We start from the raw sequence: 288,358 nt of genomic DNA on the forward strand, positions 1-288,358 counted from the left end.
AAAGAGTGTGTTGCACTGGGTGTTGGTCGGCCGTCACAACATGCTCTGAGGTCATGTGTGTACCCTTCTAGTCTCTGCATATGGCATGCAAGGTGACACTTGCAAATGGTGCCAGGTGCCTTGGCAACCCCCTTTCCAAGACGCTTCCTTTCGGCTAGCTTTGGGCTTCTTTTTATTGGGTTTTTGGCGTTTCTCTAGACCTTTGCCTGATCTGTTGATTTTAGCTGTCGTGAACTGGAGAGGCTCTGAGAATTGTTTCACGGCCTATGTGTGCCTTCGAGCTGCGGTGTTCGAAATTGGGATTGTTACTTCCTTCAAATGGCGTGTGTGATACCTAGGCCTGGTGTGGGGTGAGCACATATCTGCATTCTACACTGCTCAGAGCTATGATGGATATCTTGGGTTCCCTTCCCTAGCACCCCTCTCTCCCTTGGACCATCTGTTTTTGGGCCCACGGTTCCCGGCTGCTATTAAAAAGCTTTAGGGGAAAGGATGAGGCCAGAAATATCGCTGCATGGAGATTCTGGAGAAAGAGGCCAAGAGCGTGTAGAAGCTTGCCTGGATTATGGGAATAGACTTGGATTGGCTGGATTTCCTGGTGAACCACTCTAGGGCTCAACGGCATGCAGTACTACACAATCGGTTTGAAATCATGCGTATGGTGTGAGGTTTATGGGGTCTTCACTACCCCACGTGTACAGGGAGCACTGAAGGACAGCTTTGTTTTGGAACAGAAATGGGAATACTCCAATTTGGCTGGAGGACCTTAACTTTCTGTAGGCTCTGTTGCTGCTGGGCCTAAATGACAAAAGGATTTCTTGGTCCCAGCTGTGTGCTCGATAATAGTGACCTTTTGATTAGGTGATTGGAACTTGTCCTACTTGACTGATGGGTGCCGGAATCTGGTTGCTTGCTTTTTAAGCAGTGGTCAGGGAGCCTCCCTGCCCCAATTTGTCAGGCTGCCCTCTCCCTTTGGTGTGGCTAACCAACACCACCCTGGGCAATCATCAGCAGAGTGGGGACTGGGCTCCCACCTGCATCTAGAAAGGCAAACTTTGGTGAGGTGAGCATAGCAACCCTGAATGGCAGACTCTTGTGAGGTTACCTCAATCAACAACCACACAGCAGCCCTGAGTTTTAAGAATGCAAGAAGGGGTTAAAAGCCCTAATGTTGTCTTACTTACCTTTCTCTTGAGTTTTTGCTACAGTGAATGTTAAGGTCTATGCAAAATGAATGCTTTACATTGGAGGTACTAAGGTTTGATTCACATTTGGGTTTTGCATTTGCTCGAAGACGTTGCTTCCCCAAATAGCTACCCATCCCTGCTGCTGCTGTGGCCCTGGCTCTTATTGGGATGGGTTTCCTGTCCATGGTTGCTGATGCCTTGTGTTGGTTCTACTTCCTGACCCCTGTTGAGGCAGTACGGAAGTGGACTGACTTCCCTGCGGCTCAATATAAAATGTTGTCAGGTCTCCCTGAGCTTTATTTCGCACGTGAAAATTTTGCGACGCCAGGCCCTGGTCCATTGGCTTCTGCTCTTGGTGTGCCTTTAGTCAACCAGCATCAGTCAGCTATGTGGCCCATTCTGTGGCAATAGTAGCATTGTATTGGGTTTAGCTGCTGCCAACCACCCTGATTTCTTCCAAACTAGCCATACTAGAACCATGTGGGGTCCTGCAGTTGAGCGCCCTTTGGAATGGGTGCCCTTAGCATGTTTGCAGCCAACATAGCCTCCTCAAGGGCAGTCTTCCTCAACTTATGTTGAACCAACTTAGCGGTGTCCCTCTGGGCCTGCTCCTGTTTTTCCTTATCCTTTTCCTGTTTCCTTTTGTGAAAATGCAACATGTGCACTTGTGTCTCCTGCCAGGGTTTGGTATCTAGCCCTATCATTCTGTCCAAACCACTTTGTGTTTCGGTGAGCAGCCCCTTTTTGAGGATGTTGTAAAAGAAGATAACCTGAGGGCCTATATCGTTCCATAGCTGTCCGGTCTCCTGTCCCCATTGTTCTCTCATCCTGTCTATAAAATATGTGATGGTCTCCCCCAGATTTCATGGTTTCAGCCATCAACGCACTTACTTCTGTGCAGTCAGGAAATAATTAATTGAATGTGTCACCATCATGCTTAGTGTTTGTCAGCGTGATTGAGGGATGCAAGCTCGGGCAAACACTGTGTTAGTCTGTTCTCAGATAATGCTACTTAAATGACATTTAACATTGCCTATTGCTAGGGTTATTCCTGTGATGTACTGCTCGAAGCATGAGATACATTTCCCAGCCCCACCCAACAACGGCGGCAGGTTGGCTCTTAGCCCTTTCTTATCCATCTGAGCCCATGGCACATAGATGGTCATTGATGGGGCCTTCTGTAATAGCGGGCACATTCATGTTTAGGGCAGCCCCCCCGGTTTTCCCTCAACATAGCTTTCCCATCTCCTCAGACAATCCTGCATGTATAGAAAGTTTCACTTGGGATCTCACCTTCTGTGTCAGATGTAGTCTTTCGCCGCAGCTATGCCCTCTGGCTCGATGGATCCCTCCTCTGACCAGGCGCTATCATACTGATTTCTTCTCTAGGTTCAGTGACCTAGTAGATGGCAAAAGGGTCTGGCGAGTATCTCACCTTTCTTCTGAGCTACTATGTCCCTGGGTTTAGTTTACCTGCCCTGTCATTGTCATCGTTGCTCACCTTGTGCACACGTAAAAGCGCCATCTGGGTCCTACTGTGTCTAGGCTCGATTTGTACCAGGCTACCCTGGTCCCTAATTTCCTGTTGAGCCTCTCTCCTTCACTGGCACTCTGGTGAGGCAGGGACCCCAGTTGAAAGCTTTCCTTCTGATTTTACCTCAGATTCCTCCATGAATGGGGCTCTGTATCTACAATTGCTCTTCTCAGAATAAGTGCACGCTGCTCAAATCTCTTGTTGTGCTTCCAGGGTGCAAGCTTTCTCTCTCTCTCTCTCTCTTTAGTTCACGCCTTTCCTCTGACTCCCAACTAGATTGCCTCCTTCTCTCAAAGATATACACTGTTCTACTAAGTCAGGACCTGGCCTCAAGCTCACTTTCTGTGGTTTCCTTGGCTACTTGAGCATACCCTGGGGCTTCCTCCTCCCCACTTGAATCCGAATGCCTGGGACCCCTTTCCTCACCCTCACTAGTTTTCTCATTGTCCAGAACTTTAATAATCCTCCCTGTTACTCGGGTGCACTCACCAGAATCAGCGACACAGCAGGGCGTTGGAGACTATTTCATGTGACGACAGGCACAGCCCTTTTAGGTGCAGGTGACAGCTCCTCCCTCCCCACTCTAGCTCAGGACACTCATTAGGCTATGTAGAACACACCTCAGCTCCCTCTGTGTCACTGTCTAGAGGAAATTCAAACAGCACACCTGTCAGTCTGACCCAGACAGGGCTTAAACAGGCAGGCAGAGGCACAGAATGGTTAAGCATGAAAATGCCTACTTTCTAAAGGTGGAATTTTCAAACAGACAATCTACAGACCAACCGTACCAAAAAATGTATGTTTGTATTGTGATTTCAGAGACTCCATAACTCTATCTGCTCCCAATGTGGAAATGTACTTAAAAGATATTTAAAAGCAGTCCCCATGTTAATCTATGGAAGAGATAGGCCTTGCAATAGTGAAAAACAAATGTGGCAGTATTTCACAATCAGGACATGTAAAATACACCAGTACATGTCCTGCCTCTTAAATACACTGCACCTTGCCCATGGGGCTACCTAGGGCCTACCTTAGGGGTGACTTACATGTAGAAAAAGGGAAGGTTTGGTCCTGGCAATTGGGTATACCTGCCAGGTCAAATTGACAGTGCAAGACTTCACACACAGACACTGCAGCGGCAGATCTGAGTCATGTTTACAGGGTTACTCATGTGGGTGGCACAATCAGTGCTGCAGGCCCACTAGTAGCATTTTGATTTACAGGCCCTGGGCACCTCTAGTGCACATTATAGGGACCTACTAGCAAATCAAATATGCCAGTCATGGATAAACCAATCACCAATACAATTTAGACAGAGAGCATGTGCACTTTAGCACTGATTAGCAGTGGTAAAGTGCCAAGCGTACTAAAGCCAAAAAGCTGGTCAGACAAAATAGAAGGAAGGAGGCAAAACGTTTGGGGATGACCCTGCAAAAAGGGTCAGGTCCAACAGCCATGAAATAGACATATTAAATAAAATCCAAACAAAAACATAAAGCTGTTTTTAACATCCAGAAAAGTGTATCTCCAGCCCAGCTTCGGCTTGAGTTTGGACTAAAAAATCAGTCTTTACAGAGCAAAGATGTATTCATCAAACTAAGTTGGAGGAGTTAGCGCGTCTGACCTTAACTTGTTACTCAGTGTCACACCCAGATGTTCGAGCGACGGACACCTCTTACAACAGAGGTATTGACCCTATATCATACCTAGAGCCTTATGCCTAACATCTGTGTCAAGCTCAGCAGTCCAAGTGATCAGCAATCCAAATAATAAGCTAAATAAAGAACAAGGTTCACCTTCCCTGATGATCAACAAAAGTGACTTCCGTAAGTTATGGTGCTATAGTTTTTCCTAGTTTGCCACGCACCAAATGCTATGAATAAGGCTCTGGTGTAGTCTCTTACTCTTCAAATGGCAGCTTCAGAATGGACCTCCAACCTGCAATTTTAGCAGAACGTCCAATCAATTGTGGCATCTGCTCACCTTTTTCTTGCACAAATATTAATCAGCCCGGACGGGGTCCCTTTCCTTCTGACGCAGACAGGTCTGCTCAACCAATCAGCTCCTATCTGGCTTGCCAAAATGTTGCTTGAATGGAGATTTTACCTGAAAAAAACAAAATACAAGAGGAGTCTGGCAAAACAGCAATGGTTTGTTTAATTAAACCTCATGGCCAGGAAAGCAGGTACCGAACTGGGGTCTGAGGACTGTCTCTCAAAATACATCAGCAAGGAATAGGTTTTTATATATTTCTCTGAGTACCATAAAACAATAAAATACATTCTTTTCTTGGTCAAAAATGTGAACAGTTGTCATGGAGTCATAAATACAAATTCAGATAACGGTTGTAGGTGGGTGCTAACCTCGTGGGGTCACAATACAGGCCAGTGAGTACGTGTCCAGATGTCCAGACTGAGGGGTGCATGGTCACAGCGTGTACTGTGTGTGCTGTGTTCTGATTGAATGTGTATTCCTAACTACATGTGACACCTAACTTTATGGTGTTTTGGGAATGAGTTCACCCCTCTGGCCATGTGTTTTTATTGGGGCCAATCTCCTGGGACCATTGTGATGTCACTGTGCCTATCTGTGGGTTCTTATCTAAGTTTCCTTGTTTGTGCATTTGCCTGCCAGCTAAGTTTTTCCCCACCTGTGACCTGTCAGTCATTAACCTTAGGCTTAGGTCTCGGAGTGTGCATGCCCAAGTACCTACATGCCAGGGTTGACAGAGGGTTCACAACTGAGGAATCTAATAATGGTGAAGTGATTTCATTTGTGATTATGAATGTATCACTGTGTGCATTGACTCCAAGTAATCCAATATTAACATAGTGCAGTGCAGTCACACACTTAGCTGCACTGCACTGCACTTTGTGCGAGTAAAAAGGGAAGGAATGTTTAACTTGTAAGCTCATGCATCACATAAATGTATTTTTCTTGCCCCACAACAATTTGCCCAACCCAGTCCACCCCTGCCAATTTTCCCAGGACATGTGTGATGTGGTGACCCAGTCCAGGTTGTCCTTTGAATACTGGGACTTGTGGTCTATTATTGAACATGAGAGACCAGGACTACAAGTCCCATAATAAAAAGTAAAAAACATGGACTCGAACAGCGCATCATGCATAGACCTTAGAAATCTGTCCAACCCTTTTGTGACAATGCAAGCCCCCTTGCACCATAAGGAAAATGTGTTTTACTTTGGGCTACGCAGCCAAAAGTGTAGTGGAGTTTCTCCAAGTAGGATCACATGAGGAGCCATGTGTACAGTCACCAGCTTGAAACCACACTGCATGCAGCTGTCCTGATATCCTGGGTCAGATCTCACAGGTGTTGCATGCCATGTTAGAGACCCATCTACCTCTGGTTTTGTACAAATGAATATTGGGAGTGGGGGTGAAGTCAAGTGATACACATCAGAGGTCCATGAGTGTTTTCCAGAAACATAGATGTTGTGTGAGTTTGGTGTGTCCTTGGAAGTGTAGTGCCATGAAGGTGCTGCTGAACACATTGAACTGGCAATTTATCTAGACGGAGAGCCATTAAATCTAAAGAGGTAATGTGTGATGTTAGTGTCGCAAAGGAGCCTGTTTTGCTTTCACTAATGACCGAGCTGACAAAAATCTCTAGAATGCACTTCTCAGTTCAAAGAAAACATTTATTATTATTTCACCACAAAGTTCCTAAAAGGAGATTAGTAGGTCGAAAGCACACGTTTAAAAATAGTCACAGCAATGGAAGGAAAATATACCCAAAATGATTCTCAACTGCGATGTGTACAGCAAATATATGTGATTATGTTATAGCATAATTGCAAATCAAGATATCAAGTAAAAATTCATCACCGTAGGGCCTGTCAAGCTCTTCATCTTTCTCATGGCAGCAAGAAGATGACACCATTCAACTGCGAGAAAGGGATATCCACCCTCACGGGACAAATGTGTGTCAGGCATTTGACGTCTAATCCTGACTGAGGTCTTGGAAATTCCCCTGCTACTGAGCAGGGCCACCTTTTTATATCTTAAAGAACTGAAAGGGCTTACTGGAGAAATCCCCTCCCATGAAAGAGAAATATTCAAACATACTGGCTACTGTAGGTAAGAGTTGAACAAAAAGCGTTGAGAACTGGCCAACATCGCAAGGCACTCCTCCAAAGGCCGAACCGTTTCCTGCACTGAAAAAACATGTACATTCTTTTCATGCTGAATGACTAACTGTTCGATGAGAAAGAATACGAAAAACAAGCACAGTTTACCATGTGGAAAAACACAGCTCAACTGCAATGTCTAGTGCTACGATAAAGTCAGTAGGCAGCTAAACTGAATACAAACTGTAATCTGCAACTGGTGAACCCTGAACAACTAATCCAGATGCAAAGTGGTGCAACACAAAGTCAGTGGTCAAAAACACCTATTTTACTACAGAGCCTGAGTGATAGTCATGGGCTGCGGTGTTTGATAGTGTCACACTTTTGTTGTAGGTGTGAAGGGATGGTATAGAAGAGGGCATTAGTGTACTCACATGACATCTGATGTGGGCATGGCAGAAGGTGTAGCAGGTGTTAAGAGGGAGAAGGGAGGCATAAGATGAAAGGTCAGGCTATGAACCGTATGTCAAACCACAAAGATGTTAAACAGGGAATTGTGAAGTGATAGGATGAGCCAGGTGTCCAGGATGATTGGCATGTTTGTATATATAGTTGGAAGGTAAAATGTCTGGGCCTATTAGTGCAGGCAACTAGGCTAGGTACATGTTACAGAATACAATCACTTTTCTCTTGTGAAGTTCTCCATGAACCATAGCTTCACAAATAGGTAGACATGTTGGTCAATTGCATATTGTAGAAAAATCGATGGTGAAGGTGTCAATGTCTGATTTGGGTGCCTTCTGTGTGTGAGAGTAAGCCCTGGCCCTGAGCCCAAATGATGATTGATAGGGGAATCATGTACAGGTGCAAGTGAGCTGGCCTGAGTGAAGATAGCTGTCTTACTCTGCAGAGGATCAACTTGGGTAATTACAAAATGGGATGAGCTTCAAAGGTTGCATATTTCCAAGTGTGACAGTGTTATCTCGTTCAGAGATGGTTCACATTGCCTATTGTCCTGGTTCCGGAGATGGCTGTGCGGGCTAGGAAATCACAGAAGAATACACTAATAATTCAACCATGGTAAGTGCATACCCTTACCCATTACTGCAGTGTAGCAATGCTTCTTACTGTGTAGAGTTGTGTGGATGTGTGTCACATATGAGCACTTGGCCCACATGAATGCACACATTCCATGCTACACAGCCATGCAAGGCAGATTGGTGTTGTATACTGTGTGAAAGGCAGACTAATGGACCAAAAGTGATAGATGACCAAACTAGCCTAACTTTTTCAGGAGCTGTGGGTTAATTAATGTCTGTAGGGAATGCAGGCACTCGGGTAACATGGTGCAGAGTCCTCAGTAGAAGTATTAAGAAGTGAATCAGCATAGCCATGGTATGAAAATAAGTCAAGCAACATGGTCTATGGGGCCTTTGCATGCTCTGACCCTTTTAGCCAGGGCAAGCCAACAAGCTGTGTAACTTCTTCCTTGCAAGGTGTTTCTATGTCACAAAAATGATATCTCCTATCACACAGTGGTTGTGTGAAAAATTAACAGTTATTGCCATGTTCAAGGCAAAAATAGAATATCTAGCCTTGAGTTACTGTAAGTAACACATGTTCAGCACATCTATGTGTCGCTTTAAGTCAATGATAATAAAGTCTGTTTGTCACCAAAATTACTATTGTCAACATCTATATATAGATCATCATATCATATAACACTTTTGTTGCAGAGGTGCAAACAACGCCACCTGTCCAGCAGCCTGTCCTAGATGACCAATCTGATAGTGATGACATCCTGCCTTCCCTCCCCATTGGACAATGACATCTTCCAGTATCTCCTGGACTCTCTAGAATCCTTCTCAGACATGGCAAAGGATGACAGCATTGCAGGGTCTCCAGAGAAATGGCCACCCATAGGACCTGCCTCATCTGCCTGTCCAAGCCCAGCTATGGACTCCGTGGACCCTCAAGTTATCTTTCAACGGCGAGTGGTAGTACTCCAGTAGCAGATGGTTGATGAGGTGCAGGTGGGGATGGAGTCCCTAGTGGACATCTCTGTAGGTGCCTGAGCCCTAATAAGTCCCTAGCTGACATTGCTTGTGTCATGTTGCTGAGGCAAAAACAACAGGCCTCAACATCTGACACCAGTGAGAAAGCCACCAGGCTGAGGGCCAACATTAATGTCATGGAATCTATGGAGCACAAGTTAGACTGCTACATAGCAACAATGGGTGCCCAACACAGAGATATTGTTGCATTGTTGAGAAGTCATCAGACCCTTGACAATGCTAGGCTGCCTCTCTTGCTGGTGCAGACAAGTGCCGTAGCGAATAAGGGAGCCACATCGTCTGCCCCTGATATATGTATTTGCCTCAGATGCTTCTCAAGGAAACACCACCAACTGAAGGGGAGGCCCAATACCCATCAGAGGAGGAAGATGTGGACTTCTCCAATTTCCAGGGTAGAACTGCCAGGTAAAATTTGCCTGTGGCCAGTTCCATAGTGGCCCTGTGTCTAACAGCATACCACGTCCTTTGTCACCCAGTACCAAACCTTGTTTTGTGTCCCTGTAAAGTTTATCCACTTGTGGACTGTTGAGGTGGTTTACATTCCCTAATGATGATTAGTACCTCCTCACTGAAATTCTCCTTCTAGCATGACATGTCTCCTAAATAGACTCGGTCTGGCCATCCTTTGCTCTCAAACAAGGTTGGTGTTGTTGCACAAACACTGCAAAAATGCTCTTGCGGTCAAACTCACACTTCTAAATAACCTCACTCATATAAACCAGAGTTTAGTTTTGTTTGTCTGTTGCAGACAGGGCTGCGTATAGCAAAGTGGATGTGTATATACAAAACTCACTTTTTAGCATCTCAAGGAGAGTGAGCAAAAGTTACTAATACCTGCTCTTTTTGTACGATGTACATCCACTGCGTGGCAATTATGCAGAATGTCTTGTTGAACATCATGGTGTGACAATAAGCTTCAGTGACTTAACTGGCACACAGTAAAAAGGCCTTAATAAACACACAAGTGCATCCTTGCTGAAAATGGGGCCCGTTAGGCATGTGATCCAATAACCCAGTTTCACTCAGGGTGAAGCACAATTCTTACACTAAAGAGATCCTAAGGCACTTAAATTATGCTTTCACAAATAATATATGCAGATACTCATGCCCAGACTCCTTCTGAACTTGCATCATAACTATGCCATACAAGGTTAGTCCAAAACATTTGAATTCAGTGTGCATGAAAATAAATTAATTATTTTTGGGATACTGTGTCAATAGATATATGGTGTTGGAAGGTACACTGGGATACGTAGCTTAAGTATGTTCCTCTGCCCGAGAGGTCTCACATGTATTGAGTGTGAGTGTTACCACACATGACATCAGTTGTACACTATACACACATATTACTGCGTAGGAGCCAGAGCACAATCCCAGGAACAATGTAGCAGTTCCCCAGGGTAATAGGGAATGGGAGACTTATGGTTTTCAAACTTTGCAAGTAGTTTCACAAAGTTACATGCATTTAGTGCCACACTTAGCAAGTACTCAATGCCAAGGGTGATTGGGGCTCTCCAGACAGGTGGGGGCCACATTCATGATTTGCATCCAGCTAACAACAGTGACCTACTTGCACAATGATGCAAGGATGTGTGCATTAGTGGAAGGCACCAGTGGAAGTCCCAGCACAGCCAGGAATCTGTAATCTGCAGTGACAAAACCATCCAAATTATACATATTGTATCTCTTCCACACCCAATGCTACAGTAGGTGACTATCTGTGTTGTGCTTTGTGTCAATTCACACTAAGACAACCACTCACAATGCATGAAGAATGTGAAAGAGTCCTGAAGTGACTCAAATGTAAGGCACACTAACTGCTGACCATAGGCCTCTCACAAAAACAACATATACCTATAAAGACTGCAGGGCAAAAGATACATCATGCACTCAACTCAAAATACTCAATCGTATAAACTCACAATGATTACAATATTGTAAAAGTATAATGAGTTCAATACTAAGAAATCCATTTAAACAAACTACAACTATGGGGGTCATTCCGACCCTGGCGGTAAAACCCGCCAGGGCCGTGAACGACGGAAAGCACCGCCAACAGGCTGGCGGTGCTTTCCTGCCCATTCAGAAAAGGGGATCCGGCGGTTTCCAGCCGGATTTCCCCTGGCTGGGATGAACCTCCATGGCGGCGCTGCAAGCAGCACCGCCATGGGGATTCCGACCCCCTTCCCGTCAGCCTGTTTCTGGCGGTTTTTACCGCCAGGAACAGGATGGCGGGAACGGGTGTCGTGGGGCTCCTGGGGGCCCCTGCACTGCCCATGCCACTGGCATGGGCATTGCAGGGGCCCCCTAACAGGGCCCCGGCATGATTTTCACTGTCTGCATAGCAGACAGTGAAAATCGTGACGGGTGCAACTGCACCCGTCGCACCCGTGCAACACCGGTGGCTCCATTCGGAGCCGGCTTCTGTGTTGCAGGGCCTTTCCCGCTGGGCCGGCGGGCGCTCCCTTGGCGGGCGCCCGCCGGCCCAGCGGGAAAGTCAGAATGTCCTCCGCGGTCTTTTGACCACGGAGCGGCCAAGTGGCGGTTCCCGCCAGGTAGGCGGCGCCCGCCGGGTCGGAATGACCCCCTATGTGTCCTATACTAACTAACCTAAACACTACCTTACACTATCTAAACTAATCCTAAACTACCTAGATCTACCTATCCTTCACTAACTAACCTTGACACTAGCTTACACTAACTTAACTTATCCTAGTCTAACTCAACACTAAACACAAATAACATGTTAAACATCTACCCCACCCCCTTAACACACATACATTTGCACAATACAAACAACAACTACACCTAAATACAAACTAATTACACATGTAAACCTATACAAACATATAATTTATTGGTGTTTTTATTTTATATCTTTTTTAACAAAGACAGATCTGAACCCTCAACTAAGAACCTTAAAAACAGAGAAAATTACATAAAAACAATTACCTATAAAAGCATGTAAAAGCTAAAACCTAACTATACTAAGCCTATCCTGATCACTAACTAACTATAAAAAAAAAAAAAAAGAAACATAAACAAACAACAACATTGTCCATGTCAGAGGTCACATGAGTTGGGACACCTGCTCTAGGGCCTCCTCCACTGTTTCAACATGTTGCTGCAGACAAACCTGCTCCCTCGGATTCAGACCCAGCCTTAGGTTATTTTTTTAATCCCCATAGTATTTGAAAATTGTCTTGCAGCATCTTCTTGGGCTGGCTGGCTAGTGTGGTTGTGGGCTGGGTGGCTGCAGATGTAAAAGGTAGTACCTGGGATTGGGGTCCCTGTTCCTGCCTTGCTCCCACAGTGGTAGTTGATGTTGTAACATATGTTGCTGCAGAAGGTGTTGTGCTTTGAAACTTACTCCAGGACCCCACTGATCTAGCAGGCTCATATAGGTTCTCCATTTTGAAACATTTTTAGCCTTTGAAACATTTTTATTGTCCCAGTTTCTGTCCTGGCGTATGTCAAAGGTCCTGGCCTCTTCAGCTGTCATGTTATCTAGGATGGTAATGGAAAAACGTTTTTAGCACAAGCTGTACATGTACATGATGTGTATGAAATTAGGCAGACATTGTAACACAATTATATGTGCCTGATCAGACAAAATCCAGAAATAGAGATTGAAGTATGGACAATATCTGTCACTACATATATATCTCCTACTTGATCAAGGAAAACTGAGTCAGGTGCCATCTCTGTAGGCACACAATATGTAAATATAGTCACAATTAGATTACAACCAAATCATACAGAACAATGATTCACACCCATGATGATGTCCTGATTTAAAGTTGAACGCATGGTCCAGTATTTGAAATATTGGGTTTTGGTATTGTATCATGCAAGTGGGCTGATCCTTGCTCATCATTGTAAGTGAGTGTTTTAGGTAATACAGGCCAGGTAGTGTGGCTCTGAATTGCATACCCCATCTGAAGTAACACAAGGCAGCACACACTGCTGGTATCACTTGCTTGAATCCTGTCAAGGGAGGACCTGGCTTGGCAGTTCGAGCTGGACTGCTCCCATTGGGAGCAGGGTCAAGACTGATTTTCATATAGCTTGGTCCAAACTGGGGTGACGTTCAAGCAAAATAACGATGGATCAAACCCAGATCTGTGACTGAGGTGAGTGTTTGAAAGGGTTCATCACTCCGTCGTTCATTTTATTTTGTGATACTGCCTTCACTTACTCTGTGTCGGATAGCTAATACATGGATAGGGGGTTGTCACTTATCGCCTGCAAAACATGACTGGGGTACACTACAATTATCTATCCTCAGGCAAATGTACAGAAATGTGGCATGTAGATTCTAGTTCACATGTAGTCAAGAACATGGAAAGCCATGCTTAAAAATGTTTCTGTACATACATCATCCAAAAGCTCCATTTGGCTGCACACATTATAAATTAGACAATGCATCTCAGTAGTGTGTGTATGCATGCCAGTGTACTCATTTGACCACGAACTTTGTTGCATAAAACGCAGGAACCCTTGCACCATGACTTTGAGGGAGGCTCAATTACCCCTGAGGCCGGATTAAAACATCAATACCTAGTGGTAGGTTAACAAATTGAAGATCTAGATGACTATGTGATAATGTATGAACAGATGAACAGACACACATATTGCCATGGAATTTGTTATCTGTCATGGGTCAAATACATTAATGATGAAGAATTTTGTCCATCTCTAAAATATATGCCACAACTATCATGTTCAAAATGGTTAGATTGTGATGGCTACCCTTCTGACACTGACATACACATTTTGACAATTTGGCTTTTGGTTTGTCATACTGTTACAGGGACAGGTATGTTGTCTGCAAACAAATTAACTGTAACACAGCAGGTATTTCTGGCCACCCTTGCGACCAGTCATACTGAAATGGTGTAGCTGGAGAGCTCAAACGTATGCAGCTTATCTGAGCAAAGTATGCTGCATGTTGATGGAACATATGTGGCAAAATCACACGTTGTGCGTGACTCTGATTCCATGATACATACCTGTTCATGTCTGCTAACAGTGTCTGTGTATTATTATTGCACATCATCTGCACCTGTGCCATACATAATTTTGGACATATGCAACAGAGCACTGCCCAGACATGCTTAGCAACATACATTTCACTGTGCTGCTACATACGCTGAAACATGATTGCTCTGGTTTGTTCCATTTGTTGTACAAGCTTATGTGTTTCTGTTAAACACATGCAGATTATGCACCCGATGATGGTTACTATGCCCAAAGCCACATAACTATAGATGTGTTAACGGTAACACAAATGTAAGGATGCTTGGATCCTGTGGGCCTGCTTACATACACCCTACACTCACAATGAAATTCCTCCTTGTTCATTCCAAACAAATATGTAGGCAGGATATGTTGTGTTTAGCACATTGACAGTAAATTGATAGTAAGTCCCATATATACTTTTTTTGCGCCGCATTTACGTCAATTTTTGATGCAAAAGCGGCACAAACTTACAAAATACAATTATATTTTGTAAGTTCGCACTGCTTTTATGTCAAACAATGATGCACAAGTGGTGCAAAAAAAGTATAAATATGAGCCTAAGTGATTGTTACCTCCCACAACACATCACAATTTTACATTCCACATAGATCATACACAGACGTCAAAATGTTACGTGCATGTACTTATGACACTTATTGGTAGTATTGGGGCCTCAGAAGGTGTCCACCTCTGGACATCTGAATGGTAGAAGTCCACCTAGAGGACATGGTTCTTGACATTGTATTGTAAATAGTGCTTTCACATACACTTTTATTCATATCTCATAAACTATGCCATCCCAGTATTTCAAATTTACACAACAGCTTAGATACACATATCTCAATATGACCAGATTATTCTACATAGCTAGTTTGCTTATAGCACTGAGCTCCCTGGATGATGAAGTTCAGATCTATCTATTATCAAATGCCTGTAGCATGTGTCAGGCATTTGATGTATTTAGTAATGCTGACCAGCATCATGTCAGACTCCAATGTAAAATGACACATGGGTGACAACATTGACCCTCAGAATATTTAAGTGGTGCTTTGATGGAAAAGGACAGGCATACACCATATGTGACCTCGTAAAAGCCATATAAGGGTTTATGGGCACTGGTGCACAGTGTGCTGACTAGTGTTAAATCTTTGTACCTTCCTACTTTGTGCAAGGATACATGACCTTTCAGCAAGTATAATGTTTTTGTGCTGCCCTGAAAAGCACACAGTCTGCACATGTAGATATTTATAAGGCATGTTAATCTGTGCACATGTGTAGCACAATGCAGCAGACTTGGAAGATTTCACATAAATGGCATTTGGACATAGATCTCCTGCTTAGCAGTCAACAGTGGTGCTCTGGACATTTGGAAGCATCTCCCATTCATTCACATATGTTACATAAAGAAATGCTCATATTTCCAAGCATTTTCATTGAGAGGCTCCACACACTAACTATTGAACAGTCGCTTGTGCCAGGGTGTGGCAATGAAGCAATTGGCACTGTGCATGCTTTATTTTTTGCTTGTTGTAGACACTCTGATACACGCAAAGTTCCCTTAGTTGCCTTAATTTCCTGATATTTTATTATGATATAGATCTTGCATATTGCAATGAAATACACACACATACTTACGGGTCCACTAATCTTCATTCAATGAAGTCAGTGAGATCAGTCTCCTGTGCCACCACGTTAGCCCATGAATGTTTTTTCGGGACACTGGTCTGATGCACCCAAAATGTCTTCTGGTGATGCCAGCGCACACGCTCCTATTGATCTGCATTCCTGTGCTGAGCCTAGTCTGCACTGGTTGCCCTTATGGGGTCAGGCAACAGTGCAGTCGTTGTCTCTTGGGAGCGACATCCCTCATCCAATTCCCGCCTGTTACAGAAAGTCCATGTCTGTTCCGACACACCCTCTCAGGTGCAGATGCCATCAGGGCTGTCGCTTGTGCAATTGCAGTCATGACTCGGCCCTGACTGCCAGCAGGTTTTCACTCCACATTGAGGATACTCAGGGGCATCTCTCAGCAAGTGATCATCACATCACCTGCATCCCCAGAGGTTTCCCATGACTGTTCCCGCACATAGGTGGGTGGTGAATCTGGACCTTACAAAGCCAGTATCTTCAAGGTATGTCAAGTGCATGGCGGAGCCTCAGTAGATCATGTCCACATGGCCATGACAGTTAGCCACACCTCCGAAAATGTGTCTTTTCTAATGATGCATCAGTACTGAAATTGCCATTGCATGATGAACACACAGTGCATTAGCACTTATGCCATTTTGTTTTGTCACGCTTTGGTGTCAATGCAAAGCTTACGACCGGCACAACTGCAGCAATACACTGCACAACAGGGGTGATGCGTTGGTTCTGACACATGAAACTGGAGTAATGTGTGGGATCTTGTGAAGAGGACGGTGAATTTCAGGAAATCACACCTTGGACACACTTCCATTGGTCCTAGATTTATAGCAGACAAGTTTAAACTTTGGTTATGTTTGACATTTCATTAGTCATAGTGTGCTTAAGTGAGACATTATACCTTAGATGTGACATCTAGAGTGACAATGTATTGTGAGGGAACTCAAGTAATTATAGAAATGTATTGAGGCTTTTCAAGTGTATCATCCTTTTGTGGTTTAAAGTAGGCTTACCTGGTCTTAGATAGCTGCAGTGATGCTGGAATTATGCCACAGATGCATTACTACACCCAGTGTTGCATGGTACTTGGCAGAGCTGTGGACTGGGTTTACAGCACTTGGCAGATCTGTGTGTAACAGGTGGGATGCCACATGGGCCGTGGCATTAGTCTAGGTTCAAAAAGTGTATATGCATTCGCCTTCACCTAGTCAGGGGAACAGCTGGCAACATGGCAGCCCAGCAAGGCAGGAGTAAGAGCTGTCAGATCACACTTCAGTTGTCAAAGGATACTCACCTGAATGTCTGCCACAGTCATATGTTCCTGTGAAGATTGCTCCTAGGGCCTATGTGCTACTATATTGTATTTCCATTTCCTGCCCGATATATTTATTCACTCAAGCTGTCAGGAATACTGCCATAAGATATGTTACAGGTGCAACACACACTTAGGGAAGCACAGAGATAGGCTGGTTTACTCACACTACAATGTACGTGCCACCCAGCTTGCAGATTTACTGGATTTTTTAATACGGCACATTTGATTGTCAGGAGCCATGTGTTTGCACACAAAGCTAGGCAAGGTCTGCCATGTAATGTGGTGGTAAATACAGGTCTGCACTCAGGGCTTTATGTCTGAACCAATAGGTGTCGCGCCTGCACAATGCACCATGGTAAATGGGGTACACAAATCTATTTGTATATTGTTTGAGCCAAACAAGGCTAGCTTGTGAAGCTGTGACAAGTGCCATTAATCATGAGTGACACAGTGTATTGCAAAGCACTGCATTGCCTTATTTTACACCAGAGAGAGAGGCACTTTGACCGTTGCATGGGGGTACCGAATTGCATCCAATGTTTGTATATGAATTCCCATACATACTGAACCAGGTCAACTCTGAAATGCACCAGTAAGTACTTCCTTACCAGAGAAGTGGCATTACAAGGAGTTAGACCTTAAATTCTCCCTCTTACCCGTTTTGAATGCAGCAGACATAAGTGGTGGATTATGGTTCACGGGATATTTTGGTTTGCAGGAAGGTACACATACATTCCTGCATGCAATAGTTGCATCTTTGTTCCATGGTGTAAGTGTGCCTGTGTTGGCCTTAGGCAGTCAAAACAGCACTGGCATGGGGAAAAGGCATGATTGTTTTGTATTCAGTTAGATACAGCACATTACTTGCAATTTCCTTTCACACATAGCTTTGAAGTAGGGAGACTGTCTGTGCTGCACTAAGTGGTGATGCTCATTATATGTCCCTCTGTTTACAGTCACAGGACATTAGGGGAGCTCTACTGTGATCCACACGTGTCGGACGTAAACAAAGATCACAATTTACAGCACACACACTCAGTCATTGCACACTGGTCCTTGACTCCCTTTGGACTGTGCTAGAGTGCTAGAGTGTCTGATGGTGAACACACTCTTGCAGCACATACACTATCTGTATGTGCACACTGTTCCACATTGCAACCTGTGTATGTCTTGCACAGGCACGTGTTCTGCACATGGTGTTCTCATGCACAAATATTTTAGCAACATGATGTTGGGCAGGGGTGAGTGTGACTCACAGCAATAGACCTTTGGAATAGGTGAGTGAGTCATTAGGCCTCACTGCAGTGAACCAAGGCCACAGGGTCATGTGCACTACTGATGTTCAATGAACATCATGCTACCCAACACACATGATCTCTGTCTTACTTCTGTCAAAGGCAGTAGAAGTACATTTACTATGAGGGCAGGTCTTTCTGTGGCCTTCTTGGTAGAAGAAGACTACATTCCCTGATACAGGCATAGGTAATGGCACACACTCAAATACCATTTCCCCTTTGGGTGATGGAAGATTTGTAATCCCCTCAACTATGTACTTGTAAACTCAGGGCAGGGGGCAAACTGCTCTTGTCATGTAGAGGTAAGTTCAGATCCAGATTCCTCCATAACACCATGTTTATTGAGTTAGTGTATGTACACATACAGTTTTGTCTGACTTTTGACATGGACAAATCACATTTTCTGTAATCTTCAGGTGTGATGTCTGAAAAAAACATCGCCATTGTCATACATCTCTAGGTAATTACACACAGTGCAAAGTCATCTGCTCATTGTGTTGTGTTACAGGACTTTCAGTCTCATCACATTGCTGTGCAATGCCCACGAAATGTGAACTTTGATAACTATGTACTGAAGTGGCATATATGACAATGTGGCCAAGAATTGACTCACATATGTAGTGTTTTGATGACCCCCAGAAATGCTTGTATGCATTCTGTATAAGTAAAATTAGATCTTGTTCACATCATATTTGACCTTTGTCCGTGACAACTGTCATTCATGATCTGCGAAGGTATGTGCTACAGCATTTGCTTCTGCAAAGTGCTGCTATTTTGCATACTACCACATTGGTGAGACACACTACACTGAGTGGTTTATGTCAGGTATAGACATGTTGATTGATTTGTGCTGCAACACTCAGTAAGCACCATACGAAACTCACTTTGCTGCTAAAGAAAACAGAAAGGCTGCTAGCTGTGCAGCAATACCCTGAGCACAGAAATGTACTATTTGGATGTGGATAAGCGGCAAGCTTGGCCTGTCCCTCACATGCAGTGCACTGCATCACATTGCATTCCTGGGTTGGTTGACTGAATATTTGAAGCCATGGCCACATGTTGCTCAACGGTTCTGACAACATTATTGATACATGTTTAGGCCTACTTCTAGTTGAGAAGGTATGATTGATTTTATTTTTACATTGACTATGACATAAAGACAACACAATTAATGAGTTGAAACATTTATATTCATGTTGTACTTTTATGAAGATTTTCACACATTTTGTCCATTGTTTAAAATAGTTATGAAAAGAAATTAGACACATTGGTAGCATGTCACAGACACCCAGCCATTGTGTGTTGGAAGTCTCCAACAATGCCCTCTTCCTCCTCCATAGGCCCACTCTCCTCCAGCTCCAAGTCTCATGGCACATTTGTTCTGACACTGATGTTGTATTGAATGGCACAAACCAACATGATCTTGCACACCATAGGGTGTGAGTAGAGGATTCTTTCCCAGAAATATCCAGGCACCAAAACCTGGTCTTCAGAACACTGAATGTCCATTCCACCATGTTCTGAGCCCTGGTCAGGGCCTTGTTGTACCAATTTTTGGCCTCCATTTGGGAACTGGGGAATGGTGGCATCCCCACAGCTGCAGGCCATATACTTGGTCAGCTGAAAGTAAAAAAAAAAGATATGTTAGCTATCATGCACATTGTTACAGTGACATAACTGTTTTATTTATACTGATTAACTCATAGATATCACCTACTTTATTGAACTTTATGGATTATAAATACAGTTGTCCATGGTTTTTTATATGTGTCTTCAAGTTACCTGTGTCAATGCTAATGTTGTCCATGTCCTTATACTTTGGATGCTTCCACATGCAGCCTTTAGTGTTCAGGCAGTAGATTACTGATATAGGTGTTTTACATATGTCCTCTTGAAAATTCTGAACGCTTTTGCTTGGGTACATGACTTTGACCCAGCCTTTGATGTGTTCATTTACTTTGACTTTGAAAGTTACTGCCTACATGTTTTACATTTGCAACATGTGACATGGATAGTTATATATTTTGTTGTCAGCCTTCAGCTAATGATTGTTGTCAGACAAATAATGCTGAATTAGATGGACACATAGGCATGGCAATGTGGGCCATTAGTATGTAAGACACATTGATGTAGATAGAAGTAGCGTTTTACTACAGACCAGGGCACAGTACTTTATTGTTTACCATGTGTGTATATGATTCTACCTTGTAGGGGATTTTATACATATATGCCTTCATTCTGTCATAATTGAAGTGACTTGAGAATGTTGAGATTGGTATGCTGGCCACATTAAGATACCTTATACTGGCTGCATTCCATTATGTGTTAGTTGATGGTGTAGGACATGTTTGACAGCATTGTGTTGAGTTTGTGAATTTAACATAGAAGTCTTCATATGCTAGGGATTTGGCCTAGATACAAAAAGTACTGGTGATCTATAAGATTGGTTACATATGTCAATGTGGCTTGTTACATATGTATGTGTATGTGTACCTAGACTTTTAGTATGGCTGAAGCATATGTGTGCGTTGCATGACACAAATGAAGTTTACAACTAGTTCTTCCAGAGTTGCTCCAGGAACTATAGTCAACATAAAAGTCTTCAGCTATATGTGGCACAGTTACTTATGAACACAGGATTAGTTTACACACCAATATTTTTTTGAAGTTTAACTAATATTGAGACTAGGTACCCCATTGAAGAAACATGCATCCCACACTTAGACATCATGTGCAGTTTGTACTAATACTAAGTTGTTTTGTGTGCCACACAGTTATTATCTTGATTTGTTAACCAGTGCAAATGATATGGTTCAGTCCACTCAAAAGTGTGAATTTAGACAATACTACACACAGATGTTCTGATGCTACTGCCAAAAAAAGATTATTGAGGGTCTGACAGAATGGGAAATCATTGCCTACACATTGGTGTTAGTTCCCACTATATGCATGTGACACTAAGGGTCAGATATTTCACAAATTGACACAGTGCAGCTCAGGAAATGACCTTGGTTTGCTGCACTGCATCAATGGGAAAGAGCAGGAATGGACAATATTTAAGTCATATGGTACATTCCTGTCCTTTCACACTCCAGTGGCGCACAATGGGCTGCCTAGCACAAACATAAGTACCCTTGCACAATGGTACAAGTGTGCCTTTGTTGCATGCATGACTGTTTTAGTGCAGGAGGGGGAACCTTCCGGAACATAAACAATTCTTAGAGGCATATTCTGCTATCAATGTGTGCCAGAAGATGCTCGATATACAACAAGGACAACCCTGTGTGCCCAGGGGACCTGGGTAAACATCATCAAAATCTAACAATTGTCACCTGGGACTAATTTCAGCTGAGTTAACTGCCAACTGGTCTAAAAGCACAGTAATCACTTCAAAATGTTTTCTGTTTCTAGATTAATGAATAATATTGTTGTCCACCGTTCACACCATGTATCCTCAAAATGGCGAAAGTTCACTTTTCAGTGTAAAATGAATAGTGGCAAAGCTGTCATCCAGAGCTGCCATAACGGTATATGGGGCACTTCTTTTCTCTAACTCTTGACCTCATTGCGTATTTCACATTTAATTATGAATCCGTGCTGTTGAGCCCAATATGAAAACTCCCAAAATGAACACACCACACGCTGCTATCTCTGTGTTGTACAAACGTAAGGACCTTATGCTCATATTGGATGACAGCTTTGGCACTAGTCATTTTACGTTGAAAAGTGAGCTCTCACCATTTTGAGGATACAAGGTGTGAAAAATGGACGATGCTGTCCTGAGAACACCTCACAAATTAGTAGAAGTCGAAACATCGACTATGTTTTCCCACATGGTTTAAGGACTGAATTTACCAGTAGGGAGGCACTCTGAACAACAGGCTATCCCTTATATTTAGCATCTCTATTGGGAAATGAACAGGGTATTGTATTGTATTTTTTTTGGTTATGTGGAATTGTATGTGAGCAGTGAATGGTCTGTAGTGTCTGAATCACTTATTCACATTGTACTGCATCATACAGTTTTCTGATGTTATAACCTAGATGTACATAAATTACAGTTTTTGATATATGGATCAAGCCTGTCTGATGTACCTATGTAAACTGTGGCAGAGCTGCCATCATTTTTGAAAGATTATTCATTAATCTACAGAAAATAAATATTTTGAAGTGATTACAGAGATTTTAGACCACTTGGCAGTTAGCTGTGCTGAAATTAGTCCCATGTGATTTTGATGCAACAAGATGCAGCACACAGAGAAAGTGACTTGGGTGACCTACATTATATATCCTTGTTACGCATCACCTGGGAAGGCAAATTTAATTTACCCATTTCCAGGTTTACCATGTTTGGTATACATGACATGCATCATCAACCATGGGAGTTGCATGGATACACCCACACAATGAACACAATAATACAGCACAAAATGTGTCATTATGTTGCATGTCTTTAAATTTTGTACAACTTTCCAAACCCTACAAGGTGCCTTAGCATGTCTTCAAATATCTGACTTAGGAGTTTGCATCACACATATAATACAATGCATAGTGCAAGTATGAGGCGCACCACTCTTGCATATGCAATTACCTCCATCAACAGATACAAAGATAGCTATTATGGCATAAATTTCTACGTTTGTTAGTGCGTTGCATACTTAAAATGTACTTACCCACAAGTAGGCCATTCCCATATTGGCCATTCTGGAAGCGCTTGTTGATAATACATCCCCAGAAGGTCCACGATGTCCTGGATGTTAATTGTGTAGGTATGTTTGCTGTTCCGGTATAGTTGTGAAGTTTCTGCAGGGGCAACCAATTGCACATGTGTGCAATCCATAGCACCCCAGACATAGGGAAATCCTGAAATGGCATAGAAGCCTGCCTTAGTGTCCAGCTGTTGTTGGTGGGTCTTGGGGAGAGGAGGCACTAGAGTGGGAGGCAGGTGATGGCACTCAGGAGAGTGAGTAGGAAGACAGAAAATGTTGACTTGGATATTCCTGCCACACTTGCTGTTGAGCCCTGGAAGGCACCAGAGGCAAGCATGTGGAGCACACCCATCAGTTTCACCTGGGGAGGAATGTTAGTTGGCCTGGCAGTTGGTGGCACGAGACTTGGTCCAATCTTGTGGAGCAGTTCTATTATGGACTCCCTCCTCAGCCTATAGAATTTGATGACCACATCCTCCCTGAGGTTGATGAGGAAGGTGCGCTGTCAGAACACACGCTCCCTCCTCCTTTGCTGCCTACATAGTGGTGGTCTCCTTGCGATGCCAAGCTGCAGGAACACAACCTCCATGGCCTAGTGAAGCTTTCCAAAGTGTATTTTTGATGTTCAGGTTTTTATACCACAGCCATTGCAATATTTCTGAGGCCTGGTTACGGATGCCTAGACTTTTTGTACATTTCAGGCTTTGCAGGCCGCATCCAAATGATGCATCACACATTGCCAAGCCTATATATATCACTGCATTAGTTCTGTGTGATATTTTGCAGGGGAACGCCTACCATGCATATTTAAATTTGCGCATGGCATAGCTGGTTTTGGCACAGTTTTTGTCCGATGCAAGCCTTAAAAAAATGGCACATTTAGGCAAATGCATCATCTCATAGATATGGAGTAGTGCTTGCACTGCCGTTGTGTCAAATCTTTAAGTGCACCTGCCTCTCATAAATAAGTCACTAAGAGGCATATTTATACTTGTTTTGCACTGAATTTGCATCATTGTTTTTTATGCAAATTCCGTGCAAAATTAACTCCATATTTATACTTTGGAGCTAGACCCATCTAGCGCCAAATTTATGGAGATAAAGTAATTTTTTGGATGTGGAAACCTAGGGACATATTTATACTTGTGTGCCCTGAATTTGCATCATTTTTTTAACGCAAATTCAGTGCAAAACTAACTCCATATTTATACTTTGGTGCTAGACCTGTCTAACGCCAAATTTATTTAAAGTCATTTTTTGGATGTGGAAACCTACTTTGCGTCAATGAGATACAAAGTAGGTGTTCCCGTGCATAAAAATGACACTAGGGGCCATATGTACGAACACATTTTCCCCTTGACACAGAATGGGAAAAACCCTTTGCTACATCTGGCCCTAGGTCCCTAGCGTCTTATTTATCCTCCCGTGCATAAATCATGCACGGGGGAAGGAGGGATCAAAAAATGGTTGCACCATTTTTTGAAGCCCGGGTCAGGGCAGGCGTTACAGGACCTGTGGGCCTATTTCCATGTTAGAACACCATGGAATAAGCCCACAGATGTCCTCCTCAGGCCACAGGGACACCCCCACCCACACCAGAGGGACAGCGGAGGATGGGGGACCTCATCCCAGGTAAGTATAGGTAAGTACAGGTAAGTATTTTATTTATTTTTTAAAGTGGCATTCGGGGCCTTCAGATGGGCCCCCCTACATGGTATTGGGTGCAATTGCCATGCCAAGGGGACCCTGGTCCCCTGTGCTGGCCATTGGGGTGGTAGTCATGACTCCTGTCTTTTCTAAGATGGGAGTCATGTGATATGGATGGTTTTCGTCAGAAAATGACTCTAAGCAGGTTAGAGTCATTTTTCTTTTCTCTAACCTGCCTAATGTCATTTTTTGGTGCAAAACCCCTTCTTCCATACCGCCAGCCCCACCCGACTAACGTCATTTTTTTTCTCGCTAGCTTACCTTTTGCACCTGCTTGCACCATTCCATATATATGGTGCCCGGCTGGTGCACAGAAATGGTGCAAGTCGGTGCTAAACTTTTTGGTGCAAAACTGAGTTAGTGCAGTTTTGCACCAAAAAGTATGAATCAGGGCGTAAGTATGTGTGTTGTACAATGGGGAGAAGTGATGGCTCGAGTAGAAATGTGGAGCTGCTAAAGTCTCGCAAAAATATTTTTTTTCAAGTTAAAAAAAAGCAACTGCAGCATGGAGGCTTGAGAGAAGGCTTCAGATACAGAAGACATTGAGAAGGCAGGGAACAAGAGGGGATAAGGAAAAGCTTTAGTGGAATGGCAAATTAAAAAAGACCTGAGTATGTGTGGGATGCCATTCCATGAGACAGAAATTAGTGGCCTGAAAGCAATGTGCAACTACCAGTCTTTCACAAAAAGTTGAACAAACACAAGGAAGGGCAGAATAGTTCATAGTGCGGACAATGATAAAAAAAACAATCACAGGGCACCAGTGTGCAACTGCTGAGCCCTCACAAAAAAAAAGTCCTCTCATGAAGGGCATGGAAGGGTGCAAGCTAGTCAGTGAAAATAATGGTAAAGAGGCTTTGCTTCAGGAGCAGGTTAAAAAGGTTAGGCTATAAAACCATTGAATAAGGAACAAAAATTTGAAATAGACAAAAAAGTCATATAATCATGAGCAAGATGCTGCCTCAAAGACCACTCTATCTATATGGTATTGTAGGCAATGGGTCTTCAATAACAGACATTTAAAGCTGTCTGCAGATAAAGAAGTAAAAAGTGCAGTTTAAATCCACCTTAACACCAACTGGAAATTGCTCTGAGGAGTTGGGGTTAGGATGCTGCCACCCAACAGTTGTCTATCTTCACAATCTCACCATTAGCAGGTTGCCCGACTCACCCTTACCCCTTGCACTGTATCCTGATCCTAGAGGTTCCACACTCCTTAGCAAAGGCAAATTCCCTTTCTTTGAGTCTCCTGCACCATCCAGAGAACACAAACTCCCCCTAGGATGTCATATTTCGCTCCAAGCCATATTGCCTTACTAGCCCTAGTCCAGAATGTAGGCCAAATATATGATGAGGGAGGAATAAACTTTGACCCAAATAAATCATGTCAAGCTAGAAATCTCAGTATTCAATGAGAGGAAGTTTCATGAATTTGTTTGAAGTTGTGGCTCAGGGGAAACCCTTTGAGGACCTATTTATATTGTCTGTCCTTATCTTGTTTTGGCTCATACCCTTGACCTATGTTGGACCGCTCTTCCTTAAATTCTAGTTCTCATATATGCTGAACACTCTAATCCATGAATACTCAAAGTAGGACCCGTGGGCCTCATGCGGCCCCTCTGACCTTTACATGCAGCCCCTTGGGCAACAGGAGCACTGGCAGCTGTTTGCTCGACTCTTCAATAACAATAAAAATATTAAATACACACACAATCATTTATTTCAAACTTAATTGGTGTTAAAGAAAGGAAGTAACTAGGGACTCCTGCACTTAACTTTAGAAACACGTTCATTTTTAAAGACATCTTGCAGCACAAGTGTAAAACTAAGAGAGTCTCTTTAAAATTAAAAACGTGTAATTAGTTAACATGCAGAACCATTTTGCCTTAGTACACTTTATTTTATCAGTGCACTGAGATGTATTCCTTTAAAAGTGATAGTTTTCAAACATACATTTGGAAACATAAATTTTGAAACATTTATTATTTCCCTTATCTGAGAACACAACCAATAGTAAATTGAAGAGGCCAGTCACTTGGTATGTGCAGTTTATCAGTGGCCTGGGTTCCTATCATACATTAACAACATTATAGTTTATTAAACATAGAGGCAGGTTTTGTGCAGCGCACACCATGAATCATGTATTTCGAGGTCATCTTAAATGTGATAATGCAGAAAAAGGAGTGAAGTGAGACTAAACAATTGCCTAGGATCACACAATTTGAAAAAGTGGGTAAGCCGAGATTCATTCCAGGTTTTCTGGTTTTCCATTGTTTATATCATTTGCTTCTCCTACACCTACCTTGCCACCCATCCCCCTAGCCACCCCACTTGACCGCCACAGCCCTGGCATCAATGCGGCCCCCAGGCGCGTCACAGACCGAACTTTTTGGCCCCTGGGAAAATGTTTGCGAGTACCCATGCTCTAATTGAATACTTGCAGAAATTGTTACATTTCCAGAAATGTACAAACAATTTAAAACTGTATTTGATAAATGCAGCGCATATGCTTCTATCCTTTCACTATTTATTGCAATTTTTTTTCAGCTGTGTTATGTACTGTGCTGTTTTGGAGGACCACGGCACTAATTTACCGTCAGAGAGGAATTTACCACAGTTGCGGTCACAAACCATTTATCAGACACTGACATCTCATTCACAAAGGTGAAAGAAGTGGAGTCCACTTTGAGCCTCTACCCTTATCTTAAAAAATATTCAGGGAGAGTTGTCAGTGGTCTCTGGGACCACTGCCATCTGTCCGTGAAACTTTTACAAAAGTGAGCTATTTTATTTTCTGCAAGGTCCTGATTCCGGTAAATAAAATGGTCTGCACTGGAAAAATCGTTTTCTTGATTTAAACACAATCACAGGTCCGGCGGTCTGCTCTCTAGTGCTTGCCACCATCCCTGTTACAGTTACCAGTCCCAGGGGGTCTTAAACTGTGATCTGCTTAATGGATATTCATTAGGAAGGTCATTCTGCGACCTCTTCTTGTTTGGTAGTTTGTGAACTAACCTATTTGTATATAGGTCAGTTCGCAAATGTAAAATTGATTCCCAAAACTTCAGCGCGTAGTTTGCGACCACTTTTAGTGAATCAGGGCCAGATGTAGCAAGCCGTTTGCATGTCACAAACTGCGAAAATCGCAGTTTGCGCCATGCAAACGGCCTCACGCGATGCACATTCACAAATTGCGAGTCGGTACCGACTCGCAATTTGTGAATGCGACTCGCAAATAGGAAGGGGTGTTCCCTTCCTATTTGCGACTCGCATCGCAATTCAGAATTGCTTTGTGACCGCGAATGCGGTCGCAAAGCAACTCGCAGTTACCACCAGTGTCACACTGGTGGTAACTCATTAGCAAAAGGGAAGGGGTCCCCATGGGACCCCTTCCCCTTTGTAAATGTTGACAGAAATATTTTTTCAGAGCAGGCAGTGGTCCTATGGACCACTGCCTACTCTGAAAAAAACGAAACCAAATGGTTTCGGTATTTTTTTCGTTTTGCAGCTCGTTTTCCTTTAAGGAAAACGGACTGCAAAATGAAAAAAAAACTGCTTTATTTAAAAAGCAGTCACAGACATGGTGGTCTGCTGACTTCAGCAGGCCACCATCCCTGTGAGTGCAGGGACTCGCTATGGGGTCGCAAAATGCGACCCACCTCATGAATATTGATGAGGTGGGTCTTTGCGACCTCATAGCGAGTCGCAAAAGGTGTCTGAGACAACATTCTGCATATGCTTTTGCGATTCTGAAATTGCGAGTCGCACCGACTCGCAATTTCAGAATTGCAAAAGCAAATCTTGCTACATCTGGCCCTCAGTTCTCAGCCAGAGCCGCAATCTGCCATATTTCTATCTCATGAATAATAGTGAATCGTCATATTTTTTTACATTTGAAGATCTCGGAAGAGATTAAGGGCCAGATGTAGCAAGCGTTTGCATGTCGCAAACTACGAAAATCGCAGTTTGCCCCATGCAAACGTCCTCACGCGATGCACATTCACAAATTGCGAGTCGGTACCGACTCGCAATTTGTGAATGCAACTCGCAAATAGGAAGGGGTGTTCCCTTCCTATTTGCGACTCGCATCGCAATTCAGAATTGCTTTGTGACCGCAAATGCGGTCGCAAAGCAACTCGCAGTTACCACCAGTGTCACACTGGTGGTAACTCATTCGCAAAATGGAAGGTGTCCCCATGGGACCCCTTCCCCTTTGTGAATGTCGACAAAAATATTTTTTCAGAGCAGGCAGTGGTCCTATGGACCACTGCCTACTCTGAAAAAAACGAAACCAAATGGTTTCGGTATTTTTTTCATTTTGCAACTCGTTTTCCTTTAAGGAAAACGGGCTGCAAAATGAAAAAAAAAAACTGCTTTATTTAAAAGCAGTCACAGACATGGAGGTCTGCTGACTTCAGCAGGCCACCATCCCTGTGAGTGCAGGGACTCGCTATGGGGTCGCAAAATACGACCCACCTCATGAATATTGATGAGGAGGGTCTTTGCGACCCCATAGCGAGTCGCAGACGGTGTCTGAGACACCGTTCTGCATCCGAGATTGCGACTCGGAAATTGCGTATCGGACAGACTTGCAATTTCCGAGTCGCAATCTCGGACCTTTCTACATCTGGCCCATAATAACTGGGTAGTTCGCAAGCACTGGAAAACCTGATGTGAGAAAAGCCCATTGCAGTGGTTCTTGTTCTATCAACATGGCCGGGTTGGAGGCTATGATTGGACATAAAGATTCTACTCTTAGACATGCAGGTAAAAAAAAGAGGTGCCTATACAAGGCCCCTCAACCCTCCGATGTGTCTAACACATCAAACATGCAAGTGTGGCCTTGGACTTTACTCAGACTTGACCGGGTAGCTAACTAACTAACAAAACAATTTTCTTCAGCCCAAGGAGACCTTTAAAGAGACAAATATTTCCATCTAATTTACCCCTATATTCATTTATTATTTTCAAAGGTGGAATGTAAACTACATCTCATGAGGAAATTAATTTAAGCTGAGGAGTTTTCCTACAGGCCACAAGACCGTGCATGTGCTGCCTCGCTTCGGATTTTGCAAATTGGCTTCAGTATTTAGCATGAAATAGGGTTGTGAAAGGTGCAGCCTGCTTCAGTGCCAATAAGCTACTCTGGAAGATTGTTTTTTCGATTGAGTCTGTCTTCTGTACCATCTCATCTGAAGGCTGTTAACACACATCGCCAACGCTGAATTATTTAACATCATGGCGCTTTCACTTTAAGGCGATTAAAAACCTTTGCATCAAAAACAAAATAATGCCTAGGTACCATTGCGGAGCGATTTAATCTGGACCTCTATCAAATGTGTGTTCTGGAAAGACATGTTTTCGCGCCCTATCACAATGGCATCAGGCTCATGTAGGAACTTATTCATAGTCCTGGTAGGCACGCAGTTTGCTCATGACCTAAATTTGAGCATAAGGCATATCTTTATAGCTTGATGGCACTACAGACGACCACCTTTCCCGTTTTCAGAGGTTTTTCCCAAAATACTGCACCAGACAGGGGCATTTTAGTGTTTTCTCTGCTGGCAAAATCAAGGGTAAGATTGCATGTACTGTCTATGCTGTACAATAATAGTAGATCTATGGCATACTCTTGTGGTAGACAATATCGTTGACAAAATATTGTGGTTACCTTAATATTGTGTTCCAATAATTTTAATGGTAAAGTATCAAAATATTAGGAAAAATATAATTGACACTAACATCGCCCAAACACATACAAAATATCTATTTTTAATATAAATAGGGTTCAGAGTAGTAAATCTAAAATATTTTGATAGATACATCTAATAAAATATACATCAAATATATTTCACTAATATTTAATACCTCATGTAAATATATAGTTATGAAACATACACATACATGTAGGTGTTTTTTATGTTTATATACATATGTGTATGTATGGATGTATGATATAAATACACACACACACCCATATGCATATTGTAACATAATTAATACGCACACAAACAACAACACTTTAAAACTATTGACAATTCAATAACAAAATGTCTCATTTAATTTAGGCAATAAAAATATATAAAAAATTAAAACTCTGAAAAACATATTTACTAAAATACTTTTAACATTAAAGTACATTTAAAAACAAACACATTATAAATATAAACATAAAACTAATAATACTATAAAATCCATTATTAAGTAAATTATTGGAGTGTAAGAATATTACTCAAACTATTTCCACTCCGGTTTAAGCATAGGTAGGGAAAAGTGTTGGACTTCAGAAGAGTTAAATTTACTATTACCACTTGTGTATAAGCAACAGTAGAAAGAGCATTGGACTTAGGAGTAGTTAGATTTACTACTCTCACTCCAGTCTAAGCAACAGTAGGAAAAGCTTTGGATATTTGAGGGGTTAGGTTTACTATTTCTATTCCACTCTAGCAATAGTAGGGAAAATGTCAGACTTCAGCGAGGTGAGAGTTACTATTCCCACTCTACTCTAAACTACAGCAGGGAAAGTGTAGGACTTCGAAGGGGTGGGATTTACTATTGCTACTCAAGTCAGAAGAACAGTAAGGAAAATGTTGGACTTTGGAGGGATTAAATTTAGCTTTCCTAGTCCAGTCTATGCAACAGCAGGGAAACCTTTGAAATTTGAAGGGGTTACATTCACTGTTCCCACTCCAGTCTAAACAACAATAGGGAAAGTGTTGAACTTCGGAGGGGTTAACTTTACTATTCTGACTCCAGTCAAAACAACAGTGGGAAAATTGTAGAACTTTGGATGGGTTACATTTTAAATTAGAGCACACAAAAATAAACATATCTATATTTTTTTTAAATAGTTTAAGTATAACTTAAAAAAGACAAAAAACAAGATTACATATAATAAAATCACTTTCACTAATTAGAAAACATAACTCAATAATAAATCATCACATCTATTTAATTTCACATAGTACATCAAAAAATAATTAATTACAAATAACAAATGCCATGTCAGACACAAATCCTCACAAAAACTATTAAGTACAATAAAGATTTTCTTTAAAAAAGAATACTTATCAAATATTATACATGATTAACTTCCAAATAATAAATTACATAAATATAAAATAAAGATATTTTAGAATATATTTTAATTTTCTTACTCACCTAAAGAAAATAGGTCATTATCAAAAAATACTTGTTTAACACAAATATAAAAATGCATATACACACTAAAATAAATAAAACAGTACGCATCCACAATACTTAATACATTAAGTAATATACATAGGTAATAATAAAATAAAAATATTTTTTACAAAAAATAATCTTAAAATAAATAACATTTAATTTAATTCAACTACTTATGATAGTCTCCTTCAAATCCAGCAACCCACACCTAAAATATAACTTGAATAAATCAGTACTAATCAATTCACATGAATAACAATCAATTAAAAAACGAATTAACAATTTAAAACTAATTAATTATAATTTCTAATTATAAAATAAATGAATAACATTCTCAACCTATACCCCTATAAATCCAACAACCCACTACTAATACTAATTTAATAAGTAGGTAATACACTATTTACACAATTAACAATAAGTTATATAATTAATAAAAAATAAAAAAACAAGTACCAATAATTTTTCATTTTTAACATTGTCATTAACTTCCCACTCTGTTTGTCTACAAACCCAACAACCCACTACTAAAGTTTAACTTACTACAGATAATAATGAAACTAAATTAAAAATTAAAATCTGAATTCTAACTGTAAAAAATAATCTAACACAAAAATGCATAATTAATAATTAATTTAACAATTAATTACGAAATAAAAATACAGAATAACTTAAACATGTTTATATTTAAATAACTTCCCAATCTGTCACCCTACTAACTCAACAGTGCAGGGGAAAATGGCGGCCGGCTGAAGACGGTGGCTGGGTGGCATTGCAGTAAATCATCATGCCTTACCTTACGAGTGGCAATAGACAGAGTTGAGCAATCGGTTTTAGAGTGGAAAGGTTGGTACAACATATCTGGGTGGTTTGGAGACTAAGGGCCTCATTACAAGGCTTGAGGCCACAAGACTTCCAGCCTCACAATGGCGGTTTGACTGCTATGGCATTCTGACAGGCACTTTAAAAGTTTGATAGGTGGAACCGCCAACTGACCGCCGTCTCCACCAGAATCCATTATCAAGATGGGGTGACAGCAGTCCTGGTTGTACTGAGCCAGGGTGGTGCTGAACTCAGTGCTGCCATGCTGATTACAACCTTGCTCTCTGCCAGCCTTTTCATGGCACTATCCCCACCATGAAAAGGCTGACAGAGAAAAAGTGCAGGGGGCTACAGGGGGGCAGGTGCCCCTACTGCACAGCAGCATTGGAATGAGCACTGCCTGCTATGCAGAAAGTGCGCATTTCAAGGGTGCTGGTCGGCCCCCTCTGTAATTTGAGATAGCACTCGTCTCCTTTAAGGAAGCCTAGTGCTATCTCGTAGCACTGTTCCCGCCGATCTGACTGGCGGTAATACTCTATTTCAAGGTTTCCGCTGGTCAGCCTGTTCAGCCAGTGGAAACCTTGCAATAGGGTGGGGGGGACGCCACCACCATGGCGATCTCCCTGCAAGTTTTGCAGTCCCATCGTTGGGACCCTAAAACTTGAATGAGCCCTAAGAGATTCATGCTTCCGTGGCTGCCTTTTTTGAATGTGTAGCCCGTGTCAAACTGGATCTTTGAAGCAACTGATCTCCATCATCTGAGGAGGGCTCAAGCGGCGGTCGCGCTGGGCAGTGTCTGCCCATGTTCACAGTGCATGCAAGCCAAGGATGTTGTGATCAATATGACTGGAGGAGGGAAGTGGAGAGCTTTTTGTTGGGTCTCCCCCTTGGTCTCTCCTGGAGGAGTGAAGGGAGAGGAGAGTCAGGATCCAAAGTGAAAGAGCTGGTACAGATAAGACGGTCCTCTGGTTACATGGAAACAATAGATGCTGCACTAGTGAGCCTAGGTGCATGTACACACAGGGGTCTGAGTGGGTACCAGTTGAGGCACTGAGCAGTGGAGGATACTTCCCCAATACATAAGCAGGAGATAGGGAGGCAAGCCCTGGATGTTCCCGATGGAGACAGACTTGCAGTTTTCTTGGTCATTCAGGGTAGATGGGCTTCATTCAGGAAAGCAGCCATAGGCCCTATCCGATCATTGTAGTTCCAGAGGATCGTGGCATTGAGAGAGCTAAAGGAAGACTCAGGAGAACCAGAGGTAGGAAACAACCCTAGTCAACTGCATCAGACTACACACCTTTAAAAGCTAATGCTACCCCCCTCACTCAAAGATTATTTTAAACTCATAGGCAGCGATAAGTGGGCCTTGCGGGAACAAGATGAAGAGCTGCTATCAAAGTTGAGTGGCCACTTTGAGATCAAACCACTGCAGTCAGCAATGACTCTTCCATCAATCAATCTAGGCCAGGGGTGGAGCATGCCCAACTATCTCAGGAGGTATTAAGGGGAGACCTCTCCTCAGCCCCCTTGAAAGTTAGAGAAGGCCTCAGCTTTGAGGGGTGCAGCTCCAAGGTGTCATTCAGAGTTTCAGTGGAAAACTGATTCCGGCCCTTAGGTGGTCTTGTCAACCCAGGCCCTTATGTGAAATGCCCCCTAGATTGGGAAGAATCATTACCAATGCAAGTGGAAGGAACCTCTACTGCCGAGTCAGATGTGTAAGTGGTCTCAAACACACTTGAATATGTCAGCTGTGTAAGCTGACAAAATTCACCAAAGGTGCTACTCCTTAATGCATCCAGTATGGGGAAGAGAAGGCTACAAATGTTTGTCTCTTGGACCAGGCTCCATAGATTTTGGGAAGGCATAAGCAGAGCTATGCCTAATATCAGAAGAATTAAAATCATGGTAAGTCCCCTTCTGATTCTGTTTAGAATGGACACCCAGTTTGTTTAGTGTGTATCTTAAAGACAGAAAAGCTTTCTCTTTTACCAGATTATGTTGGCAAAGAGGGAGATTTGTGTGAATTGGTTGAAGGTTACCCCGCCCATTTTTAGTGATTGGATGAAGCTGTGGACTAAGTATGCAAAAAAGATGTTGAATGCAATATAAGTTGCAAGGGTTTTTTTCTAACTAAACCAGATAACAAGAAAGCAAGCTGAACTCACCTTGGCCCTGTAATTAAGCCAAACTTGATGAAGTGAGGTGGCGTAAGAGGGTTGCTTCACTTTTTAATTTGCAGTAAATGCAGCAGATGTTTAATAAACACTGTTCAGGTATCAGCCTATTGAGTCTGATGATATATGAGGACAAAGAATTTAAATTGAAATAAAAAAACAAATCAAACCCACCATGACACTATAAATCACTAATAACATTAAAAAAAAAAAATCACTTAAAGTTACAAACTACATAAAAAAAAAAAGATAACAATTATGTCAACAGTACTGCAGCAGCACGTCAAGCCTTATGGTTTCAATAGGCTAAGAGTGACCTAGGAGATGTGCTGTTGTGGGCCGATGGATCTTTGGACCTCGTTAAGATGATCACGCTGTCACAGTGCCCTTTCCTCGGGATCTGCACGCTGCTAAACAAAAGGCCCACCTCCCAGCGTCACCAACTCAGAAAGCTATTATAGCACAGAGTTATGATGAAGCCAGGCGGGGGGAAGGGAATTAGAGTAGGGAACTGCAGGGAGAAAGATCTGCAAAGAAAAGTTTAGAACAAATATGCATATACTCATTCATAACAGTATAACTCACCAATAGACTCTTGAATAAAGGCATCTCCGTGATATCAGATTGAGACGCTTTGTGAATTGGGAGTAGCCCCTTCTTTGAATCATGGAACAAGAACAAACTGCAACCTCTGAACCTAGAGATTTCAAGAGGCTTGGAATATGGACATACTCTGAATATCAATCATGTAACAATTATGCATTCATAAACATAAACGTTTGATCACAGCCTAGAAATTCTCAAAGACTTAAATATGTATCTCTCATATTATGCTTTCCAAAAAACAATGAAATTATAATTTGTTTATCTCTGAAACATTTTCACATTTACTACCTAGGCCTGAAAGTTTTACTCATTGAACTTGAAAAGCTTTGTTCATTGGACAGAAGCGCCTTGCTGTTGTTCATGAAGCGCTTTGATCATCATACATGAAGCACTTTGTTCAAAATGCCAGAGAGCGATTTAACTTGCTTTATCTGAAGCGCTACGCTCGTTATGCTAAGGGGCGCTTTACTCATGTGGCCTGAAGCGTTTCGATTCTCGTGTCAAGACCGCTTTACTCATGTGACCTGAAACGCCTTGGTTTGTCATGCCAAGGGCGTTTTACTCATGTGGCATGAAGCGATTTGATTGACGTGCCAAAGGCGCTTTACTCATGTGGACTGAAGCGCTTTGATTGCCGTACAAAGGGCGCTGTACTCATGTGTACTGAAGCGCTTTGGTTGCCGTGCCAAGGGCACTTTGCTCATGTGGACTGAAGCGATTTGATTGCTGTGCCAAGGGCGCTTTACTCATGTGGACTGAAGCACTTTGATTGCCGGGCCAAGGGCGCTTTACAAATGTGGACTGAAGCGCTTTGATTGCCGTGCCAAGGGCGCTTTACAAATGTGGACTGAAGCGCTTTGATTGCTGTGACAAGGGCGCTTTACAAATGTGGACTGAAGCACTTTGCTCATTGTGCTAAGGGGCACTTTACTCATGTAATCCGAAGCGCTTTGATCGTCGCGCCAAGGCTGCTTTACTCTTTGAACTGAAAACGCTTTGCTCGTTGTGCTAAGGGGCGCTTTACTTTTGGAAGTAAACAACTCCCTTCAAGATTGGGCTCATCAAGCCCTTACCGCTATGAGTATGACCTACTCGTATCTGAATTCACCATGGAAACAAGGATACTCCGATTTACTGTCAATCTGCCATGCAGGAAATCTGCCCTTCTTCAGAGGAACCCCCACGAGGTCTGACTGCATCGAAGTCTTCAAAATAGTGAGCAATGTGCTTGGGTGTGGCTGGGCTTTATAGGCCTGCCACACCCCAAGATGGCTGCTGCCTCTAGAAACCTGGGAATTGTAGTCTATTCCTAAAATAGCACTGATAAGTGCATCTTGTCCACCAATGTCCTGACCCTGCAGCTACATAAGCTTTACCACAGGGCAGGCGACGCTGATGACCAGTTTTAGAACAAGAGGGGATGAGAAGCGCCACAAATACGAACAGCGGAGTTTCGGGCGGGACCTGGACCGTGCACAGCTTTATTCTTGACACACGCTCTTGATTCAAACATAACATCAGTAATCAATAATCAACAACATAAGTTCAATAGAGTCAGTAAAATTGCGCACTGTGACCCATTTGGCAACGAATAACCACACCTTGTAGTATCAGTTCGAATATTTGTTTCTCTAAATTAACAATACTAAGATTACATAAATTATTCTCAAAACCGCATGATAAAGATACAGAAACAACACTGGTTGACCGTAGAGTCTAAAGAATCTTAACCGGATTAAAGCATTAATAACGAGAGTTTCAATGGCGACAGTACAGATCAATAGGAAGAGTAGTTGAGCAACGGAAATAACCTACATTGAATCAGCAATTTGAATGAAGTCAGTTTACGGTCAAACAGGTGAGTAGAGGGAACACCTCACTAGCTCCGGATTAGCATTAGCATGTTGGGCTGCACGCAAATGTTTTAGTAACATTAATTTGGAAAACGTCTAGCTAGGGCTTTATCAAAAAGTAGCAGTTGGTAACTAGAAAACAAAAAGCAAAGGCAAACACTAAACATTTCAACATACACCTGTCCTTCAGGATCAGCAAGTAGTGTTGTCTTCATCAGGGTGACATCAGCATCAGGACAGAGAGGAAGGGAGGGGAATGGTTCAGAATCGGGGCTCTAAGCTCTCCAAACCATTTGGTTAATATCTAAGGCAGACAGGAAAGCGCTACAGGCTCTAAGCATCACGCGCTAAAGTAAGCATGGAGTATAAGAATAAACTTGATAAGCAAATACCAGAGTGTCAGTAGACAGGCTGGGAGTGTCAAAGTGACAAAGTGTCAGAGTAACTGTCATCCGAATGACTGTGCTGCGAATCTCGAAAGAAGTGAGCTGAGAACTCCAAGAGCAGTGTGGTTAAGTTAAAGTTGTCCCACGTTGTCATTGGTCAGTGGAATCTTGCAATAACATTAGCCAATACATTTTAATTTACAAATCTAAGATTTAACTAAGCAGTCTTTCACATGTCGATGATTGGCTATTCTCCATCTGCGTACATCAGTCGATACAATAAGAATCAATTTGTAGATCCTTCCGTCCTCCATCAGTAGGCCCATTGTGAGTTGCTTTCCCATATGCTTCATGAAATGGTTTCTTAAAATTCATGCAAAGTTTTACTCACATTTCCTCAAGAGAATAACATTTTGTTACTGCAACTCCGGTCGACCTTTAGTAAGGACACAACAATGATTATTCAGCAAGCATGAGATCTTTCTACTAACGTTGCATTTTCAATATTTGGCAGCCATTCATTTTCAGCCTAGGCCTTGCTTAACGTGAGGCCTACAGTTAGCATGAGCAAGTTCATAATGTTTAGCTATGAGTATGACAGATTACTGCATTTCAACATGCATATAAACCCTTAAAACATGTTAATACATTATTAATAATCAACTTCGGATATGATGGTGGCCAATCAAGTAGGCACATTTTCGAGTTACATGTTATTTTCCATGTTAATACATTTTCTATATAAAGTCAAAAGCAGAGATGCACAGAATAATTATTAGCATTAATTTCAGTGTTCACAGTACCACAACTACAATCAATATAATAACTGAAATAATTAAAAAACATATTTGTGCAACAATGTTATGGAAACGCATATTAAAAACTAAAATATTTTTTAAGCTATTACTTTCCCCAAAAAATCTGTATTCTTGACAATGATATTCTATACAACGATTTTTTTGCATCACAGTTTTTTTTCTGATTCTTATATGGAGCCTGTTGGAATTTGGGCATAGGAAGTGCATTTCTTCACCAGTGCCCTTTGGAAATGCCTGACAGTATACAGTCAGTTACCACTTTAGTCTATGTTGTTTATTAGTTGGGAGCAGGTCTCAAAAGTGAAAGGCAGCAAATTTGGGTATTCACACTTTGGTGCCTGACTCAGGAGCACATTAGGAGGAATAAAGATACATTATAGCACCAGTAGCACAGCTTTTCCCCATCGTCAGAGTTACCCAGGTTTTGTGTATCAATAATTCTAAGAACTGGGAAGAATCTAGGACTTTACAAGTGGAACCCAGAGGATACAGTAGGAAAATAAAGAATTAAAGAGGGAACTAGTAATTCCTGTTCTGATTCCCCCAGCAGCTCCTATTTTTAACCTGGATTCTTACATGGAGCTTTCCCCCTCTTCAGCAGCCAAAATTGCCATGTCGAAATAAGCAGATCTGTGGAAATTCTACAGATACCATAACTCTGGTGGGGTTGGCAACTGCTGTTACCGGCCCCACAGCAAACAGATTAAACAATAGAGCAGTTTACATTCTATAGCTATGTATGTATTAGAGTTGATTAGGTCTCTGTAGTCAACCACGCTAATATTGACCATATACACAGCACAGCATACAAAATGATTTTATTTTTATTTAGTCACCGTTTATTTCAAGCCAACTCAAAGTAACACACTTTTTCAATCTTAACACTACAAATGTTAGGCTTACAACCGGCAAAGAATTGTTTGCTTTATAGGAAACATGCAGATTATGCTGATATGCAGTAAGATGGGGCCCCTGCAGACTATGTAAACGGGCCACTGACTCATATATCACAGATATTCATTGGCCTTGGGCTGACTGAAGGGCCCCTAAAATGCTTGGGGCACACCCAGCCATTCAGGTTTCCCCACCACATGCAGGGGCCTGTGTTATGCTCCTGCATGCCTGTGAGAAGGTGGATTATTAGTAGCGGTGGATGGTAGTCCACTACAAGTAATAGTGGCACTATTCTTGTTAGGTCTAGGGAAGGTTTCAGTAATGTAAACCTAAACTTAAACCTTGGTAGCTGTTGCGTAGCGCAGACAAGCTTATCTTAAGAAGCACCAAAACAGTTAAAAAGTATAAAACACAACACACTAAAAATACTACTTCAATTTATAAAAATAGTGAAAAAGAGAATATTTTAATGGATATACTTACACCAAACCAACAAAAACCAATAAGAGGAACCAGAGATATGAATTTGTAAAGTCTTAATTAAAAATAGTTCAAAACTATTAGTTGCCAACCACGTTCATCTGGTTGCGCTTGACTGATACCTAGGTGCATGCTAACTGATTGAGCATGTGCTGGATACAGACACCAGGTTTGTCCTTGTTATAAGTTTTACATTCATACTTAGGGGCTCATTACGATATTGCAGTGGTGGTCTGACCACTGCCAAAGTCGTGGTCTGACAGCTTTGGCGGTGGTCTAACCACCACATTATGAACCGTGGTGGTTGCGCCACTGTCAGACTGCTTGCACTGCTAGTTTCCCTCCACAGGAGGTCCTGGCGGTACTGGAAGTCAGAATCTGCCAGGGAAGCACTGAAAGCAGCGCCACCTTGGGGATTACAACACCCCCCCTCCGCCACGTAAAAGCTGGCAAAGACAGGGTGCAGGGGGCCCCCATGGCTTACCCCATTGCGCTCTGTTTTGCAGACAGTGAAGAGCTTGATGGGTGCTGGGGCACCCTACGCACCGCAGCATTGCTGCCAGCTCAATTATGAACCAGCGTCAATGATGTGGGCTGGTTCCAGCTGGGCCAGCAGGTTGAAACACCGCTGACCCAGTGGGAAACTCCTAATGGGGGCCCGAGGGAAGTCGACCACACTGGCGGCAACCTGACCGCTGGAGTTTGGTGGATGGCCTTTCCATCCACCATACTCTTAATGACCCCTTGGTCTCTGAAATAGAAGTTGAAAATCCTCAGTTGAGCAAGGCAGGAGGCTGTGGACAAGATGGATTCTACAAGGCTGTTTAGTTTTGATGGGAAAGATCTGAGCAGGAGAAATTCAAAATTAGCACCCAAGGTAGCTCCCTTGCCGGCACCGTTACCTCATGAAGATTTCTACCTTTGGAATATTCCTCCAGCGGGGCAAGACTGAAAGCTGTAGTCAAACAGGGCTTCATGAGGCCAGATGCCTTCTGCATGGCTGCATGTGCAGTCCTTCCTGAGGCTTCACAAGTCCAGCGGTGTTCTTAAGAGGGTACTGGGGATGCCACATTTATGCCCAGTGTCACACTCCTGGCCACACCCTAACCAATGGGGTAAAATTTCTCAGGTGTGACACTCCCCACTTTTTTGCAACACTTCCTGTGTGTTTTACTGTAAGCTATCCCACAACATGAATCCTTCCCTAAAACTAACATGTCAGAGCCTTTCTGCCCTTGTGCAGACCTCCCTGTGGTGTGCAAATGGAAATGGCAAACCCTCCCCTCTGGTTACTCACAACCAGCATTGAAAACTAGCTGGGTCGGAGGGAAATAGAGGGGTAGACTTTTATTGTGAGCCACATCTGCCAATGATATGCATTCTTTGAAGCTCAGGAAGGAGCTTAGCAGAGACCTTAGGCCATCCTGTCCATGGAAGAAAACACTTTCCCACACCCTGCCCTTTGATCACTGTCTGGCCAAATCAGCTGTCCAGGAGCAATGCACACTGAGCAGTCATATCACACTAAACACTGGTAGAAAGTTCATTTTGAGTTAGATAGAAAAATGACAACTTTCTAAAAGTATAATTTCTAAAACATTAATATAAAAACTGATTTGACCTTTATGTTGGATTACAAATTACTTTAAAAATGAGTCCTTGAATCATGTTTCCTTTTGCTTCCCAACTAAAGTTAAGCATTGTAAGTGGTTATAATGTACCCCACTGTTTTCCTATGGGAGAGTGAGCCCTGAAACAACACTGTGGAAAGTGAATTTGGAGGTTTTTCACTACCAGGACATGTAAAACATTAAATATACATGTCCTAATTTTTAAATATATTTTTAAATATATTACATCCTTTAGGGTCCAACTGAGGGGTGAGATAAGAATTAAACATGTAGTTTTAGCCTTGTAGAATGTTTGTTTTGCTTGGTTGAAATGGCAGTTTAAAATTACACAGGCAGGCTGCAGTGCCAGCCTGGAGTCATGATTTGCATTGTCACTATAGTGGGGGCACAATATTTGCTGCAGTTCACTGGTGACATTTAACTTACCATATACTATGAACTTCAATTAGGAATATATAATTTGAACATGTTTTTTTGGTCAGTGCACATACACTGGGTACTGGACAGCAGTGTCTCAGTGTGCAGAGTTAAAAAACCAGTGTGGTGACCATTCAACAAGGAGCAAAAGGGGGCATTTTTATACAATACTGATATTTAAAGAATGCTGAACCCCTCAGATCAAATATTCAAGGAACACAGCCTATGACTTGTACTTTGTTCTCATCAAACATATTAGTTCACCAATCTATCTTACATAAAACTCAAACGTGTAACCTTCAGGTTACAGGAAATGTTCTGCAGTAAGCACATTCATCCCAGGTAGTATTTTATGACGATTCAGAATTGGATGAGAGGGAAAACGCTGATCTCTGTAGCAAGTGCATTAACCATCTCATTTTGTTAACATACCTTAACACTTGCTTGATATGCAGTGAAGTCTAAGGTAAGTGACTTTTCTTTCTTAAAATGAGGTCCGTGTAAACAATAAAGGAGGCCAGACCAGCTTCATAACCTTGTTGTCAATTACTTTAGGGCAGTTTTTCAATAATCCATAGTTACTGACATATCATAGGGTCACTCTTATTTGTGCGTTTTCAAAGTATGATCTTTACATTTCCACCATGCTTTGTATTAGACGTTTTTATGACCAGGCTTTTGGAAAATAACCATTAAAATCAGTTTAAAACAAGTGCAAACATTATTTGTTTCAATATGTTTAGCTAGGGATTAATGACATTTCTATTTTGTTTGCGAAATACATTCATTTTTGTCCCAAAACATTATGTGAACTTGCATATACCCTGTAAGGCATCTTGAGTGCTATCTTGCATTAAAAATGTAACTCAATGACATACCTAAGGCACAAAAGTTATTAGGAGACTGATTTAAAAAAGACACCTTTCGGACACATTTCGACTGTTCCCCTTAAATCAGTCTCAGACATGAGAGGCTATAAAATGGCAAAAAACATTCACAATAAAAATTAAAAATTTGTTTGGACAGAATATTAGAGTTTAATACTTTTAATGTAGCTTTTTTTAAGACGGTGTTCAGAGAATTTAAATCTGATGCCCTTCCAGCATTGAGTAACGAATCACATGGTAATGCCACAATATATATGTAATCAGATTTGACAGTTGACATTGAAGTAATTTCAGGCGGTTTCCCGACTGTGCAGAAAATCTGAATTACCTTAATACTCTAAATGAGGGTACTAGGCAAGGATAGAAGTTCCTGAGGTGCTTTTGGAACACTAGTTGACACTCTACTCTGTGTATTGTTCATGTGTTAGAGTGTAGATTTGCAGAGTAGCACACGCAGGAAGTGTTTTGGTGTCATGGGTGATGACCACGGAGGTTTCATATGTATCTGTGATTAAGGCCCTCATTACGACTTCAGCAGTCTTTCAAAAAGACCACCAATGCCGCGGGCGCCACTATACCGCCAGTCCTGGGGGTATTTGTGGCTCCCTATTATGACTTTTCCACTGGGCCAGCGGACGCAAACAGCGTTTCCGTCTGCTGGCCCAGCGGAAAAGTCACATCAACTTTGCATCCGGCTCATAATCGAGCCGGCAGCAATGTTGATGTGCAGTGGGTGCAGAAGCACACGTTGCGCATTTCACTGCCCAAAATTCGGGCAGTGAAATGTGCGATGGGGCTGTGCCTGGGGCCCCTGCGCTGCCCATGGCAAGTGGCACCCCGAGTCCCCCTTACCGCCAGCCTTTCCATGGCAGTGTTTACCGCCATGGACAGGCTGGTGGTTGGGGACTCCGCAGCCCTGGGGATTATGACCGCCTGGCAGGAACCTGCGGTATGTTGGAGGGGCCGGCAGTATGGCCATGGCTAATGCGCCACGGTCAGAATACGCTGGCAGTACACCACCAGCCCGTAATGAGGCCCTAAGTGAGGAGTGGAGCAAAGAGGAGTTTGCCAGTAAGAGGCCTGGCTGTAAATGGGAATTTCAGTTCAAATCCCTTTTCTGTCAATCCATCCTGATAGGATACGGTTGATCTAGCCATCTGCAGTAAAAATTCAGAGAAAAACTGATTGTGCAGCCTGATAAGAAAGCAGGGGAGTGGCCTTTCTCCAAGATTATTTCAGTAACACAGATACACAGCCAACATATGCCATCGCCAAACTCTGTCACAAGGTTATTCCAGTGATTAATTTATTCTTAAGTACATTATGACACAGTGTGTAGTTAACATGTTTTAACTAATCTAATTTTAAACTCAGTTTGACAATATGGATGTTTATATATTTTAGAGGAAAAATACCTTTTCAATTTGATAATTTATCTGAAAAATAATTTGAAATAAAGTATACAACCCGCTGTTAAAAAAATCCTTAACCCTTCTGGTTTTTAGACATATAAAAGTTGTACTTTTGGAAGAAAGAGGGGGCTTGCTTTCAAGAGCAGAGTTTCAACGGTCTAGCTGCAGAAAAATCTAAACAGAGAAGAGTTTTGGCTTGTTTAAACAAGCCCACAAAAAAAAAAATACTTAACGAGGTAATAGTCATATTTTGCTTTCAGCCCACAGATTGTTGCTCGTTTAAATGTATTCCTGTATATTTTCCAGAGGTGTCTAAAGAACAAAACATGCTTTACAGGTATAGATTTTTCTAAAATAGCTGCCATGCCAATGCTATGATGCAACAATCATTTTACAGAGAGAATGCCACTTAGATGTGCTTTTTCTGAATGCTACGAGGACAAATGCAGCTTACAGTTAAACACGTTTCTTCAGGGTTGAGGTGCCAGTGCTGGCATGCAACAGTCTGGTAAGAGTTTACTCCAAGAATTCCGCTTCAACAACCACTGTTGCACTGATGAGACACCATCACCAATCTCACCTTCTAAGGTCGACTGAATCTTTGGACTTGACGAAGAGTGTTGTAGTCACAATCATTCAATAACAAATCAATTACATTATACCTTAAACTATATTGAACACCATCAGCAATTTAACACTAAATCAAACTCAAACGAATACATTTTCAAAGCTTTATTAAAATCGCAAAATCAATGTCATGTATATGGTGCACAAAACTATGATATAAACATACATGAAAACCATAGGCTGGCCAAAACGTCTGAAAATATTTAGCCTACTAAGCATCAATAGAGTTAGACACTCCAAAAGAATAATGTAGATTACCAATATGTACATTATTATTAGAATTCGGAGCAGATGTTAGTGACATCAGTAAATCATTAAATTACAGCTTAACAATCAATTTCAGATTTTAGGTTTCAGAGCTGGGCCATTCCTAACACTAACCAGAATTGGGACTAACATCTTTGGTAAGGGTCCAACACATGGGGACAAAAGCAAAAAAAAAAACATCTAACTAGGGCAACTTACTGAAAAATATGCTTATGTAAGTAACTAACTAAAGAAAACAAGAAACCACATTTAGCTACACCTCTCCCCATGGGACAGCAGAAAGGAGCAGTTCATCAGGCAGGACGATCACTTTCTTCTGGCGTTAGTTGACAGCAGCATCAGGTCAGTGAAGAACAGGGGCTGCACACAGGACAGATCAGCAGTTCAGAATTAGTTGGTCTTATTAGTACTGAACCACATGAGAGAATAGGGCAGTTCAGACTATGATGAGTAACCTCATCAGGAGACTCAGAGAAGAGAATGTGACAGCAAAATCTCTCACTACTTAAAATAAGAATAACATCCTTCAGGTGGGCACATTCCAGAGGTCAAATACAGCATCCAATCACTGCAGATGGCACCACCAAATTCTGATACTTATAAGCATCTTCTCAGCAAAAGTGCCTTGTCATAGAGTGACTTCACATGTTACTGACAAAATATTAAATTCTCTAGTTATTTGTGACTTGAAATCCTTTCACATGGCGCACAATAAACTAAACCAATACTTTTTACATGAGAACTGCAAATTTCCTGTCATGTTTAACAGCTAGAACAAATAATATAACATTGTTGCATCTAAATCATGTCTCTTGCCTGCAATACAATGGGACATTCAACATTCACATTAGCAGCTTAGGGAAAGAATTCAGGTCAGAGAGGACAGAATAAGCAAGGGATTTCCAAGTTCCTCATGTTCATGCCTTTCAGGCCGAGTCCAGTTAAAAAGCCTTAACATTGATTAATACATTTAATACATTTAAAAAACTACTGTGCACCTTTCAGTTCATATATGCATAACAAACTATTCAAATGCAGACATTATTCAAAACATGTTAGAACTAATTTTAAACATGCATTTATTTTTAATATTAAAATTTATTTTGATATAAGTAGTATTAATTCATATTCATTTAATACTTTCAATAACACCTTTAATATTAATTCACATTAGTACTTCATTTATTATGAATACAAAACACTCATGTTAAAACATGGTGCACAATACGAATGGTGGCCAAATGGTTAACCATAATTCAAATGTGCACATTTCACAACTCATGTTATACTTTCTGTTAAGTCTTTGAATGCAAATTAATGCATCACCATATGCTAACTTCTATGCCGCTAATTCATAATAAAATGTGATATCTCTCACCAGTGATGGAGTGGATGTGCCATGTGGTGCTGCACATGTGATTCTACTACCTTTTTTCTGCCTAGGAGCAGGACTGTTGCATGGCGTTTCAACTAAGCATGTTACAGGAATCCCCTCCTCTAAGATAGACATTGCGTCAACTTCACTTAGGCAAGCACATTCTTTGGCTGGGAAACATTGACTTCAAGGAGAAGTCAGTTATCTAAGATGCCCACTGCTTCATCATCATGACACAACAGCCGTATTACATGACAAGAATTCAGTTGTCTGTGTCGCTGTCTACCTGCCACCAGCAGCACTGGGGGGTGTAGCTGATTCTATACTCTAGGTATTTGAACTTGGAGCTGGTGGCATTACATAGCATGTACATGCGTTACAGCATTGACCTGCTGCCCATGTTCTAACCATGGGACCCTTACAGCTGCTATGACAGAGAACTATGTGCTGCCCTAAGCCATGGCATCCGGTGAAGGCTTTAGCCTTTAAAGGCCAGATTTATGAGAAGTGGTGCAGCGCTGCTTTGTGGCAGTTTGTGGCAGTTTTGTATCAAAGAAATGTATGCTTCGTTGCACCATTTCCTTGCCACATGGATGCACCATATCTATGGAATGGCACACCATGAGGTAAGGTCTAAAGCTGAAGCAAACATTTTACTCCTCCAAAAAAATGACACCGTGGCATAAGGCAGCTGGCCCCTACATGATGCAAAGCTGATTTGCTTTTCGTAAAGAATCTGGAAGTGCCATAACTCAGCATTGCATCACAGAGGATTGTGTTGCGTTGCGGGATGCATACAAACAAGAGCCATTTAAAACATCTGAACAGTAAACCACAAGAAACATAGAAAATGGAGGCAACTGCATCTAAAAGTCAGGAGAGCAACAACCCCAACCCCAATCAAGATGACCAGACAGCAGGCCAGGGGAAGAGGAAGAACAATTTTAATGAGGAGAACCAAATATTAATAGGTGAGGTGATGAAAAATGAACACTTTCTCTTTGTGACCTCCAAATTGTCATAAGGGAAGAAGGAAGCCATTTGGCAGACAATAGTGGATAAGATTAACAGTGTTGGTCAAGCAAAAAGGACACTGTCAGAGCTGAAAAAAGATGTCATGACTATAAGTGCAGGACCAAGGAGAAACTGGCCAAGAACCCGAGGGCAGCCATGAGGAACGGAGGAGGACCAGACAGTCAGGAGGAGTTGTACTAACTGGAGGCGAAGGTGGTGTCACCCATCCCAACAGATTTGGTGGCAGGAGTCGAAGGACAGGACACTGCTACAGTTGAGGACCAGGAAGATCCACAGGGTAAGTGTTGTCAATTAACAATATAGTTAAACATATCATGTAGTGCAGTTCAGCAACACACCTTGCTGCACTGCACTGTGCTGTGTGTATGGGAAAGGGCAGGAATCTCTAACATGTCAAACCATACATCACATAAATGTTGCCCTGCAACAATTTCTCCTGGCCAGTCCTGCTCTGCCAAGTTCCTCATGTTCATGCCTGATGTGCCCACCCAGTCCAGGCCGTTCATTGAATACTGCACCTTCTGGGCTAATGTTTGACTAGGACTACAAGTCCTACAAAACAAAGCAAAAAACCTGAACTGGAGCAGTACATCATGCATAGACATGATAAACCTGCCCAACCATACTGTGGCAATAGAGACCCCCTTGCACCATGAGGCAAGTTTGTTTGTCTTGGGGATACACAGCCAAACTTTGAGTGTGAAGTTGAGTCTAATGCAATAGATTTGAGTTGTCAGAGGATCACCTTTTTGCCTCAGAGGACAGCCAGGGCTTGCGTATGTGGAGTATGTGTGAGTAGGATCATGTGAAGAGCCATGTTTACAGTCACTAGCATGAAACCACATTGCATCAGCTGTCCTGATGTGCTGGGTCGGATCACATGTTGTCTGCCATGTTACAGACTACACTAACTCCTGTCTTGTACAAATAAATTCTGGGGGTGGGGGGCTAATGCAAGTGATGCACACCAGTGTTTCATGAGTGTTTGTATGAAGAATAGATTGTGTGTGTCCTTGGTGCTTCCCTGGTAGTGCAGTGCCATATAGATGTGGCTAAGCCATTAAACTGATAATCTGTTTGAATGAGGAGCCATTGGTTTGCAAGGAGGAGATGGGTGGTGTTTGTGCCACAAGGTAGCCTGAGTGACAGTCATATACTACTGCTTTTTAATAGTGTCATCCGTGTGTAGTAGCTTTGAAGGGATGGTATAGAAGAGGGCATTACTGCACTACACTGTACATGTGATGTGAGCCTGCAGACGGTGTATAAATTGTGTACACATATCGTGGCAACCTTTCTATCTATCTCACACGTACTATATAGAAATATCTGTATGGCTCAGAGGATCATACAAAAAATAGTTTTCACTTCTTTACAATAACTACAATCTCCCATATTTAACAGTGTTGAAAAACATCTCTATCCTGTTACGCAAATGCAAACCCCATTGTCTAGAGCATTCACAATCATTTTATAGGTTGTTCATCCTAATTTTGGTAAATACAGGTTTCCTAACTTGACACCAGTGAAGTCACATATTTTTTCAAAACCACAATCATCCACTTCACTATTCCTCATTCATCCCTGACATTGTAACCATATGGTCAAACAGTTACGGGCCTCTTATGTTTCAACTTAAGACTTGAATTTACATGTCATTATTCTAGCAGAAGGTGAAGCAGGTGTCAGGATGGAGGAGATGTGAGCAGAAAGGTCTGACTATGCAACATATGTTAAAGCAGGAGGATGTTAAACAGGGCATTGTGAAGTGACAGGATGAGCCAGGTGTCCAGGATGATCGACATGATTTGGGGGTGGGTGCAGGGTGAGGTGTATGGGCCTAGTCATGTGGTCAACCAAGGTAGGTACATGTTACAGGTTATCATCACTACTCTCTTGTGAGGTTCACCATGAGCCATTGCTCTGACATACAGGTAGTCATAATGGGCAATTTTATATAGTGACTAATAAAGCTGTGTTTGTGTCTCCTGATAGTCAGTGTATGACCTGAGTGTCATCAGTGTCTGAGAAGAAGTCCTGGCCCTGGGCCTAAATGATGATTGACGGAGGAGTCTTCACAGGTACAAGTGAGCAGGTCTGAGTGAAAATATCTCTGATACTCTGCTGAGGGCCCACCTGGGCCTTTGACAAAATGGGATGAGTTTCAGTGGTTGCATATTTACAAGTGCGACAGTGCTTATCCCTTTCAGAGATGGTCCACAGTGCCTACCAGTCTTGACTCTGGTGATGACTGTGTGAGCAAGTAAATCACAGGGGTGCACACAAATAATTAAACAATAGTAAGTACATGCCCTTACACATTCCTGCAGTGTAGCAAGGCTTCTTGTTATGTACAGTTGGATGTGTGTAAAGTATGAACCCTTGGCAACATGAATGCACAAATTACATGCAATACAGCACTGCAAGACAGATTGGTATAGTGTACTGTGTGAAAGGCAGAGTGATGGACCAAAACCGATTGATGATCAAACTGAGAGCACTTTGTCAGGAGTTGTGGGCTAAGTAATGGAGGGAATGCAGGCATCCTGTTGACATTGTGCACTGTTCTCAGTAGTAGTGTCAAGTGAATTTTACATCAATACAGCCATAATATATAAATAAGTCCAGCAAAATGTTAAATAGGGGCCTTTCATGAACTCAACTTTTCAGCCAGGACAGGCCAACAATCTGTGTAACTGCCTTGCAATATGTGCCATGACACAAAATTGGCCCTCTTGCCACACAGTGGTGGTGTGAACAATGTACAGCTATTTCCATTTGGCGAGACAAAATAGTATAGCTTTCCTTCATTTACTGTTAATAACAGATGATCAACACATCTACGTGTAACTTAAAGTGAATGAAAATAAAGCCCGTCAGAAAAATTACTATTGGCAACATCTATCATAGATCATCATAAAAATACTTCAATGTGTTTGCAGATGGACAAACATTACCTCCTGTCCAGCAAGGTGTCCAGCACGACCGACCTGTTGGTGATGACATCCTGCCCCCCATGAGTGATGACACCTTCCAACTACTGCTGGACTCCATAGAACCTCTTTCTCTGGATATGGCAAGGGATAACAGCATTGCAGGGTCTCCAGATGAAGCTCCACCCCGAGAACATGCCCCATCTGCCAGCCCATGCCTAGCTGTGGACTCCAAGGACCCCCAATTTGTCTTACAATGGCGAGTGGTAGGAGTCCAGCTGCAGATGGTTGGCGAGGTGCAGGATGGTATGGAGACCATAGCAGGCACCCGAGAAGGAGTCCGTGGATGCCTCATTCCTAATGAGGATATATCTGGGTCAATGAAAGGCACCTACACTTGCCTCCATAATATGAGTGAGTCCTTAGCTGACGTTGCTGCTATCATGTTGCCTCCAAGATAGAGACCATCATTAACATCATGGCATCTATGAAGCGCAAGTTGGACTCTTAAGTAGCACAACGGGTGCCCTCCAAAGAAACATTGTTGCATTGGTGAGAAGCCATCAGACCCTTGTCAGCGCTGTGCTGTCTTCCTTGCTGACACAGAAAAATGTACCAGGGACAGGGGAGCTAAATTTTCAGTCCCTGTTGTGAGTGGGCCTCAGATGCCTCCCACACAAACACCACCAACTTCAGGTGAGGCACTACCCATTAGAGGAGCAAAATGTAGACTTCTGCAATTTTTATCAGGGAATTGCCAGGTAACATTTGTATGTGCTCCCTAGACAGATCCCCAATGGTCCTGTGTCTATCATCATGCCACCTCTTTGATCACCCAGAACTGCCACATTTTTGTTTGTGCACCTGTTAGTCTTATGCATTTGTGAAGTGTCCTACATTCCCTAATGACAATTTGTAGCGCCTCACTGAAAATTGCTACCTCTGCATGTCACATGGCATGTCTCCAAAATGGACTCTGTCAGGATTTCCTTGGTTCACTATCAATTTGTGTGTTGTTGCCTCAAACAATGTAAAAAATGTTCATGCTGCCCAAGCTATACTTGTAAATAAATTCACGCCTGTAAACCAGAGGGTTCTATGTCTGTTCCAGAGATGACTACTTATACCATGGTTTATGAATACGTACAAAACCAACTTCTTAGCATCTTAAGGAGGTTGAGCTGAAGTCACGATCACCTGCTCCTGTATATGCCCAAACAATAAGGGGCATATTTATGCTCTGTTTGCACCGTTTTAGCGTCATTATTTTTTAACTCTAATTGGGTGCAAAACTAACTCCATATTTATACTTTGGTGCTAGACCTGTCTAGCACTACATTTATGGAGTTAAAGTAATTTTTTGGCAGTGGAAACCTACCTGCCTTAATGAGATGCAAGGTAGGTGTTCCCGTGGAAAAAATGACTCTATGGCCTTAACGCCATATTAACACTCCAGTGCAAAAATGGTGCATGGGAGGAAGGAGGGGTCAAAAAATTGTGCAAAGCTTGCTTTGCCCAGTTTTTTAACTCCTGGGTCAGGGCAGGGGATCTGTGGGCCTATTTCCATGGTGAAACACCAGAGGAACTGCAGAGCATGGGGGACCCCATCCCAGGTAACTACAGATAAGTACAGGAAAGTGTTGTATTTTATTTTTTAAAGTACCATAGGGGGCCCTGTAATGGGCCCCCATACATGGCACAGGGTGCAATGGCCATGCCTAAGGGCCCCTTGTCCCCTGTGCTGGCCATTGGGGTGGTCGGCATGACTCCTGCCTTCTCTAAGGCAGGAGTCATGTGTCATGGTAGGTTTAGCACCACAAAATGACGCTAATCTGGTTAGAGTCATTTTTATTTTACTCTAGCCTGCCTAAAGTAATTTTTGGGTGCTAAACCCCCTTCTTCTATATCACCAGACCCACCTGACTAAAGTCATTTTTTTTTACTCTAGCCTACCCTTTGCACCGACTTGCAACATTCCATAGATATGGTGCCCGGCTGGTGCACAGAAATGGTCCAAGCTGGTGCTAAACCTTTTGGTGCAAAACTGCTTTAGTGCAGTTTTGCACCAAAAAGTATAAATAAGGGCCTAAGTGTGCCCACTACCATAGCATAATGTGGAATGTCTTATCTACCAATTGAATGTCATGGTGTGCCAATAGGCTTCAGTTACTGGACTGGCACACAGTGAAAAGGACTTACTAAACTTAGAAATGCCTACCCTCTCAAAATGGGTCATATGAGGCATGTGAGCCAATAACACTGTTTCACTCATCCATATATTTCTAGCTCAGTGAATATGACAACTCGATCAAGCACATATGATAGCCTCAATGCTTACACTGAAGAGACCTAAAAAACCTAAATAATGCTGCAATGATAATATACATATAAGCATGTCCAGACTCCTTCTGAATTAGCATCATACTTATGTTGCACAAGGATGTACAAGGGCAGCCTAACACCTTAGATGTCAGTATGCATGAAATGCAACTAATTATATTTGGAATCCAGATTCAAATGATAAACAGTGTTCAAAGGTTCATTGGTCTCTGTAAGGTAAATATGTTCCTTTGCCCCTGAGAGGCCTCACATGTATTGAGTGTGAGTGTAACCATGTGACATCAATTGCACAATATACACACATATTACTGATTAGGAGCCAGAGCATCCTGGAACAAAGCAACACCTCCCCAGGGTGAGATGAAATGGTCGAATGATGGTTTTCAAACTTTGCAAGTAGTTGCACAAAGTTACATGCATGTAGTTCCACACTTAGCAAGTACTCAATGCCAAGGATGAGTATGGTTCTCCAGGCAGGCGGGGACCACATATATGATATGTAAGCAGCTAACAACAATGATTTACCTGCAAAATGTTGCAAGGATGTGTGCGTTAGTAGCAAGCACCAGTGAGTGCCCCAGCACAGCCCGAAATCCTTCATCTGTTATGTTATGGTAGGTGACTATCTGTGTTGGGCTGTGTGTCAAATCACACTAAGACACCCACTAACAATGCATTAAAATGTTAAATAGTCCCTAAGTCACTCAAATGTGAGATACACTAACTGTTGATCATAAGCCTCCTTCAAAATACCATATACCTTGAAAGATTACAGGGCTATAGGTACATTATGTACTCAACTCAACATGCTCAATGGTAAAACTCACAATGAGGCAATGATTACCATTTTGTGAAAGTATTCAAAGTTTTACTAATAATAAATCTATTTAAACAAACTACAGCTAACTATCTTACACTAACTGATTAAAACACTACCTTATATTATCTACACATATCCTAAACTACCTACATTTACCTATTGTAAACTAACTAACCTAATTGCTACCTCACACTAACTTAAGTTATCCTACCTATCTTAAACACTTAACATACATAGATGTGCACAATACGAACAGAATCTACACCTAAACATAAACCAAGTACACATGTAAACATAAACAAATGTATATTTTTTGTATTTTCATTTTTATATATAATTTTTGAATATGGATTGTGTATGTTTTCTGGGCCTCTTGACCCGTGTGGTTGTTGGCTGGGTGGCTGCAGGTGTAGAAGGTGGTATCTGGTTGTGGGGTGGCTGTTGCTGGCTTGGTCCCACTGTGGTTTGGGTTATGGCAGATGTTTTACATGAAGGTGTAGCAGGCTGAAGGACATTCTAGTACCCCTCTGCCTAGGCATGCTCATACAGTTTTGCCTTTCTGTGGTAGACCTTGGAAACCTGTTTGATATGCCTATATCTGTCCTGTCTCGTGTCATATGCCTCAGCCTCTTCAGCTGTCATTTTATCTAGGGTGGTAATGGAAAAATATTTTTAGCACAATTTGTTCATGTACATGATGTGTGTGAAAATAGGGTGACCATGTAACACAATCATTTGTGCCTGACCAGACAACCTCCGGAAATAGAGATGGATATATGGGCAATATACTGTCTCTACATAGACATCTCTCAATTCAGCAAGGAAAAGAGAGTCAGGTGCCATCTATCTAGGTGCACAAAATGTACATTTAGTCACAATAAGATTACAGCCATATCATACAGAACAATGATTCACACTCTTGATGATGTCCATAGTTTCAATTGGGCACATGGCCCAGATTTTGAGAATTTGGGTTTTGGAACTGCATCATGCAAATGGGTTGATCATTGCTCACCAACATAAATGTAAGTGGTTAAGGTGATACAGTCCAGGCAGTGTGAATCAGCGTTGCATACCCCATCTGGAGTAACACAAGGCAGCAGACATTGCTGGCTTCACTTACTCTTTGTCAGACAGCCGATAAATGGATAGGGGGTTGTCATGTATGTCCTGCAGAACATGACTGGAGTACATTACAAATATTTACACTAACTCAAAGGTACAAAAATGTGATGCAAAAACATTCCTGTTCCTACACACATCATCCCAAGGCTGCATTCACCTGCACACATTACAAATTTCATAATGCATCTCAGTAGGGTGTGTATGCTTGCAGGAGTACTCATCTGACCAAGATCGTTTTTACATATAATGCGGGGACCCTTAAACCATGACTCTGAGGGAGGCTCATGTATTCCTTAAGCTGGATTACAACAACCATACCGCATGGTAGGCTACAAAATAAAAAATCTAGATCTCCATATGATAATGTGCAAACACATGAACAGACACACCTGTAGCCATGCCATTTGTTGTTTGTCATGTGCAGAATACATTACTTATGAAGAATGTTGTCCATCACAGAAATATATACAACTATCATATTCAAAATTGGTTAGATTGCGATGGCTACACTGCTGGCACTGTCATACATGTTTTCACATTTCTGCTTTAGGTTTGTCATACTGCTACATGGACAGGTATATCGTCTATGTTAGAAATTGGGTCTTTGGTTGGCAGTCAGGTTACCCCCTGTCCAAGCAAGGACCCTCACTCTAGTCAGGGTAAAAGAGAATCACCCTCAGCTAACCCCTGCTTACCCCCTTGGTAGCTTGGCACAAGCAGTAGGCTTAACTTCAGAGTGCTAGGTGCAAAGTATTTGTACTAACACACACAGTAACTTAATGAAAACACTAGAAAATGACACAACACAGGTTTAGAAAAATAGAAAATATTTATCTAAACAAGACAAGAACAAAATGACAAAAAATTCACAATACACAGGTCAAGTTATCACAAAAAATGCAAAAAGAGTCTTCATGTAATTTTAAATGCACACTAACACTGTTAGCGTGAACATGTACCTTGGGGCGTGCTGGGTGAGTGTGCGTCAAAAAGGGCTTGCGATGCGTCAATTTTACTCACAAGCGAGACCTTACGTCGTTTCTCCTTTCGTTGGGTTGGGCGCGTTGTTTCTTCTCTCCACAGGAGATTGATGCGTCGATCCGGTCAGCACTCTCAGGTCCGGGCAGGCCTTGTGTTGTTTTATGCGCCCAGTGGTGTTTGTGTCGGAAATCCAGCTGCATGATGATCCGAAAACCACGGAGCATGGGTTGTGATCTCACCAGCCTCTGTCAGCGATGCTGCATGTCATTTTTCCAGCTCTGTGCATCGATTCTTCAGTCGCGTTACAGGGAAGCGTTGATTTTCAGCCACGAAGCCGGCAGTGCCTCGATTTCCCACCCGCAGATCGGAGTTGCGTCGATCTTTTCCCCGCACGGCGCTCTGTGCATGGATTTCTTCCTCGTAGCCTGCCAGCTTCTCCTTTCAAGGTCCCAGGAACTGTATGGGCACCACAGGGCAGAGTAGGAGTCTCTCCAGAGACTCCAGGTGCTGGCAGAGAGAAGTCTTTGCTGTCCCTCAGACTTCAAACAACAGGAGGCAAGCTCTAAATCAAGCCCTTGGAGATCTTCACAAGATGGAAGGCACACAAAGTCCAGTCTGTGCCTTCTTACTCTGGCAGAAGCAGCAACTGCAGGATAGCTCCACAAAGCACAGTCACAGGCAGGGCAGCTCATCTTCCTCAGCTCTTCAGCTCTTCTCCAGGCAGAGGTTCCTCTTGGTCTCCAGAAGCTTTCTAAAATCTGTGGTTTTGGGTGCCCTTCTTATACCCAATTTCTCCTTTGAAGTAGGCCTTCTTCAAATTTTGAATGTGAAATCCTGCCTTCCCCAGGCCAGGCCCCAGACACTCACCAGGGGGTTAAAGACTGGATTGTGTGAGGGCAGGCACAGCCCTTTCAGGTGTGAGTGACCACTCCTCCCCTTCCTCCTAGCACAGATGGCTCATCGGGAAATGCTGGCTATACCCCAGCTCCCTTTGTGTCACTGTCTACTGTGAGGTGCAACCAGCCCAACTGTCAAACTGACCGAGAGGGAATCCACAAACATGCAGAGTCACAGAAACGGAATAAGCAAGAAAATTCTCACTTTCTAAAAGTGGCAATTTCAAACACACAATCTTAAAATCAACTTTACTAAAAGATGTATTTTTAAATTGTGAACTCAGAGATCCCAAACTCTGCATGTCCATCCGCTCCCAAAGGGAATCTACACTTTAATCAGAGTTAAAGGTAACCCCCATGTTTACCTATGAGAGGGACAGGCCTTGCCACAATGAAAAATGAACTTAGCAATATTTCACTATCAGGACATATAAAACACATTACTATACGTCCTACCTTAACCATACACTGCACCCTGCCCTTGGGGCTACCTAGGTCCTACCTTAGGGGTGTCTTACATGTAAGAAAAGGGAAGGTTTAGGCCTGGCAAGTGGGTACACTTGCACAGTCAAATTTACAGTTAAAACTGCACACACAGACACTGCAGTGGCAGGTCTGAGGCATGATTACAGAGCTATTTATGTGGGTGGCACAACCAGTGCTGCAGGCCCAGTAGTAGCATTTGATTTACAGGCCATGGGCACCTCTAGTGTACTGTACTAGGGACTTACTAATAAATCAAATATGCCAATCATGGATAAACCAATTACATACACATTTTGTAAAGGAGCACTTGCACTTTAGCACTGGTTAGCAGTGGTAAAGTGCCCAGAGTAATAAAAACAGCAAAATCAGAGTTCGGCACACATCAACAACCTGGGAAAAAGAGGCAAAAAGTTAAGGGAGACCACTCCAAGGATGAAAAGCCTAACAGTCTACAAAGAAATTAGGTGTAACATAGCAGGTATGTTTTGCCACCCTTATTGTCAATCAAACAGAAATGTTGTAGCTTGAGAGCTCGAAAGTATGCAGCATGTCTGATTCACCTATGCTGCATGTTGATGGAGTATATGTTGCATAATTACACAGTGTGTGATTCTCATTCCTTGATACCAACCTGTTTATGCTTTCTAACAGTGTCTGTCTACAAATATTGCACAGCAGCTACACCTGAGCCATGCACATGTGTGGACAAATGCTACAGAACCATGCACAGACATGCTCAGCAACGCACATTTCACTATGCTGAAACATACGTTGAAACCTGATTGTTTAGGTCTGTGCCATTTGTTGTATGAGATAATGCGTTTGTGTTGAACACATGCAGAGTCTGCACCAGATGATGGTCTCTGTGCCCAAAGCCCTAAGGCTAGAGATGTGCAAACATAAACACAAATGTAAAGATGCTTAGATCCTCTGGGCCTGCTTACATTCACCTTACATTCACAATGATATTCCTCCTTGATCATTCCAAATGAATCTGTGGACAGGTTCTTTTATGTCGTACACACTGACAGCTAATTATTAGTAGGTGAGTGTTACCTCCCACAACAGATCACAATGTTACATTTCACATAGATAAGACACAGATGCCAAAATGCTGCTTACATGTACTTATAACACTTACTGGTTTCACTAGGGTCCTGGAAGGAGTCCAGCTCTCGTAGGTAGATGGTAAATGTCCAAACATGAAAAGACATGATTTTACACATTGCATTGTAAATAGTGCTTTCACAAATGCTCACATTTATATCTTACAAAGACACACATATCTAAATATGACCAGATTACTGGACTCAGATAGTTCGCTTGTAGGCCTGAGCTGGCTGGATGATGAAGTTCAGATGTACCATCATCAAATGCCTGAAGCATGCCACAGGCATCCAATGAATTTAGTAATGCTGGCCAGCATAATGTCAGACTCCATTGAACCATGAAACATTGATGGCAACATTGACCCTAGGATTAACTAGGTGTTGTGATGATAGAAAAGGACAGGCATACACAGTATGTAACATCGCAAAAGCCATTTAGGGGTTTACTGGCACTGGTGCATAGAGTGTTGACTAGTGCTAAATTGTTGTACCTTCCAACTTTGTGCAAGGATACATGCCTTGTCAGGAGGTATAATGTTTTGGTGTTGGCCATAAAAACACACCGTTCTGCAAATGTAGAAATTCATAAGGCACATCAATATGTGTACATGTGCAGCACAATGGAGCACACAAGGAGGATTTCACATAAATGGAGTTGGGACATAGATCTCCTGCTTAGCCTTCAATAGTGGGTGTTCCGGCAATTTTGAAGCATTCCCTGGTTGTTCATATGTTACCTCAGGAAAGGCTCATAATTCTGTGCATTTTTAATCATCATTACAACTCACTAATCATTAAACAGTTCCTTGTGGCAGGGTATGGAATGGACCAATTGGCCCTATGATCACTTTACATTTGATTAATTTAGGCACACTGAGCCACACAAAGTTTGCTTAGTTTCCCTTTGTGAGAGGACGGTTATGACTATCTGCTCTAACCTGATTTTTCATTTTTTGATCACCTGGTTCTTGACCTTTTACTGTGAAGGAGTCTCATAGTCGGGGGCTCACCTACAGTAAACTCATGGTAAAATGGACTGCGCATGTTCACCACTGGTGCTGCCTTGCTACGAAAAGGCTGCCATGGTGCAGCAAGAGTAGGAGGGCCTGGGCTTGTTACGTGTCATCACATGTGCACATGTGTGTGCTGAAGTGTGAGGGCTGTACAGGGATAATTCCTGGTGTGCACAGTTCAAGAACTGTGCTTTGGTAGTGTGGTGCAGAAGGAACTATGCAGAGTGGGTGGTGACCTGAAGTAGGCCTCATGAGATGGGTACACACATGAGGGATAATCCATGTGCTTACTGTCTTTTCACTGTAGGGACACTACATTTAATGTCAGCGTCAGTATGCTTACTCTCTTTTCACTATGGGGACACTCCATTAAATGTCCATGGGAAAGGATGACCTAGGGTTCAACTCAGGTTCCCTTTTACTGCTCTGTCCTGCTGCCTGAGCAGGGCCTTGCATAAATCAGCCAACTGTCATCCCATGCCAGAAAATGGGCGGAGAGGCCCTGGAAGGAATGGCAAGGAGGAGGGGCTGAGAGTTTCAGTGCATATGTAACACTAACTCCTGGACAATGCCATTTGAGCTGTCCCTGAGTACTGTACAGGAAGGAGGGGACAGGGGCAAGGAAGTGATGTGGCACATCTGGATTGGCCAGAGGTGCAGACCTGCTGGCCACATCCACCCCCACTTAAAAGGAGAGAGCCCTCTCTCTTGGCTGTGCTGTGAAGACCGGTGTCATGGACAACTGGAAGGAAGAACCCCCTGACTGCCCCCTGGGGCAGGTCCCTGAAGGACTTCAGACCCAGCGAGGCACATGCCAGGGTCAGGTGAGTTGGCTCCTTTACCCCCCTTGAGGACCTGTTGGGGGAAAGACTGGGCTGGTGCAAGGGGAGCACGCAGCTCAGAAGAAATGGAAGGCACCCAGAAGAAAGGCTGGCGCAGGGAGTCAGAGGGACTGGCTCCCTACAATTTGGGAATTTTCTAGGCAAGGAAGCCTAACAAAGGGCTCGCCACCAGGAGCGAAACAAAACCAAGATTGTCAAAAATGGCTTACGGGGCCTGAGAAATCCCATTGAGAAGGTCTGCAACCTTTGACCTAATTCATTGTGAGTGGTGAAGCATGTGTGGCTCTGTCGCTATTCTGGTCAATGCCCCTGGGGTGGGCAAGGGCCTAGGGACTGCCCCCAAAAGAAACAAAGCCTGGGGGCACCGTCGCCCAGCCTTGTGAAGCCTAGCAGAGCAAAGCCGGGGGACGCAGTTGTGTCCCCCACAAAGATGGCCACTAGCCACAGCTGAAGACAAAGCTGGGAGCGCAATCATGCTCCCTTTGAAAATTCCCAAGGGGCCGAGGACCCCATCCCGGTCCCCAAACAGAAGATGAAGTTGGGGGCACCATTGCACCCCTGTGAAGATGTCCAGAGGGGCACCGGACCCCATCCCGGGGTCCCAAAAGAGGACGAAGGTGGAGAGCCCCATCACCCTCCCCATGAAGGTAAGAAGGGTCTGCGGCCCACATCCCGTGGCCATATAAAGAGGGGAGAGTGCTGTCACACTCCCCCAAGGCAGCTAATCTGGTCCCAGCTCATGCATCTGCCCACAGGAGTGGGTAGACACCAACTGAAGGGCTGGATCCCACAGAAGCACCTGGAGGTGCTGGCAGTGTGGGGAGCCAGTGGGAGCAACCAGGGGTGGGCTTCCCGACCCACTCCCCAATGTCACATACCTGGGGTGGTGTTTGAGTGGGATCAGACACCCCCAACACAAAGGCAGCCGGGGGTGGGCTCCCCACGCTACTCTCCAATGAGGCAGTCTCGTGGGAGTGTCCAGGTGGGACCAGAAACCCCCCACATAAAGAGGAACACAGTGCAAGGCCGCTGGCAGAAACCATTCAAACAATGATGGGAAGTGGCTCTCCTTGGCACAACCGGAGAACCGCCCATCCAATATGCAACCTGTCCCACAATGCCTCCCTGAACTCCATTCTCAGCTTGTGGTGGCCCCAGGAAGATGGAGCCACCACCAACAAACTGCTCATTGACTAGGGGAGATGCAGGACCCCCCAATGCAACGTTTGTGTCCCCACCCTAGGTTGGGTGGGACAACAGAATCATAACCTCCCCCAAGAGTTCCAAGTGCTGTGAAACACCAGCTGAGGGGACCTTTGTTCTATGCTTGTGGAACAGACTCCTCTAGGGTCTAAGGGCTATTTCTAAGTGTTTTTACAGCAATGGCAGAAATAGTACTATGTTATGCTAAATGTATTGTAAAAATGTATAGTCCGAGTATTGGGGCCAATAATATATCCTGAGAAGGTTTCCATGACAAAGCACCCTCTAGGGGTGCAGGATGGTATTACAAAATGCTATCAAAAGTAATCTGAGAGTAATCTGGAAATAATCTGTAAGTAATACTGCACAAAGTTCTCCAACATGAAAAAACAAGTTCTTGTTCATGCTTACTTGAGTAATGAAACTGGCAGACACCTCTTGTTAATTTAGATGTACTTTATTGCAAGATTTAGGTGCTCTCACTCTAACTTATAGTCAAATATTGCATTAGGATACAAGGAGATGTTTTGCCATGTGGGTTGTCGGGTCATGTTTCCCCTTGGGGAGACAAAAATGATTACCCAATGTCATCCAAGAGTAATTAATCAATTTGCATATATTTGTAAATTGTTGAATTGTATTGAGTAGTGTGTCTGTAACAAATGTGCTTTTACTTTATCTAAAGAAAAAGCACTGACTGGACAATCATTTATTGGGTGTCATGCTTGTGTGCTAATGAATGGGGATTACTAGCCCACACCACACCACCTCCTTTGAGTAAGCCTTGAACTGCTCTCCAACTCTACCCTATGGGAATCAAGCACTGCAATGGGTTGTATGGTTCCCAATGTGGTTGGGTGCGGACCCATTACTTGTGCAGGCCACGCAGCTAATGAACCACCTTCTAACAACCTCATTTATATGTTATTTTATCCTAATTTGCATGTTGCAAAGTGGAAAAAAAACCTACACAAATGATGTACAGTCCATTTTTATGTTTGGCATCACTGTTAAAGCTACATCACAAAATGCAAAAGGAACATACATGCATTCCAATGGTCTGCCAATCTCCAGTCCAAAGAGGTCAATAACATCAGCCTCCTGTGCAACCACATCAGTCCATTTATGCTTGATCTGGACTGTGGCCCGAGCAACCTTGAATGTCTTCTGGTAGTGCCAGGGCACACACTCCCATTAATCCTGTTTATCCTTGGCAGGGTAGCCCTGGGACACCCTACCACCAGCTGCCAGCATCTTGGGCAGGTATTGTACAATTAGCCAGATCAGTCTTCTCAACTCAGCCTCTGAAAAGTTATTCCTGCTTCCAGACATGTCACTATCCTTCCCAAACTTACTAAACCCCAAAAATCGCCCTTTAACAACCATAACTACCCCTAGCAGAATAAACCCCCAAAAGACAAACTCCCAACAAGATAGTGACAAATGTTTAGACAAAACAATGAAAAAGGACAAAATGGTATGACAAAAACACAAGACAGGGTCAGAGAACACACTGACAAGATCAAAAACACTACAAACACACAAACACTCTTAAAACACCATCAGCACCCAGCACAAACTAACAGAGAGTAAGATAAAGTACATTCAAACTTTCTAGTTTGTAGCCTGCCACACCCATTGTGTCACTTCCTGGTTGTGCCTCACCCATTTTTGAGAAAGTCATCATTTTTTGTGACGCATCAGAACTGAAATTGCCATTGCATGATGAACACACAGCGCATTAACACTTATGCAGTTTTTTCCACGCATTGGTGTTGATGCGCTGCTTATGACTGGCTCAACAGGTGTAATGAGCTGCACGACATGGTCAATGTATGGGTTTAGACATATGCAACTGGCCTATTGTCTCGGATCCATTATAGAGGATTGTGCAGTGCAGGAAAACACATCATCAGAAGACTTTAATTGGTCCTGGTTTATTACCAGACAAGTCTAATATTTGCTGTTGTGTGACTTTTCAGTGGTCGTAGTATGCTTATTTGTGGCATTGTACCTTCGTAGGTGTGACAAACTGAGTAACAATGTATTGTGATGGAAAACAAGTAACTGTTGTAATGTGTAGAGGTATTTACAAGTTTATCTTCCTTTTGTGGTTTGTAGTAGGCTTGGGTGAACGTAGGTAGCTGTGGTGAAGCCGGAAGTATGTCATACATATTGCATTACTACTCCTATGTACAACAGTTTTGAATTCCTAATCCTACCCAAATTCTAGGTTCAGTCAATCTGTCAGGATTCCTACCATAAGATGTGTTACGGATGTAACACACAATTAGGGAAGCACAGAGACAAGCTGGATCACATATTCTACGGTGTATGTGCAAGCCAGTTTACAGATTTACTGGATTATTCTTAAAGATATGGTGTAACTCCAATATGGCACATGTGATTATCAAGCAGCCATGTATTTACACACAAAGCTAGACAAGTTCCACCATGTAATGTGGTGGTATAGACATGTCTGCACTCAGCACCGTATGTCTGAACCAATATGTGTGGTGCTTGCACAATGCACCATTGTAAATGTGCTTAGCAAATCTGTCTGTCTATTGTTTGAGCCTAACTAGGCTCACTTGAGTTGCCCAGACAAGTGTCATTAATCACAAGTGACCCTATATATTGCAAATCACTGCATTGCCTTACTCCACAGCAGAGACTGTCTCCTTGAGCATTGCATGTGGGCTGCCATTCACATCTTATGGTTATATACACATTAACAAACATACAACACCAGCACAAACCTGGCAATTCACCAGTAAGTATTACCTGCCCAGGAGTAACATTACATGGAGTTAGATCTTAAATTCTCCTCATTATTACATTTTCTATGTGTCCCGTGTTCAGCAGCACACATTGATGGTGGAATATGGTTCACAGGATGTATTGGTTATTATCATCATCATTATACTTTATTTTGATTCTTTAGAATCGTAAAGGGTACAATCTCAACAAGTAAAAACATTTGTATGATAAAAATGTGAGGCTAAAAACTTACAAAACTAGTTAAAACATTAAAAGTATAAAACATATGGACTCTCAAATTCACATTGGACTGTCATCATTCAAATGTTATCTTTAACACTTAGGCCCATGTTTATACGTTTTTAGCGCTGCAGTTGCATCATTTTTTTAATGCGAAAGTGGTGCAAACGTACAAAATACAATCATATTTTGTGAGTTTGAGCTGCGTTTGCGTCACAAAAAAGGACACAAACGCGGTGCTAAAAAAGTATAAATATGGCCAAAATGTCTTCACCCTGATATGCCAAAAGACTGTTAAAAACCTTGCTACAGCAGACACAATGGGACCATAAGTGCTAGTTTCACATGTCCACATGGCAGAATGATAGTCATTAAGCCCCAGCAGTTTGCAGAGTGGTCTAATCCAGTGAGCCCTCTGCTCCTTATAAGCGTGCAAAGAAACAAAACATGCTCAATGTTCTCTAGGGCCACACATCCCATGGGACAAAAGTCTGATGTTCCAAGGTTCTATATCCATCTGCTAGTAGGCTAACTCAGTGGTAAAGACCCTATTCTAGTATTCTAGATTTGACATAAGGTACGCAAGCAAAAAGCTGCAGGACAATATCAAGAAAATGTTCAAATTCATAGAAACATTTGATGGACTGTAAACTTCCAGTCAAACTGCCCATGGGTCAGTTGCTAATTCTTCTCTTTGCACATTAGCCCAATAAGTAACCTTGAGACTCTTCAGTGTATTGCTGGGAAGATGTAAAGGGTCTGACCAATAAAAGCCCAAGCCTAGTTTGAAAAGACAGTTCTTCACATAATGGCACCATGGAATTTTGTCAACATGAGAGCTTCCCCATAAGCCCCTCAGCCATAGCATATAGGGCTCTAATTCATCTGTAAACCACACCTTTATTCCATATTGTAATGGCCTAAAGGTAGCGATTTCCGCTACTGATGCTAAATTTAGGTCCAAGCAAATGTGGAAGGTCGGTGAGCTCTGCAGGATCTTAAATATTTTTTTTTTAAAGATTCACAGCCTTTTCTGCAGCATCCAATTTGCAATGCCCCAAAGCTTAGCACCATACAAAGCTGTCCCTCGAGCCTGTTTTTTATAAATTTCCAAGGTGGGTATAATAGGGAAGGTGGATGCTCTTCTAGCATATCTTAAAATTCCCCTAGCCCTCTGTTTTCAGGACATTGTACACTTTACTACTTGGCCTGTCCACCTTGGGCAGTCCTCCAATCCAATAACCAAGTAATCACATTTTTTAACTCTTTCGAGGACCTCACAATCCAAAATTATAGATTTTCTCACTTTATGTTTAGTGTCTCCAAACACTATGGGGGTCATTTCGACCTCGGCGGTCTTTTCACAAGATTGCCGAGGGACCGCCGTGCTGAAGACCGCCAGTGGTAGCCGTTTTCCGCTCGGTGTATTATGACTGCTGGCAGCCCTCCGTCCTTTTCCGGACGGAGAGCAGCCAGCAGCCATGCTGGCGGACGGCGGGGAAGTGGAGGTTGCTCCACCTCCACCGCCCCATCAACAGAACACCGCCCACCGAATCATGTTACGTGATTCAGCGTGGCGGTGCTCTGTTGACAGGGTGCTGGCGGCGGAGCAGCCCCTGTCGTAGTTTGGACTCTTGCTCTGAGCAAGACTTCTGGTTTAAGGATGACAGTACTTTTGTTTGTAGGCGACTACGTCTTTCCTACAACAAGTCGCAACTGTTGTCCCAACTTTACCGGCTCACTAGCAGCACCTCACCAGAAACGCAATAGCAAAAGGTGATTTATGGCAGCCGTTACGCATGGACTCGAAAATAAGATATCTCAGGGAGTGTCGTGGTTAAACGGAGATTACCCTTTTCTCACATATATATCATGTCTCATACAAACACAGGCAATGACACAGATGCAGTATAGTTACAATAGTTTTTATTTAACATAACTGCAATTTGCAATAAGTTGCATGGGCTGCAATGATTAGGATAATGAATAATGCAAGAAACAGAATGGTGAAGACGAGAGTCATTATTACAAAGACCTCCACCATCTTGCAATACGTAGAAAAGATATATGAGATGTAATATGCCCTAATACCCTAATGTGAAAGGCCTAACCTCCTACCTAAAGGAGAGCTGGGTTTGTTAAACCTAATCTGCCAATGCCATGTCCATGAGAGGAGCCCCCAACCCTCGTTACCTTGGAATGAGGTCTCTATCTCAGACTCCGCAGGGACATGAAGACTGGGTCAGCGTCAATACGACTGCAGCATCGGTATCAGTGATGGTGGCGATGCCCTCTGGTTGGAATCCCTCTGATTATCTGTCTAAAGTGTGATATATTTATACAGATCTACAAGGACCCCTGACGTAGGTGTGTTCCTAAACAATAGATAACAGACATGCTTGGGACGACAATTAATATAAACAATCCCTCGAAAGTATAGAGAGGGAAAATCCCTAAGTGTGAACACCTACTGTTTGTTTGCCTTTGGTGCTTGATCTTGACGCCTTGGCGCGGTGACACTGATAATGTTACCCATAACAAGTGGCCTATCTATAAACAAGGCAGCCATCTTAGAAGAAATAAATAATTAAATGGGCTAAGACAGAGCAAGCTAAGTAGGTTAAAAGTCACTAGGTGACGGGGGCACGAGTCTGCAATCCAGAGTCTAAGCTAACTCCTGTTATCCCATTAAAACAAACTAGGATTCACTACACCCTCCCCATTGCCGTAACAGCTATGATGAAGGTACATGAACCTAAATGCTAAAACTTGCTTCTGAACTAAAAGCTAAAAGCAAAAAACAAGCTAAAAAAGCTTTAGCATGTGTTAAAAATATGTTAAAACAAATCTGTTAAAATACAGACAGAGATGTTAATGTCAACTACGACAAGCACAGTGTGCAAAAGCAAATGTCAATTTAAATGCATAATTTGGAATCGGGAATGGCAAGTCAATTCATCAAATTATTTGCTATACGCATGATCTTGAAGAATGTTATCAAAGTCACCATCCAAGGACCTCAAAAATGAGTCAACATCGTCCGATGTTAAGTTGAGTGCTGTGCGGACAAACGGATCCACAGAGCAGAAGTGAGCTGTATTTCCTGGTGTATCGTTATCCGTTGCAGTGTCCTCATCCATGGTAGATCTCAAAACGGAAGGCTCATAGGTGGCCTCGCGGAGCAACCTCAGTCTCAAGGGGCATGACCGTGTATGAACCCTCATCGGGGACATCGGCAGTTCGTGGTCCACAGGAGATGTCGGTGCAACAGCAAGACAGACCATAGGCAGATGTTCAAAGAGACACCATATGCAGTGGAAGACTGGTTGTACGCACCAGAGAAGGGGCCGAAATGACAACGACCAGTCAAGCTCTAGTTCCACCAGCAAAGGTGCACCGAAGATCCGAACCATGCGCTCATGGCACAGTGGAGTTGGTGGGAGCGGCTCCATTGCTCTGCATTGCTGGAAAGAAACAACCACTGTGAATCAGAAGAAATAGCAGTAGTAGTCCGTCCATCAAAGCCAAAATAATTGGAAAGCCAACAAACACACTTGAAAAGAGAGAATGGATGGCTGATGGGATGATTCCGAAGACAGTCTGGAAGATGGACACGAAACCAGACCCGACAGCCTTAAAGAAATGAACAATCCCAGTGGTGCTCGAAGCATTGAATATTCTGGATACCAGTTCTCCAAAGTGTTTGGGGAAATTGGTATTTAAAAGGGATTGTATCTCGGCTGATGATCTCGCAATGTGGAGAGCATACGTCTCTTTTGCGGATGTCAAGGCGACCTGTTTCTGAAACAACAGCGCCTTTAGCCTACTCAGCTTGTCATAGTTCACATTAATAGTATCTATGTGGGGCCACATGTCAGATACTTTTATCTCTCGTGTGGAGGGAAACAAAACATGTCACAACAAGTAACGACCTTCGAGATCGAGATTGCATAGGCAATTCCAGGTCGCATGCCGCAACAACTTTGATCGTTCAGTACCACATAACTTCCATTGGAAAGTACATGAAATACCGGGCGAATCAAGGGGACGGGAGTACCCTTCAGAAAACAGGCCAAATTTGCGAACCCCGCATTGCAAAGACCATGAAGAGATACCTGCTTGCATATCATAGAATGACGAACAGCAGTCTCACATTCGCTTCCGCTAAGAAAGACTTCCTTTTTGCCGTTCAGACATCTATAGTCAAAGGGCAACTCCCACTCTTCCTTAATAAAGCTATCTCCTAGTTGCTCATATCTTCCCACTGTAAGATGTTTCAGGCAGCTTGAGAAACGAAAGGTCGAAATCGGTAAATTAATAATGCCATGTAAGAGCCAGATAGTTGAAGGACTCTCTGCTACCGTGAAGGGCAACTTATCTAACTTCTCTACTTGAAGCAGGATGAAACTAGCCTCCCTTTTAGCCATTGTCGCTTGTTCCTTGGAAAAATTAAAAGCAGCGAAGAATTCACTCCCATTAATATACTTCCATGGAAGGTGGCCACTTTTCAGTGTCTGTAATGTCCAACCTAGCTGCATGATGGAACGTAGCTGTGTTTGCCCATGATATAACCGGGACAAATCTGTCTGAGGGATATCAATAGCAGACGACACTATATTTGATAGTGATAAATCCTGTTGGACAGTGTATTCATGCCGTTGTCGACAACAGCTAATGTTTTTTCTAAGTTTTCTTTATCTATTTGCCTTAAACGCGCAGCAGCCTCAATCTGGGAAAGTTTCCAAATTTCATTGTACATAGCATATAAAATCCTTTTTGAGCGCTGTTTCCTAGGACCCAGCAGTCTATATTTTCAGAAAGAGTGTTCAGGTGTTTCTTAACTGCGGCTAACGTGTTCGTTTGCACCCATTGCTGGCACAGTTTACCCACACTGTGGGGGTCATTTCAACTGAAATGGCATCCATACCGCCAACAGGCTGGAGGTACGAAGATCCATATTTCGACCGCGGCGGTAGTGCCACGGTCGCACCGCCGGGGCCGGCGGTTTCCCACCGTTTTAGCCCCGGTGGTGATAATCCGCCAGGGCAGCGCTGCAAGCAGCGCTGCCCTGGGGATTATGACTCCCCTACCGCCAGCCTGTTTCTGGCGGTTTGCACCGCCAGGAAGAGGATGGCGGTAAGGGGAGTCCTGGGGCCCCTGGGGGTCCCTGCACTGCCCATGCCACTGGCATCGGCAGTGCAGGGGCCCCCTAACAGGGCCCCGTGAAGCTTTTCCCTGTCTGCATAGCAGACAGTGAAAAGCGCGATAGGTGCTGCTGCACCCGTCGCACGGCCGCAACACCGCCAGCTCCATTAGGAGCCGGCTCCTATGTTGCGGCCGCATCCCCGCTGGGCCGGTGGGCGTAAACTAGGTTGTAAACGGGGATGTTGTAATGGGGACCGCGGGAGTGCGGCCAAAATGGCAGGCGCACAGCGGTTACAGCTTGGCGGGCGGCGGTAGCCGCCCGCCATGCTTGTAATGACCCCCTGTATGTTTTAACTATACCTGTATGTTGACCCGATATAAAGCGAAGGTCTGACCTGTTAATCGAAAAAAAACCTGAAGAGTTACAAAAATACGCTTGACACTCATTAGTGTCAGTAGGCCATACTAACCACCCGCCGGGACTGGAAAGTGAAGAATTATAGGTACCAGCCTTAACCATTGCATCTAGCCTTTCCTCTGTGATATTAATGAAGTGTTGCCAATCTTTAAACCTTGCTGGAGTAGGGATACTGGGCGTGTTCAGATCCTTAATTTTCACTAACCCCAGACAGGATGTCTGCTGAATAGTGTCATTTAAGAAAATCATTTGCACAGGAATCAGGCATGCTCCAAATAAAGCCTCCCTACCCTGTACTTGCCAATCTTGTGTTCCCCATACACTTTTCAAGTCAATAGTGCTCTTCCAGTATTTGTAACCCTCGATTGCGAGCCGGGAAACAAAGGGATCTGAATAAATCAATTTTGTATCACTTAGCAAAATTTTCCTAATTTGTGCCGGAGGTATTTTAAAATAATAGGACTCTGCTTTTCTTGTATCATGCCTAGAAAAGTATTTACATTTATCGCTATAATACTTTGGACTCCCTACCAGTGGTGTAGAACAGTGTTCCCACTACGTGTAGTTCAATACTGGCCTTTATCTAGTGGCACGGTGTAGGAAGTAATGTCCCCGATTGTTATAGCAGAACATTTCCCCATAATTCATTGTATAATCATATACATCATCACTTTCAAAAGCGGAATAGTCCTTCATTTCAGCTAGCATGGAATCAACTGTTTAGACATCCAAATCATCAGAGACAACATCAGGTGTAATTACATCAGTCATTGAAATTTTTTACAGGTATGGTATTTGAACAATTTCTGTAGGCCCGTATATATCGAATGGAACTTTGTCCCACACAATCCCATCAGTAATTGGTATTGCTGTAATATTTATAGGGGACAAATCTCTGCGGACCTTATGTGTAGAATGATGTGGTGTTAAAACTTCATCAACAGGCTCCACTGAGGAGCGATCAGGAATATAGTGACCATTTATAAGCAAAAAGAAAACAGTCACAAAACCAGTCCATAAAAACAATGCAAAAAATGTCAAACAGAACCACAAGTAGTTTCATGGGTATTTCAAATAGTACTTTTTAAGCCATCGATACAGCTTACTACTCTTTGAAAGATTGTCAATCATAGTAGTGGATGAATCTGAAGAAAAATCATCAATGTCAATGAAATAGCCAGAGGTAGTCTCTGCAAACACAGGAGCCGGTGTACTCTGATCCACCGCACGTGGAGGCTCTTGGTAGACAACGTCATCCGTTGTTGAAGAGTTCGTGTAAAATACAGCTAAATCTTGAAGCAGGGTGGTCACTGAAGATGTGACTGGAACCAACAAGAGTTCATTTTCCGCCCTCCCCATGGCCGAGGAGGTGTCTGGAACAGCAGTCAACATTGTTGCATAGTCTGTAGCAGCGATGTTCATCCTACTATGTAGATGGATGTCCTGTTGGGTAGTGAGAGGGGATCGGGAACACCCAAGGAACCTCCTAGTCTACTGTGAAGGATCTGCCACATGGAGTAGTTTGATGTCATCAATGGAGATGAATCTGTTCGTCGTAGAACCAGACAGTGGTGGTAAGATGACAGTCCTGGTGCCTTGTATTCCCAAGACTGGTACAGGTGCTCTGTATGATGGACCAAACTCCTTCTTCACAGCGATCTTCTCACGAACCAGATCCCCAACTTTTAGAATCCAGCCAGTTGAAGTTTTCGCCAAATCCCTTATTCCGAAGGTGGCAGCACTTGCAGATGAATTATCATCACAAAATTGTTGAAGCTCCTGTAAAACAGTGAGACATTCTTTTATGTCAATTGATGTTTCTGCTTCCACCATATCAGGGGCATCAAGATCTGGGACATACATAGGTATCCCAAAGAGAACCTCATATGGAGAGCGTCCCCCCAAGGACCGTCTTGGCAGATTATTCAGTGCTCTCTGGACCCCATGCAGGTGGTTTAACCAACTGTGGCCTGAACCTAATACTCGAGCTGTTAAGGACTGCTTTAGATCACGATTCCACCTCTCCATGACCGAATTTCCCTCGGGATGGTATGGTGAGGAGTAATGGAGTTCAACACCCATCGTCCCCATGGTGTCCCTGAACGCCTTAGAGGCAAATGCAGGGCCCTGGTCCGAATGGAATGCTGCATCCGCATATGTACCGATAAAGATCAGCAAATCTTTTATAACAGTCCAGGCGTCAGCCGACCTCTGTGGCCATACCCACAGGAATCTAGAACAGGAATCTACAGCCACTAAAATGTATTTGTATGCACCATCAGGCTGTAAGGGACCACAATGGTCTAGGTACACACACTATAGTGGCTTGTTGGACACTAAGAGGGATGTCTGCGGTGGGCGTTTGATATTAGAGCCCTTGATCTGCTGGCAAATGTCACAGCAAAGGACATACTGCTTTGTACGTCTGCATAGACCAGGCCACCAAAAGCATTGCTGTAGGAGTGTTATTGTGGCCTGTATACCAGCATGCGCAGAAGCGACACCCTCATGCGCTGCTTTAATTAGATCTAATCTCTGGTCTTCATTGGGGATCACTCGATCTCCAACCTCAGGAATCGTTGTGTAAGCAACATTCTGTGCACTGATATGGTAAGTATAGTTCGTAGGGTATCCTTTCGGAAGGGGCTTGCCTGCAGCCGAAGCTTTAACGGCAATCAATATTTCACTATCCATTCTCGTTTGTGAACGAGTCACTCCAGCCACAGAAGCCGTAGCTACTGCTGTTTTGGCCGCCTCATCAGCCAATGTATTACCGGTAACGTGTACTCCTACACGTTGGTGTCCCAATGTATGGACTACATGGACATACGGTAGCTTATCCTTAAGATCAGCCACCCTCCCCCACAATGTCTTCTGTTTAATGGTGTTCCCTTTAGAATCTCTAAACCCGTTCAGTTTCCTGTGATTGAGATATTCATTGTATGACTGGACGCAGTAATATGAGTCACAGACTATCAAAGTCTGGCTTCCTGTCTCAGTATGTTCGAGCGCTAGAATAAGAGCTTTAAGCTCAGCCAACTGGGCCGTGCAGTCTCCTAATGTCTGCGTGTAGGTATTGTGAGGGTGGAAAACTCCATCTTCCATCACTCCGCTCATGGCTGAGCAAGCTGCCGAGTATTGATGTTTAGTACCTACAGCCGGTTGTGCCGAACCATCATTGTATATAACAGTATCTGTCAAGTGGCAAGATATTCAGAGGAGCAGGGTACTCTTGTTCATACTGGAGAAATTCTTGTGTCTGAAGTTTGCGATCGAATATATAATTGACATCAGTGGCGGTCAGAGACGTTGCCTATTGAATCCAACGTGGATGTAATGCCTTAGCGTTAGGAACGCTTGCTTTGGTGACAGCCTCTAAGGCCGGCACCGGGTAGACAACAATAATACGTTTCCCCTGGGCAAGTGACCTCTCTTTTATGACGGCCATCTGAACTGCCGTCAGAATAGTATTTACATTTATCGCTATAATACTTTGGACTCCCTACCAGTGGTGTAGAACAGTGTTCCCACTACGTGTAGTTCAATACTGGCCTTTATCTAGTGGCACGGTGTAGGAAGTAATGTCCCCAATTGTTATAGCAGAACATTTCCCCATAATTCATTGTATAATCATATACATCATCACTTTCAAAAGCGGAATAGTCCTTCATTTCAGCTAGCATGGAATCAACTGTTTGGACATCCGAATCATCAGAGACAACATCAGGTGTAATTACATCAGTCATTGAAATTTTTTACAGGTATGGTATTTGAACAATTTCTGTAGGCCCGTATATATCGAATGGAACTTTGTCCCACACAATCCCATCAGTAATCGGTATTGCTGTAATATTTACAGGGGACAAATCTCTGTGGACCTTATGTGAAGAATGATGTGGTATTAAAACTTCATCAACAGGCTCCACTGAGGAGCGATCAAGAATATAGTGACCATTTATAAGCAAAAAGAAAACAGTCACAAAACCAGTCAATAAAAACAATGCAAAAAATGTCAAACAGAACCACAAGTAGTTCCATGGGTATTTCAAATAGTACTTTTTAAGCCATTGATACAGCTTACTACTCTTTGAAAGATTGTCAATCACAGTAGTGGATGAATCTGAAGAAAAATAATCAATGTCAATGAAATAGCCAGAGGTAGTCTCTGCAAACACAGGAGCCGGTGTACTCTGATCCACCGCACGTGGAGGCTCTTGGTAGACAACGTCATCCGTCGTTGAAGAGTTTGTGTAAAATACAGCTAAATCTTGAAGCGGGGTGGTCGCTGAAGATGTGACTGGAACCAACAAGAGTTCATTTTCCGCCCTCCCCATGGCCGAGGAGGTGTCTGGAACAGCAGTCAACATTGTTGCATAGTCTGTAGCAGCGATGTTCATCCTACTATGTAGATGGATGTCCTGTTGGGTAGTGAGAGGGGATCGGGAACCACCCAAGGAACCTCCTAGTCTACTGTGAAGGATCGGCCACATGGAGTAGTTTGATGTCAGTGGTGGTAAGATGACAGTCCTGGTGCCTTGTATTCCCAAGACTGGTACAGGTGCTCTGTATGACGGACCGAACTCCTTCTTCACAGCGATCTTCTCACAAACCAGATCCCCAACTTTAGGAATCCAGCCAGTTGAAGTTTTCGCCAAATCCCTTATTCCGAAGGTGGCAGCACTTGCAGATGATTTATCATCACAAAATTGTTGAAGCTCCTGTAAAACAGTGAGACATTCTTTTATGTCAATTGATGTTTCTGCTTCCACCATATCAGGGGCATCAAGATCTGGGACATACATAGGTATCCCAAAGAGAACCTCATATAGAGAGCGTCCCCCCAAGGACGGTCTTGGCAGATTATTCATTGCTCTCTGGACCCCATGCAGGTGGTTTAACCAACTGTGGCCTGAACCTAATACTCGAGCTGTTAAGGACTGCTTTAGATCACGATTCCACCTCTCCATGACCGAATTTCCCTCGGGATGGTATGGTGAGGAGTAATGGAGTTCAACACCCATCGTCCCCATGGTGTCCCTGAACGCCTTAGAGGCAAATGCAGGGCCCTGGTCCGAATGGAATGCTGCATCCGCATATGTACCGATAAAGATCAGCAAATCTTTTACAACAGTCCAGGCGTCAGCCGACCTCTGTGGCCATACCCACAGGAATCTAGAACAGGAATCTACAGCCACTAAAATGTATTTGTATGCACCATCAGGCTGTAAGGGACCACAATGGTCTAGGTACACACACTATAGTGGCTTGTTGGACACTAAGAGGGATGTCTGCGGTGGGCGTTTGATATTAGAGCCCTTGATCTGCTGGCAAATGTCACAGCAAAGGACATACTGCTTTGTACGTCTGCATAGACCAGGCCACCAAAAGCATTGCTGTAGGAGTGTTATTGTGGCCTGTATACCAGCATGCGCAGAAGCGACACCCTCATGCGCTGCTTTAATTAGATCTAATCTCTGGTCTTCATTGGGGATCACTCGATCTCCAACCTCAGGAATCGTTGTGTAAGCAACATTCTGTGCACTGATATGGTAAGTATAGTTCGTAGGGTATCCTTTCAGAAGGGGCTTGCCTGCAGCCGAAGCTTTAACGGCAATCAATATTTCATTATCCATTCTCGTTTGTGAACGAGTCACCGCAGCCACAGAAGCCGTAGCTACTGCTGTTTTGGCCGCCTCATCAGCCAATGTATTACCGGTAACGTGTACTCCTACACGTTGGTGTCCCAATGTATGGACTACATGGACATACGGTAGCTTATCCTTAAGATCAGCCACCCTCCCCCACAATGTCTTCTGTTTAATGGTGTTCCCTTTAGAATCTCTAAACCCGTTCAGTTTCCTGTGATTGAGATATTCATTGTATGACTGGACGCAGTAATATGAGTCACAGACTATCAAAGTCTGGCTTCCTGTCTCAGTATGTTCGAGCGCTAGAATAAGAGATTTAAGCTCAGCCAACTGGGCCGTTCAGTCTCCTAAGGTCTGCGTGTAGGTATTGTGAGGGTGGAAAACTCCATCTTCCATCACTCCGCTCACGGCTGAGCAAGCTGCCGAGTATTGATGTTTAGTACCTACAGCCGGTTGTGCCGAACCATCAGTGTATATGACAGTATCTGTCAAGTGGCAAGATATTCAGAGGAGCAGGGTACTCTTGTTCATACTGGAGAAATTCTTGTGTCTGAAGTTTGTGATCGAATACACATCAGTGGCTGTCAGAGACGTTGCCTATTGAATCCAACATGGATGTAATGCCTTAGCGTTAGGAACGCTTGCTTTGGTGACAGCCTCTAAGGCCGGCACCGGGTAGACAACAATAATACGTTTCCCCTGGGCAAGTGACCTCTCTTTTATTACGGCCATCTGAACTGCCGTCAGAATCTTCTCTGTAGGTGCAAAACGCAGTTCAGCATTTGAGTATAAATGTGATTTATATGCTATTGGTACCGTGTCATCCTCATTAAAGGTGACATAAGTAAATCCAATGGCACCAGCAATTATTCTGATGACCAAGTTTGTTTTATTGTCACGTGTGTGTAAGTGTTTAGCTTCTAGCATGTCCAGTTGCATGTCCCTAAGGATGTGCGTGTGTTCAATTGTCCAGTGTCTTCTAGAAAAATTGGGCTGAACCAATTCATAAAGTGGCTTGATACGTTCTGCATAATCCGGAATGTATGTTCTGCCAAAATTGAAGAAACCCAGTAATGACTGTAATTTCTTGAGTGTGTTTGGAGGCTGTAGTTGAGCACACTTCTCTAGAAAGTGCGGGTCAGGCTCTTCCCCTCGTTTGATAGCTCATATCCCAGGAATAATACGCTAAGAAAGGCTATCTTGCTTTTCTTAAAATTGAATTTGTAACCGAAGTCATCAAATCCCAAAATGATCCGATCGACCCTCGCAAGATGAATGTCGAGGACGTCGTCTGTGAGATATATGTCATCCACATAGGACAATGCCTCGGAATCAATATCATGTAATATCGATGTTACTTGGGCTGAAAATAGTCCTGGGCTATTTATATAGCCTTGAGGTAAACGACAAAAGCGTTTCTGAGAGCCAAATGAAAATGCACTTATGTCCCGACTTTCATGTGCTAAATTCTGGCAGAAGAATCCATTAGATATGTCTAATGTTGTTTTATATTTTTTACGCACTATATTGTTTATCAGTGCTGTGCTGTGTGAATTATGTATAGCATACGTGCGTGTATGACTATTTAAGTGTCTATAATCAACGACTATTCTATATGAATGGTCTGGCTTTGCAACGGGGAATAAAGGGTTCTTCATTGAAGATGTACAGGGCTCAATTACACCCTGGTACTCAAGTTGTGATAGAATCTCCTTTACCGGAGCTTTCGCATCATGTTTAACAGGGTATTGTGGCTGCGGTTGGGGTGTAGACCTAACGGGAATAACATGACAAGGAGACTCCTTGTCCCAACCTACATGATTGCGATATAGCGCAGGTGCCTGCGCTAAAGCCCATTCAGCAGCATAGGCTTCTTTTACTGCTTCCGGAACAAGATCAGAGAAAGAAGGCATAATGACATCTTCCCCATGCGGGAGCTTGCGGACGTGTTCAGGTGGCCAGTCTCTTTTGGCTAATAGGATATCACTAGTAAGTTCATCCCAAAATATCACACTAATAGTGCGCTCCACGTCTTCCTCTATCTGAATTTTTAAATCATAAACCCTATTGGGGGAGAACGTGGCCATCCGCTGTTTCAACCGCGATGTAATCGGTAGTTGCTGTCGCATCCAGACGATCTTTCAGACTCTGGCGACATATCGTGACTTCTGCCACACTGTCTAACAGAGTCACTGCCCACGTCTTGTTCCTCAACAGCGTTCTCTATTTTACTGGCATTTTTAACTGTCAGTGCTGCCACCTTCTTCTTTTTAAACTGTGGCTTTTACTGAGGACTCTTTTCTTCTTTTTTAATGGTAGACTGCTGTGAGTCTTTCTTTTCTTTCACGTATTCCGGACGTCGATCTGGACGGTCCCCTCTCTCGCTACGTCTATCCGGTGCGTCCTGAAAGGAACGAGAGGGACGTGAATCAGTATATCTGTCTGGAGTTTTAATGTGCTCCCTATTTCTGAGATTATATCTCCTTTCTGAGTTCTCCTGGTGTGGAGAATCAGCTCTTTTATGTCTCCTTTCTTTGAAATCTTTTTGTTTGTCCCAGCGCTTCTTAGAGCCCTCTTGTGCCTGCTTCGTACCCTCCTTGTGGGAGGTACCTTGTAACAATTTTTTAGGTTTGGCTCCCAAACTATCCCGTCCTATACTAGTATAGGTATCGGAAATTATATTCGGTAGCTGTCTCTCTTGTTCCTGGTATGGAGTTTCCCGGAGACGCTGGCGAATTGCCAGTGCTACAGCTTCCCCCATAATATTACTGAGTATTTTTGAGGATACGGCGTCAAAGCTACGCATTAATTTCATCCCCAAATCCAGGGCTGGTGCAGCCCCATGCTCATTTTGTATTTGTTTTAACACTTCCGGCAAGTTGGCAAGTGTCGGGGTACCATGTGTGGTTGTATATATGGCAGCGAAGACTGTACCCCATGTGGCACAGTCATCCACCAAGGGAACCATCCCAAAATGCAAGCACATAGTGAGCAATATATGTTTTTCCTGTGGTCCCGTATGGGGAAACACAGCTTCCAGCTGATTCGTTTTCTGGGCAATCCAGAACGGTATTTTTTCCTGTTCCGTGGGCACTTTACCCATAATAGTATGCACTGTTTGTGGATTAATCCCAGTAGCCAATTGATAACCACCAGATACTGGCGGTGCTGGACGCGCTGGTGTTGTGTTCAATGTTCGCAGTACGAACTGGACTAATCGTCTATATAATGCCACTAATTCATTATATAAAACTCGTAAATCTGCTATCGGCATATTCTGTATGCCTGGGTGAGGTGTGTATGTGGCAAACATAGGCCACGTAGGTCCATCATTACATAAGGGACCTAACCTCACTCTATGTAGTACATGTGGTAGGGTGCCTTCGAACCAGTTCTGATGCTCCTGGTAGGTGAACAATATTTCCTGATACTGGTATGCTTGGTACCGTAAAGGTATGTTCGCAACTTCATATGTGTGAAATGTGTGCGTTCTTTGGTCAACCTCAGGAAAGGTGACCCAACTGTAAAATGTTTCTGTTTGGTATGCTTCATTAGCTTCTATTATCAGAGTAACATCCCCGCCCTCCTCGGTAAGGCCATGCGTTAATAAATGTTGTGTTAGTGCATGTCTAGCATTTTCAGGAATGTCGATGGCATCAGCCATATTTGTTTAGAGAAACGGAACACCAAAAATGGGTAGTAAAGTCCTTTTATGAGTTCGAGCTCGAACAACCTACAGCTTAATCAGGTGTTACCTTTTCAGCTGAGGAGGATTCTCCCAAAGACCACGGACGTCTCCGTATGATGGTACTTAGGGTATACCTGATGTCTGTGAGACAGTGATAGTCAGGGTATCCGTAAATTAGTGCCTAAACACCATCGTTGGTGGTGCCATGTCGTAGTTTGGACTCTTGCTCTGAACAAGACAGCTGGTTTTAGGATGACAGTACTTCTGTTTGTAGGCGACTACGTCTTTCCTACAACAAGTCGCAACTGTTGTCCCAACCTTACCGGCTCACTAGCAGCACCTCACCAGAAACACAATAGCAAAAGGTGATTTATGGCAGCCGTTACGCATGGACTCGAGAATAAGATATCTCAGGGAGTGTCGTGGTTAAACGGAGATTACCCTTTTCTCACAGATATATCATGTCTCATCCAAACACAGGCAATGACACAGATGCAGTAGAGTTACAACAGTTTTTATTTAACATAACTGCAATTTGCGATAAGTTGCATGGGCTGCAATGATTAGGATAATGAATAATGCAAGAAACAGAATTGTGAAGACGAGAGAAATTATTACAAAGACCCCCACCATCTTGCAATACGTAGAAAAGATATATGAGATGTAATATGCCCTAATACCCTAATGTGAAAGGCCTAACCTCCTACCTAAAGGAAGCTGGGTTTGTTAAACCTAATCTGCCAATGCCATGTCCATGAGAGGAGCCCCCTACCCTTGTTACCTTGGAATGAGGTCTCTATCTCAGACTCCGCAGGGACACGAAGACTGGGTCAGCGTCAAGACGACTGCAGCATCAGTATCAGTGATGGTGGCGATGCCCTCTGGTCGGAATCCCTCTGATTATCTGTCTAAAGTGTGAGATATTTATACAGATCTACAAGGACCCCAGACGTAGGTGTGTTCCTAAACAATAGATAACAGACATGCCTGGGACGGTAATTAATATAAACAATCCCTCGAAAGTATAGAGATGGAAAATCCCTAAGTGTGAACACCTACTGTTTGTTTGTCTTTGGTGCTTGATCTTGACGCCTTGGCGAGGTGACACTGATAATGTTACCCATAACAAGTGGCCTATCTATAAACAAGACAGCCATCTTAGAAGAAATAAATAATTAAATGGGCTAAGACAGAGCAAGCTAAGTAGGTTTAAAGTCACTAGGTGACGGGCACGAGTCTGCAAGCCAGATGCTAAGCTAACTCCTGTTATCCCATTAAAACGAATTAGGATTCACTACACCCCCATGGATCCCGTCCCCTCCCGAAAGATCAACGGACAAGGTAAGTTGATCGTCTGTTAGGAGAGAGGGGTGGGGGGCGTTGTGTGATGTGTGCGTGCATAGGGGTGTGCGTGTGAGTATGTAGAGGGGGTGTGTGAGTGCGTGGAAGCATGCGGGGGTGTAGTGTGAATGGAAATGTGTGCGTGTCTGTCTGTATGTATGTCTGTATGGATGTGTGCGTGTATGTCTGAATGTGCGTGTATGACTGTGTGTGTGTCTGTTGGCATGTTTTTTTGTGCGTGTGCGGGAATGTGTGTTGGTGGTGTCTGCATGCGTGTCGGGTGCGTGTCTGTGTTGTGATGTCGGGGGTAGGGGTGGGGAGGGGGGTCCTGCCACCTTTGGGGGTAAGAGGGGGGTGGAGGGTGTCGGGGATGGACTCGGGGGTGGGGGGTGGCAGAGACCCCTATCAGTGCCAGGGAAGGAATTCCCTGGCACTGATGGTGCTTACCGCCATGGATTTCATGGCGGTTCCAAACCCCATGAAATCCATGGCGGTGAGCCGGGTCATGATACCGCCGACGGTCTTGTGACGGCCGCCGGGCTGGAGACCCAAGTCTCCAGCCCAGCGGTCGTCTCCGCCATGGCGGTCGTATCGGAGAAGTGGCGGATGACCATGGCGGTAACCGCCATGGTCATAATTCCAAATCTTTCACCGCCAGCCCTTTGGCGGTAAAACCGCCACTTCTCCATCAACCGCCAGGGTCGTAATGACCCCGTATGTATTTAGATTTAGTGCTATTTAATTGAAGGCCATATTCTCTACAGAACTAAAAAAAGTTCTCCAAAACCTTGAATAAACCAGACGCTATTGTGAATAGTAATAACGTGTCATCGTCAAATAGTAAGCATGGTGTTTTGGACTCACCTATTTTTGGAGTATCATTTTCACAATCGTGCAAATAGGGAATAAATGCATTAATATGTAAAATATAAAGCGTGGGGGCCAAAACACACCATTGATGAACTCCTTTTTGCATTGGAATTTCATCTGTTGATTCCCCATCCATGCGCTATCTAACTCTTGTGAAGTTTCCATCATACAGTTCCTTTATCAGGCCTAACAGAGCTCTAGGTACACCAATTATAGACGGGGTCTCCCATAGTTTAGCATGAAGGACTAAGCTGAATGCAGGCTTAAGGTCTACAAAGGCAACAAACAGTCCCCCTGCATCCAATTAAACGGATTTCCACTTTATCGTAAGAAACCGAAAAACTTGGTCCACTATGCTTATCTTATGTCTGAATCCTGGTTGCAAGTGGCACAACACATCTCCTTCCAGAATCCAGTCCCAAAGTTTGATTAATACTTAATGGTAACATATTTTCTGAAAATTATCTATCAGACTAATGGGTCTGTAATTGCCGGGAATCAACCTGTCTCCCTTTTTATAATTAGGTACTATAATTGCACCTTTCCAGGAGCTGGAAAGGTAAATTCCTGCCAGTACCGCATTAAATAACATGATTTATATAAGGACCCCATATCTTCAGGTAAGATCTATACAAGTCTACAGGGATCTTATCTAAACCTGGTTTCTGTGCCATGATAACTGCCTCAGTTTCCTTTAAATTAAAGGCAGCAATAGAACCAGCCACCTTCCCTTTATAGCAAAGTACATTTGTAGCACCCAAAACGTTTGATTGATCAGGCTCTGCTCTATGCTGAAGAAATCAATCTTCAGCTGAAATGTGACAATCTGGTCTAAAGTTCTCATTATGCCCATTTTGGGATACTATGAGCCAGAAGCTCTTGCTATAATTTTCTTTTGAAACTATTAATAGTTCATTTCATGTGGCCTCTTCCCATTTTGCCTCACTAGCTTTAATGACATCTGCAAAACACCCCTAGACTGAGCTTTCACAGGTCTATTCTTCTGTTTTATCGCCTCAAAGAGGCTGTTCTTGGCTTTCCTGCAGCTGCTATCAAACAACGTATTAACCTTCCCTAAAGGAAACTGCTTTGCCCCTTTGACTTCCTTGACGAATAATGACTTCAAACAAAGAAAAAACAGTTAGGCCCTCATTACAACATTGGCGGTAAGTGCTGCTTACCGCCATGCTGACTGCCACCAACATACTGCGACCATGGCGATATACCGCTACCCGTATTATGACCCACTCATAGAAATCCGCCACCATACAGACACAAACACAAGTCCGCCACACCAAAGCTCAGTGATAAACTGGCAGTACCAAAACCCACACCGTTACGCCAACAGAAATACAGCCACAGCATCATGACTCACTAATCACCGCAGCGGTCATTCAAACGCGGTAAACAATTGGCGATACACACTGCAGTGCTCAAAATACACACACACTAACAAAACAACACCATATTGGACAATTCAAACTACACACACCTGACACACATACACACACCACACCCACACACCCACAACACTATAAAACACACACCCACATTACCCACAAACCTTTATGACCCAAAGATTTTGGTAAGTGAGAGAGAGAGAGAGAGACAAGCCAGGAGCACCCACTAAATCTGAGCCACAAAACACCATCCCCCATACATCATCCACGCACCTCACAGCACACACTCCAACACATCACCCAACACACCCTAACACATACCACTCACACTACACCCATGGCACCACAAAGACACCCCAGGTTTTCAGAGGAGGAGCTAAGGGTAGTGGTGGAGGAAATCATCCGGGTAGAGCCACAGCTATTCGGATCACAGGTGCAGCAGACATCTATTGCAAGGAAGATGGTGCTATGGCGGAGAGTCATGGACAGGGTCAACGCTGTGGGACAACATCCAAGAACAAGGGATGACATCAGGAAGATGTGGAACGACCTATGGAGGAAGGTGCTTTCAATGGTTGCAAGACACCAGATAGCTGTACAGAGGACTGGCGGTGAACCCCCACTTCCTCCCCCACAACTAACAACATGGGAGGACCAAGTCTTGGCGATCATGCATCCTGGGGGCCTGGCAGGAGTAGCAGGATGACTGGACTCTGGTAAGTCAAATCTTCACTACTTTAGCCCCCACCCTACCTGCATGCCATCACAAACTCCCACCCCTACCCACACCCCCATCAGCCCACCACCTCACACATACCCCACCATCACAACCCACCCACCCCAATACCAAGCCCTGCATGCAACAACAATGCATGGACCCCCATCACAGACCTGCATGGACACCCATCACCACAGCATACACACTAGTGACAACCACTTAGCCAAACCAATCACAACTCACACAAGCCAAAACTGCCTTGCTAATAACACCCATAGAGGGAAACATATCCATGAACAAGATGGCACATGCAGAAACAATAACACTGCATTTACATCCCCACAGGACCCCCACTCAACGTCACCGGAGAGGAGGTGCCAGCCACATCCAGTCCCCCCAGAAGAGGCCCACAATGATGATAGCATCTCTGCACGCCTGGATCCCGATGACTAACCTGGCCCATCAGGGACCTCCAGACAGTCGGTGACCTAGGAACAGTCCCAACCCACCACAGAGCCTCCCCCCTCAGAAAACACCACCACAGCACCCACCCAGCAGGCCCATCCTTCTGTCCCCAGGACACGTCAATCAGCAGTGTGTCCACCACTACAGGGACCCCAGACCTGGGGTCAGTGGCAGTGGGCATATGGTTCAGGGGACAGAGGCACAGGACAACATGGAAGCTGGGAGGACTGCTGTGTGACAGGGGGAGGACAGGCCCAGGGAACCAACTCTCCAATAGGCACTCACCAACATCCTGGGAGCATACCACCATTCCCACGAGACCATGGGCCAGATACTGGCCAAGTTGCAGGAGACCCAGTGGCTGCAGGAGGGACAGTACTTGGGGATCAGGGAGGACCTGCGGGACATCCACACCACCCTGGTCACCATTGCTGGGGTGCAGGGAGACCTGGCTGTAGGAGGCTGGCCTGGCTTATAGTGGGTACCTTGTGGTACTTACACCTTGTGCCAGGTCCAGTTATCCCTTACTAGTAGATTAGTAGTGTTCTAGCAGCTTAGGCTGATAGAGGTAGCTATAGCAGAGCAGATTATGCTGAACTAGGAGACATGCAAAGCTCCTACTATACCACTTATATCATATAGTACTATATCACAAGAAAACACAATACTCAGAGTTACTAAAAATAAAGGTACTTTATTTTAGTGACAATATGTCAAAAGTATCTCAGAGGATATACTCCCTTAGGAGGTAAGTAATATATACAAAATATACACACAAACCAAAATCAGGTAAGTAAACAGTTAGAAAAGTAGTGCAAACACTATAGAACACAATAGAATGTAATAGGAGAAAATAGGCCTAGGGGCAACACAAACCATATACTCCAATAGTGGAATGCGAACACGAATGGACCCCAGACCTAGTGTAGTGTGTAGAGGGTCGCTGGGAGTGTAAGAAAACACTAAGGGTGTCCAAGATACCCCACCCCAAGACCCTGAAAAGTAGGAGTAAAGTTACCCTACTACCCCAGAAAGACAGTACAGTTGAGATAGGGGATTCTGCAAAGAGAACAACTGACTGCAAAGCACTGAAGACGGATTCCTGGACCTAAGGACCTGCAAAGGACCCGCAGAAGCACCTGAACAGGCATTCAGAAGATCTGAGCACGGTGGTCGTCTCAGCACAACAAAAGAGGGTCCCACGAAGTCGGAGTCCAACTCAGCGAGTTGGGCAATGCAGGACAAAAGTGCACAGAAGCCCTAGCAGCTGCAGTTCATGCAGTACACAGGATTACTGTCTGGCGGGGGAGGCAAGGACTTACCTCCACCAAATTTGGACAGAAGGGCCATGGGACTGTCGGGGACACTTGGATCCAGCTCCTGTTTTCCAGGGACCACGCTCGTCAAGATGAGAGGGGACCCAGAGAACTGGTGATGCAGAAGCTTGCTGCCTGCGTTGGCAGGGGGAAGATTCAATCGACCCACGGGAGATTTCTTCTTGGCTTCCAGTGCAGGGTGAAGGCAGACAGCCCTCAGAGCATGCACCACCAGGAAACAGTTGAGAAAGCCGGCAGGATGAGGTGCTACAATGTTGCTGATAGTCTTCTTGTTACTTTGTTGCAGTTTTGCAGGTGTTCTGGGGCAGTCAGCGGTCGATCCTTGGCAGAAGTCAAAGAGAGAAGTGCAGAGGAACTCTGGTGAGCTCTTGCATTCGTTATCTTATGAGAAACCCACAGGAGAGACCCTAAATAGCCCTCAGAGGAGGATTGGCTACAGAGAGAGGTAAGCACCTATCAGGAGGGGTCTCTGACATCACCTGCTGGCACTGGCCACTCAGAGGTGTCCATTGTGCCCTCACACCTCTGCATCCAAGATGGCAGAGGTCTGGGACACACCGGAGGAGCTCTGGGGACCTCCCCTTGGGAGGTGCTGGTCAGGGGAGCGGTCACTCCCCTTTCCTTTTCCAGTTTCGCACCAGAGCAGGGCTGGGGGGATCCCTGAACCGTTGTAGACTGGCTTATGCAAGGAGGGCACCATCTGTGCCCTTCAAAGCATTTCCAGAGGCCAGGAGAGGCTACTCCTCCCAGGCCCTTCACACCTATTTCAAAAGGGAGAGGGTGTAAAACCCTCTCTCAGAGGAAATCCTTTGTTCTGCCTTCCTGGGACTGGGCTGCCCAGGCCCCAGGGGGGCAGAAACCTGTCTGAGGGTTTGCAGCAGCAGTAGCTAGTTTGGCAGTACCCAGGCTCTATGCTGGAGCCCCGGGGATGCATGGAATTGTCCCCTCAATACCAGAGTGGTATTGGGGTGACAATTCCATGATCGTAAACATGTTACATGGCCATGTTAGGAGTTACCATTGTGACGCTACATATAGGTATTGACCTATATGTAGTTCACACGTTTAATGGTGTCCCCGTACTCACAAAGTGTGGGGAAATTGCTCTGAACAATGTGGGGGCACCTTGGCTAGTGCCAGGGTGCCCTAACACTAAGTAACTTTGCACCTAACCTTCACTAAGTGAGGATTAGACATATAGGTGACTTATAAGTTACTTAAGTGCAGTGTAAAATGGTTGTGAAATAACGTGGACGTTATTTCACTCAGGCTGCAGTGGCAGTACTGAGTAAGAATTGTCTGAGCTCCCTATGGGTGACAAAAGAAATGCTGCAGCCCATAGGGATCTCCTGGAACCCCAATACCCTGGGTACCTAGGTACCATGTACTAGGGAATTATAAGGGTGTTTCAGTGTGTCAATCAGAATTGGTAAAATTAGTCACTAGCCTGCAGTGACAATTTTAAAAGCAGAGAGAGCATAAACACTGAGGTTCTGGTTAGCAGAGCCTCAGAGATACAGTTAGGCACCACACAGGGAACACATACAGGGTACACTTTATGAGCACTGGGGTCCTGGCTAGCAGGATCCCAGTGACACAGGCAAAAACAAACATACATACAAGTAAAAATGGGGGTAACATGCCAGGCAAGATGGTACTTTCCTACAATGGGCGTCACCATGAGGGAGGCAGTGGAATACCAACGGGCCCCTGACACTAGCCAAATCGAAGAACAGCCCTCCACCTCCGCCGATGCTAGTCGACAGGAGGCCCTGCCACAGGACCAACAGGCCACCAGCACCCCACCCCCTGCAGAAGGATAACCACCACGCAAACGGGCCCTGCGATCCAGGCAGAAGCCAGAGAATATTGGCAAGACCCCCACCAGGAAATAAGACTCTCCTGATTGTCACCCTTGTGTCCCACTCTGTCACCCTGTCCACCTTGAACTGCCATTGCTCCACTTCCTACGCTCCCCTGGACAATGCACCTGTGATGCAAATAGACTGGACTCTACCCTGGACTTTCCTCCATCAGCAACCCAGCCCATTGCAATACCCCCTCCACGTATTAGCACCTAAATCAACACCCTTGGAACAAAATCAAATATGAAGTCTGGCAATTGTTTGACAAATCCATTAGTTTCACAAACTGTAAACATTGCAATTCAAATGTACTGTAATATTTACATAGGTATGACCTGTAGTGGGCAGCAGTAAACACACCGGGAGCCAGAGTGGGGAACAGAGATCTGAAAATAGAGATGCCAAACGGTACAGTGAGTGACCATAGAAATAGGGAATTCAGGCTGCCATGTTCAATGTGCAACACAAAACTGCAACGGAAGGTGAAGTTACACTGTCTTACCTGTGTGTCACTGGAAGTACTGTTGACTTAATGTAGTTCTGTTGTCCACATCTTCTTCCTCTGCCTCCTCTTCGTCACTGTCCACAGGCTCCACCACTGCCACACGACCATCTCCAGGCTCATCCTCCTGCAGAAAAGGCACCTGGCGTCTCAAGGCCAGGTTGTGCAACATGCAACAATGATCTGGCACACCTTCTTGGGTGAATAGTACAGGGATCGACCTGTCAGATAGAGGCACCGGAATCTGAACTTCAGAAGGCCAAAGGTTCTCTCAATGATCCTCCTTGTTTGCCCATGTGCCTCATTGTAGTGTTCCGCTGCCCTTGTCCTGGCATTCCTCACTGGGGTCAGTAGCCATGAGAGGTTGGGGTAACCAGAGTCACCTGCAAATATCGAGGAATACCTGTTTGCCACACACTCACCCTTAGGGCCAAACGCACACCCATATACCTACATCAACTGGGTGGGGACCATGGGCTCACCTATTAGCCACACCCGGTGCCTCTGGAGTTGAGGCATCACATATGGGATACTGCTATTCCTCAAGATAAAGGTATCATGCACAGAGCCAGGACACTTGGCATTGACATGGGAGATGTACTGATCCACCAAACACACCATCTGCACATTCAGAGAGTGAAAGCTTTTTCTATTTCTGAACACTTGTTCATTTCTCCGGGGGGGCAGGACAAATGCAATATGGTTACCATCAATGGCACCAATGATGTTGGGGATATGTTCCAGTGCATAGAAGTCAGCCTTCACTGTGGCCAAATCCTCCACCTGGGGGGATACGATGTAGCTGTGCATGTGTTTCAGCAGGGAAGACAACACTCTGGTCAGCACGTTTGAGAACATAGGCTGTGACATCCCTGATGCCATGGCCCCTGTCGCTTGGAAGGAACCACTTGCCAGGAAATGGAGCACTGACAGGACCTGCACTAGAGGGTGGATACCTCTGGGGTGGCGGCTGGCTCAGGTCTGGCTCCAATTGGGCACACAGTTCTTGGATTTTCGCCCTATAAAGTCTGTAGGTCAGGATAATGTGCCTGTCCTCCATTGTCGCCAGGTCCACCAGGGGTCTATGCACGGGGGGATGTCTCCATCTCCTATTCATCCTCAGCGGTTGAACTCTAGGGAGAAAAACAGTTAGTAGAAGGTTATATTCACACATATTTCAACATTAATATGCAATTTTTGGTTTACAGAAACAGTATGTGAACTCGTAAGCCAGTTGAAAGTGCCAATGTCTGCTGTGACGCAGTTAGGTGCCATGGCCTGTGCCCCCCTGAAATGGCAGCTGCCTGACCTGTGAGGAGGGACTAGTGGAAATTAGGTAATTCCGCTGGCGTTGTGCGCCGTTGCGGTCGGCGGTCGACGACCTCCGCACAACACTGCATTGGTTTTCATTGGGTCCTATTGGTTCCAGGAGCCAATGGCGATGTACGCTGGCGATGACGGTATGCACTGCAGCAGACGTGACCTCCATTTTCTATCTGTGCACTCACTTGCTATCTGACCTTCAACAGGAGAGGACCTACACTGCAAGTGCTGCTGTGCCCTGTGTCTGGAAGGGACAATGGCTTGAGTGTCTGGGGAAAGGACCACTGCCTTCACTTTGGAGGGGTTCGAGAGACTGGTGGATGGGGCCCTACCCCAGTACACTTTACTCTATGGCCCTCCAGACAAACAGGTGAGTACTCTGTGAGCATGATGCGTGGGCCATGAATGTATGGATTGCTGTGTGTGTAAGCCTCATGTAGGGGGGTCTGAGGGATCCTAGGCAGAGTGCTGCATGTATAGTGGGCAATGTATGTGCGTAAGGGGATAAACGGGATATGTTGGGCCATAAGTATAACAGTCCGAACGGTATGAATAATACCTTTTCTGCTATTTTTTTCCTGCACATCAGCACCCATCGGAAAAAGGGTATTTGACTTGCCATCGCCAAGGAGGTGCGGACCCTGGGGGTCTTTGACAGGCGGAGCACCCACTGCCGCAAACGGTGGGAGGACCTGCACCGCTTGGCAAGGAAGATGACGGAGGCCCAGCTGGGGCTGGCCTCCCAACAAGGAAGGGGTGCCTGTCATACCCTGACCCCCCTGATGTTTCGCATCCTGGCGGTGGCCTATTGGGAGTTGGATGGGTGCTTGAGGGCATCACAGCAGCCACAAGGGGGTGAGTACAGATTCTGAATCATGACTTTGCGAACGTTAAGGTATTACCTGGGTGGGGGATGTGGGCTGTGGGTGGCCCTAGGCCAGGGCGAACATGGCAGGGTATGTTCAACGATGGGCAAGCTCAGATGCACTCCAACCCCAATAATGTTAGTGGGCATCTACTACTGGGCAGGGTCCTGTGGGTTTCAGGTGTGCAGCTAATGGCGTTAGGCATTGTACCCCATGGGTTGGTGACTAGCATTGTAACTGGTATTGCATGGCTTAGTGGATAGGGCTGTTCCCTGTGACTTGTGTACGCCAACGGTAGTGTTGTTGCTAGCATTGACCAAGTGTATCCTCTGTCTCTCCCCCCCTTTTTCTTTTGTCACCATGTCCTTGTGTATATTAGCATCATCTGGTGGAGGAGCAGAGGCACCGGCGACAGAGGAAGCTGCATCCCACATGGGCCTGGAGGCGAAATCCACTGATGGTGAGGGCACCAGTGGGACGGAGGGCGAGGGGAGCCCCACGATGGAGACAGGAGGCAACAGTACCAACAGCAACACCTCCTCCGATGGCAGCTCCCTGGTGGTGGCGGACATCTCTGTGGCCACCCCAAGTACAGGTACAGCCGCCACCCCGTACCAGCACTGCCCTCCCAGCAGCCACTCAGCATGTTTCTCGTGCCTGCTCACCCAGGAGGGTGGGCATCTCCTTCGCCCCAGGCACCTCAGGCCCTGCCCCAGTCAGCCCTGCTGCCCTCAGTGAGGAGGCTATTGACCTCCTGAGATCCCTCTCTGTTGGGCAGTCAACCATACTGAATGCCATCCAGGGTGTAGCAGGGCATTTGCAACAAAGAAATGCATACCTGGAGGGCATTCACTCTGGTGTGGTGGCCCAACAGAGAGCATTCCAGTCTCTGGCCAACTCACTAATGGCAGCCATTGTCCCTGTCTCCAACCTCCCCCCTCCTTCTTCCTCTACCCAGTCCCAATCCCTTCAACCTCAGCCTATCCCAAGCACACCTTCAGATCAGCAATCACCCCAAATCAACAAACAGAAGTGGCTCAGGTAAACACAAGCAGCAAACTTCATCTCACAGGCACTCACACAAGCACCACCCACATGCAGACACACCAACATCCACAGCCTCCTCCTCGTCGTCCACCTCCCTCCCAGTAGCGTCTCCACTCACACCTGCACGCACTACATCCTCATCCACTACCTCCATCACCAGCAGGCCTATCACTACACGCCCCTCACTGGCAGTCACCACCCTCACATCCATGCACACGTCCCCTGTGTCCTCTCCCATGGTGTCTGTGACCCCTCCTCCCAAAGTACACAAACACAAGCACACAGACACCCAGCAGCCATCCACCTCACAACAGCATCCAGCCCATGCACCTGCACCCAAACACAGCAGACTGACACCTCCTACAACCACTCCCTCTTCCTCTACTCCCAAACCTTTACTCTCTACCCACCCCAATGTCCCTAAGAAGCTTTTCCTTGCCACCCTTGACCTATTCCCTACCCCCCATCCTTCACTTCGGGCTAGGGTGGCCAGAACCCAGCCCAGTACCTCAGGCACCCAGTCCACGGCCACTGTGGTTTCTGCAATTACTGCAGGTGTGAGAGGCTCCAAGGAGGCACCCGTCAGCCCAGCCAGTGTGCCAGCACCACCTGCCAAGGCCAAGAAGGGTCCGCTACCTAGCAAGGGCAAGAAGGGGACACCAGCCAGCGAGGGGAAGGAGGCACCACCAGCCGCAAAGGCAAGAAAAAGACACAAGCTGGCAGAAGCAAGGAGGCACCACCATCTGCCAAGGGCCGGAAGGGGCACACAACACCAGCCATGGCACTTCAGCCGTGGGAGGCTGCCACCACCACTGCCGGCACCTCCACCTGCACCGCGGCCAGCACCGCCACATGCACTGCTGGCAGAAGGCCTGGAGGCTACCACCACCACAGCCAGCACCGCCACCTGCAGCATAACTGGCATCCACTGAGCAGCCATCACCGCCAGTGAGCAGTGTGTAGTGGTGACTACATGGGCTGCAGTGCGTCCTGGCCCCTGCAACATCTGTTGGTGTGACACACAGGTGAGAGACTGTGACCTTGCCCCATCCAGGATGATGCACACTATGGACAAGGACCCCTCCAGAACCAGTGGAAGAAGCCATCCACTCAGCCCCCCCTTGCCAGGATGAAGCACACTGGGCACAAGGCCCCCTCCAGAACCAGTGGAAGAAGCCATCCACTCAGCCCCTCCTTGCCGGAATGAAGCACACTGGGCACAAGGCCCCCTCCAGAACCAGTGGAAGAAAACATCCACTTAGACCCTCCTTGCCAGGATGAAGCACACTGGGCACAAGGCCCCGTCCAGAACCAGTGGAAGAAAACATCCACTTGAGAGACTGTGGGCTTGCACCCCCCAGGACCAAGCAGTGGGCAAACCACCCACTTGAGAGACTGTGGCCTTGCACTCCCCAGGACCAAGCAGCGGGCAAACCACCCACTTGCGATACTGTGGCTTTGTACTCCCCAGGACCAAACAGTGGGCAAACCACCCACTTGAGAGACTGTGGCCTTGCACTCCCCAGGACCAATCAGCGGGCAAACCACCCACTTGAGAGACTGCGGCTTTGCACTCCCCAGGACCAGGCAGTAGGCAAACCACCCACTTGAGAGACTGTGGCCTAGCTCTCCTCAGGACCAAGCAGTGGGCAAACCACCCACTTGAGAGACTGTGGCCTTGCACTCCCCAGGACCAAGCAGTGGGCAAACCACCCACTTTAGAGACTGTGGCTTTGCACTCCTCAGGACCAAGCGGTGGGCATGGAGCACCCTCCATGCCAGTGGCATTGTACCATCTTCCGGCTGAGGTGCCCCCCCCATTCCCCGTTCCCCTGAGGTGCCTGGGTGTTTTTGACCTGATGCCCCTGCAGTGTTCTCTCCATATTGAGGCAGGAGTCAAGTGTGGCCTTTGGAGTGGGCATTGTCCCTCCTTTTGTATATATTGCATATATTTTACATACTGTTTATTGATTTAAGTACGTATTTATCTAAAACTGTACCATTACACTCATTTTACTCCATTCCTTTGTCCTTGCGTTATTCCTGAGGGTTATGGGGTGTATAGATATAATATTGTTGCATCTCTTTGTGTGTATGGTGTTGGGGTGGGGGTGGGGGTGTTGCATGTGTGTGTCCCTCTCTTTTTCCTCCCCATCCCTTGTGTGCTAGGTGCAGTACTCACCGTGGTCGTCTTCGCCGGCGTTCGTGTTCCTGGTGTATGAGAAGGTACACCAGCATTGGGAAAAAGTGCAGCCTGGCCTCCATGGCGTCGAGGTTCTTCCCTGAGTGTCGAGAGGTGAGTTGTTTCCCTTCAGAGTACTGTTTCGGCCGTGCTTTTGATGGCGTTGGTACCGCCCCGGAAAAGGTGGTGGATAGGCGTGTTGTAATGAAGTGGGAGGTACATTGTCTTCCGCCTGGCTGTTGTTAAAGTGGCTGTTTGTGTTGGCTGTTTCTGCCGTGGTCATGCGTCCAATTTTTTTACCGCTGGCCTGTTGGCGGTGTTACCGCCGCTTTATCACCGACCGTCAGGGTTGTAATGAGGGCCTTAGTGTTTAGACACAATTAGAACAGTTCATGATCTCTAGATGTGAATTCTGCCAGACAATGAGTTCTTACTCCTGGGTCACTTGACTTCACAAAATTGTCCCATTTAGTAGTGCGCTTGTTACTGGACACAGTTACCAGAAGTATGGCGTTCTGCTCGCTCAAGCCCCCTGTCTAAAGGACGGCCTATCCCTGTTCACCATGATAGGAAAATGGCTACTGTTTTGTTACTTATCTACCCTCAGGTCACAGGTCACATGTCATGTCCTTGAATCAATAAGAACATAACCAATTAAGCTACTATGGCTTTCCCAGGAAAAAGTTTACTTGGCAGGACTATCCGAGGGAAAGCGCCCATTTCCGGGCCAAAAACCAAACATGACCACTAGATCTAAAATCTGAGAGGCCGTAGCACTGATTTTGGGCTGCCTGTTAGCTGTGGAAAGGGGTGGAGCTCCCTATATAAGTTCTAAATATGGAGGGTAAGGTTTTATTGACACATTAAAATCTCCAACAGCAATGAAGTGTTCCTTAAAGGATAACTCTGCCAAGAGTGTATTCAAAAGACTAATGGTTTTGGAGAGCTGGCCAAAGGGAACTGGTCTGTTATAAATATTAAGAAGCAAAAGCAAGGGGCCCTGTTTTGGGCTAATGCTAACTGCTATGATATATTGGTTAGCAGTAAGACCCACCTTCACGCTTACATATATTCCTGTATGTGACAGGTGCTCCTTGCCCCATGGTGCAAGCATGCCTGTGTTGACCCTAGGCGGCCAAAACAGCACCGACACAGGGGAAAAGGCAAGAACATCATCTGCTTATATTGTTGTTTTACAAGACTTTGAGTCTCATCACATTGCCTGTGTTATATGTATTTTGATAACTGTGGCCTGAAGTGGTGCATATAACAATGTGGCCAGGAATTGACTCACATTTGTAGTGTTCTGAGAATCCACAGACATGCATGTATGTATTCTGATCAAACAAAATTTTAACTTGCATACATCATTCTTGCCTTTTGTCCATGACAACTGACAACCATGATCTCTGAAGGTATGTTTTACAACATTTGCTCCAGCGATATGCTGTCTTTCTTCATGCTACCACATTGGGGAGACACACTGCACTGATTGGTTTGTCATAGTTATGGACATATTGCATGATTTTGGGTGATTTGTGTTGCAACACTCACTGAGGGCCACTAGAAGAACACAACACAACTAATAGCTGTGCAGCACTAGTCTGCTGAAGAGTGTGAGGACAGAAGTGTAGCATTTATATGTGGATATGTTGCAAGCCTGGCCTGTCCCTTACATGCCGTACACTGCATCACATTGCATTGCTGTGTTGGTTGACTGAATATTTGGACCATGGCCCCATATCGCTTAACGGGTCTGACAACATGATTGATACATGTTTAGACCTAGTTGAGAAGATGTCGTTAACTTGATGTTTACATAGATTGTGACATATCGACAACACAATGAATGAGGTCATGTTGAACATTGAAGATTTTGTCAGACATTTTATCCATTGAGGAAAATGTTTAGGGAAAGACATTTGACACAACGTTATCATGTCGCCGACGTCCTGCCATCATGTATTGGATGTCTCCAATATTGTCCTCATCCTTTTCCATTGGTTCACTACCCTCTGGATCAAAGCCCTATAGCACATTTGCCCAGACACAAATGGTGCATAATATGGCATATACCAAGATGATGTAGCACTCCAAAGGGGGTGAGTAGAGCAATGTTCCTCCACACATAGCCAGGCACCAGAACCTAGACTTCCAAACCCCGAATGTACGTTCCACACATTGCAAGTCCTGGTCAATGCCTGGTGGCATCTTTTTTTTACCTCCATCTCGGGATGGAAGAAGAGGGTCATGACCCAAAAATGCAGACCATAACCTTAGTCAGCTGAAAGTAGAGTAAAATATGTCATTATGCACATTGTAACAGAGACATACCTGCATATGTGAAATACATGTACTGATTAATTCATAGATTATTCTTACAGTACAGAACTTCATGGGTTATAAATAAAGTTGGCCATGGTTTGTCACATGTCTCTAGCAGTTTTCTGTGTGAATGCTAATGTTAACACTGTCCTGATACATTTGACATTTCCACTTGATGACTTTATTAAGAATTTAGTAGATGACCGTGATTGGTATTTCTGTAAGCTGTGGACAACTCTATGTTCTGTGCACTCACTACATGTGCATAGGGAAAAAGCAGTCATTAAATTTTTTAAAATATATTCAGCATTACGTGGGTTTGGACAGTGGCAAACTGTTTGACTCACACACACATATGTCTACTTGTAATATCTGAATGTTATTGCTTGGCTATATGACAGTGACCCAGATGTTGATTTGTTGACTTACTTTCATGTTGCAAATTGCTGCCAACACGTTTTTATTTTGCAACATGTGACATATATAGTTATACATTTTGTTGTCAGCCTTCAGCTAGTGCTTATTGTCAGACAAGTAATGCGGAACTTAGATAGACACGCAGGTCTGGCAATGTGAGCCATTAGTATTTAGGACACACTGATGTAGATACAAGTAGCTTTCTATTACAGATCACGACACCATACTTTATTTTTTCCCATGTATGTATATGATTCTACATTGTAGGGGGACCTCTACTGCTATGCCTTGATTATGCATCATTGATGTGGCATTGAGCACATGGATGTTGGATTGCTGGGTGCATTTGAATACCTTGCCCTCATTGCATTCCTTTCTATAGTAACTACTGGTGCAGGGCATGTTTGACAGCATTGTGTTAGAGTTTGTGAGTTGAACATAGAAGACTTCATATGCTGAAATCTGGCCTTGTTACAAAATACACTGGTGATGTATAACATTGGTTACATATGTCAATGTGGCTTGATACATATGTATGTGGGTGTACCTAGACTGTCAGTATGGCTGAGACATATGTGTGTTTTGTCATGTTGCCTCAAACATTGGTACACTAAATTGGCTTTTACACATGACTGTGGCCCACACTTTGATTGCATGACACACATGGAATTTACAGCTAGGTCTTCCAGAGTTTCTCCAGGAAATACGATCAACATACACGTTTTCCACAATGAGTGACACATTATTTTTGGACTCAGGATTAGTTGAAACATAATTACTTTTTTGAAGTTTAACTGATACCGAGACAAGGTACACCATTGAAGAAACTCTCATCCCAAACATGGATATCATGTGCAGCTTGTACTTATATTTAGTTGTCTTGCCTGGCTGTCCTGCTACTCACACTATGGGGAAGAAAGTAGCAGTGAGCTTGACAGGCTGTGGTGTTTATGATGGTGGTGAAGTTTACATGTCTTCCATTGTCCTGGTCCATCTCAGAACAATAGAGGCTCAGAAACTGCTGCATATCAAGGCGCACTTACAAATCTATGGTCATACAAGGAGAGTAAAGTGAGTGAGTTCAAAGCTTTAGGTCTTCATCATAACTTGTTCCACAATCCTTGACTAAAGTATATATTGTTCCTAAGTGATATCCATGCATTTCTTAAGTTAAAGAAATAATTAGAATAAATTACATTCATAGAGACTGTGACTTTGGTATCAGAACCCACAACTGTAAAATGCTTTACCTTCTCATTAATCATGGTCTAGCAGCCTCCACATCACCTACTGATGGCACCAGGCACCAGGCCATCTTGGTTACCTCTAGCTTTTAGAATCAATGCTCAATGTGCCCTTATGCATTTTTGTACTCCCTGTGCACCTCACCAAAATCAACTTACAAACATTAGGAGTTCAAGACATACATACATAAAGATCACAATTGTAGCAACTAATGTTAACCCTTCTTTAACTACTCTACCTCCACATGTCAATGGCTCAATCAAAATGAATCAAAGACAGAAACTACAAGTGTGGAGGAAGTGGAATCACTGAATATTTGGCAACAATGCAGTGAACAACTATTGCATTAAATGGTGTCTCTCTGTATCAAGAAATGTGAAAGGAAAAGACTCATCTTTCATTGGAATTGCAAAAATGTTGACAGTGTAAAAGCTTGATATGATGAGTAGGTTGACTAAACAATGAGTTACTCCATGAACTATGCTCTAGGGTTAAGTCCTTCGGTTGGCTGGTAAATTGTATATGATCATGTTCACTGGCGGAGCGGGGATATCAGTTAAAGATCGATTTACAGATTTTGGCTTACCAACTCATTAATATAGAAATTCCCGCTAAGTCACAAGCCAATAGACCTTGGACACAGATGAGATTAACAAGGAACTGTACATCAATGAAACAGTCATTGTGATTTAAATTTAGTTTTTAGGTCAATAATGAGAGTTGGTGTGAGTTCAAAAACCTTATTTGTAAGCCTTCTTGAATGTGCAAATCTTTATTGAACTCAGCAGAAATGTCATCAGTATCAATCAATCATTAATATATTATAATCATCAGTAACAGAATAAATGCATTAAGCGTGTTCCATAAAGGAAATGTCACTATTCTAAATCTCAGGATGGTTTGGAAAGAACAAGAAAAAACGTATTAGTCAGAACCCATGAAGAGCTCTAAATATAAATGTTAAAGCATAAAGCTTAAGAATCAGATCTCTATAATCAATCAAAGCTGAACTTCTCATAACGAAAAGTTCACAAAACTCAGTAGAGCCTCAGAGCAGCAAAGATTTGGGCTAAAAAAGGCAAGAATGAACATGGAGAAAATATTCTTCAGAGAAACTGGGACAGAATGAGTGAACAAGAGTCATGCAGAGTGTCTGTGAAAAGTGTATGTAAGCATACTCTAGGAACATGCGCTAATATAAAATATCGTATCGAAACCTTTGAAACATGTTTCATCTTCTTCACATCAGCCAATCAACAATTGATGTCTTCATGGGAACGGCAACATTTTGTCATCATTGCAAAGCCGAAACAGTAGTCGGTGGACAACTAGGGACCTGTTTTACATTTCGGCAGATGGGTTACTCCGTCACAACAGTGACAGATATCCTGTCTACTGAAATATAAATCCCATTATTTCCTATGTGATTTATATTTCGGCAGACTGGATAGCCGTATGTTTGCTTATGGGATGGTTAAAACTAACTTCTTTTACAACAAATTATTATGTTTACTGCATGTTAGCTTGCTGAAAGTTTCACATTTTACATTCTTAACCTAGGTCAGCTTTGCAAACTGCTGCAACAACATTTCAAGCCTAATAGTGTGTAAGTGTGACAGCCTACTGCTTTTTACATGAATTCAAAGATTTTGGGGCATTCTCACAAAGATCTTGCACCCCCACTGCATTATTTTTTTTGACGCAGTGGTGCCTCATTCAGTGCTCCACATTTACAAAGTGAAGCATTTGGTAAAATGCGTCACTTTTCTCTCCCGTGCTTCATTTTTTACCTGCATTACAACCAGATGTGTCAGGTTAATCATGTGCAAGTTAAGTGTTCCTTCTTAAAATCCCACACAGAACTGATGCATTCATATTTACACCTTTTAGGGAAGTGACACATCATTGGCAAATGATGCGCAGAGTCTAAAATGTGTCAAAATTGCTACGCCTCCTTAACCCAGATGCAAAAATGACACATTGACTTCTCAATAGAACCTGCCCAGATAAGGCACTTTACACATCGGAATGTGTCTGTATTTCACTTCTCCTCTACTAGTAGTGGGTCTACACATGTGAGAATCATGTTGTAGGACCCCTTGACCAACCTGGGACCGTGGTACCTATGATTCTATCATCTTCTCCAGGAAGACAATGTGAGGTTCTGTATTGTTTTGTAAAGGACAGGCCAGGGTTTTCACATCTCCATGGAGGAAGGGTTGCCCAAGTCCAGGCCTGCGCACTCCAAAGGGCAAGTAAGTACACATATAAGGTAGGTAATACATGTATTGACACTTCCCATTCCAACATGTACTTGTATTTACTTACATTACACTGTCACTCACTATACTCAGGTCTCTACATACACATAAGTAGACTCTGCCCACTGTAATGTGACACATAGCAATACTGCATACATTAGCTCTGACATCCAAGGCCAATATAAAAGTGTAGAAGGTGATATTTCACCATTTTACAGTCGGTTACACTGGTAGGCTATTTGTGTCATTTAAACGTGACGCAGTACCTCAAAATTTTGATGTATGCCACTTTTGAAGCTAATCCATTATGGCAAGGTTCCCACAGATGTGTCAGAATCTCTGACGCACCTTAGGTCCTTACGCCATAGTGCCTTATATTGTAAATGTGGTGCATCCATAGCATTGTGACAGATTTCTGCACATCATAAGTATTTTTTTCTTGTAAATATGGCATTTGCATTTTCTTCTAAGGCCTTCTTGCTAATTCTACACATTAGTGCATTAATTTTCATTATTTTTCAAATGCTTTTGAAACTCCCCATCCAATAGTTTCCAGCCATCACAGATTCTTCACAGATGAAACCTTTAAAATACCCTCTCTTCTTCAGTTGAGTCTTTTCTTTTTCTTTTCAAGCTCTCAGTTTCTTTCAGCTTTTTATACTCTCTATTGATGCAAACATTTAATTATCTTTCTATCTTTATCTGTCGGTTTCTTTCTCTATTCTTTCTTTTCTCCAGAATAATTTTAATAGATTTTGTAGGAAAGTCCTCCTTTTTGCCCTGGTCACCCCCACACTTTTTGGACAGGTACTGTGGTTACTGACTCTTGGCTGTGCCCTGGGTACTGCTCACCAGTCCCAGGGCCAGTGCTCTGTGTAAAGTGGATATGCAAATTAGGCTAATTATAATTGCCAAAGTTAACCTACCTATAAGTCCCTAGTATATGGTCCGGCACGGAGGTTTAGGGACCCCAGCATAGGTAGTGCCCCCATAGGTTCACTGCTGAAGTGCCCAGTGTCATTTGAAAGGCAGGCTTGCCTTGCTGGCTGCTTTTAAATTAAAGTTACCTGCAAATTCGACTTTGGAATTAAAAGTAGTTCCAAAGTCTTAAACTACCTTATTCTTACATATAAGTCACCCCTAAGTTGTGCCCTATGTGCCCCTAGGGCTGGGTGCCATGTAACTATAAGCAAGGACCTTATAAAAATAGTTTTATAAGCCCTGGTGAGGTAAAACAGCCAAATTTGTTTTTCCCTCATTGTAGTGAATGGCCTCTATAGGCTAGAATGGGGAGACTTTATTTTAATTTTAGAAGTCCCCTTAAGTAACAGATACGAAGAGTTTGATATCAAATTAATTGTTATAATAAATCCCACAACTTCCAGTTGTTGGATTTAATATAACTTATTCAGGTAAAGAGTTTTAAACTTTACCTGAAAAGTTGCAAACTTCAGCCCTGCAGTGTGTTTGCTGCTGTGCTCTGATTGGCCAGCCTCTGGCAGCCTGGCCAGGCTGCCTTGATGAGGTGTGAAGTGGCCTGGCTTCACACAAAGAGATGTGCCTGTGGGAGGAGATCTCCCCTCAGCAGATGGTGAGGCAGGAAGGGGGAGGGCTGCCAAACTGGTCTTCAAAGGCAGAGAAGGACATTTGGAGCAACCCAGCAACACCCGCACATCCTGCAAACCCAGACAATTAGGTGCCCCCTTGATTAGATTAGGAGAGGGCAGGAGAGGGGTGTGTTTAGGATTTTTAGCCACACCAGTTGTTGAGCTCAGCCAGATGTAACTTTCAAAAATCACTTTCAGCCATGATGGATTTTTGAGGAATGTTGCCTCCTGGGATTGATTTTTGCCACACTTCCCAGGAAGTGGTCATCACAGGGGAAGGACCCTGCACCTGATTGGAGAACCACGACCCCCTGTTTTTCACCCAGGAGCAAGGATAAAACTGGCAGACCTGCACACCTCAGATCCCTATCAGATTCCAACAAGGAAGAACTATAGGAGAAGAAGGACTGCCTTGCTGGACCCCTGACCTGCACCTCGTTACTGCACTCTGGAGGACTGCACCAGCTGCAAACTTGGGCTTCACCACTAAAAGGACTATACCTGTCTTCTACTGCTTCAAGAAGGGACTCCCTGTTTGCTACAGGTACAAAGGAGCTGCCTAGAGTCCCCTGCATCAAGTCCTGCAAGCAGAGCCCAGCTGACCAGCGTCCAGTGGATATTTGAGGATTCTGACAAGGTGCATTCTGGGAATTGTAGTCCTAACTCCCAAGGAGCAACTCTGAGCTTCTGGAACCTTGGATCAAGTTGTGGACACTTCAAGGACACAAAAAGGACCTCTGGAAGAAGATCCAGAAGTTTGGAGCCGTTTGGAGCAACTCCATAAGTTGAAGAGGTGCATTGTGGCCTCTGAACCCTTGGCCGGTGCTGTGGACCACGTTCCTGAATCAAACACTTCTGAAAGTAAGTATGACAGTGTTACCTTGTGTGTGGCCTGAACTCTGGACTTTGTTCATTTCCAGTGTGACCTTTTTTAACCCTTTGAGCGCTAGTTGCTTCTATGCGCTAGAAAGCATTCATTCTTTAAAAAATCATATCTCCGGTTCCCCCATCCGATTTTATTTGTTTTTGTGTCATTTTAAAGCTAAATATATTTCCTATTTTTATAAATTGATTTTGAATTTTTAAATTGTTTCCTGTGTTTTATTTAATTATTGTTTTGTGATATTTGAATGCTTTACGCTTTGTCCCCTAAGTTAAGCCTTGTCGCTCGTTGCCAAGCTACCAAGGGTTGAGCTAGGTTTAATTTACTGAGACCTAACTGGACTTAAGTGGAGGTTAGTGGCCTATTGCTAAGTGTAGGTACTTACCTGCCCTTACCAATTACCCATTTTCCAACAGATGTATAGACTTTTAATGAGGCTGGAAACAAACTCCAAATCTTAATATGGCAACTAACCTTGCTTTGAAGATTCCTCCTCCTGCTGTTGAAAACCAATTGCCAATTGCAGAAAAGCCCTTTTATCAAAACTTTCTAAAACACTAGTGTTTTCAAATGATTCTAACTGAGATTTCAAGTCAGTAGTGTTTTTTTGTGTACTCTAAAATGTTCTTTCTTTCGCCTGGAATATAAGCGCAGCAATGTTGCAATTGCCTTTTTCTGCAACTAACATGTCTAATGGTTATCGATTCTGGGAAGCTATTGATCTGATTGTGACTAGTTCTATGCTAGCCACTAATAAAAAGCTCCAGAAGTACTACAACCAGTTTTTCAACCACTGTTGAAAGCTTTCTAATCTTTTCATCATTGAAACATCACTCCTACAGGTGGGATGCATGTCACTAACTATGTTCCATCACTAATGTGTTGTGTGTGCCTGTGGTCTGGTGTCGATGTTAAAGCATCTCTACTATGTACATGATACACCTTTAAAAAAGCAAAGATAAGTAACAAATACCCTCCCAATACCCTCACAATCAGCAGGTTGTTTGAAATAAGCATCTTGTCTACAAATGAATAAACTCATAGAATAACTGGTTCATCTCATTGTAAAATCTTCCATGTACCTCCGGATAAGTCAAATATGTGTTCACATTTGCTATCCCTACAAGTCACTTTCTAATTTGGTTTCTCCTCCAGGAAACATAAATGTAACCTTTGTCTTTTGTCTAATTTTGATAAATTATGTTTCTTCTATAGTCATCTTCATCCTTTTTCCAAACATTATTCTAAACATCTTCATCTTTGTTTTTACTGTGTGCAATATGTGATCTGCTTTCTTCTCATATCACGTTGAATATCTTTTCTAATGGTCTCACTAAACATGTCAAATTGTTTTGTAAGTCTTAACAGTGTCTATAGGAAGAAAATGTCTAAAACAATGCCAGGCTGCTTCCATCTCTTTTGCTTGTCTATGTAAATTCATGCTTTTCAGCAAAGGCACTTTTGGAAACATCATGTAAACAATAGAGTAATAATATCCAAAGTGTTGCCTATAAGTTAAGCAAAATACTCCATGGAATAGCATACAGCATAGGTATGTGATGGTCTCCTCCATAGTAGATGAAGGTAAGTGCGCACACATATAACAATCTTTTGCATCTATAGCTTGTGTATACTTGAACTAAGCTAGAATAAACATTTGTTATGTAATCTTCTTTCATGTAATCTACAAATGAGGCTTTCAATTTATCCTCAGTTATTCCATGTGCCGATATCATGTTAGTAATTGAGAATACAGATTTATCTTTGTTTGGTGTAAAGTGTATCACTAATAATAACACTATGGCTATTAATACCACTACTAGAAATGTAACAAACATAATAATCTTGCATCTAACTCCGGTCAGGAAACACGTGTCTCTAAAGTCAGATCTTTTCAAATGGAAATTGTGACTTCAAAAATGTTCAAAATGTGTTTTCAAAGTTTGTTATTGCAAAAACAGCATTTAAAAATATTTATTTTTCTTTTAGTTCAGTTAGTTCTTTAGCTTCATGTACAGCAATTTTCTCAGAGTCATCCTTAACCTTACTCTGTCTTCTTCTAAAATGTAATCCCTACTCTTCTACTGCAGACTACAGCCTATGGACATCTTCTTAATTCTTTTTGTTTAGCAACTTATCAGTTTTTATTTCAGTCTATTCACTTAATTCTCCATACAACTTTTTGGTTCTTTCAGAAATATTTTTCAGCAGATTTTCCAATTACAGACTCAATGAGATATTACGGTAGTTTGAATAGATCTGTACTTAAATCAAGCAATTCTGATTTGGAACATTCAGCACTTGGTTCTTGAAGTAAATCTATTCAGGGGCAGAATTCCTTGGACAAGCTACTCTCACTCTTTGATCTCCTGTGTGTTTTTTGGTCTTCTCCTTCTGTGTCACTTATACCACTTGACTCTGCCTCCTCGGCAACTGTCAGTGGTATGCGTTCAACTGGTGCTCTTGGTCTCAATTGTTTAGGCCATAAGTTCTTGGCTCTTTAGCACTGTATTTGTCTCTTCTTAACCCAGTACTTGTCCCCTCAACAGGGTCTTCTTGTTGCTCTGGTATTGATGCAACTGTCACTTCAGGTTGAACTCTACTTCACCAAGTGCCACTTTGTGAGATATCAGGAAACTAAATTGCTTCACCTTTCTGCAGTTCTTCTCACCCCTTTCTACTCTTTGGTGTTGTACCTCTTGCAGTATTGCTCCTTGTTCTTTCACGAATTGCGGTGGTACATTCACCAGCACTCTTGGTTCTGGCTCTAAGAACACTGGGGCATATTTAAGAAAAGTGGTGCTGTACACAGTGCAGCACCACTTTTCTTGCACCCTTCACCACCCCCCCTACCTTCACCATGGTGCAGGGTAGGGTGCAATAGCGTATTTATTTATGATGCTATTGATGTACTATGAGCATGTCTTAAAAGTGCCCACAAAAAAAAATGACGCAAGGAAAACCTGAAAGACCTCTTTGCATACACTATGCCTGGCTCAAGCATGATGTAGAGCAAAGGGTTACAAAGTGATGCAATTCAAGCAGTGTGCCACTTTGTAAATATGGCGTGGGTGTTTTGGGTTCGTTGGGCCACATTAGTGTAAAAAAATGATGCTAATGTGGCGCAAGTAGGTGCTCTTAAATGTGGCCCTCTGTTTCTTCATATGGATCCTTTGTTCTCTGTGTATGTGAGGCATGCATCCAGTTTGGAACTCAGTTCCGGACAGTACTTCATTACATGTTTTTTAATCAGCATCCAGTCACTGGGACTAAGGTTATGATATTGATCTTGATGCAGATTCATAGTGACAGCTTCAACTTGTCGAGAAACAATGCACCACATCAGTCAATCCATTGCAGTAATGGAGTATCATGTCATTTGTAATGTTCACAAGAGCATTCACAGGTACAACAGTCAATCTCATTACACTCCCCATCAATATTTCATGCGGAGCTAACCCTGCCTTCCTGTCAGGTGCATTTTAAAGGCTCAACAACACTGAGGGTAAAGCATCAGACCATTTCAGTGAAGTGGATGCACAGACGTTCGCCAACCGTGACTTTGTGGTTCCATTAAGCTGCTCGACAATCCCAGAAGCCTCTTGGAGATAGGTACAATGTAGTTTCTGCTCTATGTGTGATGCTGCACACAACATCCTAAGGACCTCATTATTAAAGTGAGTTCCTTAACCTGACTGCAGAGAAACCAACATTCCATTACAGGGTATCAAGTCTCTCAACAGCAGTTTTGCTACTGTGAGACTGTCATTTCTCCGTGTTCAGTAGGCATCCTCTCATCGAGAGAGAATGCACAGTATACCCAGGATATATCACAACCCGTTCCAAACAGGCAACTCAATTAAATCCATCTGCATTCTATTAAAGGGACCATCTGATCACCCTACATGACTCAGTGTGACTGTTGTTCTCTTCCCTATATTCATCTGGTGACATGTTACACAACAGTGACACAGCTCTTCTGCGAGCATCCTAAATCTCAGGTTAAACCAAATTTGTCTGAACAATCTCACCACTGAACCCCTTCCTAAATGTGTGTGCCCATGGAAATGTTGTGTCACAGGGAACAATAAACTGTCTGGTGACACTGGTTTCCCATTTGCTGAAATTCAAATATCATTTGCAACTTTTCAACATCCTGCTCTGATCTAACTCTGCTGTTCTGTTTCTGAAACATGCTCTTGAAATCTCTTGAGCTCATCCCATGTATCAACTATAGTCATCAACAATGAAAAGACAGCGTCCTTTTTAGATTAATCTCTGAATGTCCCATTAAATATGCAGGACACAAGTGCACAATAACATGCAACCTTATCACCATACCTGTTGCCAACTGTGACATATTAATTTACGCTTCTGAGAGCTGCACATTTAGAAACTGCAATTTCAGTTGAAAGCTGCAAAGCCTCTATCAATCCCCATATGTTTTTGCCATTCCTGATGGGCAAACCAGATGAAGTCATGAAACCCCTTTGTGACCATAACTATCTAAAATCATGGAGCACTTACCTCACAGCCATGAAGCTTTTGCAATTTCTTGAATGCCACAGACAGTGTAAGCTGCTCTCAGGACACCTTCATTGGTCCTCAGACATGAGCCACCACAAGTACATAATCAGCCTCAATCAATGGTTCATCTTTTATGTCTGGCCTTCCCTTGGTGCATACGTCTATTAAATCTAGACACTCTTGCTCAGAATCATCATATACATCACTCTCAGGCTAAGGTAGCGGAGCACTTAGATTTAAAATCTCACATCTCTTTAAAGTCACATAATCTAATGTGAGAACCTGATGCTCATATTTTGTAAGTCAGGAGTTTGACATGTACTGGGCTTTTGTTCTGGTAGGCAAACTTTCAATGGAGTGAGAGACCTTAACACTTAAAGGATGTTCCATCACAATACTTTCACACCTCTATATGCTGACAGTGACAGCTGCAACCAATTTGAGACAAAAGGGCAGCCCTGCGATGACAGGATCAAGGGTAATTGAGAAGCTAGCCAAGGGTCTTTTTGACTCACCATTTGTGTGGGCACTGAGAGAGCCCAGCCCTCCCTGTCACTGCATAACTATTTCAACATTGTACTGTAATCTGGCATTATGTGTGCCGAGGTATGACAGAGACAGAGACAGAGACTTTCTCTCAGCTCTAGAAAAGCTGTCATGCATCCATTGTCACACAGAAGTAGATCATCTTTGTCTGCCAGCCTCAGTAAAGACTTAGCCACTAGGAAATAGTTTGATATTCACTGCCTATAGTAGCCAACCATTCCCAGGAACATTCTGACTTCTCTCTGCATTTTGGGTTGGTTCATTCTAAAAATTGCTTCTACTCTTTCCTGTGACATCTTTCTTCTTCCTTTCTCAATAATATGTTCCAAATATGTTCCAAGTATAGGACCTCCTTTTGACAGTATTGCATATTGCTCTGGACACTTTATGTCCATTCTCAGCTAGGGGATTAAGCAGAGCAATTGTATCCTGTCTGCAAGCTTCTCTTGTGCTTGATGTCACTAATAGGTCATCAATGTACTGCACAAGAACTGACTCACAAGGTGTAGGAAAGTACCATCTTGCCTGGCATGTTACCCCCATATTTCACTGTATATATGTTGTTTTAGTTGTATGTGTCACTGGGACCCTGCCAGCCAGGGCCCCAGTGCTCATAAGTGTGCCCTGTATGTGTTACCTGTGTTATGACTAACTGTCTCACTGAGGCTCTGCTAATCAGAACCTCAGTGGTTGTGCTCTCTCATTTCTTTCAAATTGTAATTAACAGGCTAGTGACCAATTTTACCAATTTACATTGGCATACTGGAACACCCTTATAATTCCCTAGTATATGGTACTGAGGTACCCAGGGTATTGGGGTTCCAGGAGATCCCTATGGGCTGCAGCATTTCTTTTGCCACCCATAGGGAGCTCTGACAATTCTTACACAGGCCTGCCACTGCAGCCTGAGTGAAATAATGTCCACGTTATTTCACAGCCATTTTACACTGCACTTAAGTAACTTATAAGTCACCTATATGTCTAACCTTTACCTGGTAAAGGTTGGGTGCTAAGTTACTTAGTGTGTGGGCACCCTGGCACTAGCCAAGGTGCCCCCACATTGTTCAGGGCCAATTCCCCGGACTTTGTGAGTGCGGGGACACTATTACATGCGTGCACTACATATAGGTCACTACCTATGTGTAGCTTCACAATGGTAACTCCGAATATGGCCATGTAACATGTCTAAGATCATGGAATTGCCCCCTCTATGCCATCCTGGCATTGTTGGTACAATCCCATGATCCCACGGGTCTGTAGCACAGACCCGGGTACTGCCAAACTGCCTTTTCAGGGGTTTCACTGCAGCTGCTGCCAACCCCTCGGACAGGTTTCTGCCCTCCTGGGGTCCAGCCAGGCTTGGCCCAGGAAGGCAGAACAAAGGACTTCCTCAGAGAGAGGGTGTTACACCCTCTCCCTTTGGAAAATGGTGTGAAGGCAGGGGAGGTGTAGCCTCCCCTAGCCTCTGGAAATGCTTTCATGGGCACAGATGGTGCCCATTTCTGCATAAGCCAGTCTACACTGGTTCAGGGACCCCTCAGCCCTGCTCTGGCGCGAAACTGGACAAAGGAAAGGGGAGTGACCACTCCCCTGACCTGCACCTCCCCTGGGAGGTGCCCAGAGCTCCTCCAGTGTGCTCCAGACCTCTGCCATCTTAGAAACAGAGGTGCTGCTGGCACACTGGACTGCTCTGAGTGGCCAGGGCCAGCAGGTGACGTCAGAGACTCCTTCTGATAGGCTCCTTCAGGTGTTGCTAGCCTATCTTCTCTCCTAAGTAGCCAAACCCTCTTTTCTGGCAATTTAGGGTCTCTGCTTTTGGGATTTCCTTAGATAACGAATGCAAGAGCTCATCAGAGTTCCTCTGCATCTCTCTCTTCACCTTCTGCCAAGGAATCGACTGCTGACCGCGCTGGAAGCCTGCAAAACTGCAACAAAGTAGCGAAGACGACTACTGCAACTCTGTAACGCTGATCCTGCCGCCTTCTCGACTGTTTTCCTGGTGGTGCATGCTGTGGGGGTAGTCTGCCTCCTCTCTGCACTAGGAGCTCCGAAGAAATCTCCCGTGGGTCGACGGACTCTTCCCCCTGCTACCGCAGGCACCAAAGAACTGCATCACCGGTCCCCTGGGTCTCCTCTCAGCACGACGAGCGAGGTCCCTTGAATCCAGCAACTCTGTCCAAGTGACTCCCACAGTCCAGAGACTCTTCAGTCCAAGTTTGGTGGAGGTAAGTCCTTGCCTCCCCACGCCAGACTGCATTGCTGGGAACCGCGTCTTTTGCAGCTACTCCGGCCTCTGTGCACTTCCGGCGGAAATCCTTTGTGCACAGCCAAGCCTGGGTCCACGGCACTCTAACCTGCATTGCACGACCTCCTGAGTTGTCCTCCGGCGACTCCTTTGTGTAACTTCAGGTGAGCACCATTTCACTCCTCTTCGTAGTGACTGTTCCGGCACTTCTGCGGGTGCTGACTGCTTCTGAGAGGGCTCCTCGTCCTGCTGGGCGCCCCCTCTGTCCCCTGACGTAATTGGCGACATCCTGGTCCCTCCTGGGCCACAGCAGCATCCAAAAACCCTAACTGCACGACTTGCAGCTAGCAAGGCTTGTTTGCGGTCTTTCTTCAGGAAAGCACTTTTGCACAACCCTCCACGACGTGGGGCATCCATCCTCCAAAGGGGAAGTTTCTAGCCTTTGTCGTTCCTGCAGAATCTTCAGCTTCTACTGTCCAGTAGCAGCTTCTTTGCACCCACAGCTGGCATTTCCTGGGCATCTGCCCATCTCCGACTTGCTTTTGACTTTTGGACTTGGTCCCCTTGTTCTACAGGTACCCTCGTTTGGAAATCCATCATTGTTGCATTGCTGGTTTGTGTCTTTCCTGTAGAAATTCCCCTATCACGACTTCTATGTCCTTTGGGGAACTTTAGTGCACTTTGCACTCACTTTTCAGGGTCTTGGGGTGGGCTATTTTTCTAACCCTCACTGTTTTCTTACAGTCCCAGCGACCCTCTACAAGGTCACTTAGGTTTGGGGTCCATTTGTGGTTCGCATTCCACTTTTGGAGTATATGGTTTGTGTTGCCCCTATCCCTATGTGTCCCCATTGCATCCTATTGTAACTATACATTGTTTGCACTGTTTTCTAATACTATACTGCATATTTTTGGTATTGTGTGCATATATCTTGTGTATATTTGCTATCCTCATACTGAGGGTACTCACTGAGATACTTTTGGCATATTGTCTTAAAATTAAAGTACCTTTATTTTTAGTATATCTGTGTATTGTGTTTTATTTTGATATTGTGCATATGACACTAGTGGTACTGTAGGAGCTTCACTCGTCTCCTAGTTTAAGCTGCTCTGCTAAGCTACCATTATCTATCAGCCTAAGCTGCTAGACACCCTATACACTAATAAGGGATACCTGGGCCTGGTGCAAGGTGTAAGTACCCCTTGGTACTCACTACAAGCCAGTCCAGCCTCCTACACAAGGCATCTGAAGAAACTGAAGATTTTTCCTTAATATTTGAATGAAAATAGAAGGACTTTCAATATGCACTTGTGGAACTCATCAGAGGGGACAAAACTCTCTCATGGAACACAAAAGAGAAAAGAAATTGGCTATCTTCGTGCAACAATATGGAGAAAAGGCTTGGCAAAGGTCTACAACTGTGAAATATTCTACAGTGCACGGAATTTGGAAAAGAATGGTGGCTGGATTCTCTACCATGGGACAACATAGAAGGACTATATCATTATTTTGTTGACGATCTTGGAAAATACTGTGCTTGCCATTGGGCTTCTGCAAGCTCATGATTGGTGTATTACAAGGCTATCCAATGATCTCTCTCAGACTCCTTTTCCCCTCAACAAATCCTCAATTATTGGTCTTATTCCTGCCACTGTCTCCTGGGTCAAATTCTGTGTCCTTAAAGATTTTATTTTTATTTACCCTGGGCATCTGATTCATGTTAACTCTGGGGTTGCCCACATACTGTGGAACCATTGGGGATTGTAGAACCTGCATCATTGGAACCTGTGTTTCCACTGGCACTAGCATTTGCTTAGTGAGTATATTCTGCTTCTGATTATCTATCTGGATTCAGCCTACACTCCTTATTCCAATACCTGAACTTGCTATAGGAGATATATGGAGTCAGTGATAGGTTTATTGTATAGTACTAATAAACATTTCATGAAAAGTTCCAGAAATACATTTAATTCAAACTGAGTCTATTGCCTGTGGGCCAAGAGCGGGCAAAGTACAAATGCAAACAACCAACTGTCCTGTGCTTAAATTCCTTTGTCTATTTGGACTCAGACACAGTGGTTGTTTTTTACTTATTGTTCTTTTCAGGCAAGCTATATAAAGTGCATGTACATTGTGCCTATATACATCATGTTTTTACATTTGAGGCACGCTTTAGTCTCTGCTTAGCTATTGTGCCTGTGTGATGCATGCTGTAAGTCATCACATCCTTATTGGGTTCCTAATAAAGCGCAAGGTCATTGCGTGCTTGAATAATCTCGTTTCTCCATGAACGCCGTACATAGCCAACTTCTTCCTGGTTGTTGCCAAGCCGATCTTTTACATGGCTCAAAAATGTTATCTAGAGATCTAGGGGAATTAAGGCTCAACTCAACCAATTAATAACTGCTTTCCTGCAGGTGCAGATGCTGAGTTGCAGAAACAGTGGTCTGACTAGCTTTCTTCTGTGGACCAAAACTGCTGGACAAGTATAGAGGATGTGGGTGATTGGTTCCATTTTATATCCACATAGATGACAGTTTGGGTGTGAAAAACAGCTCCACTATGTTGGTGTTAAGTCTTTTGTACCCAGATGTCAAAATCAGTATATAGCATAAACAAGGGTTTTAAAGATGGTGAAAAGTAGGTGTTCAGATAGGGTTGGGGCTTCAAGCTATGATAAATATGAACAACTGTCCAAGTATGTTGTCTCTTTGTGAAAGTTTCCTTATCCTGTAGACAAGCGTTTAGCTGAGGCTTTACTTATTCTAAGGAAAGCTACTCTGTTCATTGGACTTGCCCACACTTCTTTGATACTGAGGTCTTCTATTGCCAATCCAATGTATTCACCCCAAGGCATTTCTGCTTTTCTTCTCATCTGTGCCTCAATTTCCAACCAGTACTAGTTGTTCAGGGAGCCACTCCCTGAGGGACTGAACGTTCACCATAACGTCACAAAAACATTTTTCCTTTGCAATTCCCTTTTTTTTAAGCTGGATTCCAGTTGAACTGCGTGGAGAAGTTGATTTTGGCAGACTAAAGATGGCTTTGTAGCAATGAGTTCAGTGTGGCCACTTTCTTTCTGTGCAGGATTTCCAGGACACTTGTTACTGAGAGAACCAGTTGGGCTGCCATGATTGTTAAAAAATATTCATGAGAAGGGCAACTAAGCTTCTTTTGCAACTGTTCAACTGCTAAGTTTGAGGAGTGCACTTTCGCCTGCAGTGAAGCAAGGTGTTGCTTAAATGCCCAGGTACATTTATGAGGATACCACCTCATTTCGCTTTCCCTTGATGGACCTAGTGTTCGACTTGAACCTGGAGTCTACAAGGTGGACTTCTTTTGTCTTGTTCAAGTTTAATTCTTGGCCTTGCTACTCAATGTATCCTGCTATTGTGCTGATTGGCCTTTGGAGCCCTATCAGTGTTTGACTCAAAATGACTATGTCGTTAGCGTATTGCAAGCACACAATTTTCTCTGTTGTTAATTTTGGTGGAAAAAAATTGCTGCTTGTATGACGTAGCTCTCTAAGCTGGCCAGGTATACACTGAATAAACATGGGCTAAAATACATCTTTGTTTCAAAACATTATTTATTTGGATTTTTGATGTAAATCAATTGCAGTTTCTAACTTTGACCTGTGCCCATGACTCCCTGTACAGTGCAATAACTGCATTTATTCATTTTCCTGGAATTCCCCACATTGCAAGTTAGCCCAATGGCAGTCAAGTAGGACTCTGTAAAAGGTCGATTTTTAGATTGGTGAAACATATAAAAGGCATTTTTTTTGCTGTATTGACTTTTCTGCTAGGATAGTTAGTACCAACACATTTGTGATTGTCCCCATACCTGAACTGATGCCTGTATGTGTTTTTGGTGTTAGATTGTTTCACTTCAACCCAGACTTGGAGATCTCGAATATTGCAGGAACTGTATAGTTTGACTTCTACATCTATTAGCCCTAAAAGCCTATGATTGAGTGGAGATGAATGACTATCACTCTTGTAGATGGGGTGGAAAATGTTCCCCTTCCATTCAAATGGAATAGTGTAGTAGATTTGATAGAACAAGGGCATTGGGTAACTGGCCAAAGAGTTGAGGTCATGCTTGAAAAATGCATTTGGTAGTCCATTTGGGCTTGGTGCCCCCTTTGCCTTCAAGCTCTTTATTATTTTCTCTAGATGGACAATGTAAGTAAGGGGCTTCGACTGATCCACTTTCTGGACAATTAGGCTTTCTTTTTCTTTGTTGCCGGCTTCATGGCTGTAAATTACTATGCAAGGTTTGAATTCCTGTGTCCCTTCAGCTACCTTCAACTCTTATGATTCCAGCCTTGGATTGTTTTCTCTCTTCTCACTTGTCTGTCTACTAGTTGGTATGTACCTCCTGTATCCCTTCAGCTGATCTCGGCGGTGATGTTGCCGGCCTTAGGTCATTTTGGGTCTTCTCACTCAAGGACATACCCTTTACCTGGTACCTATCTCAATGGATAAACCAACACCTCTCCTTCATCCAGGGTTGCTGGAGGTGGCTTTCCTCTTATGTCAGCCACCTCTGATTGTTTCTTTTTTCAAGTTTCCTTCCCAATTTGCTTTTGAATTTCCCCAAGTCATTCCATTTACAAATGCATTTTATTATTACAATAATGTGAAATGCATTCCTAAAGAATGCGTTGTCTCAACTACTTCACCATCTAAGTGTACCCTATATTTTTCTGCAATGGGACACTTTTTTAAAGACTGATTTCATATTTGCTAGCCAATTCAGTCAATTTATCTGTGTAACTGCTGCTTGTCTAGTAATTTCTTTGCACAGATAGAATAATTCTTACTCTTGCTATTGATTCACATGTTCAAGGTCTAAACATCCTCTAAATACTTCTTCAAGATCTATTTTTCTTCTCGGGAGATTTAATGGTCTTTCTTTCTCTGCATTCTGCCTAGGGTCTAGGCTTCCTGCATTCTCTGTCTTGACACTGTCCTTAACAGCTAGCTCAACCCATTGGGAGCGAATCCCATATTCAAATACATTTGTCTCTCATTGTGCTGTTTGTGTCTTAAAGATAATTATTTTCCCTTCCTCCCTTCCTCTAATGATTGAATAGTTTGTGGTGGTGTCCATACAACAAGTTGTACATTCTGTGATGTTAGCATAAACCCTGTTGCAGGTGCTACAGCATTTGGGACATAATTAGTCAGAGCATTTGCTGTGAAAACCTCAACTGGCTGTGTTGTTATTACTCTTGCTACAGGTGCTGGTACAGTCACGATAGAAGCAGTATCACATGGAGGCATCACTTCTAGGGCAGGCACATGATTAAGTATAAGAGGTTTTACAACAGGCTATGTCATAACAGGCTGTGTCATTTGTAATGCTCTCTCAATCTGAACTGCTTTCTGATTAACAGGAGCTGTGGTCACTGTAACCCTATTATTATTTGGAATACACTCAATATTTGTCACTGGATCTACCTAGGGTTGTGGATTTGGAGCCAATAATTTGTCCTATATCTCATTTTGTGAATCTTTTCATCTTCTTTTTCATCTTTATGTCCCTTAACTTTTTATTTTTTTGGGATTCTCAGTTTTCTCTTCATTAGTTGTGGGATACAGTCTAGTTCTCTTCACTATATCATTTCTCCATTGCTGTTGTTACTCATCCCATATGGCATATGCATAAATTTTTGCAGCTCTCTTTGCTTGTTTCTGATATTTATCTCTTACTCTAGTGCGAGCCATCTTCTGCCAAAAACTTAGGCCCTCATTATGAGTTTGGCGGTCTGAGGACGCTGCACTGCCACAGGCCCGGCGGAGAAGACCACCATAATATGAGCATGGCGGTATTTCCAACAGGACACAGCTAATAGACCTCCAGTGCCTCCAGTGCGGATGGACCACCGCGGCCGGCAGCAGGCATCTCAAGTCCAGTGGAGACCATGTTACTCCAAGCATATTACGAGGTTACACACCGCCAGTATATCCGACACGGTCGGACCACATCTAAAACCCTGGCAGAGAAACAACCAATAAAAGGAGACACTCACCCTCAAGAACACAGACACGTCTGGAGCCGCCATGAACCCTGAACTTGAAGTCCCACTGCTCCTGATTGCCCTATGACTCCAGAACCAGCGACGGCGACAAAGACGACAACCATAAGTACACCCACCTGGCACACACTGGAGGAAAAGGCATTAGTACACACCCACACCCAACGCACATATCCAAGATGGCGAGCTACAGGCACACAGACAAACTAACACCCGTAACAACATACATACACACACCAACATAAATGCATGTGCACACAACAACCACACAATGCCACACAACACCATTACAACACATCAGACAGAGTAGAATTCACAAGGAAACCACACAACACATGCTACAACACAATCAAAAAACACACACAGACCAAAATGCATAAATACAACACATCTGTCATGAAGGAAACAGGGGGTTGGCCCAAATCTATTAGAAAGACTGATATAAAATTTACAAAAAATTTACAAATAGGGCCAACTGGCTAGTCTAAATAGTCTTAGAGCCACCAGGCATATGTGGCACTTGTGAATGCCCCAACGTGACTCCTTACTGCAAAGTGGCCTCCACATAGTAGGGTCATGAAGGGGGCAGGCAGGCACCTCAGGGGTGATGGGGTGGTGGTTGAGGGGGGGGGTTGGGATGGGAGTACTTGGGTTTGCCTTTGTGTTAGTGGGGGTTTGGGCTTGGCTTTCTCCTTCGTTTGTGGCTCTTTTGGTTTGTCCTTGGGAGGGGGGAGCTTGGGTTTGGGGGTGTTGATTGTTTGGCAGGGGGAGGGGCATGGGCAATACCAGGAGGGGCAAGGGAGGACTGGGAGGTGGAAGGACTGTGGTCGGGGAGGGACACAGTGCATTTTGGGGAATCACAGGGTGTGAGAGTGGTAAGGAAGAGGGAAACTCATAAAGGAATATTTTCTTAGGGACACAAGGGCAGTGGAGGAAGAGGAAGTGGTTGTGAGGTGTGTTCGTGTAGGTGTCTCGGGTGCAGGTACGTGAGTGGAAGGCATGTATTTGCTGGGTGTCTGTTGGGTGTGTGACTGCGGGCATGTAGGTGTCTTGGGAGGGAGTGGGGAAGGAGGTGCAAGGAGATGCCATGGTGGATGGGTGACTGTTGGGGTGGTACCTGAAGGTAAGGTGCATGTGGTGAATGGGGTAGATGTATGCGGGTCTGGAAGTGTGGTGACTGTAGGTATGACAGGACTAGTGTGAGTGTTGTAGAGTCTGTGAAAAAGTGGGTGGTGTGGGTGTCAGTGTAGGGAGTGGATGTTGTGTGTGAGGGTGGGTACTGCCTGTGTGCTAGCTGCTGGTGGGTCTTGTGGTGCTTGTGTTTGTCACTGCGAACCGTGTCTGTTGAGGAGGATGAATGGCGGTCTGACTGTGTGCACTGGATGGGTGTGTGGGGAGGAGTATGGGATTGGGCAGAGGTAACTGGAGGGGGAAGGAAGAAGAAGGCACACTGGCTGCCATCAGTGAGGAGGCCAGAGCCTGAAAGGATCTCTGCAGGCCAGACAGGGCATTGTGAATGCGTTCCAGGAATGCATTGCTCTGCTGTACCTGAGCTGTCAGTCCCTGGATGTCATTCACAATGGTTGTCTGACCCACAGAGATGGACCTCAGGAGATCAATAGCCTCCTCACTGAGGGCAGAAAGGCTGACTGGGGCAGGGGCAGAGGTGCCTGCGGTGAAGAAGACACCCACGCTCCTAGGTGAGCAGGCACAGGCAACTGGGTAGGGAGCACTGGGATGGCGGTGCTAGTAAGGTGGGTGGCAGACACAGATGGTGTGAGGGTGGCCCCTGATGGGTCCATCGCTGCCAGGGAGTAGACACTAGAGAAAGAATCCGATGATGATGTTGAAGAACTGGTCTCCCCTGTGGCACTCCCCTCGCTCTCCATCCTACTGGGTCCCTCAGCCTCGCTGGATCCAGCCTCCAGGGTCCCGTGGGCTGCCGCATCCCCACTCCACTGTGCCTCTCCTCCTTCACCAGATGATGCTAATGCACACAAAGGGTGAGAAATAGAGGGGGGAAGCGAAAAAGAGAGGTAGGGAAACAGTCAAAGCCTAACTCTCATTGACATATATGAACATACACATATCACACTTTACATGTCATGTCAGGGAATGCCATTGCCAAAGCACTCCAAGTCTGCCAATTCCTATTGCACATGCAACACTGTAAGTCTTACTTTACATCATATGTGCACACAGCTAGGAATATGGACATGTGGAGGCTGTGACTTAACTGTACTTCTTGGATATGCCTAGAACATACTTTCAATTCACATGGAGTCCTTAAGTTATCACATCAGTTAGGTCCCTGGCCCATAAGCTGAACTAGCAGCACTCAATTTTAGTAAGGCCTAATCCACACACTGATATCTTAATGAGCAGCACTTGTTGTACCATCAGCGCTCATCTTAGTGGCAATAGCAGTATCCCATTGTTGTGTCACAACACATCCCTGAACCATGACGGTGAGGCATGATTGCACAGTCAGCTATCAGTCCAATAATCCAGTCCCATTGAGGCCCTTCTCATGGAGGACATATTAAGCCCAACCCACATACAGTCAGTGGCAGCTACTGTACCATGCCAATGCAAACACAGTTGCAGTAGGGGACTTACATAGATGGAATAGCATTGACAGCTCTGACACAAAAATTGATTAGTTTGGAGCTGGTCAGACATAATGAACAGGGTGTTGAAACAGTCCCACCCTTGTCAAGTTTGGAAGTGCACTTCACTAGCACCATTGCCTTGTGACACTTACTCCATGTTTACCCTGGCATGGTCACTGATACACATTGTCGATGTGCACCTTACAGTTTACACATTCACAGTATGCCATTATGCAGCCACCCAATCCTGTTCAAGGCCTGTCAGGTGCCAGTTTACAGTCAGTACTTACTACTTTGTGGCTGCTGTACTGCCCTTATGCCCCAATCCACCTCACCGTAGGCCACTGTCAAAATGCAGGCCACTAGGGGGTGTCAGGGTCTGATGAGCACCCTTCCCTAGTTTGGAAGACATCTCCAGCTGGCCCTCTGTGATCTTCCGGGCCCGGCATCTCAGGTCCTCCCGCCACTTTCTGCAATGGGTGCTCTGCCGGCTGTGGACCCCCCGGGTCTGCACTTGCTTGGCAATGGTCCTCCAAAACCTCTTCATCTGATGGGCACTGACCTGGATGGGTGACACAGACAGGAGGAGAATGTGATTAGGAGTGGCACTACATCGACAGCAGTGGCCCACATACACCACACACATGCATCGCCATCCACATCTATCCAAACAATCACTCTTCATACATCCATGCCCCCAGCATGCATGCTCAGCATGGCCAATATGGCTCCTCCACGTACAGCGATACACCCCTATCACACATGCCAATAACATAGGGCTCACCTATTCCTCTGGTGCCCAGTACAGCTGTCCATACAGGGGTAGGACCCCTATCACCAGTTTCTCCAGTTCTTCCTGGGAAAAGGCTGTGGCCCTATCACCTGCAGGCTGTGGCATAATGGCTCCCAGAGCAGTACACAGCAGCTCACGTAGTGGAAGTCTTGCTTGCAGGAGTGTCAGGAGTCAAATGAGATAGTTGGCATAAAATGGCAGTCACGGCTGCCACCTACAGGACCGTCAGCGCCTGTGGTGATCATCATTGGCCCCAATCCCCCCTAGGAAGCAATGGCAACCAGTGAGAAGTTACATGGCGGTTATGACCGCCTTCCTCCCTGGTGGCATACACCAACGGAATTGCATCACTTCCAACTGTCCTGTGCTGTTGGACAGGCAGCTGTCATTTTATGTACAGATAATGGGTTCATCTGAGAAATGTAAGTGTGCCATGACACTGAAATGTCCGATTAGTGCACAGGCCCATGTATCTACGGCATACATGGCTACATACTTCTGGGGTACAACACGTATGGAACATGAATGGAATATGCCCCTACATGCTGGCCTATTGGCTGTTTTGCTACGTATATCACTGTCATATGTACATGCATGTTCCATGCGGGACACGTATGTGCACAGAACCTGCACCTTCACACATTTATTGGCTGACACATACCATGTACAGGACTAGTTATTGCCAGCACACATGCCATTAATGACACTCATACATACCCTATGTAGTTACTGTCACCCAATCAGTCATGTCTGCATTGTTTAGCGTGTATCACAATATATTGGACTGAGAACATGTTTGACCTGCACATCACATGAAACAATATTTCCATCCTTGATAGCATGTAATGAGGAGAAGGAGGAATGAAGCAGTGTACTGTCCAGTAGTCAACCTCGCCACCTTGGAGGAAAGACTCATCGTGCAGACCCACTGATTGAATCGTGCCACCATCATCGAACTCTACTAAGTTGGAGGCTGATCTACCGCCTTCCATCCACAATCCTAATGCCATCCCTCCCACGGTCCAAGTGTTGTCGGTGCTGCACTTCCTTGCCACAAGATCCTTCCATTTTACAGTGGGCTTGCTGCAGGGATGTCACAGCCCATGCTCAGCATTGTGATGTGGGATGTACTGTCAGCTTTCGAGAAGCACCTGGACAGTTACATCCGGTTTCCCTAACCTGCAGATTTGGCCATTGTGAAGGCTAACTTCTATGACCAGGGACACATCCCTCACGTAATAGGGGCTATTGATGGCACACATATTGCTTTGGTTCATCCAAGTGTCAACGAACAATATAAACGTGCAGGTGGTGTGCTTGGCAGACCAGTTTATCTCCCAGGGGACTTCCAAGTTTCCAGGATCTGCCCATGATTCCTACATAATGAGGAACAGCAATATTCCAAACATGATGCCACGTCTACAATGAAAAAGGGCTTGGCTGATTGGTAGGTATCTGTGTGGATGTGTGTCTCTGCTGTTGCACATGTCAACACTATCTTCCACGTGTCTGTGTCTGGTTTCTAACAGGTCTTGCCTCTGTTCACACAGGTTACTCTGGATATCCTAAACTTCTCTGGCTGTTGACCCACCCTCTTTTCCACCCTCAGTTGTTCTGGCGGTATCGGATTTGTGACTGTATTTTGGTGGTCTTTATTTTGGACTCTTAATACAGCGGATGGCATACCACCAACACTGGCGGTTTTTTTAGCACCCGCAATCACGGCGATCTTGCCAAAAGACGGCCAAACTCAAAATGAGAGCCTTAGTGTTTCACATTGTGTAGATCTAGGAGGTGGATGTCACAAAGTTTTTCTCTAAGTCTGTCAATAATTCTCAAATTGAATGTGCCCAGCTCAACGGTCCCTCTTTCTCAGTGATCTTGCACAATTTCTCAAACCCATACACATGTATGTAAACCTTCATGACCATCATATGTTAAGCAGGTGTACCCTAAGAAGATGCCTCTTCACCTTCCCCTACTGTATTTTTGACATAATTTCTAAATAGATCTCTAATAGCGTTGAAAATTGTAATATTTTTTAATTAAATCAACAAATAGCAAACAATGTAATCAATTCTTCAATGTTTTGATTCTGTTCTGTATATGTCAAATTTTCAGTAAACTTTTCTCCCAATCTCAGTGTCACTCTGTACACCAACCAACTAATCACTACACGGCTCTTCACACAAACCAAACAATCACTGCGTGGTGTTTCACACCAACTGACCAATCCCAATGTGGCACAATATGATGCAACAACCTGCTACTTGCAGTGGCTCACTCTCCTTTACAATTTCTTCATAAACACACTACGCTATAATTCTACAACTCTATGCTACATAAAATGGCAATCTTTGTCTGCTTCCCCAAAAAAAAAAAGAACAATTCAACAACTGGAATATTCATGTTCTTACACCCTTCAACTGTTTCATTCAAAAAGATTTTCACACATGTGAATGAACTCTTGATCAGCAGGAAATCACCCTATTCAATGCAGTGTCACCCCTGTGCATTAGGTTTCACTTATATTGATCAATATTAGCACAATCACAGCAGTTTGTTACAGTCCCTATCTCAATGGTGCAGACAGCAGTACCTCACAACCTGCACCACAAGTCTTTAGCAGACAAGAAAACCAGAAATCAACTCTTATTTCTCTATCCTGAGATCTTAGACTACTTACTAGTCCGATATCTCTTCTACCTCTTCGACAATAGGCATACAAGCATCAACGATTCATTCAACATGCATTCACCAGTATCAATACTTGCATCAATCAATCAATCAATCATTTGAAAAGCATGCTACTTACCCACTAGGGTCTAAATAGGCTGTTGGGGGAGGGAAGGATTGCTACTGCTCGAATAACCAGGTCTTGAAGCGTTTCCTGAAGGTCAGGTGGTCGTGGGTCTTTTGTAGGTGGACGGGAAGGGAGTTCCAGGTCTTGGCAGCGAGGTGGGAAAAGGATCTGCCGCCGGCTGTAGTTCAATGGATGCGAGGGACGGTGGCGAGGGCGAGGTTGGTCACATTAACCAAAACAATTTTGGTGCATCACCCTATTAATACTCGCACCTCCAATTCAGCAACCATGTAAGAAACCGCACTCCGTCCATCTTCAAGTTTGGGCTTTGGGCAATGAAACATGGGCATCGCTCTATATAAGGGCAATTAATTACAGCTCCTCTTTCTTGTTACTTGGTGTAGCGGGGATATCAGTTAAGTGTCAGTTCATGGATTTTGGCTTACCAACTCATCGATGAGTCACAGGCTGATAGACCTTGGACACAGATGACATTAACCAAGGGATGTACATCAATTAAACAATCATCACATTTTCAATTCAGTTTTTCAGTTAAGAATAAGATTTGGTGTGAGTTCAAAAGCTATATTTATAAGTCTTTTTAATTGCTCAATCTTTATTGAACTCAGCAGAAATGTAATCAAAATCAATCAATCATTAACATATTATTATCATCAATAACAGAATAAATGCATTAAGCATCTTCCATAAAGGAAAAGTCCCTATTTTAAGTCTCAGGATGGATCAGGAAGAACGAGAAAAAAAGGTGTCAGTCAGAACCCATGAAGTGATCTAAATATAGAGGTTAAAGCATAAAGATTCAGAATCAAATCTCAATATTAATAATCAGTCAAAGCAGAACTTCCCATAAAGAAAAGTTCATGAAACTTAGTAGAGTCTCAGAGCAGCAAAGATTTGGGCTAAACAACAAAGTATGAGCACTCAGAAAATCTCCTGCAAGGAATCTGGACAGAATGAGGAGCAAGAGACTCACAGAGTGTCTAGGAAAGTGTGCATGAACCTACTCTAGGAACACGCACCAATATAAAATATCATATCTAAACATTTGCAACATGTTTCATCATCTTCTTCATGGCAGCCAATCATCAAGGAGTGTCTTCATGGGAACAGGAACATTTTGTTGCTGTCTCACAGCGGAAACAATAGTGCATAGACAACTATGTTTAAATGCTGTATTTGAATTAAAATGTTGTATTTTTCTGTGAGGGTTCTCATCATTGCCTCTGCCTGAGTAAACTCCAGTCCATGGTTAGGCTTTTACATCATTCTATTAAATCACAAGCTACCTATTGATTTCCTATATTAAGCCATTGTATGGTTTGAAACACTTTTCAGTTAAGTTAACCATTGTGACACTTTAGGAAGGTTAAAACAAACTTCTTTTACGTTAAAGTATTGTGTTCACAGCATGTTAACTTGTTGAAAATTTAACAATTCACATTCCTAACCTAGGGCAGCTTTGCCAACTGCTGCTTCAGTTTTTCAAATCTAATACATGTCAATGTGACAACCTACTTCTTTTTACTGGAATTACAAGACATTGCATTTTTGTCTAAAGCCTATATATTAATTTGATACGTTATTGCATACATTTTCATTATTTTCAAAACCCTTCCATAAAACCATTCAATCTGTTGATACTTTCTAACAACTGTAATTTTAGGCCACTCTATTATAGGAAAGTCATCTATGTGTCTGAAATATGCACATTCTTCCTGCAGCCTGTGCTGCTCCTCAACGTTGTTCATGCATTTGCATGGATATTCTCAAAAATACTCAGAAAGCTGTCAAAAATGTACCAATCTGAGGGTCACCCGGGAAATGCCCAAAATTTGTTGCTGAGAGTAAAACTTGATTGTAACTTCTTCATTTGAATGTTGTTTTGAGAATCAGCTTGAGTTCATTCACACTTCTATTTGCAGCACTTAGAAATTAATTAAGTGAAGTGTCACTGTGAAAAGCAACGCATACTTTTTTTGAGCAGATGGTCCGAAAATTAGTGTAACAATAATCAACACATCCTATATTTAAAACATTTCCAATGGTAACACTAAACAAATGGAATAGTCAGGGTTTGTCATAACATCATAATGCTATTACCTACACCCTTAACCCTTTCCAGAATACCCTTAACCACTTCCCTTTAAACCTTTAACCTCCAAACCCTTAACCCTATACACCAAATGCTTAACACTTATATCTTAACCTAATAGATGTTTTTTGTACCCCATAACCCTATTTACTATACTCCTTTATTCTTTTCACACTGTTTTTACTTTAATACTATTGATCTCTGCAGGGCAACCACCCCAAACGTTTGCCTTCACTCCTATTTTGCTGAATTAATTTCCGTTGCCCTAAGGACTTAGTACACTGGAACAAACCTGTACGGAAGTGCTTGTGCTCTCTCCTTTAAACATGGTGAAATTGGCATTAGCCCAATTGGCACATTTAGCTTGCATGTAAATCCCTAGTATAGTGGCAGCAGGGGTACCCAGGGCCTGCAATTTAAATGTTACCTCTGAACCTGCAGCACTAATTGTACCACTGACTTCAGTAGCATTTGAAAGATGTTCCAGGCCTGCCTTTGTCGCCTGTGCATGAAGTTTAAACTGCCATTTTGACCTGGCAAAATAAACTTTTTCTAGGCTTAAATCTTATTTTTTGTACTTGTAAGTCAGCCCTAGGGTAGGTCCTAAACAGCCCATTGGCAGCATGTTTAAGCTTTACATAAGTTTTATATGTCAGGTTAGTGAAATACGATCAAATTCATGTTTTACTAATGCAAGGCTTACCTCGCCCATAGGATAACGTTTGGTTATCTTATTATATTTAAGATGTAATACCTTTTAATTGGGAGCAGGTAAGAATCTTATGTTTGGTGTCTGAGGAATTGTAATTTAAACCCCTTTTAATGGTATATTCTGAAATGCCACTTTTAGAAAGTTATAATACATAACTATGGTGGCCCAAACGAAAAAAAATTCTATTTTGAATCAGAAAAAAACAACTGGTCTTCATCATCACACCCCCCCAAAAAAATCTTTAATATAAGTTAAAGCATACAAATGCAGCACAAACAACATCTACTATTTCAAAAATATTCATACAACAATTAACACATAAATATGCATTTAATTATTGTATGACCATACAGTCATACAGGTCATTAATTATACAGTTTAAAATGTGCTTGCCCTATGACAGATGATGCAAAAAAGATAAAGAGCATGTTCTAGAAAAGTGCTCAAGAATAAAGAAAAGTGCAAAAGGGAAAAGACAGTCTTTATTTCTATGAAGAAAAGAGCCAGTATGTTAACCATTTCACAATCACATGAATATAAATCATATTCCCTAATGGTAAAATATCCTAGTCAAAATTGCCCTATGGTGGTCTCCATAAACCAATCCAGGCTCAATATAATCGTCGACGTTTCAACTAGGCAAAAAAAAAAAAAAGGTCCAATTCCAGCCTTACATGTGGGTCTTCATCAGGACTCACAATAGAAAGGAGCATCACTAGATAAAATTAGGAAACTTTTATTGCATCGCTCACCTCCTTACTAGGGATAGAATATCCTCTTCTCTACTCCAAACAAAATAACACACCCAAATTCAAAGGGCACACATCATTTGTCAATTACATAGAGAAATGAGTGCCTGTCGCCTTTCCCGTATCCCATCTTCCTCAAGAAAAGTCTGCTCTGGGGAAACAAACCACCCAAATAACTTGGTAGTATAGGTTATCGGTGTTTTAACCGCCCAAATCAAAAAGAAGTGATCAATGCGATAAGGGTCTCCTTATTTTGCCTTGTGAATCATGGAATGTAGTCCAGATTGTTTGATTAGCTGTTTTTTCTCCCCCAGATATGGGTAATAGTTGACTGATCCAACCAGCACTGAGAATGGTCATATTTTTCCTGATAATCATGCTGGAGTGTTTCATAATTTCTTTTTTCATGGGAGTTGAGCCCCAATCAAATCATTTTTTGAATAGTTGTGATATATTTCTGTAGTATGGGAAGCTGATGATGTCCATATTTCTCTGGAATTAACAGGAAAGAGATTTGATCTACACTGAGGTGCCCGATGCATTGTTTCTATAAGTTCTATCTTTGTTTCACCTAACGACTGAATATTCTAGGTGAGTGGTGAAGCAATTATGGTGATGGGGCAGCACAAATTACATTTTTAACTTTAAGGAATGTTATTTTAAGTTTGGACATTTTGTGTCCTTTTTCTCAATAGGTTTCTCTTTTCAATTGTGAGTCCTGATGAAGACCCGCATTTAAGGCTAGAATTGGCCCTGTTTTTTCACCAGATCGAAACTTTGATGATTGTATTGAGCCTGGATTGGCTTATGGGGACCACCATAGAGCAAAGTTGTAGTTGTTTGTGCTGCATTTGTATGCTTTAACTCATATTAAAGATTATTTGGGGGTGTGACAATGAAGACCAGCTTATTTTTTTGGCTTAAATAGAATCTTTTGCTGTTTGGCCCACCTTAGTTATATATTATGATTTACCCAGGTCTTTCGGGTTACTATCGGGTTACCCTTTGTGTGATGTAATGACTTTTAGAAAGTTGGCATTTTCTTGTCCTACCCATTTGGTGCTTGCAGCAAAATTCCTGGGTCACATGACTAGGTGTAGTTGGCAATTGGCCTTTGTGTATTCTTCCAAGAGAGCATCACAGTTGTGGGTCTGAGTGTTGGCAGGATGGGCCATGCCTAGCAGGTTGAGGAGAGCAGACCTGTTATCTACAACACTTGCACTTCAAAGTCACTGGCCCAGTTCACAAACAAAGAAATTATCACTAGCCTATTGTGCAGTCAGACAGACTGGGACCAGGGCATGGAGGCAGGAAATTCCAGACACCTCTGTAGGAGGAACCTCCAGAAGCTTCTCCAACTTCAAAGAAGGCACATGTATAAAACGTGGACCCTCAGACTCACTCTTGTGAGAAACTGGGGCTGATTGCAGAGGCCCCCTAACTTTTTGCCCCCATTTTCCACTTTATGCTGGTGTTTTCCTGACTCTGATGGTGCCCTGGGTACTGCTAACCAGTCCCAGGGCCTGTGCTCTGTGTAAAATGGATATGCAAATTAGGCTAATTATAATTGGCTAAGTTAACCTACCTATAAGTCCCTAGTATATGGTAGGGCATGTAGGTTTAGGGACCACAGCATAGGTGGTGCACACCTAGGTGCATTGCTGAGGTGCCCAGTGTCATTTTAAAAGCAAGCCTGCCTTGCTGGCTGCTTTTAAATTAAAGTTATATGCAAATTCGACTTTGGAATTAAAGGTACTTCCAAAGTCTTAAATTACCTTATTTTTACATATAAGTCACCCCTAAGGTGTGCCCTATGTGCCCCTAGGGCTGGGTGCCATGTAACTATAAGCAGGGACTTTATAAAGATAGATTTATAAGCCCTGGTGAGGTAAAAACAGCCAAATTCGTTTTTCCCTCATTGAAGTAAATGGCCTTCATAGGCTAGAATGGGCAGACTTTATTTTAAATTTTAAAGTCTCCTTAAATGTTACATACCAAGAATTTGGTATCAAATTGATTGTTATAATAAATCCCACAACTTCCAGTTGTTGGATTTAATATAACTAGTGCAGGTAAAAAGTTTAGACTTTACCTAAAAAGTTGCCAATTTCAGCTCTGCATTGTTTTTGCTGCTGTGCTCTGATTGGCCAGCCTGCAGCAGCTTCTGCCAGGCTACTTTAATGAGGTGTGAAGTGGCCTGACTTCACACAAAGGAATGTGCTTGGGGGAGAGAATCTCCCCTCAGCAGATGGGGAAGCAGGAAGGGGGAGGGCTGCCAAACTGGTCTTCAAAGGCAGAGAAGGACATCTGGAGCACCCAGCAACACCCCCACATCCTGCAACCCCAGACAGCTAGGTGCCCCCTTGATTAGATTAGGAGAGGGCAGGAGAGGGGTGTGTTTATGATTTTTAGCCACACCAGTGGGTGGGCTCAGCCAGATCTCTCCTCCAAAAATCAGATTCATCCATTTTGGATTTTTAGAGACTATTGCCTTCTGGGATGGATTTTTGCCACACTTCCCAGGAAGTGGTCATCACAGGGGGACGACCCTGTCCCTGATTGGAGGACCAGGGCCCCCCCTGCTTTTCACCCAGGAGCAAGGATAAAACTGGCAGACCTGCACCCACGCCTCAGATCCCCACCAAATTTCAAGAAGAAAGAACTACAAGGAGAAGAAGGACTGCCCTGCTGGACCCCTGGCCTGCACCTGGACCCTGCACTCAGAAAGACTGCACCAGCTGCACACTTGGGCTTCACCACAAGAAGGACTTTGCCTGGCTTCCACTGGTTCAAGGAGGGACTCCCTGTTTGCTACAGGTGAAAAATTGCTAACCAGAGTCCCCTGCACCAACTCCTGAAAAAGTGACCAGCTGACCACTGCCCAGTGGCCAAAAAGGAGTTTGCGCCAGGTGCACTCTGGGAGTTGAAGTCCGCACTTCCCAAGGACCATCACAGAACTTCTGGACCCTTGGGGTGATCTGTGGACCCCAAAAGAACCTTAAAAGAACATCTGGGTGAAGCCCCAGAAGTTTGGAAAAGATTGGAGAAATTTTAGAAAAAAGCTCCATAAAGTGACCGACTCGACGCGGAAATTCTAGCCGGCTTGCCTCAACCGCGACCCGGCCTGACTTCGTGGTTCGTCCAGGTCAAGAAAAACATCCGAAAAAAAGACTAAGTCCGAACGTAAAAAGTTGACCGGGACCTTCCAGCCATCGTATCCGAGAAGGGCTCCACGGACGTCGGATCAAGATCCAGGTTTACCCCGGTCGAAGGATTTTCATCTCGAAAAAACGACTAAGTCCGAAGGTAGAAATCACCACCGAGGAAACCGACTTCGCGTATCCGGACAAGGGCTCCAGGAGGTCGGATCCAACTGGCAGGTTCGTCCCGGTGAAGAAAAACTTCAAAATAAAGACTAAGTCAGAAGGTAACTTTTTAACCGAGGCCTCCCGCGACCTGTAGCCGAGCAGGGCTCCATCGCGGTCGGCCTGAAAGTTTGACTTTGTCCCGGTCCTGGTGCAACCAGATGACCCGATTGGCGCTTTTTGTTTCTATGCGCTAGAAAATAATAATACTTTAAAAATTCATATCTCCGGTTCCCCTGAACCGATTTTAATCGTTTTTGTGTCATTTTAAAGATAAAAATATAAGCTATTTTTATAAATTGGTTTTGGATTTTTAAACTGTTTCCTGTGTTTTATTTAATTACTGTTTTGTGATATTTGAATGCTTTACACTTTGTCTCCTAAGTTAAGCCTTGACGCTCGATGCCAAGCTACCAAGGGTAGAGCTGGGATTAATTTACTGAGACCTAACTGTACTTTTGTGGAGGTTTGTGGCTTGTTGCTAGGTGTAGGTACCTACCTGCCCTACCAATAACCCATTTTCCAACATAATTGGAAGCAGCGACGGGATCCTGTACTTGTGTTCAATATCACGTTACAGTTTTAGATAAAACAAATTAAAAATCCTTTAAATTGTCCTAGTGCAAAAATTGTTTTTAATTTTTAATTTTAATTTTTTTAAAAAAAAAATTAATTTGGATTAATTTCACTTATTGAATTTTTGTAATTTTTCTAAATTCCTGTTACCAATTTTTGCAAAAAGTTTTTGTTGACACAAAACTAGGGAACCATGGAGCTTGATCTGGCTAGCCTACCTACACTGACAGTAGTCCAGCTTAGGGGGTTGTGTGTTGAAAGAGGGTTGCCTGCAACCACTAATCTCAGGAAGGAAATCCTAATTAAATCCCTGACAGCATGGGCTGAGGCCCAAGAGGTAGAGACAGAGGAAGCTCCAGAGGAGGAAGAAAAAGAGGAAGATGCTAACTCTAACCACTCAGGGGAGGGAAGGCATCAGACCCCAAGTGAGGAAGAGGAGGAACGGTCCTCACTGGATACAGTCACTAGGGGCAGACCCAAAGCTAGTGGTAGGAAGAGGGTCCTTTCAGGAGGAGAGAACCCATCCATCAGGGAAAGAGAGCTGGAAGCCCAGCTAGCCTACATAGCTTTGGAAGCAGAGAAGCTGGCCCTAGAGAAGAAAAAGTGGGCATACAAAGAAAAAAGAGATGGAAGCAGCGATAAAGAAGCTGAGGTGTCCATGGGTGGGGGAGTTTGCCCCAGATTACCCAAGGGGGTGGTCCCTGCTTATGTAGAGGGGGATGACATTGATAAGTGGCTAGGGGCCTTTGAGAGGGCACTCCAAATGAGAAGGGTTAGGCCTCAATACTGGGGTTCCCTTTTGTGGGAGTTGGTCCCCAACTCAGGGAGGGATAGGCTTCTGACCTTAAGGGGGGAGGAGGCAGATTCATACCCTAGTATGAAGAGGTGCTTAGTCAAGAAGTTTGGTCTGACCCCAGAGCAATATAGAATGAAGTTCAGGGACACCCAGAAGGTCAGTACCCAGTCTTGGGTTGACTTTGTGGACACCTCACTAAAGGCACTAGAGGGCTGGATTATTGGCAACAAAGTAAATACTTATGAGGGGTTATACAATCTGATCATGAGAGAGCACATCTTGACCAATTGTATCCAAGAAAGGTTACGCCAGCATCTAGTGGACTCTAAGCTGACCAACCCTAGAGAGCTAGGGGAGGCAGCTGATGAGTGGTTGAGAACCAGGGTGGTTGTCAAGTCCCAGGGGGGAGACTCCAAGAAGGGGGGGACAGGTCCCCAAAAACCTAAGGAGGGAGGTGGTAAGCCCACCACAGAGACTCCCTCTGTACCCCAGAACCCTAAGAAGGAGGAGAGTAAATCCCACTCCCAATCTGACATGCAGAGACAGGGAGACCCAGGGTTAAAAAAGCTCTTGGACAGTAGGGCTTGCTTTGACTGTCAGCAGACAGGTCACTTCAGAGGAGATGCAGCCTGTCCAAAGAAAGTGGTTAGCACTGGGCTGTCCAGTGTAGCCATAGAGGAGGATTCCTCAGATGATGAAGTCCTCCTAGCATTGTGCTGGGAGACAGGACCAGATGGTAAGCTGGTGATCCCTGAGGGTGGGAGTAGGCACTTCCACCACATTCAAGTAAATGGGATCCCTACCACTGGCCTGAGAGACACCTGTGCCAGTCACACTGTAGTGAGTGACCGGTTAGTGACCCCAGACATGTATGTCCCAGGAAAGACAAAGAAAGTCAGGATAGCCACAGGGGAGGTCACCTCCAAACCTGTAGCCATAGTGCCCCTAGAGAGGGAGGGTATCCTTGACTGGATTAGGGTGGTAGTCAGTGCTGACCTTCCCCTAGATTGTATCCTGGGCAATGACCTCCCAGAGGTGAGTCTGGTCACAGATGGGGTGGTCGCCCAGGGCGCCCCCCCTACCCAAAGTCCTGGGGAGTCAGTCCCTACAGTTATGAGACAGGGGTCCCCAAGAAAAGGAAAGAAGAAAAGGAAGGGTAGGCCACTCTTAAAGAGAGTTCCAGGGAGCCAAAGGCCTTCTGCCCCAGTAAGGGGGGAGCCCAGAGTTGGCACTGGTGAGGCCTCACCTGACCCCAAGGAAGTCCTGAGTAGTCAGGCAGCTGTCCAGATGCAAGGTGTTGCCCCTGCACTGACAGAAGGGAGAGTGGAAGGAGGGTGTCTGCCACAGGAGGTGGTAGCCCCCCACTCTAGACAGCAAGAGGGGTGCCAGGACCCCAAAGTTGCACCTAAAGCAGCTCAGCCACCTGTCAGTGGAGAGCTTAGGGTGTGGTTCTGGGTACTGACAGCTGTCAGTAGCCTCTGCTGGGTGCTAGCCTTCCTGGCAGCACTGTACTTGGCCTGGGAGGCAGACCCCAGGGCCAATAGCAAAGTAGGCCCCCTGACCCTGTTGGTCATGGTGGGGTTGCTCAAGTGTTGGGTGACCTCTTTGGGTAAGCTAGGTGTTGCCCTAGCAAAGTTAGGAGTAGGGGAGGTGGGCACCTCACTACCCAAGTTGGCAGAGAGAGAGGAGGAAGACCCCCCTAGAGGGAAGTTTCAGTTTGGGTTGGGTCCTTTTACTGTTGGGATGGCTTCACTACCCAGAGGGAGTGACCCTGACAGGAGGATATAAGGCAGAGTAGGCCCTGCAAAGGGACAGCCAGTTTTCTGCACTGTCTTCCTCGCCTAACAAGCCAGGAAGACTCTCCCAGGGTTGGGCTGAGTCTCCTGGGCTTGTGGGCTGGGGGGGGGTTGTGTGAGAAACTGGGGCTGATTGCAGAGGCCCCCTAACTTTTTGCCCCCATTTTCCACTTTATGCTGGTGTTTTCCTGACTCTGATGGTGCCCTGGGTACTGCTAACCAGTCCCAGGGCCTGTGCTCTGTGTAAAATGGATATGCAAATTAGGCTAATTATAATTGGCTAAGTTAACCTACCTATAAGTCCCTAGTATATGGTAGGGCATGTAGGTTTAGGGACCACAGCATAGGTGGTGCACACCTAGGTGCATTGCTGAGGTGCCCAGTGTCATTTTAAAAGCAAGCCTGCCTTGCTGGCTGCTTTTAAATTAAAGTTATATGCAAATTCGACTTTGGAATTAAAGGTACTTCCAAAGTCTTAAATTACCTTATTTTTACATATAAGTCACCCCTAAGGTGTGCCCTATGTGCCCCTAGGGCTGGGTGCCATGTAACTATAAGCAGGGACTTTATAAAGATAGATTTATAAGCCCTGGTGAGGTAAAAACAGCCAAATTCGTTTTTCCCTCATTGAAGTAAATGGCCTTCATAGGCTAGAATGGGCAGACTTTATTTTAAATTTTAAAGTCTCCTTAAATGTTACATACCAAGAATTTGGTATCAAATTGATTGTTATAATAAATCCCACAACTTCCAGTTGTTGGATTTAATATAACTAGTGCAGGTAAAAAGTTTAGACTTTACCTAAAAAGTTGCCAATTTCAGCTCTGCATTGTTTTTGCTGCTGTGCTCTGATTGGCCAGCCTGCAGCAGCTTCTGCCAGGCTACTTTAATGAGGTGTGAAGTGGCCTGACTTCACACAAAGGAATGTGCTTGGGGGAGAGAATCTCCCCTCAGCAGATGGGGAAGCAGGAAGGGGGAGGGCTGCCAAACTGGTCTTCAAAGGCAGAGAAGGACATCTGGAGCACCCAGCAACACCCCCACATCCTGCAACCCCAGACAGCTAGGTGCCCCCTTGATTAGATTAGGAGAGGGCAGGAGAGGGGTGTGTTTATGATTTTTAGCCACACCAGTGGGTGGGCTCAGCCAGATCTCTCCTCCAAAAATCAGATTCATCCATTTTGGATTTTTAGAGACTATTGCCTTCTGGGATGGATTTTTGCCACACTTCCCAGGAAGTGGTCATCACAGGGGGACGACCCTGTCCCTGATTGGAGGACCAGGGCCCCCCCTGCTTTTCACCCAGGAGCAAGGATAAAACTGGCAGACCTGCACCCACGCCTCAGATCCCCACCAAATTTCAAGAAGAAAGAACTACAAGGAGAAGAAGGACTGCCCTGCTGGACCCCTGGCCTGCACCTGGACCCTGCACTCAGAAAGACTGCACCAGCTGCACACTTGGGCTTCACCACAAGAAGGACTTTGCCTGGCTTCCACTGGTTCAAGGAGGGACTCCCTGTTTGCTACAGGTGAAAAATTGCTAACCAGAGTCCCCTGCACCAACTCCTGAAAAAGTGACCAGCTGACCACTGCCCAGTGGCCAAAAAGGAGTTTGCGCCAGGTGCACTCTGGGAGTTGAAGTCCGCACTTCCCAAGGACCATCACAGAACTTCTGGACCCTTGGGGTGAGCTGTGGACCCCAAAAGAACCTTAAAAGAACATCTGGGTGAAGCCCCAGAAGTTTGGAAAAGATTGGAGAAATTTTAGAAAAAAGCTCCATAAAGTGACCGACTCGACGCGGAAATTCTAGCCGGCTTGCCTCAACCGCGACCCGGCCTGACTTTGTGGTTCGTCCCGGTCAAGAAAAACATCCGAAAAAAAGACTAAGTCCGAACGTAAAAAGTTGACCGGGACCTTCCAGCCATCGTATCCGAGAAGGGCTCCACGGACGTCGGATCAAGATCCAGGTTTACCCCGGTCGAAGGATTTTCATCTCGAAAAAACGACTAAGTCCGAAGGTAGAAATCACCACCGAGGAAACCGACTTCGCGTATCCGGACAAGGGCTCCAGGAGGTCGGATCCAACTGGCAGGTTCGTCCCGGTGAAGAAAAACTTCAAAATAAAGACTAAGTCAGAAGGTAACTTTTTAACCGAGGCCTCCCGCGACCTGTAGCCGAGCAGGGCTCCATCGCGGTCGGCCTGAAAGTTTGACTTTGTCCCGGTCCTGGTGCAACCAGATGACCCGATTGGCGCTTTTTGTTTCTATGCGCTAGAAAATAATAATACTTTAAAAATTCATATCTCCGGTTCCCCTGAACCGATTTTAATCGTTTTTGTGTCATTTTAAAGATAAAAATATAAGCTATTTTTATAAATTGGTTTTGGATTTTTAAACTGTTTCCTGTGTTTTATTTAATTACTGTTTTGTGATATTTGAATGCTTTACACTTTGTCTCCTAAGTTAAGCCTTGACGCTCGATGCCAAGCTACCAAGGGTAGAGCTGGGATTAATTTACTGAGACCTAACTGTACTTTTGTGGAGGTTTGTGGCTTGTTGCTAGGTGTAGGTACCTACCTGCCCTACCAATAACCCATTTTCCAACAACTCTTCAGTAAACTCCTGGACAGTGGATATCACACAGATTACTTGCTGCCTGTACTCGCAACTAGTCTTGCTTGAGCCCTGCTGGCCTCTGCAAGAGAGAGTCCTTGATCACCCAGAGGTGCCTCTCCAGGTCATAGACCCTTGTCTGGCACCAGAGTGCACTCCTCTGACTCAAAAAAAGAGGAATTCTGAATATTTGGGTTCTTCATGACTACAAAAGAGTGTAACGCTCCGGTGAACCCAACTCTTCACTCTACAACGACCACCAGCAATGACCAGCAACATAAGCTCTTCACTTTGTGCTACATCATTGACAGTCGCAATGACCACAAACGTGAATCTCCATCAACTAACATCCTCGAAACCCGACACTAATGCGATACAGCGACGACCATCCATGAAGGCCAACCTGCCCCTCACGCCTCTGTTATAACCATTCACAGCACTCTTTCTGCTCCTTGTGGCCTCCTCCACCAAGAACGGAACGTTTAGTGTTGGAATTTAGAAGATAACTTGTACAACAGGACTACCGGTCTCACTCCATCGCAGTTTAGCATGAACTTCTGACTTTCACCCAGTCTTGCACAACCATATAGCTGCAAATAGGGCCTAGTGCTTTTAAGCACTACACTTACCTTAAACCTTCAATATGGCATACCTCAACTTCTACTGATCTAAGTTTTGTTGTTTCAGTGTCAAATAATTTAATACATTTTACTTTATTTGTCTAAATTGGTGTAGGAATTTTTTGTGTATTTTCACTTTATTACTTATTCAGTGCTGCATAAATACTTTACACATTGCCTCTAAGTTAAGCTTAACTGCTTGTGCCAAGCTACCAGATGGTTAAGCACAGGTTAATTTAGTGACTTTTTGTGGTTCCCCCTACAAGGATTGTGGCTGTTACCTGAGTAGGCCTCACACTTCCCTCATCCAACAACCCAATTTCTCACAATGCATTTTAAAATAACACTTTGGGAAGTGATCCTTTTTCAAAGTACTTCTTTTTAGAACAGACATTTGTCCCAGTATATACAGCTTCAGACGTTTTCTCAAGACACACCTTTACTAGTGGCTGTGGTGTCAGGTGACTAGCACCTAGAGATCATTGTTAGTATTAGAGCACAATATAAATGCATCAAGTCAATGGGTGAGTTCATGGTTCCAACAATCCCCTTACTCACACACAGCTTATTCCTTCTCTGATATCCCCAAAGACAGTTTAAAGTACAAATAGCCACATACCAAGCTGTATCATGGCCAATTATATGATTTGCATTACAGAAGGGCTGTCACACTTTCAGGGCCTCAAGATCCCTATGGTATTTCTGTATCTATTTGCTTTACTTTAGATCAAACTACCCCGCTACTAGTCCGGACTTGTGGGCAAATGGATAGTTTTCTGTAGAAGTTCCTTTGTTGTATACATTAAAATGTAAAATCAGCTGCTTTAGTCATCCGAAACTTTTGATGATCAAGTAAAATTATTCTCATTTAAAAAGCTTGGATGATAGTGTGAATTCCCATCCTAGAGAATGGGGTCTGTTCAACACTTGAGATATAAAGTCACCTGCACATATCCATTTTTTGTACGCCATTTCCTTGATGGGTACTTTAAAGCCTCTGCTCTATGGCCCAATGTAAGCTTCTTATTAGCTTTAATACAGTACATATCACCTTGCCCGTTTGCAGTGCTATTGACTCTTTTAATTAATTTTTATTTTAACTTTTTTTTCTATACAGCCAGTTGATATTATTGAAGCTATTTAATGTCTCAGCTCACGTTATGTGTACAAAAGTAATGAACAAACAGCTATAATTTGGACGAGCGACTTCAACTTGGTCAGTTGTCTCTTGAGGATGGACTATGTCTGTGGAATACCTAACTTGCAGGGAGAGAATATTATGCATTTTCTCCAAACACCTTATGGAGAGGCGCTAACTTAAATTATTGTTACAAATAATCTTTACTCTCAAACGGAGTTCTATAAGGAGGGATCGATACATCATCGAGCTTTTACAGGAAGGGGTAATGTTATGGATTACGTACTGATATTATCAGAATTAGCCCCTGTAATTATAGATCCATACATCCATCTTTAGTGACCATAATCTTGTAGTTATAAACTTGGACTGCCCCTCGCTAGGTTAGAATCAGACAATAAACAAAAAAGAGTCATTATACTTCTCTAATAAGGGATTGAGGATTAGGTGGAATAGTGTAGACTCTGAAACATTTTTTACAGAGCTCCTTGTTGGGAACAGAGAGGAAGTTAAATATTGCCTATATGAAGAATTATCATTTAGGGAGCTTATAATCGTTTTTTGATGCTATACGTAGTCAATGCCATGCAAGGTGACAGTCAAACCACTTACAAATAAATTATCTCCTGAGAAATACAGCTGTTCTAAATCATCTCAAACTAATTACTAATATTACTCCTGGTAGTATTGAGGACATAAAAGCAGCAACACTACATTATAAGCTAGAGCTAGAAGTTGCTTCATGTCTTCATGACACTAGAGCCTTCTTGGATTTTTTCATATTCTCCTAATCTTAAAACAGAATGTCAGATCTCAGATGATCAATGGGTGCTTCGTTTTTCCAAAGTTTTTGGACAGGAAAAAAAAACATTTTGTCCAGTCCTGATCAAATAGATATACATCAGTTTAACCTTAATAATGCACGGATTTTGAGTGAATTCATTGACTGCAAAGATGTTTTTTAAAACCATTATGAGAAGTCTGACGGGCAAAGCCCCAGGTCCAGATGGTGTCTCAGTTGATGTTTTTAGACAAAAGCCAGATTTCTAGGCATCATTGTTAAGAAACTTTGCTATGCTCTGGATGACAAATGTACCCAACAACTTAGGACAAGTTGTGGGGTGACTCTGGACTGTTTTCTTAGCTCTTATGTATTTCTTTGTTCAAATAAATGTCCTGGACTTGTTTTTAGCACAAAAGGAGTAAGATTTATTACAGGTAAATGTACAGTCCCAGTTTTCCTCTACGCTGATGATGCAGTTTTAATTGCCTGCACAGCCAAGGGCCTACAGATTTTATTGAATTCCTTTAATCATTTTAGGGTACCTTTAAATTTAAAAATAAATTACTATAAATCCTTTATCACAACTGTTGGCCTGAAAAATACCCGTTCTGGGAAGTTCTATGTTAGTGGTTTCACAATATCGAAGGTTCAAAATTTTAATTAGGTATTGTTTTTTAATCTAATTTATAATGGGGAAAGTTATTGACTCATGTGGCCCATACATTTGTTGGGGAATTTGAAGCAATGTTTAAATTTGCTAACAAGTTAGGCCATAAGTCTGACAGAAGTGTCTTTTTGAATGGTGAGCCCCTAACGTTTTGCCTGGAAAATGATGTGGTTTCAAAATTGGAAGTGCTTGGGCCCCTGCAAAACAGGTTCCCAGTGCCAGATCTCTTTGCCCAAAACTATACTATGTATTGACACTTCAGTTACCCATGTACGTCCATAGTAAATTATACCCCTGTTACCCATGGCAATGCTGAAGTGGGCTCCCTAGTGCTACAGCACCAGTTGTGCCACTCTGAGAGGCCCCACACCAGCCACATGCAGACTGCCATTGCAAATGTATGACAAGCTGTGTTTAAAAGTTACAATCTCAACATGGCAAGAGTGCCCTGCCCACTAACACTGCATGCTCTATAGGCAAATAACCCCTCTGGAAGGCCTTACAGCCCTAAGGCATGGTACACTCTAATGCATCGGAGGGCATAAAGTTGCATGAGCAAATATGCCCCTACTGTGTCTTTACAAAACCTTAATGCATGGTAACTGCACAGGGGAGCCATCCTGGGCACTGGTCATTACAAGTTTCCGAGCTACAAGATGGCTACTTTGAACCCCGGGTTGTTTGATATCAAAACATTCTGAATAATAAATCCTCATCGGTACCAGTGTTTGATTTATTATAAAATATATGCAGGGGCCACCTTAGAGGTGTCCCTGTAAAACATACACCAGCATGGCACGGTTTCTGGCTAGTTGAAACCTGCCTGTCAGCACCAGACAGGAGTCTGGATCCCTGGAAAGAGAGCCTCTGCACTCTGGGACTAGAAAACAAAGCCCTTCCTGGTTAGACGTGTTACACCTCTCCCCTAGGAATCTGGACTGCTCAACCAGTGAGCTTCAAAGGACTTGCTGCCCTTGAAACTTGACACCCAGCCCTGCTGCTAGCAGCAAATGGCCACCTCCATTTCAAACCCCCACGTTTGGCAGGAGATACAGTGGGAAAATGCAAAAACACTAGGAGGAGTGGCTACCCTAAGCCTGCACCACCCCTCAGTTGTAGCAGATACGGTGACCATTCTATTTAATTTTCCTCCATCTTGGCAGGATGGCAGGTAAATACCCTATCAGGGTTAAGAATGTGACCCCTTCCCAAAGGAAGTGGTCACCTAGTGACCACTACCAGGTACTCCCCTAAACACCCACTAAATACTGCCGATGAGATTTGATGGGCACAAGAAAGCCAGTGACAAGGAGGACCCACGGCTTGAGAACAGAAGACCTGCTGCACCAAGAAAAAGGAGCCAAACTGTGCCTGCTGCACCCAGGACTCAACAATCACCACTGAGGGGTCGACTGGACATCCAGCAGACTCTAATAAACCCCAGAGGACCTCCACCCTTCCAAAAAATGCCAAGAACCTCCCTCCATAGTGAAGGTATCACTTACTGTACCCAGCAGGCAAGACCAAGCAAAGTCCAGTTCACTGACCAGCCACTGACCCATGAACCGGACACAGCAGCCAGACCCCATGGGCTCAGAGGACAAACCCTGCAAGTGTGCCACGTTTGTACTGCTGAACAGTATAATAGCCAGTGGTACTTGACCCCCAATGTTGGACAGCCAGAAGAAAAGTGCACTCCAGACTCTCCAAAGACCCGGAGTAAGCACCAGTTAACGGACTTCACAACACCCAAGAACAACTCCCAGAGTGGCTCTGCTGACCTACAAACCACCCTACAAGTGACCTGCACTTGGCTCAAAAGGCTTCTTAAAGCACGACTTTTGGCTGACCTATCTGCTCTGCACCCGGCCTCTTTGGCCCCTGCATTGGATAACCAGCTATGCTCTAGGGGTCGCTAAACCCTTATGACCTCCATCCTCCAAAGAGACCCACCAGATTTACCTCTAAGTCCCCCTGTGTAGTGCATTTCCAAGTGGTCCCCTTTCCTGTGACGCACCAGCTCCAAGAGCTTCAGCCGCTGCTCCAGCCGGAACCGGAAGCCGTCCGCAATTCTCCAGCTGGTCTACAGGATGACCTGGAAACAAAAGGTGACACTTGTGAGAGCATTGCCTGATTTTATATGCTTTTTTAAAGTTTTCTCCCATTGATTCTTACGCACAGAAACAGAACATTTTCAAAACTTTGATCAATCATAACTTAAAAATTACCCTATTTTGATGATCTTGGTCTCAAAAATGTTATAAAAATCTGAAGTATTTTGTAAATTAGTCTTGAGTTAATTTCTGAAATGTTTGTCTATATTTATTGATTCTGTGATTACAACAAATGCTGAAGCCCATCTCCTGGATTAGTCTAACTGCTCGACCAAGCTACCACAAAAATAAAGCATTAGGTGATCTGCACAGTGTACATCATTTTTGCACCCTTCATAGAGAGCCAGCCTCTAACAATAAGCCTAGAAAAGATAATATTTTACTATATAGAAGCAAATGTATTTCTGCTGGTTTTATATGGAGCAGGAGTGTGGTGCTATGTACACCCTTGAATATTGCAAAATCAGGGGAATACTTTCTTACGTAGGGTGTTGGATGTTTCCAAAGAGTACAGCTAGTTACACTACTCATTCAAAATTGAGGATCTTGTTTTTTAAAGTTTTCTCCCATTGATTCTTACGCACAGAAACAGAACATTTTCAAAACTTTGATAAATCATAACTTAAAAATTACCCTATTTTGATGATCTTGGTCTCAAAAATGTTATAAAAATCTGAAGTATTTTTTAAATTAGTCTTGAGTTAATTTCTGAAATGTTTGTCTATATTTATTGATACTGTGATTACAACAAATGCTGAAGCCCATCTCCTGGATTAGTCTAACTGCTCGACCAAGCTACCACAAAAATAAAGCATTAGGTGATCTGCACAGTGTACATCATTTTTGCACCCTTCATAGAGAGCCAGCCTCTAACAATAAGCCTAGAAAAGATAATATTTTACTATATAGAAGCAAATGTATTTCTGCTGGTTTATATGGAGCAGGAGTGTGGTGCTATGTACACCCTTGAATATTGCAAAATCAGGGGAATACGTTCTTACGTAGGGTGTTGGATGTTCCAAAGAGTACAGCTAGTTACACTACTCATTCAAAATTGAGGATCTTGTTTTTAGAGGATGGAGTCAAAATTGCTCCTCTGCTCTTTTCTGGTTAAAGTAAATATTTTGCACACACCTGAGGCTAACTTTTCGTGATCAGTCCTCAAAGGCTGTTTGAGCCAGGATAAGTCATTAGGAATTCCTTGGATTACCTATGTTAAGAAGGCTTTTCTTGCACTTGGGACCCCAAATTTATATCATCATCCTCATCAGTGTAAACTATACTAAATCGCAGCTAAAAGATAATTTTTTTAAACAGTGCCAAGATGCTAGGTTTGTAAACGCTTTAAAGCTGGCTAGAGTGGCAAATGTTTTACCTATTTTAACTTTGGAGGGCATGGAACCTTATTTATCATGGATATCCTTCCCTGTTTACAGATTCCATCTTATGTGTTTTAGACGGGACACTGTACATTTTTTGAGAGCCTTTCCACAGAAAGGGTCCTGGTTTGCTTACACTGCTGTCCTTGTAATCATGTCTCACGGCAGTCTACTTCTCATTTTTTCCTTTTTTGTAATCTCTATAAAACTCTAAGAAGACAATTATTACATCCTATTCTGAAAATATTTCAATCTACCGCTTTTAAGTTAGGCCTCCTCTGCTTTCAACGTTTAGAAAGCCAGCATATCTGCCACGCTGTGATCAGTTTTATAAGATGGTAATTGAAAATTAGAGCAAAATGTGCAAACTAGGTACTGCTTGTTGGATAGGTTAGATGGATCTCTTTTAGGCCAAAAGTTTTAGAACTGTATATCAAGGATGGTTCCTGTGAGCCAGAAATATTATTATTGTCACTCTTGCTTTTTATATTTTTATATTTTAATTATTGGTTTGTATTTTCTAGGTTTATTCTTGTTTTCTGTGCATTGTTGTGACATATTTTTATGCCAACTGGCCGAATAAAAGCATTATGGCTGACTGACTCTTTCAAAACCTATTCACTGATTTTAGATTGCATTGATGTGTAGCAACCGATCTCAGGTATGCAAGAAAAAGGTAATACAATCTGCAAACGTTTACCTTCTTTAAATATTTTCCAAGATAAGCCACTGTACAGGATAGTGGAATGCTGCTTGTAAGGGCAAAACCTCTGTAAAACAAAAAAGTGAATGCTAAATGATTCTAGGGCCCATTTGTCTTAGATTTTAGATGCTGACTTCGCTTACGGAAAGATCAAGGATTTGTCCTTATGGCCATTGTTATCTCTTGCACACTGATTTATTATTATTTATTTTTAATGGTGGTATAGGCCACCAGAGAAAATGGTCTTAGTTTCCCAACGTCTATCACGTTCTTTTACCCTCTCTGCAATCACTGCATTTTCAGGTTTCTTTCTGCAGTCCTAAAATAAATACACAAACAGGACCCTCATGAGCGTATATTCAGAGATGGAGTGAAAAAGCAGCAGTCAGACAAAAAAAAGTCATGTCAAGAGGACAGGCAGGAGACAGGTGCTGATAAAGCTGGAATGTGCCCTGTGCTCTCATCTGTTATAAAGGACCCTGCTGTCACATCAGGCTCTACAAACAAAGACATAATTAAAGAAAAAGTAAAGTAAAAACAAAAACACGAGCACTGAATGAAACTACCTTGTTGGCAGAAGTTATCCTTCTGAAAGGGCTACACAGAGTCACTCCAAGTGCAGAAGCAAAAAGTGAATGACACAAAAACAGATCAATTTGTGGAGAGGAGGCTGAAAGACCCTTAATGTATATATATTATACATATAATTTGAGTAAAATCAAAAGGTTTTGGCTAACACCAGACCTAAAAAGGGGTTTTGCTGGTCTGTTTTTCTCATCATATATTGCTTCAGCAGGCAAGGCAGCTGCATCTGGTTGAAGAGTTCAGGTGCGCATTTGCCACTATATTTATCTGTCTGGGCTAACCCATACGCCACGCCACCTTTAGTAGAACCATAAAGTTCATGCAAAATTTATCATTCATTCCATGGCATAATCATACTATTAAGAGAGTGCATGTTTGAGATTAATTCTAGCATTCCTTTCATCATGTTGTTGTTTTTTTGCATTACAAGAGTCCTGTGATCACTGTTCCATTCGGATCAAATTATTCCTCACTGATCGGGCCCACATAGACTGAAATTGCTCTAGGAGACATAACATAACTGTTCAGGTAAGACCAATCCTAATGGAGCAGGATCAAGAATGATTTGCATTTGGCTGGTCATTGTCTAGAGTGGCATAAATGTTGGAAAACAATGGTATGGAATGTGGCCAGGATGATCACCATTGTCTGCGATTAATTCAACCATTTCTTCCATCATTTTGATGTTTATTAAATTGGTACCTCAACTGTCTCTTTACTCAAAGATTACAGTAGAACAGGAAATGTATTAAAATCCTGATATAGGTGGGGAAGCTCTGAGGATGACAGTAGATACATTTTTGTGAAAACAGAGGAATGAGTTTGTGCACTAATTTTGCCTGCCAGTTCAGGCCTGATACACATGTGGACCTAATTCAGCTGTTGAAACATTAGCTTAAGGCTGACTACACTATCAACTATCTTGGAAACATTAATCCGTTTGGCTAAAAACTTTTCTCTGAAACAGAACCTCTATGTAAGATTGAGCCCATACTGAGCAATAATCACCAACTAGGCACAGTCGTATGAGGGCAATGTATATATTCACTAACACCACACCATACCACGCACGTAGGAGACTGAATACAGCAAAATGAGCCACCACAGAACATAAAAAGTGTTGAAAAACCAGAAACATATGTGAGTGCAGTGCCCTGAAGATGTAATTGAGACCGTACTTTCTTAGGATACTTTCTCAAAAACAAAAGGGCATATTTACAAGAAAGTGGTGCATCAGCTCTGATGCAGCACTTTTCTTGTGTCATTCTGCGCTCCCTCACGTCACCATGGTAGTGCTGTATTTACTATACAGCGCACCATGTTGTACGTTAGGACAATAGTGTCAAAATTGTTGACGCTGTTGTGGTGCCGTACTGGACTAGCATCAAAAGTGTTGACGCTAGTCCAGCAAAGGTCAGGGAGGCCCACAGGGTATTATGGCAGCGTCACTTTAATGCCTGCTCTGAGCAGGCATTAAAAATGACAGAAAAATTGGTGCAGTGAAATCTTGTAAACTTCACTGTGTCATTTTTTTGGGCCTTCTTGCAGGAGAACGCCCCCTTGCATACATTATACCTAACGCAGGTATATTGTGGCGCAAGGGGTTACAAAGTAGCACAATGCCCTTATGCTCTTGGAAGGCATTAAAAATGATGGAACAAATGGTGCACTGAAATCTTGTAAACTCCACTGAGCCATTTTTTGGGCCTCCTTGAAGGAGAACACCTCATTGCATACATAATACCTGAGGCAGGTATATTGTAGCGCAAGGAGTTACAAAGTGGCGCAATGCAAACATAGCGCCACTTTGTAAATTAGGCGCACGGTGGGGGCCTCCTTAATGCCTCCTTAGCATCAAAAAAATGACACCAGAGAAGGGAAGAGGCTTGTAAATATGCCCCATATTGTATTAATCTGAGCAAGACAGTTAAATAGCTTACTTTTGATCCTGTCAGCCATGAAATAAAACAACCCCAACACCCCAGTTTTGAATGCCCCTCAGCAAAGAAGCATCAGACGACTGAAATGATCAAGTTCAATGAAATATTCTAGACAGTGGTGGTAGACACGGAATGAATAGATTCCACTTCAGTCTTTAACAGTCCAACATTAAAATCTGCCGCTATTTTAAATTTAAACATCTGCCCCGAATGCGATCTCCTATTTCGCAAGGGTGCTGACAGCACAAAGTATTAGTATAATAAAGATACTCCAGTAATGTGGGTGTCTGATGGTGAGACTCACACTAGTGATGTTAGGAAGCCGAACTGAAGATCACTTTTGAAATGAATTTTCTTTTTTCCAGTGCATCAAAACGAGATACCCTTCGAAGATTTTAAAGATGTAGGTTTTGTGATTGAGGAACTGGAACATGAACAATCTCAAATAGAATTTTGCACCTTGAACACTCTGCGGTTTAATTGTATACCACGTGTTCAAATGTGGTTTAAAAATGCTGCAACTGTGTTTCACGATCAAGGGGTGCTTGTTTCATTGTGAGATATTGGTGAGCAACAACTAACTGTTGAAGGCTGGTGTATGCCAGGCCCAGTCTCCGTAAATCAAATTATATGTGTAAGAAAGATACTGCTTGCCAAAGACCGAGGGGAAATTTACAAATGCTTAACGTTATGCATAGAATTTAGGTAAATTAAAAGTGACCATACCAAATGAAAGATGGGGCGCAGGGCAGAAGTGCTCAACAAGAGTGAAGTGAGACAAATTCGTTTTGGCTTATCATGCACATTTGGCCACATTAAAAACTCAAGAATCCACTAACAATTCTCAAATATTGGGGCAGTCACAATATGGCCTTTGGCTGGTCACCTCAGTTTATGTCGTTGTTTTACCTGATAAGTCAGGCTCTAAAATAGTGTACACTCTCCACAAGCTTGATTTTAGTAATAAAAGTCGTGCGACTGTGGAACCTCCACACTTGTGGCAGAGACTCCACATATAAAATGACAGGCCTTTTCTGTCTTTTTATGCGTGATATGTGTAGAGCTATCCGCCTGAGGTGCGGAGGCTCCACAGTTGCTAAAATAATATTGGTAAAATTAAACTCGTAGTTTGTGAATTACCTAAAAATAGAATCATTTCACAAAAATGTACCATAATGATGACCATGCATACAGTGGATGATGCTAATGGTGGAAGTCAGTAGGAGGCTTCAGGAAAGAGAATTTGTGCTGTGATATTTATTTATGTATTAAGAAAATACGCACTTTGCCATTTATAACGGTTGCAGTTTGCCATAGGGATATTTCTTAAGATTGATTACCTTATGTATATATTGCGTATTTGTTTTTTATGTATTTAACAAAAACTGATCAACTGAAAAAGTCATCCTACCTATCTGGGCCAGTTGACAGCTCTGTTGCGTTGCTTGTTAGTTGTTTGGTGTTTGTAGACGTGTTGCATAACTGAGCTTAGCAAATGAGAAAAGCTCTCAACCTATAACTCTGTCCATATTGCCTCCCTTCCTGTTCCATTCCTTATACCATTAGAAGTTCATCTGCTCCACAGAAACTCACTACCTAGGTAAAGTTAAAAACGTCCCACATTATGGCTCCGGGCTACCCAACGTTTATAAAGGGGAAGCAGGTCATGTGGGTATCTTAAGAACACCATAGCTAAAAACCAAGAGAAGAAGCAATCACCATATACCTGACATGGAAGGAAGGGATGGCCCCAGAACGGGACAGAAAGACCTGGACTTGGAGTAGTGAAGATTACCAGACCCACATAAAAATCCGCCAGGTTATGGCAAATGCCCTAATGTTCTAGACAAAACATACTGCTTTGTGTTGACTGAAGCCTTTATAAGGGCACCGTCCTGCTTCCATTTGACATTATTCCATGTAAAAGCTTCATGCCCCTCCATGCCTTTAGTTCGAATGAGGATACGACATGAGCCAGCGTGATCAGTTTCATTTAAATTCCAAATACCCCTGAATGTCATTGTGAAAAACTGTTACCTGAAAATCTTCTTTTTGTGAATAGATCTAACGCACATCTCCAATCGAATGCTCAGTGCTTTGGCATAAATTCAATTACAGTGCTGCCCTGTGCAATGCTAAGTTCCTGTTGAACAACACAATTGCATTTGTGTTCCTTCACGAGTCATCTGCCTTGTTTCTTCAAGTCCTACTTGAAGCGCTTAGGGCCAGATGTATCAAACCATTTTGCATTCGCAAACGGTGCGAATCGCAGAATTTGGCCGTTTGTGAATGCAAAAACGTGATCTGCGATGCATGAAAGGCATTCGCAGGCCAAAAACAAGGCATCGCAAAATTTGCGATTTTTTGTAAAGCAACATGGTTTGCGTATTGCATTTTGCATTTCGCAATTTGCGACATGAAATACCGAATCGCTATTAGCATTTCTCAAATTGCGAGTCGGAATAGCGACTCGCAAATACAGATTCGGTATTTCACGTCGGAAATTGCGAGACGCAAAATGCGAGACGCAAAACCATGTCGCAATTCGTTGCATCAAAAATTCGCAAATTGCGAATTTTCGCAGAATGGCCTTTTGCACATGCAAATTACCACGGAGTGAAACCAGGTGGTAACCGGGTGAAACCTATATAAAGATGCCCAGAAGGCCTCAGACTCTTTTCCACAGTGGCTGCACTCCACGTCATGGCGAGGAGAATGAGGATCTTGGCAGGTTTGAGGAGAGGGAGAAGGAAACAGGAGCGCATTTTCAGGGAGCTATCAAGGGGTCATAGCAGCAGCTGGAGGAGTATCACAGAGTTCCCTCTCTAGATTTTTCAATGCATTTCTTAACGCCATGCTGAGTAGGATACACCAGTACATCAGATTCCTCCACACCCCACAGGAAATACAGCAGACAAAAATAGATTTCTACCAGATAGCACAGTTCCCCCACATCCTAGCTGCCATAGATGGGACACATGTTGCAATCTGTCCACCATCGGCCACAGAGTATGTTTACCGCAATCGTAAATACCAACATTCCCTGAATATACAGGTGATATGCAATGCCTCCTACATCATAACTGATCTCGTGGCCAGGTACCCAGGGAGCACACATGATTCGTACATCTTTTGCCACGGCGGGATTCACACATGACTGCTAGCTGGGGTGTTTGGTGAAGGATATCTACTAGGTATTGCCCCTCTGTACACTGGTGCATTGATGGCAGTGTGACTGACATGGCTCAGATACTCATTATACCCTCTGTTCCTTCCACGAGACAGTGCCTACTCAGTGCCCATCTACATGATGACGCCCTACCTAAATCCTACAACACCAGCAGAACGGAGATACAATTCAGCACACAGGGCAACCGACAATGTGGTGGAGCGCACCTTTGTCCTGCTGAAGAATTGCTTCCGGTGCATCCACAAAAGTGGAGGGGCACTACAGTACAGCCCGGACACAACCTGTAGAATAGTGGCCACATGTGCGATCCTGCACAATATAGCTACCACCAGGGGCATATCTGTGGAAATATCTGATCCAGACACAGATGAGGATGAGGAACCCATACCACCCCTACAGCCAGCAGACAGGACCAGTGCAGCAGAGGGCAGGCAAAGGCGTGCTGACATCACACACAACCATTTCAGATGTAAGTAACAACAAAACAACTTCACTGACATGTGTTCTGGTAGTTAGTACCTTTATTACCTTAACTTCAGGTAACATAAGTGTCACTAGGGAAAAATATTAAACACATGTGTCATAAAAGAACCATTTACAGTGTCTCACTATTTCCTTCATAGTTCACTGTAAAACAAAATTTGCAGTCAGTCCCCTGTGGCCATCATAGTCACTTTTTACGGCCATGCATTCCACTTGAGTGCGCAGTGGCCTCGCCGGCACCTCTGGTATCTGCCTCAGTGGCACTGCTGTGCCTGGCACTGCGACGCCTAGGATCTGTCGTGGGCACTGCAAGGCTGCTGAGGCTAGATGACTCCTCAGTCTCCCCTAGTCCAAGTTCACTGGGTGTAGCACTGCAGTTAGCCAGCATAATATCCAGAACATTTGTAATCTGTGTAATCTGAACCAGTCCCTGGGCTACATCCCGACTGCTGTGTGCTGCCTCCACCTTTGCGGCCACAGCACGCCGTGATATGAGGGCAGTAGATGTCGCAAGGCGAATGACAGATCTACAAAATCCACTAAACATCGCCATGAATCGCCTCTCATGCCTGCGGTGGCTGACTCTCTCATGCCTTATCTCTGAACAGAGTTCCTTCACTGCATTGGTCAGATCCCTGGTGTTTTCCGCAGCTGTGATCTGTCCCTCAAGCAGCTTGCAAATGTTTGAATTAAGGCACTCCAACTGCTTATGCAGCTCCCCCATGTTGGCATTGTGTGCCTGCATCTGCCTGTGCATAGCCCTCATGTTCTTATTTTGCAGGTGCTGCACTTTAAGCATAGAGGATTCCAGGCCACCGTAGAATGATGGGCCCTCACCTACTTCCACGTGCTGTGTGCCTGCATCCTGAGGCCTCCTGCGGGGTGTTGAGTGACGCTGGGGCTGGGACTGCTGCCTTACGGTGGATCTGGTTTCTGGGGATGGAGTGTGGCCTTCATCCCGCATGTCATCCGAGTCCTTGCTCAAATCTGGGAGCGGTAAAACCCTTGCCCTGCGTCTGATTGTCGCAATACTCACTGACTCGCTGGTGTTGTAGTCTGATGGAGGCTGTGTTTCAGCATCCCCCACTATGGCACATGCTGATGCTGCTGGGCCTGGGCCATCTGCAACGACAATGTGCAGCATGTCATTTATGTATGTATCACCAAATGTTTCACAATGGTAATAAATGTACAGTTACATCATATCACTATGTAGTGGGTGTTGTGTTCTTCTGGGTGTCACTCTACTTAATTACATTCTATGTGCTACTTTCAGCTCTGGGTTGTGGACTACCACTCCCATAAGGCATTGTTGCGCCACTTCTAAGATGTGGAATGTAGTACTTTTCACAATGCTTTGCACTAATTGCTAATTCCTAAGGGGCATTTGTACATACACATAAGGGGTTACATTTCAGTATTGCACTTACCTATACTGGTGCTTGGGGTGCCGGACGTGTCTATGTCAGTGACCCCACTGATAGCTTCTGTGAGCAGTGTCGACTCCTCCAGGTCTTTCATGGGAGTGGAGGGTGTCTGGGTGGATGGTCCGCCTCCTATGCTCCTTGCCTCCTGTAGTCTGCTGGCCACCCTCTCCTTGGCACGGGAACGCAGGTCGTACCACCTCTTTCTAATCTCCTCCACTGAGCGCTGCGCAACCCCCACTGCACAGATTTTGGTCTGTGTGTCCGCCCAGAGCTTGCGCTTCTCACTCTTTGGGACCTGGAGTGAGCTCTTCCCAAAAAGCCAGTCATGGCTCCTCACCACCTCCTCAGTGGGTACCTCCAGTTCCTGATCACTTAACTTCAGTTTTCTCTTCCTCTCTCCCTTCTCCTTTCCATTGGCAGAATTGGCCATGGTATTGTGAAGTCCTGGCTTGCTCACAGACTTGCTCACTGGGCTGGGCTGTGTCTCTCTCACTGCTCCTTTGGGTGTGGCACCTGGAAACAGCCTGGGCTGACTCACTTCCTGCTTGTGATGTGATCAGGCTCTGCCAGTTGTGCGTTTTCACAATTTGCAATTTTCAAATACCGAATCGCAATTTTTTTGGCGATTTGGTATTTGGGCCTCGCAAATTGCATTAGCGATTTTTAAGAAATCGCTATTTCCAAATCGCAATTATGTTACATTGCATTTTGCGACTCAGAAATAGCGATTTCTTAAAAATCGCTATTTGTGATTCGCAAAGGGATTTTTTCATACATCTGGCCCACAATTCCTAAAAATAATAAATACAGAGGTCCAAAGGAGACGGAGCAGTGTTTGCCAAATGCAAAGGTTTTCTAGCCTGAATTCGATCTCGGACCTTTTTCTTCCATCATCCTACACTTTCTGTCTCTTCTCCTTTTTTGCATATTTTTTCATAATTGCGTTTTCCATTTGTTGCTGTTTTCCTGTCTTTCTTCTCCACGTCCTTTTTCCATTTTCTATCTTTTCCTCTCTTGCCCTTCTGGAACAAAGTTTAATGATGAAAAATAAGTCCCAGCCCTCAAAAATGAGTATTGCTGCCACTCTATGCAACCATCAGCACACATTAAGTAAGGCTTAGCCATAGAGCAAATACTGATTTCAGATTACAGTGTTTCCACATCCCCTCTCCACCCTCACAATAAGGTGCGATTCATCTGTACTTGATAATATTTACCTGAGTACAATATTTAACTTTTGCGAAAAAGAAATCCGCACAGTTGCATATTTATCTCATTCATTTGCACCTTGTAAATTTGCATTGGGTACCAGTAGCACCAGATTCACCCCCAAATAATATTTTGTATACTTCTTTAAAGTGTCTTTAGTGGAGCATTTGTCAACATGCTACTTTAGCCTTACACAGGTGATGCCAATGGCCAGCAGATATAATTTGTATTTTATACATTGTACAAGCCTGATTCTTTTATTTTTGGATATTTATAATTATTTCGCTATGCTTATTTCTTTTGGTTTCTCTTTCCCTTTTTTCCTTCTCATTATTCTTTGTATCCTTACTGGAGTTTGAACAATTCTTAGTGCCACTCCTTACATTCTGTAAAGCCACTTCAGCTCTTTAGAAACTTCTGAAAGTCATACATTTTCAAATCACATTCACCCACTTACCCTCGTTTAGATGACCTCACACCTGCACAGCCCAAGGTTTTTTGAAGATGAATATTTTATTGATACAGCTTAGATCTGGAGTGAATCATTCCTTGGTCCTTCTTGAGGTGATGTGGTGCCTGTGATGTGGGCGCCCCACCTACTCGACCAGTAACACACACCACACTTATTGCTGGTGAACACATCAACTGCCGGGTCGGCAGCCGTATTTTTATTTTATACACCTGGCTCTTTACAACTACACGGTCACCCACACGGAAATCGCAGGGATGTGTTCTCCTGCTCTCGTTCGCCTTCTGGTTAGTCCACATCCACCGTCATTGGGTGGTCACCTTTGCGTCCATGCCGGGGAACCATACCTTGGCTCTGAGCCGCGCTTTTGTCTTGGCGGCACCTTGGTGGCCCTGGTGGGTGAGTTCCACCACACGGTTCCAGAGGCAGCGCAGCAAGACTATCCTTTGTCCTCGCAGGACAAGACTATCACATCCTACAGACAGCTCATCGTTCACCTTCCACATCCCCTGCATGGTGGCTCTTTCTTCAGGGTCATATGTTCTCACCCCATTGAGGAAGTGTTTCCATTATCTTCTGCTGAGTGCCTCTCTAACGCGGGTAAGCACTGGGTCCACCTTCACTGCTTCGGTGATGTCTGGCACTGTTAGAGCCATGGGGCAGGCAGACTGGATGATTATGTTCATAAAGTTCTCGGTGTTCTCTGCATCCCCTTCATGGGACACGTCAAGGGAATCCGTTGAGGGGTGCCTGGACAGGTAGTCTGCCTGGTTGTTCGTACCAGGTCTGTAAGTGACCGTGAACTGGTAGGTTTGGAGCAGGACAGCCCAGCGCTCAATCCGTGGTGGAGTCAGGCGCATAGTCCCCGCGAACAACGAGACCAAAGGCTTATGGTCTGTCACCACTTGGAAATCATGCCATGAAGGTACAGATGGAAGTGCTTGCACGCCCAACGAATCGCCAGTGCCCACTCCTGATGATGCTTTTCTTGCCGTAGGACAGCTACCAGAGCTACAGGGCTGGCATCCACCTCTACCTCGGTTCTCTTTTTGGGATGGAAATAGGCCATGGTCAGCTTGTCAAGAAAGGCCTCCTTCACATCATGGACTGCCTTGTCGGCGTCCGGGCTCCATTCCCACTTGTGACTTGCTTTTGTGAGCTGTCGAAGCGGTTCTGCCATTGTGGCCAGCTTGGGAATGAACCGGCCGCAGTGCGTTGCCATCCCCTAGAAACTCCTGAGTTCGGTTGCATTCCGCGGGATTGGGGCTTGATGGATGGCGTCGGCTTTCCGCGGGTCTACCTACAGGCCATCTCTGGAGACTATGTACCCAAAGAAGTCAACCAATGTCTGGTAGAATGCACACTTTCTCTTGTGGAGAGTGAGACCGGCGTCGGCAAGTCTCTGCAGGGTGGCTCTCAAGCAGCGGTGATGCTCTTCATGTGTCTCAGAATAGATCAGGATGTCGTTGCTCAAGTTGATCACTCCTGCCAACCCTGAGAGTGTCTCCCTGATGGTGTTTTGAAATACTTCAGCTGCCGACGACACCCCAAAGGTTAACCTCTTGTACCGTCTTAGCCCCACATGGGTCAAGAATGTGGTGATGTTTCTACTGTCCGGGTCTAGCTCTAGCTGGTTATTTTGAGGGGTTCAGGTCGAGTGTTCAGAACCACTGGGCTCCATTCAGGTCCGCAATAATGTCGTCCATGGTGGATGTTATGTGACGCTCTCTCCTGATGGCACGGTTGTGGAGACGCATGTCAACACAGAGGCTGATGGCCACTGGCTGCTTTGGCTTGGGAGCAATTACCAATGTTGAAACCCAGGGGGTGGGCCCGTTGACCTTTCAATCACCTCTTGGTTTTCCAACAACTGTAATTCTCTTTCCACTGCCGGCCTGAGATGAAAAGGCACTCTCCGGTGTCTCAGAGCCACTGGTGTCATATCCGGATCAATGTGCAGTGTGACACATTTGCCCTTGAGCTTCCCTAGCCTGGTGAACAGCTGTGGGAACTCACTGAGAAGAGATTCTGTGTGTGACTCATACACTTGACGCACAAAGAAAACCAGTTCCAGATCTTCCGCAGTATGACATCCCAGCAGAGTGCTTCAGTCTCCTTTGACAACATAGAACTTTGTGTTGGTGGTGCGATGTCCGTTCGCTATAGAAACCTCTATGGTGCCTTGCAGGGTAAGAGGGTCACGACCTCCCAACGTTTTGATTTTTGTTGTACTGGGGGTCAGGTTCTGTTTGGGCGAAATCTGTTGGTACATGACATTGTCCATGACATTGGCCGAGGCCCCTGTGTCAATGAGCACTGTTGCAGGAGTGTTATTTATTGTTACCATCCTGTAAATGAGATGACAAAGATATCTTCCTCATCGTCATCCTCATATATCTGCACATTTGTGTCTGTGTGTCCGCGGGATGCAGTCTCCCCCGAACTGATGTTCCTGACCGCAGCCGCTTTTGCCTTGGGTTCCCACTGTCTTCCTTTTCTCATCTGGCACATCTTGGCAAAATGGTTCCCCTTGCCACACTTGTTGCACGATTTTCCTCTTGCTGGGCAACTCCCCTGCATTTTGTGCTCGTATCCGCAGCTGCCACACGTGTCCTCGCCCTGTCTCTGGTTGCTCTGATGACGTGCGGGAGTCTGGCGGGTCTGAATGGCCTCGACCTGTTCCTTCTTCACAGGCGATGGGCGAGTGGCAGAGGAGGCCGCCATGGATTGGCCCCTTACTGCGGCCATGGCTTTCGCTCGGACAGCCGAGAGTTTGTGGGAGCGTGCCAGGATCAGGATCTCATCATGGGAGATACCGGGCTGTCGCATGATTAGTTTCCGTAGCATGTTGGATCGGCACCCCTGGATGATTTGCGCTCGAATCTCTTCGTGCTGGTTTAGGCCCACACATGTGCCGGCAAGCTTTTGGAGCCTGGCATAGAACATATCTACTGATTGGACATCCGTCTGCTGGGCCTGGCGTAGTTTGAGACGTTCGTAATCAGGGTTGAGTTGGGGGTCAAAGTGCTGGTTTAGTGCCGCCACCGCAGTATCGTAGCCTGTCACATTTCCAGTATTGAGAAGCGTTAAAGAGCTTGTCGCTCCCATATGCAGCATCAATGATCTGCGCACCGCCCCATCGGTTTCCCTCATGGTGCAGAAGTAGTTGGCTAAGCCGCCGAGCCAGAGACGCCAGCGCAGTGCAACAGTGGCAGGGTCAATGAGCTGGTTGAACGGGGGTAGTGCCGCTTCAGAGGAGTGAATGCTTGTGGGAGTAGATGCAGGCTGCTGCTCCCGGCTCTGCAGTGGTGTTCTCATCTTGTTGAGTGAATGTTATATAGTGGAGTCCGTATGTTCGGTATTTGCTCTTATTTATGTTTTTTTTTCTTCTCTTTCTCTATGTAGGGTATACACGTGTTGGGATATGCGCCTGGGTTCAGGCACTGCTGTCTGTGCCCCTGACTGTCCCTACAGTTGGGGCATCGAAGTCACTGAGGTAATGACCGTGCACGTGCCTCCTAGTGTCCAGCCCTGGTCACGTGCAGTGAGTCCTTCATAGGAGAGTGATATGGTGTTGTAGAACAGGTTTGCATTCCTTCTATGATGCTGATTGCCCATTCAGCTCGTGTGAAACATATATATATATATTTTTTTAAATTAGGGGGTCCTGTGCCCTTCAGGGAGAAGGCCAAGCCTATCTTACTCCAGATTGCCATTGAGACAGGCACTGTGGTGGCCGCCCTCCGGGGTCCTTCCACCAGTCTGCTTCGGCTGGAGAAGCTGCATGGGGCTCTACACCACGGGGCATTCGCAGATACGGTGCCTGCAACACAGCGGCTCCACATCGCACTCAGTGCAGTGAGCGCACACACCGCTTGTGCAGCCGAACAAGGAAGTACATCGCAGGTAAGCCGCTCGGTGATGTGCAGCGGTGTCGCGGGGGCTGAGCACCTTGCCTGCGATCCGGCAACAGGGCAGGGGGGTCCACCACCAGATTCACGAGTGTAGAGGAGCCAGTCTGGTGCAATCATGCACGCCGGGGTCATCGTTTTTTGTGTGTTTTTTTTCTTCTTTTCTCCGCGCCTTTACGGATCCCTCCCTCGTCGACAGTGTGATGTGTCCCCCCCACCTACTCGACCAGTAACACACACCACACTTATTGCTGGTGAACACATCGACTGCCGGGTCGGCAGCCGTATCTTTATTTTATACACCCGGGCCATTGGCCCGTCCCCTTGCCCTCAGAGGGCTACAAAGTAGGGGAGAGCCCGGGCGGCTCTCTACATCACCTATTTTTCGCCATTGGTGGTGGGACCGATTCAACTCTTCAAAATGGCTTTACGGTGTGTTCAAATAAGGTACAGTGTATAATCCTTATTGTTTGGCTTTCAATCGAAAGAAAGTTGTCACACCACGGGCAGCGGTGCGGCCCGCCTGGCTGCTTCTCTTGCATCCCGTTCTATACAGCAGGACAAATTGTGATCTTACCTGCAGAGTGGTGGTTACACTAGCGCAGCATCGTGGGCATTTGGAGTGTCTTTGGTGTTCCTCACCCTGGGGCCATGTTGGAAGCTGCCATAGTTCTCCTTCCCAGATTTCTGGGAAGGTGTATTCTAGTAACCAATAGATCAGGACAGCCTCCCATTTCTTCAGTTTCTTACTTTCCCAAACCAATATTTCAGCATCATTTTTCGATGTAATTTCCTGTCCTGGAGGTATATGAGGAGACATATTTCTCTGTTCCTTGTTTATGCTCTCTGTGTAAATTGTACTGTTGATTGGTTGCTCCATGATTGGCATATTTGATTTACTAGTAAGCCCCTAGTAAAGTGCACTAGAGGTGCCCAGGGCCTGTAAATTAAATGCTACTAATGGGCCTGCAGCACTGGTTGTGCCACCCACATTAGTAGCTCTGTAATCATGTCTCAGACCTGCCACCGCAGTGTCTTTTTGTGTAGTTTTAACCTGCCAATTCGACTTGGCAAGTGTACCCACTTGCCAGGCCTAATCCTTCCCTTTCCTTACATGTAAGGCACCCCCAAGGTAGGCCCTAGGTAGCCCGAAGGGCAGGGTGTAGTGCATGTTTAAGGTAGGACATATGGTAATGTGTTTTATATGTTCTGATACTGCTAAATTTGTTTTTCACTGTTGCAAGGCCTGTCACTCTCATAGGTTAACATGGGGGCTACCTTTAAATCTGATTAAAGTGTAGATTCCCTTTGGGAGCGGATGGACCTGTGGAGTTTGGGGTCTCTGAGCTCACAATTTAAAAATACATATTTTAGTAAAGTTGATTTTGAGATTGTGTGTTTGAAAATGCCTTTAGAAAGTGAGCATTTTCTTGCCTATACCATTTCTGTGACTGTGCCGGTTTGTGGATTCCCTGTCTGGGTCATTTTGGCAGTTGGACTGGTTGCACCTCTCACTAGACAGTGACACAAAGGGAGCTGGGGTGTGGTCTGCATTTCCTGATGAGTCATCTGTGGTAGGAGGGAGGGGACGAGTGGTCACTCACACCTGAAAGGGCTGTGCATGCCCTCACGCAATGTAGTCTCCAACCCCCTGGTGTGTGTCTGGGGCCTGGCCTGGGCAAGGCAGGGTTTCACAAACAAGAGAGACGTTGCTTTGAAGTAGGCCTACTTCAAAGGGGAAAATGGGTATAGGAAGGGCACCCAAAACCACAGACTTTAGAACTCTTCTGGAAACCAAGAGGGACCTCTGCCTGGAGAAGAGCTGAAGAGCTGAGGAAGAAGAGCTGCCCTGCCTGTGACTGTGCTTTGTGGAGCCCTCCTGCAGTTGCTGCTTTTGCCTGTGCTAGAGGACAAAGATTGGACTCTGTGTTGCATTCCTTCTTGTGAAGAACTCTCAAAGGGCTTGATTTAGAGCTTGCCTCCTGTTGTTTGAAGTCTCAGGGACAGCAAAGTCTTCTCTCTGCCAGGACCTGGAGTCTCTGGAGAGACTCCTACTCTGCCAAGTGGTGCCCATCCAGTTCCTGGGACCCTGAAAGGAGATGCTGGCAGCCCAAGAGCGCGAAATCCATGCACCGACCGCCGTGCGGGGGAAAAGATCGATGCGACTCTGATCTGCAACTGAAAAATTGACGCACCACCAGCTTTGTGTCTGAAAATCGACGCTCAACTGCAATGTGACCCGAAGATCGATGCCCAGGGCTGGAGAAACGACGCACAACATCACTGACGGAGGCTGGTGAGATTGCAACCCGAGCTGTGTGGTTTTCGGATCATCGTGCGGCTGGATTTCCGACGCCAGCACCTCTGAGCGTGTAAAAATTATGCAAGACCTGCCCGGACCCGAAAGTGCGGACCGGATTGACGCATCGCTCTCCTGCAGAGAGAAGAACCGACATCCGCCGACCTGACGAAAGGAGAAACAACGCAAGATCCGCTCGTGAGTGAAATCGACACATCGCAAGCCCTTTTTGATGCGCACTCGCTCTAGCAGGGTTATTTTTGATCCGCCCAAGGTACATTTTCACACTAACAGTATTAGTGTGTGTTTAAAATTACATGAGGACTCTTTTTGCATTTTTAGTGATAACTTGACTTGTGTATTGTGGATTTTTGTCATTTTGGTCTTGTTTTGTTTAGATAAATATTTCCTATTTTTCTAAACCTGTGTTGTGTCATTTTGTAATGTTTTCATTAAGTTACTGTGTGTGTTGTTACAAATACTTTACACCTAGCACTCTGAAGCTAAGCCTACTGGTCATGCCAAGCTACCATGGGGGCAAGCAGGGGTTAGCTGAGGGTGATTCTCTTTTACCCTGACTAGAGTGAGGGTCCTTGCTTGGACAGGGGGTGACCTGACTGCCAAACAAAGACCCCATTTCTAACAGCTAGCAACTTCTCTTCTGTTAGAAATTCATTTTCCTGCTTGCACCTCTGGTTGTAACTGTCTCAAGTTCCAGTCTGCTTGGTCCTTTGGTCCTTGCATTCACCAACAGGAGCCCCCCGTCCTCATCAAAGGTTTTTTCCCTTCTGGGACTTTCCTCCTAGGGGCTCCTGGAGGAGGGCACCATCTACTCAGGCACTATAAGTGTTAGCTGTATTGCGGCTACCAATTGGCAGACTAAAACAATCAAGAACTGGGCTCAAATATCTTCACATTGTTCCAAGCCATCATCCTCAGGTCCTCATCCCGGGAGTGCTGACAGATTGCAACATCAAACTTCCAGTCCAGGCTGGGATAGTAGGGATCATACACAAAACCTAACACAGGTGGCACAAGCAGACCAGGTGCAAGCCCTGGTTCAGACAGTGCGAGAACAGGCACAAGAAGTGCAACAGCTGTGAAAGAAGAACCTGCTTCGTCAAACGCTTACTGCCAGAGCATCTGACATTTCTACCATTTCTTCAGCAACTCCGCATTTTTCTGGGGATCCAAATAGGTTAAAGGAATTCTTGAACTTCTTGACTGTGTTCTTTGCCTTCTATCCAGTCCAATTTACTTAGGACTGAGCCAAAGTAGGATACCTCATCAGTGCATTGTCAAGCCCAGCACTGGCCTGTCTTACTGCGTGCTGCCAGTCCGGTAACATTTCCTTACTGCGTGCCTCCAGTCCGGGTCCTTACTGCATACCTCCAGTCCGGGTCCTGGCCTTTCTGCGGGCCGCCTGTCCAGGCCCTTACCGCGCACCACCAGTCCAGGTCTGGACCCTTATTGCATGTCACCAGACCAGGCCCTTCCTGTGCCCCACCAGTCCGGGTCCTTGCCCTTACTGCGCGCCACAAGGAAAAAACAAAATAGGTGCTAGTAGTGTGGGACATTTCTCGGGTCCTGTGCATGATACTCCCATACATGTAACAAAAACAGATGCACAGTTCCCCAGGAGATGCGGCTACTCACTACCTATTCGGGTAGGAATCAGTTGGCACCCTACGAGTGGTCAACACTAGGAACAAAAGACCTCACTCACCTCTCGGTGACATGCTTCATCATTAGTCTTTGCTCCTTGTCAGGCCTGCACTGCAATACCTGACAGGCCCGTCAAGGGGGCTCTTTGCCGGAGATCTTATGAAGATGTTTGCCAGTGTGAGTGCAATAATGTGGGATTGGTAGATGAAGCTGGTAAAAGTGACTACGGAGAACCAGAAGTCAGAACTTTATTGAGAATATGAAACCCAAAAAAGTTAAAAACCAATCAAAGTAAGGTGAAGGTGAGTATCATGGCAAATTAAGGTGAAGGTGAGTATCATGGCTCAAATCCCCTACTGGCGGTTATAGAAACTTGTCATGTACCCTTACTCTAGGGACTGACTTGCAGAGTACAGTTATGGAAATCCCTATGCTGTCTATAGTGAGCTCATCCTTATTGCGTGCCACCAGTCCAGGTCCAAGCCCTTAGTGTGCGCCACCAGGCCTAAACCACAATGCACACTGTCAGTCTGGGTCCAAGCTCTTAGTGCATGCCGCCAGCCCAGATCCCGGCCCTTAATGCCATCAGTACAGGCCCTTACTGCACACCACCAGTCCAGGCCCCTACTGCATGCCACCAGTATGGGTCTGAGCCCTTACTGCGCACCACCAGTCCGGGCCCTTACTGAACTCCACCAGTCCTGGCCCTTACTGCACACCGCCAATTCGGGTCCTGGCCCTTACTGAGTGGCCACCAGTCCCAGGCCTTACCGTGGGCCACAAAGACCATATTTGGGTCCTTATTGCACACCACCAGTCCAGGCCCCTACTGCATGCCACCAGTACGGGTCTGGGCTCTTACTGCGCACCACCAGTCTGGGCCCTTACTGAACTCCACCAGTCCTGGCCCTTACTGCACACTGCCAATTTGGGTCCTGGCCCTTACTGAGTGGCCACCAGTCCCAGGCCTTACCGTGGGCCACAAAGACCAGATTTGGGTCCTTATTGCACGCCATCAGTCCAGGTCTGAGCCCTTATTGCGTGCCACCAGACCAGGCCCTTCCTGCGTGTCACCAGTCTGGGGCCTGGCCCTTACTGCGGGCTGCTCGTCCAGGCCCATACTTCCCCTCACCAGTCCATCCATTTAATGATGTTTATGTCTGTTTACAGGGGTAGTGAGGGAAATGTCTTCTGTGGCTTTCCCCGGATTTTGGCAGTTAATGTTTGCTTTTATGGCTCTCACTTCCTGGGATCGACAGACTTGCACATCGTGTTTGGGAAGCTTTCTCCTAGTTGCTCCTTCTACAATGATCACTGGAGGTCATACCAGGCCGTCATTGAGGGTACTAGTGCTGGAAAGATCCTTGGCAGCAGCAGTATTCCAAATACATGAGGTCTCTCTGTTCTACCGTAACAACAGGGACCCGGTGGCTAAACACAACAATGTGATGCGCACAATTTCAGCATTTGGATCAGTATGATCACCGATCCTCTACATGCGTCCTCTCACTTATGGAGGCTGGAAGCGCCTTCTTGGAATGAAACTGGGAGATTGTATGTACCTGGAATATTGCTGTATAAATAGAAATGGCTATTTTGTTTCCTAATACTAAATATTGAAAAATACAGCTTGCTGTAGTTAAATGCATCAAAACAGGTGTTGGCCCTTTGTTCTCTTTTAAGTATAACATAGTGATGAATCTTTATAAACTGAACTAGTCTTGTGTTCTTCTGAACACTGCATTTAACTATCTCTGACAGTTGCTGTCATGGTAACTAACTACTAGTACTTTACCATGAGTCCTCAAACATTTCCCTTGCACAGCTGTAAGGGTGATTTAGTGTCAGGGTTTGTACTTCTGATCCAGGCATTCAGGCACTTGCACCGTCTGGGCACAAGCACTTGTGAGAACCCCTTGGTGGAAGAGGCTCAGTGTGGTAGAGTTGGCATTCTGAAGTCCTGACTCAGTGTAAGTACCACAAAGGAGGTCTCTGCCTTCTATTGAGTTCTGGAACTCTGAGGTGGGTCAATATTTGAAGGTGAAATCTGCCAGGAAGGCTCTTTAAATTTCGAGAACACGTCATTTCTTGTTTATGCTTTCGTACACTAGTTTTGTTCACATGGCTACTTTATCTTATGTTTATTAAAATAAAGTAAAAAAATGTTTAAAGATGTAAGCAACGCAATTATGGAGTAAAATGCAATGGACTGTAATGACATTTTAGCTCTCCAGTACATGTGGTCCATGGTGCGGTTCCGTATTGAGCTTTTGTATGTCTGTGTTCTGTGATTGTTCTGTGTCTACTGTGAACTTGTAGATTTTCTCTGGGATGCAGTGAGGGGAAGTAGTTCAGCCGAGTTAGAACAACTGGGATTGGAGACCAGGGTTTCAGCTCAGGCAGCAGACAGTTCAGTCCCAGGAGATGTTGCTTACATCAAAGGATAATGCTAGGTCCACTTCTGTCTTTGTAGTAATGCTCTAATTAGTAAAAGTGACGTGCAAAGCATTTGAATACCTGTGATAACACTTCCTGACACTCTTTGAGGTCTATATGTGTAACCATGGCATGTAAGCAATTGTGATTCACTCACAAAGGGGTCAGAGCATTCAAGAAAATTAGACCTCTGTCTAAGAACTCAACATTCCCAGTCACTTTTCTAGATACAGTCTCAAATCTTATAACATTATACTCAAACCTATGCATTCTTGGGGGCGTAAACATTTGGTTTGACAAGCCCAATTTGCCCCATCCAAAAGCTATCACCACTGACCTAGTCACATTGAATCTACATCAGATTGTATACAATCCCACACACATTGCTAGACACATCCTAGATGTCATTTTTGCAAAGCCTGAACTAGTTGCCATTCAAAGCATCATGACAATCACATGGTCAGACCACCATTTGATAACTTTCCAACATAGAACACCACAGTTCAACACATCTCATAGCAACTTACATACATGCGTCTATCGACCATGGAGCAAGCACAATTTTGAAGACTTAATACAACTAACAGCCAACACAGATCTAGACACAATTAATTTTGTTCCAAAACCTTATGAGTGGCTACAGGAAGCTTTCAATATCCTAATACCACTCATAAAAACTAAACAGAACAAAAGAAAACCAACCCCTTGGAGAAACACAGAACTTAAAAAGATAAAGCAACAAATCAGAAGGTTGCAAGGGACCTGGCTCAAAACAAACAACATTCAAGACATTCAAGACAAGAACTTTCAGCTGCAGAAACTTAACGGAATATGCAAATCATCAATCAAAAAAGCTAAAAAAGGTACTACTCAGACAGAATTCTAAATGCTAAATCTGCAACTAAAGAATTTTATAAAATTGTTAATGAATTTCGAAAACCTAAATGCATAGAACAAAATCATCCCATTAATCAAGATTTCATAAACAAACTGGCAACTCATTACAAAACTAAGGCAGACACATTGGACTCCTATTTAAAACAGAAGAAAACCATCAGCACCAACCTCTTTCTTAAAACCCCCTCCAAGAGTAAACCAACCCAGCCTCTGCACTCCTTAAAACATATACCACAAGGTAAATGTATGGATTTGGTCAAAACAAGCAGGACTTCTGGTTGCCCTTCTGACCCTTGTCCACCACACGTCTTCAAGAACACTCTTTTATCTTCTTCTGCTGTCTCACCTGTAAGAAGGATCATCAATAACTCTTTAACTACAGGAACTTTTCTGACCTGAAAAGGCATACATATGTCTGTTATTAAAGAAGTCAAACCTAGACCCACAGGACCCCAATAATTACAGACCAATAACAAATGGACATTTCCTAGACAAACTGATAGAAAGAGAAACATTTGCCCATATGTCACAATTCATTGAAGACAATTCCATACTTTCAGACTACGAAACTGGATTCCATCCAAAAAGAGGCACTGATTCAGTACTCATAGCAATCTGGGATGATCTTAAGAACACAGTCGACCACAATGGGGTTGCTGCACTACTTCTCTTGAACCTCTCAGCTGCCTTTGATACTGTTCAACATAACACCCTCATTCAAAGACTCCACGAAGCGGGCATAAAAGAGACTGCTCTCAACTGGATTACATCCTACCTTCAAAACAGAACTAATATTATCTATTTTCCACCCTTCTCGTCCAAATCCTACCTCACAAAAGCCGGGGTCCCCCAAGGATCAATCATCTCACTTATGCTTTTCAATATCTACATGATGTCATTACCAGAATTGATCAATGGTTTTCAACTCCCATGCTACAACTATGCAGATGACACCAAATACTACTTAAATTGGAATGCCCCAGAGACATTGAAAACTCACAAATCTTTAGTTGCCTCAGAGCCCCTGATCAGTGTATGACTTGGAGCCATTTCAAACTGAATGCTTCCAAAACAGAAATACTCATATGTGGTGACTGGAAAAACTATGTCTCACTGTGCGCCTTGCAAGATGATCGCGGACCACCTCCTCAAGTATCCAAGGAAGTTAAAAACCTTGGAATTACCAAGGACAATGAATGCCCAAGTGGACAAATTAGCATGATCAAGCTTCATCACCTTGAAGACTCTGTGACGCATCTTTCCCCACTTTGGGTTTCACACAAGGTGCAAGCTATCATCTGTCTTGTACTATCCAAACTGGATTATGCCAATGGCCTCTACCATGTATCATCTCTATCTATTAAGAAAAAACTACAACATATTCAGAACTCAGCTGTCAGGCTACTATTACATGTAAAGCCATAGCCCACATCTCCCCTGCCTTGAGAGCACTACACTGGTTACCGGTTGTCAGAAGATCCACCTTCAAGCTATACATGGAACAGGACAGTTTTTCATCGGAAACAAAATAACCAAATACATTCAACAAAGAAACCTCCACTCAAGATTGGCACCCTCCTGGGGGCGAAGCTTGCCACCAGGAAAGATGACCGCGAGTTAGGGAAGCTCCTGAGGCGCTGGGGTGAATACCCCCAAAAAATCTGTCAGTGCCAGGTCATAACGTGATCCCTGTGCCCCTGGTCATGAACACTAAAGAAAAAACCACTGGGGCTGTCACCAGAGCACCGGGGGCGACGAGAACAGTGCAGGGCATCAGAGCAAGAAGGCGGGTGGGCAGCAGAGCTGAGGTTGTAGTGGAGGAGGCCGGTGGTATGGCGGCAGCGGGGCGTGGGACTCGTGGACGGGTTCCTTCCCTGCTCCCCCTCCCGACGTCACTGAGGCGAAGAGAGCAGAGCAACTCATCCACCCGGAAGGCGGACATAGTAGTGCGCCACTGGGCAAGGAGGTGCGAAAGAGAAGAGGTGGCACGGCCACAGCACGGCAAAAAGGAGGTGAGCGGTCCCCAATGGGCCCCCGGATCTATCGGTCCCCGGAGCGGTTCGGATGTCCATCAGGTGACCCCCCACAGAACGGGGCACAGGACAGTGAGGCCCGGCCCAGCCCAAGCACCAAGGAGGCAGAGTGGAAGTGAGCAGTGCTCCTAAGCCCTTGGAGAAAGTGGTTAAGCGGGTCCCCCGAAGACAGGAGAAAGGGGGCCCACAGGACTCATCTGACGGGGGCGGGTAGGAAACAACAGGGAAGGCCCCCCTACAGAGCAAAAACAAGGGACAACAAGGCTCAGACCAACCAAGTCCAGTGGTTGCAATGCAGTGGGGAACAGTGCCCCTGGGCCAGGGAGGACTTTGATCGCGTGGGCCCCTGGAGAAGGAAGAAAGGGTGCCTGAGAGGCACAGGTGGCCTGTGGCAGCTGGGGAAAAAAAAGGTGAGCCCCCCGAAGATTAAGGACAGCAAGGCCCTACACAGCAAACGTGCAACAGTGGCAGTGAGAAGGTGAGCAGGCCCCTAGCCCCTGGGAGGCATTGGTCGTGCGGGCCCCCGGAGAAAGGAGGTAGGGAGCCTGTGAGACATAGCCAGCCTGGAGAGGTTGGGAGACACATCAAGTGACCTCCCCCCCCACAGAGCAGGGCCAAGCACAGCAAGGGCCGGCACAGCCAAAACACCACAGTGGCAGCGTGGAGGTGAGCGGTGCCCCTGGGCCCTGAGATATATTGGTCTTACGGGTCCCAGGAGAAGGGAGGAAGGGGGCCCGTGAGACATAGACGGCATGGAAGAACAGGTCAGATAGCTCCCCAAGAGAGGTGCAGTAATGGAAGGCAAGTTGGGGAACCAGGAAGGGAGGTCCAAGAAGAACAACGTGAGATTGGTGGGCGTACCGGAGGGCATGGAAGGCCGGAGTGTGGACTTAATCGTAGAGGACTTGGTCAAGAACAAACTTAAGCCAAAATGACTATCCAACTTCTTCTCAGTGGAGAGGACACACAGGATACCCGGCCCTCCGCCAAAAGCTGGGGCCCCGCCATGCACTATAGTAGCTAGGATCCTAAGCTATAGGGACCGGGATGCCATCCTGCTGGCCGCCAGATCATTTGGGGATCTAAAACAGGACAATGATGAAATCCGCTTCTTCCCTGATTTTACCCTTTATGTGCAGTGCCAAAGGAAGAACTTTGAGGAGGTCAAAAAAGCACTGAGGGCCAAGAAGCTGAAGTAATCCCGGTTCGGCTGTGCACGGTGGCGGACGGTAAGGCCTGGCTCTTTGGATCCCTGGAGGAGGCATGGGACTGGCTGGAGGGCAGGGGGCTAATGAGCAAATGGCAGGTAGACAACAGACAGCCGCGCTCCACCGGCACAGAAGGAGGGGCACGACCCCGTGCCAGGGGGAGGCGCATCCTGCAGACAGAGGAAGGAACGGACTCTGGATTGTGAACAGGGGCATGACAACCAGCAGATGTATAGGGGTGGATGGGTCAAATGTTCAGGTGAAATCCATTCAGAGACACCATACAGGCAGCAACGCATACCACCAGCAGGACATGTTACAGTTTGGGCAACAGGCGCTCTGCAAGTTGGGGCAGTGGACAATACTGGACCAACAGAGCAGGGTTGCTGGGAGGTGGGAGTGTGGGAAAAAAAGTTTAATGTTTGCACCTTTGAGTGTAGTTATGTTTTTGAAGCTGAGCTGGGCGGGCAATTTGAGTTGACACTAGGCAGATGGGAGGATTCAAGGCACTTGATTGTGACAGGAAAAAGTAGGACAAGCATGTCTGGCCCCCAAATCTTCAAAACACTGACAAATGGGTAGTCCTTCATGAAACTTGACAGTATGGTCCCAGAATGTCAATGGTCTAGGTAGCAGGATCAAATGCACTCTAGTCATGCAGCACATAAAGCGTCACACAGCAGAGATAGTCCTGCTCCAGGAGACACATCTCCAAGGGAATCACTATGAGGCACTCAATAGATTTGGACATATACTCAGGGCACACTCTGGGTATACCACTGACTCCAGGGGGGTGGGCATATTAGTTAAGAAGTTGGTAGCCCTCACAATACACCAGGTAAACCATGATAGCAATGGGAAGTTTACTGCATTGTCTGGAACTTGGGAGGGAACTACACTCAACGTGTGCTCTGTGTATCTACCCCCTTGCCTGCAGTAGGCAGCGCTCCTGGAGATAGGGATCTGCTCCTTGAGCTGCCCCCTGGGACCCTGATACTGTGTGGTGACCTAAACTTTACCATGGACGCAGGAATGGACAGATCGAGGGGCTGGAGGCTGCAGGAGCCAAGGGATTACTTTCGCAATTTGCCAGGGCAATTGGTCTCACTGATCTATGGAGAGAGGGCAGCACCCACACGAGACAATACACATACTTCTCTGTGACTCATGGGAGCTTCTCCCACCTAGATCACATTCTCACACTGAATGCTCAAGCCCACCGGTTCTGTGGCAAGACCATTCATGGAAGGTGGATCTCTGATCACTCACCGGTGGAGGTCACATTGTTGGGTTCAGTGAGAGACTTCACGCTACTGGGTTGACTGGACACCTGGGGGTTGCAAGAGCAGGAGACCAGAGACAAACTGCGTGAAGGGGCAGTTGTCTACTTTAAAGAAAAAAGGGACTCAGTACCCTCTGCAGGTACGCTGTGGGAAGCTTTTAAAATGGTCCTCTGAGGGCAGGCTAAGGCATTAACCGGGGTGGCATGGAAAGAAACGCAGCTGCAGTGTGCAGCTATTGAGAGAGAGGTAATGGAGCTGGAGGGACTTGCCCTGGCTTCTGGGGATCCACAGGACCAGGGCAAACTGAAATTGAAAGAGCAGGAGCTGTGGGCCATGGAGCGAAAATCACACAAGGAATTATGTGATGGCAGTCAATCGTCGGCTGTACGAAGTCAGGGACAAAGAAGGCAAACTGCTAGCATGGCTGGAACGGAGGGATAGAGAGTGCTGGTGGGTGCTAATGGTGGAAAAATCAGGGCATGTCCTGCAGAAGTCGGGTGCTGAAATAGCGGATACTTTTGCAGGCTACTATGAGAACTTACACACCTCCAGATCCACTTTGTCCACGGAGGATTGAACTGATTTCATCTGGGACATACAACTGCCGGTGTTACAGGAGGTCGATAGAGATGCTTTTGAGGGAGATATGCTGGAAGAGGAGGTGACCTGTTCCTTACAGGACCTTCAGTCCGAATAGGATCCCAGTTGAACTATATAAAGGGATGGCTAATATAATTGCTGACCTACTGTTCGAGATGTTCAGGGATGCCAGGTAGAAGTGCTGCCTTCCAGCAAACCAAAGAGCAGCGACGATCGTAGTAATTCATAAGGAGGGTAAGCCCCAGACAGCCATCAGATCCTATAGGTCCATCTCAGTGTTAAATATGGAAGCAAAAGTACTGGCAAAACTCTTGGAAAACAGACTACACAGGATCATCGCAACACTGGTACACCCGGACCACTTCAGGTTCGTGCCAGACAGGAGCTGGTGCCTGTATGGGGTACTACATCTGACAGCCGATCCCCAGTCGAAACAGGCAGCCCTAATGGCGTTGGATGCCAAGATGGCATTTGATTCACTAGAATGGAACTATATGTTTGCTGTCCTGGTGAGACTGGGCTTTGCCCCACAGTTTTGTGCATGGGCTAAATTATTGTACACTTCTCCCATGGCATCAGGGGTGTCCCCTATCTACTCTACTCTTTGCTCTGGAACCACTGGCAGCCTGGATCCGCCAGGGTCTACTGGTCAGGTGGATACAGCTCCCGGAGGGCTGGGAGGAGCGCATATCCCTTTATGCAGATGACCATATGTCTCAAGGCCGTCCCTTACGATGGGTAGGCTGATGCAAATCTTTAAGATCTTCGGAGAACATTCTGGTTACACTATAAACTGGTCAAATGTGTGGTGTTCCCCCACTCTGGGGAGAGTCCCAGCCTCCCCTGGGATTGTGAGGATGCTGTAATGAGAGAAGGCTTCTGTTATATAGGCATATATGTGACTAGAGATCCCCTGGACTTCCTGAAAAGAAATTTAGCTCCCCAATTAGAAAGACTCAAAGGGAATGTAACACATTGGCATGGCCTCCTGTTGACCCTGATGGGCAGGGCAGCCCTCTATAAAATGATGAGTCTGCTGTGACTGCTACACATGATGCAGAATACTCCTTATAAGATTCTGAGACAAACCTTCAGCACAATAGAATTGGAGGTGCGTAGGCTGCTGTGCGGTAGGGGTGCACTCAGAATTGCCCTAGCCAAACTGCAAAGGGGGGTGCATGATGGGGGACTAGCAATACCAGACATCCGGAAAAATTACTGGGCGTTCCCACCTTATTGTGGCTAATGAGTGGGTATTCACTGACCAAAAGCACCCGGCGTTCAGGATGGACTGGCACCATGATGGGAAGGGGAGGACCTGAGGCTCCACTGAATGACACCAGATGTGAATGAACACTGCTGCACCACACAAGGGTTGTGATCCGGGCATGGAAAGAAGGAACTCACTATTTGGGGTGGGCTGGGAGTCTCACTGACCTCGCCCCGCTGTGGCATAGTGATGACCTTGCTGAGGTGCGAGGCCTCCAAGGCTTCCAGAAATGGGAGACGATAGGCATAGAGCACTTGGGCAATGTGTGGAGGGGACAGACTTATATCAGCTTTGAGACACTCAATGAGGAATACGAGATGGCAAACACTGAACATTACTAGTACCTGCAACTAGGGCACACACTAAGGAGACATCTCAGGGATGGAGACCAACTGCCAGAGGCCTCACCCCTGGATGATAGAGTCCTTGTGGAACCACTTCCCAGAAAAGGAATCTCACTGATTTAAAAAAAAAAAAAGATCAACTATTCCCCAGTCCGATTGAGCAAGTTAAAGGAGGCATGGGAGGCGCACCTGGGACACCTAGAAGAAGATGAGTGGGGGGAGGCCCTTGGCAGCTCCAGAGACATAGTCATTAGGGCCAGATTCTGGCTTGTCCAGCGGAAAATCCTGCATAGAGCATACTACTACCGCACATTGCTACACAAAAAAGGTAGGGCGGTGAACTTGCAGTGTCTGAGGGGCTGCAATGAAGAATGCACATTCATACACACACTCTGGGACTTCCCCCAGATATGGGAATACTGAACTACTATAATCAGTGAAATGTCCCGAACCATAGCGCTGGCTGTGCCTTTGGACCCTAAGTGGCTAATCCTTGGAATATCAGAAGACCACTCCTGGCCCAGATACACCGAAATTTGGTTAAGAATGGTTTCGAGAGTAGCTAAACGCAATATTGCAAGGGCATGGGGAGGCACAGCAATCCCACTAGTATCAGATTGGCAGCATGACCTGGACTGGTGCCAGAGGGCAGAGGAGGTGATATATAGAGGCAGGGGCTGTCCCAGGAAAAGGGAGAAGATATAGGGAGCCTGGGCAACAGCTCAAGGGAGTGGACTTGGGGAGGGCCTATGGGAGATCACGGAGGGAGGGGATTAGGGGTGAGGGACGAACTCAACAGGAGAGGCCGTAGAAGCACCATGTTGGTCTGGAGGACATGTCCAGTGGTAGGGTGCAATAAGTGAGAAACGCCCATGAACAAACCCACTATGCATTGGTGTACATTACATTGCAAACACTGTATTGCTTGGATTTCTTGTTTGAAACAAAAACAATAAAAATACATTTTTTTTTTTTTAAAGATTGGCACGCTGCCTTAAAACACTACCATACAAGAAAAAGACAATAAGTCGTACATCCTTCTCTTTTCAAGCAGCCAAACTATGGAATTCATTACCCCCAAATATAAGATCCACAGATAACTATCTTGCCTTCAAAAGACTACTCAAGAGTTGGCTCTTTCCTTCATAACCACCATATTCAAACAGCAATGGACTGCATATGCCTGTGTTGATAAATACTTATATTCTGATTATGTGTATATTCTAGATATGTATAGTTCTTTACGAAATATGTATTGTTACTATAAATTATACACATACTCTTTAAGCCTGTTTAACAAATGTATATTAACTCACAGTTTAATATATATATATATATATATATATATATATATGTGTGTGTGTATGTGTGTGCATGTGTGTATATTTATATATATGTGTGTGTGTGTGTGTATACATATATATGTGCATACTGTTCTATGCTTAACATGTTCATAGGTCATCGCATAGCTCCTAGATAAGTTGTTATATTAGATATTTATGAACCCCTGCTTTCATTTTTACATCACAATGAGCAACTGTTATCTTAACTGTTTAACAGCAAGCATATCGCTATTCAAAAATTGAGGAAAGATAAATGAATGTACACTTATTAACTTCTAATATTACACATGTTGAAAGTCTGTGTTTATACAATACTGCTTTCTTCTCATATTATATCCCTTGTTATATTCCTTGCACATATATTCCCTTACTATGTATTTACATATCTATTTATTTAGCACTCTAGTCCTACTGAACTAGAGAAAAATAAATACAAATTAAATTAAATATATAAATACACATCAAAATATAAATAAATAAAATGTACATATATATATATATATATATATATATATATATATATATATATATATATCAAAATAAAAAATAATATAAATGTTACTCTCTTGTAAGATTTACTCTGACTCCCGATCCCATCACCCTAGGTCTCTATCAATCTATCCACCATCCCCATCCCCACTCTGACTCATCGCAAACCCATTCTACTACTTTCATCTCCAAAATAACCCTGCCTAAACTTTTCCCTCTTCTACCGCATCTAGCTCTAGCTCACCCCAAACCTCAGTAACCTACCATGATCTCCCGTACAACCCTACTGAATTACCCTTTATTTATCTCACCTTTGACTCATCCCTAACCACTTTCCACAGACCCTTCCCTCCTCCATCTCTCCTTTACTCATCCCAAGCTTCATCCTATTACTATAAACTCCCAAGTAACACTTCCGGATTCTTCCCTCCTCTATCCCTCCATTACTCTAGTCAATCCAACTAACAAACTCACATATCCTCTGCTCAAAATAACTCATAATTATACTATTACTGTACTCACATTTCCCTATACTAATGCACCACTAATTCCTCTTGGGTTTCGGAGTAGTGTGCTACTTGCCAAAAAGTGCTCTGACGCCTTATCAGGGGTAGTAAGTGCTATATAAATACATTTACAATTACACCCCATGAGGACCAGTTGGGGGAAAGACCTGGTCTTTGTTTCCCAGAAACCAAGATCAGGATGAGGCTGGCACAGGGAGCCAGGAGAACCAGCTCATTGAGGACTGGCCTGCTTTGAAGATGAGGAGTGGAAAGAGCTCACCACCAGTAGTAAAATGAGCCAAGGAAAGTCAAAATTGCCTCACTGAGGCCTGAATTATTAAATTTTAAAGTTTGTCAACGCTTTACCTCTTTCTCAACAGCGGAGCTCATCAGGCTCTGCTGCCTCTATGACTCTGAACAATACTACCAGGGTGGGCCAGAGCCTGGGGATCAGTACAAGGATTGGCTAATAATTCATACTGGGGGAAGGGGCGTGCATGGAGCCTTCTCACCAGGCTCATTCTTGCTTCTGCGGGCCCACATCTCCTGGTGGGCAGACGCTTTTACTGTTTTTTTTGGGGGAAGGGGCATGCATGGGCCCCCCTCTCACAACATTCCCATGATCTTGGGAAGCCATCCACTAGGCTGTATCCCCAGAGAGGGGACAGGGACTTCAGTTCCTACACCTGTGAGCATGGCCGCCACCCAGGCCGACTGCATGCTGTCCACAGGAGTGGGCAGGGAGAACAATGCTGTCGGCTCCGAGAACCACACACAGAAGTGCGGGCCAGTTGGTCAGCCAAGAGCGGGCTCCCTGAGCTGCCCCCAATGAAATGAAGACATGAGCTTGCCCAAGTGGGACTGGGCACCCCTAAAAAAAATGATAAAGGTCAAAGGTAAAGCATGTGACTCTCCGGCTCAGCAAGAGAGCCACTACTAAAATATTCACTGCTCCAGGAGGAGCACTCCATAATGCTCTGTGGGCTTGACTATTTTTGCACTTTTTCACCCTTTGTGGTGGCCCCAGAATGGCTGAGTCACCGCCAACAAATGCAGAGATGGGAGAGCTGTGGAAGCAGGACAGCATGCCCCCAAAAAGGATTTAAGGAGTCCCCACCCTAAGTTAGGAGGGACTCAAAAAGACTGACCCACCAGAATTTCTTCATTATTTTTTTAAGCACCCCACAGGCTTGAGCATTTACTCTTCAGCTGGGAGTGCAGCATTCTCAAGGGACAAAGGTATATGGCTGCAGTTTCTGTGGCCTCAAATAGGTTAAAGAAGAAACAGGTTTTAAAGTGTTCTTTAAGGGCCAGGTGTATGGTTGCAAAGCAATGTCATTACAATGTGAGGTCCTATGGGGGCTGCTTTGATAATTGCCGGCTTATGGCTGAAAAATATTTAAAAAATATGCAGAACACAGGTTTTCTTGTTATAAATGCTGCATTGATTTCTCATATGATGACATTACTGCGCTCAGTGTAAATGTTTTATTCGCATTAATAAGTGCATTTACACAAGACATTTGTTTTGGTAATTGCATTTATATGTATAAATATCCTCCTTTTTCAAAACAAAAAGCATTGAATGGACAATCATTTATTAAGTCTTATTATTGCATGCCAGTTAACGGTGATTACTAACCCACGTCATCTGCCCTGAGTAGGCCTTGGACTGATCTGCCTCGCTACCCTGATAGATTCAAGCACTAAAATGGGGTGCTTAGTCCCCAGTAGGAGGAATTATTGACCTATTACTTGTGCAGACCACACAACTAACAAACCAGTTTCCTACACCCAAATTCCCAAGAACGACAATATCTCTGAAGCAAGCATTGGGTAATACACATCAGGGCAACACCGAATGATAAACCTCAATTCAAAACTAGGTGATCTGCTCAACAGCTGAAATGGGTATTGTGAAAGAGTTGAGGAATTGTTGTTGAACATTAGGTAAACGCTGGGAGATGAGCAATGTGGAGGCTTAAGGATGTGTACATTATAGGGCACTAGGTGATGTAATGGTGTATTCAGGTAAAAAAGCAGATCAGCCAATGCACTGTCAGACTCCAATGATGTATTTGAAGAGTGGATTTATGTTCAGCTTTGCCAAACCAAAGGATATAATGAAAGCTGTAAAACAGTACAGTGAGCAAGCAATTACCCGTTCTTATACCATCGCATAAGCAACTCAACCAATTTGAAATCAGCACATCACTGCTTCAATGAGATTTTATTTCCGTTAGATGCTGGCATATTTTCAACGTTGAGGAAATCGTACATAAAAATTAAATGTAATATGTCTTCATGTTACTGTGAAATGGTTAGTGAGTCAGCTGTGTCGTCACAATTGAATGGTGGTCATCTATGCCATTAACTCGTTATCATTCATGAATGAACATTTGAAAGGCCACTGTAACTTTGGTTGTCCATGAAGAAACGCCTTTATGTAAATATGATGATATAGCTGCCGAGGCTGGATTTTTGAGATGGCAGCAGGGGAAACAAGAATATCTTGAAATGATCGTGTGTAGATTGATATACCATGCAGACAGTCGAATACCACCAAAGGAAAACACTAACCTCAACAAAACAAAAAGAAAGTACAGCTTTCATCGCAGAAGCGAAAGTATCACTTTGCCAATCAACTCTGTACAAAAAGTTGCCTTAGCCCACAAGTGACTACTGAGTGGAGATTTCCACTCCTCACTTCCAGCGCTTGGGTGGGGACAGCCAGACTCTTACCAGTCACATGTTGAATCATCTTGTAAACTCATAGAAACATCATGAGCAGAACATAGCAAAGCACAGTAAACACTATTTACGGACGTCTCTCTTACCAGCGAATATACAGAATACATCACCTTACATCCCATTTTTACACCTTCCCTTTTAAGCAAACTGACATTTTGCACCCATCATTGCATTGATCAAGTGCTCACTTTAGAATCTCAGGAACATTACTATTGGGTTTCTATGCATTTCTAATGAAAATGCAACCTGATAAAAACTGGTTCTGGCACAGCTTTTTCGACAAATCTGTTGTGAAGACTTTTTCGCCTAGCATGGCTTTCAGCAAGGTAATGAAACAAATATGATCATTGTCCCTCCTGGCACAAAATGTTACATTAAGATTTGTTTTCGTTTTTTTTAGGTTGCTCCTTTTCTCTGTTCCATTTCCTTATTTCATTGTGTTCAGTTTAAGCATTTGACGGGTGTCTCTCTTAACCCCTTAACTACTTTCCCTCTTTTCTTTTATTTCGAATGTTCTTGTGGGATGTTTCCTCTCCCTCCCCATTAAACCCTCTTCACCTATCCACTTTCCCCACTTACCTATGAAAGTGCAGATAGCACTCGTTTTTCCTCCACGCTCTTCCACCTGTTTTACCTACTTACTTTCATTTTTCTCATTGTCTCTTTTATTTTCTGTGTTGTTATCTATTGTTCCTATCCTTTTGGGTAGTGGTAGATATAGAGGAAGGATGACTAAGGTCCAATATTTTACTTATCCTTCCTATTTTGTTCGAAATTGTTGGCGTTTTTCTGTTTTAGATACACATATCGATATGGTTTTATAACCTGGACCCTGCATTCTCGTGAAAACTCATGTCTTCATTGTGATTTCCCCCTAAATTGAGTCTTGTTAGCCTGATTATGTCGGGTTGGCATACTTCACTCTGGAGGTACACCAAAATCATGGAACACCATATTTGGTGGCACGGCAAAACCCCTGACTACAGGGATAATGTATTATACCTTACTTATGAATGACACAACATATGTAGTACCAAAAGGTAAAGGTGGACTTGTTCACAATCATTAACTATACCCCGCTGTAACCATTATATCTAGCTTTACCAAAGCTGAATGTCTTACGAAGGCAGGATCTGATTGGGGAACTGTGTGTCTGGCCTGGATAGAAAGCAGAGATGTTGTACCATATCTTATTATATCTAATGCAGGTTCATTTTATAAATCCTTCGGTTCGTGCTTCTGAACTCAAAATTGATGAATGATGAATCATGGAGAAGGCAGTTGTGCTCATTCTCTGAAGAGGGAAAAATAAAACACAGTTAGAGAAGTGATGGCAAGTAAAATCAAGAATGGTAAGGGATAATGCCCTTAAAGACACAATTGCTTGTTCACCTCAGTTTTTTTGTTCTGGTCCAGATTTAGTAAAAATAAAGCAATGCAGTGTGGCAATCTCCTAAAATGTGGCGTTATTCTTCCCTCTCTTTGTGCTCTAATAAAGTATACAAAAGATGAATTAATATCAGTCACTGGTAATTACTAGGGGCCACACCCTAGTCTATTGTTACTTTGCACACTGTGTCCCCTCAGTTTGGACTCAGCTATATGCAAATCAGCCTTGACACCGAGCCAAAAGGGAGCAGTCCAGCCCAAACAGTTGAGGCGGGTCCTCCCTGAACTGGAACACAAGCAACCAGGGACCAATTTCCCTCTTGTTATGGACTCATTAGCCAGGTATAGCTTGGTTCAAGTGACACAGTGTGCATGGGACTCATGTTTGGGCATTGAAGTATTAAAGCATGGTGTGGTCCTCAAAGTTTGGCATCTTTTGTATTTGTGAGAAACATTGTTATACAGGTTTTAGATGGTGAAAGACTAAGCTGAGAGGGAAGAAATGTGCATATGATGGTACCAAAGGGAAAGATGGAGACCATACTAGCTGAACGAATATACATGAGAGAGTTAGCATTCTTGTGTTTTTCTGTGAAAGGTAGGTGTTTGGCATTCTGTGTCTGTGCGGATAAAGTGTGTGGATTGCTGTAAAGTCTGAAGGGCTGAGTTTAACTGGCCCATTAATAAAGTATAGCAATATAGTGCATTGTATTACAGTGCATTTACTAAACTATCATGAGTTTTGACATCTGGAATGGGGAATACCATGCAGAAATCAATGTTACTGCAATGGTTTCCTCATGCATTTCCTTGATTCCAGCCCGTATATCTTCCATGTGAGAATGTTCCTGGGAACACCTCCTGAAAATAGGATCTTTCCTCAGAAAATGGGATTATCAGCCCTCCTGTGACTACCCCCATGAGTTACTTGCTTTGTTAGGTCACACGCAGTGTTAAGGCTATCCTACATTTCCATTTATTTCCTCAAATAGTGTGAGAATGTGCAGGAGCTTGAGTGGCACTTTGTCTGGTGTGCAAGGTGTGCCTACACTTAATTAGATGCTTGTAATCAATTCAATGGTGTAGTCGATTTTTCTCTTCACAGTACAGAAAGCATACTCAGCAGGTTTAGCACCCTGGCAACATATATACTTTTTTGAGACAAGTATGCCTATTGTTACTCAGAAGAACTTCACTTTTCTTTTTTGCGATATATATTTTGGACACTATTCACAAGAATTATCTAACAGGTTATCAACGTAAAATCAGATAAAAAACAGGTAACAAAACAAGGAAGTAAAAGAGGGCTCTTCGGATAACTTTGTGGTCAAAGCAATACAATGTAATTATTTTTCACCACCTGTTTAGCTTTCATTAGTTCAAACAAGAAACCAGACTGTTCTGTCCGTTTTCTTTCATTTTTTGCAATCTCCGCATGATGTTTTTTATCTCAGCTACATTTAACAAGTAGGGTCCTGTCAGCTTTGCTTCTGTCTTATCAAGGAGCACATACAATGATCCTCCTTTTCCCTTTTCATGAACATCATGTAAGATGTCTTGAAAGAAGAATCTGTGTCTTAAGTCACTTGGTGACTCTTCAATATAGTTTTTTGTTCAGCACTTTACCATTTTCGCTCTCAAAATCCATTGTTCCACCGATTGAGGAAGACGATTAAAAAAGGCGCTGTGCGTTAGTCACCACTAGATCCCATGCGAATGCCTGCAAACTTCTCGAAATCTTTGTCCGTCCAGCCTGTCAAAGTACTTTTAAAGGGGCTGGAAGTGTCCTTATTAAATTGCATCCCATAGGGTTTCTTTTGTTCTCCGTTCCCTTTGTTAGACTGTTGTGGTGAATACAAACTATTGCCAAAGGCTGGGACGTTGGTTCTGGGAGACATTAAGTCAGGACAGGGATTTCCTATTATAAAAAATCAATAGGTCGTTTTGATCAAAAAATCCTTTCAGTTATCACACATCAGAACACTCTTTTGTGCAAGCTGTGCCCATGTGTGCTATTTTGCACATCTTGCTTGTAAACTGATCTATTATTACAGACATGCCCTTTGTATAGTATTGCACAAGAACCACAGCATTGCAATTGATGTACAGTTTATAAATATATTCATGCATTAGCTGCATTAATTATTTATTTCCCTGGGGTAATTTTATATGAACTTAAACGTTACAGTTAATACTTTACAGGAAAATATAGTTTTGAAAACAAATGTAGCCCAATATCACATATCATTTCTTTAGCCCTTTAACTGCTGAGGTTTTTCCTACCCTCTGTGGCACTTCATGCCTAAACATTCAAATTTGTTTCGCAAAAAATATCCAGTGCAAATTTGTGATCCTTTTATTCACATGTCAGGGGTTCCTAATTTGCCCACACTTTGTAGATTCAATTGGGGAAAACTGAGGAAAAAGCCAAAATACAGCATTCGGGGGGTGGGGGCAGGGGAATAAGTAAAAGGTGTTGTTCAACGGAAGCATTTTCTATTACTAAGATTGACATTAACAAAAGGTTTGCTGTGCAAAGACCATCATCTTCACAGCTCGCAGTAAACAGGCAGAGTTTAAAACAACTGTTTGTTTACCACAATGTTTGCATTTTGTCTAAATGGCACTCCATTTTGTCTGTTTATTGGGTTTCACACTATTTGAGGGTTGTAGTGGACAATGCGTGTAACCCTGGATAAACTCTCAAATGTCCTCCTGATAAAAATAGTATTCCCCTTGTCTGAGTGTGCAAAACACCAACGAGTGGAAAGGCCCCAAAATGCAATGCGAAAACTTCAAACTTTCCCTGTTAAAATCAACCTAGTTTGGGAATATAGGTAACAGCAATTTGGGACCAGGCTTGACAAAAAAGTTTTAGGTGATTTCCATTGCCATCCTTTTTTAGCAACATATGGTAAATGTATGGGATACCTAACACTGGCTCTATTGAAATGGAAATCCCAACATATGAAGATCAAATACTTGTACTCTCCTGATTTAATCATGGCCTCCCCAATGATATTAATGAGGTTTACAAATTCCTCCTTTATTGTCTGCTGAATATACACAAATATTATCCTCAGGGTGGAATTGTCCCATAACATGGTATCATATGGACGCTGTCCCAGTTACTTGTTTTTATACAGTTTTTGACCATGCTGGCTATGTGCAGGCCACTGCTATGTTTTATGCTAGTCAGTTGCATGCAGCATTTATAATGGTTGATATAAGTTAGGATTGCTCAATGCAACACATTATATTTTGCCAGTAGGAAGATATTGCGCTAGGTCAAAATTGGCATCATAGCTTGATTGCCTAGGTTTTTATGAACGGGCAGGCATTTCCACTGTGGTGTGAGGGTTTTCTTTGTGTAAGCACCTCAGTTTATTCTCATTTATTTGTGACCAGCTGCTAATCCATCCTCATTCACAGTACATATAATTTGATAATACTATCCCTAGCAGAGCTCCAATGACGCCTACCTGGGGACCATGTCACTGAGTGCTCAGGTAGGGCTGCTCTCCTTCACCAGACTGAAATGAGCTAACTGGGGTTGGGACAGAGCTTTGGTGGATCCCAGGTGATGACCCCCAGGACCTGAGGTCTGGGCGCTGGCTTGGCGTTTTTGCAGGTCCCACAGACCCTGGGCATGAGTCCCCTGCTTGTATGGATGAAAAATCTCTGACCAGGCCAGGGGTCAGAGCTCTGTTTGACCATGGGGTAGAATCCTTTGTCCTGTTCTCCGTTCTCCAGCTCATATGTCATAAATTGCCAGGAATGGGAGTCCTGCAGTCACCAGCAGGTCTCCCCATCTTGTCTGGAGGAGGAAGCTATAACTGGGCCCCGGGCCATAGCTCTAGCTAGTCTCAATTCTCCATCCCACCATGTCTTAAAGTGCCCAGGATGGCGGTACCTCCAGCTTTGAAAGGGCTCCTGTGCTTGACCAGGTTAAGAAACTCTGACTGAGCCATAAGGAAGAGCTCTGGTTGGCCCGGTATTGGAAGGCCCTTGCCCTGGGCTCAATTCTCTGCACCACCATGTTGCAAAGTGCCTGGGATGGGTGTCCAGTAGGTACTAGAAGGGCACCCCTGTTGGTTGGGTTAAGAAGCCCTCACATGTCTCTAAGTCAGAGCTCCAGCTGGCCTAGGGGTGGAATCCTTCATCACTACACTGAATTATCAAGCCCACTGTGTCACTTAGAAGACAGGATGGGGTCCCACAGATCTGGGGAGTGCTCCCATGCTTAGTCAGATATATGGGTTTGTCAGGGTTAAATAAAAATGATTGACTTTATAGGAGCCAAAATAGCAGGCTCCCTAGCTCATGTTATGAAAAGCCCATGTTCCAGGTCCCCGGTCAAGGGTCAAACAATGTTTTCAGTTCCCCGCCATCTGTACACTCAAATAAAGGTCTTAGATTTCTGTCATAGAGCATTGCTGGAATACAACGGAAATTACGAAATGAGGATTGGTTAACCCTGATTGATGACTTTGACATTGTCTGCTGTCAGGAAACTTGCGTCCCAGAGGAGGTTTTCCTTAAATCCTTTTGTACAAATACCATCCCCTCAAATGAGAGCAGAGGAAAGAGGGGAGTCTAATAACCTTCGTATCCTCTCAAATTATAGGCTTAAAGGTTCAATTACGGGTCTTGAGCCCTGTTGCCTGATTTTGGCTGTCCATGTTTCCAGCAAGTTGGATATTTTACTTATACATTTTTATTTACATTCTTTCCACCCGCTGGGAATTATTGATGAGTTAAGAACAGAAATTTTAAGTCTGTTTGATTTGGAAAATTCAGATAATCAGATATTCCAATTCTATGGGCAGGTGATTTTAATGCACATAAATATCAAATTATGCAGTATCTGGTATGCGATTTTACCAGCCATGGTGGTGTAAATTTGGATCACTTTTCACATTCTCGTTACTGTGAGGCGCTTAATAACCTAATTTTAACTCTAAATTTAAAAAAAAATTCTGCCATTTGGAGAAACTCAAAAATCAATCCCCCCACTTTCAACGGTAAAGGGAAAGGCGCTACTGTGGACTTTGTTTTGTTATCAAGTGACTTATGTAATCTTTTGGAATCCTTTGAGGTAATATCACTTCTCTATAGTAATCATAATCCATTGTGCTTGATTTTCAAGCAAATATAGGATGATATACCAATCATGGATGCTCATCCAGCTATTACATTTTCTGCCTCTAGAGTGGTTCATCTAAAATGGAGCAAGTTTAAAAAATATATTTGGTTCCTGAGCAGCATGAAGTAGTGCAGAATTGTCTTTCTTTGAGATATGAGCCTAGAAATATCATGAATTAGCAACAAAGTTAAAAGTGCAAGGGCAGGGTACAAACTTGCCCTCAAAAAGTGAAGGGAAGATTTAAAGAGACGAGCATTGCACGATAACATTTTATTTTGGGATGTGGTTAATCGCCCGTTCCTCTTGGATAATCAACCACTAGAGGTTGTCTGTCATATTTCAGCACAAAAGTGGGTGACCCATTTTACTAGTCTTATTGACAATAGTTCGGTGTACTGCCAGGTGGGGAAGGACTGGGTATGTGACTTATCCTCAGTCTCAGAAGCCTTAATTCTTGCACAAAATAGGAAAGACCCAGGCCCCAACTGGATTCCAATTGACTTGCTCAAGTCAATTATAGATCTCTAGGCCCTTCTTGTCACTAATGTCTTGAGGGCCACTGTGAGCTGAAATTTTATCCCTTCATGGAGGGAATCTGTTATAGTTCCAGTTTTTAAAAAGGGAGATTCATCCAGGGGAAGTTGGAAGTTCCCGCCAAGGAGAATTCACTTTTTTAGTACTTTCCAGTATGGTTTTCATACGGGCATAGGCACAATAGTGCAGGCCTTGAATTTAGTACTTATTAAAGACAAATATGTTTTGGCCAAGAAAGGAGTAATGTATACAGCTTTCATAGACCTCTCCTGCGCTTTCAATTTAGTGGATCAGGAGAGTTTATTGGACCTATTAGGCTCTTAGGTTTTTGATGGCCGGAATCTGCTTGGTGGTGGTGCTGACGATGACAAGATGAGATGCGAGGAGGCCGAGCCTTGTGACGGAGCCGAACTGAGCACTGCTCTGCTGTGCAACGTGTTTCTCTTTCCCTCGGACCTCTCGGATTTGTACCCGGTCTCAGCCCTGGCCCCAACTGCTGGCCTTCCTCTTGACTTTACCTAGCAGCCTGAGGCAGGAGGCAGGGGCAGGGGGCAGAGACCCTAAGGGGCAAGCCGCGACAGCAGCAGCAGTGGTTCCCTGGCTGGGGAAGGAGCTGCGCTGTTCATAGGTTAGCAGGGCTCAAGGCGAGAGAAGACTTGCAAGGGGCAGGGCGCTTGTAGGTCTGCCTGCTCGTGGGTCATTGGCCAGGACTGGGGATACGCACAGGAGAAGGTGTGGAGACTTTTAAGGGGTTTTGGTCCCTTGGGCCCCCCATTTTCCTGGTTGTTCTTCACTGGATAGCAGGGGGCCCTTAGACCCCTAACAGTAGCTTTTTTGGTTACAGGGAGGGCAATTGTTGTATTCTTGAGCCACCCAGTCACCCTCCTTTCGGATACTCCACGTTTCTTTTCCCAAGTAGGGTACTGGATACGCCTGTTCTGAGTTACCCTGCTTGAATTTGAATCAGTTGTAAGAGAACCCAAAGATCATGGTACCAACCTGTGTGCCCCCCAGAGTTTAGTGACATTAAAGTGCCCTAAAAGTGTGAAAAAAGAGGGCAAAGAGACCAAATGAACCAAAAGGGGAAAATGGGGAAAAGGATGACTCCTAAATGCCTGTGAAGGAATAGGTCCTTTCTTAGTCGGGCCTATAAAAAAACAAATCCAATCCTCTAAGAAATAAGGGAATCACACATTTGAATATAAAAAGTTAAAATTCCATTATCCCATTTGTTCAAAAAGATCCTCCTGAGACATTAGATTGGAAAGTAGTAAATTGTCCTGCTTCTAGTAACATGGATTCTCTAAGAAAGGATGTGGAGGGAGTTTTAAATCCTATGAGTGACTCCCCCGCGCCCACCGGCGGAGGGGTGCCTTGGAACTATCCACCCTTCCTTCGGATTGGGTGTTTCAACACTGAATACAGCCTCGCCGAAATACAGGATTTTACTCTTCCTGATATGGATCTGAATGTGACTAACTGGATAAGGATCTTTTCTCCAACGAGTCCAACAATACCCTTGCTTACTCAATCCACATTTGGCTCCCCAGTCCTCATACTGTTCAGCAGTACTCCGTCTGATCATTTCCTTTCTTCTCTAAGAAACTAAAAAAAAATCCGGACCTTGTGTGCTCTGAACACTTACCTAGTGGCCCCCTGATCCACACATAATGCTATTGGAGTCTTTTAAGTGTTTTGAAAGAATCTGCTCATCGATCTTGGCCCTCCTAGAAAAATCAATAAAAAACATTAAGTTCTGCATAGAATAAAATGCATTGAGAGCCACAAAGCGGTCATATCAAAACCAGGGGCCAACTTCTTCTGGCTCGAATATGCAATCCTTATTTTCTGGTGCTTCAGTAACGATAAGGTCCGAGCCTTCTCATGCTGACAAAGGCACACAGGGGGGCAAGCCTTATGCGCTTACACAAGGTGCTACCTTATCTGACCCCGCTTCCCAATAAAGTATGGTTTACTCCCTGGAGAGCTTTTTCTCTAGCACTTTCCTGGCATGCAACTTAGCTCTCAAACCCTTTTTTAAGGAAAATCCTCAAAATTTTCAGGTGGCTCCCTTTCCCATTTTTTTGCCTAAAGGCCATGTCAACTTAACGCCGAAGGAGCAGAATGGGACCCCAGCTGGATGGACTGCCAAAGGGAAGAAAATGAGCAGGTAAAAAGGGAAAAAAGGGAAAAAAGGGGAGAAAAAGGGAAAGCGACAAATCTCTAAAAAGAACCCAAGAAAAGGTGAGTTTGAGGACTTGATTTCCGGGGAAAGCCCAGAAGAACCTGATCTGATCCAGTCAAAGGTGAAGTTGAAACATAGTGGAAATTATGGCTCGTCTTCTACTCTACGAATACCTGATAAGACCCAATCACGAGGAGGGCCCCAGAACTATCCTCCTGTAGCAACAAGCAAATTGTCTGACTGAAACCCATGTTCCATTCCATTCCATAATACGAATCTAAATGCATAATTTTTAATCCTCCAGTCGAGTTAAACAGAGGTGGAGAAGTAATAAGAAGGAAGACTGTCTCTCACAGACATAATGAAACTCCTGAAAGCTTCTAGTTCTGGGCTCTATTTGATTCGAACTTAAGTTTAAATCGCTCTTTATTACTCTCATGCTTTGCCGATAAGGAGGAGCTCAAATTACTTGACAGCAGTGACATTAGGCGGGTTTATCTTGACCAGAGTATGGGAGGGTCTAAGGCAAAAGTTTGTTTTTGATCTAAAACTGTTGCAGACCTGATCTTGGCTAATAGCGCACAGCTACAGTGTAAAGGCATTGATGTGATTCCACTTTGGGGCATAGTAAGTCCACTTAGTTGGCATTAGCCATACTGCGCTTTATGACCCCTGACAGTACCTTCCCTCAATTAGGTAACTGTTCACTATCTTCTTGTGAAAATGTGCTAGTTTCCCTCTTACATGGGGTAAGGGCGGTGAAGCTCACGGGAGATGTTCCTTTGCAATTTCTATCGCCCAAACAGGAAAACTGGAGTTGTTTGGTGGAGGCCTTAAATAGCACCCGGGCAAAGGGAAAGCTTGTACTTCCCAAACACTAACCTCAATATCACCTTGCTCTCTTGGAATGAAGCAGAAATAGGGAATTAGCCAGAACAACTAAACTTTATATGCTCATTGAAAGCAGATTTAATCTGCATCCAAGAGACCTGGAGATTATCTGACTTTGTTTGTCCCAGCTACTTGGCTCTTTGCTCTCAGGCCCAACCCCCCCTCAAAAAAAGGCATGCAAAAGGAGGTATTGCCATGCTGTCAAGCGTCCATCACAAATGGGAATACATTTGCCATTCTGCTTCTACAAACGACTATCAGATAGTGAGGATTTACCCTATAGTGGAAAATAGCAGGAAAACTCCACTACTATATGTAAATATCTATATTCCCCCTGAAAGAGAGTATGATATAATTCTGCAACAGACGCTTCATAAAATCTTTGCCATAAGCTCAGACCTGCAAGGAAATGCCCTCGAGGTATTGATAATAAGGAACATGGGGCCAGATGTAGCAATTTCTGCATTTGCGATTCGGAAATTGCGAGTCGGTGCGACTCGCAATTTCCGAAGCGCAAATGCGGATGCAGAACGGTGTCTCAGATACCATCTGCGAGTCTCTATGGGGTCGCAAAGACCCACCTCATTAATATTAATGAGGTGGGTTGCATTTTGCGACCCCATAGCGAGTCCCTGCACTCACAGGGACGGTGGCCTGCTGAAGACAGCAGACCTCCATGTCTGTGACTGATTTTTAAATAAAGCAGTTTTTTTTATTTATTTTGCAGCCCGTTTTGCTTAAAGGAAAACAAGTTGCAAAACAAAAAAATAACGAAACCATTTGGCTTCGTTTTTTCAGAGTAGGCAGGAGTCCATTGGACCTCTGCCTGCTCTGAAAAAACCTTTTTGGCAACATTCACAAAGGGGAAGGGGACCCCTTCCCTTTTGCGAATGGGTTACCACCAGTGTGACACTGGTGGTGACTGTGAATTGCTTTGCGACCGCGTTCGCGGTCACAAAGCAATTTTGCATTGCGGTGCGAGTCGCAAATAGGAAGGGGACGCCCCTTCCTATTTGCGAGTCGCATTCACATTTTGTGAGTCCTTACCGACTCGTAAAATGTGAATGAGCATCGCGATGAGCATTTTGCATGGCGCAAACTGCAAAATGCTTCCTACATCTGGCCCTCAAACTGTAAAATCTCAAATGTAACACTCTCCACCTATTGTGATATAGAGAGGGAAATTGAGTCTAATATTCCACCTATTTAATTTCCCCCTAGGAATTGAACAGATAAAAGAAGGTATAATCTTTTGAAACGCCTAAGGAGTCTTGTGTGTATTTTTTTAAATGGGCGTTTCCCCTCAGACTGTCTGGCAGCCTACACACACAAGTCTTTTCAGAGTAGCTCTATCATAGACTATTTTGTGGCTTCTTATAATATTGTACAATTAGTTGAGGATATGACAATTATTGACACCACATTAAGGGATCACAACATCCTGATCTTAAGGTTAAAAATTCTGTTGCCTCCAATCGAGTCCTGGAACTTTAAAGGGTGAAAATATTGGTATTAATGGGAAAACTGGGAGATTGTACTAGACTCATGCTAAAATATTAATTGCAAAGGAATTGCTAGAAAAAACAGTGAGACTCATTGATACATTGTGGGGAGACCCGTTAAACAATTTCTCCAAATTTATGGGATACATTACTGTTAGTAGTCAGCTTGAGCGTACTAAGAGCAACCAAAAGAAAGTTCAGTTCTTCATCTTAAAGCTAAACAACTAAATTAATAAATTGGTAAGATAGCAGCATGTGTGGGAGTCTAAGGATAGGGGTAGGAAAATAACTCTCCTAAAAAAAAGAAGAGCTAGTAGGAAGGAGGCTCTCCGGCAGATGATGGCTGACCAGAAGTGGGTTGCTTTGAGGGAAGCTGCTGTGTCTAGAAATTCTAGCAAATTTTGGGCTATTATCTCTGATGGTTGTAGAAATCATAAATCTCCTACGGCTCCCCCAATTCAAAGGGAGGTTGGAGTGCGTATATTCTCGCCCTCTTTGCAGAAAATGAGGAAATGAAGATAGGGAAAGTGGAATCCTCTCTAAGTAAAGGTATAGCTCTCGCCCATAGCGGCTTACACTCAGTGCAAGAGATAGTGGGCCTCATAGAGTCCATATGGGCATCTGGCACCATGGGCCCTGACGAGGTCCCGATGGTAGTCATTAAATGAAAACCCCAACTTTGGGCAAGGATTCTCTATCTGGTCTTCCATGCTTGTTATCTTCAAGGTTCTATTCCAGGCTCTTGTACTGGGAGTGTTATAGCCCTTAAATTTCAAAAAGGGAGATAGATTGATACCCTAAAATTATCGCCAAATTGCTTTGTTAGATGCAGTGGGTAAGATATTTGCGAAAAGCAAGCTAAGGCATCTAACAAGCTGGGTTGAAGAAAATTGAATTCTACCTGTGGAACAAGCAGGCTTTAGAAAAGCACATAATACTCTTGATAACATCTTACTAATGCAGACGATAAATTAAAAATATGTTCAGATTAGGGGAGGAGCAGTATATGCTGCATTTATAGACTATTCTACTGCGTTTGATAAGGTGGATAGGAAGACCCACTGAAGGAAACTGCTTGGATTGGGGGTTCCGCCTTGCCTGCTATGTCTAGTTGTAACTCTGCACTCATCCACCTGGTGCAAAGTCCTTTTGGGAAGAGAGCAGGGTTTGTCCTCCAAATTCATCGCAGAAAATGGGCTGAAGCCGGGTTGCATACTGGCACCACTGCTATTTTCCCTTTACATGTATGACTTGCCCGCTGCTATAGGGGAGGCCGCTCCATCGCCTTCCTTTTATACATGGATGACATAGTAGTGATGGAGCTTACTCCTAATGGTCTAAATCACCATTTGGATGCACTAAATCAATACTTTGTGCAGCACTACTTGAAAATGAATACACTTAAATCTCAAGTAGTAGGATTCGTGGGGGAAAAGTTGGGGAAAAAAGCTAATTTATCTTGGTCGCTTGGGCAACAGAAGCTAGACCAGGTAAACTCATATTCTTTTCTAGGTAAAATTCTATCCAGCTCTCACAGTGATAAAGATCATATCCGGAATAATATCAGCAAGGCCCTATCTCAAGCGCAAGGTTTAGTGGCGTTTTATATGCAGTTGGCTTGAGCTGCTTTCTCTGTTTACTCACAGTCTACCATGCAAAAATCCGGGCCACTCTCCCGTATGCAATAGAATGTATTGAAATCTTGAAATGGTACGTCCTTGATAAAACAGAAGGGCTTTTAAGACGATTCGCCTCTTGTCATACCTCAGCCCCAGTGGCCGCTTTAAGGCTAGAATTTGGCATTAAGAATCTCTTTGTTCAGGGCCTTGCGGTGGTGGTCCGGAGGGCCCACTGTCTAGCACATAGTGAGGAATGAACTCTGAGAAACCTGGCTTTTATAGAAATCTTTAATAGTTTGAGAGATTTTTCAGAATTTATACTTGTGGGGTACAGCTGCTAGAGCTGAATCTGGTTCTTCCAATAACGGTACCACATACTATTCTTACAAAAATCCTGAAGGAGGTGACATGGTCTACGGGTTTTTTAATGGATCAGGAGTCTTGTCTCCGAAAGAGGAGTCTTGAGAAAGTAACTAAAACTGTGACCCTCAAACATGCTCAACCTTATTTCATGTGGGATCTCCTGAATTAAGTGAGGTGTCTTTTTATCTTAATTAGATTAGATGGAGTGCCACTCAGGGAATTAATTTCCAAATGGGATGGAGCCATGACTATTTGTGACCTGTGCCAAAGTGAGGTGCAGAATATTAAGCACTAATTATTTGTCTGCCCTGCTCTAACCATTCACTGGACAAAATGGCTGAAACCCCTCTTTTTGCGACTATATACCCAATCAGCTGGGGGAGGCCCTGAACGCTTTATATAAAACCCCAAATGAAATGTTCTGTATTAGGATTTGTTACTTCTTCAAATCCTTTTTAAACCTATTTTAAATCCCTCGCGATTAGTGAGTGTGAGCGGTTTGCCAGCGCTGACTCAATATAGTAAAGTTGGGTCAGTGCTGGACGACTCCCTCGACTTACCTGGGAGGAAGGATTTTATAACGATTTGTTGATTTTAAATGCGTTTTGTATAAACATGCTGATTTTTTAGAGAGTAGCATGCCTATGTTAGATTTCTGGCCTTTGGTATCAGAGACATAATGTGACTGTTCAACTGTGATCTTAATTTGAATATTCGCACAAGGTCATTGGGGAAATCAATAAGAATGATCTCTTTTGGAGTCTGTTTTTTTAAACATAGCACTCAGGTTGTCACAGATGAGGTATATGGCAAAGGCCGGGAGGGGAGGACTTTTCTTTTATGATTTTAGATAAACTAACTGTATGAACTTAATTTTATATGGAACTGTGTGTATATTATTTTATCAATGTGTGCACGTTTTTTGCATGTGGACCTCTTCGGAGTTCCAAATCATGGAATAATAAATTGAATTGAGTACTTGACCTATTAGGCCAGTCAGGCATTGAGCTCCTATTTTTTAACCTAATAAGGAATAAGGAGTTTACATCAGTACACCACAACTAAATTCCGTTTTTCTCAATCGGGCAATTGTACCGGCACAATAGGGGGAAAAGGGGCATGAGACAAGGATGCATTTTAGCCCCTTCCATTTTCCTTGTCTACATTAATTCACTTGTGTCCCACTTACTTACATGAACAGAGGATTTCTCAAGGATTGGTTCTCGAGCATTACCTTTGTTACTTTACACGGATGAAGCCGCCTTATTGGCACCCACAGGAAACAGGCTCCAAAAATTGTTATCTTGCTTTTCAGACTTTATGTTGGTTCTTAGCTTAAAAATTAACCACAAGAAATCCTTCACAATGATCTGGGGTCCTATAAAGAGCAAAGTAAAAAACTTTTTTGTGTGGAGATAATCCTATTAAGAGTGTTAAAACTTTTAACTTTTTAGGCATTCTTTTAAATGCACAGGTGCATTTAGATGTCTTGGTAGCAAACCAGGTACAAAAAATGAAGGCAGCTGTGAACGCCATCTTTAGGTTTGCAAGAATGTTGGGACAAAAACCGGTTAGAGAATTAATCCAATTTTATAGAAGCAAGTGCTCTGCGGTGGGCTCGTATGGAGCGGAGGTGTGTGATCATGCCTTTGTGGGCAAGATCCAGACAGTTGAAAATGGTTTTCTATGTAAGCTTTTAGCCCTTCTGAGATCAACCAAAAAAAATGGAATTATGACCACGGCGGAAACTGCTCAGACAGACAGCCACTTTAACACACCGACCGTCACTGTGGTAGCAACAAGCATCACAGAGGTAACCATAAACAGCCAGGCGGAAGTCTATGTCCTGGCCACTGTATTACAACAGGCCTATCAGCCACCTTTTCTGGGGCGGCGGTACCAACGACATCAAAAGCAAGGGGAAAAAGAACACAAAATCTGAAGGACTCACCTCTGGAGACTCAAGGAAGAACCACAACTCCATGGAGCCCGAGTTGCTCATATTTCCCATGATTGTATACCTCCTCATTCACTACGAACAGCAACGCCGGCGAAGACGACCACGGTGAGTAATGCCTCCTAGCACACAATGGAAGGGGGAGGAAAAAGAGAGTGACACACAGACACAACACGCAACATTCCCACCCCCACCCCCAACACCATACACACAACCAGATGCAGTAACATTACATATACGCCCCGTACCCCTCAGGAATAATGCTCGGACAAAAGGAATTGATTAAAGTGAGTGTAATAAGATAAAATAGTAGAAATTTGTGATTCAAAATCAAAGCAGTACATACATATATACAAATGGAGGGACACTGCCTAGTCCTCAATGTCCGTGGCCACAGGGCCACATCACATAGGCCAAGGCCCCACTTGACTACTTCAACAACACAGAGAGAACACTGCAGGGGCATCAGGTCGAAAGTACACAGGCACCTCGGGGGGCACCTCTGCCAGAAGATGGTACAATACCACTGGTCCTGTAGGGGGCTACATGCCCTGTGCGATGTCCTGAGAAGTGCAATGCCAAGGCTTTCAAGTGGGTGGTTTGCCCACTGCTTGTTCCTGGGGAGTGCAAGGCCACAGTCTCTCAAGTGGGTGGTCTGCCCACTGCTTGGTCCTGGTGTTGGAAAATGGGTTATTGGTAGGGCAGGTAGGTACCTACACCTAGCAACAAGCCACAAACCTCCACAAAAGTACAGTTAGGTCTCAGTAAATTAATCCCAGCTCTACCCTTGGTAGCTTGGCATCGAGCGTCAAGGCTTAACTTAGGAGACAAAGTGTAAAGCATTCAAATATCACAAAACAGTAATTAAATAAAACACAGGAAACAGTTTAAAAATCCAAAACCAATTTATAAAAATAGCTTATATTTTTATCTTTAAAATGACACAAAAACGATTAAAATCGGTTCAGGGGAACCGGAGATATGAATTTTTAAAGTATTATTATTTTCTAGCGCTCAGAAACGAAAAGCGCCAATCGGGTCATCTGGTTGCACCAGGACCGGGGCAAAGTCAAACTTTCAGGCCGACCGCGATGGAGCCCTGCTCGGCTACAAGTCGCGGGAGGCCTCGGTCAAAAAGTTACCTTCTGACTTAGTCTTTATTTTGAAGTTTTTCTTCACCGGGACGAACCTGCCAGTTGGATCCGACCTCCTGGAGCCCTTGTCTGGATACGCGAAGTCGGTTTCCTCGGTGGTGATTTCTACCTTCGGACTTAGTCGTTTTTTCGAGATGAAAATGCTTCGACCGGGGTAAACCTGGATCTTGATCCGACGTCCGTGGAGCCCTTCTCGGATACGATGGCTGGAAGGTCCCGGTCAACTTTTTACGTTCGGACTTAGTCTTTTTTTCGGATGTTTTTCTTGACCGGGACGAACCACGAAGTCAGGCCGGGTCGCGGTTGAGGCAAGCCGGCTAGAATTTCCGCGTCGAGTCGGTCACTTTATGGAGCTTTTTTCTAAAATTTCTCCAATCTTTTCCAAACTTCTGGGGCTTCACCCAGATGTTCTTTTAAGGTTCTTTTGGGGTCTACAGCTCACCCCAAGGGTCCAGAAGTTCTGTGATGGTCCTTGGGAAGTGCGGACTTCAACTCCCAGAGTGCACCTGGCGCAAACTCCTTTTTGGCCACTGGGCAGTGGTCAGCTGGTCACTTTTTCAGGAGTTGGTGCAGGGGACTCTGGTTAGCAATTTTTCACCTGTAGCAAACAGGGAGTCCCTCCTTGAACCAGTGGAAGCCAGGCAAAGTCCTTCTTGTGGTGAAGCCCAAGTGTGCAGCTGGTGCAGTCTTTCTGAGTGCAGGGTCCAGGTGCAGGCCAGGGGTCCAGCAGGGCAGTCCTTCTTCTTCTTGTAGTTCCTTCTTCTTGAAATTTGGTGGGGATCTGAGGCGTGGGTGCAGGTCTGCCAGTTTTATCCTTGCTCCTGGGTGAAAAGCAGGGGGGCCCTGGTCCTCCAATCAGGGACAGGGTCGTCCCCCTGTGATGACCACTTCCTGGGAAGTGTGGCAAAAATCCATCCCAGAAGGCAATAGTCTCTAAAAATCCAAAATGGATGAATCTGATTTTTGGAGGAGAGATCTGGCTGAGCCCACCCACTGGTGTGGCTAAAAATCATAAACACACCCCTCTCCTGCCCTCTCCTAATCTAATCAAGGGGGCACCTAGCTGTCTGGGGTGCAGGATGTGGGGGTGTTGCTGGGTGCTCCAGATGTCCTTCTCTGCCTTTGAAGACCAGTTTGGCAGCCCTCCCCCTTCCTGCTTCCCCATCTGCTGAGGGGAGATTCTCTCCCCCAAGCACATTCCTTTGTGTGAAGTCAGGCCACTTCACACCTCATTAAAGTAGCCTGGCAGAAGCTGCTGCAGGCTGGCCAATCAGAGCACAGCAGCAAAAACAATGCAGAGCTGAAATTGGCAACTTTTTAGGTAAAGTCTAAACTTTTTACCTGCACTAGTTATATTAAATCCTACAACTGGAAGTTGTGGGATTTATTATAACAATCAATTTGATACCAAATTCTTGGTATGTAACATTTAAGGAGACTTTAAAATTTAAAATAAAGTCTGCCCATTCTAGCCTATGAAGGCCATTTACTTCAATGAGGGAAAAACGAATTTGGCTGTTTTTACCTCACCAGGGCTTAAAAATCTATTTTTATAAAGTCCCTGCTTATAGTTACATGGCACCCAGCCCTAGGGGCACATAGGGCACACCTTAGGGGTGACTTATATGTAAAAATAAGGTAGTTTAAGACTTTGGAAGTACCTTTAATTCCAAAGTCGAATTTGCATATAACTTTAATTTAAAAGCAGCCAGCAAGGCAGGCTTGCTTTTAAAATGACACTGGGCACCTCAGCAATGCACCTAGGTGTGCACCACCTATGCTGTGGTCCCTAAACCTACATGCCCTACCATATACTAGGGACTTATATGTAGGTTAACTTAGCCAATTATAATTAGCCTAATTTGCATATCCATTTTACACAGAGCACAGGCCCTGGGACTGTTTAGCAGTACCCAGGGCACCATCAGAGTCAGGAAAACACCAGCATAAAGTGGAAAATGGGGGCAAAAAGTTATGGGGCCTCTGCAATCAGCCCCAGTTTCTCACACAACCCCCCCCCAGCCCACACGCCCAGGAGACTCAGCCCAACCCTGGGAGAGTCTTCCTGGCTTGTTAGGCGAGGAAGACAGTGAAGAAAACTGGCTGTCCCTTTGCAGGGCCTACTCTGCCTTATATCCTCCTGTCAGGGTCACTCCCTCTGGGTAGTGAAGCCATCCCAACAGTAAAAGGACCCAATTCAAACTGAAACTTCCCTCTAGGGGGGTCTTCCTCCTCTCTCTCTGCCAACTTGGGTAGTGAGGTGCCCACCTCCCCTACTCCTAACTTTGCTAGGGCAACACCTAGCTTACCCAAAGAGGTCACCCAACACTTGAGCAACCCCACCATGACCAATAGGGTCAGGGGGCCTACTTTGCTATTGGCCCTGGGGTCTGCCTCCCAGGCCAAGTACAGTGCTGCCAGGAAGGCTAGCACCCAGCAGAGGCTACTGACAGCTGTCAGTACCCAGAACCACACCCTAAGCTCTCCACTGACAGGTGGCTGAGCTGCTTTAGGGGCATCTTTGGGGTCCTGGTACCCCTCTTGCTGTCTAGAGTGGGGGGCTACCACCTCCTGTGGCAGACACCCTCCTTCCACTCTCCCTTCTGTCAGTGCAGGGGCAACACCTTGCATCTGGACAGCTGCCTGACTACTCAGGACTTCCTTGGGGTCAGGTGAGGCCTCACCAGTGCCAACTCTGGGCTCCCCCCTTACTGGGGCAGAAGGCCCTTGGCTCCCTGGAACTCTCTTCAAGAGTGGCCTACCCTTCCTTTTCTTCTTTCCTTTTCTTGGGGACCCCTGTCTCCTAACTGTAGGGACTGACTCCCCAGGACTTTGGGTTGGGGCGGCGCCCTGGGCGACCACCCCATCTGTGACCAGACTCACCTCTGGGAGGTCATTGCCCAGGATACAATCTAGGGGAAGGTCAGCACTGACTACCACCCTAATCCAGTCAAGGATACCCTCCCTCTCTAGGGGCACTATGGCTACAGGTTTGGAGGTGACCTCCCCTGTGGCTATCCTGACTTTCTTTGTCTTTCCTGGGACATACATGTCTGGGGTCACTAACCGGTCACTCACTACAGTGTGACTGGCACAGGTGTCTCTCAGGCCAGTGGTAGGGATCCCATTCACTTGAATGTGGTGGAAGTGCCTACTCCCACCCTCAGGGATCACCAGCTTAGCATCTGGTCCTGTCTCCCAGCACAATGCTAGGAGGACTTCATCATCTGAGGAATCCTCCTCTATGGCTACACTGGACAGCCCAGTGCTAACCACTTTCTTTGGACAGGCTGCATCTCCTCTGAAGTGACCTGTCTGCTGACAGTCAAAGCAAGCCCTACTGTCCAAGAGCTTTTTTAACCCTGGGTCTCCCTGTCTCTGCATGTCAGAGTGGGAGTGGGATTTACTCTCCTCCTTTTTAGGGTTCTGGGGTACAGAGGGAGTCTCTGTGGTGGGCTTACCACCTCCCTCCTTAGGTTTTTGGGGACCTGTCCCCCCCTTCTTGGAGTCTCCCCCCTGGGACTTGACAACCACCCTGGTTCTCAACCACTCATCAGCTGCCTCCCCTAGCTCTCTAGGGTTGGTCAGCTTAGAGTGCACTAGATGCTGGCGTAACCTTTCTTGGATACAATTGGTCAAGATGTGCTCTCTCATGATCAGATTGTATAACCCCTCATAAGTATTTACTTTGTTGCCAATAATCCAGCCCTCTAGTGCCTTTAGTGAGGTGTCCACAAAGTCAACCCAAGACTGGGTACTGACCTTCTGGGTGTCCCTGAACTTCATTCTATATTGCTCTGGGGTCAGACCAAACTTCTTGACTAAGCACCTCTTCATACTAGGGTATGAATCTGCCTCCTCCCCCCTTAAGGTCAGAAGCCTATCCCTCCCTGAGTTGGGGACCAACTCCCACAAAAGGGAACCCCAGTATTGAGGCCTAACCCTTCTCATTTGGAGTGCCCTCTCAAAGGCCCCTAGCCACTTATCTATGTCATCCCCCTCTACATAAGCAGGAACCACCCCCTTGGGTAATCTGGGGCAAACTCCCCCACCCATGGACACCTCAGCTTCTTTATCGCTGCTTCCATCTCTTTTTTCTTTGTATGCCCACTTTTGCTTTTCTAGGGCCAGCTTATCTGCTTCCAAAGCTATGTAGGCTAGCTGGGCTTCCAGCTCTCTTTCCCTGATGGATGGGTTCTCTCCTCCTGAAAGGACCCTCTTCCTACCACTAGCTTTGGGTCTGCCCCTAGTGACTGTGTCCAGTGAGGACCGTTCCTCCTCTTCCTCACTTGGGGTCTGATGCCTTTCCTCCCCTGAGTGGTTAGAGTTAGCATCATCCTCTTTTGGTTCCTCCTCTGGAGCTTCCTCTGTCTCTACCTCTTGGGCCTCAGCCCATGCTGTCAGGGATTTAATCAGGATTTCCTTCCTGAGATTAGTGGTTGCAGGCAACCCCCTCTCAATACACAACCCCCTAAGCTGGACTACTGTCAGTGTGGGTAGGCTAGCCAGATCAAGCTCCATGGTTCCCTAGTTTTGTGTCAACAAAAACTTTTTGCAAAAATTGGAAACAAGAATTTAGAAAAATTACAAAAATTCAATAATTGAAATTAATCCAAATTAATTTAAAAAAAAATTAAAATTAAAAATTAAAAACAATTTTTGCACTAGGACAATTTAAAGGATTTTTAATTTGTTTTATCTAAAACTGTAACGTGATATTGAACACAAGTACAGGATCCCGTCGCTGCTTCCAATTATGTTGGAAAATGGGTTATTGGTAGGGCAGGTAGGTACCTACACCTAGCAACAAGCCACAAACCTCCACAAAAGTACAGTTAGGTCTCAGTAAATTAATCCCAGCTCTACCCTTGGTAGCTTGGCATCGAGCGTCAAGGCTTAACTTAGGAGACAAAGTGTAAAGCATTCAAATATCACAAAACAGTAATTAAATAAAACACAGGAAACAGTTTAAAAATCCAAAACCAATTTATAAAAATAGCTTATATTTTTATCTTTAAAATGACACAAAAACGATTAAAATCGGTTCAGGGGAACCGGAGATATGAATTTTTAAAGTATTATTATTTTCTAGCGCTCAGAAACGAAAAGCGCCAATCGGGTCATCTGGTTGCACCAGGACCGGGGCAAAGTCAAACTTTCAGGCCGACCGCGATGGAGCCCTGCTCGGCTACAAGTCGCGGGAGGCCTCGGTCAAAAAGTTACCTTCTGACTTAGTCTTTATTTTGAAGTTTTTCTTCACCGGGACGAACCTGCCAGTTGGATCCGACCTCCTGGAGCCCTTGTCCGGATACGCGAAGTCGGTTTCCTCGGTGGTGATTTCTACCTTCGGACTTAGTCGTTTTTTCGAGATGAAAATGCTTCGACCGGGGTAAACCTGGATCTTGATCCGACGTCCGTGGAGCCCTTCTCGGATACGATGGCTGGAAGGTCCCGGTCAACTTTTTACGTTCGGACTTAGTCTTTTTTTCGGATGTTTTTCTTGACCGGGACGAACCACGAAGTCAGGCCGGGTCGCGGTTGAGGCAAGCCGGCTAGAATTTCCGCGTCGAGTCGGTCACTTTATGGAGCTTTTTTCTAAAATTTCTCCAATCTTTTCCAAACTTCTGGGGCTTCACCCAGATGTTCTTTTAAGGTTCTTTTGGGGTCTACAGCTCACCCCAAGGGTCCAGAAGTTCTGTGATGGTCCTTGGGAAGTGCGGACTTCAACTCCCAGAGTGCACCTGGCGCAAACTCCTTTTTGGCCACTGGGCAGTGGTCAGCTGGTCACTTTTTCAGGAGTTGGTGCAGGGGACTCTGGTTAGCAATTTTTCACCTGTAGCAAACAGGGAGTCCCTCCTTGAACCAGTGGAAGCCAGGCAAAGTCCTTCTTGTGGTGAAGCCCAAGTGTGCAGCTGGTGCAGTCTTTCTGAGTGCAGGGTCCAGGTGCAGGCCAGGGGTCCAGCAGGGCAGTCCTTCTTCTTCTTGTAGTTCCTTCTTCTTGAAATTTGGTGGGGATCTGAGGCGTGGGTGCAGGTCTGCCAGTTTTATCCTTGCTCCTGGGTGAAAAGCAGGGGGGCCCTGGTCCTCCAATCAGGGACAGGGTCGTCCCCCTGTGATGACCACTTCCTGGGAAGTGTGGCAAAAATCCATCCCAGAAGGCAATAGTCTCTAAAAATCCAAAATGGATGAATCTGATTTTTGGAGGAGAGATCTGGCTGAGCCCACCCACTGGTGTGGCTAAAAATCATAAACACACCCCTCTCCTGCCCTCTCCTAATCTAATCAAGGGGGCACCTAGCTGTCTGGGGTGCAGGATGTGGGGGTGTTGCTGGGTGCTCCAGATGTCCTTCTCTGCCTTTGAAGACCAGTTTGGCAGCCCTCCCCCTTCCTGCTTCCCCATCTGCTGAGGGGAGATTCTCTCCCCCAAGCACATTCCTTTGTGTGAAGTCAGGCCACTTCACACCTCATTAAAGTAGCCTGGCAGAAGCTGCTGCAGGCTGGCCAATCAGAGCACAGCAGCAAAAACAATGCAGAGCTGAAATTGGCAACTTTTTAGGTAAAGTCTAAACTTTTTACCTGCACTAGTTATATTAAATCCTACAACTGGAAGTTGTGGGATTTATTATAACAATCAATTTGATACCAAATTCTTGGTATGTAACATTTAAGGAGACTTTAAAATTTAAAATAAAGTCTGCCCATTCTAGCCTATGAAGGCCATTTACTTCAATGAGGGAAAAACGAATTTGGCTGTTTTTACCTCACCAGGGCTTATAAATCTATTTTTATAAAGTCCCTGCTTATAGTTACATGGCACCCAGCCCTAGGGGCACATAGGGCACACCTTAGGGGTGACTTATATGTAAAAATAAGGTAGTTTAAGACTTTGGAAGTACCTTTAATTCCAAAGTCGAATTTGCATATAACTTTAATTTAAAAGCAGCCAGCAAGGCAGGCTTGCTTTTAAAATGACACTGGGCACCTCAGCAATGCACCTAGGTGTGCACCACCTATGCTGTGGTCCCTAAACCTACATGCCCTACCATATACTAGGGACTTATATGTAGGTTAACTTAGCCAATTATAATTAGCCTAATTTGCATATCCATTTTACACAGAGCACAGGCCCTGGGACTGTTTAGCAGTACCCAGGGCACCATCAGAGTCAGGAAAACACCAGCATAAAGTGGAAAATGGGGGCAAAAAGTTATGGGGCCTCTGCAATCAGCCCCAGTTTCTCACACCTGGGGAGTGCAAGGTCACAGTCTCTCAAGTGGGTGGCTTCTTCCACTGGTTCTGGAGGGGGCCCTGTGCCCAGTGTGCTTCATCCTGCCAAGGAGGGGGTGAGTGGATGGCTTCTCCGCTAGTTCTAAAGGGGGCCTTGTGCCCAGTGTTCTTCATCCTGGCAAGGAGGGGGTGAGTGGGTTTCTTCTCCACTGGTTATGGAGGGAGCATTGTGCCCTGTGATGTAGATCATGAGGAGCGCAAGGTCACAGAATCTCACCTGGGTGTCAGACCCACAGGATTTGCAGTGTCCAGGACGCACTACAGCCCATGGAGGTAGGACTACAGAATGCCCGCCGGCAGTGACGGCTGCTCTTCCCCTTGGCAGCTGGTGGTGCCTCCTTGCCCTTCCCCTTGGCAGCTGGTGGTGCCTCCTTGCCCTTCCCCTTGGCAGCTGGTGCAGGCACACTGTCAGTTCTGATGGTTGGTTCCCTGGAGCCTATCCCACCTGCAGTAGCTGCTGATACTACTGTGGCCATGGACTGGGTAGCTGAGGTGCTAGCCTGGGTACTGACCACCCTGGCCCGACGTGTAGGACAGGGGGAGGGGTAGAGAAGAGGTCAACGGTGGAGAGGAAAAGATTCTTAGGGACACTGGGGCGGGAAGAGGGTGAAGGTGTGGGAGTGGAGGAAGAGGGAGTGGTTGTTGGAGGTGTCTGTTTGGTGTGTTTGAGTGCAGGTGCATGGAATGGATCCTGTTGTGAGGTGGATGACTGTTGGGTGTCTAAGTACTTGCGTTTGGGTACCTTAGGAGGGGGGGGCACAGACACAGTGGGAGAGGACACAAGGGACGTGTGCCTGGATGTGGGGGGGGGGTGACTGCCAGTGAGGGGTGTGTAGTGATAGGTGTGATGGTGATGGGGGTAGTGGATGAGGATGTAGTGAATGCAGGTGTGAGTGGAGATGCAACTAGGAGGGTGGTGGACGACGAGGAGGGGACAACGTGGAGGCAGTAGGTGTTGTTATGTCTGCATCTGGATGGTGTTTGTGTGAGTGCCTGTGGAATGATGTGTGGTACATGTGTTTGCCTGATCTACTCCTGTGTGTTGTCTTGGGTGCATGCTGGTCTGAATGTGTGCTTGGGATAGGTTGGGGTTGAGGGGAATGGGACTGGGCAGAGGAAGTTGGAGGGGGGAGGCTAGAGACACGGACAATGGCTACCATCAGGGAGGAGGCAAGAGCCTGGATTCATCTCTGTTGGGCCGCCATGCCAGAGTGAATGCCCTCCAGGAATGTATTTGTTTGTTGCAAAAGGGCTGCCAGCCCCTGGATGGCATTCACAATGTTTGATTGCCCAACAGAGAAGGATCGCAGGAGGTCAATATACCCCTCACTCAGGGCAGCAGGGCTAACTGGGGCAGGGCTTGAGGTGCCTGGCCAGAGATGCCCACCCTCCTGGGTGAACGGGCACGGGAAACTTGCTGAGGGGCTGCTGGGAGGGCGGTGTTGGTACGGGGCTGGCGGCTGTACCTGTAATTGGAGTGGCCACAGAGGTGTCCGCCACCACCAGGGAGCTTCCATTGGAGGAGGTATCACTGTCAGAAGCGACGTCGGAGGATTCGGCCTCTTGGGCCCTGTGGGATGCAGCTCCCTCTGTCGCCAGTGCCTCTGCTCCTCTACCTTATGATGCTAATGCACATAAGGACAGGGTGATAAAATAAAAAGGGGGGGAAGAGACAAAGGATACACTTGGTAAATGGCAGCAACAACACCAACGCTGGCGTACACGACACAAACAAACATACACAGGGAATAGCCCTGTGCACTAGGCAATGCACTACCAGTCACAATGCTAGTCACCAGCCCATGGACAGGAATACCCAATGCCAATAGCGCCATACCTGACACCCACAGACACCTGCCCAGTAGTGAATGCCTACTAGCTTGGTTGAAGGCGGTGTTCAACAGCCACTGCTCAACATGTAACCTACCCTGCAATGTCCAACCTGGCATAGGGGCACCCACAGGCCCACATCCCACACCCGGAGACCACCCCACCACGCACACGTAGTATATTGTGAAACTGTACTCACCCCCTTGTGGCTGCTGTGATGCCCTCAAGCGCCCATCCAGCTCTGGATAGGCCACCGCCAGTATGTGGGCCATCAGGGGTGTCAGTGTTCGACAGGCACCCCTTCCACGTTGGGAGGCCATCCGCAGCTGGGCCTCCACCATCTTCCTTGCCCAGCGTCTCTGGTCCTCCCACCATTTGCCAAAGTGGGTGCTCCACCAACCGTAGACCCCCAGGGTCAGCACGTCCTTGGCGATGGCAGACCATATACCCTTTTACTGATGGGCGCTGACATGCAGAAAAAAAGCATAGAAAAATATATCAGTCATACCGTCCGCCCTGTTACACTCATGGCCCACCCTAGCCCTCCCATCCCCTTATGCACATACATTGCCCACCATACATGCAGCATGCTGCCCAGGACCTTTCCATCAACGCCCCCCTACACGAGGCCCTCACACACAGCACTCCATGCATCCATGCCCCTTGCATTGTGTTCACTGTGTACTCACCAGTTGGTCTGGAGGCCCATACAGCATTCGGTACTGGGGTTGGACCCCATCCACCAGTCTCTCCAACTCCACAGCAATGAAGGCAGGGGGCCGTTCCCCAGTGACATGAGCCATGGTCGGTTCCAGACACAGGTCACAGCAGCAATTGCAGTGTAGGTCCTCTCCTGTTGAAGGTCAGGTAGCAAGTGAGCGAACAGATAGAAAATGGCGATCATGTCTGCGGCGGTGCATACCGTCACCGCCGGCGTACATCACCATTGGCCACTGTAACCCATAGGGCCCATAGACAACCAATGAGTTGTTGCACTGCGGAACTCGACCACCTCCCGCAACGGCACACAACGTCAGCGGAATTACCTAATTTCCTCAAGTCCCTCCAAACAGGACAGGCGGATGCCATTTCAGGGGTGGCAGGCCATGGCACATAACTGTATCACAGTACACATAGGCACCATTTAGGCCTATCCAACAACATATTGTTACAGTCACAACATGCAATGTAGTATAGTGTTTGCAAATGTAAAATACTAATCAGCTGCTCCCCGTTTTGCCCCATAGATTACAACCGCTGCAGATCAATAGGAGATGGAGACATCCCCTTGTATACAGACCGCTGGTGGACTTGTCAACAGTGGAGGACAGGAACATTATCCTCACCTATAATCTTGACAGGGCCACAATAACTGAGCTGTGTGCCCAATTAGAGCCTGACCTGATATTTCCTATCCGTTACCCCACCAGGATCCCCCCTCTTGTGGAAGTCCTATCTGTGCTCCATTTCTTGGCAACTGGCTCCTTCCAAGTGATAGCGGGCTTGGCAGCAGGAATGTCACAGCCAATGTTCTCAATGGTGCTGACCAGAGTGTTGTCTGCCCTGATTAAACACATGTGCAGCTACATTGTTTTCCCCCAGGTGGAGTATTTGGCCACTGAGAAAGCTGACTTCTATGCAATGGGACAGATCCCCAACATTATTGGGACTATTGATGGTACACGTATTGCATTTGTCCCCCCTGCCCACGGAGAAATTAACAGGTGTTCAGAAATCGAAAGAGCTTTCACTCGATGAATGTGCAGATAGTGTGCCTGGCGAACCAGTACATTTCCCATGTCAATGCAAAGTATACTGTCTCTGTGCATGATGCCACCCAGTGGATGTTGGTGTATGGGTATGATGTGGGTCCTAAGTGTTAGTGTGTGTCTAACAGGTGTCCCTCAATATTGGCAGGTGACTCTGGTTACCTCAACCTCTCATGGCTACTGACCCCTATGAGGAATCCCAGGACAAGGGCAGAAGGACATTACAATGAGGCACATGGGCGATCAAGAAGGATCATAGAGAGAACCTTTGGCCTCCTGAAAGCCAGGTTTCGGTGCCTACATCTAACAGGTGGATCCCTGTGCTACTCACCCAAGAAGGTGTGCCAGATAATCGTGGCATGCTGCATGTTGCATAACCTTGCCTTGAGACACCAGGTGCCTTGTCTGCAGGAGGAGGAGGCTGGAGATGGGCGTGTGGCAGTATTGGACCCTGTGGACAGTGAAGATGAGGAGGCAGAGGATGAGGATGAGGACAACAGAACAGCTATTATATGACAGTACTTCCAGTGACACGCAGGTAAGACACTGTAACTTCACTTTGCATTCACAGTGTTGTATTTGACATTGTACATGACATGCAGATTTTCCCACTTCTATGGCCACTTACTGTACCATTTGGCATCTCTATTTTCAGACATCTGTGCCCCACTTTGGCACTTGGTGTGTTGACTGCAGCCAACTACAACTCATTCCTATGTATACATTACTATACAGTTGTATTGCAGTGTTTAAACATTGTTAAACTAATACTTTGTTCAATCATTTGACACACTCCACACTTGTATTTTTTCAAAGGGTGTTTATTTAAGTGCTAAGAGGTAGAAGGGGATGTGCAATGTGCTGTTGGGATGATGAAGGAAAGTCCAGGATAAAGTCCAGTATATTTGTATCACTGGTGCATTGTCCAAGGGGGCATAGGAAGAGGAGCAATGGCAGTTCAAGGTGGACAGGGTGACAGAGTAGGACACAAGGGTGACATTCAGGATAGTCTTATTTTGTGGCAGGGGTCTTGGCAATGTTTTCTGGCTTCTGCCTTGATCGCAGGGACCGTTTGTGGGGTAGTTCTCCTTCTGCAGGGGGATGGGTGCTGGTGGCCTGTTGTTCCTGGGGCAGGCCCCCTGTCCACTAGCGGCACCGAAGGTGGAGGGCTGTTCATCGGTGTGGCTAGTGTCAGGGGCCCGGTGGTGTGCCACTGCCTCCCTCATGGTGTTGGCCATGTCTGCCAATACCCCTGCAATGGTGACCAGGGTGGTGTGGATGTCCTTCAGGTCATCCCTGATCCCTAGGTAATGTCCCTCCTGTAGCCGCTGGTTCTCCTGCAACTTGTCCAGTACCTGGCCCATCGTCTCCTGGGAATGGTGGTATGCTCCCAGGATGTTGGTGAGTGCCTCATAGAGATGGGTTCCCTGGGCCTGTCCTCCCCCTGTCGCACAGCAGTCCTCCCAGCTTCCCTGTTGTCCTGTGCCTCTGTCCCCTGAACCATGTGCGCACTACCACTGACCACAGGTCCCTGATCGTCCTGTGTTTGAGGGGTTGCCTGGGGTCCCTGTAGTGGTGGACACACTGCTTATTGACGTGTCCTGGGGACAGAGGTATGGGCCCGCTGGGTTGGTGATGTGGTGGTATTTCCTGAGGGGGGAGGCTCTGTGGTGGTATGGGACTGTGCCTGGGTAATCGACTGTCCGGAGATCCCTGATGGGCCAGGTTGGTCATCCTGATCCAGGCATCCAGAGCTGCTGTCATCACTGTGGGCCTCTTCTGGGGGGGGGGACTGGATGTTGCTGGCACCTCCTCTCCGGTGACGTTTTTATGTAAATGCAGTGTTATAGTTTCTGCGTGTGACATCTTGTGCATGGGTGTGTTGCCCTCTATGCTTGTGGGCTTGGTGATTCTCTCTAATGTGCATGCTTTAGTGATGGGTGTCCATGTTGGTCTGTGATGGGGGTCCATGCATTGGTGTTGCATGCAGGGCTTGGTATTGGGATGGATGGGTTGGGATGGTGGGGTGTGTGTGAGGTGGTGGTGTGGTGGGGTGATGGGGGTGAGGGTAGGGGTGGGAGTTTGTGATGGCATGCATGTAGGGGGGGTGATAGTAATAGATATTTGATTTTCAAGAGTACAGTCCTCCTGCTGCTCCTGCCAGGTCCTCAGGATGCATGATTGCCAAGACTTGCTCCTCCTATGTTGTAAGTTGTGGGGGAGGAGGTGGGGGTCCACTTCCAGTCCTCTGTGCAGCTATCTGGTGTCTTGCAACCATGGAGCATACCTTCCCCCATAGGTCGTCCACGTCTTCCTGATGTCATCCCTTGTTCTGGGGTGCTATCCAACGGCGTTGACCCTGTCCACGATTCTCCGCCATAGCTCTATCTTCATGGCAATGGATGCCTGCTGCACCTGTGATCCGAATATCTGTGGCTCTACCAGGATGATTTCCTCCACCATGACCCTTAGCTCCTCCTCTGAGAACCTGGGGTGTCTTTGTGGTGCCATGGGTGTAGTGTGTGAGTGTTGTGTGTGAGGGTGTGTGGGGTGATGTTTTGGTGTGTGTTCTGTGAGGTGTGTGGATGGTGTATGGGTGATGGTATTCTGTGGCTCTGGTTCTGTGGGTGCTCTTGGTGTGTCTCTCTCTCTCAGTTGTCAATTTTTTGGAGTCGTAAAGGGTTATGAGTAATGTGGGTGTGTATTTTATAGTGGGGTGGGTGTGTGTGTGTGGCGTGTGTATTTGTGGCAGGTGTGTGTTATTCAAATTGCCCAATATGGTGTTGTTTTGTATGTGTGTGTATATTTTGAGCGCAGTGGTTTGTACCCCCAATGGTTTCCCATGGTTGAATGTCTGCTGCAGTGATTTGTGGGTCATAATGCTGTGGGCGTTGTTCTGTTGGTTTAACAATGTTGGTTTTGCTACTGCCAGTTTATCACTGACCATTGGGCTGGCGGACTTGTGTGTGTGTCTGTACAGTGACGGATTACTATGTGTGTGTCATAATATGGGTAGCGGTAAACCGCCGCAGCTGCGGTATGTTGGCGGCAGTTGGCATGCCGGTAATCGGGAGTTACCGCCAATGACATAATGAGGGCCTTTATGTCTAATAGAGAGGAGATGAGGATCTTAGGTGACCGAGATAATCCCTCAATAATGGGTTATATGTATGTTTCTACATCCTCAGAAACCTTATTTAGCCTGGTTCGCACACCCTCAACATAGATTTTCTCTTACAAGCTTACGGCTAAACACTGTACATTTTTTAGAAGCATTTCGACTATGAACATGTGGCATTCTTCCCTCCCATGGTGTCCATGTGATGCAAAATTGCGGCAATCTACCCTGCATTTTACATTATTTTGTTCCTTATATGGATCACTCCAAGCATACTATTTGCGCCCCATTTTACTTCTTAATTCGAGTGACTCATATAAAGAGGGATTATTTTTTTTAACAGTCATTTTTGACCATAGAATCATGTATTGCTGTTCTAAATTATATGATGACCGCAATCAAATTATTAAAATTGCATGCATAATCATTTTAATTTACTGATTGTGTTAGGTTGTGGAAGTTTTGTTCTAAGGGATTGGTTTCATTCTTAATTTTTTATTGTGCAAATATTTTTATTGTTTTTAATTTGTGCTTTCAAGGCTGCCAAATAAAGAGTTTTGACTTGTCAATGCAGAGCTCCATGATGCACATTTTCACAGATGCGCCAGAAATTCTGACGCATCTGTGACACTAACCTAACGCATTGCTGGACTATCATCAAAAACATGATGCTACTCCAGCAACGCAAAGAAAGCCCATAGGAATAAGAACTGCATCAGTTTAACGTTTGCTCTGAGCAAGTGTTACACAGTGAAGTCATATACTGATGCAATAAAATGTTGTAAATTTTGCTGCATCAGTTCTGTGTGACATTTTGCCTGGGAATGCCTACCTTGAATATCTTTGCCTGTAGCTGATGCCCAGAGGTGAAAGGATATGCCAGAGGCCTTTAGCATCACTTTGTAGATTTGGAGTTGTTTTTGCGCTGCCCCGAGTATCCCACAAAATTAAACTTAAAATAAAGTAACCAATACAACTCTCAACATAGTTAAGTAAACATTACACAAAGGAGCACAAACCCAGCTAAACCTTCCATCATTAACACTACACTTGAAGAAACTGTCACACTGCTGAATGCTACATTGCATTAGCTATCTGCCCAAAATCGAAAAGTAAGATAAATAAATTAAATATTAACCCCCCAATTTTTTTAGATCTCTGAGCTTTAGGGACCATTTCAAGATTGCAAAACCTGAGAGGGGCAATCACTCACTAAAGTTTCAGAACACACCACCGGTGATATCAAGATAGAGATATTCTTGAAAACCTGAACACTACACTTATTGAAGAACCCATCCCCCCTGTACATCAATGCAAATGTTGACAGGAGATGGATACCTCATCTGCTGAAATCTAAATCCCATAGGATATAATGGATCTTAGATTTCAGCATACAGGATATTCGTCACTGTTGTGACGGAGTAACTTATCTGCAAATACCTAAATCAGGCCCTAAATCTCCTAATGAACTCTTTTGAAGACTTTTGGGTTGGCAGACTGCAACAATATTCCCTCTAATTTTTCCTTTGTGTGCGGTGGTGCAAATCTCTGTGTGCTGCAACCGAGGCTTTATGCACCAGTCAACTGATCATGAATTTGAGTGCTGCACTCAGCAATATAAGTCCATTACAATTACCACTCCATACCTTTGTTTACAATAACAGTGAAAAAACACTCATGCAACTCTATTTAATAAGGTCTTGAGACAGTTTGCAACATAGCTACACACCCCTGTGACATGAACTGTTTAGTCCTGTAGCACCTACACCCTAGGTTTAGAAAAGAGCAGGCCAGAGAAAGTTGTATCATTACAATATTTTACTGACCAGCAAGGTTAATAAAAGCAGTCGGAAGAAGGAGCCAGCTATTATTGAGTTTGAACTGAGATCCACTCTGGACCCATTGAAATATATGGACATTTCTCCCAATGTAATTTTCCAACATCGTGGACACATTGAGTAGCTCCCCCAGTTTTCTGGTTTCCATTTAAAACAGGAATATGCAGACGGTGAAGGGGTTTTCTTATTTACAAGTTAAGATGGCCTAAAATGAAGACATCATTTAAAGAGTCTTCAGCCATACTTTTATTCAAGATTAAGCCTGACTGGGACTCACCTGGGGCCATAGACCTCTACAAGATAAAGGGAAAACAAAGATACAAAGTTTATCACTGTACAAGTCAAGTACTTTGTTTATCCCTTATATATAAGCTATATGCATATTGTTAGACTTTTCATCCTTGGCGTGGTCTCCCTTAACTTTTTGCCTCTGTTCCCCAGGTTGTTGATGTGTGCTGGACTCTGATTTTGCTGTTTTTGTTACTCTGGGCACTTTACCACTGCTAACGACTGCTAATGTGCAAGTGCTCCTTTACAAAATGTGTATGTAATTGGTTTATCCATGATTGGCTTATTTGATTTACTAGTAAGTCCCTAGTAAAGTGCACTAGAGGTGCCAGGGCCTGTAAATCAAATGCTACTAGTGGGCCGGCAGCATTGGCTGTGTCACCCACATAAGTAGCTCTGTAAATCATGTCTCAGACCTGCCACCGCAGTGTCTGTGTTTGCAGTTTTAACCAAATTCACTTGCCAGGCCTAAACCTTCCCTTTTCATACATGTCAGACACCCCTAAGTTAGGCCCTAGGTAGCCCCAAGGGCAGGGTGCAGTGTATGGTTAAGGTAGGACATATAGGCCCTCATTCCGAGCCTGGCGGGCGGCGGAGGCCGCCCGCCAGGCTTCCCCCCTCCGAAATACCGCTCCGCGGTCGTAAGACCGCGGAGGGTATTCCGAGTTTTCCCCTGGGCTGGCGGGCGGTCTTCACAAGACCGCCCGCCAGCCCAGGGGAAAACTCCCTTCCCACGATGACGCCGGCTCGTAATAGAGCCGGCGGAGTGGGAAGGTGCGACGGGTGCAGTTGCACCCGTCGCGTATTTCAGTGTCTGCTTTGCAGACACTGAAATACTTTTAGGGGCCCTCTTACGGGGGCCCCTGCCGTGCCCATGCCATAGGCATGGGCACGGCAGGGGCCCCCAGGGGCCCCGCGACTCCCCCTCCCGCCATCCGGTTCCCGGCGGGAGAACCGCCAGGAACTGGATGGCGGGAGGGGTAGTCGGAATCCCCATGCCGGCGCAGCATGCTGCGCCGGCTTGGAGGATTCCTTTGGGGCAGCGGGAAACCGGCGGGAGACCGCCGGTTTCCCTTCTCTGACCGCGGCTGAGCCGCCGCGGTCAGAATGCCCCGCGGGGCACCGCCGGCCTGTCGGCGGTGCCACCGCGTCCCACGGCCCTGGCGGACTTGTTCCGCCAGGGTCGTAATGACCCCCATAGTGATGTGTCTTATATGCCCTAACAGTGAAATGTTGCTAAATTCATTTTTCACTGTTGCAAGGCCTGTCCCTCTCATAGGTTAACATGGGGGCTACCTTTAAATCTGATTAAAGTGTTGATTCCCTTTGGGAGCGGATGGATATGTGGAGTTTGGAGTCTCTGAGCTCACAATTTAAAAATACATCTTTTAGTAAAGTTGATTTAGAGATTGTGTGTTTGAAAATGCCACTTTTAGAAAGTGAGCATTCTCTTCCTTATACCATTTCTGTGACTCTGTCTGTTTGTGGAGAAAGGAGAAATTGGGTGTAAGAAGGGCACCCAAAACCACAGACATTAGAAACACTTCTGGAAACAAGAGGAACCTCTGCCTGGAGAAGAGCTGAAGAGCTGTGGAGGAAGAGCTGTCCTGCCCGTGACTGTGCTTTGTGGAGCTATCCCGCAGTTGCTGCTTCTGCCAGAGTAAGAGGGCAAAGACTGGACTTTGTGTGCCTTCCATCTTGAGAAGAAATCTCCAAGGGCTTGATTTAGTGCTTGCCTCCTGTTGTTTGAAATCTGAGGGACAGCAAAGACTTCTCTCTGCCAGCACCTGGAGTCTCTGGAGAGACTCCTACTCTGCCCTGTGGTACCCATCCAGTTCCTGGGACCCTGAAAGGAGAAGTTAGCAGCCTAAAGACAAAGAAATCCATGCACAGAGCGCTGTGCGGGGAAAGATTGACGCAACTCCGATGTGCGGCTGAAGAAACAATGTGCTGCTGGCTCCGCAGCTGAGATTCGCCGCTTGCAGGAAACACGACCGAAGAATTGATGCACGGAGCAGGAGAAACAACGCGCAGCACCGCTGACGTAGGCTGGAGGTCACAACCCGCACTGCGGGGTTTTCGGATTATCGCGTGGCGGGATTTCCGACTCAAGTACTGCTGGGTGTGGAAAAACAATGCAAGGTCTGCCTGGACCCGAGAGTGCTGACCGGATCGATGCCTCGCTCGCCTCCGGAGAGAAGAAACGACACGCCCCGACTAGGCGAAAGGAGAAACAATGCAAGGTCCCGCTCATGATTGGAATCAATGCATCGCAAGCCCTTTTTGACGTGCACTCACCCGTGCAGGGTTATTTTTGACGCACCCAAGGTACTTTTTCATGCTAACAGCTTTAGTGTGTATTTGAAACTACTTAAAGACTCTTTTTGCATTTTTATTAATAACTTGACTTGTGTATTGTGAATTTTTTGTCGTTTTGGTCTTGTTTTGTTTAGATAAATATTTCCTATTTTTCTAAACCTGTGTTGTGTTTTGTTGTAATGTTTTCATTAAGTTACTGTGTGTGTTGGTACAAATACGTTGCACCTTGCGCTCTGAAGTTAAGCCTACTGCTCTGCCAAGCTACCAAGGGGCTAAGCAGGGGTTAGCTGAGGGTGATTCTCTTTTACCCTGACTAGAGTGAGGGTCCTTGCTTGAACAGGGGGTAACCTGACTGTCAACCAAAGACCCCATTTCTAACACATGTACTATAAGAAGCTATGTATGTGTTAAGGGCAAAAAAGGTGGGAGAAACAAGAAGTCTGTATTTAAATGTAAGAGTGCTGGGTCTGAGTCAGTATTTATAAGATGTTCTCACTATGCAATGGAACCAATTTTAGCAGCCTAGTATGGCAAATTGAGAAAGGAAACAAGAAGGTTCTACACCAAGCATTGCACTTTGCAAGTGGCTTGTTGATGCTGGTTTCTAGATCACTGTGCTATATTCGAAGGGTTGCAATTTTTGAACTGCAAGTAGTAAAGGATATGCCTCAAAAGCAGAAACATGCTACCTATCTACAAAAAAGTAAAAAAATGTGATTTGCATGTTACACATTGTGCTTTACAGGAGATGTATTAGTCCTATATGTAGCATTATGCAATAAAATTGTAACTAGACAAACCCCAGATCTCTCCAGCATCTGCATTATCCAGTAGAGTTATCCTACCATTTCTATTGTTTCCTGATATTTCATGAGCACACAAAGGTCTCTGAAGAAAGTGTCTTCAACCCATAGAATAGTTTGAAATGCAGCCTTTATGATCACCCTTTGTGATCAGTTAAGCCAGAACAGATTGAGGGCCTCATTATGAGCTTGGTGGTCCTATCACAGGGCAACCAAACTCGTGGAGAGGATGCCCCACCACGGCAGTTAATAGTGAACAGTATCACTATATTGGTCTTGGCTCCCAAAGGAGGCAGTGGTCATTCCGAGGGTGCTGAGTAAGGGGGACTCTGCACTGCCCATGCCATGGGCATAGTCAGTGTAGGGGCTCCATGACCCAGGCTTTCTGCCAGCCTTTCCAAGACAGGTACTCACCATGGAAAGACTGGTGGAAAGCTGAGTTGTAATCAGCCAGGCGGTGCTGAGTTCAGTGCCGCTCTCGCTGGGAACAACTCAGGCTGCCGTCACCATGTCGGCAAACATGTTCCTGGTGGAGACCGCAGTTTTTAGGCAGGTCCGCCCCCAGGGTTGTAATGTGGTATTCGGACTACCTGGAGTGCGGCAGTCTAAACATCACCGCGAGTGTGACGGTCCTCAGACCGCCACACTGGTGATGAGGACCTTACTGTGACATTTGTCCTTGTTGGGAATTTCTTTGTTCCAGTTTTAAAACAGTAACTGTATCATTTGAAAGACAGACTGATTTTCACAAATCCGTTCTTCATGACTGCACCCCTTTTCTGTTGTCACACCTTGCCCTCCAAATGTATGGATTCCCACAACAATGAAGTCTTTGTAATGGGTTCACTGTCAATTGGCAAAAATCAGCATGTTTTTCTAAGATCATCACCCACAGGATAAAAGCCCAACAGAACCATTCATTCCCCTAACTTTCCAAGTGGTAACAGCACCAAATGTAAAAATCTATGAAGGTGGTGTACTAATATTTGTACAAGTTGATCCATGAAAATATTTGGAATGTAAAACGTTCAACAAACATTAAGTTAGAATGTGATACTGGTGCATTCAATATTCAAGGAAGTGTATTCTATTTACATGCAGAAGTGCTTCCCTTTTGTACATAAGAATATTTGGAAAGTAGTTATTAAAAGTAAATGGTTTTAAACATGAACTGAGAAACATTGAAACACATAACAGAAGCAGCAACCCACCCTCTGGATGAAATGCAGGTCAGTTTCTCTGGAATAAATATCTATGGGCCTCATTACCACTTTGGCCGTCTTTTCTGAAAACCACCACGGTGATGGCTGCCAAAAGACCGCCATGTTGGCAGTTATCCGACTGCCGTATTAAGACACACACAGTTAAGCTGCCAAAAAACAGCCAGCAACCCACCCTCTGGATGAAATGCAGGTCATTTTCTCTGGAATAAATATCTATGGGCCTCATTACCATTTTGGCCGTCTTTTCTGAAAACCACCACGGTGATGGCTGCCAAAAGACCGCCATGTTGGCAGTCATCCGACTGCCGTATTAAGACACACACAGTTAAGCTGCCAAAAAACAGCCAAAAATCCAAGACCACCAGGACACTGGAGGGTGGAAAAGAGGTGGTTCCACCATCAGCACCGCCAGCCAGACAAAATCCACTGACCAGATAACGAGTCACAAATCAGCACAGTGGTACTTCTGTGGTGGTAAACCATTGGCGGTGCCAACTGCCTCGGTTAAAACTCAACTTCAGGCAGAACACCACACCACAATGGATAGTTTGCATACTCCACAGCTGACACACATCCATACACCGAACACACCTACACACAGCACTATATAACACCCCCCAACACAACCCACAATCCCTTGCCACTAAAATGCCATTCTGAGACACAGAGATTGGACAGTTACAGAGAGAGAACACCCTTACACTGCAGGCACACACTCTGCACACGCATCACTCACCACAGACAAGCACAACTATCAAATAACACACAAAACGAGCACACACATTTCACGACAAGCGTCCATCCCAAACACCCCACACCCCATCAATCACCCACCTCAGCACCCTTACACACACAACACTCCCCACACCATCTTCACATCCACTACCATGTCCCCACAAAAGAACCCACATTTCACTGACGAAGAGTTCAGGTTGATGGTGGATGAAATTGGCAGGGTAGAGCCACAACTGTTTGGAGCATACCTCCAGCAAACATCATTTGCCAGGAAAATGGAGTTGAGGCAAAGAATAGTTGACAGGGTCAACTCAGTAGGCAACCATCCATGCACTAAGGAGGACATCAGGAAGGTGCATTCCATGGCATCACACCACCAGATTTCTGTGCAGAAGACTGGCGGTGGACCCCACCTCCTCCCCCACAGTTCACATCATGGGAGGAGAAGGTCTTGGCAAACTGCATCCTGAGGACCTGACTGGAATACCTGGGGGCCTGGAATTTGGTAAGTATCCACAACATCCATGTTACACAATTGTTGTGTCCTGTATGCTTCCTCACCACACAAATAATCCCTAAGTAATTGAATGTCCCAGTACACCTTCCAGCCCATCACTTAATGCCCCTCTCCTTCAACTGCCTACACAGCCCTTGGCAAAGGCACGGATACTATATGCAAATCACATCACTACAACTCCTACAATGCACTAACCCATCAATGTGAAGACCTGGAATGTGAACATCATATCAAATTTAATGCATGTATGCCTATTGTACTAGCTACAACAACTAGAATGTACGACTGAGGACCACTACATGGCAATGACAGCAATGCAATTGCACACCACATTGGCAACCAAGGCTAAATACAGCTGAAGCTCAGTGACAATTCTAAATGCCAGTGATCCTTATCCCCAACCCTGAAATGGACTGACCATGGTTTCGAAAGTAAGATGGCAGACTCCCTGCACATTCACAACATCCAGAGACAGGACTATTACCCTTGCATACTCACATCCTGTATCCCCAATGGGACACCATGGCGCAATGTGAAGTCATATTGTGTGACTTCTATCAAGCATGAATGTTCAGTAGGTAACAGAGGTGAACAGTCATGTGAAGTATCAGACAGAAAGAGAACCCATCCGCAGTGCAACATGTACCAAACCTGAATGTCAGCACTAAACATGGAGTATGGAACTCATGTCACATTCTTGCATGTACCAATAGGTATGCTGTGCAGCATCTTTCATTTTAATTGCAGGGAATCATGTAAAGCCACTTTATGCATCTGACAAAGAGGTACCCTTCTCTATTGAACTCTATGATCACTACATCCACAGGTAACCCTACCCTTGCCACCATGGAGAGGATACTAGACACTGCCAGTCCTCCTCAGGATGAAGACCCCAGTGAGGACAACACACCTGGACAAATGGTCAGTCAACGACTCCCTGCCTCACCCTACCCATAAAAATCCCCCCAACCCTGTTTCATCAACATCACAGTCAACCATACACCCTCTAGCTTGTGTCCCAAGGACTGTTCAAGCTATTATAGGAACCACAATACAGGGACCTGAGTCTAACCTTCATACCCCAGACAATAATTAGGAGTGCGCACACCGTGCCACGGCACAGGCAGCTGGGGGCAGGATGCATGGGAGGGATTCTGTGGGTCAGCGTGTGGGGCACCCAAGGGACTCCACTGACCAGGAAACCATCTTCAAAGTCCTGGGAGCATACCTACATTCTCAGGACAGGATGGGCCAGCTTATAACCATGTTGGAGGAGAATCAAAAGCTACAGAGGGAATCATACCAGGAGGTCATGCAGTAGTGGCAGGCACACAATGATACCATGGCCTCCATTGCAGGGGTACTGAGGAACATCCATGCCACCCTGCATGGTTTCTCAACTCACCATCAGGCCCCTTCCACTAGCAAAGTTACTTCTGTCCCACCTACCACAGCAGCAGCTGGTGGAATGGAGCCTCTGCCAGGGGAACCACATGCCTCAGACACCCCTCCCTCTGTAGCTGAAGAACCCCCTACAAACATAGACGTCCACCCAGACATCCGGGCTGGAGCAGATGCCAAGACAAAACCCACTGCCAAGAAGTGAAAGTGTGTAACAAACAGTTGTAACAGCTACTCTGATGAATCCATCTACCATGTCACCACTCATCATCTTATTGTTATTTTGTTCACATTTTTTTGAGTGTTAAAAATCTTGTATGCCCAGTAAATAAAATGTGGACACAGCTATTGTGAATGTGTCTTTCATGATACAGCAACAAACGTAATGATTTCCAACTGTGGTCTGGTAATGGCCTCCTGATTCACACTGGCAACATAATGGCCATCAGATGGAGCCTCCCTTAGCAGGACACACATGACAATAGTAATGTCACTAGACAGATGTCAGAGAGTGAGGTTAAAATTCTGAGCAACACTAGGGCATAGTCTGCAAACCAATCTGCAATGAGAGCATTACAGAGAGTACCATCAAGGTGGAACGCATGGTGCCATACAAAGCACATATGCAGGTCATAGATGTCTTGCCCATTGTAGAATACCTCCAAAGCAGAGGCACCTAGATTGGACCTATACATCACCAGTAACAGGCTCTTGACAAAATCCATTTTACCAGCTATCTGTCATGTACACCTCTCATGTCTGTAATAAATTCCCATTGGTTACTGACAACGAATACCTCAAGCCATAAGCAGCAGAGCCACAGAATGTATTCCACATTCAGTTGGTGAAAGGAAATAAGAATTGGAGAATGCAGGAACCATTGCTCAATACTGGTCAGTCCATTAGAGAAGTGAATGTTGGAATTGGTTGTAATAACACATGTTAGAGCTGAACCACTATTATTGTATACCTTACATCCTATCTGTCTGCTTCCACAACTCACACATAGGCATTGGACCTCCTTACACCCCCACTGATGAAGCAAGTCAGGAGGTGATATGTTAGCAATCCACTTCTGAATGTGCACATTCAAGACTTGAAAAGACCCACTCAACATACCTGTATGTCACTGGAAGTACTGATTGATGAACTCTGTCTTAGAGTGAGATGCTCCTTCTTCCTCTGGCTCATCATCACTTGCCATATCAGCATTTCCAGCCACTGGTCGAGCTGCTTCACCCTCATCAGCCATCATTGGTATCTGACGTCTCTGGTTTAGATTGTGTAACATGTAGCAGGCAACGATGATTTGGCAAAACTTGTGGGGCGAGTAGAGGAATGCACCTCCATATAGGCCCAGGCACCTGAATCTTGCCTTCAGGAGGGCGAATGTTTGCTCGATTACACGCCTTATCCTTCAGTGGGCCTCATTGAAATAGAGTTCCCTGGCATGGCTGGGTACTTTACTGGTGTCAACAGCCAAGGAAGGTTTGGATAGCCAGAGTCACCTGTGAACAAAATTGAAATATTAGGATGAGCAACTGGCCAGAATGTGATGACAGGTGACATAACATTGAAACAGTATAACAATGCATACTTACCAAGCAGCCAGGCCCTCTCTGTGTGTACTTGTGCCATCATGTGTGGGACATTGCTGTTTCACAATATGTAGGACTCATGCACTGATCCAGGAAACTTGGCTGTCATTTGTGAGATGTACTGGTCTGCCAGACACACCACCTGCACATTGATAGAACGGTAGTTCTTCCTGTTCCTATACACCTGCTCATTGGCACTGAGAGAGACCAGGGCTACATGTGGCCCATCAATGGCCCCTACCATATGAGCAATTTGTCCCATATCATAAAAGGCTGCCTCCACATAGGCCGAATCCGCTCTTTGGGGGAACCTGATGTAGCTGTCCACAGTACATCCTTCGACACAAGACTGAACATGGGCTGAGACATCCCTGCTGTTAGGGCAACAGTATTCTGAAATCAGCCTGTGGCCAGGTAGTATAGCACTGACAGTACTTTTACTATATGAGGTATGCAATAGGGATTGCAAATGGCTGGCATCAGATTTGGCGCCAGCTGTCTACATAGATCCATGATGGTTTGACAATTCAGATAATATGTCTGGATGACATGCCTGTCCTCAATGGTTGCCAGGTCTACTAGTGGTAGTACACTGGTGGTTGCCTCACTCTACTCATTGCAGGATATCTATGTTGAGAGGAGAGAATGCACAATGAGTCATGCAGTTGGCACACGTCTGCAGCACACAGTATATTATCTCACATCTAACATCTGTAGGGATGTATAACACAGACTATGAATAGGCAAATGTTTTTTCACCCTCATTGCTGCACATTGGCAAACATGTAAGTGGGGTAGGGCATGTGTAACATATGTTATTGGATATGTGTGGATGACTGAGCAGTCCTTCACTGATCACATGTATGTATATTTTTAATCTATATATATTAAGCTCTTGCCGTTGTACCTCCGAGTAGCTTAACAGAGCTCTCAACATATGCACAGCCTCAACATGTCATTGTGTCATGATTATCACATTATTTTACACAACCATGATGGCAGAACATAGGGTTACACTGATGTTTGGGCGAGTAAGTGTTTGACTCACTTAATTAAGCACATTCATCAACTATATGTGCCCAAAATGTGCATAATCTAGTGGACAGTTGGAAGTGGCCTAAGGCCGCCAGCAAAAGTAGACATGGCAGGAGGCAGTCGCAACCGCAGTGCATCTTGTCATTAATTAACATTGCTGCCTTTGGTGGACTGGGGCCAATGGCGATGACTGTCCTGTATATGGCGGCCATGATGGCTATTTTCTGCAGCTTTCCCCACTTGACTCCTGACACTGTTGCTAGCAAGATCTTCACAATGTGAGCTGCTGTATACTGTCTCTGGGAGCCATCATGCCATGTCCTGCAGGTGATGGGGCCCCTGCCTTCACCCCGGGAGAGATGGAGAAACTGCTGGAGGAGGTACTACCCCTACATGAACAGCTAGAAGGTACACCAGAGGATCAGGTGAATCCAATGCCCCAGCCATGTGTGATAGGGGTTGTGTGTGTGATGTTGAATCAGGCATGTGTACTAAGTAGGGCGTACATAAATACAGATGGAAATAGTGAAGGCATGTGAGCAGAGAAGATGGGTGTGTGTGGACACCTGCTCTGACAGATGTGTAGTGATCATTCCTGTTGGTATGGTGCATGTATACATGATTTTCTCCTTTTATCTGTGTCATCCATGCAGGTGAATACCCATCAGAAGAAGGGGATCTGGCGTGCCATCGCCAAACAAGTGCGGATTCTGGGGGTCCACAGCTGGCCATTGTCATGGGAGGACCTGAGATGCTGGGCGCGGAAGACCGCGGAGGGCCAACTGGGGATGTCCTCCCAATGAGGAGGGGTGCAATCGGACCCTGACACCACTAATGGCTCACATTTTGGCTGTGGGGTACCCTGAGGGCAGCACATGAGCCGAAGAGGGTAAGTACTGACTGTATCCTGGTACTTGGCTCTGGTTTATGGTGTTTGTTGTCTCACTGTAGCTTCTGTGACAATGTAGTAGGTGCTACATGTATGTAGACTAGTGGAAATCAGTAGTTCCCACCTTGCCTGAGTATTAGATGTAGATGTGGCATGATTTGCTATGGGTATATTTAGATCACCTGTATCAAGACATCTCTATGACTGCATGTGGAGATGCTGAAATGACAATGCCACATGTGTGACTCCATCCTGCCATTTGTTTGAATGTGAACTAGTGCATCACCCTACCCATTGAGTATAACCTGGTCCATCGATCAGCATATGAGCATTAGTGGCTTTAAGGTGTCTGTCCACTCCCATCTGTGTTGATCACCTGTATTTACAACTGGGTGGCTCACTTTTGTGGTACAGAGACTATTATTATCTAGTACTGGTACAGGTATGGACTCCATGGGAGGCAGCCATCTCATTTGCACCACAGATATGGGCTGTATAGGACAATAAATGTGGGTTTGTAGTTGTATCCCCAGTGTCCATTCATCTTCATTCTATGGGGTATGTGAAGGAAGCAACGGAAGGGCTTTCTAGTGTGGTATATTTGGACTCATCATGTTCATTCTTATGAAGAGGGACAGTCATTGCTATCCTTGGCTTAGCTGATGTGGGCACTTTGGACAGGATTAGGTTTTGCGTGACTTATGAGATCAATATGAAATGGTTTGGTTGTCCCACTATTTCTAAAACAGACTTTTGTTATAGTGGCATCTAATGTCAGTGCAATGGTAGTCGTGTAGCTCCATTTGTGCATCATGTGTACATGTCATTTCCGTGTGATATGCCTGTTGTTTGGACTTAGGTAGAGTTAATCACATGTCAGGAATGGTATGAGTGATGTTGGTTCACTCATGTTGTCAAGTCGTGCAGCTGTAACTAATGTCAGGTGGAATGGTAGGTGTCATATTCAGTATTTTGAGGGTGTCTAAACTTTATTTATTGTGACACCTCACTCAGTGATTGACTACGGATGTATCATGTGTGCTATGTAGGCCATTGTAGCTGCACATGCATGTGTGAAGTGATGTTGTGTATCTGTGTTTAGTGTCTGCAGATATTCCTTTGTGATTGTGTAACAGTAATGACATGCCTGTTCTCCCGACATGTATTCTACACATCAGATGTCACCTGTCTGGGAGTGCCACTTGTTGTGGCTACATCAGTTAATGTATCTATATTGGTATATATGTAAAGAGGGTTTGGCCAGCCATGTGATATGACTATCAGCTGATGTTTGGTATGTGAATAGAGTAGTCTTCACTATCAAGAGACATTGCTAATGGAGATGGACTTGTCAGGTGTAGTTTCAGAACATGCTTGATGTGTTGTGATCAGTAACCTGCTCTTCCTATAGGTGATAGGAGTGTGGAGAGGTATGATCAGGATTTTGCTAGATATTTCTATGTCAGCCAGTCTCTGATGAGCATGCAGAAATGGCTTTACTGGTGATCATTAGGATTGCTCCAGTTGTGCTAACTTACATGGATTTTGGTATGGGTGTGAGGGATGACATAAAGGCATGGATAGTAGTAACTTGTTGTGACATGATGTAGGATAAGTGGATTACCAACAGAGATAGCTTAGCCTGGAGATGTTTACAGATAGCTGTGCATGTTTACATGTGTTTATGTGTTGAATATGTTAACCCTTTGTCTCCTTCTCTGTCTATCCCTCCCTCTCTTCTTATTTGTGTGCATCAGCATTGGCACGTGAAGGAGATGGAGCATAGGCGAGTGGGAATGTTCCTGCCATGAGACCTGGAGTGTTGCGACCACTAACAGCAAAGAATTCAGTGGCCCGGAGTCACCTCTGCCCCTGCCCCTGTCATCCATGCTGCCCTCAATGAGGAGGCGATTGACCTACTGAGGTCAATCTCTGTGGGTCAGTCGACCATCGTGAATGCTATCCAGGGACTAGCAACTCAAGTCCAATAGAGCAATGCATTACCGGAGGGCATTCCTGGTGCACCTGCTGGTCAACAGAGATCATTTCAGGCTCTAGCCTCAGTACTGACGTCAGGCAGTCACCCTTTGTCTTCTATCCCCCATCCACCTTCCTCTTCCCAATCCCATTCCCCCCTTCTCTGTCCCAGTCAAAGCACACAGACAGACAAGCATGCACCCACCTCAACATCCAAGGGGACTGCTGACAAACAGAAGCACCACAAGACCCACCACTGGCATCCACACAAACAACACCTTCGTGCAGACACACCAAGACCCACAACCTACACAGACTCCCCCACCTCCCCCACTTTCACAGACACTACACGGGACAAACCTGCAGACACCACACCCACATTCACGGATACAGCCACAGCTGCAATCCTACCCACAATCAGCATAATAGCAGACCTGCAGACATCGAGCCCAGTCACCACATCCGCAGAGAGCACAACCACAGACACACCCACATGCAGCATATTTACCATACCTGCAGTCACTGCCTCAACAGACATTCACCCATCCACCACGGCATCTCCCAGCACCTCCTCCCCCTTCCTCCCAAGACACATAAACACCCACACTCACGCACTCAACAGACACACAGAACACACAAGCATTCGTCGCAGGCACATGCACCCAAAACATCCACCAAGACACCTCCTACAATCACTCCCTATCCCTCTACTCCCAAACCCTTTTGGCATGATCGTCCCTGTGTGTCCAAGAAATTGTTCCTCTCGGATTTGAAACTTTTCCCTTCTACTCTCCCACCCCATGTGACCCTCTGAAGATCTGTGTCTCATACTGTGTCAGCCCTTCACGCACTCACTTCACCATTCTTGCACGCATTCACTCACATGCATACAACCAAGCAAACAACACAACACACACAGGCGCATTCACACACGCACTCAGATATTCATGCACACACTCAGACACACACACACACACACATATATATATCTTACATCATAAAACAAAACTACACTACCAGAACAAACCAATACTCTATTCTGCAGTAATTACTGCAACCAAACCCCCATATCCCTAAAACTCACAAATGATAACTTTAAAGTAGTCTTGCCTCATCTGTAAACCAGCAGCAGGGAATTGCATCCTATAGGAACTTAAATCACCTAACGATGTTAATAGATTAACACATATAGGGCCTGATTTAGATAGTGGCGGACGCATTAGTCCAGCACAATGGTGACAGGTATCCTGTACACCGAAATCTAAATTACATAGCATATAATGGGATTTAGATTTTTGTGGATGGGATATCCATCACCATTGTGATGGAGAAATCAGTCTGCCCATATCTAAATGAGGTCCAAAGTTAGCTGTAAAAAAGCTGCTAAATGGAAATTTGAAAAAAAAAATTATGTCACAATAGAAATTAATGGAAAAATTAAAGAGATTAATACAAATATAAAATGTATGTAATAAATAAGTATCATAAAATATTTACAAACATGTGACATAAACGTAAATAAATAATGGTAACATTTATAATAAATAGTACTTTCAAATTCTTACAATAAACAAATAGTACTAACTGATTCTGACCAAATGCATACTTTTAATTTAAAAATATAAGTGAAAATCTTATAACGTGTATGTAACAACATGTAACAATGTGATCTATATATGTATGTCTGACATTACACATTACATAACAACATTAATGTGGCCATTCTGAACATGGTGGTGAGTGGTGATGTGGCGGCAATACTGCCAACATGCTTGCGGTACATACTGCCACATTATGAGAATGGCAGGTTGGCTGCAGACACCCGCTACTTCTCCACTCATACCACCATGGTGCTATCAGGCGCGGGCCGGAGATGTTAATCTCCAGTTCTGCACCTGGCATAGTACCGCAGGCGGCATTATGAGCCTGCCTACCACCATAGTTTTTGTGGCGTTAGTAATGCCATGAAAACCATGGTGGTAGGCCCTACCAGTGACAGGAAATGCCTTCCCTGTTACCAGTAGGCGGCTCCCCAACACACATCTGACATCCCCCAACCCCCATCCAAACTCTCCCATCCTCTCCGATACTCACACACCCCCACGGCCCATACATGCACACACCCGCAGACATGCACCACGCATACACCCAATCACTCACACTGACATACACGCATTGATACATGCATACTTCCATACATACTCACACGCATTCTTACACACAATCACACTGAAATGCAGACACGCACTCACTTCACCATTCTTGCACACATTCACTCACATGCATACAACCAAGCAAACAACACAACACACACAGGCGCATTCACACACGCACTCAGATATTCATGCACACACTCAGACACACAGACACACAACACCCCTCACCCCACTCCCCTGTCGGAAACCCGACTTACATTGGTCGAGGAGGTCTTCCGGCAAGGAATGGGAAGAGGCGCTGCTACCGCCGGCAGCACCTCACCAGCAGAACACCGCTAGGCCGTATCACAGGTCATGACACAGCTGGTGGCGTTCTACTGGCATGGCGGTGCTGGTGGTAGCAGCACCAGCTTACCACCATCTGCCAGTATGATCATTGCCAGATTTTCACCCTTCTTGTGGCAGAAGTCTGGCAGTGATGATAATATGGTAAATGGATGGCAGTGACGGTATGTTGGCAGCCGTCACTGCAGCGGTAGGTGGTTTTCGTACTAAGTTGTCTCTTCTTTTTCCCAGGTTTCCTCTTGACTGGCGAAGATACTCTTCGTGGGACTCCCAGGTATACTGGAAACAAGAGGAATGGAGATATGGGTGAGTCTGGGGTTTGGTGATGGACCTTTAGTGTTAATACGATAAAAGAACAAGAGAGAGGGAGAGAGAGAGAGTGTGCAACCGTCCCCTAGGATAGTGTGACGAGTTGGAAGTCAGAATGCAAAGGATCAGTCACCTTTGAGTGTCTTTGGAGTGACAGGTTTTTATTTCTGTAGGTGCTCTTAATTTTAGTGCTTTTAGTACCTCTCTTCTAGTGCTCTTATTTTCAGTCTTCTAATTTCTCCTCTATAGGGCTCCTGTTCCTTAATGCCCTTCTTCCCTCCTTCTCACGTCCCTCTCTCCCTCCCCTCTCCCCATAATCCCCCTCCCCTCTCCCTGTAGTCTGCCCCCCCTCTCTTCTCCTGGCGTCCCCCTTCCCTTTTACCCAGAAACTGTTCTTTATGTAGGACCGTACCTGGTTGAGCCACATCCTGGGACGTGGAGGAGTTCCAGCTCTTCTGGTTCCTCTTTGGTTGCACACCGGTCTTGGATGCTTTGGCTCCGGGATTCTCTTGTGGTCGGTGTATCTTCTTTCTCCTCGGGTCCTCTGTTTGTCGTTCCTCCGGCCCTGTCGGCGTCTCTCTCCTCATCTACGCACCGCACGCGTAGTCCGGCGTCTGGTTTTACAGTTTCGGGAACCCGGATATCCGGGTTCCCTGTGAGGCTGATGGCGTCTACATTGCTATGACGCCTGGACAGGGCATCGGCAAGGAGGGAGAATCAGGACTCCGTTCCCGATTCTGTTCTCACGGTAGCCGGAACATCCGTCTGCCGGCTACACACCCCATCCCAAGATCGGGACTGATACAGTTACAAAAGGCTCAGGAAATCGGGACAAACAGGTCCTTGGAGAGTACCCGGAATATGACGAACCTGAAAAGAGAAGGGTTGTATTTCCATAAACCATCTAAGGATGCAGGAGTTGGAGTCCTTATGGGAAGCCAACCAAGTCAGGGGAGCATGGTCAGTAAATAGAACGAAAGGATGTCCCAAGAGATAGTACTTCAGGTTCTCAACAGCCCATTTGATAGCAAGACATTCACGTTCGATAATCGGATACTGACACTCCCTGGGTAACAGTTTCCTACTAATGAAGACTATGGGGTGGGCATGACCATCGTCGTAAGGCTGAGAAAGTACTGCTCCTAAACCCACATCAGAGGCGTCCGTATAAAGATGGAAAACTTTAGTGAAATCAGGACACCTTAGAACTGGCTCTGTAGTAAGGCAGGATTTCAATTGATTAAAACTAGTCAGTTGTTCATCTATTAGGGATGTTATTTTAGACGGCAGGGTTTTTTTAAGGAGGTCTGTGAGGGGGGCGGCCAAGGTGGAATATTGAGGTATGAAACGTCGATAATAACCAATTAACTCTAAGAAGGAGCGCAGTTCCTTCTTCGTTGTGGGGGTAGGGACTTGCTGGATGGCCTCTATCTTGCTCTTTTGTGGTCGGAGCTGGCCCTTTCCTATAAAATACCCCAGATAAGCAATGTGGTCATAGCCCAGATGGCATTTTTTTGGATTGGCTGTGAGACCGGCTGTGTGTAATGCCTGAAATATTTCATGGAGATGGACAAGATGGCCTTCCCATGTGTCGCTGAAGACCACAATATTGTCTAAATAGGCGGCAGCATACTTTTGGAAAGGTCTTAAGAGGTGGTCCATTAGCCTTTGGAATGTGGCTGGAGCCCCGTGGAGCCCAAATGGGAGTACCGTAAAATGGTAGAGTGCCGAATGGGTAGAGAATGCAGTTTTCTCCCTATCAGCTGGTGCTAGGGGTATTTGCCAGTACTCTTTCGTTAAATCGAGTCTTGACATATATTGGGCTTTGCCTAGTCGTTCAAGTAGGTCGTCCACTCTGGGGATAGGGTATGTATCGAATAGGGAAATGTCATTTAGACGGCGGAAGTCAATACAGAATCTTACTGAACCGTCCGGTTTTGGGACAGAGACAACGGGGGAACACCGAGGACTTGTAGATGGCTATTACTTTCAATTTTAACATAGCCTGTACCTCTTCTTCAATTAAATGTCGGCGGGCCTCTGGGATACGATAAGGGCGTAGTCTTATCACTTTCCCCTCAGGAGTTCTGATGTGATGTTGGATCAGATGTGTTTTCCCAGGTATTCCCGAGAAGAACTGACTATGTCGTTTTAAAAGGTATTTTAGTTGATTCATCTGTTCTCCTGTGATGTTGGCATTAATGTGGGGTGTCTCTGCATTTGCATCGGTGTTGGTGGGACACAACTCAATGTCTAGAGGTTCCTCAGGGGTTATTAGGAATCCGGTAGCTGACTGATTTGGCACGATCATGGGTTCTTCCCATTTTTTAAGCAAGTTAATGTGGTAAATTTGTGTTCTATGGGGGTTTTTGGATATTTCCACCAGGTAAGTAACAGGGGAAACTGCTTTTAATACATTATATGGGCCCTGCCACTTGGCCAAGAGTTTATTGTCTGAACAGGGTCTTAATATAAGGACTTTATCGTTAGGTTGCAAATATTGTGGTTTTGTTCCTTTGTCATAATATTTCTTTTGGGTATTTTGGGCTTTTTCCAGGTGTTTACGCATGTCCTCCCATACTGTTTGCAGGTGGTTTTTAAGATCGTAACTATAATCTAATAGGGGTTTTTCTTCCTCTCCCTCTTCTTCCTGTATTTCCGCTGCCATGTCCAGCAGACTACGGGGTTGTCGTCCGAAGACGAGTTTGAAGGGGCTATGTCCGGTAGAGGCCTGTTCATGTGATCTTATGGCATAAAGGACTAAGGGAAGCTTCAGGTCCCAATCCTGCCCCGATTCCGAGACCGCTTTCTTTAATAATGTTTTTATGGTGCGGTTGTACCGTTCAACCAAGCCATCCGTCTGGGGATGATAAACTGAGGTCTTGATTTGTTTGATCCCAAGAGTCTTACAAATATTGGCCATTAATGAAGACATGAAAGGTGTCCCTTGATCCGTCAGGATTTCATTGGGAAACCCGACTCTAGCAAAGAAAGTGATCATAGCTTGGGCTATATTTTTAGTCGTCATGCTAGTAAGGGGTATAGCCTCAGGGAACCGGGTGGCATAGTCCACTAGAACTAGAATATAAGTGTGTCCTTTTGTGGATGGGAGAAGTGGGCCTACTAAGTCCATGCCGATCCTGGAAAAAGAGACTTCAATGATAGGTGCTTTCCTTTGGGGTCCAGGATCTATAAATTGACACCGGGAACACTGGGCACAATACCGTCGAAGGTGTGGGTATACTCCTGGCCAATAAAATCTCCTTAACAAATATTCTTCAGTCTTCTCCCTCCCATAGTGTCCCCCTTCCGGTTGATTGTGGGCCAAAAAGAGTACCTGTGGGCGGTAGGGCTCGGGTACTACTAACTGCCGTTTCTCAATGTTGTCGCGTTTAACGACTCGGTACAGGAGATTTTTTTGGACAATGAAGTACGGACCCAACTCATTAGTAGACTCTGGTTTGGCCGTTTTCCAAGCATTACGGAGAGAGGGATCTTCTCGCTGGCTGACTCTGAAGGAAGGAGAGGGAGCTGCAATATTGGCTACTACATCCTCTATGTTCTTTTCTTTTTCGATATTCTGATACTGTTGCTTTATTTGTCTTTTTTCTTGCCTAGTGGGCTTAGGACGAGAGGGTTTGTTCTCTATATGGCTATCGGAAAATGGGGCCTCCGCCCACCAGGAATCTGAGGAGATTTGAGATCTTACCCTTTTTAACAGCTCGGGGAAACGTATATAGTCAGTTCCTAATATACAATCCTCCACCAAGCGATCCATAACCCCCACCGGTAGTAGATCATGTTGTCCTTCCCACTCTACTCATACAATGGACAGGGGGTAATTGACTTTGTCCCTGTGTATGCAGCAGATAGATACCCACTGGTGTGTGGGTTGTCCCGATAGGTTTATCACATCAGCTCTTATAACGGATTGGCTACATCCCGAATCTATCAGGGCTAGGAGAACTTTCCTGTTTACTTTAACTTCCTGTCTGTATCTGGGATCACCCCCTCCTGTGCATAAGAATCTTCCTCTCGTGATTCCAATCTCCATGGGTTCAGGTTTGTCCCCTTTCCGGGGGCACATTCGAGCTATATGCCTCCATTCACCACAGCTGTAACACTGTGGCTGTTGCATAGGTGGATTGTCTCTGAGTTTGGGAAGCCCCGCGTCTTCTGAGGTTTTCCTGGGGATGCTTCTTAGAGGTATGGTTGTAGGTCTAGTAGGTGTCTTAGGGTTCATGCTCTTGAAGTCGGTCGATTGGTGGTAAGCGCAGGCTAAGTCTACGGCCATGGCCGTATTGACATTAGGGTGTTGGCGTATCCAACTCCGAGTGGAGGGAAGGAGAGATTCTAAATATTTCTCCAAGATCACCACCTTGATAATGTCTTCCCTCTCTGTTCCTATAGGTCCCAGCCATTTCAACCCCAGGTCCTTTACTTTGTAATAAAATGTCCGGGGGTCCTCTGCAGGCCCCCATTTTATCTTCCCGAACCGTAGGCGGTAGTACTCAGAATCATGACCTACTCTCTCCAATATTCTCTTTTTAATGTCTTTGTAGGGAGTGGTACCATCCGGATTTGCGGCTTGATAGGCAGTTTGGAGGATACCTTTCAGTAATGGCGCTATATATTGACCCCAACGTTCTTCCAGCCACTGGGCGGAGGAGGCTACTCTTTCAAAGTTGGTAAAGAAAGCGTCGGGATCCTCTCTGTCCTGGTACTTCTGGAAAACCGAGCTAGGCACATTAGGGTGAACCTTGCTAGCTGCAATTGTGTCAGTGAGCTTTTGGAGGGCCGTTTCATGTACTAATTGATTATTGGCCATGATGGTGACTTGGCTCTTTAACGCACTCTGCAAGGCCTCTCTATCTTCTTTAGCTTCCCGCTGATGGGCCTCCCATACTAACTGAAGGTGGCGCTGTCCTTCAGCTAGCTGTTGGATCATGTCCTCCAAAGTGGGTTTTTCCCCCATTTTCACCTTGGGCTGGCCCTTTTATCGCACACTGTTGGAAATCCTACTTCTGACACCACTGTGGCAGTGGGTGTGGCGATAATAAGGGTAGGGGGCGTGTGAATGATGACTTTATTTAATTTTAGAGGTGCGAGGTAGTCCTCAGAGTTATATGGGTTGTGGATTCTTCTTACTAAGTTGTCTCTTCTTTTTCCCAGGTTTCCTCTTGACTGGCGAAGATCCTCTTCGTGGGGCTCCCAGGTATACCGGAAACAAGAGGAATGGAGATATGGGTGAGTCTGGGGTTTGGTGATGGACCTTTAGTGTTAATACGATAAAAGAACGAGAGAGAGGGAGAGAGAGAGAGAGAGAGTGTAACCGTCCCCTAGGATAGTGTGACCAGTTGGAAGTCAGAATGGAAAGGATCAGTCACCTTTGAGTGTCTTTGGAGTGACAGGTTTTTATTTCTGTAGGTGCTCTTAATTTTAGTGCTTTTAGTACCTCTCTTCTAGGGCTCTTATTTTCAGTCTTCTAATTTCTCCTCTATAGGGCTCCTGTTCCTTAATTCCCTTCTTCCCTCCTTCTCGCGTCCCTCCTCTCCTCCCCTATCCCCATAATCCCCCTCCGCTCTGCCTGTAGTCTCCCCCGCTCTCTACTCCTGGCGTCCCCCTTCCCTTTTACCCAGAAACTGTCCTTTCTATAGGACCGTACCTGGTTGAGCCACGTCCCTCCTGGGATGTGGCGGAGTTCCAGCTCTTCTGGTTCCTCTTTGGTTGCACACCGGTCTTAGATGCTTTGGCTCCGGGGTTCTCTTGTGGTCAGTGTATCTTCTTTCTTCTCGGGTCCTCCGTTTGTCGTTCCTCTGGCTCTGTCAGCGTCTCTCTCCTCATCTACGCGCCGCACGCGTAGTCCGTCGTCTGTTTTTACAGTTTCGGGAACCCGGATATCCGGGTTCCCTGCGAGGCTGATGGCGTCTACATTGCTATGACGCCCGGACAGGGCGTCAGCAAGGAGGGAGAATCGGGACTCCGTTCCCGATTCTCAACATTCTTCAACATCCATCTGCCGGCTACACACATGCTCTACTATATACTAGTAACTTACAGGTGGGTTGCCAGAGACAATTATAATTATGTCTAATTACCATATACCGTTTAAACAGAGTTAGAAGATCCCAAGGCAAAGTCAGGGTCAGTAATCACAAGCACCAGTTGAAAATGGGGGTGAGGAGGGCAAAAAGGATGTCTTTCTCACACTGCCTGTCCCACATATGAAAGGTGATGGATAACTAACCTATCCTCTTGTACTCCTCGTCAGCTAAGGAAAACCTAGAAAGTCCATCAGCATTAGCATGGACACTCCCAGGTCTGTGCTCCACTGTAAAGTCTATCCTCTGTAGGGAAATGGACCACCTCACACAGATTTGGATTTTCCCTCTCATTTGCATGTGTCATCTCAGAGGACTGTAGTCAGTTTGAACACAGACGTGAGTACCAAAGATGTATGGTCTCACCTTCTTCAGAGACCAGACCAACGCAAAGACTTCCCTCTCAATGGCACTCCATCTTTGTTATCTGGGGAGTAGTCACCTGCTAATGAAGGCAACTGGCTGATCCTTGCCCTCATCATTTACCTGTGCCAACATTGCCAAATCCCTTGCTCTGAAGCATCTGTTTTTATAATAAACTCCTTATTGTAGTCAGTGACCAGTAACACTGGTGCTGCACAAATAGGCCCTCATTATGACCCTGGCGGTGAGTGATAAAGTGGCCATAATACTGCCAACAGGATTTGCAGTAATTACCATCAAATTATGACCATGGCAGAATATGTACCACACTAACCACCAGGGCGTTAACAATACTGACCACAGTGGTAGCCAACAACAGCCAGGTGGAAGACAAAGTGCTGTCCACCATATTTTCACCCTACAATCCGCCAGGATTTCAGGAGCGGTACCAACGCCATCAAAAGCCTGGTGGAAACACATCACAGAAGAGCAAAGACTCACCATCGGAAACACAGGGAAGAACAACGCCGCCATGGAACCAGAACTGCAAGTCTTCCCGATGCTCATCTACATCATACTCCACCTGGAACACCAACGGTGAATACAGCCACCTAGCACACAAGGGAGGGAGGGAGGGAGGAAACAAGGGTGACACACACACGGACAACACACACCATTCACACACACACACCATGCACACAACCAGCTGCAGATGAAAAACAATGGCACGATACACAGCAGAATAATGAAAGGTCAACAAGAATGCAGTAATGATTATGTATTGATATAAACAGCTAACAAATGAACCAATTTTACGAAAAACAGATATGTACAAATGTACACATAGGGCCAATGTCCAGTCAAATGTAATAAGGGCCTACATGGCCACAGGGCACAGTCCAAGGCCAAACTCTAATCCTGACTTCATCCTGATAGAACTCTGCAGGTGTCAATTTCTCTCTGCTGGGGAGTGCAAAGCCACAGTCTCTGGAGTGCGTGACTTTCCCACTGGTTCTGGAGGGGCTCAATGTCTCAGGAGTGGAACATGCCAACTGCTTCTAGTACCTGGAGGGTGGCCTACATGGCTTCTTCTGGTGGTGATGGCTGCACTGTGTCCTCTGGAGGTGAGGGCTGCACAGTGCCAGCAGGTGAAGGTGCCTCCTGGGCAGCCTCTGCTGGAGGTGAGGGTTGTACTGTGTCGGCAGGTGGAGCCGCCTCCTGGGCAGCCTCTGCTGGAGGTGAGGGATGCACTTCCTCAGTTGGCCGTGAGGGCCCAGTGACCACTGGTGGTGGCGGTGGTGGTGTTACCCTGACAGCCTCCGCTGGAGGTGAGGGCTGAACTGTGTTAGCAGGTGGAGGTGCCTCCTGGGCAGCCTCTGCTGGAGGTGAGGGATGCACCGTGTTGGCAGGTGGAAGTGCCATCTGGGCAGCCTCTGCTGGAGGTGTGGGATGCACTTCCTCAGCTGGCGGTGGGGGCCTGTGACCACTGGTGGTGGTGTCACCCCGACAACCTCCGCTGGAGTCTTCAGACAGGAGTTGAGGGCTTCTTCCCCTTCATGGCAGTAGGTGTGGGCTCCTCCCCCTTCATAGCAGCAGGTGTGGGATCCTTAACCTTCCTAGCTGATGGAGTGGGATCCTTCGCTGACTTACCAACACGACTAGGTGGTGCCACCACTGTCCGCATGGACTGTTTGGCTGAGGTGCTGGACTGGGTCATTGGGATCCTGCTCTTATGGGCAGGATGGGGCAGGGGAGGGGGACGGAAGAGGTCAAGTTGGGCAAGAAAAGCTTCTCAGGGACGGTGGGGCAGGATGGGAGTGGAGGTTGAGGGAGTGGTTGTTGGAGGTGTATGTCTGCTGGGCTTGGGTGCAGATGCATGGGCAGTGTGCTGATGTGAGGTGGATGGCTATTGGGTGGGTGAGTGCTTGCATTTGTGTCCTTCCGGAGGGGGGACAGACAGGGTGGGAGAGGACACAGGGGACGTGTGCATGGATGTTGCTGAGGTGTCTGTTTGTGAGGTGTATGTGCTGTTTGGTGTGGTGATCCTGATGGTGGATGTTGATGCAGTGCAGGCAGGTGTGGGTGTGGATGAGACTGTGAGGGAGGTGGAGGAGGAAGGGGAGACAGTGGATGTGGTTGTATCTGCAACTGTCTGGTGTTTGCCTGAGTGCCTGTGGGATGAGGTGTGGTGCCTGCGTTTGACTGTGCCACTCTTGTGTGTTGTCTTGTGTGCATTCTCATCTCTATGTGTGCATGGGATGGGTTGGGTTTGAGGAGACCGGGACTGGGAAGTGGTAGTTGGAGTGGGGATGGTAGGGACAGGGGCAATGGCTACCATTAGAGGGGAGGCCAGAGCCTGAATCGATCTCTGTTGGGCTGCCAATCCACTGTGAATGCCCTCCAGGAATGCATTGCATTGCTGCATCTGCGATGCCAGCCCATGGATGGCATTCACTATGGTTGACTGCCCTACAGAGATGGATCCCAGGAGGTCAATAGCCTCCTCCATCAGGGCAGCAGGGCTGACTGGGGTATGACCTGAGGTGCCTGCGGAGAAGGAGATGCCCACCCTCCTGGGTGAGCAGGCATGGGCAACTCTCTGAGGGGCTACTGTGTCTGTGTTGTCGCCTTCTTTCTCCGTCGAGGTGCTTCCCTCGCCCTCCGTCCCACTGGTTCCCTCAGCATTGGTGGACTCTGTCTGCTGGGCCCTGTGGGATGCAACTCCCTCTGTCACTGGTGCCCCTGCTCCTCTGCCAGATAATGTTAATGCACACATGGACAGGATGACAGAAGAAAAAACAGGAAGATAGAGAGAAAGGAAACACTGGGTCAATGACTGCACCAACACCACAGTTGGCATCTAAAGCACCGTCACACACAGGGATCAGGCTTGAGCACTACGCATTGCACTGCCAGTGATTTGGCTAGATGCTACAGCAAGATGAGGGCCATTCACTGCCAGCTGCACCCAACCTGGGACCCACATGACTGACATGAAATGCTGACAAGCTAGGTTACCTGCAATTTTCATACATGCATTACCCTTGAGCCGGATCGGGCTGCAAGGTCTGGCCTTAAGGGCACCCACTAAGTCACATCCACCACTCGGATCCCATGCCACCTGCCAATTATTGTAGTAATGCCCACTGTACTCACTCTCTTGTAGCTGCTGTGATGCCCTGAAGTGCCCATCCAGCTCTGGGTAGGCCACCGCAATTATGCGGGCCATCAGGGGGGTTGTGTTCCTACGGGCACCCCTTCCTTATTGGGAGGCCAACCCCAGCTGGGCCTCAGCGGTCTTCCGTGCCCAGCTTCACAGGTCCTACCACAGTTTCTGACAGTGGGAGCTCTGCATGCCATACACCCCCAGGGTCCACACGTCCTTGGTTATGGCATGCCAAAATCCATTATTTTGATGGGCGCTGACCTGCAGACACATACAATCCAGCCTGTCACACATATGGCCCACCAATCCCATTTCCATCCCCATTGGCACACACGGCCGGCGTACACCACCACAATACATTCCCCCGATGACACGATGCCTGCACACACATCTCCACGCATCCTTCCCACATGCATTGTGCCCAGGGTGCACTCACCGGTTGGTCTGTAGGCCCGTGCAGCAGTCCGTACTGGTGTAGGACCCCATGCACCAGATGCTCCAACTCCTCCTTAGTGAAGGCAGAGGACATTTCCCCAGTCCCACGGGCCATGGTAGTTTCCAGACACAGGTCACAGCAGCACACGCAGTGTAGGTGTTCTCCTGTTGAAGGTCAGAAAACAAGTGAGAAATCAGATAGAAAATGGCAGTCATGTTCGCGGTGGTGCCACCACCAGCGCAAATCCCCATTGGCCACTGTACTCCATGGAGCCCCATATTATCCAATGAGGAATTTCATGGCGGTGCAAGACTGCCTTCCACCACGACACCCAATGCCGGCGGAGTTACCTCACTTCCATCTGCCCCTACATACAGGACAGGCAGTCGCCATTTCTTGGTGGTGGACAATGGTCACATCAACCTTAACTGCGTCACAGCCTAGATTAGCACATACCTGGCCATTCCCAATGTCCCATCACATAAATTCACTGTGTACACTGAGGTTGGGGTTCCATTGTTCAAATTGTGACAGCCTACTCACTCTTGTGTCCCTTAAATACCTACCGCTGAGGATAAATAGAAAGAGAAGACATACCCCTGTGTACAGACCCCTTGTGGACTTGGCTACGCTGGAGGACAGGCACATTATACTCACCTATAGACTGGACAGGGCCGCAATCACAGAGCTGTGTGCTCAATTGGAGCCTGACCTGATATCCGCTTTTCGTCATCCGACTGGGATCCCCCCTCTTGTGTAAGTGCTATCAGTGATCCATTTCTTGGCAAGTGGTTCTTTCCAAATGACAGTGGGCTTGGCATCAGGAATGTCACAGCCAATGTTCTCAATTGTGCTGGCAAGAGTTTTGTCTGCCCTGGTGAAACACAGGTGCAGCTACATAGCTTTCCCCCAGGTGGAAGATCTGGCCACTGTGAAGGCTGGATTCTATGCAAATGGGACGTATACCCAATATTGTTGGGGCCATTGACAGGACACATATTGCATTAGTCCCCCCGCCAGAATGAACAGGTGTTCCGGAATCGGAAGAGTTTCCACTCATTGAATGTGAAAATGGTGTGCCTGGTGGACCAGTACATCTCCCTCATTAATGCTAAGTATCCTGGGTCAGTGCACAACACCTTTGTTCTGAGGAATAGCAGCATCCAAAATGTGATGGCCCAACTACAGAGGCACAGGGTGTGGCTAATAGGTGAACCATGGTCCCCACCCATTGTATGTTAGTCTATGCCTTCAGGTTTCATCCCCAAATCATTGTGTGAGGCTAATTGTTGTCACTCAATACTTGCAGGTGACTCTGGCTACCCAAATCTATTGTGGCTGCTGACCCCTGTGAGGAATGCCAGGACAGGGGCTGAGGAACATTATAATGAGGCACATGGGCAAACCAGAAAGATCATCGAGAGGACCTTTGGGCTCCTGAAGGCCAGTTTCAGGTGCCTCCATCTGACAGGTGGATCCCTGTGCTTCTCACCTGGGAAGATATGGCAGATAGTAGTGGCATGCTGCATGTTGCACAACCTGACCCTCAGACGGCATGTACCTTTTCTGCAGGAGGAGGAGAATGGAGATGCCCCTGTGGCATCAGTGGACCCTGAATACAGTGAGGATGAGGAGGCAGAGGATGAGAATGAGGACAACAGAACATCAGTTATACGTCAATACTTCCAATGACACACAGGTGAGACAGTGCAACTGACCATTCCTCTGACTATTGATGTTTTCTGTGTGGCTGTAGCATGATGGCATTAACTTCCTTTGTACCTCAACTTTCTGTGACCTATGTCATTTTACAGATGTTGGTGAGATCACAACTGTGTACTGATGTGATGAGTACAGACAGCTACAGGTCATTATTTCCATGTTCTGACAGTGTTCAGATCATGCACACTAGATGTGACTGTTTCCATTAATGCACATTTTCAACACTTAACATACTAGTAGCCAAGATGTGTTCAAGGGTGTTTATTGTAGAGCTATGAAATTGAGGGAAAAGTGCAATGAAATAGGGTGATGATGGAGGAAAGTCCAAGGTATTGTTCAAGTTTGTTTGTAGCACTGGTGCAGTGTCCAAGGGGCTATAGGAAGGGGAGCAAAGACAGTTCAAAGTGGACAAGGTGACAGTGTGGACACAAGGAGGGAAAGTCTCATTTCCTGGCAGTGGTCTTGGCAAGTGTCTCTGTCTTCTTTATGGGTTGCAGAGAACATTTACAGAGTGGTTCACCTTCTGCAGGTGGAGGGGTGCTGCTGGCCTGTGGGTCCTGTGGTGGGGCCTCCTGCCCACTAGATGCAGCGGAAGTGGAGGGCTGATCAATGGACTGGCTAATGGTAGGGGCCCGCTGGTGTGCTGTTGCTTACCTCATGATGTTGGCCATGTCTGCCAGCATCCCTGCTATGGAGATCAAGGTCGTGTTAATGGCCTGCAAGTCCTCCCTGATCCATTGATACTGTTCCTCCTGCAGCTGCCTGTTCTCCTGCACGTTGTCAAGGATCTGGCCCATCGAGTCATGGGAATGTTGGAAGGCTCCCAGGATCTCAGTGAGGGCCTCCTGGAGAGTCGGTTCCCTGGGCCTGTCCTCCCCCGGCGCACAGCGGTCCTCCCAGTGTCCCTGTTGGCCTGTGCCTCTGTCCCCTGAACGGTGTGCGCACTGCCACTGACCCCAGGTCCCTGATTGTCTTTGGTATTAGGTGTCACCTGGGGTTCCTGTACAGGTGGGCACACTGCTGATTGACGTGTCCTGGGGACGAAGTTGTGGGTATGCTGGGTGGGTGCTGTGGTGCTGAATATTGAAGGGGGAGGCTCTGTGGTGGACTGTTAGTGGGCTTGGGTGACCGACTGTCCAGTGGTCCCTGGTGGGCTAGGTTGTTGGTCCAGATCCTGAAGTCCAGAGTTACTGTCATCACTGGGGCATCTTCTGTTGGGGGACGCGATAATCATCGCGCCCCCTCTCTGCTTACATTGGCTAGGGCACCTGTGGGGATGTAAGTGATGTATTATGCTTCATGTCTGTGACATATTGTACAACCCTGGCTTCCCCTCTATTGCTGCTGTTGCCCTGCAACCTTTGTTTGTGTATGGTGATGTATTGTGGGATTGTTAGTTCCCCTATGCTGTGCATGCTTTTTTGATGGGTGTCCATGCAGGGATGGGAAGGTTGTCCATGCATTGGTATGGCATGCAGGGCTTGGCATTGGGGTTAGTCATCTGCGTTGGTGCAGTGTGAAGGATGGAGTGGAGTGATGGGAGGGAGGGTGAGGGTGTTAGATGGCATGCAGGTATGGGTGGTGATAAGTGGTAAATGTTGACTTACTAGTGTCCAGTCCTCCGGCTACGCCAGTGAGTCCCTCAGGATGCAGTAGTGCTCCTCCCATGCTGTGAGCTGTGTGAGAGGAGGTGGGGGTCCACCGTCAGTCCTCTGTATGGCGAACTGGTGCCTTGCTGCCACAGAATGTACCTTCCCCCGTAGGTCGTTCCACCTCTTCCTGATGTTGTCCTTTGTTCTTGGGTGCAGTCTTACGGAATTCACCCTGTCCATGATTCTCTGCCATAGCTCCATCTTCCTGGCAATGGATATCTGCTGTACCTGTGCTCAAGTAGCTGTGGCTCTACCCTGACAATTTCCTCCAATATGACCCTAAACTCCTCTTCAGTGAAACAGGGGTGCCTTTGTGGGGACATGGGTGTTGTGTAGTGTGTGTTGGTGAGAGTGTGTTGAGTAATATGGGGGGGGTTCGTGAGGGATGCATGGGTGTATGTGGTGTGTGTGTCTAGTTGTCGTAGTGGTTTTGGTGTCAGTCTGGTGGCAATAACTTGTATTCGTAAAGGGTTGTGGGTAAGGTGGGTGTGTGTTTTATAGTGCTGTGGGTGGGTGGGTGTTGTAGTGTGTTTGAGTGTCAGGTGTGTGTTTTTAGTATTGACCAATGTAGTGTTGTTTTGTATGTGGGTGGCCATTCTGAGCGCAGTGGTATGTACAGTCAATGGTTTACCACCATTGAATGTCCGCCTTGATGATTCCTGGGTCAAAATGTGGTGGGCGTTGTTCTGTTGGCATAACGGTATGGGTGTTGGGACCGCCACTTTAACACTGACCTTTGGGCTGGCGGATTTGGGTATGTGGCTGCATTCTGTCGGATTGGTGTGTGTGTGTGTACCACTGCAGTGGTATGTTGGCAGCCGTCACTGTGGTGGTAAGCAGGATTTACTGCCAAAGTCATAATGAGGACCATAGTCTTCTTCAGAGTGTCAAAGGCCTCCTGACACTCTTGGGTCCAAAAGACCTTTTTGGGCTGCTTCTTTGAAATGAGTTCAGGAGTCTCATAATTCTTCACAAATTAAGAATAATACCCAGTCAGGTAAACAAAAAAAAAAAAAGCCCTGACCTGAGTTTGGCTTTTAGGCGCCTCACAATCCAGGATAGTCTGGATTTTGGGTAGGAGGAGCAGGACATGGCCTCAATCAACAAGGTGGCTTAGATACACTACAGAACTCTGCCCTATCTGGGATTTGCTTGTCTTGATAGTCAGGACTGCCTGAGCAGGGCTTGAAGCACTTCCCTCAGGTGGACCAGGGATCTTCCCAGGTAGAACTAAATACAACTGTATCATCTCAAGATAAGCTGCACTGAAGGATCTCAACCCAGACAAGACTCTGTTCACCAGCTTTTGGAAGGTGGTGGGGCATTCCTCAAACCAAAGTGCATCATTTTGAAATGAGAGTGGCATTCTGGAGTGAAAAATGACCTCTCCTTTGCTCATGGACTTAGGGCAATCTGCCAGTAACCTGAGGTCAGATCAAATGTACTCAGTTACTTTAAAACCTCCAACCTATCAATGACCTCATCAGCTCTAGGTATGGGATGAGCACAGTCTTGGTGACTGCTTTCGAACAACTGTAGTCCCCATAAAATCTCAACTCCTCCTTTCCCTGTTGATGGAGTAGGTGATCTGAGGGCTAAATTGCCCCTTAGGCCATTATCTTGTGTAACTCATCCTTGATGTTGGCTCTGACCTGGTCAGAAAACCTGTACAGTTTGTTTTTGACTGTTAGGCTGGTATAAGTGTCAATGTCAAGGACACACCAAGTGGTGAGTCCAGTGTCAGGGAGATTTTTTTTTTTTTTTTCAAATATGTTTTTATTGTTTTATCAGCCAAATGGCAACATTCAAGTGAGTTACATAAAAAAAGAAAAGAGTTTACATTATGTTTCAGTATGCTTATTCATGGTGATTATTTTGTTTGCACGTACTGCAAATCCCATACAAGTCCCCCATTACACAGCTGAAATATTACAGAGTTTATTTTACAATACGCTATAGGTTCGGCATGTGCAAAGTTATTGAAGAAACAAGAGAGAAATAACAGGTAAAAGATTAGAGTGGTTCCGGTGAGCACAGGTATGGGGGGGGGCAGAGGGGAGGGCAGGGAGAGCCATGCGACGGGGACGAGAGCGGTCCCCCCGAAAAGCCATGTGCCATGTCTGCGCTCCCGGTCCAGCGACGCCGCCGCCCCCGCACTCAACTGGATTGTTCCGGGAGAGCAGGGGTCCAGTCTGCTTGCAAACTTAGGATAACGGTGCGGGGACAGCGGCCCAAAGGAGGAAGAAACAGCGGGGCTCCATATCTACCAGACCTCTTACGTGTCTGCGCAATTCAGCCCTCCAACGATGCATTTGTGGGGTTCCCATGAGGGATATTACAGTGTGTGTATTGGTTACCTCTTGTCACATGCGTGTCAGTCAGCCTCTCTAATAGTGTTTAGATTTTGCTATTGAGATGGTGGCAAAAATCTATTTCTTGTTACTCTAGGGCGGGCGTTCGGCATCTTTGTTTTCTGCAGCTATCACAAATAGATTCCATGTGTCTAGGCCTTTAACTAGGAATCTTTTATCCAGTAAGTTCTGTAGAGTCTGGGTTTCTGCTTTGGCCCAGCGTATTACCTCCTCCTGCCACTGGGCAACGCTGGGAGCGCCCGGTGATTTCCAGTGCATGGCTATAAGGCGTCTGTATAGCACCAGTGCCAGGGCGATGCACTGATATGTTCGTTTGCGTTTTTTAGGGCAAGGTGTTATGCCCAGAAAGCATAATTCAGGGGTTGGGGATAGTGTAGTGTTTGTCCAATCAGCGAGCAGCGTTATTATGTCTATCCATGTGTTCCGGATCTGGAGACATTCCCATGTCATGTGGTAGAAAGTGGCCTCTTCCGAGTTGCATCTGGGGCATGTCTGTGGTGTTCGGGGGAACATACGTGTTATGCGGTGTGGTGATAGATAAGTCTGATGCACGTAGTTAAACTGCATATAACGGAAGCGGGGGTTGCACAAGACCTCACGAGTCATTTTCAACGCCTGTTCCCATGAGTTTGGTGTTAATGATTCCGGCAGAACGCGATCCCATTTATTTTTTGCCCGTTCCTGTTTATGTTCAGTCTGGGCAGCGAGGATGTTGTATATATTCGATATGCTTGAAGGGACATTAGTGCTCCCCAGCAGCTCGTGAAGCAAAGGAGAGACAACAGGTTCCGAGTTGCCACTTTTCCACCATGCTCGCATCGCTTGTCGGATTGCACCATAGGCTATGAATCCCCCCCGGCCCAACGCATATTTGTCAGCTAATGCTTCATAGGTTTGGAGTTGCCCATCTTGGTGGATGTCCACAAATGTGTGTATGCCTTTGCTACCCCAGGTGTTCAGGCCCACTTTTGCCGCTATTTTCGCCAATGTCGGTTGAGCCAACAGTGGGATCCTCGGGGAGTACTGTGGTTTTTTATCGTGTAGCAGTGCGTACCGGCCCCATGCCCAGTGTGCAGTGGACAGCAGCGTATTGCATGTGTGTTCGGGGTCGATCCGATTCATAAGGTATTGCAGAACCCCCGTACCGCCGAGATCCAACAATACCCTTTGTGCTTCCGCACCGGTGGGGTTTCCAATCCAAGTAGATATCCATTGTATCTGGGCAGCTGCATAATAATCTTCGAATTTGGGGTCCCCCAGCCCCCCCAGATTAAGCGGTTGGAGCACTTTAGTTAATGCGACACGTCTGCGGCCACTACCCCATATTAGGTCTGTTAATAAGCTATTCAATAGTTTGAAGAACGAGCCAGGCAATACCAGCGGAAGTGCCATGAAATAATAGAGGAGGCGTGGTAGTACTATCATCTTTGCAATGGCCACTCTGCCCATAGGGGACAGTGGGAGTGAGCACCAGAAGGGCAGGGAACCCCTTGTTGATCTAACCACTAGGCCGAGGTTACCATCTCTTAAGTCTTGACTATCATGATATATATTTACACCCAGATATTTGAATGTGGTGTAGCACCATTTCAGGCCACCCGGACTTGATAGCGTTCTGAGTGCTTCAGGGACCAGGCGCATAGGAAATATGCAGGATTTTGCCCAATTCACCATTAACCCGGCCACCAAGCAAATTTTTTGTAAGAGATCCAATAGGCCCGGGAGGACCATCGCATGATCTCGTAGAAAAATCAGCGCATCATCTGCGTATAGGGAAACTATCCGGTGTGTTTGGCCATCTAGGATGCCCCATGTGGGGGCCATTATTCGGAGACGGGCGGCCAGTGGTTCGATGGCTAGTGCAAATAACAGTGGGGACAGCGGGCATCCCTGTCTGGTGCCTCTTCTGATGTTAAATTTTTCGGAGATCGTGTCCCCCGTCTTGACCCTAGCCGTAGGGTCAGTGTATAATGCTCTCACCCAGCCAATGTAAGTTTGCCCAAAGCCCATGCGATTAAGTGTTTCTGTTAGGAACGGCCAACCCAGCGTATCGAACGCTTTTTCTATATCTAATGAAACTGCCACCTGTAGCCTTCCGTCCACGGGAGAATTCCCCATTAGGCGTATTAAGTTCCTGATGTTGCTGAACGTGTTGCGACCAGGTATGAAGCCTGCCTGGTCTTGATGTACCAGCTCTGATACACATGGTAGCAGGCGGTTGGCTAGTACTTTGCCGAGTAATTTACAATCTGTGTTTAGCAGTGATAATGGCCTATATGAGCGAACATCTAATGGGTCGCGACCTGCCTTTGGTAATACTGCTATCAACGCATCACGGCATGTATCGGGGAGCTGGCCCCGTTCTAAGGCTTCCTTTAGCATTACTAGATATGGGGCTGAGATCTGGGATTGAAACGTGCTATAATATTTGATAGGAATGCCATCGCTGCCGGGTGCTTTACCATGTGTTAGCTGCTGCAGTGCTTGTTGTATTTCAACTATCTCTATCGGTCTATCCAGCTCTGTCACCTGTGTGGCGGTAAGGCGACTCAGAGTGATGCCGCTGAAGAAGTCATTTAGTTGGGTGTTAGTAGGCGGAGGTTGTGCCTGGTACAGAGAGCTATAGTACTCTCTGAAAGCATTGTTTATCTCCGCCTGTGTGTTGACTATCCGCCTTGTTTCCATACGAATAGCACCTATGGGGAGGTTCCGGCGTTCATTATTTGTGAGCCATGCCAATAATTTACCGGATCTGTCGCCTTCTGCGTGAGTGCGGGCTATGTAGTGTCGGTAGTCGAAGTGCCTGAGCCGGGTATCTGTCTCGGTCCATTTAGAGCGTGTAGTTGTGAGTGTCGCTTGTGTTATAGTGCCTTTGGCGAATTCGCGTTCGGAGGCGTGGAGTTCTCGTTCTAATACTTGGAGTTCTCGAGCTAGTGTTTGACATACTCCTACTGTGGTAGATATACATACCCCCCTTATAACTGTCTTGTGTGCATCCCATTCAATAGCCCTAGTGCTAGTTGTCCCAGCATTCAGCATGAAATAAGTTGAGATGTGCTTAGCTATATCTTCCCTAAAAGGGGGGTCTTGTAATAATTGTGTTTGCAATCGCCAGGTTGGGATACAGGAGCGGGGCCTGCCCCATCTTATTTGTGCTATAAGTGGGCAGTGATCTGAGATCATCTTGGCGGAATACTCTGCACTCATTATTTTGTGTGTTAGGTTCTGTGAAGTGAGGATGAGGTCAATTCGGGTATGTAGGAGATGCACTGGGGAATAATAGGAATATTCTCTTTCATTTGGGTGCATGTGCCTCCATATGTCAGTAAGGCGTCGCTCTTTCATCCATGTGCTTAGCATCCGGGAATTTTTCATTGTTGGGGTGGCCACGAGCGGGGATGTGATCTATCCTTATCTACGTGTGGGACACAGTTCATGTAGTTAGGTCGTTGGTCAGTTGCGGTATCTTTGTTTGTAAAAATTCACCTTGTTTAACGTTCGGGCATATATTCCGTTTATCACAAGCTCCTCCCCGTCCAACAGCCCCCTTAGTTGAATAAATCTACCATCCTTGTCTTTTATGCTGTGTTGTACTGTGTAAGGGACACCCGGGGCTATCCAGATCAGCACCCCTCTGGCAAAGGACGAGTCACCAGCGCCATATATTGAGCCTGCCCAGCACTTTTCCATCCGAGCAGCTTCTGCAGGTGTAATGTGAGTTTCCTGTAATATTGCTATATGTATATGGTGGCGTTTTAAGTGTGCATGTATTCTATGGCGTTTATTAGTTCCGCCATACCCTTCACATTCCAAGTTATTATATTATATATGGGTTCCTTATTCGTTATGTTGTGCAGTGCCATGTAGTACCATCTGTGCGGCTCCCCCTCTGCCAGTCCCGCTCCCCCCCACCACGGGCCCGCCAGCCCCCCCCGGTCACCACCCACCCACCAGCCCCACGGACACCGTTGAGAAATGAAGGAGCCCATAGTGGGTTAGAAATAGTTAGAGAAAAAATAATATATAACAACCAAAAGGATATTGCGGGCAGTGCCCGTGTGTTAAACAAAGTGGCACAACCGGTGCCTAAAGTGACATCCAGGGAAATCAGTTCCATTCGGGTACCGTACAGGTGTAGGGGGGCGTGGATTAATCAAGGTCGGGCCCTTGAGTGGCCCACCTTCAGGATGAATCTTTGCCTCTGCAGTCCCACGCGCGCTGGTTCAGTTTTCGAGGGTTCAGTCATTGCTTCCGACGTTAATGGCAGTTGTTCACTGAAGATCTCGAGGAGGGAGCCCTGATGCTAAGGGCATGCTATGTCTCGGCAGCCGCGGCCACCCGAGGCGGGGCAACGGGTGCCAATCCTTCTCTTTTAAAGTTCGTCCGTCGATCGCGGTGTGAGATCCGGTCCCACCAACAACGGGGAGGGGGATGGGCTTGAGTCTCCTCGTGTGAGGCGGTATCGTTAGTGTCTGTTTCGCTCCTGGTGTCCAGCAACGCACGAGCAAATGAGTTAGTGTCTTTTAATATTTGTGCTTGGTCCATCGCCATTTGTGCCTTTGTGGGGCGGGAGGATGTTTTAGTTTTTTTCTTCTTTCTGGAGCTAGCAGTTGTCCATTCTTCGGTTAGTACATCTTCCTTGACCGGGTCGACCAATCCTTTAGCATGTATCCATGTCCATGCATCTTCAGGTGTATTAGGATTTTTTCATCCATGACAATGCGTAGGCGTGCTGGAAACATGAGGGAGTAAGTGATGTTCTTTTCTCGTAGCAATTGCTTGATCTTGACATACGCGCTTCTCCTGCGCTGTACCTCCAGTGTGTAGTCAGGGTAGGCTGTTACCCTGCTGTTTTCCAGCGTAATCTGGTTAGATGTTCTAAAGTGTTGGAGGACCAAGTCCCTGTCCCTATAGTTTAGGAAGCGTGCTATTAACGATCGGGGCGGCGCTCCAGGACGGGGCGGTCTGCTCGGGATTCTATGTGCCCTTTCGATCACTGGGATTGAGCTAGGGGCCTGTTCCTTAAGTGTGTTTTTCAGCCAGGTCTCTAGGAACGTCTCTGCATTAGGGGATTCAATTCGCTCAGGGATTCCAAGAAATCTAATGTTGTTGTGTCTGGAGCGTTCTTCAGCATCTTCTGCCCTTCGTTGAAGTTGAGCTATGTCCAGTTCCATTTGTTGTATTTTCGTTCTCATATCCACTACTTCTGGCTGGAGCGTTTTCATTGTCGTTTCAGTGTCATGTACCCTTTCTGTTAATTTGCGGTGGTCAGCACGGAGCAATGAGACTTCCAATACTGCGGCATCGATTTTTCCTTCCAGCGAAGATTTAGGGGGTCATTCTGACCCTGGCGGTCATGGACCGCCAGTGGCAACGACCGCGGAAGCAACACCAACAGGCTGGCGGTGCTTCTGGGGCCATTCTGACCGCGGCGGTACAGCCGCGGTCAGAAAAGGGAAACCGGCGGTTTCCCACCGGTTTCCCGCGGCCCCAGGGAATCCTCCACGGCGGCGTTGCAAGCAGCGCCGCCATGGGGATTCCGACCCCCTTCCCGCCATCCTGTTTCTGGCGGTTTTCACCGCCAGAAACCGGATGGCGGGAACGGGTGTCGTGGGGCCCCCTAACAGGGCCCCATTAAGATTTTCAGTGTCTGCTTGGCAGACACTGAAAACCGCAATGGGTGCAACTGCACCCGTCGCACACCAGCAACTCCGCCGGCTCCATTCGGAGCCGGCTTCCTCGTTGCTGGGGCTTTCCCGCTGGGCGGGCGGGCGGCCTTTTGGCGGTCGCCCGCCAGCCCAGCGGGAAAGTCAGAATGACCGCCGCGGTCTTTTGACCGCGGTACGGTTTTCTGGCGGTTCCCGCCAGGCGGGCGGCTTCCGCCACCCGCGGGGGTCAGAATGACCCCCTTAGTGTCCATTATTGCTTGCATAATTTTATCAAACTGGAGGGAATGCGTTCGTAGCGTTTCATTCAGTTGGAGGGATGTTGTCGATTGCATGTCAGTATGGGCAGTCGGCAGGGGAGGATCTCCGTCACCCATGGACCCCGTTTTGGGGTGTTTCGGTTTGACCATGTTTCCCTGTTTGTGTTACCTTGGACTATCTGCTAGGATTAGTCGCTGGATTTATGCTGGGTGTGATCTCCCCAGCCCCCAATTTCCTCCTGGTGCGTCCCCTGCTTCATCTGGCTTGAAGATCGAGTGAGGGTCCACTTCCCGTTCTAATGTTTGTGACCATTTAGATCTTCCAGCTTTGCTCCGCTCCTGCTGGCGTGGGCCCCGCGTGGTTCACCTGCACTCCTCGTCGCGTGGCAGTCGTCACCCCGACCAACAACCAGGACCCGATTGGGTCAGATGGGCCGCGTTGTGTTCTTCTCTAGTAAGGGCCCCCTGTGTTACAGGGCCCTTAGCAGTCCCGCCGCTGTGGGCCATGTGGGTTCCAGCAGTGGAACAGGAGGGCTGGGGGGGTCCGCAGCGACTTCACGCGGCCTGGTCAGGCCGGGGCCGCGGCTCCGCAGCAGGGTCGCAATAGCGCTTCCTCCCTTACGTACTGAGAGCCACAGTGGGTGCCGGGGTCAGTTAACCTCCGTGTGCGCAGTAGGGGAGACAGAGATCCGTCCCGCGAGGGCAGCGGGCAGGCCCCGAGCATCATGCGCGGGCACCCGCCATCTTCACAAGCCCATCCAACCCACTCGATCGGGCTCAGGTGGTACGGTGCGCCCTCACCAGGATGAGGGGTGTCCCCCGCGCCTAAGCCTCCGTATCAGGTGGAGGAGCGTCAGTGGAGGGTCCGGGGAGCCGGGCGCCCACCCATTCCTACCTCAGCGCGGCACGTTCGAGCCTCAGATATGCAGACATAAAGTTTGTGCTCCCTATCTTAGATCAGCTCCTTTGGAAAACCCAGTCTGGTGAACACACTAAACAAGGTCTTCGCCAATGGGAGAGCAGTGACTGTCCTGATGGGTATTGCCTCTGTATATCTCGTGGCATGGTCCCCTACCACCAAGATATATTTTTTGCCTGAGGAGTTGGCAGATCTAGAGGACCAACAATATCAATTCCCACCCTCTCAAAGGGAGTCCCAAACAATGGTAGTGGTATTAAGGGAACCGTTGGCTTGCCCCCTACCTTGCCACCAGCCTGACAGGTGACACAGGAGCTGCAAAACTCCTTCACTTTGGCAGACATGTTGGGCCAAAAGATGTGGTTGACCAGCCTATTCAAAGTCATGCTCTGACCTAAATGTCCTGCCAAGGGGATGTCATGTCTCAAAATGAGGAAGAATTCCCTATACTTCTAAGGGACCACAAGTCTCCTGGTTGCCCCTGGATTGTATTCCCTTGCCTCAGTATAGAAGACTCCATCTTCCCAATAGACTCTGAGGAATCCACTGAAATCCCCCTGATCTTGCCTGGAGGCAGTCTGCCTCAGGCAATCAAGAGTGGGACACTCTCTTTGACCCTGTAACAACACTTCTCTGGTGGGTCCACCTATTCTACCACATCAGACAGATCTTGCATGGGTGGATTCCTACCTCTAGGGTCAGATCCTCCCCCTCAGGGTTGGATTCTTCCTCCACCTCTGCAGTTCTTTGGGCTGGCTCACCAGACTATGGTGGTCATTCTGACCGCGGCGGTCGGCGGTCGCCGCCCGCCAAGCGGTTCCCGCCGAAAGACCGCAGTGGCAATTCTGGCTTTCCCGCTGGGCCGGCGGACGACCGCCAGAAGACCGCCAACCGGCCCAGCCCCTTTAACAATGAAGCCGGCTCGGAATGGAGCCGGTGGAGTTGAAGGGGTGCGACGGGTGCAGTGGCACCCGTCGCGATTTTCACTGTCTGCACAGCAGACAGTGAAAATCTTTGTGGGGCCCTGTTAGGGGGCCCCTGCACTGCCCATGCCAGTGGCATGGGCAGTGCAGGGGCCCCCAGGGGCCCCACAGCACCCGTTCCCGCCATCCTGGTTCTGGCGGTGGACACCGCCAGAAACAGGCTGGCGGGAAGGCGCTCGGAATCCCCATGGCGGTGCTGCAAGCAGCGCCGCCATGGCGGATTCCCTGGGCCAGCGGGAAACCGGCGGGAAACCGCCGGCTCCCCTTTTCCGACCGCGGCTTTACCGCCGCGGTCAGAATCGCCCAGGAAGCACCGCCAGCCTGTTGGCGGTGCTTCCCCCGCACTCCGCCATGGCGGTCATGGACCGCCAAGGTCAGAATGACCCCCTATGTGCCCTTTCTCTTGCTTGTGGAGGCTTGGCCCATAGTTCTAGGGTCCAAGTGTCTAGCACTTTCCTGTTGTGCATTCTGTGACCTGATTACAGCACATACTAAGGGAGGTTCAGCATCTGCACTTGGACCTTGCTTTCCACCTCTTACCACTCATATGCTTCAAAATCATTCCCCAGTAGACACTCTACTTGGAGGGCAGGAGACACAACTACCTTCTTAGGGCTGCCACACCTCCCAAATCCAAGCTCAGCATTGCCATGGGATGGAGCTTTGCTCTACTGTCTGCTTAAGTTACCTAGTAAAATGCACCTTGTAGGATTTCCTCTAGAGAAATCAGTTTGCCCATGGCCTTATTCACATTGGCTCCTGTATCACTCAGAGCCTCTACCTCAGTCTTTGTAATTTTAGGCCTCTGCCTGTTCTTCTCCAGGTTTGGAGGTGAGGCTGTGAGGGCTGCAACTTCCACACCACCCATGGACTCCACCCCTGCAAGATCATGGACACCGTACTTCTGTGTATTTTGTCCCATGCTGTGACACTAATTCCACCCCTACACTTACACTAGCAATAACCCTTGGGACAGCCCACCAGTAGGAGGCTTCTTTGAGAAGACACCATCTCCTTTTTTGTGTCCTGGCTTCAAGCAGTCTAAACAATTCCCTACCTTTGAAGGGTCAAAAAACTTCCTTGTCTTTAAAGGATCAAAATGCTTCCACTGCTGCACCCTCCCCTTGCAGGTGGAATGACTCGGGCGCTCCCCTCCATGATAAAGTATTTGTGGCTCTTTAAAGATCTCTTGCTTTTTTTATCTTGGTTGCCCAGGTCTTTCATCTGGGAGGGGACCTGCCCTACTTTCTTCTGATCACTGCACGGGAGTTTCTTGAAAACCCTGTTTCTCACCCACTCATCAGTTGTCTGACCCAGTTCCCTAGGGCTAGACAGCTTAGAGTCAACCAGATACTGGTATAACTTATGAAGTGCTCCTTCATGACTACATTGTATAGCCCCTCATAGGTACTTACCCTGTTACCATGTATCCAGCCCCCTGGTGCCTTAACTGAGGAGTCTACACAGTCAACCCAGGACTGGGTACTGACTTTCTGGGTGTCCCTTAACTTTATTCTATTCTGTTCTAGGGTGAGACCAAGCTTCCTGGACAAACATCTCTTCATGTGTGGCTAGTATTTTACCTTATCTCCCTCTAGGGTCAGGATCCTATCCCTCCCAGCTACTGCAATCAACTCCCACAAGAGTCATCTTAAGTGCTCACTAAAATGCTGTTAGCCATTTGTCAATGTCATCACCCACTTGGTACTTAGGGGGAATCCCCTTGCTTCAAATTATGGACCCCTACACACCTCATATTCTTATTCTCTGCCAGCATCTTTCTGTTCTTCCCTTGCCCTTTTCTTTTTCTCCAGGACCAACTTCTCTACCTCTAGAGCTATGCAGGCTAACTGGGCCTTGAGGTGTCTTCCCCTGATGGACTGACCTGCTCCTCCTGTGGTGGATCCTCTCCCTCAACTAGCTCTATGCAGGGGTGGTTACTCTGTGAGTAGACAAGCATTCTACCTCGGCTTCACTGAGGCCTGAGGGTGTCTTCTTCCCACGGCAGTTGGAGGGGTCATCCCCCCTCGCCTCCCAACTCTGGAGATTCCTCTGTGGCACCTTGCTGACACTCTGCCCAGGCTTCAAGGGACTTCATCTGTTCTGCCTTTTTAATATTGGTAGCTGCTAGTAACCCCCTGGCTTTACACACCTCCCTAAGCTGAACTACAGTGAGCAGGCATAGGCTAGCCAGATGAACTCCATGGTATCCCTGGGTTTTGAGTCACACACAAATAAAGCTTTGCAAAAATGAAGTTAAAAATTTAGACAAATAAAATGAAATAAATTAATTGAAATTAGTACAAATTAAAAATCAAAAAAATGTTTTGCTCTAGGACAATTTAGAGGATTTTTACTTGCCTCAGTTAAGCATTGAGTTATGTTGTAATATAAAACATGGGTATTGGATCCCACCGTTGCACTTCAGATGTTGGAAAGTGGATTATTAGTAAGGACAGGTAGGTGCCTCCACTAAGTAATAAGGACATAATCACAAATAAGGTCCTGTCAAGGTCTCAATAAATAATTTCTTGTTCAACCCTTGGTAGCTTGGGCGATGAGCAGTTAGGCTTAATTTAGGAGACAGGTGTGTTAAATATTCCCTATCAACAAATCAGTGAATAAGTAGAAAATCTGTCACCAATTTACAAAATAGGAAATATTTTTATTGTAAAAATGACACCAAAATGACAAAAGTCCAATGTAGGGAACCAGACATGATTTTTTAAAGAATAAATCAACAAATGGTCTTTTTAGTGCCTAAAAGCAAAAAGGGCCAACAGCGGATACCAGGTCGTGCTTGACCTTGGCAAAGTCAAAGTTAGAGGCAAACTGCGATGGAGCACAAATTGGATGCACTGAGCAGTAGGCCTTTGTCAATCTGTTACCTTCAGTCTTAGGGCCTGATTTCGATTTTGGCGGACCTGGTCCTGCCATCACTTTTCTGTCTGTAAATCTGACTGTCTACTAGGCAGTCAGCCCGCTAAATGTAGACTCTGGCGAGTCTATGGATGGTAGTCTGTCCATGCTCCTCCATCTCCGCTACAAATTTGCTCCTGTTCCAACAGCGTAATAGGGAGAAGCAGCTGTTGGAGGAAGTGCAGGCAATATTTGTGCCAGTCCAATCACAATGTGCCTTCCTGTTGATGTAACTATGGTGGGTAAACCTTAACACCTGAGTTGGTGATTTTGAAGGTATATAGGTAGAACCTTCCCTTTTTTTCTTTTTTCCACTTCTGTTTCCATCATCAACTGATCTTTCAAGTCCTAACTTTACTGCTGCTAGTTTACCATGATGCAAATCGACCCCGTTGACTTCGGAATCAAAGGAAAGCTTTGGTTTTCCCTTGTTGTCATGTGAATTGTCTGCTCACATGCATTTTCAAAAATGTTTTACAAGTTTTTTTTTAATGTGTTCTTCAAATGTGTGCAATGTTCTCAATTAAGAAATAATAGAAACATAACTATATTAACATTTTTTTCCCAAAGTTGGTCTAAGCATTTATCATGGTAATGGACAGTTACCCAAATGTGACATAAATTTAAATACATAATTTAGTCATACTGATGCATTTATTTATTTACAATAAACTAATACATTATGAACATATGCATTTCACATTTTTAAAGTATTTTTAAATCTAAAATAATTCAGTAATAGCACTAGACAATGCAAAATCTTTTTCTAAATACATATAAAATCCATGTTAGTTTTAAACTCAAACCATAACTTTAATTTGTTTATGTTACATGTCCCTTTGTCTATTGCATTAACTTTCATTTCAATTTTGTTTAACGTGTAATGCATATGTGTTTTGTTTTTACTTCTGAAGTGAATTAAACACACATGTATTAAAACCTAAAAATAAGAATTGTAATTTTTGATGCAGGTATCCATTATCATGATGAATGCTTGCACTGAAATTTTACTGTTCAGTACATTTTACAGTTTTAATAAAGATTGGGCTTTACAAATATGTTATAATACATTATTTTTTAATTTACTTCCATAAATTGAAATGAGAATATGTATTTCACATTTGTAATATTACCATTTCTAATCATCAATGAATTTTACATGAATAATAATTGAAGGGCAAACTTAGTAAAATGTAAGGTTTTGTTCAGAAATTACATAATTCTCTCATACAATATGTTGTTGAAATGAAAATAAAGTAACTATGTAATAAATGGTAGTCCAACACAACAGGTAGCTGTTTTTTCGCCGTAACTTTCCTTCTATATATAGTCCAGGGTAACTTCCTCAGGAAGGGGCATCTATTGGGCCCAGAGCAGGCACATTTAGGCTTTTTCTTGGAAGGGGTGGGTTTAGGTTCGGTAGGGGTCAAGGCAAGGTAAGAGAAGAATTTATAAGATGGAGTAAGGGTAACAGGGTTTGTAGGGGATTGGGATGTGGAGGTAGAGAGAGCTGGAGTGGATGATGTGGCTGCATCTGTATGTTTGGCAGTTGAATGTGGGTCCGTTGTTTGTTGTGAATGTTTGGATGTGTGTTTTTGGCTGGTAAGTGTACGTGTTTGTTTTGGTTGGTGTTCTTTTGTGTGTAGGTGTGCTTTTGTGTGAGTAAATTGGTTTTCATAAGCATGTTGTGGTGGTAGGTGTGTTTGTGGTGCTTGTGGGTGTGGTTCTGGTTATGGTGGTAGTTGTGCTTGTTGGTGCAGTGGTGTTTGTGGTACTTGTGGGTGTGATGGTACTTGTAGTACTTGTGTGTCTGGTGGTGGTGCTTGTGGATGTGGTAGTTGTGGGTGTGGTGGTGATTGTGATGCGTGTGGTGGTAGTTCTGGTGCTTGTGGGTGCAGTGGTGGTTGTTGTGCTTGTGGGTATTGTCCTTTTGGTGCTTGTGGATGTAGTGTCAACAGTGTGTGTATGTTATTTATGTGTTTGTGTTTATACATGTGTGTGTGTGTGTGTGTGTGATTCTGCTGCTTGTGTCTGTTAGAGTGGCTACCTGCAAAGGAGTCTGTGTGCTTGGGAATCGGTGGGAGTTGGGATTTGGTTTGAGGAAGGGACCTGAGTTGGGGAAGAAGGTTGGACAGGTTGAGAGGCTGGGTGGAGTGAGGAGGCTGCTATCTTTGCAAGTGATCTCTGCATGCCTACCATTGTACTATGAATGGCATCTAGAACTGCAATCACTTGTGCATTTGGCAGCTTAGCCCCGGGATGACATTCATTATTGCAGTCTCACCTACAACAATGCTGTGTACGCAGTCAATAGCCTCCTCAGCGCAGCAAGGGTAACATTGGCAGGGGGTAAGGTGTCTGTGGCAAAAGAGTCCCCAGCCCTTTTAAGGGCGCAGGTATGGCCAACTTGAGAGGAGCGAGAGCAAGGGTGGAGATGTGTCTCTGGGTGGTGGACAAGGATGAGGTGTTAAAAGTTCCTGTAGGGTTCACCACCACTAGGGACTGATACATTGTGGAGGCCTATGATGACAAAGAAAATTTTGTGGCCTCCATTCCACTCCCCTCACCCTGCATGCTCCTGTGTCCATCGGTGTCTGATGTTTCGCCACGTGAAACACAGTGTAAAGAGATATACAATAGTGCTATTGTATATGTGTAAATATAACTGATCATGACATTTGGTATCAAAACATTTCCTAATTATTCAATTTTCACCTGCTTCACAGCATTTTATGTACATCTTTATTTCCTGCATGTAGGAAACATGTTCAGAAACCATTTGGTCACTGTTTTGTAATTTTCTATTATTGCTCCTGATTCAATTTTGATAATTTTTCTCATCATCATCATCATCGTAAAACTTTATTCCACTACCAAACATCATAACAGCACATAATCCACTCATACATAGACACAATAGAATAATAACAAATAAAAACAGATACAAATAAAGAATAAAAGTATGTTAAAAAGTAGAAAAATATTCATAGTCCACATCCCTGACACAGTGCCTACTTATCCACTAGACTAAAACTTCTTAGTCCTGTGACGCTTCACCTGGAAGCTAGCAACATTAAAGCAAATAAGAGGATTGAAGGTACAGCAGTTGCAGTTTGACCTGCGCAAAAGAGCATTCACTGAGCAAAGGCAGAATATACCTGTGCCACGGTTCACTATAGTACCAACATAAAAATACAAAGTTCACCATATTTTGAAGGGAAAAATCATCGCACAGGCATGGGCCTCTCTCTTCCACCTTATGTCTCCCCTGAGGAAACGCAAGAGACCAATGTAATTAATTAAGACTAAAACTAGTCAATAATGATGCATGCTGTAACAACGCAACAATAATCAAATAAGGCTCCATCAGAGGGGTAGTTCTTAACATAACATAAGAGCAGACAGTAGGTTTACTAAGCTCTTGTGCCTCCCATTCCATCAGCATTTTATAATAAAATGCCACCCAAATCAAATCACTTTTAGTAATAACAGATGGATTATCTAAAAGATCAGGTCGGTCCCGATTCCGAATAACATCCATAATATATTTTAGCCAAGGGATATCTAGTGCTTTGTCTAGGGTCTTGCAATCCTCGATAATGGTACAGTTGAGATGTCACCTGGATTTTACCAAACCCTAACCCACCTAAGGAAGGGAGCTAGAGCTTACCGGTCCTCAATATAGCGAAACCCCAGCTCCTCTTTTATAACGATATCAGGAACAGACTTGGGGGCCGACAACAGTTTCCTTAGAAACTTATTTTCCACTGTCTGGATTGCTTTCAAATTCTGAGAACCCCAGATGTCACTACCATAAGACACAATTGGAACACATTTGACTTGATAGACCTTAATAAGGGCCTGAATCAGTTTTACCCCCAACTTCTTGGCAATGTCTAACGTTGCTGCAGTGCACAAGAGAAGGCATTCCTTTTTAATCTCAATTGGGGGCCCCAATTTTTCCCATCTATTTTCTATTATCTGTTTTACACTGCTGAATGTTTCTGATTTGTTGTTTTGAATAATTAACTTATGTTACCAACATTTTAGATCAAACAAAAACAATTTGTACATTGTGTCTACAAGGCAAAAAATGCTGATTAGACATTTAGGCCCTCACTACAACCCTGGCGGTTGGTGTTAAAGTGACGGTAATACTGCCGCCAGGCCGGCTGTAAAAAAATGGGATCACGACCATGGCGGAAACCGCCATCATAGACAGCCACTTTAACACTCTGACCTCCACGGCGGTAGCAACCAACACCGCCCACAGACAGGCGGAAGACAATGTACCGCCCACCCCATTACAACACGCCAATCCGCCAGCTTTTCCGGGACGGTACCAAGGTCATCAAAAACATGGCAGAAACAGGACTTGGAAGGGAAACCACTCACCTCTCGACACTCAACGAACAACCAGGATGCCATGGAGCCTGAGTTACAGGTCCTCCCTATGCTGGTGTACCTCCTCATACATGAGGAATATCAAAGGCGGTGGCGACGACCACAGTGAGTACTGCACCTAGCACACAGTGGAAGGGGGGAGAAAAAAGAAAGTGACACACACACACAACACCCCCACCCCTACCCTCACCCACAACACCATACACACAAACACATGCAGCAACATTACATTTACACCCCGTAACCTCCTGGAAGAACACAAGGACAAAAGGAATTGAGTTAAACAGTGATATTTTAGAAATAGGCAAATATACGTAACGATTCAAAAAACAGTATTTACAAAAATATACAATATGTACATAAGGTCGTACATTGTCCTTTGAAAATGTCCGTGGACCACTGGGCCAAAAATTATGGGCCAAGCCCACACTTGACTCCTGCCTCACTACGGAGAGAACACTGCAGGGGCATCAGGTCGAAAACACACAGGCACCCCAGAGGGATGGGAAAGGGGGGGCACCTCAGCCAGAAGACAGAATAATGCCACTGCTCCTCGAGGGGACTCCATGCCCACTGCGTGGTCCTGGGTAGTGCAAAACCACAGTCTCTCAAGTGGGTGGTTTTCCCACTGCTTGGTCCTGGGGAGTGCAATGCCACAGTCTCTCAAGTGGGTCCCTTTCTCCACAGGTTCTGGAGGGGGGCTTGGTGCCCAGTGTGCTTCATCCTGCCAAGGATTGGGTGAGTGGATGCCTTTCTCCCAGGTTCTGGAGGGGGCTTGGTGCCCAGTCTGCTTCATCCTGCCAAGGATTGGGTAAGTGGATGCTTTTCTCCACATGTTCTGGAGGGGGCTTGGTGCCCAGTCTGCTTCATCCTGCCAATGATGTGGTGAGTGGATGCCTTTCTCCAGTGGGTCTGGAGGGGGCTCGGTGCAGAGTGATGCAGCACATGGGGTGTGGCAGTTCACATTCCCTCACCTGGGTGTCTGAGGCACGAGGTTTGCAGGGGACAGGTCGCAGGAAAGTCCATGGAGGCAGGGCCAGACTCCATCCTGCGGTGACTAAGGCTGTAAACTGGTGGTTGTTGCAGTGCTGGTGGGGGTGCTGCCAGTGGTGGTGGGAGGCTCCAGCCCATCTCCTGCAGCCCCGGACGGATGCACACTGGGGCTGCTGCTGCTGTTAGTGGTCCTACTGTCAGCGGTGCAGGTGGCGGTGCTTGCGGAGGGGATGCTGGTGGTGATGGCCGTAGTACAGGTGCCGGTGCTCCCTGTGGTGGAGGGAGGCACCAGCTCTTCTCCTGCAGCCTCTGACAGCTGGCCACTGGGGATGCTGCTGCTGACAGTAGTGATGACAGCGGTGGTGCAGGTGGCAGTGCTTGCGGCGGCGGTGCTGCCTGCGGTGCAGGTGGTGGGGCTGTCGGTTCTGAGGGTGGCCTGCAGGCTCCGATGCCTGAGGTGCCTTGCCTTGGCTTTTCTGCCCCTTCTTCACCTTGGCAGCTGCTGTTGGGACCTTGGCTCTGGAAGCTGCAGGTTTGGAGGAGGCCTTGCTGGGTGGGTCGTGCTGCTTGCCCTTGGTGCATGCTGTTCCCTTCTTCACCTTGGCAGGTGGTGGTATGGTACGGTCCTTTGCAGGGATCGGTGGCACACTGGCTAGCATGATTGGTGCCCCCTTGAAGCCCCTGGGAGTTGCAGGTACCACAGTGGATGCCGACTTGGTGGCTGAGGTGCTGGTCTGGGTTCTGGACACCCTTGCCTGAGGGGAAGGATGAGGTGCATGGCGTAGGGAACAGGTCAATGTTTGCCAGGAAAAGTTTTTTAGACACACTGGGGAAGGAAGATGGAGAGGGTTTGGGAGTGGAGGAAGAGGGAGTGGTTGTAGGAGGTGTCTTTCTGCTGAGTTTGGGTGAAGGTGCATGGGCTGGATGCTGTTGTGAGGTGGATGGCTGTTGGGTGGGTGGGTGCTTGCGTTTGTGTACTTTGGGAGGAGGGGTCACAGACACACTGGGAGAGGACACAGGGGACGTGTGCATGGTTGTGGGGGTGGTGACTGCCAGTGGGGGTGTGTTGTGATGGGCGTGCTGGTGATGGAGGTAGTGGATGAGGATGTAGTGCATGCAGGTGTGAGTGGAGATGATACTGGGAGGGATGTGGATGAAGAGGAGGATGGGGACACAGTGGAGGCAGTGGATGTTGTTGTGTCTGCATGGGGATGGTGCTTGTGTGAATGCCTGTGAGATAAAGTGTGGTGCTTATGTTTGTCTGAGCCGCCTTTGTGTGTTGATTTGGGTGAATGATGGTCTGAAGGTGTGCCTGGGAAAGGCTGAGGTTGAGGGGATTGGGTCTGGGTAGAAGAAGTTGGAGGGGGGGAGGCTAGGCACAGGGACAAGGGCTGCCATCAGTGCTGAGGCCAGAGCCTGAAATGCTGCCACGATAGAGTGAATGTCCTCCAGGTATGCATTTGTTTATTGCAAATGCCTCTCTACACCCTGGATGGCATTCAGAACGGTTGACTGCCCAACAGTGAGGGATCCCAGGAGGTCAATAGCCTCCTCACTGAGGGCAGCAGGGCTGACTGGGGCAGAGCCTGAGACACCTGGGGCAAATGAGATGCCCACCCTCCTAGGTGAGCGGGCACGGGAAACACGCTGAGGGGCTGCTGGGAGGGCGGTGCTGGTAGGGGGGTGGCGGCCGTACCTCTTGTTGGGGTGGGCACAGAGGTGTCTACCACCGCCAGGGAGCTTTACCGTCGTGGTGCTTCACCGTCGTGGTGATCCCCTTGCCCTCTGTCCCACTGGTGCCCTCACCCTCGGTGGATTCAGCTTCCAGGCCCATGTGGGATGCAGCTCCCTCCGTCTCCGGTGCCTCTGCTCCTCCGCCAGATGATGCTAATGCACACAATGACCGGGTGACAAAACAAAAAGGGGGGAGACAGAGGATACACTTGGTCAATGCCAACAACACCACTACCGTTGGCGTACACAACACACAGGGAGCAGCCCTGTGCACTAGGCCTTGCCCAACTATTTACTAAGACAGTCACCAGCCCATGGGGTTCAATGCCTAACGCCATTAGCTGCACACATGAAACCCACAGTACCCTTCCCAGGAGTAGATGGCCGCCAACACTATTGGGATAGGAGTGATACTGAGCCTGTCCAACAAGGGACCTACCCTGTCATGTTCGCCCTGGCCTCTGGGCACCCACAGCCCACATCCCCCACCCAGGTACCTCCTAACGCGCACAAAGTCATGTTTCAGATTCTGTCCTCACCCCCTTGTGGCTGCTGTGATGCCCTCAAGTGCCCAACCAAATCCGGATAGGCCACTGCTAGGATGCGGAACATCAAGGGGGTCATGGTGCGACGGGCACCCCTTCCTCGTTGGGAGGCCAGTCCCAGCTGGGCCTCTGCCGTCTTCTTTACCCAGCGGCGCAGGTCCTCCCAGCTCTTGCGGCAGTGGGTGCTCTGCCTGTCAAAAACCCCCAGGGTCCGTACCACCTTGGCGATGGCACGCCAAATACCCTTTTTCTGGTGGGCGCTGACCTGCAGGGAAAAGACAGCACAAAAGGGAATTATTCACCTGTTCGGACTGTCATACTCATTGCCCACCAGATCCCACACATCCCCTGATGCACATATATTGACCACCTTCCATGCTGCACGCTGGCCAGGACCCCTCTGCCCCCCACATGTGGCTTACACACACAGCAGTCCATACATTCATGGCCCACGCATCATGCTCACAGTGTACTCACCAGTTTGTCTGGAGGATCGTAAAGTAACGTGTACTGGGGTAGGACCCCATCCACCAGTTTCTCCAACTCCTCCGCAGTGAAGGCAGGGGCCCTTTCCCCAGACACATGAGCCATTGTCACTTCCAGACACAGGTCACAGCAGCACTTGCAGTGTAGGTCCTCTCCTGTTGAAGGCCAGGCAGCAAGTGAGTGATTAGATAGAAAATGGCATTGACGTCCGCGGCGGAGGGTACCGTCACCGCTGGCATACATCACGATTGGCTCCTGGAAACCATAGAGCTCAATGATAACCAATTCAAATTAGTGCGACAGTCATCAACCACCTCCCACGACGGCACATGATGCCAGCGCAATTACCTCATTTCCACTTGTCCCTCCGCACAGGTCAGGCAGCCGCCATTTCAAAGGGGCACAGGGCATGGCACCTAACTGTGTCACAGCAGACAGTGGCACATCAACGGACTCTTGAGTTCACATACTGTTTCTGTAAAGTCAACAATTCATCATTAGTTCAATATAAGTGTGAATATGACCCTCTGCTCACCATTCTCTTCCATAGGCTTCAACCGCTGAGTACAAATATTAGTACAACATTACAGTAAACTTTAACACACATTGATTCATATGAAATAGAAAAAAGAATTTTAAAACTAAATTTACAGTCTTGAAAATGTTTACTTTAATCCATCTCTTAAAATTAGTCATTTGTTGTGCATGATTTTGATTTTTGCCGAAGGGATGTTCTCACATATATGTGACGGTATTATAAAATATTGCCCTTGGAATAGAAAGGACAAAGGGGCAGATTTAACAGCCCCTAGCACCACCGGAGAGTCACTTTTCGTGATGCTCCATTGTCTCTAACCACTGCTCCATATTTACAAAGTGATGTGATGCCACTTTGTGGCGTTGAGCCTTTCTGTAAATATGGGCCCCTCCTACGCATACAGAGAAGTGCCAAATCACCATAATAGATTGTTTATGTGTAGAAAGGGACACCTTCCTGCACATAAACAATCTATCTCCTCAAAGCAGACACCCTTGAACTACTGTGCAGGCACCTTATTTTAGCACCGGCGCAGGGGGAATCACAGGGCTCTGCTGTATTCCTGTAAATACGGCACATCCCTGCATTTCAAAAGTGACTTAGCGTGGCGCTGCTGTTTTTGGCTCAGCACCGCGCTGCACTACTTTTTCTTAAATCAGGGCCAAATTGTCTGTTTTGGTTGTGACAGAACATTCCATCTGCAAAAGTTCCTCTAATGTATCTATTTTTCATCATTCTTGATTTTTTATCCGGACATAACAAAGGAGAATACATTAATGCATTTTTGCTATGTGTTACCTTGTCACATATGTGTTCACATTCCTGTCTGTTTTTTAGACATTATTTCCTATAGAATACATTTTTCTAAAAACAGACTGGCTTACATGTACATTTGTGAACACATCAGACATAATGCATAATTGCCACATTTAGCATACATTGAAATGTTTATAAATTACAAACATATATTTTTAATTATATCAATCAAATTTGTATCTATTTATTCTGATGTTTTTGTTCATTTTGGCTCATGTTTAATGATGATTGTTCAAAATACTGACTCACTATTGTGAATTTGGAAAAATTCACTGTTTCATAAGTACATTTTATGATATGTCAATTGTAATAGGGGGAACATAACAACCTTCACAATTGTGTAGGAGCATCATACCTGACATAAAATAATTCTGACCTGTTTAGTACAACTGTCCCTTATAAAATATAACAAAAGTATTTTACATTTATTTTACGCAGGCATGTGTCTGCTAAAAACAGTTCTATGTAAGTGATCAAAAATATAATGGTATCCTTGTTAACAAATCATTTCTTAAAAAACACATCAAGATGCACCTTCTGTAAAACCCACACCTTCAAAAACAATCCTTGTGCATTGGTTATGTGTTGCCCTTAATGCTGAAGCCAAATTTTGTTGCAGTAACAAAAATTAGGGCCTAATTTCAAGTTTGGCGGTCCGTGTACCACCATGGCGGCGTTGGCAGTCCGACACACCAACACCACAGCTACAAATACAACTCACACACTCACATTCCTCACAAGCCATGGACTGTCATCACATTCAACATACATATGTATGGATGTGGCATGGAACACAAATAACACTCCCAGGAAACAGTTCTACAATGTATACACACATCACCCACATTGCAACATAATGGAAGGACAATGGGATGCACAATAGTCAGAAAGACAAATATACAAACCTCAGAATGCAAACAAATACCTGCAGAATAGGGATGGGGCCAGCAGGAACACCCAGCGAAGGAGGCTGCACTGGGATACATATCACCATGTAACTGCCCATAAAACAACATTTGCACGGGAACTGGCTCCTCAGGTATCTCATGACAAACAATACTACACCCAAATGACATGCCTATCAGCACAATGTGGATGCTCAGGTCAACAAAGCACATACAACTCCAACTGCATGGGACATATCTCTACATGAACTAGCTGCAAGGTACGCATAGCTAAATGGACACATGAACAGTCTAATGCAAACAAAGAAAGCACAAATGAAAACACTCTAGGTCTGCACAAACAAAACTCAAGCTGACACACTTCAGATGAATACCTATCCATATCAGGGGGACAAGCCTAACACAATACATGCTCACATTGGACAATACAAGATGAAATACTTACTATACCAAACCGTACACAATGCCATGACACCACTGTTGCATTCACACCCACATAGTCATGCAGTCAACATATACCCTTGTCTTGGGGGACACCAACACTGTCCAGAAACTGAGATATTGCAAACAACAGCAACTAGATCAGCAGGCAGGCTAAACACACACAATTATAGGCACACAACACAAGCCACTCTGGAGCAACATAAAGGTAGAAAATTAATTGTAGGACAGATGCATCCCTAAAAAAACAACTCTTTGGGTTTATTTAAATCAAACTTGAGATGTTCAAAGCTTTTGACCAGTCCATTAGGATGTGCACAAGTACATCATGGTTCTGTCACGTGACTCCTAACTGCTGGAAAACTTCTCAAGAAGGGGCATCTAGTGGGCAAAGAGGCTCCTCAAGGATCATCCTTGGGGGGCGGGGTTGGATTTGGGTGCAGGGCTGGTCTTGAGTTTGGTAGGGTTGGACTGCTTTTGCAGGAGGTGTCGGCTTCTACTTGGGGAAGGGGTATGGGTGGAGGTAGAGGAGGTCTTAGAGGGAGAAGGGAGGGGCTGAGAGGTGGCTGGGAGCCTCTTGGGTTTGAGATGGGGTAGAGGGAACAGGGGAAAGGGCAAGCTCAGATAAAAAACTTTCTTAGTGACATGGGATTTGTAGGTCGAGGGTTTGGTTTTCTGCTGTGTTGGTGTGGATCTGTGGGTGCGTGCTTCTGGGAGGTAGCCTTATGTTTGGGTGGTGTCTGTTATGTGAGTTAGTGTGTTTGTGTGTCTTGGGGGCTGGGGGTGGAGGTGCTTTGGGATGGAGTAGTGGATGTGTATGCATCTGTTGGGGTGGTTTCTGACGATATGCTGGATGTGATCGATGTCTGTGTGTCTGTTTGAGTGGTGTCTGCAGGTATGGTCCTTGTGTTGGATGTGTGCATTTTTACGGTCGATATCTGGGTGTTTGTTGGATGTGGTGTCTGTGAGTATACTGGGTATGGTGGGTGTGTCACTGACTATTGAGGTGGTGCCTGTGGGTATGCTTGATGTTGTGTGTGTGACGCTAAGGGTTGTGGGGGTGTCAGGGTAAGTGGTGACCATTGCTGTGTCTGTGGATGTCTGTTGTTTTCTTGCATGTCAATGTGTTTGTGGTGCTTCTTTCTGTGTGTGCTGCTCTTGTATGTTGATCTGTCTGTGTGCTTTGGGAAGGTAGGGTAAGAGAGGATTTGGATTGGGAAGAGGAAGGTGGAGGGACAGAAGGTAGGGATGAATGTCTACTATCAGTGTGGAGGCAAGAGCCTGAAAAGATCTCTGCAGGCTAGACATTGCACCATAAATGCCTTCCAGAATGTACTCATTTGTTGGAGTTGGGTTGATCATCCCTGGATGGCATTCACAATAGCTGCCTGACCCACAGAGATATTTCTCAGGAGGCCAATAGCCTCCTCACTGACGTCAGCAGGGGTAACAAGGGCTAGGGCTGAGGGTCCTGGGGCAAAGGAGACACCCACCATTTTGCGTGAGCGGGCATGGCCAAGTAGGTGGGGAGCAACAGAGAGGGCAGTTTTATAACAGGGGTCGTGGACAAAGATGGTACAGAGGGATGCCCCTATGGGTCCGCCACCACTGGAAGAACAATCCAATGATGAAGACGATGTTCCTGTCTCCCCCTGTGGCACTCCACTTGCCCTCCAGGCCACTGGGTTTTGACCCGAGGTCCCATGGTCTGATACTTCCCAATGAGCTGTGCCCCGTCTCCTTCACTTGCCGGTGCTGTTGCTGCAAATTGAAAGAGACATAGGGTCATCACATGTCCATGATCACACTTGAACAGCTCTGATTAGCAAATACTGCAATAATTTCAAGTAAGCCCCAGCAACAAACTTTCCCTAAGTGGCCCATACATTCATGATGAACCAACAAGAAGAAATTATGTTCCAAAATCCTTCCATGTTGATGGGAAAAGTACAGTAGCCTGGAGAAGATGACATGGGAATACTTATGTCAACCTAAAAACAAATAAAAAATGTACACTTTGGGATATTTGTCCCAATAGAGTCATGGGGGTAGTACTAATGTTGTTTAGATAGGCACAAATGTGGCATTGAAACTTTAGACAGGGAGAGATGTCCCCAAAATCCACAACACAATGACTTAGAAAGCCCCAGGCTAATCACCATTAATGTTTGGTAGCCCTTACAATGGCAAACCCTGAGTGCATCAGTAGACACCATTAGTCTTCTGGATGTTAGAGAGGCCAAGAGATTTGCAAGTACTTGTTGAAGGCACTCAACATGTTGCCCAATTGAAAACTACATCATTGTCTCCATTATGGTCATATAGACCCAGATGTCTTTCTGTGGAAGAATGCTTGTAACCATACACATGTGATTTCAACAGAACTGCAAGTCATTCTATGATGCATGCCAATAGTCAGGTCATACACCTTGCCCATTACATTTGTGCATTGCACTTTGCTACATGCTGCCACATCATCAGCATAGAAATGCAGTTTGTGTCTCAAAACTTTAGGCCTACTTGTCATATCCCTCATAGCTACCGCAGTTGTACCTGCCAAATGACATGCTATGATGCATGAGGAAATGTGTCAGCCAATAAACAATGGTGACACACTCCTGAATGTGGTACAACATGATATGTACCCCTATTGTAAATGGCTTAGTCCACACAGTTTGCCATGCACATACATGTCAGGGAATATAGACATCATCCCACCAACATAGGTAGACCATGCATGATAAAGCAGCTTACAAATGTTTTCCAAAAGAGAAAGGGAAACATGCTGACATGAGGGCACAAGGAATGTCGGCCACAGAGATGGCACATAAATCATGTCAATGAACATCCCCCACATCAAGGAAACATATCAAATGTGAGCTGCACCCAAAGTACAATGAAGGCTCTGTCACATATGTGATGGCCATCTTCGCAGTACAGACTGCAAGGAGGCACCAGAACCCATCATATGCTGAAGGCAACTAGCCTCTGGGTGGAAGATGACAATGTACTCATTTATCCAGACACATGGCTGAGGGCAGTGATCAATCACTTACTCACCTTTGGCCTGCAACATTGAAGAGTACTGGTCTTTTGTATAGATTCTACACACACTACAACAACAAATTGTAGTTGATAGTTCACTGTACACAGCCATATATTGTCCCTGGAGAGCAAGTGGTTTGTGGTTTGTGGATTGCATACCATCGACCGATAGGCAAGGCACAGCAGTGTACGACACATGTCATGTCTACACAAATAATTACTTACTTACTGAGTTGCACATGGCTCATCCCTAATTGTCAGGGAGAGCTGTCAGAACCTAACACATTAACCTGGCAATGTGACAGACAGGAATATGCCCTGTACTCACCCCTTGTGGCTGTTGTGCTGCCCTCAAGTGTTCATCAAGCTCTGGATAGGCCACCACCAGAATGTGGGCCATTAGGGGGGTCATGGTCTGATGGGCACCCACCCACATTGGGGGGACATCCCCAGCTGTACCTCAGCAATTTTCCTAGCCCAGCGTCTCAGGTCTTCCTACCTTTTCCTGCAGTTGGTGTTCCACCGGCTGTGGACCCCCAGTGTCCATACCTTCTGGGTGATGCCTCTCCATAGTGTCTTCTTTTGATGTGCGTTGAACTGCATGGATGCAAAAGACAAATCAAGAGATCATGATCACAAGTTTAATCACAAATGGTTGAGTCACATACATGTCAGTAACATCAAGCTAGGAGTTTTCTATTTTCCAATACTCCCCAAGAGTGACACAAACAAGCCTATAAGTACAGGGGCATGACTACCCACACATATATATTTCCATCTTCAGACTAACCCACTACTCTGATCATGGCCTACAATGACTTATCAAGCTTACTGACATCAGGTACCCCATGCCCTAACAACCTGTACTGTGATGGGAGCCACTATGAAACACTTCACACTTATGTGGCTTCTGAAGGGTAAACTCCTTAGGCATGAATGGACCAACACATGTGACCAACACAATCACACTCTGTGATAATAACCCACTGCATGCAGTCCCTACAGGCAACTGCCAGAGTACAAACTCAAACATTACACATGTGTAACAATAAAGGGACTGGCATGGGGTGTACAAAAAGTGTATTCCCTGTCCATGTGTGGGCATGTGGAATAACAAATGCAGACTTGTGTCACTTCATGGGGTGGTGTTCTGTGCTATGTACCTGCACCACAGAACACTCCTTTGGACATATGTGTCTATCCTACAGCGATGGCATCCAACAAACAAAGGCATGCATTGTACAGTTTCTGCTGTGACCAAGCACTATCATGGCCTCCCAGGAATCAACATCCTGTCTGTACCATGGGACTGTCAGCTATGCCTCAAGCCTGTACAGAACAAATATGACATATGGGAAGGTGACAACATAGTTGTGGGAGTAAGGAACCTGCCATGAGTGTGAGAAACATACTGACAATGATGCTAAGTGCACATTAATGTTTAACGTCTGTACACATTCCTAATCTAGTGTAAGGAATGAGGAATTCAGGTCAGGATTTGCCACCAGAGCCTCATATTGGCCACATTACAGGATCTGCTGGAGTACAGGAAGTGGGCAAAGTTCCATAGGAGCATAGCTACAGTAACTCTCCCACAGCCTGGACTAGACCCCATACTGGGAGGTACATGTGACAGGCCCTGGCCTCTGCAGGCTGAGCTGACCGAACCTACATGGCACTCCTCTCCCAGCACCTCCATGCATGACAGAACATCATGTAGTCAACAGCAATTTGGCATATGGTGTGTTTGGCAACATGAAAGACAAAGTGAGTCACAATATGCCTTCCAAAAAACACTTTAGCAAGGGCAGATGTGGTTTGTAATATCAGTGGCACTATACACATTGCTCACATGACTCACAACTGACTCATACAACATATATACACAGCTCATGCTGTCACGCACATACATGTTGTCTGACATTTACAATATTCATGAGGAAAGAGATGGCAGTGGATGGCAGTAATGTCTCCTCATCTAGTTATGTGCATCCAACAAAAGCAGGATCTAGGACCCCAAAAGCCTCACACAACACAATGTAACAGAACTTAACATATTGCACTCTCCATCAATACCTGCACATTGTCCCTTCCATTGTTGCCACAAAGACTGCAACAACAAGCACATGAGTAGTCAAACTGGCACACATGGGCACATTCTAGCCTATAAGGAGGGAAAGGATGGTGCAGTACAAAGAAAACTGTGCACTTGAGAGATTTACCTGTTCCTTTGGTGAGCCATAGAGCCGTCCAAACAGGAGTAGGACCTCACTCACTTGCCTCTCTAATCTCTCTGAAGAGAAGACAGAGGCCCTATCACCTGCTGGAAGTAGCATGATTGCTCCCAGAGGTGGCACACATCAGTTCTGGTTGTGGAGGTGTTGCTGGCAGCAGTATCAGGAGTCAAATGAGTGAATCTGCAGAACCACTTGTGGGACACCCCCGCGCCGCACGGCCACCAGCTGCTGTGTGTGCCCCCTCGCCTTGCCCCTGCCTCGCTGCCTGCCTCGCTGCCGGCTGACGCCGCTGGCGTCGGTTTTGCTTGTTTTGTCTAGCATTTGTGCTTGTTTGAACTGCATTTTCCTCCCGTGTTAGCAGCTTTTGCCTGACTTTTGTGCCTGTATTTTTTTCTAATCAGTTTCTTCATTTTCCTCCCGTGTTACCAGCGTTTGTCTGACTTTTGTGCCTGTATTTTTTCTAGTCAGTTTCAGCCCTTTGCGTTCTCCTGCCTGTCTGCCCACCTCCCTCCCCGCTCCCCGCTTCCCGCCACCACCGCTGACCACGCCCCTTTTTCCTTTCTGTTCCCTCCCCGCTCCCGCCTCCCAGCTGCCCCGCCCACCCGCGCACTTGGCCTTATATGGCGACCGTGCAACGCAGGTGAGTGTGACCCACTTGTGGGACACCCCCGCGCCGCACGGCCACCAGCTGCTGTGTGTGCCCCCTCGCCTTGCCCCTGCCTCGCTGCCTGCCTCGCTGCCGGCTGACGCCGCTGGCGTCGGTTTTGCTTGTTTTGTCTAGCATTTGTGCTTGTTTGAACTGCATTTTCCTCCCGTGTTAGCAGCTTTTGCCTGACTTTTGTGCCTGTATTTTTTTCTAATCAGTTTCTTCATTTTCCTCCCGTGTTACCAGCGTTTGTCTGACTTTTGTGCCTGTATTTTTTCTAGTCAGTTTCAGCCCTTTGCGTTCTCCTGCCTGTCTGCCCACCTCCCTCCCCGCTCCCCGCTTCCCGCCACCACCGCTGACCACGCCCCTTTTTCCTTTCTGTTCCCTCCCCGCTCCCGCCTCCCAGCTGCCCCGCCCACCCGCGCACTTCGCCTTATATGGCGACCGTGCGAACGCGCAGCGGTCACGCGCAGCGGGCGCGCCGATGGTGCGCCGAAGGCGCGCCAAAGGTAAGCCCGTCTGCGCCCGTCCGCGACCGGATCGCGTCCAGCGCCAGGACCCCTGGCCAAAGAAGATCCAGACCGACCCGCCTGACGTACTCCGCCGCCACCCTCATCGCTCTCAACACCGGCCGACTCCCAGACTGCCACCAAGCCACACCACGACGCACCCACGGACCCTTCAGCTGCCACGCCTGCAAGTTCTCCCGCACCCAGACCAGACGCACACCAGCACCCGCCAAGTCGAACACCAGCAGCACCCACCTCAAGTGCATCCTGCTCAACACCCGCTCCGTCCACAGACACGCCATCGAACTCTGGAACCTCCTAGACGCCACCGCCCCGGACGTTGCCTTCCTCACGGAGACCTGGATGAACGCCTCTTCAGCTCCCGACATCGCCATCGCTATCCCAGAGGGCTACAAGATCGTCCGGAGGGACCGAAACGCCAACCAGATGGGAGGAGGCATCGCCATCATCCACAGAAACACCATCCGGATCACGACCAGCACCGACATCACCCTGACCAGCGCCGAACACCTGCACTTCCAGATCCACACCAACCCGAACACCACCCTCAGAGGCACCCTGATCTACCGACCCCCTGGTCCACGCACGCAATTCAGCGAGGACATCGCCGACTTCGTCAGCCCGCATGCCCTCCCCTCCGCTGACTACATCCTCTTGGGAGACCTCAACTACCATCTGGAGAACAACAACGACCACAACACCAGCACCCTGCTCGACAACCTCGCCAACCTGGGACTCAAGCAACTGGTGTCCACCCCCACCCACCTCGCCGGACACACACTCGACGCCGTCTTCTCATCCAGCACAGACATCCTCTTCAGCCACGCCACAGAGCTTCAATGGACGGACCACAGCTGCGTCCACTTCACCTTCAAGAGAACGACGACCCACCAACACCAGCAACAAGCCGCCCACAGAAGCTGGAACAAGATCACAGCAGACCAGCTCGCCACCTCCCTGAGCCAGCACCCTCCTGCCAGCTCAGCGAACCCCAGCCAGGCCGCCGACAACCTCACGAAGTGGATCAGCAACTGCGCGGACGAGCTCGCCCCGCTGAGGACCCCGCCTAGCAGACCCGGCAGCAAGAAGGCCCCATGGTTCACCGACGAACTCAAGTGCTCCAAGAAGAACCTCCGAGCCCTCGAGAAAGTCTGGAAAAGGGAACCAACACCGGACAACAGGACCTCCTACAAACTTGCCACCCGGAAACACCACCAGCTGATCCGCGCCGCCAAGAAAACAGCATTCAAGGACCGGTTGGACAACAACGCACACAACAGCAAGGAACTCTTCAACATCGTGAATGAGCTCTCCAACCCCAGCGCAGGAAACAACGAAATCACCCCATCACAAGACCTCTGCAACTCCCTCGCTTCATACTTCCACAACAAGATCGCGGACATACACAACAGCTTCAACAACCAACCAACGCACACCACGACCGAACAACCACCCCCCACCACCACCCTCCACGCCTGGACCCCGATCAGCACCGAAGACACCATCCGCACGATGAACTCCATCCACTCCGGATCACCGACCGACCCCTGCCCTCACCACGTCTTCAACAAGGCCGACGCTGTCATCGCACCCCACCTGCGAGACATCATCAACACATCCTTCGACACCACCATCTTCCCCGAGAGCTGGAAACACGCCGAACTCAGCGCTCTACTCAAGAAACCAACAGCGGACCCCACCGACCTCAAGAATCACCGCCCCATCTCGCTTCTCCCGTTTCCAGCCAAAGTCATCGAGAAGACCGTCAACAAGCAGATGGCCGCCTTCCTCGAGACGAACGGATCCCTCGACCCCTCACAGTCCGGCTTCCGAGCCAACCACAGCACCGAGACCGCCCTCATCGCCGCCACCGATGACATCCGAGCCCTGATGGACAATGGAGAAACAGCGGCCCTCATCCTCCTAGACCTCTCCGCGGCATTCGACACGGTCTGCCACCGCACCCTAGTACGGCGCCTCAGCAACATCGGAATCAAGGACAAGGCGCTGGAATGGATCATCTCCTTCCTCGACGGAAGAACACAGAGAGTCCGCCTACCACCGTACAAGTCAGAGGCCTCCGAAGTCATCTGCGGCGTCCCACAAGGATCATCTCTGAGCCCCACCCTCTTCAACGTCTACATGAGCCCCCTCGCGGCCATCGTACGCAAACACAACCTCAGCATAATCTCCTACGCCGACGTCACCCAGCTGATCCTCTCCCTGACCAACGACCCCGCCGCCGCCAGAGCCAACCTGCACGAAGGGATGAAAGAGGTAGCCGAGTGGATGACGACCAGCCGCCTGAAACTGAACTCGGACAAGACGGAGGTTCTCATCCTGGGCTCTTCACCCTCCGCCTGGGACGACTCCTGGTGGCCTCCCGCCCTGGGCACCGCACCCAAACCGACAGACCATGCACGCAACCTGGGCTTCATCCTGGACTCCTCCCTCTCCATGACCAGGCAGGTCAACAACGTCTCCTCGGCGTGCTTCAACATCCTACGCACACTTCGGAAGATCTTCTGGTGGATCCCCACCGAGACCAGGAGGACCGTCACCCAGGCCCTCGTCACCAGCCGACTGGACTACGGTAACGCCCTCTACGCCGGTACCACCGCCAAGCTCCAGAAGAGACTCCAGCGGATCCAGAACGCCTCAGCCAGACTCATCCTCGACATCCCACGATCCAGCCACATCTCCGGACATCTGAGAGACCTGCACTGGCTCCCCGTCAACAAGAGAATCACCTTCCGCCTCCTCACCCACGCACACAAAGCCCTACACGACCAAGGCCCGAGCTACCTCAACAGCCGAGTCAACTTCTACGCTCCCACGCGCCACCTCCGATCAGCCAACCACGCCCTCGCCGCCGTCCCCCGCATCCGAAGAGCGACTACAGGAGGAAGGTCCTTCTCCTACCTGGCCGCCAAGAACTGGAACTCCCTCCCGACCGACCTGCGCCTGACCCAAGACCACCTCTCCTTCAGGAAGAAGCTGAAGACCTGGCTATTCGAGCAGTAGCGGCACCCCCCCCCCCCAGCGCCTTGAGACCCTACGGGTATGTAGCGCGCTTTATAAGTGTCATTGATTGATTGAACCACCATGATGATGTTTGCCAGCGTTAGTGGGTGGTTCCTGATGTCCATTGAAGTAGGTCAGGCAGCCTCAATTTTGGCAGCCTGACTTATAGGTCCTACTACTTAAACACCATTGTAGTATGTTGCAAGGCACAGATGGCATTTAACAGTGGGGCATTGTCCACCACTGCGGACAGTCATTTCGGTGGTAAGAGTATCCAGTCACATTTAAAGGAGAAATTGTGTTGGATATCTTTGAGCTCGGTCCATGCTAACCACTTGTGACCCTTGTGTTATTTGCAGCTGGGTTGTGTACTGACTGCCATGTCTATCCATTCTGAAATGCCTTGTCACATGTTATCATTGACACGCATCATGTATGTTGCTGCGGACACACTGACTAATGTTAGAAATTACATCTTGTCATACATAGTTACCCACAGAGAGGGAGGATGCGACAACCTCCTGTCTACCGTCCACTGACAGATCTTCATTCCATGGAAGACCGCCACATAATTCTGCTCTACTGTCTGAATAGGCAAACAATAGTGGAATTATATCATCAGTTGGAGCCAGATCTAATGCCAGCTATTAGTTATCCAACCAGCATACCACCCATTGCATATATCATGTTAGTATTGCACTTCCTAGCCAACATACAGTGGACCTATCTGCTGGCAGGTCCCAACCTATGTTTAGTCTGGTGCTGAAGGATATCAAATTCGAAGGGGTTTAGCCAATTGATCCTACAATACCTGGGTAAAATATGAATAGTGTATATACAAAAATGGTCAAATAGTAGGAAAAAATATGGTACTAATTCACAGACAATGAATCTATAAATCAATCATTAGAAATGCAATTTAATTACATAATTAATTAATTCATTTTTCTTCTCCAACTCCAAGGACAATCAAATGCATATGTATAAAATACAAGAACACCTTTCAAAGAAACATATTAATACTTTGCAAAGAATTTTTTTACAAACAATTATTCTACAAAGAACCATATACACAAGTCCCTTCACTCCTCTCCAAATTTAGAACCATTGTGGTTATTTACGTTTTTAATAACATGAATCCACATATAAGAGATGGTTGCCTTATCTATTACATCTCTAATTTTCCTTTCTTTCCATCCTTAGTAATGAAGAGATGTTTTCCAAAATCCTCATAGGTCAACTCTATTTTTCTTGCAACCTCTCTTACTATAACAAGGTTGACGTGTTTCGGCCCTTTCACATATGGGCCTCTTCAGGACTAGTGGGGAGATAAATACCTGTGCACATCGGCTCGAAAGTCGCCCGATAAGGTGACTTCTCCTATTTGTCTTTCACTTGTATAGTAATTGCAAAAATGTTTCCTTCTGGCACAAGGGTGCTTGTAAAGCTGCCTCTTGTGGAGTCTAAGCGTGTTCTGCCGGTTCGCTGGTGTCCTCCCCGAAATGTTGAAACATCTGAACAACTATATCCAGTTTCCCCAACGTGCAGATTTAGCCCATGTGAAGGCTGACTTTTATTGTTTTTCATGCATGCCACATGCGGTAGGCCCATTGATGGCACACATGATGGCTTGGTCCCACCATAGGCCACTGAACAAGAATATGGCAACAGAAAGAACTTCCATTTCATCAACATGCAAGTTGTCTGTTTGGCGGCTCTATACATTTCACAGGTCTGCGCCCATTATCTCGGTTCGGTCCCTGATTCCTTCATAATGCAGAACAGCACCACACCCCAGCTGATGTCACAACTGTGCCCAGAGAGGCCCTGGATGGTTGGTAAGTCACATCGGTCCTGATAGTGTGTGTGCAATGTCTGGTGCTACAGTCATGAAGTGAGTGACTCACTGTTACACATATGTCCCATTACTTAACAGGACATTCCAGATATCCAATCTGTCCTTGGTTGTTGACACCAATAAGGAATCCAACTATACCAGGCGAAGTCTGTTTCAATGAGGCCCATGGAAGAAAAGGCCGGGCAGTTCCTGAAAGCCAGATTTCATTACCTTGACCGGACTAGTGGATCCCTGCTCTACTCACCTAGAAAAGTGTGTCACATCACTGGAATACTGCATGCTCAACAATCTCGCCCTGAGGAGGAATATCCTGTATATCCCAGCAGAGGGGGTGTCTGCAGTACCACCAGTTGAGACTCATAAAATGCCAACTGAGGATGACAGTGGTGAAGAGCAAGGAGCTAACTTGCGGGAATATCTCATCAACAGCTACTTTTCATGAGTGTAAGTATGTCATGTAATGTAAAGACTGTGACTGTACAATATACTGTAGGTCTTCAAATATGTAGAGCTTAGTGTTTTGTTAACAAGTAGGGTAGTTGATACTCTTCAATGTTCATCCATAGGCTAAAAGTTAGCCTTTGACATATCTCCACCGTGATGATGCTGCTTTGTTTGTGTCAGTCTCATTGCAATGTACTTTTCTTCCCAGATGCTAGTTTTGTGATTTGTGTAATATGTATGTTTGCAAGCCTATACTCCTTGTTTTGTCTTTGTACAGGTACCTTCACCATGACATCATCATGTGGGCATTTCAGAGTTGTGACATTGGCAGGTATCTGATGCTATTCAGACATACAGAGTGGACATGGATTGTTCCAGGTAATATAGGTCCCAGATTTGGGGTGTATGAGACCTGTGCCAAGACAGTGTGCACAGTGTTTAGGTGGAAGGTCTGAAGTACAAGTTGGACTTGTTTTGCGTGCTGTGTTGGGCCAATTGCATCATATGTGTCATCATGTGGGCATGAAATATTTAGTTATCAACTGCGAGCAAGGCATTCACCCTTTACAAACACTTTCCTTGTATGATCTGTCTGTAGCTGTAGATGTGTTTTATCATTGCAGGCCACAGTGCATGTGCCATAACACTGACATATGTTTGTGTCATATGACCAGATGCATGGTCATTGGATGATGATGAGACTGTAATCAGGGACTGTTGTACTGCCCTCTGTCTGTACCTTGGTTTATGTGATTGTGGATTACTCTGGTGTGGTGTGTGATAAGGCCCAAATTGGTGACACCACGTACTTTTCTGTTTTCCTATTCTACAAGGTAGTGTCTGACAAGGCCCTTCCCTCTGTGATCTGGGGGGCTGTACCTCAATATGAGTCCAGACATTTCAACAGCCTATGTGCTGTACAGTCAAATAAAATGCTTGGTGTTAACAGGCACTGTTGGGAGTAATCATTGGCAGGACAATGTACCTGTAACCTATACCTCCGTGCATCAGTATCTTGTGTCTTCCCCATTTGCTTCACATGGTCTTACATCTCCACATGGTAAAAGGTGGAACAAAGGAAAGCAGACAATGACTTTATGATAGGTGGATTTTTTTAAATTTGAGTAGAAACAAAAATTGGGGCATGATGGAACCGAAAAGTGAAGGATTTAGTCATGGTGAATGAAATCACTAAAGTAGATGCCACACCACTGGAAGTTCAAAGTCCAGTGTACTAATTTCATTGGAAATGGAAGGTGGTTGGTGAACAGTCAACGAAGTGAATCTGTGGCACGCAAAGGAGAGCATTTTGGAAGAGGTCTTACCATCTGCACCTCCTGGATTGCTCGCTGGACATCCCTGCTTGCGTATGAGGATCTAATGCTACAGAGACATGGGTGTCTGGAGCGGGTTCTTCCCCCCCACAGGACCTCCCTTTCAGTGACTTCCACTGATGAAGGGCCTGGTGTGGATGTGCTAAAGGAGGGGATACAGTGTTGTTTTCGATCCTTGCTCAGGATGGTGTTAATGTCCCTCAGCACCCCTCATAGTGAGGCCATGTTGGTGCTGTGCACTTTCCACTGTTCATGCATTTCCCAATGGAAGTCCCTCTGCAGCTGCTTCATTTCCCAGAGTTCAGAAAGTACCTGGCCCATCACTCTTTGGGACTACTGACTGATCCCCAAGATGTTGCTGATGGTGTCCAAGCCAAGATCAACCCCAGTGACCTCACTCTGCTGGCCCACAGCATCCCTCTCCCGCACTCTCCACCCACAAGTCTGTCCCTTTATGACAGGGTGCCCTCTCTCACTCGTTCCTGGAACATCATTGTCAAAGGGGTTATTTTGCGACTCAGGATCCTGGACTGGGGGACACACAATGGTTGACACTGTGCTAGGGACACATGTTGGGGGGCGCATGGTTGCCTGTGATGTGGAAGCAACTGGGCTGGAAGGTGATGTAGTGGCCAGAGTGAGACTCACTGTTGGTGTCTGACTAGTTTGCGAAGATGAGCCAGAATCACCCTCCATGTCCAGATGTTCATAACTATCTTCATCACTGAGGGCTTTATCCACAGGGGCAGTGGCAGTCTTTTCAGTGAACTCTTTGTGGCCAAAGGCAGCTCAACCTGTTGGTTTGAAAGATACAATTGTTGTATTGTGACATCTATCTCCAAATGTTTTCAGTGACATTTCACAAAGCCCTTGTACATAGTTGTTTTGCAGGTAATCCTTTTGTGACATTTACACATCATATTAGGTGTATTGACATGAGATTTGGGAAGCATGCCAGATCTCCTTGCCTGACAGAGCTGCTGAGATGTGCAAGTCATTGTCCCTCAGCAGAATGGCCTGAGAAGGTCACCTTGCCTCCAGTGCAGGCTAAACAGTGGCCAGGAAAGCTAGGTTTTTGACCCACTTTGAGGCCTAGTTGAATGTGATGCAAGCAGACCCATGAGTTTGTAGCATATGAGATATGAGTCATCATGTAGTCAGCGCATTGCGAATGTGTCTGCTGCACAACCATTCTGATGTTGCATCTTGAAGCCTTTGGGATCTTCATTCTGCACACTGCAAGCTGTCCTTCCTCTCCTCAATAGTTTCATCTTGGGTTAGTAGGCCAAGATGGAGCTAGGTAGCCAGACACATCTCAGAGTTGGCCATGATTTGTATCCTGGTCACTCCCAGATGAGAAAACCTCAAATCTGACTTAGCAGGCAAGGCTATTTGATCAAATGGCCACTAGTGTGGTGTTTTGAGTTGGGTCAACATTGCATCCTGGGACGTTTAGCCATATTACTGTTTCTACTGCACCTGCACACATTTGACAATTTTCATCCTCCCAGGTGTGTAGGGTTCATCTGGAATTTGGGCAAGTGAAACTGGTTTAGTTGTTGGAGTTAGCGAAACAAGGCTAATTGGGCTTTGCATTCTGATCACTCCCTCTACTTCCCACCATTTTTCATTTGATATCCTCGCAGATGAGTGAACTTCAATTAGGATTTCACAGAAATGGCTATTTGGGCATATGGTCCCTGACCTTGTGTCTGGAGTAAGAGATACAAAGCCTCCTGGTCATAGCAGTCAGGTCAGTCCCTCTGTTACACACACTTTACAAATAGAATTCTCACATCTGAGTAAACTTACATTGTGATTTGCGAAACTGGGCTCTTTGATCAAATGTACACTGTTTTGGAGAAGCATTGCCTCCTGTGAGTTGCAGGTTATTCTTTCTACCTCACACACTTGCCCAATGCCATCCCCCCAGGTGAGTACATTAATTAATTTGTGAGTTGCCAAACAGGGGTCTTTGGATAAGGAAACAGTGTGCTGGTATTTGGGGTTACTGGACCAGAGCCTATTGTGCTTTGCAGGTCACTCTCTCTACTACGCATACTTTTAAAATGTCATCCCCCCATGGGAGAAATCTTAATTTGTAAGTTACCAAACAAGGGTATTTTGTTAAGAGGACTCTGCTGGTGGTTGGGCTATCAGTATCAGAGTCTCTCAGGAGTTGCATTCATATCAGGCCCTTTACTACAAGCGTCATCCTTATGTTGTCCCCCCTGGCGAGCACACTTCATTTGTGAGTTGCCACACAGGGGTCGTTGGAAAAGGGAACACTGTGCTGGTGTTTGGAGTTGCTGGAATAGGCCTGTTGTGCTTTGCATTCGGATCACTCTCTCTATTAAACACACTATACATGTCATCTCCCCAGGGGAGGAAACCTCATTTGTGAGTTACCAAACAAGGGTATTTTGAGAGGAGGACACCATGCTGGTGGTTGGGGTAATAGTATAAGAGCCTCCCGGGTGTCTCATTCATGTCAGTCCCTTTATAAACACCATCCATATGTTGTCCCACCAGGTGAGTACACTTTATTTGTGAGTTGACAAACAGGAGTATTTGGAGAAAAGGGCACTGTGCTGGTGGTTGGAGTTATTAAAGCAGTGTCTCCTGGGGTTCCAATCATGTTGGTCCCTGTACTATGCACCCTATACAAATGTTAAGCTCCGAGGTGAGTACACTTCATTTGGGAGTTGGCAAACACGGGTATTTGGAGAGGGAAACACTGGGCTGAGGTCTGGGCATGGATTAACAGTGCCTAATAGGCTTTGCAGTCAGGTCACTCCCTCTACTTTCCAACACTTGAGAAATGTTATTCTCTGAGGTGACTGAAGCGCATTAGAGAGATGCCAAACAAAGGTGTATGGGTAAGTGTACTCTGGGCTGGTGTTTGGTTTTGGTGAAACAGGGGCTTTTGGGCTTTACAGTCATGTCAATCCCTCTACTTCCCAACAGTTAGCTCTCTGTATCCTCCCAGGTGAGTACACTTCATTTGTAATTTGACAAACAAGGGTATTTGGGGAAGGAAACACTGCACTGGTGGTCTGCGTAACTGTGACAGTGCCTCCTTGGGGTTGTGGTCATGCTGCTCCTTCTGCTTCCCAACAGTTAGTCCATGGTATCCTTCCAGGTAAGTACACTTCATTTGTGAGTTGACAAACAAGGGTACTTAGAGAGGGAAACCTTGGGCTGGTGGTTTGAGTAACAGTAACAGTTCCTCCTAGAAGTTAAATTCATGTCACTCCCTGTACTACTCACACTTGACAAACGCTTTCCACCAGGTGTGTACACTTGAATTGGCACTATGCAAACAGGGGTCCTTGGCCAGGTGAACACTGGGCTGGTGAGGCAGTAGATGTGGCAAAAGCTAAGTTATGGGCATGCATGACACAACATTTTTGTGACATTTTTGGTGTGGTAACTTATCAGACTCCACTCCATCAGGGGTTCCTGTCAAGCCCCCAGGATGCAGAATGGCCAAGACCTTCTCTTCCCATGGAAACAGCTCTAATTGGGCACTGGGAGGGCCACTGGCAGTCTTCTTGGCGTGCAGCTGGTTCCTGGAGACCAGGGAATAGACCTTGCACCTGAAGTCATTCCACCTCTTCCTACTATCATTCCTTGTGCGCAGGGTGGTGCCTACAGCATTCACTCTGTCAAGTATCCTGTCCCACATTTCCATTTTTCATCTGAGAGGAGTGTGCTGGGCTTGGGCTCCAAACAATTGTGGCTCTACTCTTATGATTTCATCCACAATTATCCCCTATTATCAATGGCACATCATGCCAATAGAATAGCAGGAACTTCATTTGCCCTGCTCAGGATGCTGAGAAAAGTTCTAACGATACTACCTTTTTTGGCTAGAAGATTGGTCATCCAGGCGGTGATAGGTTCGCGAATTGACTATGGCAACGCCTTGTTTATAGGGTCACCTAAATTTGTTATCCAAAGACTACAAAGAGTACAGAATGCTGCGGCACGCTTACTTTTAAACATTCCCAAACAATACTCTATACGAGCAGGAATCGTATCCTTACACTGGCTCCCTGTTGCAGAGAGAATTCAGTTTAAGGCCCTATGTCATATTCACAGGGCCATTTTTAACAAGGGTCCTGAAATGCTTAAAACACTGGCAAAGATCTATATTCCAGCTAGGCCACTCAGATCCTCATCAGCTAACCTGATCATAGTACCGTCAGTTAAGAAAGCAAGATGGGGAGGAAGATCACTGGCATATCAAGGTGCTGTGCTGTGGAATAACCTGCCTTTCAGTATAAGATCTAATTCACAAGAAACTTCCTTTAGGAAGGACCTGAAAACATGGTTATTTAAAATCTAAATTCTTCAACGAATAGAAATAGTTCATCTCCGCGATGGCATGAGAAGCGCTACGAGGCCTTTGGGCAGTTAGGCGCTATATAAATTCGCCTAACATAACATAACATAACATAACATAACATAACACAATGACTCTCAAATCCTCTTCTGAAAAACAGGGATTTTTTAAAATTAAAAAGTTTGAAAGTGACTTACTAAACTGGTTGTTCTGCTACAATTCAGACTGAAAGGAAAAACTTGTAGAATGAATGCAAATGAAGCAACACTTCCCGTTTCATTTACAAAGACAATAATGTGACCTTTTATTTCAAATGCAATAACACATGTGCTATTCTGGAAATTATCACATCAGTAGAATAATAATGATTACTGAAACAAAGAGAATGCATAACTTCAACAATCTATCTATCTATCTATCTATCTATCTATCTATCTATCTATCTATCTATCTATCTATCTATCTATCTATCTATCTATCTCTCTTTCTCTCTCTCTCTCTCTCTCTCTCTCTCTCTCTCTATATATATATATATATATATATATATATATATATATTATTATTGTGACTATGTATTCATGCGTGCACACCGCAAAGCTGACAATAAGAAATTAAAATGCATCACTATGGGGCTTGATACCGACATCATCCCTTCTTCTGCCAGATTCAGTTCACAGAACCCTCACAACCGAGACAGAGGGAGTCTACCACCCACACTGGGATTCTGAGCAAGGCGTCCCTTCTCAAAATGAGTTTCTTCTCATCCAAGCTGGCGCACTGATGTCACGTATGTTTTCCCCACCGAAGCAGGAAGCAGAAGGTAAGGTTGCTTCCTGCTCCGGTAGGGAAAACGGGCCCAAATGGGCCTCCCCACCATTGGGGAAGGCCTCGTTTGAAAGGGGAGATTCTCCGATTTCAAACAAGACCTTCCTAAAACAGTGTAGTGAAAACGGTTTCCTGGCCCTGGATCGCAGCTGAACTGTGATCCAGGGCGAGGAAACCCCACTAGACACCAAGGGTTTCTCTTGGGGGGGGTCAGCCCCATCTGATTATTATTTTTTTTATGAAATTGACAGGGGGTCACCCGTGAACAGGACTGACCCCGTGTGGGGGCAATTCTTTTTTAATAGCTGTATGGTTTCCCTGGGGGCACTATGGCCCATCGGGAAAATCATGCAGCTATTAAAAATATAAATAAATAGATCTACATAGCTATATATATCAATTATATAGGTTATATACATATATATATTCGCCACCAGTTCTCTTGCAACTCGGTCTTCAAAGCAATGCACATACTTCAACTGACGTGTTTCAACTGTAGCTTTTAAAGTGCAATGAAAAAAGTCAAGTAACTTGTGATTATGTTTCTGCTAGAAAAGGATGTAACTTTTGTCCAGTGACAGTTTAGATGCCATAAAGTTGCGCAGAAGGTTTATATGCCTACTGCAAAGATCAAAACTTTATTATATGTGAATAGATGAGTGGATTAGTAAAGCCAATGCTATAATACAAATGAAATGTATGTGTGAGGGGAGCTATGGAGAGATGAAGGGTACTTTCTCTGGGTGGTAGTGAGGGAATCCGAGGAGGAGGTCATAGGAGAGAGAGCACCAATAATGATTGTTGTACTGGGCGCTAGAGGCGCTAAAGACTGTAATGATTGGTATGTGACAAGGTGAAGTAATAGTGTGTCATAGGCTAGTGTTTTACAATGACAGTTTAGCCAGTAGCATAGATGGCGTCTCGTTGGATGACTGCTGCTCAAGCCTATCTTTAGTGGACAGCTCTGACATAGGATCAGAGACTGAGAAAGCAGATACTTAGACAGGGATAGGACAGTGGCGCAGACTCTGGGAGTGATTTTTGAGTCAGAGGAGTCCCATCCGATATCTCATCTTCCAGTGATTCTGAGGGAGGTGATGAGGACAGTCCTGCTGACCGTTTGCAAACTCTGTGAAGCAGGACAACAGTGGTTTAGCCCAACCCAGAGAGCAGGTGCATGTGGAGGCAAGCACAGAGAGAGTGCTCTCTAGGGAGCTCCCCATTTTAGTTCAGCCCCAAATTCCACTGCCCAAATTGTATTGTGGAGACATCAAAATTATCCATCACAAAACAACCTGGTGTTGTAAGGCAGGCACCTGCTTTTCTGGTCATTGGCTCGGTGGCCATATAGAGAAACTACCAAACCCAGATATTTCTAGAAACTAGATACCCAGGGGAGTCGACAGAGGTGTGGCTTGTGCTGATTCCCCAAAGTTTTCTTACCAACAATACCATGTGAAATGTTGAATAAAAACTAAAAAAATTCTTGCATTTCTGTCACATAAACTACAAGAATTTGCTAGGATCCACAATATTCCTAAGACCCAGAGTTTCCATCACTGTCCTGATAAAAACGCTACCCCACTTGAGTGCCTGTGCCTAGTGCCTGTGTCAGTAATGGATCACCCCAGGGTCAACAGTTGCCCTCATGTAAGGACTAACATTGACTGTTGTGGGATCTATTCCTGACACGGGCACTAGGCCTACCAACACAAGTGAGGTACCATTCTTATCAGGAGACTTGGAGGAATGCTGGGTGGAAGGAAATTGGTGGCTCCTCTCAGATTACAGATCTTTCTATCACCGAAATGTGGGAAAAAATGGATTTCTTGCCAAATGTTTAGGTTTGCAAAGGATTCCGGGTAACGGAACCTGGAGAGAGCACTACAAATTCCCCCATCCTGGGTTCCCCTAGGTGTCTAGTTTTCAGAAATGACCATGTTTGCTAGATTTTCCTATGTTCTGGCTGAGCTAGAGGCCAAAATTACAGCTAGGCACTTTGCAAAACACAGGTCAGTTTTCTTTGGGAAAATGTGATGTGTCCATGTTGTGTTTTGGGACATATCCTATCGTGGGCCATAGGCCTACCCACACAAGTGAGGTACCATTTTTTCCAGGAGACTTGGGGGAATGCTGTGTAGGAGGAAATTTGTGGTTCCTCTCAGATTCCATAACTTTCTATCATCAAAATGTGAGTAAAAAGTGTTTTTTGGGCCTAATTTGGAGGTTTGCAAAGGATTCTGGGTAACAGAACCTGGCGACAGGGTCACAAGTGACCTTATCCTGGGCTCCCCTAGGTGTCTAGTTTGAAAAATGCACAGGTTTGGTAGGTTTCCTAGGTGCCCGCTGAGCTATAGACCAAAATTCACAGCGAGGCACTTTATAAAAAACACATCAGTTTTCAATGTAAATATTTTATGTGTCCATGTTGCATTGTGGGGTGTTTCCTGTTGCGCACCCTAGTCCTACCAACACAAGTGAGATACCATTTTTATCAGGAGATGGGGAGAGGGGCTGAGTGGAAAGAAATGTGTGGTTCCTCACAGATTCTAGAACTTTCCAGCACCAAAATGTGAGGAAATAGTATATTTTCTGCCAAATTTTGAGGTTTGCAAAGGAATCTGGGTAACAGAACCTGGTGAGAGCCCCACAAGTCACCCCATTCTAAATTCCCGTAGTTTTTGAAAAATGTATAGGTGTTCTAGGTTTCCCAAGGTGCCGGCGGAGGTAGAGGCCAAAATGCAAAGCTAGGCACTTTGCAAAAAATAGGTTAGTTTTCTTTGGGAAAACCTGATCTGTCCACGTTGTGTTTTGGGGCATTTCCTGTTGCGAGCACTAGGTGTACCCACACAAGTGAGGTACCATTTTTATTGGGAGACTTGGGGGTATGCTGGGTGGAAAGAAGTTAGTGGCTCCACTCAGATTCCAGAACTTTGCAGCACCGAAATGTGAGGGAAAAGTGTTTTTTGCCAGATTTTGAGGTTTGCAAAGGATTCTGGGTAACAGAGCTATAGGCCAAAATCCATAGCCAGACACTTTCCAAAAAACAGCTCAGATTTCAATGTAAAAATGTGATGTGTCCATGTTGCGACTCCTGTCGCGGGCACTAGGCCTACCCACACAAGTGAGGTACCATTTTTATCGGGAGACTTGGGGGATACAGAATAGAAGAACAAGTGTTCTTGCCCCTTGTCTTTCTCTACATGTTTTCTTCCAAATGTAAGACAGTGTGTAAAAAAGAATTCTATTTGAGAAATGCCCTGCAATTCACAATATGTAGACCACGGAATTCAGAGATGTGCAAATAACCACTGCTTCTTAACACCTTATCTTCTGCCCATTTTGGAAATACAAAGGTTTCCTTGATACCTATTTTTCACTCTTTATATTTTACCAAATGAATTGCTGTATACCCAGTATACAATGAAAACCCATTGCAAGGTGCAGCTCATTTATTGGCTCTGCATACCTAGGGTTCTTGATGAACCTACAAGCCCTATATATCCCAGCAACCTGAGGAGTCCAGCAGATGTAACCGTATATTGCTTTAAAAATCTGTCATAGCTGGAAAAACTCATAGAAGAAAATGTGTCAGGAATTGGCTCATTTTTTTTACCTCAATTTCAATATATTTTTATTTTAGCTGCTACTTTCTGTAGGAAAACCTTGAAGGATCTACACAAATGACCCCTTGCTGAATTTAAAAATATGTCTATTTTTCATAAATGTTTAGCTGTCAGGTATCCAGCATTGGTTTCATACCCATTGCTGTCACTAACTGGAAGGATGCTGAAAGCACAAAAAATAGTAAAAATGGGGTGTGTCCCAGTAAAATGACAAAATTGTGTTCAAAAATGTGGTTTTCTGATTCAAATCTGCCTGTTCCTGAAAGCTGGGAAGATGATGATTTTAGCACCGCAAATCCTTTGTTGGTGCCAGTTTCAGGGAGAAACCCACATGCTTTCTTCTGCAGCCCTTTTTTCCCATTTTACCTGCATTTTAGATAATTTCTTGGTCTCCTCCATGGGAACCTACAAACTCTGGGTACCTTTAGAAGCTCTAGGATGTTGGAAAAAAAGAATGAAAATTTGGCGTAGATAGCTGATGTGGACTAAAAGTTAAAAAGGCAAACTATCCCAAATAGCCAAATAAAGCTCAGCACTGGGGGAATGGGGGGGAAGGCGCAGCAGCTAAGGGGTGAAATAATATGCTTTCAAAAATTGAACAATATTTAATCTTTAAATGCAGACATATGAGCCCATGGAGAGTGAAAAGATGACGGCCTCAAGTTATAGACCATTTCCAGACCCTGCCACAATGAAAGACAGGATATGATTGAGCAAAACAAAGAGGGGGATAGGGAGGTTTATTGAGGTCCAGTGTACAGTCTCCCTGACTAAAGCAAAAAACAATAGGGTACACAGTTTCTAATAGAGAAAGAAAGCAAAAACACAGGTCCTCAAGTCACTTCTAAAATTAGAATCAAGAGCCCTTACACATCCAATGGATGTCATGCTTCATCATAGGGCTAGCTCTTCGTCAGACCGGTACTGCAATGTCTGACGGGCCCCATTAGGGGGCTCTTTGCCGGAGATCTTGAAAAAAAGTGTGAGCCGTGACAGGTGTAGTAGGAGTAAGGTAAACCTACTGTTTCAGAAAAAGTAGAGGAAAAAAAGACTTAAAATTGGCTCAAGGACCTCAACAAAAAGTATTTAATTTAGGTTATGAGGATCTTGGTCAAGATTAAAAAACCACAAAAGAGTGGGTAAGGAATAATGCTCCACCACTCTACTCGTCCAAAAGGAAGGGCTAGTAAGAATGCTTCCCTTCTAGCTACAATATAGGATCAACATGTTTTGCGTTTAAGGGACCAAATGGATCACATGGTGCTTCATCAGGATCAAAACACATACCTCCTAAACTTTTTGTAGCAATTCCTAACCTAAATATTACAAGGAAAATAATTGAATTGACCTACATTGAAAAAAAGCTACACAGCTCTCGACCTAAAAAAGTGAGAACCCTTCTATATTTAGTACTGGGTTCCTTGGGAACATGCAGGCCACTGGACAAACGTCGCTTTGTTTAGGGCAGTCCGATGTTGGAAAACCTACCCGACGGCCGCAATCCCGGAAGTGGGATATAATCAAAACCTTCTGATTAAATAGACAAACTATTATTGATTTATGTCATCATCTGAAGCCAGCTGTATCAATCCAATACATTGTTGTAGTATCTGGTGGAATGCCATAACCAACTTTCAGTGGTGTGCTATAAGAAGTACTTTCTTCAATGGTGAGACACATCAATAGCTTCATATAGTTTCCTACAAATGAGAATTTTGCCAATGTGAAGGGAGATTCCTATGCATTGGCTCATTTAACACATGTGGTCAGAGCAATTTAAGCGGCACATTTTGCCTTGGTGGCAACATTCAGCAAAAAATATGCCCAATGTAATCCTAGAAACTTCAATTCAACCACTGAGCAAGTTTTTTTCATGCAAGATATGTACAGCCAAACTAAAAGGTAAAAGACAAATAATATCATATATCTTTTTGTTGTTTTTCAATAAGCTACAAAACAGTTTATTACACACAGAACCACATCAAAAAAGCTTTTAAAATGATGTTCAGAATTGTATAAAAGTTATAAAGTATATATGAAATATACCAAACTTTCAAAACAGCACAATAGAGAAGTATTGTGAAAAAACATTCAAAGGCATAGCAGGGTAATAATATGAAAATTAAACAACTATGAAGGATAAATTTTACCAGTCATCAAATTAACATGGCAAAGCGCATTCATTTAAAAATAATGTATATTCAGCATACAAGATAACATAAATAAAAAAATTAAATTAACAAACTTTGGGCCTCATTACGAGTTTGGAGGTTGGCCTGCCAGGCCGCCATGATGGCGGTCCCAAAAAGGTCACCATGTCGGTGATCCTTTAGACAGCCGTATTATGAATTATACAGGCAGGACCGCCAAGCAAAAATGGCAGTCCACCAGCGGTGTGGCAGCCCAGATATAGGCAGTCCAACCTTCAGGACCAACAGCGCAGCAACCAACCACTAAGCATTTTACAAGCACAGTCATCGTGGCGGTCCTCCATTGCAGTGAGCCAATGGAAGTCCGAACCACGAAAGGTCACAATCAGCAAAGCAATAGACAACTGCACATTGGAGGAATTTGAAAACAACACACCTGACACACATTGCCACAGTGTACAGAGCTGCAAAGCACATCATAAAACACACCTCTTCACAGACCACAATCCTTATGCATTAGTAACGCAGCACACAGAAGCCAGAGCGACTTTTTTCACCAGCATTCCAAAGATTAGGCACTCCTTTTATTTTCTACTTTCTGATAGAACACCCGGCACACACTTTTGTCCATTCAGACCCTTTTACACATCCCCTGTTAAGTGACTCACTGTCACCTGTAATTTTTTCCACCATGTCACGCTCTAAAAATCCCCGTTTTTCAGGAGATGACTTAAAAGTCATGGTGGATGAAATCAAAAAAGAGCAAAGCCACAATTGTATGGAGCACGAGTCCAGCATAGTCTTCTCAGTAGGGAAATGGAAATGTGGGACATGATCTTTGACAGAGTGAATACTGTGGGCATCACCCTGCGCAAAAAGAAGGACATCAGGAAGAGATGGAAGGACGGCAGGAGCAAGGTCCGTTCCCTGGTTTCTAGGAACCAGCTTCACCCAAGAAGACGGGCAGTGGCCCTCCCAGTGGCCTGTTATATCTCTTTTTCTGGGAGAAGAAGATCTTGGCCATCCTGCATCCTGAGGGCTTGACAGGAATATTTGGGGAATGGAGTCTGGTAAGTCACCACGAAAAAAATGTCACCAAAATGCTATGTCATGCATGCTCACAGCTCACCTTTTGCCACTTTTACTTTTACTTCACTCACCAGCCCAGTGTTCACTTGTCCAAAGACCCCAATTTGGCTATTCCCAATTGAAGTGTACTCACCTGCGGAAATAACATTTGTATAGTGTGTGTAGTATAAGGACTGACATGACAGCAACTTCCCGGAGGCATTTTCCATAACTCCAAACACCAGACCAGTGTTCACCTCTTCAAATACTCCTGTTTGTTAGTTCTTCATTGAAGTGTGTTCACCTGGGAGGATACCATCTGTATAGTGCATGTAGTACAGGGAATGGTCTGACTACAATTCCCAGGAGGCCCTGTTCATGAAACTACAAACACCAGCACAGTGGTAACTTGCCCACATACACCTGTTTGGTAACTCTCAAATGATGTGGACTCACCTGTGGAGATAACATTTGTATAGTGTGTGTAGTACAGGGAGCTGTGTCACTGCTAAGGCCAACAGGTACTGTTACTGTTAATCCACTCACCAGCCCAGTGTTCTCTTCTCCAAATACTATTGCTTGGTAAACCATAAATGAAGTGTACTCACCTGGGAGGATAACATTTGCTAAATGTGGGGAAGTAGAGAGAGTGATGACTGCAACTCCCAAGAGGCCCTGTTTCTCTAAACACCAGCCCAGTGTTCACTTGACCTGCTGTCAGGTGGGTCATCAGTTATGTGGCTTGCACAACTAATGGGTCCACACATGGCCACCACTGGAAACCAAACACCCAATTGTAGTGCTTGACTCTTATGGAGGAACGTTGCAGAGCAGTCCAATGCTTATTCAAGGGAGGTGATGTGGGCTAGTAATCTCCAATCATGAGCACACAAGCATGATACTCAATAAATAATTGTCTAGTCTGTGATTTTTTATTTGATTTAAGTAAAAGTACATTTATTACCCACACACTACTCAATACTATGCAACAATTTACAAATATACACAAATTGATGGTATTACCCTTGGCTGACATTGTGTAATCACTCATGTCTCCCCCTAGGGGAAATATAATTCAATTCAAAACCACATGGTAAAACAATCCCTGGTATCCCAATGCAACATTTGCCTGTAATGTAGAGTGAAAGCACAAATCGCTGGCAGATAAACACATCCACTGCGCAAGAGAGTGATTATCAGTCTTATTATGCAAATCAGCATTACCAGAAACATACAGAGACAGGTATAAATACTTTAAAAAGTGAAGATTACTTTTGGATGAATTCATGATTACCCTGGATTAACCTGTTATAACATCATACCTTCAATTACTCTGGTTTAGTACTATCCTACATCCCTAGAGAGTGCAGTCCTACAAACAAGCATGAAATATTTTAAGAAGCTTGTGCTTGACAGTATGTTTGGCACCCTTGAGGGATTATGATTCCTTTGTCCCACCCGACCTATGGAGGGGACACAAACGTTGCATTGGGGGGACGGTGTGCTGTTCCTGCAGCTCCCCCTGTCAATGGACGCTTGGTTGGTTGTGACCCCATTCTCCTGGGGCCACGAGCTGAGCACTCAGCTCCGAACGACACTGGGCCTTGCAAGGCCTTATGGGCCATATGCATATCTAATGAGCACCTCTACTGCTGTGCTGAGGAGAGCTGTTCTGCCTCCTTTCATGCTCACTCATGACACCAAGTTCCTCTTGGTCTGGTCCCACCCGGGCACCCCCTAAAAGCTGGTATCATTAGAGGGCAGTGCGGGAAGCCTACCCCTGGCTGCCCCCACGTTTGGAGGGGATGTCCGGTCCCACCTGGACACCCCTGTCCGGTGAGCGCTATTGGGAAACAACTCGGGGAACCCACCCCCCCCGCCTGCTTCCCTCATGGCCAGCGGAGATGCCCTTTCCTTCGGTGTCTGCCCGCTCCTGCGGGCAGATGCGTTCTGCTGCAGCAGCTGTCAGGGCTGCCTGGGGGAGTGCTATGGCACTCCCCCACCTCCTCTGGCACATGGGGGCCTTGTTTGCAGTCCGGGGCTCCTCCTCATCATTCTGGGGAGCACAATGGCGCTTCACACAATCGGCCTCCTCTTAGGGCCCCGGGATGGGGTGCTGGCCCCTTTTGCCACTTTTGACAAGGGGTGTGGTAGAGCCCCCTGACTTTCTCTTCCAGGATGGACCTCGAGATGGGGTCTGAGGCTCCCACTCTATTTTTCACAGGAGCGTGACGGCCCTCCCCAGCTTGATCTTCGGCTGCTGTTACTCCCTCAGCCAGCAGCAATCTTCACAGAGGACACAATGGCATTCCCGACAAGTCTTCTTGGTGGGGCCCCAGGATGGGGTTCGGGCCCCCTTCTGCCATCTTCGTGGGGGCACAACAGCACTCCCCGCTTTCCTTTGCTGTGGGCCTCAGGGTAGTGTCTGGGGCCCTCCTAGTTACTCTTCATAGGCATCACCATGGCTGCCCCCAGCTTTACTTTATTTTGGGGGCAGTCCCTGGGACCTGGCCTACACTGGAGGCATCAACCAGAGCAACGGCGGACCCCTGTGAGCTTCGCTGCTCGCTCGTGCATAGGTCAAAGGTCACAGACCTTCTCCTTCAGATATCTTGGACCCGTGAGGGCCGATTGTGATGATTCTTGTGTTGTTTCGCTCCTGTTGATGAGCCTTTGCCAGCAGGAGCACTTTCTTTAGGCCTCCTGGCCTAGAGGGCTCCCAGATTATAGGGAGCCTGTCCCACTGACTCCCTGCGCCAGCCTTCCTTTTGTGGGTCCTCCTTTTCTTCTGGGCAGCACGCTCCCCTTGCTGTAGCCCAGCCTTTCCCCCAGCTGGTTCTCAGGGGAGTAAAGGGGCCAGCTTACCTGGCCCTGGCTTGCACCTCACTGGACCTGAAGCCCTTCACGGCCAGAGTCCCTGCCCTAGCGGGCAGTCAGGGGTTCTTCCTAACAGTTGTCCATGATGCCCATCCGCAGTCTCAGTCTCCAGCAGTGACACACAGCCTAGAGAGAGAGCTCTCCCCTGTGCAGGACCTTTTAAGTGAGGGGAGAAGTGTCCAGTAGGCCTGCACCTCTGGCCCATCCAGACATGCCACATCATTTCCTTACCCCTGTCCCCTCCTTCCTCCACAGTCTTTTGGGATAGCTCAAGATGGTGTCATACAGGAGCTTGAGTCACATGTGCTCTGAAACAAAGCTCCTTTCTAACATTCCTTTCTGGGCTTCTCCGCCCATTTCCTGGCAGGGGCTGACAGCTGGCTGATTGATGCAAGGCCTGCTCATGGAGCTGGATAGAGCAGTAATTGACTCTAATCTTGAGCTGAGTCTGAGAAAGATGACGTTCCTGGATGACCCATATGTTGTATAACTATGCTTTTGTAACCTACTGCATCATTCTTTTCGTACAGATTACAATGTACTTTGATGTGACTCTGGTCTCAGTGGACCCTAGGGGACCTGCCTTATGCCATAGGCCACTATTTATCATTGAGATTGAATGTAGTGTCCCTACAGTGAAACAGCAGTAGGCACATGGATGTTTACATGTACTGGAATGTCCCTACAGTAAAAATACAGTAAGCAGACTGACTATTCCTCCTCTGTGTACACCCATCTCATGAGGCCTACTCCAGGTCACCACCCACTCTGCATTGTTCCATCTGCCCCAGGCTCCCTAACTGCAGTTCTTGGGCTGCGCATGCCAGGAACCGTCCCTGCGCAGTTCTTACATAGGTGCACACTTGTGTGCAAAGATGATCCGGTGTAACCAGCCCGGGGCCTCCTACTCTTGCTGCACCACAGCAGTCTTCCCTTAGCAAGGTGGCCCTGGCGGTCTCACATGCAGC

The sequence above is a fragment of the Pleurodeles waltl genome, chromosome 11 (genome assembly GCF_031143425.1).
Source record: "Pleurodeles waltl isolate 20211129_DDA chromosome 11, aPleWal1.hap1.20221129, whole genome shotgun sequence".
NCBI classification, from domain to species: domain Eukaryota; kingdom Metazoa; phylum Chordata; class Amphibia; order Caudata; family Salamandridae; genus Pleurodeles; species Pleurodeles waltl.